Raw genomic sequence first — 262,986 nt, 5'->3', positions numbered from 1 at the left:
CGCACACACACACGCACACATATCTTGGATATTTGCTCGTGTTGAACAGGATATGTGTGGCAGTAGTTATGAACAGAATGGTTGTTCTTGTAACAGTTATCTGCGTAAATGCCCTTCGACCTCCAAAACGTGTTGAACAAGAGTTCCTCTTTGCTTGTAAGCAGCAGAATCTCTGCACTTGTTCGCCGCAGATTTAATTCAAAATTAACACATCGTTTTTAGCTTCAACAAAATCAGTAAAGGCGCTAACATGTCACTGTATTTTCTGAACCATCACTGGATTGTCTAGACGGGACTCGATTGTTTACAGGCCGCCGTCGTATGCAAGGAGTACTTCTGTGCGACGTTGGGCAACAAGAAAACACTTGTACATTTTATCCAGAGTATGTGGGTATCGAGTGCTACCGGTGGAGGACATACTTACCCTTTTCTAGAACTCATGGTGTCACGATTTTCAGTGATCCATTCATGAAGTTGTACCGACTATTTTGCCTTTTAAGGCCATTTAAATCTGTTCGAACAGTTAATTGAGACTGATTATTCTCTAGCGTTGACTTTTTATGTGTATATTGATTTGATTGAACATTCTTCTGCTTTACATTCATGGTAATGGATGGTACGATTTCCCATAAACTATTGGTCGCAAGATATAGGCACGCCGAAATAAAATAGCTCGTCCTCATTCGTCAAGAAATTGGCCATGTGCATTTAATGTACATACTGTATCATAGACAGTGAACGTCTAATTCGATGCCATCAATCTGGAACCATCTGGTAAATACAGTTTGGTAACACTGTTAACACTGTATCCCTCCCCTATTAGCTATAAAACGTTGTCCCAAACATACACATAATCAACATAATAATAAATGAGGCCATAAACAAGTCGATGATCATAAGAAATTTCTGCCCAAAGCAGGATCCATTGTGAGATTCCGACTTTTTCATGAGCATGTGTTTATGAATCACATTCGAAAAGTTATGATACCAGATGCTCAAGGTAAGCTCATCATGCCCCACCGGTGGCATCCGTCAATGTTGTTCCGGATGTATAAACACACAGTTCACTTGCACAAGTGCAAACGTTCCGTTTCCGTCTCATCTAAGTTGCATGCTCATCTCGTTTGGGTATGCCATATATGTTTTTATGTCATAGGCATATGTCAAGAATAAATGCTGACACCATGTTGGCTATAATCTCAGGTGACGTCTCTATTAGTGTTGGTTATTCAAATAAGGCCAGAAAATATCGTGAACAGCCTTCTACACTATATTTCGGATCACAACTTTAAAATCATTATGGATGCTGTCGAAGCCAATGGGACTATAGAACAGATTTACCTGTTGAATATCTGTCTGAGTGGGTTAAGTTGATGCATGATGTTGTCATTGGTAGAATGCACAAATTAAAAAGAGGAAACAGAACTGGAATAAACCCATTCTGTCCCTGGCTGTTGTAATCCCAAATCTGGCTGCCCTACATCTTCCCAGTAACAAGGCCTTAAGTAACCTCGCCATCATGTGGAAGGATCACTATAAGTCATTAATTGTTCGATCAACGAACTTGGTATAAATGGCATATCTTGTAAAGCAAAATATTAAACCAGTGTAAGTCAGGAAGAAATCTGCATCAGTACTATCTTCTTTTAGCTTGACTCTAAGATCTGAAGACGTGTCCATTCCTTTGTACAGGAAAATGCGTACAAACACAGATGTTTTGTTGGGTCCAGCAAATGTACCACCAAATCCCTGTATCAAAGATTAACGATTCTCCTTAACGCAACAAGGAAGGACTTTCTTTACATTCACAGAAAATATTGGGACAAGCGGAATCAATTATTGTACCATGTGGGTTCTCAAACTTGCTTGATCCAGGAGGCTAAATTTTAGAACTAAACGTAGTGACTATACATATAGTTATAGCTCTATATTCCAATGTCCGGTGCAAATTCACAAAAATGAAAGCAAATGTCATGTAAATGTACTGAGAAAGCAATATTTGAAATGATGGCCTCATAGATTATCATTATCAATTTGTGAATAGGACATTTAGGCAAGAAGTACTCATAGATATCCCCAGGGGTACAGTTGTCCCCTCTCCTTGCTGATTTGTTTCTTATGATCAGAAATTGCGAGAAACAAAATTTCAAACGAATAATCAAAATCGTATTGCATAACATGATCCGAAATGGAACGACGACCATTAAATGATATTTGCTTGCCAATAACCCCATGAAAATATGTCAGCTGTCACTGATAAGGTCACTTCAGGTCACTTTCTTGTAAAGGACTAAATTGTCAGAAACACAGGTAGGGATGAAAGCTGATCCACTAACATGAGTGTTGATTGTACTTTAAATGTACATCTTCAAGCTTAATATGGCGAAAGCAGCTACAACCTGTCCACAATCCACAACGAATGACTTTTGTTGTAATACCGGTCGACGATTCAAGTCAGTACTAGTGTTAGTTTTACTGATAAATAAAGGTGATTTATTTGTTTCAGATCGTCCTGAAATGTTTGGTTATTATGTAGTCAAAGACAATCCTACACATTTCTGCATTTTGGTATTATGACTACCGTATTTGAAGGACTCTTTGATCATCGGCCTCATATAAAAAAACCAACAAGATATGTTTTGCAAAAGAGATGAATCCCGTTTTCACAAGCGGGTGGAAACCTGTAATGGCGGAGGTGTGCATTGTCATGAAAGATGACCTGATTTCGTCGTAACAAAACAATGATATATAGGTAAAGGACTTTATTCTAAGCTACCACATATCTGTCATGTTTCTTTTTAGGGTATGGATTTTTTTTCCTTTCAGTTATGAATAGGTTTTTTTCTTTTAAAGGTTTCAATTGGTTTGTTAACATAATTCGTAGCTTGTCATATCATTGTACCTCAGTGTGCTAGGTGTGCATTTACCTTCACCCAGTTTTGACTGATAAAGCTAGACAAGGTCAAGGTGTCACATAGTCACTCCCACGCGACCATGAATCATATCAATTGAAATAGATGAGGAGTGTGTGTGTGTTTGTGTGTGTGTGTTGTTTTTGATTTGTTTGTTTTGTTTTGTTTTGTTTTGTTTTGTGTGTGTGTGTGTGTGTGTGTGTGTGTGTGTGTGGGTGTGGGTGTGTGGGTGTGTGTGTGTGTGTGTGGGTGTGCTATAATTACGATGTGAAAAGTGTCAAATCTTGTCCTGATCAAATGTCAATTTTAAGATTAAGGTTTTACATTGTGTGTAGGGTCAAATACTTTTTGTCAATTTGTATTATGTCAATATATGTACACTAAACTTTAAGAACAGCATTATTCCTTGTTTGTTGACAATGGTATTGCATGGATAGGTTTATCACAGTATGGGGATGAAGGTTTAACTTTGCTATTGTCTAATATTCCAAATGCAAATACCAGTTTGATGAGTATCGGAGAGATCAGTAATGACGATTCATAAACACATGTTCTGAACCGCACTGAAAACCCTCTGCAAATTAATAGGAGTTGTTTCTTTCTTTCAAAAATGCTAGTCTGTCAAGGACCTTACACTAGCCCGATAACTCAAGGGAGGTAATTTACATCCCGATTTGAGTGTGGATGGTAATGACCAACACCTTGGTGGCGAACAGACCACATTCCCCATGAAGAGGAAGAACTTGCTTTCTTGTCCAATAAAACTAAGCTGAGTAATATATTCACAAGAAATTTCGTTAATATTAAGATATATTTATTACATTAAAATACATGTTGACATAACATTGTTTTGATAAGATCTATGTAGCATGAACTATCTTCCTTGAAACTGTTTGTCATCCTCGGGCTGAGTGAGAGGGTTTCCTTCGCCAGTCAAGAGTTCTGAGGAGCAGACAAAATTGAGTATGAAGCATACATTCACGAAAATCAAATCTGATAAATCTGTTTTGGGTCTTAGTTTATACAGATTGTGTTATCCGCGTCAATACCTGGAATATACAGAAAACCATCTTTTTATGTTTTTTTATTATTAAAATGTAATAAAACAACTGAAAATAATTAACTAAAGCTGATTTGTATTAGCGAATCACATGACATAAGGGTTCCCGTATATATAACGTGAGCAATATTTATCTGTGGAAACACCCGCAATTTGTCATATGGTCCGACCTGATGTGGCAGTGGCAGTGGCAGCGTGTGGGTAATGGGCCGGAGATGTTGGTGACATGTTGTAATCGTAAGGGTGGACGTATGTCGTGGATGAGGGATGAACTTACAGATGGTTGAATGAAGGGGATCTTGGTAGTTATGTCATTTATTAAGGGACGTTGGGGATTCATATTTGTGTGGGTATTGGTGAAAGTTGGTGTTGGTGACAGAAGGTGACAAATACCTGGTGTTGGTTTTGGATGATGCTGTCGCTGACAGAAAGACTTCTTCCTCCTTATCACGCCCACACACAGAAGGCCAACAACAGCAACCGCTATGACACACGTCGCCAGTATGATGATAACGTTGCTGCCCACTGTATGAAAAAACATCGAAAATGTATGTTTGTGTACAATAGCTTCAGTCATGACAAAACAAGCAGGATCATACGTTAATTTTTGTAACATAAGTAACTGAATGCAATTTTTCACAAATGCAGTAATTATGTTATCTGAAATTAGTGTTGCCTTTAAAAAATATTCATGTTTATATTGCATTGATGAGGTTACAACCATTGTATACATTTATGTGGGGGAAAATGATTAAAGAAATACAAAATTGAACAATACACGGACATGTATAAGGCAGATTGTCTTTGGCGAGTGATTTATTCTGAGGATTTTTCATGGTGGAATCTTGTGGAGACACAGTTGTAATGCTATAACCAGGCCATTCTGTAACAAAACAACAACATTCCTTACACATTTTAACAATATCATGTATTATCTCTGTAACTATAGGGATATCCACCAAAGATTAAAGGAAATGATATTAATACACCTTTAAATGATCGAGTATCTGGAAAGGAGAAAAAACTGACCAGGGCAGAGACGTCGACATGTTTCTTGATGGCCCGGATCCTGTGGTCCAGCATGGAGGCAGATGCTCTCACAGGAGTCACATCGGGACACAACGTCGTCATAATATTGTAGATAGGGGCATTTCTGTTGATGGAGAGATCCTCTCTTACCATATTCTAGAAGGAAAATAGATTTTCATAATCACGCTCCCTGGTTGATGGAGAGATCCTCTCTTACCATATTCTAGAAGGAAAATAGATTTTCATAATCATGCTCCCTGGTTGATGGAGATATACTCTCTTACCATATTCTAGACGGAAAATAGATTTTCATTATCACGCTCCCTGGTTGATGGAGAGATCCTCTCTTACCATATTCTAGAAGGAAAATAGATTTTTAAAATCACTCTCCCTGGTCTCAATGAAGCAAATTCTAAACCCACCTGGACACACAACAAATGAAATGCATATATACGTTTGCAAATAAAATGGCACAGGCTCTGCATTCTCCTTTTCTTAATGTCAAACGTGTGATAAGTATTTATGAAAAGGGACAATAAAATCAAGTTACAGTTAGTGTACTGTACGCGTTTTACGACTGCAACCATGTAACGTACTGGCTATTACATCACAACGCGATGCGAATAAACAAGGGTCATGTGAAGCAGAGCTAGCGTTAATCTTACCTGGACACTTAGTTTCGCATTCTGTTGTTGTCTTCTGTGCCTCGGAATAGTCACATATATGACTACAAGGGTCACAATTGTCGGTAACGATGTCATAGTATGTCCCCCCTTCACATATCGGCTTCCCTGCTACTAGACATAGTAACACAGATGCCAAAAGGAATCGTACTATGTTCGTATGAGGTTTAACCAACACCCTCCAAACATCTGTTTCGACTGAGTCGGACATGAGAGTGATAAACTCTATCCAAATCAAGTCTTCTTTCCAGTGTTACGTCACCCCAGTACTGATTTAGGGGGTCTGTAGTGACCCTCCAGGATTTGGTGGTGGGGCAGACCATTCTAAATCGTTGATAGAAACATTCCCTATTTTATACCCTGGATCTCACTATGGCGGATGACCTTTGTGGCAGATGACCTATATGGATCACGCCACCACAAATATTAGGTCACATGACCGGACTGTGACGTAAATGGGAATTCCCAAAATCTCGCTTCCGAGATTTTTTGGAGAGGTCAATTAATATATCTATCAAAACTTTGTAAAATCAACTTGGGCATTTGGACTTAATACTATTAGATAACTTTATATTTACGAGCAACATGTATCTTCATTTAAATATTAAATTGTCACATTGTATACATTCTGGGATATGATGAACTGTTCACATAAATATTATTATACACCCATGTAACTTTCTGTTCGCAGCTTTAAAAATAAACAATACTCTTCACAAATATGACAGGTCTTTGTTTGTGCGCCTTTGCGCTTGTTTGCAATTTACATAGAGCAAGACTGCAGACTGAATGTACCCTGCAGTCGATATCGATTCATTCCATTTATTGCTTCTTCCGACTGGGTCTACTTTTTTCGCGTGAAACCTCAATACACACGTTGCAAAATCACATCGTCATTTTATAGATTTTATCGTAAATTTAATATCAACAAGTTAAGTGGAATAAACACTCCAAGCATTTATGAACATGGGTTTAAATTTGATTAACTCGCCATCATGTTCATTGACCCTCCTTTACAGTAAGTAATAAAACGCAACGCAAATTGACATCCAATTTATTTTATATGAAATGATCAAATCTGAAAAATCTGATAACTAATTTTCTTTAATTTAGCTATATTACACTAATCGAAAATACATTTTCAGAACTGCTTGAAAATAGTAATAATTATTTTCAATTGATTGGGAAATGAAGCCTGAAGATACAATATGATAGAATACATTCATATTTACATTTGTTATACATTTCATGTTCTAATTAACATTCGTGCTGGTGTGTCTGTTTGAACAATCGAAAAAATGTGTCTCTACTATAGTTTCAGATTTGGGTCATCTTAGGAGATAGAATACGGACTTGAAAACGAGGAAACATTCTCTGATTTTGATAAATGGGCTTAAAATAAGAATGGCAGTAATGAAGAAAAATAGGATAAAATCGAACAGACGCAAACTATTATACTTGTCTTCTCAGATTTGAACTGGGTTTACAACGTTGACAGTACTTTACTTTTAGCCTGTAAAAGATCAAATATATTTCTCTTCTGAACAAAACTGCCGAGGACACCAGAGAAATCAGGAGGATGCTCACAGCCAGTATAACGACAGCATATTCTGCCGCCCCATACCCATCTGAAAAAAACCCTTATTTGTTTATTCAGCTAAATATTTATTATAACACATAAGATCAATCTAACGTAATCCTTAGTAAGGTTCAAATCAAGCTTTCTTTTGTCAAAAAACATAAACTGGTGCAAATAACCATTGGTAAGAAGGCGCTCATTTTATTTAACAGGCAGTTCCGAGCACAAATCTGTCAAATAGATCTCCATTGATTGTTTAAGTTGCCCCAGAATTTCAAAAGCATGGCTCGGTTATTACAATTATAGTATGGTGAGTCCAAATGACTTCATCATGACAGATTTTCGTTTTGTTCAACTTTGTTGCCTTCAATTACTCAAACAAATTGCATGTGCACAAACTAAATCGAGACACTTAATTGTTTGTTGCTCAACTCTGCAGCAATCATTATTCCAGCTATATGGCGGCGGGTTATAAATAATGGAGTCTGGACCAGACAATGCAGTGATTGATGTTATGAGCAACGGGGTCAATGGCATGCGATGAACTAAGTCAATTAGCCAGCCCAGCATAGGTTTCTGGGGATCAATTCTAACCCGGAATCCCCACGGGGTTAGATATTTTATGACAACAATAAATGGTATGAGGTAATAGTTTAACATGGTTTGGATATTCATAACGTGACGTGCATCTTTTGCAGATTGTTCATAAGGTATTAAAGAAATACTACATTCTTTACATATCATACCACATGTACTGCTAGTATTCTGTGCGTTTGATCGAGACAATACACCAACTACTTTTGGTATAAAAATTTGTATATAATGCCCTATTATGCACTAGATACTTGGAACCTCACATCGTTCACTACTTGAGGTATCGTCTGATAGTAGAGTTGCAGACGTTGTTGCAGTTGGAGCATTCAATAAAGCTGTCACAGGCTCCGGCAGCGACACTGAAACACAGTAATGTTATAGACATGCAATATATCAATTTCATACAAGTCCCGAGCTTTTATAATTTTAGATCATACTTTTAAAAGCGATAGTTTACCACTTATAACATGAAACAGTATATTCACAGCAAGATCTGAAAGGATGTTAAATACAGGTGAATACATCTATTTCAGTTGTCAATGTATCAAACTGAAATGTTTGGACGAGTCTCCTAATACTTTATATTGTGTCATATTTCTTGCACATCTCGTATTAGATTTTTCATCAGTTTTAATTATATGAATTCCATGGTACCTGGACACAGTTTTCTACAGCGTGCGCCTGTCCCCCTGACATCGGCTTGGTGGCAGAGTTCATCACAAGGCTGACAGGTGCCAGAGACTGCTTCCCAGTAAAAATCTTTTGAGCAAATTCCCATCACTTCCTTCTCTTGGTACAACAATACGATCTGCATCATGCAAAAATATTCTCATTACGAATTTTGGTGAAAATTTGATTTCACAACAATTATATTTGGTAAAATAGACCCACTTGATGAATTAAGCATGTTAATATTAATTCATGAACATTATGATATAATATAGACTTAAAGAAATATATAATTTTCCAATTCTTCAGAAGAAACATGTCATATTATTGTTGCACCTATAGGTATTTTAACATAATACTAAGTCTGTTTAAATAAGTACCTGGCTGTGCATGTTTCTACAGTGTACTATCTCTTGTAGTGTATATAATTCAGTGTTTCTTGACAATAAAACATGCTTAAATGAATCAGTCAGTAGCTACGCAATAAAGTCGTTATGTCTCCTTTTACCACCAGTTTAATAATAACATGTCTCTCAACGCATATGTACATTTAGCTCCATATTAAAAATATTGAATTGTCATATCCAGTTTGGTAAAAACACATTATGGCTGTTATGTTATCATCGTCGGAGGCGAGTTCAAAGGCGCCGTCCATCACCACTGATAGTGCCGTATGTTATCACGTGAACCACCCCATCAATTACAGCAGGTACAATGGCAGTTTCCATATACATACGCGGTGTCTGCAAACGAATTATGCAATAATGCCCGCAACTCGCCACAAAATCACTCAAAGTCTTGTTAGTCTACACGGCCAGTGTTGTCGAACTGTCGGGTAGATTTAATTTCCTGTGTCACAACTACATGTAGTAGTAGTTTTTTTCTGTTGTGGGGTGGGGGTGGGGGTGAGGGTACGTATTACACTCCTTTTGGGGCCTACATGTGCAACATAATGCATCTATTTCGATTTCCATCACAACAGTGCCAACAGTGCGTGAAAATAACTGTCTCAACTTAACGCTTCAGATCTTTACATGTCGACGTGTATTGTGGTTCCTGTGTGTTGTTGTTTTTTCAAATTAAATTTAATAAATCCTCGAACGGGTTAGAGTATTTAGTATACGTTTTCCATTCACCTAGCCTCTTGTTTCATAAACAAAACGGATATTACCAACAATGAGTAACTAAAAGTAAGAGCCACTCCAACCGGGTGAACAACCCTGTTTCGGTACATGTATATGTAATGATAATAACATTTAAATTCTACTACAAAGATAAAATATGTCCAGGCATAATCTGTTATGGATAGAACCACACATAACGGCTACACATACAAACTTCAAAAAATGAAACGCACAGGTAGTATGTAGTTCACTGAACCTAACTACACAAAGAAATCCGGTATATAAATTGGATATATGTTATCGGAAAATGTTGGTGGCCTGATATTCGACAAACGGTGCGTCAAACCACAGCCATTGTCGATTTGCAATGTCTTAAACGGTATTGTTTTCACACTTGTTAAAAAATGTCATGGAGGAAAACAGTAAGGCAAAATGCCGGTGAAAGTTATGGCATTCGTAACTCGTGGTAGTGGCTATAAAAAGGCAAGCATAAGACAAAAATGTGTCATTGATATGTCAACATTTTTCAAATTAAAAATACCGAGACTCAGCGCTGCCGATCGGAACATCGCCATAGGACGTATCCAAAGAGGGGAATCGCAGTCTTCTGTTGCACGCCACTTCAACGTTCACCACAGCACCATTTGCCGCCTTTGTGACCGACACACACAGTTCAATTCCACTGCAGACAGTCCGAGAACCGGTCGACAAAGAGTTACCACCCCTGCACAGGATCGCTACATTCGACTGTTCCACCATGCCACAGCTATGGAGACTGCAGGACGCATCCCTGGTTTGAGGAGGATATCGGACCAGACTGTCAGGAACCATCTTCGCGAGGCTGGAATCCCGACCCTGTTTTGCACCAGATCCATCGACAGCGACGCTTGCGTTGGTGCCATACCTTACATCCTTGGAATTAAAGACACTGGCGGCGGTGTCATGGTGTTGGGTGCAATATCCTACACCACGAGATCTGACTTGGTTGTGATTCAGGGGAAGTTGACAGCAAATCGCTACATGAATCTAATTCTTCAACCTCACCTTCTTCCAATCATTGACCGCCAGGGGAGCTGTTTCAAAAGGACAACGCTCAACCGCACACAACTCGTGTCACGGTAGATTACCTCATAATGCCAACATCAACTCCAGATCTCAATCCAATCGAACACCTCTGTGATGAACTCCATCGACGTGTACGTCAACGTCAGAACACGCCGCAGACACTCCCACAACTGGCCAACGCGTTACAAGCAGAATGGCGCAGAAGTCATGAGTTATGATGGTTATGAGTAACAACATGTAACTATTAAATTAAATATATCGACTTTATAAGATACAATACATTTACTAAAAATCTTCCTGTGCGTGTTTTTTAAGAGTGTAATCTGTTCAGTAAACACGCAGATATGCTTCCAGGAAGCATGTTCATACCTAATTTTAAATATGTGTGAAGGAAGCCACACTTACTGTGTGATCATTGCTATTATTAACTGACGCGGAACACGAAAACAAGTCCGCACGCGCCCTGTGGATAAACAAATAGTCCCCTATATTAACATCTACCAATTGGTACCGATCTACATAGTGGCCATCGATATTTATTTTGACTATCTGAACATGTTACACGTCAGCAAAATATGTAAGTCACGACAAAAAAATCATTACTGAGGTAATAAAAGTGCTTTGTGTGTTGATTCTATGTTTAGGTATCGACTTTGGAAGATAAATCGGGAATACAGTTAAGAGAGTCTCCAACCAAATTAACGACTTATTCACGTGACCAACGATTATCTATGAATAACAGTTGTTTACCACTGTCCTCTTTTGTGAGATTCCTTCTTCGGGAGGCAGGCGGAGTAATCTGAACTTGTTCACCGTGCTACTTTACGTTGCATCACAAGTAACAATACTAGCTTTAAAAAATACAGACTGGATCGATGTCAGTTTTAATGTGGTGTATAACATAAAATATATCATGTATTAATCAGTTTACAACTCTCAAACATGTATTCATAACGTTATGACAAGGAATACCGATTGTGTAGTCCCAACAACAGGACGTGACCTTTTCCCCAAACTACAGGAAGTGACATTTTAAAGCTGTACAACCGGCGATTGAGATATTGGGAAAAATAAACTCTACAATCAGCCCCATAATTTTACAATTTGATATTGTCTGGTTACTGAGATTAGTCGTCGGGAGTACATTCTGGTGTAATAGAATGTCACGAGATCTCTACACAATATAGCGGTTATTACATACAAGGCGACTGCTGTTATCTCTCTCTCATACCCACTCTACAATTGAGACGAGAATGTCAGGGTTGCATGTTTGGAGGTGAGGTGAGGTGAAATTGGGTTTAACGTCGCGTCCAAGATTATTGCACTTATATAGCGACGTGCATGCACGTGTATGTGTGTGTGTGGCTGCTTGTACTAGTCCAGACTGATGCCGATTTATAGTGCTAGCTCACTGAGATACCATGCCGCAGTTTAACATGAATACCCCACTCAGACACAGTATACTGACTCCGAGCCGACCAGTCCTTGTTTTAGCCCCTTAATGCCGAGCGCCAGACAGGGTAACAACAAGTACAATCTTTTAACGTCTTTTTGTATGACGCGGCCCGGGATCGAACCCCTGACCTTCCGCTCTCCGGGCGGACGCATGTTTGGAAAGTTCGTGACATGAACTCTCACTGTATTTGAACTGCCATTATTTAGAACTGTATAAGAACCTGCGTGTAATCTTACGTTTTTCAATACCCCATGATATCCTTATAACAAACATAAGGTTGTAAACATGGTTTCATATGGTATATCAATAAGCTACATCCGTGTTCTTTATACCAAATGGCAGTCCGTGAGTTTAGATTTGTTCCACATTTTTGTATGACCTGTTACCGTGAAAAAAACACAAACATCAGTGATCATGAGGGCCTTTAGTTTAAATATTCTACAAGGATGTTTGGAAATCCAATTGAAGAGGGACAATGCTCGGGCTAACTAGCAGTCCTAGCAAATTTGATTCGTGTCCCCGAGACAACACATTGTTCTCCAGCTCATTCAAATGTGTTCATGATAAAGTAGGAATCGTACAGGAAAGGTTAATCCTAAGTAGGTTATAAGTTTCCAGGTATGGTTAGATTTATGACAAGCGACCAGATTCTAAAGCAAGCAATAATTAATTTATGAAAGTGTATCTTTCATATACTCACGGAGATTTCACAATATTCACAGTCACAATGTGTTTGATTTCGTTCTAGAATTAACGTAGGTCATTAACATCAGGGAAAGGGGAACCAGAAAGGAGTGGTGTGGGTTGGTGTGGGTTGGTGTGGGTTGGTGTGTGTGTGTGTGTTTGTGTGGAGGGGGGGGGGGGGGGGGGCGGTGTCTCTAGTTCACTATTAATGCTTTTCTGTTGCCATCATTGATCAATTCAACCTGTAAGTAAATGTCATGCAATGTGCACATGACCCGTGAAGATTCCGGGATAGAATAGGTCTTCAGTAACCCATACTTGCCGTAAAAGGTGACTATGCTTGTCGTAAGAGGCGACTAACGGGATCGGGTGGTCAGACTCTCTGACTTGGTTGATACATGTCATCGATCCCAACTACGTGGATCGATGCTCATGATATTAATCACTGGATTGTCTGGTCTAGACTCGATTATTTACAGACCGCCGTCATATAGCTGGAATATTGCTGAGTGCGGAGTTAAACAACAAACCAACCAACCAATGTGCACATCTGTATTTCTTTGTTGACTGGCCATCAGCCCACAAAATAAACATTCACATAACTATAAAAAATTCGATCTGTAGAAATACAAACAGAAAAAAAACGGATTTTTCTTACACAGCCTAATAAATAACAATTTTGATACCGGTTGGTGTTCCTTGTGGTCATCATTACAGTTGAATGCATATTACGTTTGGTCCTGAAAGTTTAAGACATAAAAAACGCCAACGGATAAACTGAAGACATATCTATGACAATGACATATATTGTGTTATGGTCAGGGGAGCATCTTCATAAATACGGTTATTACCAATTCCTGCGGGGGAAAAAAGGATTATGCTAACAACAAGAACACTGTGAAAAGAGTTCCAGATCCATTTTTATTTACAAATACTGCAAAAACCTTACAACATATTTTTTTGAATTTATAATTACAATTGGTATAGGGACATGTGATCATTAGAGCAACTGGAATAATTACTTCTTACTTTTACCAAAAATCCAACTTGGTGTTGATGCACACCAACGTCCATTATGACAACCAAGCATATGCATCGTTCTTAAACTATAACATGTCACATTCCAAATTAATGGATCCCCTGATACACTATCAATGGCGAAACCGCATTATCAGTGGTTCGAGTGTCAAAGGGAGCTAACTCTAAATATACATTGGAGCTATGCTGTTTAGTTACGTATCCGAGAAAAAACATGGCGCTGTGAAAGCGATAATCTGTTCCGCCTGTCACTTAGTTCATCATTAAAACTGCACAGGGTATTCTATTTAGTGAATCATTCCCATCAATACGAACAACAGTAGTATGACTCACGATTGTTACAAGTTTATGTCAACATTACTGAATTGTGGATCACTTACTAGCTGGTTATAAGAGGGTAACAGATGTGGGCCCACATTTCGGAGGGACTTTCTTACTGAAACACTCAGCATCTTGTGGTGTGGAACAAATATCTGAGACATGAAAGGTAGGCCATTTCATAATCCTAGTCATCTTATTAATTGAGGATAATTGTAGATATCACCAACGAAACTGTATGCGTCATGAATGAAAACCGAAATGTGGGCCCACTTTTTTTTATATCTATATAGAGATTTTTCTGAGTGGGCCCACATTTTAAAAAATGTGTAAATCAATACAATTCTTACCATTAATTTTTTTTATTTTGACCGTAGTAATAAAACAGAAAGACAAATGAGCTCACCTTCAAAACAAGGCGATAGAGTGAAAACAGAAATGTGGGCCCACTTTTTTTTTTATCTCTATAGAGATTCTGATGGGTGGGCCCACATTTTAAAAAATCAGTAGATCCACAAATCTCACCATATTAAAACTAATCTATTGACTGTAGTAATGGAACTGTTGTTATGAAAAAGAATGACAAATGATATCACCAACGAAACTGTATGCGTCATGAATGAAAACCGAAATGTGGGCCCACTTTTTTTATATCTATATAGAGATTTTTCTGAGTGAGCCCACATTTTAAAAAATGTGTAAATCAATACCATTCTTACCATTATTTTTTTATATTTTGACCGTAGTTATAAAACAGAAAGACAAATGAGCTCACCTTCAAAACAAAGCGATAGAGTGAAAACAGAAATGTGGGCCCACTTTTTTTTATATCTCTATAGAGATTTTTCTGAGTGGGCCCACATTTTAAAAAATGTGTAAATCAATACAATTCTTACCATTATTTTTTTTTATTTTGACCGTAGTTATAAAACAGAAAGACAAATGAGCTCACCTTCAAAACAAGGCAATAGAGTGAAAACCGAAATGTGGGCCCACTTTTTTTTTATCTCTATAGAGATTTTTCTGAGTGGGCCCACATTCTAAGATCTGAGTAAATCTACTAGTCTTACCTTTCTAAATGAAAGACCATCACAGTAAGTAAACACAAACACATTCTGAAGATTATAAACTGACATTTTATTACCCGGTAATTCATAACAAAACAAAAGGACTCAACATATCATTTCATCCAAACATGTGACATCAGTAGCAATATAACAATGACATTCAGATCATTTAGTATTTGTCATCACAATAGCAGCTTTTGATGGGAACTCTGTTTCATTTTATCTTTTCAAATATGAACTCACATGTCAGCGTCCTCAATACACATTGATATTTACCTTCCACAAATATTTTAATTAGATAGAAACAGTAACAAATTCTATAATGTCACAAACAAAATACCCAGTGTGGGTATTTTAATGGGAACAAAATTCTAATCATGGTAATGAAAATTTATTTATGAAACACTCACCCACACGTCATTTCTATCACGGTTAGTTTCACCAGAACTATTTAAACAGGAACTATCTGACATATCAGTGGCAACACCAGCATATAACATGTCAATCTCAGGAACGTTTAAGAATAACAGTTTAAAAACAAAACAACATACAATGATTCTGCACTCTGTCATGATTATCACAATGATTGAGTTTGATATTGATGGAAACAATATCATATTTCACACTGAATACTGGAAACACAATTTAGGCAACTTGAATCATCTGCACAGATGATGAATAGAAATCTTTGTAGCACTATCTGTCAAACTATTGACATACATGTGTCCTTCATGATACATGTATGTTTGAATTGTCAAGAACATCACAAACATTGTAAAGGGTAACAGTGTCACAATAACTGATGCTATGTTCATATGAACTTGATGGAAACATTTCTATATTTCCAAGCACAATGGGCAAATTGATAAATGAGATAATCAGTAGATTACATTCTCATCAAGAGATCAGAATTGATCAAATTGGTTCATTCAAATATTCATACAAATTTGTAGTATTTGTTCATAAGGCCAAGCATGAGGGTAAACATACATTCATTCTTGTTGTTCCATCGAAACATAATCTCATCAAGATGAGCAGCTAACTGTTCTCTTGGGACACCATGCATTGACTTAAACTTTGCCTTTGCATTGCCCCAAAATCCTTCAATGGAGTTGGTATGGGCCCCAGTTTTGGGGTTCACATAACCATCCTTGTGTTTTACAGTGTCATGGGCATACCCTGCCTTTTGTAGACAAATATAGGATTTGAATTCATCAGTAATTATTTGTGTACCGACTTCAACATGGGCAATGATTATTGGCAATAGGGTGTCTGTTGTTCTGTCATGAACATTAAAAAGCAGAACCTTCTTACTTTGCCTATCTATAAGGCCAAAGATCCAAAAGTTTCTAATGCCCTGACTGGAACCCATGTTGTATTTTCTCTTCCTCCCCCATTTACTTTCATCCATTTCTACCACATGACCAACACCCCCAAGGACAACAGGATCGTCCAGAAGAGAACGGGACATTAAATCACGGTATAAATTGTACCAGTTGTACACAGTGTTCTCACACACGCTCAACATTTTTACAGTGATGTGACCGGGAACGTCATGGCAAAAAAGGTACAAAATCATTAACAGTGTGCCAAGTGAAGCTTTCTGGCCTTCCCAGAAACTTCCAAATCTAACAGATTTACATTTTCTACATTTAGTACAACGCCACACATGGCCATCTGATTTGTTCTTTTTATCTTTCTGCCATGACATAGACATATTACATTTATCACAGTTCATTGTTGAAGCTATCAGATTGTTTTCTTTCATAAAATCACAGGTCTTTTCAAAGTTATTACATATCGCACCAATCTGAATTAAATCACATTCCATGATGTTTCAATAAATAGAATGTCCAGTGAAATGCTTGAATGCTTCCATGGCTATCCAACAACTGTATGGCTTGGAGAAAATGCCAGTACACAAAAGTGATTCTACCCACCAGAACAATCTTCCAACAAATGTAAGTCCATCCAATCTTCTGACAAATAGAATCTTGAATCCTTCATGGGAAATAATTGCAAATTGGTACATCATGTAGCTGTTCCCAAAGATACGTTCAACTGAGTCATCATGAAAAGTTACATGTTGTAAAGACTGTTGTGTCGATATATAGTTCCAATTTGAAGCAAGATTTTCCACAATATTGGTGTGGGTAAATATGGCAATATGAGTAATGTAAGATTGCTTTCTTTTGGACCACCAAAACAACAACTGTTTTATTCTCCCTTCCTTGGCAGGCAAACCCTGAGCAACGTGACTTAGTTCATTCAAATGACCTGACACAAACATGATTATGAATAACACACACAAAAACAAGCGCCAAGTTCATGATACTTTTCCCGAAATCCACTCAGATATTTGGTTAAAAGTGTCCGGATAGTGAATTCAATTGTGTTCTTAGGTGGGTATCTAAATGTCTGATGGATGTAGAATTTCAAATTTAGTCTGTTCATATAAAAAACAGCATTCAAAGTATTTCTTTTATATCTCCTTTTGTTGAAGGTCTTCTTTTGCCTTAGTTGGTACTTGTAATAGCACAGAACATCCAAATCATGCTCAGGAAAGAGTGGTTTAAATCCATGTGAATATAAGTGTTCATTTACCTCATCTTCCTGATAATCTTCAATTGGGGCACAGTTTTCTTGAGATGTGAATCCACAAAAATTACAGAATCTCTCCTTACTCTTGAAGATAGGGTAACTCCTCTTTAGCCAGAACTCAGAATTACAAACACGAAGACTCTTGACACACGTTAAATTAACGCAACATTCTCGAATTTCTTCCATGTCCCATAATTAGGGCGTGATGATATTCCCAGAGAACTCTCCGTAGTAAAAAATCGGCAGACGTAGTAAAGCGATTAGCATATGACCCCTATCTATGACGTCAAAGGTCAAAATCTCAACCAATGGCGTCATAGATAGCGTGGGAACTGTTCCACAAAAGGAATACCCTCATGAATATTAATGAGCCTACGTCCTAGTTTCGCGGGGCAAGTGTTCGTGTCGTTTGCTATTGTTTTACTTTATTGATACTATTTCATGCATTTTGAGTGAATAAGTGACTCTTAGATTGAGTTTTTAAGTAATCAATTTGGTAGATATATTTAATTTAAAGTCTACTGAGTTCCTTAGTTTCGAATGTGGGCCCACTTTGCCCGTCCGATGGAGTGAGATAGAGTGACCTCCCTTGAACCACTGATAATGCGGTTTCGCCCTATCAATCGTATGTATGCAGTGCATCTGTATACCGTTTGACTGGCAATCGTGTCAAAGGTAGATTAGTTATACAATAGCATGTACATGTAGAGCACGTTTACACCGTTTGACTTGTCCTCGCGTTAAAGACCTGTCAGAAATTATATATTGCTTGGGTTACTTTCGTTTGGTAATACCGCCATATAAACATCGTGGGTCACTTTTTTCAAGCCTGAGTTGCATTTCCATTTTGGGGACATTGACCATACAAAGTAACAGAGGTTATTGGATTTGGGGCGGTCTTGAACAACAACGAGGCCTTTATCCAGAGATATTCTCTCCTTCTAATCCTTTCTCGGATGTTAGGCATGATTCTGCGCCATGACGAGGAAGTGTTGAATCTTGCCCTGTGTATTTTCAGCACCGAATATTGTGCGCTCTTATCACTGCGTATAACACTGTCACCAAATCAGTCAGTCATATCAATGTCAGACTGCTACAACAGCTGATCAGCAGCTGAATGAGCGTTGACAATGCAGACAGCTATGTGTTTAGGTCAGGTGCAGGAGGCGAGGGTCTTTCGTTTTCAGGAACACCTGCAGTAAGGAATGCAGAGATGAATATCATCATAATGTAAAATTATATAATTGTGGTTAAGTAAAGAGTTGTTTCTTTTGATAAATGTGTTTGCATAAACAGATATGAACGACATATTAATACGGTCATACAAAAGTCACAATTAGATAGACTATTTCGTCTGTTAGCGTAAAAGTATATTGAACATTACTACAATATTTTATAGTTGATATTCATAAGCAAGAGGTCTATTCACTTTATAAATGCTATTTGGTGTACAAATGCTTCATTGTAGACAAAATATATTCTCATTACCATCGGACATATATATTGTCTGATAAACAGATAACCTCCTAGTTCCAGAGAAAAAAAAAGATTGCTGGATTGGTTATGTTCCTGATAAACAAATTACATAAATTTCCCTCACTTAATCTCTGCATTTCCTCCTGTGCCTGCCCGTGCTCTTGTGTCCCACTCTTGGTGCATTTTGCCTTGGTCAGTCTGTGGGTAATTCGTCTGGACAGTTCAGGTCTTATCTTGTGTATCACAATGGCCATCATTACAACAGCAACTACCACAGCTAAGCTTCCGAGGACAATCAGCGGAATATTATCTGCGATGGAAAATAATCAGATCTTCAGGGCAAGGAAAACCAAACTACCTCTTTATTTGCTGCTAATGAAAAGTAATTCCTGTAAATAACATCCACAGTAAGTATTATAACTACTGATATAGTCATATAGTCAAACAATTACAGAACGGTTAACAAATTCGAAGATAACGTTATAAAAAAGATTCTTACGACGACTGCCTACTGACGTATGTCCTTCAGGCTCTGTTGATCCGTTTGCATAATATGACGTGAAGGTAGTTGCACTAATGCCATAAACATTTGCAGTTGTCCATTCTGTAATAAAATGTACGACCACAGCGAATAAGACACGTTTGATGATATATATTCATATATATTGTTATATTACGAAGACAGCAAATTCTTCCAATGGAATAATATAATATTTACGACTGACATCACCTTGACATGAAAAAAACAAACGCCTCCACGATGACAAAATTCAGATTTGAGCTGTAGATTAAATATATACACAAACAGATTCTTTATCCCTGAATTCTCATAAGGAATACTATTATCGGCAACATAACTCTTTACTTTCATCTATTAAAAGAAGACTCGTGAATCATTTACCTGGACAATGTCGGTTGCACTGTTCCTGTTGGCCTGTCTGCTGGGCGTGTCTGCATAACGCGTCACACTCCTCGCATCGCCCAACTACTACGTCATAGTACTGCGTGGATAGGCACGGCCTTTCGTTGACAGCCTCGAGGTAACCTTAGAGAACAGGGGAACGTTGAAACCAATATATGTCACGTTACCATCACTGTGTTCATAGCATCTGTAAGCTGGTGTAAAGCCCTCACATTCAATATATACAAATGTGTGATTTCTATAATTATATTCGAACATTTAGGTTGATAAATCATAATACACCGTAATGTAGTAATCGGTTTCATATGTGTCAATATTATATCTGTAAACTAAGCGACAAATTTAATACGCCAAACATAAATGTATGTTATTCTTCGATATTGGTCTCACGAGTCCGCCAACGTGTTAGCGATATACATGAAGAGTCATTCAACATTAACACTTTATCATTTTGAAAAATGGTCTTACGGTCAACACCAGTACTTGCAGAAGATACTAGAAAGACACATAAAGGTTCTGTTCCTAAAGGTCTTTACATGTAGATACGGTGAAATGGCACACTGACCTGGACACTTGTTGTGGCACTTGTCAACTGTTTTCTGGATTACAGCGTGTTGACAGATATCACTACAATGGTCACAGTTGCCTGTAGCCTCATCGAGGTACAACTCCTTTCCACAAGTCGGCTTACAGCTCGATTCGGCAATATACCAAATAAGCAGTACTCCACATCCTAGGAAGGAAAGGTGATCAGCCATGTTGGATTTTATCCGTTTTCAAACTCGGTCCTGTAAGCCTCAAGACAACTAATAGTGATCCCGCTAGCTGTGTGAGGAACAGTGTGCAGGATGTCGGGACCGATATTGTTGCCTCCTTGGACGACAGCAAAAGAGTGACTACACTTCATTCTGACATGAAAGTTTTATCTACCTGCGCGGGTATTCCCCTACCACAGCCGGGTATTCCCCACCATCGTTCATAACTGTTTAGACGCATGCGCATGTTATGAGGTGATCCAATATCGTCCCGCCCCTTTCCGAACCCTGCACGAATACTCGTACCCCTGTCGGTCAATGTATGTGGGAAATACGACAAATCAATCGGAATGCGGGTATGATCGGAGGTACTTTGATAAAAAATAATCTAGAGTACTTAAATCCAATATGTGATCATTTAATAAATTGTGAAAAATGTATGTCATTATTTCGACACTACAAAGTCCATGGATATCAGAACTGTGTTGTATGAATTGTATGTTGTTAATTACAGATTGGACCATGCATGTGCGTCTGGTTACATTCAATTTACGGTTCAATTGATAGCGATATCTTATTCCATTGAGTTTTATCGTTTACGATCCATTTGAGTATGTCAGCTAATTTATGTTTAGACAATTTGATATTACACATATATTGTTTAGGGCTAATGTATAGCTCTTGATTTGTTAAACTATCTAAATAGATGATAATGATTACCGTAATATATGATACTATTTTACTATTTGTAAGAAATCGAAGCTACATGTGAAACACTTCATAAGGAATAGGAATTAATAAGTGTCTGCTGAATACTAGTAATTTTCATCATTATTTTGCCTTTTACGTCAACTGGAATGTGTTTCGGCAGATAATCGAGACTGCTAATAGTTATTGTTTTCTTTAGCCTTGACGTTCTACATTTGCATTTGATTTTTTCCGCTTTTCCTTATACCTGTCCGATGTTACAAAAGAAATTCTCATGTTTGACGTAATCCACAGCTAGACACATCACATCAAATGTTTATTGTTTTTGATGGCAACCAGTAAATAATCGAATCTGAACCAGACAATCTGGTGAGTAATCCATCTAACTTCGCCACTGGGTACAGTGACACGCAATCAAACAATGTCATATCGATCCTGACCACCTGATCCATTAAGTCGCTTCTTAGGACAAGGAATGGGTTGTTGGGATTTGCCGTCTTTTGGCCTAATTATTTTACCTCAGTTTTCATATGTGTATGCTAATTACGTTATTAAAATCCATTCCCTTGTCCTGCTTCAGTGTTTTGTAAAGGGCATGTTGTATATTCCTTCTGGACGCTCTTCTGACATACACAAAAGACCTAATAGCATCAAGTCAATACTCTGAATCGTCAGTTTACATATACTTGTACGGTCGATATAACGATGATTCAGTCTGCTCATTGCGTAAGACCCCTTGTATATTGCAACACGACACACAACAACAAACTACGTAGAGATGATTCGCTGATGCGTGAAAGTAGGTCAGGTGACATTCCCCTCGTTTGTAAACGTTTAAAACATGGAAATTATGACTTGGCAGAATGTACGACGGTTGTTTATGCTACTCCGTATAGTTAGGCTAAGTATTTTATCATTTATGGTCAATTCATCACACATTCAATAAACACACCTTTCTTGGTTTTTAGTTGTTTTTTTCAGTACTGCTGACGTATATACGTATACAGTGGCTTAAGGTGCCTCAACGTGATGTCTATAATCGCGTCTGGACAAGACAAACCAATAATTGATACTATGAGCAACGTCTCACACCGTCGGTTTATGATGACGTGTATTCAACCAAGTCTGACCACCCAATTCACTTAGTCGCCTCTTTCGACTAGCATAGGACGCTGGGGACATACTCTAACCCAGAATAGTTGTATGAATTGTATGTTGTTAATTACAGATTGGACCATGCATGAGCGTCTGGTTACATTCAATTTACGGTTCAATTGATAGCGATATCTTATTCCATTGAGTTTTATCGTTTACGATCCATTTGAGTATGTCAGCTAAGTTATGTTTAGACAATTTGATATTACACATATATTGTTTAGGGCAAATGTATAGCTCTTGATTTGTTAAACTATCTAAATAGATGATAATGATTGCCGTAATATATGATACTATTTTACTATTTGTAAGAAATCGAAGCTACATGTGAAACACTTCATAAGGAATAGGAATTAATAAGTGTCTGCTGAATACTAGTAATTTTCATCATTATTTTGCCTTTTACGTCAACTGGAATGTGTTTCGGCAGATAATCGAGACTGCTAATAGTTATTGTTTTCTTTAGCCTTGACGTTCTACATTTGCATTTGATTTTTTCCGCTTTTCCTTATACCTGTCCGATGTTACAAAAGAAATTCTCATGTTTGACGTAATCCACAGCTAGACACATCACATCAAATGTTTATTGTTTTTGATGGCAACCAGTAAATAATCGAATCTGAACCAGACAATCTGGTGAGTAATCCATCTAACTACGCCACTGGGTACAGTGACACGCAATCAAACAATGTCATATCGATCCTGACCACCTGATCCATTAAGTCGCTTCTTAGGACAAGGAATGGGTTGTTGGGATTTGCCGTCTTTTGGCCTAATTATTTACCTCAGTTTTCATATGTGTATGCTAATTACGTTATTAAAATCCATTCCCTTGTCCTGCTTCAGTGTTTTGTAAAGGGCATGTTGTATATTCCTTCTGGACGCTCTTCTGACACACACAAAAGACATAATAGCATCAAGTCAATACTCTGAATCGTCAATATAACCTTTACATATACTTGTACGGTCGATATAACGATGATTCAGTCTGCTCATTGCGAAAGACCCCTTGTATATTGCAACACGACACACAACAACACACTACGTAGAGATGATTCGAATTCGCTGATGCGTGAAAGTAGGTCAGGTGACAAACCAATAATTGATACTATGAGCAACGTCTCACACCGACTGTTTATGATGACGAATATTCAACCAAGTCTGACCACCCAAGTCATTTAGTCGCCTCTTTCGACTAGCATAGGACGCTGGGGACATACTCTAACCCAGAATAGTTACGGAAGATGATATTAGATGAACTCAAACAACACGTGTAGTTTCATAAAATATAGAATATATCTGTGCAAAACAATATGTGCAATACACATGTTCTGTGAATCTTATGGTCTTGTATACAAATACAGTTTCGTGTGTTACAATTTGTGTTGTATTTCACACCTACATTCAAAACAGATTCGCCGTCGGTCAGGTGTGATGCAACAGTATATACCCGATTCGTCACACAATCAACATCATGATTCACGTTCCTGACTGTCACATATACATATACTGTTAGTTCACTGTTGTTACCTGTAAGTAAGTCAAGGGAACTTATCCCGGCATGCACTATCTGTAAATTAGTCAGTTCATATTTCTGTGTGGCGCATGGCGATATATGTGCGTAAACTGCATCGCTAGTTCTGTGAATAAACTCAGTGTGTGATTCAAAATGAACTCTTCGTAGTACTGTATGGGTTATTCTCATTTGCTTTAGTATAAACTAAACATTTCAGGTCATATAGATTCATATCGATTAATCTAGGAATGGTTGGTTTCACTCATGTTCTATTCTTTCCAGGAAATGAACAGGTTTGTCTTTGTACTGTGTGTTTTCGCAATTTAGATTGCGGAAATTATACCATGACATATACGCAAATTGTCTTCTGTTTTCCCAATTACATAAAACGTACACACACAAACATAATCACAAATGTAAACACAGACATGCGTATTAAACTATACAACTCTACAAAGGTAAGGTCACAATACACTGGTTATTAGACGTTCTTCCCAATTTTGTAAAATGCATCGAAATGCATTTTATTTTATCTAAATATTTGAAAAACTGGCATCAGTATAACTTAACTGTCGACAGATGTGACTCACATGATGAATAAATGTGTGATGGAACTGACAAGGATTCTCTAGTCATCCATTGCTTGATCGCCAACTATCATAAACACAATCATAATTGGGTGTCGCGTTTGTCAACGCCGGTTTGTAAGTAGTCGAATCTAGACCAGCAGATCCGTTGTTTGATCATGAGCATCGCTCCACGCTATTGGGGTGACGATACTATTTATTCGCTTTTCAGACAAGCACCGGTTGCTAGCATTCTTAACAGGAATTCCCATGTTTAAGAGACCCAATACCTACATGTAACACACAAACTGACTTGGTTCGTAATGCAATATTCGATTTACGCTCTACTTTCACATATTAACACATTTTCAACGTCCGGTTGAACTAACGTTTGCACTGCAGAGATTTAAAAATAAAATTTATATGGCCCTCTAGAAACAATTAGCCTTCATTCATGTTTAATGTGTTGACAAGTGGATATATAGTTTATATACACTCATTGACTCATCCTACTACTACTACTACTACTACTACTACTACTACTACTACTACTACTACTACTACTAACACTACTACTAATAATAATGATAATAATAAAAATCATAATAATGATCATAAACCGGCAATGTGTGATTTTGCATCAAAATGTAAATATGAAATGTAGATTATGTAATGAATTTAATGAGACAAACACAAACACAGTATCTTAACCGTGTCTTAATTTGAGTACTTATTTCTAACTTTTGTAAAATGACTGATGCGACACACGAAAACATCAAATATAAACAATTTTCTTGGCTATAGGTAATAACCAATGCCCTTAAATTTCTGGATTGCCCACCTGTATCTACAGAAGCAGCAATTGTATATATAACACGGTGCCACTGTTGCTTCAATTGCTTCTTTACAAACGCAATAATGCCACACACTGAGATAACCAAGACGTCTACCCCAGCTATGACCACTGCTATGCTTGACTTATGTCTATCTGCACACACAAAACGACCATACAATGTTTATATAGACCTGTATGAGTGTATATCAGAAGATGGCTTTAGATGATGCATTTCAATCATTTAAAAATCTTCATTTTCATTTCAATATCACGATATGTATGGATACATTGTTGATGTTGCCAGCTCATTTATATAAAACGGTTATTTATGAAATATATCATATTATTCAATTTCTTTTACAATTTTTACATTACCAAGCATGGAAGCTAATTAATTATGTGATCTGTTCTTATTTGAATTCCAGTCTGAATCAGTATCTACTGGAGGGCAATGAATGCAAACGAATGGCTCATAATATGCAATGGAATTGGGAAGCTTTACCTTTTCTCATTCTCTGTGAGGTCAATGCTTGATTTGACGTGGTAAGGACTGGTGTACTACGTCTTGGTTCAGTCCTCTCTGACGTTCCAACTGCAAACAATATGAATGAATGATTGGTTAGTTTATTTAATTGTAAAAGCATCTTGTTACACAAAATGAAACTCCACTTTTGAATTCCATGTGAGAATATAAACCTCAACTTATTATTGTCGTAAGAGGTGATAAAACTGATGGGGGTCAGATTCGGTGAGTTGGTTGATGGCATATCATCGTATCCCAATTGCGTGATGTGATGCTCATGATGTCAATCACTGATTGTTTACAGACCACCGTCATATAACTGGAATATTCCTGAGTGCGGCGTTAAACCACAAACAAAGACAGTATTTGTTGCCCTCAGCCTGTTGGTACAGACTCGCACAACTCAATCTCCCACGCCACGTCGTAGTAGAAGTCTGTCTGGCAGGCTGCAGTACAATATGTATCACAAAACACTTTCAATTTCAGAAAAAAATAGCAAACATGTCATAATTACAACGTTTATAAAAACACAACCGCCCCTAAACATCAACAATCAGCCCATTAGCACGAAAATGTATTATGGTATTCTATATATATCAAATATGACTGGTCTGAACAGCAATAATGATTCCAATCTTGTGAGTGATGAAATTCATTGTGTGAGCTCCATGTGCCTTCGTTGATCCACACAGGGCATGACAAATCGGTTTCACTAACGCATTGACATGAACACGGCTGACAAGCATGTGTTGCAATGTCGAAGTACTCTTCGGGTTTGCAGCTTGGTCTGCTTTCCGATACCCAGGTGAGCAAGGACGGCCAAAGTTCCAATTCGACGTATTTGACGTACATTGCGTGTGAATCGAACTGAGAAGATGCTTAGTTTGTAGTAGTACCCACGTGACAGACGTAAAGTGGTATCATAAACATGGAAATGGAAACAGCCCCATTATACCTAATCAAACTACTGCCTAAATACCAGCCTTCCAGGTCTCTCCATTCTCAGAAAAAACACATGTTACAAGTCCCGGAAACCCGTCCCAAAACCTTTGGTCAGAGATCTTTCCAGTTCTGCGATTCCTCGCGATGGAACAAACTTCCATCTGATCATAAGCTGTCGCCATCGCATTCATCCTTTAAGGCTCATCTGAAACATACCTTTTCAGACAATACTATCAACTCTACTCCCCTTTCATTAGCATTATTTGCTACAACTATGTAGCGCCATGAGCATTGCGTTGGTGAATGGAATCTGGCGCAGTATAAATGGACTTATTATTATCATAACAAAGCGTCGCATTGGCTAACGGTATTGATTCTTTCAGAAGCTTGTTATATCTCAAATGAAAGTGATAACTGAAACAAATTCAGGAGAGTATTTTGTTTCAATGCACATGAAACCACTAGCTTACTAAATTAAAGTCTGCTGAATCGTGCCACGGATTGCCGTGAATAAACTACGTGTCAGGTGGATAGGGATACCCTCTCGTGTGGCAAACGTTTCCCATTGCGTCAATTCGTCATCTATCGAGGAATGAATAGGACAATCAATAATAGAATTTCGGCAACACAGTAACGTTATACTGTGAGTTCTGTAGCATGTATTTTGTAATTGTATTTCAAACATATGTTCCCTACGACCAGACAACTGTAACCTTAGGCGGCATATGCTGTAGGAACCGATTGCCGTGGTTATTTTGAGAAATCCCATTCATGATCTAGGCTTACCGTTAGAAGTCTCAAAGCAGTTTTAGTCTGGTGAAAGTGTTCTTCTTGCCTATATATGCAATCTGGATGACAACGATCGTGAAGACCCTTGTAATGGTCCATATAATTGTCAAGTGTTCAAAGTAGTTTTTTGCCGTTTCCGTCACACGTTTTCATTGCCCATGCAATGTGTTTTGACAGAGGCACACTTGTCCGAAAGTTCACCTAAATCAAGAAACTACAATATAATTTTCATAAATTTACATAAATACTATCACAAAACAGTTTGCACAGTTAATAAATGACATACACATGTTTGCAACTGATAAGCTTTTATTTGTATTTATTATTCCACACACATCTAAAAACTTTTTCTATCATGATGATCATTTGTTGATAATTGCAGTTTTTTTTCATGATGAAGTACACATGTAACATTTTGAAGATTGCCAGCAATGTGTTGAAAGATATGACATTAATATAAATGTTGAAGATGAACACAGCAAAATAAATAGATGATAAATGCTGTTGAATGTTTATTGCAGTATTGTACACAAAAGTCTAAATGACATTCATAAAGTACTTTGCATGATTACCATTTTATTATAAATGTTAAAAAAGAACATTGAAAAACATTGATTCAAACAGTTGAATAATGATGGCGATATTTACATTGCTATATGATGGACGTATATCTCAGAATAAAGATGTTTATGGACATACACTGACAGAAAATGATGAATGATAAGGTTTGGTAATTAAAACACTTGCTGAATGATATTAAATCATCATGATTGTACTATACATGCCCATGTTAAAGAGACACCACCTTGTTAGAAGATGATAAATTATCATGACAACATGCTGATATTGGAGGTTGGCTCTTCTCTAAAGGCTTCTTCTGTGTCTGAAATAAAGAAAAGTGTATTATACACCGCGTCTTGTGTGACTCTTATATATTTAATTTTATGGATCTGTAGTTGTTTTACAGGTTTTATAAACTATAAATGTATATCTTCTTAATATGTAAATTGGTCTCGTCACGACATGACGTTGTGACGTTAATTGTTAACTCACTCACTCACTTTATATGAATAATCACAGTCAAATGCTGGTTCAGGGGAGGTAACTCTGGTCAGCATCATTGTATTACGTTTGCCACACGAAGTTCACAAAAACATTGTACGTCTACTATATATGTCAGCATCATGTTTTTTTAACAAATGTGATGTCACTGAGCTGCACCATACCAAATCGAATTGCATCACTGTAGCATCACTTTACATTTGGGGTACGAACGTTCCTTCTGGACAATGTTAATTATCTCAAACCTGTCGAGTATAATTTGTACTTCCAACTAATTTGGGAGAGCTTGTATACATTAAGCAAAATATCAAAATTTGACCATCCACAAGACTGTATGACTAGAGGAATGATTCCAACTTTCCCTTTATGTCGAGCAATATTTCTGCAGCTATAGCTATAGGGTTTCTGCCTTTCACAACAAAGATTTCAAAGAGCGTCATACGACTCGATTCGATGCAGTTCCCTGTTTTGAATTGTGCCATATGTTCACACGATTTTTCAGGTAATTGACTTGCCGTTGCATGTGTTTGTGACGGGTGCCACCGGTGGTGACCTTTTCGTGAACGCTTAGTATGATCACTATATATAGTTATTCATAAACACATGTTTATGATAAAGTTGGAATCTGCTTTTATCAGAGATTTATTATGATTTTTGAGAGGGGTTTGTCTCTTTTATTTGCAGGTACATGTTCAAGTGGACACTTAGACTTTTCAATTCTTCCTTTCGGATATTTAGCAGAACCATTCATCTGATAATTGTTAGGTGTGGAAATTTAATCACGCCGAATTTGTTAATTAATTCCAAATACATGAGATTTAAGATAAGACATGGCATTACGATAGTTGTTTCAACATGAGAATTATCAAAAGTATACCATCTTCGGTTGTATCCCTGTGTCGGTAGTTAACTGTTATTCTTTGTCTCTGTTGCTTTTTCTTTCTCCTTCCCCAGGCAATGGCAACAGCTACCATCAGTACCACCAGGAAGGTCAGGACAACTGACATCAGACAGACCACGACAACAACATGAGGGGAACCTGGTAAACAAAGTTTTGACATAGGTGAGATAATTGTGGTATCACAATCCGTTTTATATGTCACATACAGTGACTACCTATCCGTTCCGTGCTTCGATGCGATGAATGAGATGAAATTGTAATTCTTGATATATGATATTTGCCATACAGACTCAGTTAATAGCCTCCACGCATCGCACGATTCGCAAACGTTTCTACTGTACAGCTCCAGTGTCATGTTCGCCTTAGCGTCTTTAATAGGTAAATATGCAGAATCGTTTGCACAATGTGTCTGAATCAGAATATTTATCCAAATTGTCCATTTCGTATGGCCAGTACGTCCTGAAGACACAAACACCACTTCCCCAAAACTTGCCGTTATCGTCATCACACCGATGTGTATGTGATTTTGTCTTTCATATTTCAACATACGATTTAATTGGTTGTCTACAGACGTTAAACATCATAGTTACCATCGTGCACAGTTACACCATCTGGAATCCTTATCGTGACAGTTGTCTTCATGTTCTCCGTAGTTCGGTGTGGGAACTGGTTTGTAACCGGAACTGGAATATGTCATCAATATCACTTTATGATTGTTTTAAAACATGTCGCCTCATCACCTAAAGAAAATTGGAAGATACAAACTATATTTATAAGCGCCACAAATCGTTGTACCATACTTCCGTCTCTTGGGGATGTCAATCCTGATCCGCTGTGATTATGTTCCTAGGTTTGTCAGCACCATACCCGTGTTAGTAGATTTAAACAATGTGGCTTCCGCCAACATAGAGCTGACACGCCGCGGCATAACTGAAATAGTGTTCACTAACTCACTAACTCACGAACGACCGAATATTAGAGTTTAGGACAATATTTTCACACTTATATTTTCATTTACCCGGACATAAGTCTCCACACTTCTGCAACGTCCCTCGTACCTCAGCCTGGTGGCACAGATGGGCACAGCTTTGACAGTCTCTGGTGTCAGCATTGTAATAATAATCTCTTTGGCAGTCTGCAGCAAAAACATTTTTTCTAAATACACATACTAGTAACACATAATACAACTGGTCACTATCACTGACGCTTAAAACGAGAGAAGGTGGGGAAGAGAACGTCACGAACATCTCGTGTCTTCAAGATCACGTGGATCGTTTGTGCTCAGTGTGTTTGCTTTTTGTAACATTGAAATGACAAGTGTATATTGCTTATCGTCGCATCAGGATTCTTGCAGCTTTTCGTGCCGACATTTCATCACGGTTATTTACCATGCTTGTGACACTGGTAACGATGCACTACTGTTAGGTTGCCACATATACACATACGGTTATGTTGGGTCATAGATTCAAATCGTATGTCGAAACACAAAATGTCATACTGAACAGTGTATATGTTTATTCATGTAAGGGAGGCAATAGGCCCATGTATATTTCAGTTATAAATAGTAACAGACAATTGAGGCAATTTACATTGAAAACAATACTTAGGGTATAATATTAGGTCTTTGTACGTCATGATAGAACTTCCTTCACATACTTAGCTACATTTCTGAGTAAACAGTCATTTTGGCTATTTAATTAAGAGATTGCTAAAGGTATTAGTACATGGATTGTTATAAAATCTTACAGGAATATACTTCTGTCGTAATGATACTTAAAACGGGCAGACAAACACAAAATATACTTTGTCCTCAATACGACCATTGCTATATAGCCGACAAAAGCGTTGTGAATAAACAATATCGTCTCCTCTGCCCAGATTACTCCGTATAGGCAATTCACTTAATCTCAACAGGCACAGCATACGTCTATGGTCACTAATTCTGAAGGCTGTTACATAATATTCCATATCCAATAATATCTTAACGTGTGAATAATACCTTAATTTACAAGACTCATAAATTTTCATCTGGATACTCTGTTTGTTACAATCCAACAAACGCTGTCTAAACAGCTGCAAGAAATAATTAACATCACCAATATTCTCCTCGTGCCACACATAACCAAATCCATAAATGTCAAGTAAATATTTAACATGAGTTGCCCAAGTAATTCTACCACATTCATCCAGCTTCTTCATTAACAAATAACATAATGTCATATACTGGACTGAATGAACAGATGGTATGGCCTGTATACACAATATGGTCGTTACCGGAAACACCACCCAGTATTATATATCACATGAGGCAACAAGTATGACACATATACATATCAAGTACATTTAAAAGACTGAATAACGTTCCAAGAAGATTTACATTGTGATACAGAGGAGAAAATGTTCAGTACCTTTCATGATTCCCCATTTGCATGACCTCTTTATTTGAAAAAGCCCGCCGTCATGCGTCGAGTACCATGTCACCGATACATTTATCGCCTTGTCTTTGTTTCTATGTCCGGGTCTGTGCACATTGATGTCATTGAGTACATCACCAGAAAGTAAACACTGTATGATGTGATCAGGCGGGATATTCAGTTAGAGTCTCTGTTTGCTTGTAAACGTTTCTTAACCCATTCACCAGTTATCATCATACAAATGTGTGAAGCCCATTTCTGGTGTCCCCCGCCGTGATATTGCTGGAATATTGCTAAAAGCGGCGTAAAACCATACTCACTCACTCACTATCATCATACATGGATAATAAAACTGCGCAAATGTAAAACGTTGACGTCAGGGAATAACCCATCTTGATTACCCGACGAAACAGATTCCATTGGGAGTACAAGGCAAAATAGTGGTGAAAATTATATGAATGGATCACTGAAAATCAGTGATGACGCCAGGTGTTCGAGGAATTGACAAGCATGTCTTACCGTGTCGGGAGCACGATGTATTCTGACAACTTGCATAAAATAGTAGTGTGTTTGTTGCCTGAAAACCGCAGTCCAATGCGTTTATTGTTGCTTTTATTGCAATGCGAATTTTGTTTTCGCTGGATATATCTAGAATTTGTAATTATTGTAGGTCAAAATAAATAATCATATTAAAACATGTAACATGTAAAAGTTACATACAACAGCTAAGGAGCGTGAAACCGTAACAGGCTCATTCCATGGGGGTGGGGGGGGGGGGGGGGCGGGGGGGGGGGGGGGGTGAAAGAGACATGACATTGAAAATATGCAAACAGTGGATTTATTCAGCAAATACAAAAATAACAGTGATAAATACTATTTTATACGTTTTATTGGTGGGTGTTTTTCTTTTTCGAAAAGTCTGATGAAATATTAAATTTCGAATGGTGATTCTCTTTGATTGGTGTGTTCTGCAGTTACATTAAAGTTACAGTTTAAGTGACCAAACCTGACTAAAACAGGCATTATTTTTCTCTTTTTCTCATAATCATTTTAAGTCTCTTCTAACAGCAGTGCCCAAGCATGTGCTTGTGAATCAGACAGGGTCGGTCGAGTAGCCTAGTATTTGAAGCGTTCGCTCTTCACGCCGTAGGCCCATGTTCCATTCCCGACATGGGTAAAATGTGAGAAGATCATTTCTGGTTTCCCCCACCGTGATATTGCTGGAATATTGCTAAAAGCAGCGTAAAACCATACTCACTAACTCACTCACTATCAGACAGTGATGACACCAACCATTCGAGAAAAGGTGAGCGTATCCTGTCCCACTGGTGGCACCCGCCACAAACACAGAAAGGATCTACATGTACTTGTGAAGTAAACATTTACTTATGATGCATTTTAATGTATGACGTGATATATGCATGGACATTCTTCTGACTGACTTCACGCGAGGCATGCATAAAATATAAATATATGTATTAAGACTGCATTCTGATTTCTAATGTTGAAATACATGTATCAATAATATTTTCATGATTTGGAGGTTGTTGTTTTTGTTAATGTACTCCTATTTATCATCGGATTTCTGTTGAATGATTTCTAGATTTGTAGATTGGTATTAAACCGGGTTCCCGGCGAGGTTTCGCGCTTCGTCTCCATATTTCGTCTGTTCAGGAAGTTTATAATTTCTCTTTTTAGGAGAACCACTAACGGTACCAGGGAAATCAGGATGATTAAAGTCGCTAGAATAATGACGGCATATTGCGCTTCAAGTGAACCATCTGCAAAGAAGAACACAGGAATAATGGAACGCCGGAGACAGTGGTGCGTCACTGACAGGTGAAAGATGAAAACGAATGAGTATAAGATGGATCAGATACAAGTATAACTAACAATGGAATGCGTAACACATAGCAGACATGATTCTGTATCAACTTTAGAATTGTCACTTTTTAACACATACTTTAATAATTAAATAAAAGCGACAAACCCCTTTTCCATATTCATAAGAAATGAATGCCCCAAACAGAGTCGGTTGTCCGATACCGACTCTATCATGAGCATGAAATAATGACGAGAACAATGCTATCCAACGCAATTTGGAAATATTCTTGATAACTTGACGGATATCATTTTCAAAAGACAGTCAATCCACATTAACAGTTTAAAATAAGCGTTAATTTTACTTTCTTCCCAAGATTTAAAAAAAATAATTATTTGTTCACTTCAGCGTAGGATCAAAAGGTATATTTTAGTGTTTGGAAAAGTATAACTTACCACTACTCAAGCTGTTGGTTGATTGCTCGTAACTGGGTGTGAAAACTGTCGTAACTGGATCAGTCGCGATCGGTGCCTCCGTGACAGGCGCATTAACAACCACTACAACACAGAAGATACCATGTTTAGAGTTAAACGCAACAAAAGCCCTTCCATGATCATAAAGAATATCTGCTAACATCAGAGTCCATTCCACGATTCCAACTATATCAGAAGTACGTGTAGTGATGATACCAGGCTCCCGAGAGTCGTATCCTGTCCCATGGGTAGCACCCGTCACAAACACACGCAAAAGCAAGTCAAATGTTCACCTAAAAAACACGACGAAATCGTTTAAGTGACACGACTGTAATCACGATGTATGCATCCGACTATTTGTCTAAAAGTCTTTAACACAAGGTTTGGAGTGTCGTTGTCACTAGATTAATTTATTTAATATATTTTATAATACCTGGACAAAATCTTCGACAGAGTCTGACTGTCCCCCTGACAGTTGCTTGGTGGCATAATTCATCACAAGGTTTGCAAGTCCCAGACAATGGTTCCAAGTAAAAGTCTTTTGGGCACTCCGACATTTCAATCCCCTTCTTGTACACACTGGTGACAAAAGTGAGACTTTAGATATAGAACGCCCTATCTAATTTTTTGGCTCCCCAATTTAGAGGAGTGAGTGAGTTGGGTTTAACGCCACTTTTAACAGTATTCCAGTTATATCACGGCGTGTCAGCTTAATGTGGGAGGAAAGCCCGAAGTGATGCAGGTCTCAGACGTTTACCACTTCGGTGAAACCCACGAGCACGGGTATGGTGCTGACAAACATAGTCGGGGCGAACCGGGATTCAAACCCACAATCATAGGTTTCTGGCGTGGCCAAGGGACGCAACTCTGCACCCGTGCCCCCCAATTTAGAGGAATAAATCATATGTCTTGTCACTTGAAACAGTAACAGAAACAATATTCTGCCTAGCACAACTCTCCCATGAATATTTAATTGTCCGTCTTTCAGTTTGAAAAAGTGTGGTACACAACACCATAGAGGTGGGGATTGACATCAGACATTATTATACTACTCAAAAGAAGCTAAAGAACACCATATTATTTCATATTACTACAGTTAATCTGTCATGACATGTCAGGCGTTCTCAAACTTTTATTGAATAGTATATATGGTATATATGTAGCACGAGTGGCCAAATAGTCTAATTAAGGCGCCGAATCACGGCTCGCCCCGAATATTCCCGTACTCGTGGGTGTCACTCATTTCCTATATAAATGAATCCTTCTTTGATATAAAGTTGAAATTATCATTTAATAAGTTATAACACGAATTATCTTATGACATCAAGGAATCGACCGTCAGATATCACTAGTTCGCTTAATGGTCAAAACAACATGTGTTTACTGTACGTGTATCTGAAGACATAGACTACTTAGTCTGTACTATAGAAAATATGTACATCGTTGTTGTACATCCATGTACATTTTAAGTAATCATCATTTGTACCTGATCCATTTCATATAATTGAATAAAATAGGTTTTAAACCAAAAAAGAACATCAATTAATGCCTTGGCCTGTACTCACCTACAAGTACGTCAGTCGTAATAACAATAAATCTTCTAACATGTATGGTTTGTCCCATTCATAAATTAGTTGACATAAGGGAAGTTGACGTCACTCGAAAATCCGACTCGTGATCACTTCCGCCTTGTACAAATGTCCATAGAGTGTGTCATAAGCATGTGTTTATGAATCACTATGAAATAGTGATGATATCAGGTTGTTCGCGAAGTTTAACGCGCCACCAACCATCAGAAGTGAAGTCGCCATCCTTGAGTGAGTGAGTGAGGGAGTATTGCGTTAAGCCGCATCACCAGTATTGTAACTATTCGCGGCGAGAAAGCAGTTTAGTTTTTTCTGTGGAAGAGAACACAGACAAAAAGTGACAACAAAGATCACTAAAACTTCAATCTTTTAGCACAGTTAACTGTAAAAAGGGACAATTTAAAAAATCTACATCTTATCACAGTTTAATTTGCTTCAAATATGCTAATATAAGTGGTTGGAAACGGTATAAAAAAAAGATCAGAAATAGTTTGAACATTATATAAAACGTTGACGAATCCACACATTTCAACAAATGATTGGTTGTTTGGTTGGTTGTTTAACGCCGCACTCAGCAATATTCCAGCCATATGACGGCGGTCTGTTAATAATCGAGTCTGGACCAGACAATCCAGTGATTGATATCATGAGTATCGATCCACGCAATTGGGATCGATGACATGCATCAACCAAGTCAGAGAGCCTGACCACCCGACCCCGTTAGTCGCCTTTTACGACAAGCATAGTCACCTTTTACGGCAAGCATGGGTTGCTGAAGACCAATTCTACCCCGGAATCTTCACGGGTCTTCAACAAATGATCCTTGACAGTCCGGGGACTATAATATTATGACAAGAAATACATTGAGGGGGACTCTCTCCCTTCAGTAAGAAGGATTGACTATAAATGACAGAGTCCAATGCGACATCTTCGTATCACAACTTCATCCTGACGTCGTAACTCAGTCTGGGCATGACACCCGATTAAGGGTTGTTGGGCATGAATAACTTTGTTATTCTAGCCTTGCTTCTCTTGAGCCAACGTCACTGGGAAGCCAACAAAAGAGGATGTCATTGTTAGCCAAGGACAAATTCAAAGGATATTCCAACATTTCGAAAACTAAAACAAATTGGTCAGTTTTACGGTTGTTGATTGTCTGTACGCATCATAAACTGAAAAAAATGATGAAATTGCTCTCGTAAGAACGTTATTGCAAGGCTGATAATACAGCTTTTGTCTCTGCCCTAAAAATCGAACTTCCATCAGTTAAATGTAATGATACAGTACCACCATTTGCGACACTTTTTCATAAATTTTTTTTTCTATCAGTGTATGTGTTTGTACATGTGTAGCTGGTATCGAGTTCGGTAAAGAAAGTCCCTGTCATCAGCGACTCAAGGGCGGGCAGCTCATCGCTGTATGGCTATTTTGAAGTGTGATACGTGTGGATTATGTGGTTTACATCACTCCCTGTTTTAAATTATGCATAATCAGTATGCATACGACCTGGGTTGGGTCAAAGGACATAGTCCAAACAAATGGGTTCTTTTGTAAAAAAAAATCGAATGTAGGTAGGGGATATTCCACTTCAAAAGCATTTCAGAAACTATCATTAAAAAGTTAACATGTACACTCACGAGTAGCCGTGACATAACGCAACGAGTCCTGTATTCGATCAAGCGATGAAATATCGTGCTTAGATTTGCATAAGTAAACAGTCGACAGGGATAACGAGATTTTCCGAAACCGCGATAATATAGCGTCATGCTATATATCAATATTATTTTCATTCATTCGAATGCTAATAAGTTATTAATCAGAAAATAACATATAGATGAATAAAACAAGGTTATTTATTGTTATTGACGTATAGAAATGAATACAATACAGTGAAAATTGCCTCTTGTACAAAGATTATATAGGTCATTATAAAATGGTTAACAAGGATATTTAAACAGTAATAAAAATAAAAATTCAATATTCAGGCTTTTGTATTTAAGAATTGTTTGTATATATTTTTTCGGTTCATTGAGGTATGAATGAAAAATCGGATGTGCAACCTGTATGAATCCGCGTAGCGGATTCTTACAAAATTTTGCACATCGTTTTTCGATTCATACCTCAATAAACAGAAAAAAATACACAAGCAATGCTTATAATATAATTCGACAACGTAAAACATGTTTTATCTACAAAAGTTTAACCAAAAACAGTTGTATATATCAAAACAGACAAAAATAACGAGATTGGTAAACATTCCAGGTGTAGGAATACATACTGTGGCGTGACATGAATCTGGTTTAATTTATGCACATAACTTGACACGTAATATTGGGATTCTCCGACATTCCGCAGTAATAAATGTAGTGCGCCTCGGTGGGGGTGGCTTAATTTTTTACATTCATTGGGAATGAATGCAATAACACGTGACCAATTCAGCTAATCAGAATGCAGGAATTTCAATGAACACAACGAAAATTTAATTATTTCAAAATTGTAGGTGTACATTAAATTGTATGGATGTAAATATTTCAATAACAGTTATTGCATTTATCGCAATGAACTAAATGTTATTGTTACAGTATCAATGATCTAGATTTATTTTCAAATATAAAGACTTTTAACTATATAACTAACAATCGTTGGTGACATATGTTTTGAAAGGTTTTGTCCGAGAGGTAGTGATCGTAAAAAAAATTAAGTTATTTCTTAAACAACATATAATCTAGTTTTACCTATGTTTCTTAGCCTATGCTAAACAATAGTCGTGAAAATTTTCACGATGACATTCAGGAGGAATATTCCTCTGAATCAAGAGGAATATTCCAGAGAATATGAACATGTTAAAACGTCAACGCCTGAGATTCTATGTTCGAGTATTTGCTGAAACTGATTCCACTGTGTGTAAAAGGCAAAATAGTGTTGACATCAGCTGTTTGCAAAAAAGGTATACCAGCCCTTCTCCACCGGTTGCACCATTCAATCACAACGTGTGTTCCATAAAAAAAAGTAAAACTTAGAGTAACGACACACAAAACGCAATGGCATAAGCTCACTTGAACCTTTGGTTCAAATGAGCGATACATTATACATCCATTTAAATGATACAAAAAAGACTATACCGATTGCAAGGGGCGGTTGCTATTGGAAAGTAAATGTTCATTATATGATAAATAACAAGTAGTAATTTCGGGTACAAATAAACATGATCCGTTACACGGTAATATAGTCTGTGGTGAGAGTTTGTTGAGACCATGTTGAGGATTGACTCGATCGTGATTTCAATGGCAGGAACGAGTTATTGATGTATTTTACTGATTTAAGGCTAGGTGACGAAATAAAAGAGATTAAGATGCGTTAAAGCTATTTCTCAGATGTAATTATACTTGTACAAGTACATAGGATTATCAGGTTATTTTATGTGTGTAAGGAACGCATGCGTCATACAAGGTTGTAGCTGTAAAATTAATATATACTCCAAAAGAACACAAAGATCATGTGAAAGTTCCCTCGTACGTCGTAACAGAATAAGGACACGACATGCATCAGTACTGCTTAGGTCATGACTTTTGAAGTCTGTAATGAGGCAAACGTAATCTCACATCTAGCATGCCAGCTACGTGTGGTTGTTGGATTCTTGCAGTTTGTACAATAACTACATTATTTCTCTCTTCTCGATATTGGAATTAAATGATGAATGGTATCTTTTACTGTCAGTTGGGTATCTGCGAATCTTCATTTTCACGGTCGTTGAGGCGGAGCGTTTCTTCTTTCCCCCGTCCATTGGAGCTTTCAACCTCCACCACTGAAATTCAACACATTAATTTCTTGTTCATATTTATTTTTTATAACTCAGTGTACACAACGCGATTATGTTTTTTTTATAATTATCAATACTAAAATTTAAATTAACATTCTACTTATAATTAACTATAACCAAAAGGAAACATTTGGCCTGTATGTGCATGCTTATATATTTCATAATTTACTCTTACATAAGTTACTCTTTTCTTCAGGTTTCAATACCCAATGAGAACATCACTCTCTCGGTGATTTACACGCATGTATACATTTCAGATTGTATATTAAAGGGTTGTTTATTAAACAAAACATGATACCTTCGGATGCCTTGAAGCCACAGCAATCTCCATAATATCTACGGGTTCCAATTTCCCACAAAACAGTAACAGCCAACACGGTGGTGCAAAGAAGTATGATGATTGCACCTAATATACATATACTTGTGGTGCCTGCACCTGCTAATCAGATGTAAATAAAACAATACTATTAGAAAACGTCTTTGACAAATGGATGTTTTATTTGTCGGAAATTTTGGTCAGAAGTATCAACGTCTATCAAAAAACTGTGATTAGTCTTCAGGAAAGGTATGAAAATGAATTTCCAGAAAATTACCAAAACCAGAAACAGGCGCAGAGACGTACTGATTTGTACGCAAAAGGCACCAGGCTATTGTTTGGATTTATTTGAAAATCATCATTGTAGAAAATAGAACAGGAATCAGGTTTTACCCACATAACGAAGGTGTACAAGGGACTGGGGATTATCTTCACCGAGGAATAAATGGTGTTAGCTCCTATTGTCAGCTCTCATTTACCAGACAGAGACACTACATAATCCCGAGCATCGAGTAGGTTATCAGTTACTTATAGACGGATGTTTGTAAAGAAAGAAACTAAAGAAAACTGTAAAATGTTATCAATTTGTGACGTCATTATAAACCATTGATAACGTCTCATCGTGCTATTGCCATCAATGAAGCGACGTGACGTTATATCGCTTCAACTGACCAGTCAACATTGAGAATTGCTGAAATACACATGTGCAAATATCGGAAAGATATTACGATCGATCTTTTTAAAGTATGGATAATATTAAACTCATATTCCTTGATAAACGCTTTATCTTTTTCTAGAAAACGATGTTGAGACTGTTTCTTTAATATTTTGTAACTTTTTAACTAATGTGGCCAATAGATGTCTTTGTATAATCGCAACGTTTTGTGGAAAAAAGAGGCGCCGCTCCAACGACAAAGTAATTTATTTTCTGTATAGTTTTGGCCAAATTACAATTCTTTTCTTATGCATGTAATATTTATCTTGGACACAATATGTGGATGTTATAACGTTTACCTGCATTTGTAACGTTGTTCTTTGGACTGACTGCTACAACATGTCGCGTTACGTTTTGAGTAGTACCGGTCGTTGTGGTTGTGACAGCATTGTCAACTGAGGACAAATGTGTACATAACAGCTAATACACTCATATTCAAGTATGTTATATTAGTTTAATATAAAACAAAAACAAAAAACGTTGAATTCTGGTTTTCTGGTACTTAACACAAATCGAATGTATTTTGTCTCTGAGCAGAATAAAGGAGTCTCAAATCAGAATCTAACGAAATTTGTTGATACATATTAAATATATATTTCATATATATGTAAATGACATGAAAATAAATATCTTGTGAAAACAACAAATTGATTACTATACGTTGGACACGAAATGGTGGACGACTCCATGATACCGTGTTATTTGTAAATAGCGCCAAAACATTTTGACAACGTTGGTGTATATGTAGCAGTGATTCGAAAACAGACTCACCTGGACAAAGGCAGCGACACTTGTTCTCTGTACCTCTGACTGTTGCTTGATGACACAATTCATCGCATCTCGCACACCGCCTCGCATCGGCGTCGTAGTATTTATCGATAGGGCAGTTAACTGAAACAACAAATATTTTGGGTGAAATATGAAACATACGTGTATATATAGATAAGACACATGCTTGTGACAAGCATTGATAAAAACCGAGTGAGTGCAGTATTCCAGTTATAGCATGGCTTTTTAGTTTGATGTTAGAGTAAAACATGTAGTTTTGTCATGGAGAAACAATAGAATCTGTTGATTGTACTTCCGGATTCGGGGGGGGGGGGGTCGGGTAGTCGCCTAGTAGTTAAAGCGTTCGCTCGTCACGCCGAATTCCCGACATGGGTACAATGTGTGAAGGCCATTTCTGGTGTCCCCTGCCGTGATATTGCTTGAATATTGATAAAAGCGGCGTAAAACCATACTCACTCACTCACTTCCGGATTCGAGTACTTTCTCCATGTTATGGCAGATTTATCTATATATTTCATAATAACCTATAATTGCTTCAGCTTTACTTGTTTAATATAAAAGTAACAAAAACCCTTTCCATTTTCACAAACACATGCAAAGGCTACCTGAAAAAAAAGGTAACATATGGTACAAGTCAAAATAGGGAATTGCACTGGACATCATGTTTGTCACTGATGCGTCAAATTTGGAAATGCCCTCCCCCATGTCTACCATACAAAGTTTAGAAAGCTTTACTTCTGAGCAGGAGTCTTATGACGCTCTTTGAAATCTTGGTAGAAAGAGCATGCTCAATTGTATCTCAAAAGTTTGTGAAATGTAAACACCTAAGTCTGGAGCTGCTGGAATATTATATAATTACTTGACATGAAGGAAATGTTGACTGTTGGAAAGTTAAAGTCATCCCTCTTGTCTCGAAGAGAGTGTTTTGTCACTCTGAATCTTGATGCATATGACACAGATGAGGCGGTTTCACTGGTCTCCTTTATTTCTAGCTTTAGGTGGGTAAATCAGTGGAAGGGAATTGACTATTCGATTGGTACTGAACGAATATCATCGATTCACCTGAAGCTTAAGTTAAACTTCTTGGCCATATTACCGTGTTTTGACTTTGCCAATCCGAGCAGAGATTCCGATTCATATGCACAAACAAACATGATCTGCAAGAAGGGGAGCACAATTGGTGCCCATGGGGATGTCTACTTCTTGCCTAAATATCTTACGCCCATAATTTACATCGATGTTAGCAAGAGGAAGTCAAGCATTACGTATATTGTTTTCTCATTAAACCTCAGATAACATTTGCTTTCATTTTTCACAAATTGTCCTGATCCTCTGAATATAGATACGTTACTGTGTTCACCATATTTTGTAAGAGCCCCATGGGTCAAGGAATGAAGTTTTGCCTTAAGTTTTTCATGTTGGATTGTTGTTAAAAAATCAAATATTTTGACAAAATGAAACTTAGTTCTTTTCTGAGATTGCAAAAAGTCAAGCAAATCCTTTGAGTGAGTGAGTGAGTGAGTATGGTTTTTCGCTCCTTTTAGCAAAAGTCCAGCACTATCATGGCGGGGGACACCAGAAATGAGCTTCACACATTGTACACATGTCGGGAATCGAACCCGGGTCTTCGGCGTGACGAGCGAACGCTTTAACCACTCGGCTACCCGACCGCCCGCAAATCCTTTGAGTTCTATATACTTTCTGTGACTATTACGGCTTTGTTTCGGCAGAATTCTTCCTCTGTTAACATACTCTGCCATTGACAACATCACGCACTGACAATCAACAGGTTCCTCTTCTCTTTTGACCCATTTTAGGCATCAATTTTAAAGCCCCACCCTGACTATAAATAGCCCGCAAGGTGGCGGTGTTTCAGTTTCGAACAATGACTGACAATGCAAACACAACCGAGTGTCGGGAGAAGTGTTTTGAAAACCATTCGGGAACCAGATCACCACTGACCGTCAAACTTCGTATCAACTTGAATGACAAAACCATGGATACAACAAATGGCTCCATATCAAGATATAAGTCAATAAATTTTCTGTAGTTTTATCATAAAAAAATCGAATCGATCGTGTTTGGCGTCTGCATCAATCACAGTGGGCGGAGCTTATTTACGGTTGCGCTATAAATAGCAAAGCACATGGTACATGTGACACATTCAATGCTTTTGTGGTCAAAGTGCATTGTGTTGTATATTTTTACGGCAAAACAGCAGGAGAATATCAGTTTTGGTTGATGTAACAGTAACGATACTTAAATACGAAATTGACGACGCGATTCTTTCAGTTCAATCCGAAAATTACAGATATTTGTTTAGTTTCGGTCATTTGCATTCAACAGTTAGATTTGTGCCACACACTAATCAGTTTATATTCATAAAACTTAAATCATTACACAGATTTTTCAACTAGTGTTTAGGAAGGGGCCTAATTTGAAGCACCAGAAGTTGCGCCAATATTTCTCAGCTTGACTACAATAGATGAATATGTCATGTGCATCAACATAACAATGCACATAAGCAACTGGTAAATAAGTAACGAAATATACTTGATGTTTTGACCTACAGAAGGCGTATCCAGATAATATTGTACTTACGATAAACGAAAACTCCAATACACATACTCCAAGACAACTTTAATTATGAATTTCCTTTTCTTTCACAGAATTTTCACACACAAAACTGAGTTTGATCATTAGATCCACACTTGTCCCATGTATTTTGTGTTCGGGGTATTTGGATATACTTCGCGCACAAGTTTTTAAATACAATCTGGGATCCCTTTCCCGTTTGGTCCACACCGATCCTTCATCTGCTGCAACGTTTAATTCCGTTTCTTCAAGTCAAAGTATCTACGATCTCTCCAAACAGTTCGTTTATTTAGCTCAGTCCAGAAGCAATGTGTTCGAATCGACGAATTTCTGCAACATGGTGGCCGCACCATTCCCTAACTGCGATTGCCTGTGCCGTGTCACGCATGATTGACAAAAAAAAGAGTGAACATACATATTCGGCTTCATCTGGTTCCACAATGAAATCTAGCTGTGACACTGACAACAAGTTTTAGAAAGTGATAAAAGAAATACACAGTGCAATCCAAAAGTACCACGTACAGGATATTTTTTAATAATAATATTCACGAAAAAAGATCTTTTCTAAAAATGCAAATTAATTTATTAATTTATCCCAAGGTCGTAACCCTGATCCCGTGGTGGGTATTTGGAAGGAATCTTTGCGATGACGCCGTGAATGAAGCCGTGTGTTTTACATTGTTGAATTCAACTGCCCAGGAAGATTGTTGAGGCATTGACATTATGACAGATGTTCGTCATGGATGGAGAAAAAATGTATCTGAGAGAAACATTGTTGCTTTGAGCTTCGAGACAAAACATGTGTTAATGCCGAGGTAGCCAGCGACCTGAATGTAAGCTTGATGAAAATATTGTTGACACCCATTTTCACGCACATGACAGAATTAATGTGAACAAATATTCATCTGAACATCGTTTCGAAGTCTGTGAAGCTGTCCGTATTTTAATATATTTATCTCCATTCCGACGTAAAATAATATAATGTCTTCGTGTGTCAATTTTGCTGCCGCTGTGGAAAATTGCGCACCGATCAAATAAAAGAAATACTACTAGATCTGCCATTGCACCGTCATAAAAGAACCAGGTCAACTTTATCTTTGTTCTGTTGTTTATTAAACATTCGTTTCCGAAGCAAAGCGAATCGATCTACAACATAAATTAATTCATAGACTAGATTCTAGTACCAAGTGTTAAACTATTTTTAAAATGTCATAAAATAACTTTAAAATATTGAAAGACATTTTTTGATAAGTAATATATTTTATTTCGTCCGCCCGCTCTCTTGTTAGTTGAGGCTTGAGGGGAGAAACACATACAAAAAATATGGATGGCCTTATGCAAATAACACTTGGCATGCCAATCAACAGGGATCTGGGTCACTGGGATCCGCCAAGTTTCACGGATCGAGTTACTTCGGCATGAGGAGCTTCATCGGACAAGTGAGACTTTGCCAAAATACATTGCTACTGGGCAATGAAAAAACGGCAAGAAACTACTTTGATCACTTGAAAATATTTTTGACCATTACCAGGGTTTTTTAAACGATCGTTGTCATCTAGATTCCAGATGAGGCAAGACGATCATAACGAAGAAAAACATTGTTGAAATCACCGATTACCGTATATATTGTGAGAAATGATATTTATAAACTGCAGATATACCGTACACCACAGGATAACGATTGGTGCCCCAACAAGTATTATGTTTCTTGTTCATTTACACTGCTCATATGCATCACGACAAACGTATTTCGTTCTCGTCCAGAGATCTAGAACTATAATTTGTGTGTTGGACTGTGTTGGATAAATCGTGGACATTCTACGGTATCATTTTATGAAGATGTGAAGACGACATGGTAGGTAGGTTTTGAAACCAAAGATATACGCGTTTGTTGAAAAGTCTTGGAATCGTTTGATAGATATTTATATTACCATTAAAACTTACGTCCTTGTTGTCAAACGGACCACGTGGGAGGGTGTTTACATGACGCCACCCGTTTACGCATGAACCAATGAAATGTATGTGTTATCATGACGTCATATTGACCTGTCAGATCACTTGTATAAGCTCCGCCCACTAGACTGCGGTAGTTACTACCGCAGATGGGGCTTTAAAGTTGTGATCCCAACTGGTAGGAGGGTGCTCATGATCAACAGTAGTGAATAAGGGTTTTACTTGGGTGTCGATTGATCTAAATATTATGATATATATTGTATCTAGAAGGGTGTCCATGTTTCAAGTGTCACAATGTTATTCACTTTCTCTCTGAAACGCGGATCGTCTACGCGTCAATATTACATTCAGGAGACATTACGGTATGTTAAGTTTTTACTAACGGGGGTTACTTAGAGGTTCCACTACTGATTGTGGATGTATCACCAATATTGCAAATAGACGTAGTCGGAATGTTTAAAAAAATGGAGTGTCCCACAAAACACTTGGTGTGACAACTGTTGTTCCTAACACACCACCAGACATTTCCCGAAATGTAAGTACAAGTACGTACCCGAGCTGTCTTTCTCCTCTGTACAATGGATCAAAACAGTTGGCTTCACTGGAATATTAAATGATAACAAGCAGCAAAACGACAACGTAATAGCAGTACATGTAGGTGACGCCATGTTGAATACAAAGACCTGATTTCCCACAACATTCTGCATTTCACTTTCGTTTTAGGAAACATGTTAGATCTCCCTACAGTTATTCAGGGAAAAAGACGTCACACACCAACTTTAAACATTCGACATCATGTTTGCTCAAACGCAAAATCTGCACGAGTTCATTTTGTCATACTTTCATTCCTGTCTAACATTTCACTCTACATGGAACAAACCTGATATCTTTGTAATTTATTGGCTCAGTTCTTGGAAATACAGTGATACGGGCTCAGTCTCGACTGTCGTGCCTGTAGATCACGGAGGTAAACCTTCATGTAGATATAGAGATTACTACACCAGTGTCTGTCAGATACCATTGATCTTACAACGAGTTGTTTCAAAACGTATCTAACGAGCGAAAGCGAGTTAGATACGCTTTGTAACAAAGAGTTGTAAGATCAATGGTATCTGACAGACACTGGTGTAGTAATCTGTTTCTTAAACACCCAAAAATCGCACCTTTTTAGCATCGAACCGATGATTGAAGGATCGTATACACATAAATGTGTCACTTAAGTAATCAGAAACATTCAGACAATCTGCGTACTGTTATTTGTTTACCATGTTTTCAAGTGTTACAAAGAGAATTAGTCGGAAATGCAGATAACATCCGTCATCGTTGTGCGTGATTTAGCGTCCGTCATGGCGTCACACAGGACGGAAACTTTCACGGTTTCTGTTGAATTTACCACATCATTGTAATGTATGTATGTATAATTCCATAATTAGTGCAACAATACTCTTCCCATGAATATTCTCAAACGCGTGATCGAGCCAATGTATGCAACAATTAGACCAAAGTACGTGTAAAATCTGAATTTTGCTTTGTTTACATTTCAGCAAGTACAGTTTTCCGAGCACAGTTTTCGTTTCCATGCCTAATTTATTTCGCATGTTTCATCTAGATAATTTGCATTGGTGACAAAGACCATTTATCCATTGTTTCGAAAATGTATGAGGAATTCAGGGATGCATGTATAGCAGCTGAGTTTGAAATATACCTGATCGAATAGGTGTCTCATAACCGGCATTTTGTAAACACAATCCAAAAATGGCGGAACGTACATTTCGGCGTTCGTGTATGCGTATTTTCCAAAACATTCTAAACGATTCAAGGCTTATCAGCGACGTTTCAGAATTATCATAAGTGATTTGATACCCGTGATCGCTAATACGCTATTTTCTACTTTAATTATTCGAGTAAATGTCCGATATTTAGATTTCTAAACACACAGTAAATGTTTATATAACGCCGTGAATTGTGATTTGGCGAGATTTACAATGTACCTAATTTTCAGAAGTCACTTTCAGTAATTTTGAATTGCCTAAAATGACAGTAAATGAAAAAACAGAAGGGGGAATTCAAAACTGCGAAGTGTTTTAGTCTGCGTGATGTATTTTGAATTTTATTCGATTTCGAAGTGAGGGTTGAAGAGGAGGGACATATGTGTCGCTGTGGCATCCAGGGGGTTTACACTCTGAAAAAACCGATAATGTTGACATGATAACAACAGATAATGTAACTGATAATAATAACAAACTCGCAGACGAGGACGAGATTGTTTATTTTTATTATTAATTACACGGTCCTGTTGTTCACTACAGACGTAGGTGAACATTCGACTGAAGCACGAGCAACTTGTGAATGACTTACACTCAGGAAAGTTGTCCGTCATCATCTGACCCCAGGTCATCACAACGGAGTAGCCAATCACGGGCCTGGAATTCGATCTCACACATATGTTTGATACCAGTTATCTCAAATGGGTTTCCCCCCTACACAGGTGTGTCCGTCATCATCTGACCCCAGGTCATCACAACGGAGTAGCCAATCACGGGCCTGGAATTCGATCTCACACATATGTTTGATACCAGTTATCTCAAATGGGTTTCCCCCCTACACAGGTGTGTCCGTCATCATCTGACCCCAGGTCATCACAACGGAGTAGCCAATCACGGGCCTGGAATTCGATCTCACACATATGTTTGATACCAGTTATCTCAAATGGGTTTCCCCCCTACACAGGTGTGTCCGTCATCATCTGACCCCAGGTCATCACCACGGAGTAGCCAATCACGGGCCTGGAATTCGATCTCACACATATGTTTGATACCAGTTATCTCAAATGGGTTTCCCCCCTACACAGGTGTGTAAGAAAACCATTTCCTTCATATGAGATCCGGGGTAGAAAAGGTCTTCAGCAACACATGCTTGCCGTAAAAGGTGACTATGCTTGTCGTAAGAGGCGACTAACGGGATCGGGTGGTCAGGCTCGCTGACTTGGTTGACGCATGTCCTCGGTCTGTCAAGCACAATCGCCTTTTACGGCAAGCATGGGTAGCTGAAGACCTTTTCTACCCTGGATCTTCACTGATGCTCGCCGCTAAAATATTTGCATATATCATAGACCTGTAAAATTCTTTTAAATATTTGAAGGTGTTAACGGTTGCTAGTTCTGTAAGTGAAAACTGAATAAGAGTGTGAATGTAAAAATACTTTGGCCGATTAAAATCACCTATAGTATAATAAAGCTTTTCAAGCTACACTATGTGTGCATACTGTATTTGCACATATTATCAAAGTAGGGCAGCATTAACAAGCAATGTAACAATTGAATTTTCTTCAGAAGTGTTCATATTTATCCATATATGTTTAAGTGAAGCCCCGGAAACGTATCAGGCACACTGTGCTTACCACTGTTAAAACTGTCAAAACTGAAAATGACCGTGGTACCACCACTTATTAGCTTCGTCTCAGAAACCATTCGAAACCACTAGATTTAAAATAGGAAAATTTTGATTTCAAAACAATCAGTTTGACCAACAACTATTTCTCAAAACACATCTCGTCGCCTCACCCGTTTCCCACCCAACTCGATATCTGGACAGAACAGTATCAAATTCCATTCATAAAGTTTAACTTTGCAGCATACACAACCTCTTCTTTTCGGGAATTAGGCCGGGATTCCTATAGTCAACTGTATAAATCTGTTTGGGCACTAACCCAGTGTTATATAATGTATGGCGTGATTTGCATTGGTAAGTTCGTTATTTAAACCATAAACATACGTGTACGTGTAGAGTCAACAGATATTGCTGAGTGCGGCGTTAAACAACAAACAAACAAACAAGAGTAAACAGGGTTATTTTATTCTTCTAGAAACACTATATATGTACACACATGTATGTAAACTTTGATAAAACTAAACAACTTAGTAACTACATCAAAGCACAGTTTTCGACACATCACATGTTCTCACCTGCACCTAAAATGATCACCTACCATGAGGTGGTTACATGGTAAAACACTACACCAAGAAATATTTGTAATGTAAACACTACCAGTAGATTCTGTATGCATTTCAGTTCTGTCAAGAAGCACTGGTATCTATTAATACAAAATGGCAAAAAAGATCGGACTAACTGAATCAATAACAAATACGTATGTGTTAGAACGTGAGTGTATATGATATCATATGAAAATGACTCAATCTCCTTCACAGCTGTGCTACTTGACCCTGTAATGCATATCCGCTTTGTGACGCATTGTGGGTCCTTACACTTCAGCTTTGTGTACCAAGGGACACAACTCGTACTGTTCTTCTTTCTCACAACACTCTTATTTCATCGTGTTATTCGCTGTCTCTCCTCGGCCAGCGCCGTTCGTCTCGTGTGATGTCGTCTCTGGCGAGACTGGTATTTGTCTTCACACCCTTTGACTTGGTTATCTTGCGACTTAGCCGCCTTCTCAACATGCTCTAAACATGTTCTTCCTCTTCGTCGTCTCCTTCAACCAATTTTACATTTTTATTTCAAATAGTAATGGAATGTTCTTCGTCATCCTCATCACACGTCTTCAATGGGTGTTGCAATTGGACCACGCCCAGTAGGTCTGTATATGGGATCTGAAACAAATATATGCTATTAAATTTCAAGTGAAGTCTTATGACGTAAAACAAAAATGATTGAAATGTTTAATTAGGCATATATAAACAAGAGTGTGTTTATTAATTTATGAAAACATACTATATGTACTGAGTCGTCTCAGTTATAACTCACTTAGGCTCTCCCTGGTCTCAACGTCCTCTTGGACCTGTGTAGGATGTCTGGTAAATAGGTGTCTTGAAGCAAGTGACTTAATGGTGCCAATGCAGCCCTTCCCACACACGGCTGTCAGGGCAACAAGACCTAGGGCACATAGTGCCAGGAACCCCACGCCTATCCAAACTCCAGTTGTTAACGATCCATAGTTACTTTCTGAAACAATGGAATACATATTACAATACTAAAGTGTTGCATCCTCACAAGGCGAAACACTCTCCGTTGGTAACTAAAGACTTTCAACATAAGGGTTACCAGGCAGTTCAAGATACCACTGATCATGATATTGTGAACCCTTTGAACAATGAACAAAGGTATTTATTCTGGTAGTTAAGGGGCGACCATTTGATATCCAAAGTAAGAAATGTGTTGTGGGTCCTAAATGACTGCATGGATCATCCTTTCAGAGGACACATTTGTATGTTTTGAAGCACTGACTGAAAAAGCATTCTGACTGTAACAAACTCCTACCAATCCGCACCTCCCATTCACTAGAAATACTGGTATGAAAAGGTGGGTCCCTTATTCCACTCTAATCCCTTCATTTCTACCTAAAAGTCAAAGTATTAGGTAAAAAAGTACTTCCAGATAACTACTAATGACAAATAAGATCTACCATGGCAAGATAAGGAAAGATAATTCGATCATTGTTGGTGTTGTTTTAGAATTAAGATTTGTGTACGTATTAATCGCCATTTCTTACAAAAACCTGTGATAAACCTTCGTGGTTTCTTAATTTCACCTAATTGTTATAAGTATTACAGAGTCTGACAAAACGGTTTTTGTCAAAAGTCGTATAAGGCCTAACAGAGTAACACCATCTGACCATATTACGATATAGGGTCTGGGTGATTATACGTAATGTGATGCTGTCTACCTGTCGCATGGCTCCTTTCAGCAGTATTGGCTGACACGTTTGTTGATGAAATCACCTTGGGCTCTGTGTGTGAACTTGTCACGGAGGAATTCTTTTCGGACCAGTCTGAAATATTGTAGAATCACAATAATTGGTATGAAAACAGATATGGGGTATTCATTACACACAAAGACATATAAGCCTCAACTTAAACCTATATAAATCACCTTTCAAAACGTAGGATACCCTATAGAAAGAACACAAACATTAAACAGATGATAGTCAAATTGTGGCTGAAATACTGTTGACATGACTTTGAAATTTGACTCACACAATTGAGTCAAAGTATTACATAAGTTAATGTAATATTACAAAGTTTCATATTGACAACAGCAATAAGATTATAATTGTATGTCTAATCTAACATATGATTTGTGAGTGTCAACGCACTTGGATAGTATCTCTGGTTGAATACATTGAAGTCTTACCGGGACAAAGCTTCTGACAATCATCTCGTGTATGTGGATGGAGGCAGAGAGATTCACAACGTTCACATCTGTCCACGATGACATCGTAGTAATGTTGTGGAGGACACTGATGAACCATGGGCTTGTACCCTGAAATAAGATGGCATGAGTTATGTATAATCATTTAGGTGTGTATTTAGATTACGGGCTTGGTGACGTGGTTGAGGATTGTTGGACTGATCGTGAAACAAAAAGTTTGCAGACGAACTATTGAACTGAATATTTAAAAAAATCTATAATCCATTAATCATTAAAAAGACATATTGATCTTAAACATTAAATGGACATTATAGCCCTTTATTTCATTTTACATTTCCAAATACCCATACTATCAACCTGTCCTAGATTGAATCCTGTGTTTAAAAGTTTGATCAATATATACGAGTAAACGCTTTGTCTGTAGGTAGATTGTTCCTTTTGGCAACAACCGTTACCCCTTCTCGAATGTTCTTCCAAGAACGATAACGCTGACATTGTGTTAACACATCCGACCAACAGGTACACGATGAAAAACAACAGTAAGAATATTATTTTGTAACGAATACGTGTCCATATAATGCGAACTAGGGGGTAAAAATGTCCACGACGTTCCCTAATGTTCACTCTGACGGTGAATTGGATGCACAACCAGTGCCTATTAGAACGTTATGAAGGATTTGATCGTACATTGTAGTTATGTATTAACGACCAGTGGATATCTCAGGGTAATAGTAGAGCAGCTAATGAACACGACAATGAGGACTCACCTGGACACATGTCCTGGCATCTTTTCTGTGTTCTCTGTGCCTGTGTAAACTCACAGATATCACTGCAGGGATCACAATGTCCAGTGACAGGATCCAGGTAGCTTACACCTGGGTTACAGGTTGTGCTTGCGCCCAACAAAGACGGTAATGCGAGTCCCACAAACACCAAAACACATCCTTTCAGGGATGATGGATATGTGATAAACATGGTGGACAAAAGCCAAGTCCGTGGACTGTTTTCTTTCTTGTGTGGATTTTGCTGTTGAATATACCAGACCAAGGAGATGTGGACCACCGCGCTGGCTGCTTATACTGAGGCATGTTGTGTAGGTAAATTTCTTAAATACTGATGAAATCCTCTCGAACGTTCCAGGGACTTCGAAGGTTCGAAAACAAGTGACGTCACCGGATGTTGTGAAATATTCAAGTTATTTTTAGAAGGGAATTCCCCTTCACCGAACGTTCAAAACTCATTGACCTACATGATAATGCGTGTCGTGTACTGCAATGTATCTCAAGCGACTGTCAATCAAGGACGCTAGGCATACGTATGTTGACATCTCGTCTTTCGGAAATAAACACGTCTAGTCTAGAGTCTGGGTATGAGTCTTATAGTCACCAACCTAAAAATAACGTGACTCTAGCTATCAAACAGGTTTACGTCACAGCTATGTAAACATGAATATGCTCACTTGTTTGTTGAAAGTCATCGAGGTATTCAGGCTGTTGTATACAAAGCTGATTCGTGCTTAGTCATAGTCTATTGCCAATCCACAATAGATACACATAATAATAGCAATAAAATATAGTCAGTACATGTGTAATAATGCGGCACAAGGTTATGGGGTATTATCAAGGATATTTGTTTCAAGACGTATTCAATATTAAACCGGTTAAATCTGTTATCAATGATGAACTATATACTAGATTGTAATATCAAGAACTGGTATCTATGTGGCAGGGGTTTGTTTTTAAAGAATAGATTATCTATACATGTAGTTCAGTATATGTTCAAATACGTGTCACCAAGAGCTTTTGTAAATAACTGTTATGAACATATATGTAGAGTAACATTCACTGAATCAACTGTTTCTAATACTGTGATATGGAAACAAAATGTTTTGGTACGTACATCAATTACACAGGATTACTGAAAATTGCTGAATGAATAATGTTGTGATTAAGATCTCTTCACATGTATTCGTTACGAGAAAACAAACTTATTTCCTTTTGGATTCACAGAAATATTGTCATGTCGTTTCTAACATGTAACATATAACGTTGGCTACGTTCTACATTCAATGAATTAGTGAGTGAATATTGATTAACACCGCAGTTAGTAACAGCCTATATGTACATATGAGATGATCCTTACAATGGGATGTCACTGACCCACAATCAATAGCGTACATGGGTACTATTCTACCCCGGGTTCCCAGCGATCTGCAATCCTGTTATGCTTTACACCCCATTCCTCTAATTGTGAAAGAGGACGTTTATGACAAAATAGATCTCAGAGAAAAGGTTATAGGTACACAACATACGAACATTATGCATTTCCAAACTTGACGCATCAGTGACAAAATTAATGTCCGATGCAATTCCCCGTTTCCACTAGTGTTTTATTGGGAAAATTGACCAGGTAAATTTGTTGCTTCGTTAACATCATTTAGAAATTTTAGCATACAATTGACTAATGGTGTTTGTAACGTAGCCGCTGGTGGGACAGGATTCGCTCACCTTTTTGGGAACACCTGATATTACCACTATACATATTTCATAGTGAGTGAGTGAGTGAGATTTTACGCCGCTTTTAGTAATATTCCAGCAATAACACGGCGGGGGACACCAGAAATGGGCTTCATACATTGTACCCATGTCGGGAATCGAACCCGGGTCTTCGGCGTGACAAGCGAACGCTTTAACCACTAGGCTACCTGGCAGCCCCATATTTGATAGTCTGGACCAGACAATCCAGGGATTGATAGGATGCATCAACTAAGTTAGCGAGCCTGACCACCCGATCCCGTTAGTCGCCTCTTTCGACAAGCATGGCCTGCTAAAGACCTATTTACGAGTCGTTGAGTCAGTGTTGTTTACAGATGGTGTGTTGTCATGTACCACTGAGCTCAGTGATAATGCAATAAACAATTATATTTTATTGTTATGATACACATTCAATAATATTCAATTGAAAACTCGGCAGAAAATATCTTTATAAATAGCATAAACTGACACATGTGACAATGTGGTAACTATAATATTTGTTGGACATATGGATTAGTAAATAAGGTTTATGACACTTTATGAATTAAGAACAGGTAATATATTTAGGATTTATTGGTTTGGCATATATATGGCATTTATATTATGAGACATCTCACCGGGACATAATCTTCTACATTCAGTTCCTGTCCCCCTGACTGATGCCTGGTGGCACAGCTCTGCACAGTTTTCACAGCTGTCGGAATCTGTGTTGTAGAAGAAGTCTCGTGTGTACATGCACACTGGAACATTAAATGTTAATTCTAAATCTTGTTATTAAATCATGTATATCTTTTAATGTGAAGTTTACACGATATACGTTTTTTTAAGGGTTCAATTAAAAAAAGGACAAGATATGGATATATGTTCGTCAATATTTGAATTGTAAACAAGACGTTTATTTATCATCTTATTGTTTGTTTTTGAAAGTTTTGAAAGCTGATGTACAGGGATGTAGTCATCTTTAGTCACAGCGTACTATGTTTCAAGTGCTTCACACGGGTATATTCAAGAATACATGGTAATAGGCTGTATACGTTTTATTAGTGTGTCACAATACCTCATGATGTTCACTCATAAAATACATAACATTTATGACAATAAACAAAGGACATTTTGTATTTTCTTGTCTAATAACATGTTAATCTAAACTCTTGAGATGGCTGCGCAACTCAGGGAAATCTCAGCTTTCCCTGGTCACTCGATAAGTAAAACAAGTTACAAATTCCCCCTGTTTATTGTCACCTTTCTAAACATTTTGTATATTTCATATTCCTCCAATAAGCAGGTCACATTCATTAGTAACTCTCAGGGGGATGCGGTCGGGTAGCCTAGTGGTTAAAGCGTTCGCTCGTCACGCCGAAGACTCGGGTTCGATTCCCGACATGGGTACAATGTGTGAAGCCCATTTCTGGTGTCCACCGCCGTGATATTGTTGGGATATTGCTAAAAGCGGCGTAAAACCATACTCACTCACTCACTAGTAACTCTCAGGACAATACAAACTGTAGTGAATGAGTGAATGTCGGTTCACGCAACACTCTACAATACTCCATCTTCATCAGTGAACCAGGAAATAGTTCACTCTGGGCCAGGCATACGAGTTGATTGCAGGAACAACGATCCCCGTTGCCGATGAGGCAGAGAGAGCCTATAACCTTCAGAATTAGTCCACTCATTAAAACTGGCTCACAGTTACTGCATGAGCACAGCCTAGAGACTCATAGCTCCAAGAACAAGACAATTACATTGATGAGCAGAACTTGGCAGGGTTTGACGAAGAGTAACCGCTGTGATTGCGTATACGTAGCTGTTAAGTAATTTACTGAACTGAACTAACTGAGCTGAATTTACTTTTAAAGTCCTTCTATATACTAAAAGGGGATATAATATTTTATTGAGATTGACTTTCACTTTGTATGAGTTCACACATTGCATGAACGTCGTCGAAAGATCCGATCAACGTTTATACAGTTTGGCCCTCATTTTAAGGTTTACACTCCAGTGAGCTTCTTGTTGAAATAAAAAATAGCTATCGATCAGTCGACGACTCGTATCAGTGCGCGAGTGAATATAGAAGAGAGACCATTTCAGGTAACAAGGAGCACGTAAGACCAGCATTTGATGTAATTTTATATGCTTATTCGACAATCGATGTGAAAGTATGGCTTTTTCCTATACCAGGAAACATTCTATTATCTATGACCCTTGCCGAAAAGATAAATCTAAGCTTAAATCGGCACCACGGCAACGACAACAACGATAAACGCGATATATTATACACAGCTTTGGACATAGTGTACAAACATCTTAGTACAATGGGCAAGACTCGAGCTTCAGGAAACCTGAGGGTAGAACATACCTTCGAAACTGGTAATCACATCGTACGTCTGGGCACTATTTCTTGGCAACGCGATCATGAATTTCAGTACGAAGGTCGGCCATGATCACGTGGTTACTTCATTATGTAATTGTATGAATACAAAGAGCTATCCAGCCGATGCAGACACTGTCTGATGCATGCATGAATCGATCGACATCATTTCTACATCATTCACATGTTTCGCACAGGAAAATATTGTTTGAACCCATTTTACCCGACAGTTAACGTCTGAGATAAGTTAAATCAAAGCTCTCCAATATCAACTGATGTATTGCAGTGACATCAGTTCTCAGAATAGACTGTTAAACCCTAAGTATGGCATACCAATCAGTCGTGTGGTTATTTGTCACTGGCTTAAAAAGCTTGTCATGACGTTATCGAGTTGACAAAGACACCTAAAAGTCCCCAGCTCTCTACTGCTCTGTTATCTACAGGTCGTCATGATATTACATAAAACAAACGAATTGAATTGGTAACGGAGAACAAGAAATGTTACAATAAATGGATAGCATATTGCTACACACACGAGGATGCAAATATATACGTTCGGGTCACTGATTACAAATGATTACACATGTGTTCATACTGATACAAATTTAAGGCAACAAATCCATTTCCATAATCATAAGAAATTTCAATTGTACGATTCCGACTATGTCATAAACATGTGTTTTTGAATCAATATCAAATAGTGATGGTACATTTGTACCAGGTCATACCACGCAAATGTTCGTGATGTTCAAGTAATGGTGTTGAGACTAACAACTAACTGGACTATTCATAGACTCAGTGATGAATACTTTTCAAAATCTAATGTTAAGATTCCTGCCTGGTGCCATAAATAATATAATATGACGAGTTCTTTGAAAGTCATGATACCTTCATACAGTATTGTTTTAATCGTGTAACGAATCAGTGTGTGTTGTGCGCTTTCCATTATGCTACATTCATTTATTAATTGGTGTAGAACTAGTCTCCAGTGGAACTGCAGGGACGAAGACAATGTGTTCGACGGACTTCTACAGGGATGGAGAATCTGGGAAGTGCCAGCCTTGTAACGAGTTGTGCCATCAAGCCGAAGTTAGAGGAACTGTCGAGCTTTGCACCAGACTGTGTCCAGGTAAAAACTGAAAACATTTATTGCATATGTCATATTTCATTTATCATTGCACGTTAGTAATAAATTCATCCGAAATATATTTATCAATATAAATAGACAAACAATAAAACCTTTATTGCTGTGTCACAATAGGCAATGTTTTCTCTGGATTTTTGTCTCTTCATGTGATCCTGATCCGGAGATACAAACTGAATTATCAACTTACTGTCCATCTGTGTGCTTCATTACCTGTGTGCTATTTGTTATTCTTACTGTACATTTGGCTGCATCCAATTATGTGTATGCTACTTGTTATCTACTACCTGTTGTCAATGTTAATCTGCTGCTTATCACAACATATCATGCATATATACCTCTCATTATTTGGTTTTTGTCACTCCAGCGTGATAGCGGTGTAAGAATCTACACCCAAAGGTCGCTATTTGCAATACCCAGAAGTTGTTATCGGTACGTTTTCTTACTTACTCACCAACTTCTTGAAATATTTTAAGCAAACACTAAGTTTGAGGTATCAACAAAAATAATTGCTAGTGATCAGAGACAACGCCTCTGTCATTGAATAATGGAAAGCATCCAGTACCTTTGCATTGATTACACATTGAAGTAAGTAGACCTTTCCATGTTCCACGCAGGAGATTTGTCTTCGTATGTATTAAACAATATTGTGGCCACTTAGCCAGGAACATATCGAACCATACATGTATACAAATATCACGACGTTCAGCAGAAGTTGATTCTGATTGGCCTCTCTAAGGTACACTTTCGACAAATGATTTTCAAGAAGTGGGTGAAGTCAAAATGGTTATGTTTGTGCATTTTCATGATTCGGGAACAATGTGTAACTTATTATCCATTGATCCACACAGCGGCATCAACATGTATACTATTAGTTATGGCGTCTTTAGTTGCCGTATACGATGTCATATTTTCCTGGTAACCTAATATGACACCGTATACGGCAACTGAAGACACCATAACCAATAAATTATGCCGACAAGTTTACACTTTTTAATATCTTTGACGCATATGTCATGTCAAAATTAAAACTTGACACTAACAACGGTATAAACGACAGGACCAGTACATATGTTTCCGATACAACGCCCACAATAGAATCTATAATGCACAAAATGTGAACATTTAAAGTACTATAGCTAAAATGGATAGAATTATCATGAAAATGACCGCATGTTAACAGAAATCTGCGGGCCACTGTAACTTGATAGCTGTCCGTTTCTCCTAACGACGGGCTGCTATCTATTCTATTGCCCTGTGACGTCATTGGCGTCACGTTTCTTGTTTGTGACGTCATCCTACAGTATGAAGGATACTATGACGTTGCTATTTGTAACTCAGTGACCTCCATTGTAAGCTTTTTTTCTCTATAATTTTTATAAATAAAGTTACGAACGTGATTCCTTTTATAAATAATGTCTTTGCTCATCACAATTTATGATATTAAAACACAAACAGTGTCGAATAACGAATTTCTGTTCCAGAACTCCCATTTGAAATATGTGAGGTGGGTGTTGGAAAATCCAAAATGGTTGTTACTGACGGTATACGGGCTCATCTGGTGTCAGTAGTTCTACTCTCTGATTGGTCAATCTCACTTTGAGACATAATAATAGTTCCTGCGTAATATTATGTTGCGATCCGTTCTGATTATTTTTAGTTGTTGACAGCCATACTGATATTCTCCTTTGGCGTTTACTTTCGGTCAAGATGTCAAGGCGCCGGAATTCGCTGTAAATAGCCGTGGGCCTTAGATGTGCCGAAAATCTAGGAACATGGATTCGAATGCGCCCTAATTTTGAGTCTATGTTTGTCAGCACGATAATCATGCTCGTGGGTTTCACTGAATTGAGTCTTCCCTCACACATTAAGCTGTCGCGCCGTGACATAAATGAAATAAATTCCAAAATCGCGTTAACAAGCCTTACTCACTTACTTTCGTTTTCGCTCTATGCCTTTCAGATAGTAGCTCAATAAATGTCACATATTGTAGTGATAGTGTAGTCCTAATAAGTTACCATCAAAGTTGACGGCTGCATCAACCCGGAAGCTAACATGTGTAGAACAGTGCTGTTCTTCTTTTGCAGTCATTGTCTGTAGGCATTTTTAAATGGCCATACGTAAAGTTATTGGTTTTAAAATGAAATGTGGTGGTTGCTTCACTATTCAAAGGGACCCGTGAAGATCCGGGGGAAAATAGGTCTTCAGCAATCCATTCTTGCCGTAAAAGGTGACTATGCTTGTCGTAAGAGGCTACTACGAGCTACGGGATCGGGTGGTCAGGCTCGCTGACTTTGTTGATGCATGTCATATTAACCCAATTGCGTGGGTCGATGCTCAGGATGTCAATCACTGGCTTGTCTGGTCTAGATTCGATTATTTACAGACCGCCGTTAAAAGGCTGTTATATTGTTGAGTGCGGCGTTAAAGAAAAAACAAACACTATTCGAAAGATGTGTGGCAGTTTTGTACATTTTGTGCAGAAAACACGATAGAAACCTATAGCTACAAGAAGAATGTGTTTCAAGTTATTTTACAAAGAATGTATTTCAAGTTGTTTTCTTAAGGTGTGCCCATTTCATGTTATCTTACGTGCTTTCAATGCCTGTCATATGTTCGGGTGAAGTATTATGGTGTAAAAATCTGCTTGAGCATGACATTGTACAGCTGTATGTTTTGTTTGTTCAGGGCCGCACTCGAGTATTCCATTATTCAGATTGACAACCCACTCAAAACATTTGCTTTGTGCGGCTTCGTTCACTCAGTATATTTGCTGACACAGTGAATTCCTGTTCTATCTAGTCATGGTAGAACGAGGATAGATATATTGTGTTTCAATGTAGAGCAGCGTTTCCTGTAGATTTAACCGCGCTTTCGGTCCCAAATTCAATTTAACGCTGTAAAATACACAGGTAACCTTGCTCTTCATTGCTAACACAGTTTGTTTATCTCTTAGTTAACAATATCAACAGGTCTTTTTTATAACGTTGTCAATTGTCTCTTCTAAATGGGTACGTACGTGATGATAGAGGTGGAGGTCATCACACTGTTAGCGGATTGCTCCCACTTGATATTGTTTATTCTATTCTTTTAATAAATTCAAATGACATTATGTATTATATCTAGTATAAAGCCTGTGTGGAAAATGTGCGTTAAAAATGTCATTTCAAACGCCACGATCACTGAAAAATAATTGACAGTTTGTGTATGATAGTGTCTTCAGATAACTCTGTTCCGGAGGATTACGTTGTCACGGCAACAACCACCAGTGCAACTGAGACAGCAGTCATTGCACCGATCGATGGTGAGTGTTGTAATGTGATAGAATCTTTCCTCAGTACAGGGTTACTAATTCCAATGAGGAATCATCATAGATGTTGCTTTGAGTACCATCACTGATATACATGCATGTACATTCAACGAACCTTTTGAATCATTCTTTTTTGTCTCGCTGTTCTAGATGGGGACCTGATACCAGAGGGGGTGGTCATCACACTGGCAGTGGTCATCATCTTAGTGTCCCTGGCGGCCTTGGTCATCCTTCTGTTCTTTAAAAGAAGAGCTGAGTTGTGTTTGGGAACTGAGCATGACTCAAAACGGTCTCGAAAAGACACGAACCGTACCTGTAGGCTTAATGTATCTTCAATCAGTGCAGCACTTTAGACTTTGTGAAGCAACCTGACTCTGTTATCTTATTGTGTCGCATTAAGTGTTGTTAAGTTTATGTCTGTAGATTTATTCATGTGAAGATAGGTAGGTATTGCGGTACGTACAAATGTATTCAGTAGCCCTTGGGGCGACCATTGCATATTCGGGAGGGTAAGAGGGCGTGGATATGATATTGATAGAAACAGAATTTTCATTTTCAAACATATGGTCACTTGACACGTCTCAGTTTTGTAGGTTGTCAATAAAAAAGAAATGATAACATTTCTGTGCCATGTAACACACTTCATGACCCAACGGAGGAGATCATGGGTATATTTATTTAACTACAGTTCTAACCCTGTGCACTATCAGGTGATACGACCCTGTTATCTAAACGTTACGTGTCTGAAACCATTCGCCGAAGAACTGCAAGCTTAAGGCCCAACACTCCACCATAATGCCCGTTCCAAATACACCACCATCGAAAAAACAATTTCATTACGGTCTCCACAGAACATGAACTAAAACGTTGGCTAATATTGGCAACACCGAAGTCATAATCAAAGATTTATAACTCTTGTACTACTTTTGTCGTTCAGGAACACACTATTGAGTTTTATTTGTTCTGAATTTACTCGATTATTGGTTAACATGGATGCACAAAGATACGTTTATTATTAAAAACATAAAACACAAATTATACATAATCATGATGGCAAGATTACAATACAAACATCATCATAAGTTTTGTTTATGTTGTTTTTAATGAACTTACCATATTATGTTTTACGAATGTCGCAATATGTGTGTAGAATTGCCTTTAGTAGTTTTCATTCTCATAGTGTAGGACCATTGAGGACCGCGTTGACATGTGTTCTGTTATCTATTATCGATGGTTCATGTTACTGAAGAAAATAGTTGCATTTCACGTTTCACGGGTCGATGTTTCACTTTTAGTTCATGTGTGTGACCTAAGGTTTCTCATTTGTTCGGATGTTTCATGTTCACGCAAGGCAATGCAATAACGGATCCCTAAACTACGTATACTAGACGGGTCATTCTAGATGTGTAGATAACTTAACATGCTGTTGTATTAATTCTTGTCGTTATGTCACTCCCCAACAGACAATATATATGGTATCCATTGTTAACTATTTTATTTTAGGATATTGTTACCAAATTCCCAGCCAGAGACGATGGTCGAAATGACAACAACTTTTTAAAAGTAATTTTCGTCGGTTGAAAAACGGGCAAATGTGTTTAAAATGACAAGTCAAGGGATTATATACTTCGCGTCCTTTATTGTCCTATTTTGCATTTATTTTCAGAATTGAAATTAGTTAACAGAAATAAATAATAATTTTGTTTCACATTTGTGAAATGTTTGTCGGTGGAATCGGGAAGTACTAACTGAAAGTAACGCCTCATTAAGTCTTCATCCTACCAAGTCACACAAACTACACCATCTTGCGTTTATTTTGTTTTTAAAAGATCAGAAGTAGGTGTTTGCAAACCCGGTGCTATTGATGCACCCACCCAATGACATAAATTAGCTTTCACATCCAAGCAGACCGCCTCCATGGTCTGGAGAAGAGAGCGTCTACCCGGAGAGTGAAAGGTACCAAAAGCCCTCTCCCACCTCACCTTACACCCTTTCAGACTTGTTGCAAGTACAGACCTGACAGGCCTCGTGACGATGAATCATGTTACTGTATTACGCAAGATACATAGCAGGAGGGTCACTTGTCGAGGCAGCCTTCAATAGCCCAGTCAGTTTGACCTTATCAGTGTTTGTCAACATGGTATGGTGTATAGGTATGGCTGATTCATTTATTTGTGACGCAAGACGTAGGGGTTATATTCGCCGATTATTAAATACTTATTTTTTCTTACACCCTATCGTAATTACGCCAGGTTACTATACTCTTATCTAATATCTCCGCTTTCTGCAAAACCCTACAGTACATTGTAACCCAAATATCAGATTAAAGCGTTAACAAATGAGGTGTACCCCAGTTTTTTGTTCTTGTACATTCATTCACCCACAGTAATCATAAAACATGGATGGGTGATACAAGTGGATGAATATATTTGATTATTAAAACGATAATCCAGCATTACATTTGGTAATATTTAAAAAAAATAATAACAACCAAATTAAAACCTTGCTTTGAGACTTACGCAATTCTGCTTAAACATCACATTACGCCGACCTTTGAGCCAATTAATTATCTGTCCGACTCCAAGAAGACTATGCACATGTGTGGGATGCAAGTTGGTGGAGTAGGTGGAATTTTATTGCGCTTCGTTTGGGGTAGCAAATGCTATGATAGTTTAAACCAAGATACATCCCTGGGATTAACGGCTCATTGTTGGAAGATAACTCGAAGTGATGCATGTCATAGAGGATTAACACTTAGGTGAAGCCCACTACAAAGGCGAATCTTGGATTTGAACCCACGACAAAGGTTTATGTCTAGGGGACGAAACTGACAGCGATTTAAGAAATCTGAAACAGGTGGATCCTTGCACAACAGGGTGGCTGAAAGATTCTGAGCCTGACTACGAAGAATGCATGTACAAACACATTTACATGTATTAAGCACACTACTTTCCATGCTTACAGGCTGAATTTGAACCTACTACACAACCAGGCAGCCTATGTTTGCAGAAGTATTCTCTGTTGGTGATAATGTTGAAATTCGCTACCGCGCTGCCATCAGGCATTTCCTGACGAACGGGCCTCCAAAGAAGGCAAAGTATGTCTCATCAGTTGTGGCATTTAGGCACGACAACATCGTTTGGAGAAGAGCATGGACCTCGGACGGGCTTATGATGAACTATAATATGGCAACCAACTCTATCTATGAAGTCCTTTATTGACTCTGCCTTAACAGAAACGAAAAGGTTGTTAAATCGTAAAATGAACGTACAGTTATTTAATATCATTGTGTTTTAACACATTGCCAAATGACAGTTACCCGTAATTTTACTGGACCGCCATGACCCGCAGAATTAATGTTCACGGATGGAGGTAATAAGCTCGGTCACAAGCAACAAGCAATGTAGAGCACGATCGCCATGTTACTTATCCCTCTGACCTACGAATGAGTGAGATTGTTGTAACCCGGCTTTGAACAATATTTTAGATATATCACGGCGTGTATTGTTCTCGCTCTCTGAAAATTAGGTTTATTGACTAATTAGACTTAAGGAAGTGGGTTTTGTGATTCCCTATTGTGTCCATTGCGCTTGTCACAGAGCTCTGCTCCAATGATCAGGGGTGTCATTAAACAAAAATAAAGTAATGATGAAAACGTGGTAATAGGTTCACAGGTCCATTATTAACAGCTAACTGTACCAACAGATTACATGAAAAAGGATCAAATAAACCCAACCTGCGATGGCAAAGATCACTGAATAATTACTTCAGAGCAAATATACAAGTAGCTCAGCTAAGCAACTGTATTACAGCAATAAAATGAGAGTAGATAAAACAACACTTTGACAAGATACCGACCAGTTACGAATACTTTTGAATACTAGTCTAAACGACTAAAGATTCAGTGACTGTGACTGAGCAAGGAAATACAAAATTCCCCCAAAACGTTAACGCTAGACAATCACGGAAACATTATTGGAAATCCTAGCTACTAAGTTTAGCTCAATACACCCAGCGTAAGGCAGTACAAGATCCAAAGTACCCTTTAATCACATACTAGCTAACCTCAGAGAGGGCGATCTCTCCAAGACACTCCGGGAATACGATAGTCTGAGGCGCTAAGCCAACCCGTGTTTCTAAACATGGGGAAACACTTACTGCTATATCCATACTGAAGATGTGAGTATCAAAATAGAGCGCTGAACATAAGCTATCCAACGTGTTATTAAAGAATTACAACAAGCTACGTACAATTATTGTGGAGGCAAATAATAACCATAAGTGCATGAGAAATATCTGAGTGAACGTATAAATTCCCCTTATGTTTGAAAATCATAGTCACCAAAACATTTTCAACACATGAAAAAGGCAGCGAACATAATAAAGATAACAAACACCATGTCACTACACAGTATGAGTGGGCCATTAAATCACACGAGAATGAAATAGTCGGATCACTTATTCTCGAACACCGAATGCAATGACACTGCACAACGACCATCGCCGGACTTTGCCGAGCGGTGTCGGAAATAAAGCGAGGGCCCGGAGAGGTCACTAGATCCTACCCAGTTTATTTTGCTTCCTTCCTGTTAGGTTGTGTAAAGGTTGTTGTAATGTCTTTGCAGAGTACTAGCCTGACACTTGGAGCACATAATACCATTCATCTTGCTGGCGGCGCCTTCTCACTGACTTCTAGATGGTACGGGGGCGGTCGGGTAGCCTACTGGTTAAAGCGTTCATTCGTCACGCCGAAGACCCGGATTCGATTCCCGACAAGGGTACAATGTGTGAAGCCCATTTCTGGGGTCCCCCCGCCGTGATATTGCTGGGATATTGCTAAAAGCGGCGTAAAACCAAACTCACTCACTCACTCACTCTAAATGATACTCGAGGCAACAGGGCGTCTATTTGTACATATCTCGTTTAGTTGACCAACTTTTAATCAAGTCTGAATCCCAGTGGACGAAATAGGAACAGTAAATGTGATGATCTATCATAACATAATCAAACGTACACACCATCTTCGTGTAATAATCCACTGCCGTGACAAATCAAGATGAACATCTCTGCTGGGCTTGAATACGTTTGTGATTAGTGCTGGAAACAGAACAAAATGGAATCAACGTCCTGTTTACAAAATTTACAAAATTCAACATGATTCAATTCCATGAGTATATACTGAAGAAGAAAATCTTTCCTTTGCTCAACTTCCTAGTTTTTAGTTTGCAAATGAATAAATGGTATGCCTACAAATATGACATATAATTTAACTCATTTTGACTTCATTTAACTAATTCATAGCGTTATCAAAGTGTGTGTATCTAATATTCCACTGAAGAGAATGTATCAAGCATCATTTATTCACAATTTACTTCTCACATGTTTGAAAACGAAGAATGCCTCACTCGCGCCATGAACATGCTTTCAGGTATGGCGTATTATTGGTGGTAGTAGTAGTAGAAGTAGTAGTAATGATAGTAGAAGTAGTAGTAGTAGTAGTAGAAGTAGTAGTAGTAGTAGAAGAAACAGTAGTAGTAGTGGTAGTAGTAGTATTAGAAGTTGTAGTAGTAGCAGTAGTTGTAGAAGTAGTAGTAGTGGAAGTAGTAGTAGTAATTGTAGTAGTAGAAGTAGTAGTAGTAGTAGTAGTAGGAGTAGTAGTAGAAGTAGTAGTAGTAGTAGTACCAGTTGAAGTAGAAGTAGTAGTAGTGATAGTAGTACTAGTAGAAGTAGTAGTAGTAGTAGTAGTAGTAGTAGAAGAAGTAGTAGTAGAAGTAGTAGTAGTAATCGAAGCAGTAGTAGTAGTAGTAGTAGTGGAAGAAGTGGTAGTAGTAGAAGTAGTAGTAATAATAGTAGAAGTAGTAGTAGTAGTAGTAGAAGTAGTAGTAGTAGTAGAAGAAACATTAGTAGTAGTGGTAGTAGTAGTATTAGAAGTTGTAGTAGTAGCAGTAGTTGTAGAAGTAGTAGTAGTAGTAGTGGAAGTGGTAGTAGTAGTTGTAGTAGTAGAAGTAGTAGTAGTAGTAGTAGTAGTAGGAGTAGTAGTAGAAGTAGTAGTAGTAGTAGTACCAGTTGAAGTAGAAGTAGTAGTAGTGATAGTAGTACTAGTAGAAGTAGTAGTAGTAGTAGTAGTAGAAGTAGTAGTAGAAGTAGTAGTAGTAATCGAAGCAGTAGTAGTAGTAGCAGTAGAGTGAGTGAGTGAGTTTATGCTTTACGTCACATCGGCAATAGTTCAGCCATATCGTGATGAAGTAGTAGAAGTGAGTGAGTGAGCGAATTTAGTTTTACGCCGCTTTTAGCAATATTTCAGCAGGGGGACACCTGAAATGGACTTCACACATTGTACCCATGTCAGGAATCGAACCCGGGTCCTTGGCGTGACGAGCAAACGCCTTACCCACCAGGCTACCCGACCGCCCCTAGTAGTAGTAGTAGTGGTAGTAGTAGTGGTAGTAGTAGTAGCAGTAGTAGTAGTAGTAGTAGTGGTGGTGGTGGTAGAGTGAGTGAATGAGTAAGTATGGTTTTACGCCGCTTTTAGCAATATTCCAGCAATATCACGGCGGGGGGACCCCAGAAATGGGCTTCACACATTGTACCCATGTCGGGAATCGAACCCGGGTCTTCGGCGTGACGAGCGAACGCTTTAACCACTAGGCTACCCGACCGCCCTGGTGGTGGTAGAAGTAGTAGTGGTGGTGGTCGTAGCAGTAGCGGCCTAATTGCGAGGGCCTAATTGCAAACCGCTTTGAACATATACAAGTTGTTATTCCTATGTATACATGCTAGCTGGTGTACCGAAAGGTTTTCATAAATGGTGTTGCTAAAATCCTCACCTTTTAACTCTGTGACCCCAATTGCGAAAGACATACCTTCTCACGAGGCATTATGTATTATGTAATAAGGATTATGACCCTTATGTGATTGGAATTCTATTTTTTGCGGGTCATGTTTGCTGTGTTGTGTTGTGTTGTGTTGTGTTGTGACTGTGAATGTCGCAATGAATCTGAATGTGGATTACACCATATATCTGCACGTTAGATCGTAGACCAAGGCATTTCTTGGCACACGGGATTCTCAACCATGGGTAAATTGAACCTTTTTGCAATAACTTTAAATAATCCCCAAGGAGTGTATTACCCGGGGCAGTTCCTTGAGGGTCATGTAACAGTGGAACTGAAAGAGAGAATGAAGATGAGAGGTAAGTACTGGATAAGACCTATCATACATCTAGACAGTTGTAAGAATATTATTAAACTATTAGACAGTATGTGACCACATGAACATTTCAGTGTCAAATATGAAATTTTGATATAGTTGAGCTGTGCTCCAATGATCAGGGGTCTAAAAAAATAAGAATAAAGTACTAATAAAAACGTGGTAATAGCTTTACAGGGTTATCAATAACAGCTCATTGTACCAATAGATGACATTAAAAAATTGATAAACACAATCTGCACTGACAGAGATCACTGATTAATATATCAGCGCAGATATACAAGCGGCTTAATTAAGCAACTGTATTACCTGAAATGTTTGACAGGCATAACTTTGAAAAAGTAGACAAAGTAGACACAATCTATGGATAACAACTCCCTTAATTACTTTAAAGGCGACGTTTCGCTATAGATCCCTATACCGTTGTCAAGCAAAAACCGTATATGCGTGTATTAGAGTATTAACTAACGTGTGGCAAATAGCAAACCAACTACTATATCTATACTGGAGTTGTAAGTATCAAAATAGGTCGCTGGACATAAGCTATTCAACGGTATCAGGATTTACAACAAGCTATGCACAATTAGTAATGAGGCAAAAATGACCATAAATACACGAGAAATGTCTGTGTGTACTTATAAATTTCCCGAAAATCATAGTGACAAAAACATTTTAAATACAAGAATACGGTAGCGAACATACAAGAGATAACATGCATCAAGTCAATCCATGGTCTGAGACTGCTAAGGGAATGACCTAGTCGGGCCACTAAGTCTCTAACACAGAAGGTACTGACGCTGTAGGATATCGACAGCCGGACCCTGCCGAGTGGTGCCGAAAATATAGCCGGTCACTAGACCGTGACATGAGGAATTTCGAGACACAGTGACTATGTGATTTAATAATCACAACGTATTTTATGTTCCACTTCATGTCAATTAAGATAGTTTTTAATGACAGGTCAACAGACCGATTGACCACTCATAGATGCGTTCAATGTGATAGAGGGTTTCTCGTTAAATTTGTTACGATTTCATTTAGTAACTACAAATAATTGTATCTCTTCAACCACTGACTATGATCAGACAAGGTTGTCTAACTGGTCTCCTTTATTTCTAGTTCAGGTGGATAAATCAGATGAAGGGAATCGGCTGTTTGATTTTAAGAGTGGCTATTGCAAAAAATATAGTAGGCCTCTATAATGCTACCAGCAGGAATTAAGCCCGTTAATACAGCGGAATGAAGTAACGGGGCCTTAGGACACACGCAGTAAAGAACCCAGCAAGGCGCATGCACACAAGCACGTGGCCTCTATCGTTCCGGCAACCAGCATTTTTTACAGTGTGCAATTCACTTCTCCGACCCCTAACCCCTGTACCACCGAAACATGTTTAATTATTTAGTTAAAAGTAATTTCAGGCTTTATTTATTTAGTGTTCAGTTTTCAACCACTGAAGGGAATTCACACTTGGGTTAACATTATTATACATGTAGGTATTATTTCTCCCAAGCAACCACAATTATAGTATTACGCATAAGTGTACAATCCATGGCCACTGCCTGTACTGGTGGTAACATTCACAGGGGGCAATGGCTGTCAATGCATCGGGCTCAGTCATCCTGAATGAGGGTACACAGTAGGAAGTAATAGATGTACCTGATTTGGTTAGTTAACCAATGCCTGGAAGCAATCACTAAATCGGGTTCTTTGTGGCATGATCGATGGTCGATCATGAACAACACTTTGCATTGAGAATACCTGTTACCACCAACTATGGTTAATTGTTCATGGTAACATAGTCACGTGAGTATATCTGTTTTAGCTCATATATTAGGTCTTGTATACCTTCCTCGATATACAATGTATTATATGATTGGTAAATATGTCATTTCCTTACTGTATGTGAAGTATCCAATACATTCTTGACTGAATCTTACCAGCAGGTACACCATCACAGGTAGTAATAAACAAGACGAACACTCTTCGTGTACTGATCATGGGGACAATTTTCTTCTCACTGCTCAATTAGGGGAGATATGGATCAGAACCTAATCCAGCCTACATCGTCTTCAAAGATCAATAAAAAGTTCGTTATGCGCATTAATAGTACTTTGACTGTGAATGTAACACAACACGATAGAAAAGATTGAGTAGAGATCTGTAAAAGAGTTCGTTATAACCAACGTTCCCAAGCACATATGTTTGCATATACAAAGAAATCCCGACAATACATGAATATTTCTCACCAAAATATTTTTCCTGGTGGGAAATTATTTGAAGGTAATATTACGTCGTAATATATTTTCCACATCAATAGTACTTTGGCTTTGATAGGCATTTTGAAGTTGGATACTTGTTCTCAAGGTTTGTTGAGTCGGTTGATGGTTGAGATTGCCACGTCTCCATGAAGACTTCTTACTTAGTAATTTGACTGTTGGTGTCACACCAACACGACAGAAAAGATTAAGCAACTAAATGTATGTTGTTCATAAATGCATCTTGGCAGGTCTTCATAAGCCTCGAGAAGCCTGACTGGATTGTTGCATTCAATGTACCTGCTGTGGTTCTAGTCGAGTGCTATACTAATTGTGTTCATTTACATATCATGGTGTTACGGATGTGGAATAAGGACATTTTAAATGGCCTTAATACTACCACCATTTTAGTCTGCTTGGTTTACGGATCCGCTGACCTTAAAAATCGAAATTTCAGCAATAAAAACTAATCATAATGACAAGGAGTTTCTAATACAGTCGACGGTGAAGGTCGCTTTGACAATAAAAATGACATTGAAATGCCGCTGTCAGATTTTAGATTTATAATATGTATGAAAGCAAAACCAGGCTGAGCTTTTATTTATTTTTATCACCTACTCATCCAAATCACTTCAAAATCTGTAAACCAAATACACAATTCTGGCCTCAAGAGTGTTTCTGGTGCACGGGCTTGTACACATTCAGCTGCCAACTAAAACAAGAGTTTTTAAATCAAATGCGCCCATAACATAAGATGATAATATTTGCTCTTCTTCACAGGCATAAGACTACATTTCTTCGGTGGCGCCACTGTGAAATGGTCGGAGACGTATACCGTTTCCGGGACGACTTATACAAAGATCTACTCAGCTAATGAAACCTACTTCACCCATGAAGTGGTTTTATTTGGGAAAGGTATAAAAACCCACTTCAGCTATTATTAATATTCAAAAGCAGTGTGTTTCTTATAATGGAATCAAAACAATACCGAGTTGCGAAACCGTATGACGAATTATGTGTCAAGCTCCAGATCAAGATAGTTTATTGTATTCAAGGCCTACAGCCCATATACGCGCAACCATGTTGTATACGTACATATATACATTTGCACACTGGTTTGTTTAGAGGCGGCCGTCGCATGGCAGGAGTGCTGTTGTGTACTGTATCATGTTGACATTTAGTGTCTGAATTAGGTTCAGTAATCGGATAATAATTAGAGAGTTCCTCAGTGTTTAATTGTACTTACCAAATGTCCAACAGTGAAAGGAGTCTAGTCCTGGGAGATCTGCATGTGTCCACATGTTTAAAGTTAACAATAGTTTGTATTTGGGGTTGTATGAAGTCATGAAACCTTTATGTATAACAACGTCTATATTGTGATGAAGGTAACATCATTGTCATGTGCATGTCGGTATATGTGGAAAATATATGTTGAGAGGAGCCATCAGTATGAATGGTACGAATTCTTTTTGACAATAAATCAGTGTTCATGTGTATTATTTTTCAAAATGTCTTCGCCTGAAAACGAAGCCATATCTCACCGCTTAAAGATTACACTTAGAAGTTCGAAACAGGCGTGGTTGTCCTCCTTGCTACCATGAACGTACAACATAAGAACACTACATATTTATTGTTGGCATATTGCAGCGTCTGGACAAGGGGGAGACAACCCTACTCTTTCCGCAGGAAGTTATACATACCCCTTCCGATACCAGCTGCCAAACGAACTCCCCTCCTCGTTTGAGGGTTCGGTGGGGAGGATAAGATACTGGCTCAATGGTACCATTGACAAACCATGGAAGTTCGACCACACAACAAAAATGGCTTTTACAGTTGTCGATCTACTCGACCTCAACACAGAACCTGGAGCTAAAGTAGGCGAAAGTTACTTCGTAAAAGTAATTCATTTAACCAAATTAATAATTATAAATTTACTTTATAAGGATCATTCAATATAAATTGTAATATCCTTGATTGTGATTGTAAAAATCAGAAATATTTATTGATATGTTTGCAGGGTATTGCTGCAAACCAAAATGTGCTGAACGAAGTAGGCATGCAAGAAAACTTAATAATTTATGATTGCAGGAAGGCTTACAGGGAGAGAAAGAAAAGAACTTGTGTTGCTTATGCTGCAAATCTTGACCAATCAGCTGCAAGTTCGAAATTGACCGGCGTGGTTATGTTCCGGGGGAATCTATTCCTATCAAAGCTGAGATCATCAACCACAGCAACAGGAGGATGAAGAGATCGTACGCTGAATTGTACATGGTTAGTAAGAATTGTGTGTGAAAATGCTGTTTCATATTTTGACAACAGAGCTAGACGTGCTTACTTTCAATGTCATTGTATGGTCGAACTAGACAGTTGTTATTGCTGGGTGCTGTCTTATGCGACACACAATCATTACTCGTGCTGCCAGTACAGTACCTGGTGTTCAGTGATACAGCCTTTGATACAACTTTCATCACGAGTTGGCCGATGTAATCCGTATCAACAGATAATTGATTATTCTCTCTTATGTTTAATATTTATATTTAGTGTGGTAGTGTCAAACTATTACACGATGAAAACATTTAACGGATGGTCATTTGATTAAATTTAGGTGTCTTTGCCATATTAATTTCAGAAATGTTTCCAGTATCCATTTGCTATGTTGTCGTTTACACTGCTGAACATGTTAACTTATCAAAGAGATTTACATGTGACCTCAGAAACTGTATATCGCACTTTAGATTTTGTCAGATTTGTAGTAAATCTAGTTTTAAGTTGACACCTTGGGGAATTTTATTGGTAACATTATGATTTGTTTGATGTAACATTCGTACATTCGGCTTTAAAAATATTAGAAAGCAGTGGTTGTGATTCTCCATGTGTATATTTTGCACATTGTAGATCTAGGTATTTCACTGACTGATAATATTCTCTTGAGGTTTTGATGTTCCATGTTTTAGGTTGTCAATTATCACGCGACGACAAAGTCAATAACCGACAACAAGAAAATAGGGAAAATATCCCACGGGGAAATTCTTCCTGGAGACTCTGATACATGGAATGGAGACCTTCTACCCATACCACCACTGCCGCCATCCAAACTACAGGGATGCAGAATAATTGCAATGGAGTACTATGTGAAGGTAACTGTTCTTAGATTGACGTAAATTAGTTTTTTTACATATATTATCCATATACATGAAAATTAACGCTTGTCTTTTTATGGGCAATAAACCATACTTTGGACACTGTCTCAGCTCTAGTAAATGTGCAATTGTGTTTTTAAATTTGTTGTTATCGCAATACATTTCACTGGCTTTTATGGCCTAAATATATTACCTTTATGCCTGGGATCCTTGGACTATTGTGTCTTATATTTCAGCTCTGTGTAAATCCTGCTGGACCCGCATTCCAGTTGGAAGTACCGCTCAGGCTGATCATCGGATCAATCCCACTGAGGACAACACTGCAACAGTACGGGTTTGCTCCTCCGCTGCAGGGTCCCAGCCAGTCCCAGCTTTACCAGGGAGGGGCACAGGCTTCTGCCCCACCTGGAACATCAATGCGTGAGTTCCGTTTGTCTTCTTTTTATCATGATACTTTCTGAAATCTCCAACCACTTCCATTGCACTCGCTCGTCACGATTCCTCACATGGGTACAATATGTGAAGCCCATTTCTGGTATCCCCCGCCATGATATTGCTGGAATATTGCTAAAAGTAGCGTAAAACAATACTCACTCACTCATTTCCCATGCAAATCTACTAAACAATACGTTGTATGTTGTAAACGATTTACTATATGTGATAGTACTGCCATGAGAATAAATTGCGTTATTTGCCGTTTCAGCACCTCCATCTTTCTCAGAAAGTGCGTTTGGCACAGTGAACATAAAGGATGATGACGACACCGAGCATACCAAAGGAGACATGAACTATGCTCCAATGTACGCTTATTACAACTGGGGACAAACAGCCCAGCCTTCAGATCCTCCACAGTAGATACATCTTCATCGGCAGCTGTAACAACATGCAACAGCTCAGCCGTCACCTTCGCACCAGAAACATCTTCATCAATAGCAGCTGTAACAACATGCAACTCAGCCTTCACCTCCACAGTGGATACATCTTCATCTCTAAGAGCTGTAACAACATGCAACAACTCAGCCTTCAGATCTTTCACAGTAGATACATCTTCATCCCTAGGAGCTGTAACAACATGCAACAACTCAGGCTTCAGATCCTCCACAGTAGATACATCTTCATCCCTAGGAGCTGTAACAACATGCAACAATTCAGCCTTCAGATCCTTCACAGTAGATACATCTTCATCTCTAGGAGCTGTAACAACATGCAACAATTCAGCCTTCAGATCCTTCACAGTAGATACATCTTCATCTCTAGGAGCTGTAACAACATGCAACAATTCAGCCTTCAGATCCTTCACAGTAGATACATCTTCATCCCTAGGAGCTGTTGTTACCCATGTCACGGTCTAGTGCCTCTTTGTTCCCCGCTACCATATTCTTGTATATAAAATGCTTTTTGTATTTGTGGTTTGCAAACATTAGGGGAATTTGTATCTACATTCAGATATTTTTTCATGTATTTATGGTCATTTTTGCCTCATCAGTAGTTGTACATAACTTGTTGTAAATCGTTAATGATGCCGTTGGATAGCTATTCGTGTTTCCCCGTGTTAAGAAACACACGTTAGCTGGGCGCCCCAGTTAGTTGTATTCCCCGGCGGTGTATCTAAAGTCTTTCTAGATCTTGAGTCCCTACCATTCAGGCTCCGTTAAATCCTTCACGATTGTCTCACTACTGGAGTGGTCACGGTCGAAACTCAGGTTTCGTCAGTAAGTGGGTTCGGGGCTATGTCGATCTTGATTCTGACTTAGTCTGGTTGTACTGAACTAATCTTAGTTACTAGGGTTTGTAATAAAATGTCTTGATAGTAATCCGTGGATAACCAAATTTCCCGTGATTTCTAAGCTTTGAGTTACAAGTGTTTCTGAGTTTTTGTAGCAATCCTCAGATGACCTACCTTCCCGCGATTGACGAGGCACTTAGTAACTGGGGTTTCCAAAAGTCTATTTTTCTAGTAATTCGTTGATGACCAACCTTCCTGTGGTTAACTAACTATTTGGAAACTCTAGTATTTCCTTGTTCAGTCAAAGTGACAGAATCTTTAGTCGATTAAAACTAGTTGATATTCAGACGTATTCGTCTATTTTGTAGTCTTAGTGACTCATTTTAGGGATAAGCTCTCAGTGTTTATTTCCCGTTATTTAGCTCAGCCGAGGTTACTCACTCTATAGAGTGTTGAGTTAATTGACTCGGGTGTTATTATCAGTTATTTTAATAAACCTGTGAACCTATTACCACGTTTTCTTTATCACTTTATTCTTATTTTATGACACCCCTGATCATTGGAGCACAGCTCCGTGACAGGGCTAAAATCAGGGCACACTTTATTATTATTAGAGCAGTTTTTTAAAACATATTTCACAAAGCAATTCTAAACCTCAAAACAAATATCAAATGATGGACCCTTTGCGAAATAAAGTGCCAACGAACAGTATCTCCCACATCTGAAAACCCCTCATGTGATTGGAATGTCTCTAGGACATTGAGATGTAAATTGCGTTCAGTTAAAATTAACCCTCCCGCCTGTTTTAGAGCTGAGTAAACGGACAATCACATATTTGGTGAAAAACTTTGTGTTAATAAGTACGATTTTAATTTGCCGTGGTGGCGACCCTAGATAACATAGAGTTTTTTTCTATAGTTATTATCTACGCAAGAGAGTAAAGTACTACACTATCTTAGTGGACAAAAATAGTTAGTGTGGGGTGATGCTTTATTGACAGAATTCTTCTTTAATGCGCCTACATAACCTCTTTATCAACCTTCAGCGGAATGTCTATGACATTTGTACATTATGTAGATATATGATCAGTTGGGTAGAAAACATCTTTTGTTTTATAATGTTCTAAATGTATATTAATATATATTTTTGGTGTTTTTTACCATCATTTACAAGAGCATGTGTAGATTCAAAACGTCCAATCCAGAAAATATTCTGAAGATTATAGTGGTAAAAAAATGATTCTGTCAATAGCATGCGTGCGTGCATACGTTCGTGCATGCGTGCGTGCATTAGCACATATACAGCACATGTGCACTGGTATGAAAAGGGCTTGATCACTGTTCATTTGAGTGATATGTAATTGTGAAATGGTGATTTGTGAAATATTTTCAATAAAATATTGTTTAGGATGTGAGTCGGCCTGTTTGTGTAACTGTTCATTGTTTTCGAATCGAGTCTGGATCAGAAATATCAGGCAGCGGTACTATTATATTGCGCCGTAAGCAAGACGCGACATTAACCTAAGTGAATTGACTTAAACTGTCGCGTTAGAACATGCCCACACACGACAGTTTGAGGTGCGTAGTGTTAACATATTTTTCAAGCGTAGTCTGAAATGGAAGTCGCAAGGTTGAAACCACTAGGCTACCCCACCGTCCCTCAGTGTGTGAAGGGAAATACCTGAAACAGAATGCCAGGAATTTGAGGGGATGATGGATGCAGTCTCGATAGTGTACGAATCCCAGGCAAATGGATTGACCATGAAACTTAATCAGGCGTATATTATCTAAATGTTGTTTGACGCCGCAGTCAGCAACTACAATTAGGATGCAGAACTTCAAACTGACCAAAATATTACACCAACATTAACGAAAATATTACAAACGTTTTTAAAAAGTTACTTGGCTGAAAACAGTCGCCGAAACACTGCAAACAACAGCTCTCAACAAAGATACCCATATCAAATACCATGGTTCACCACCATCGAAAAACCATGCCAAGCAGTTTAGATTCTCTGAATTCCTGCCAAGAAAATCCATTACTTGATCAAGGATTTGACAGGGTAAAGCATATGTCACTAGCATAGTAACGAAATAAACGCACTGCAGCATCATTACAGTCTGCACAGAACGTGAACGAAAACAGTCACTAATGTTGGCACCAATGACGTCATAACCAAAGGTCTATAACTCTTGTCCTCTTGTACTACAGGGAACGCACTATTTAGCTTTATTATGTTCTGAATTTCCTCGATTATGGGTTAACATCGATGGACAAAGTTCAGTTTATGAAACACAACAAAACTATAATTTCGTTAATAATTATGTTTAATGAATCTTGCAATGTGTGTACAATTAATGGTGTTCATTCCCGTATTGTAGAACCATTTTGGACCGCGTTGAGATGTGTTCCGTTATTTATTATGGTTCACGTCAGCTTCATGTGCAGCGTCCGAAATAAACGCCTGCCCGTAGGCCCGTGGCAGGTAGATCTTGTGTCGGGCCCGTAGTTTCAAATCTGTATGGGTCCTTATGGACTGCAGTACATTTACGTGTCGATTTATTTGTCATTATAAGCAGCGGTCTTTAACATGTTGGCCTGGAGAGTTTCATCGGGGCCTGCAGCTTTTTACATCTGTGGGTCCTGATGGTAGCTTGGCAATTTTGTATATTTCAAACTGGTGTCACCTAAATATTTTTATTTTACGTTTCAGATGTCGATGATTGTGTCTGACCTAATGTTTCTAATTTTCTCGGATATTTCTCGTATACGCAAGGCAGTACATCAGGGAATATGTGGGTCCTGATGGTAGCTTAATTTGTTCGGATGTTTCGCGTACATGTATACGCAAGCCAATACGCCAGGGAACCCCTTAACTGCCAGACGTGTTATTCTAGCTTTGCAGATCAAGTAACGTTACGCTTTATTAATAAGTTTTGTCGGATTGTCATTCCCGAATAGGCAATATATGGCAAATTATTACATTTAAGGATTGTGTTACCAAAATGTGACGGTGGTTGAAATGAAACACCGGTGAACAATAGAAAAATGTGTTTGAAATGAAAAGTCAAGGGAGAATATCATTTGCGTCCTTTATTGTCCTATTTTGAATTTATTTTCAGAATTGATACCAGTAAACAGACTGAACAGAAATAATTATGAACAATTATTTTATTCCACATATGTGAAATGGATTGTGGAACTAAAACCTGAGCAAAAACCTTTTGTCAAGTTTCTATCAGATCAAGTCAATCCCTACACTATTTTGCGTTTATGTGTATAAAAGGTCAGAAGTTTATGTCTGCAAACCTTAGTATTGTGCTGCCGATGCACTCATCTAAACAGAAGAGATTCCACATCCAACCAGATGGAAAGGGTGAAAGAGTCTGTAGAGCCTGGAGAGGCGAAGGTCGGTGGTTCGAACAACGACCGCTTCATACCAAACTACTTTACTGTACTTATTGTTACCCTGCCTAGCGCTCGTCATTAAGGGGATAAAACAAGGGCTGGTAGGCTCGGAGTCAGTATACACTGTGTCCGAGTCATGGGACATCCAAGAGTCATGTTTAACTGGGCATGGTATCTCCCCGGTAGTCAACTTGTGGCAGGTGTGACACTAGTCATAACATCAGGTTTACACGTGTGATAACAAGTTCCAGACACAACAATGAGTTAGATGTGATGGCTTCATTCACCTAAAGGTGGTCATAATCATTGATTCTCTCAAACATTAACAACGCGCTGTAATAAAGTTCCTCACCAAGGAGGGATGCAAAGCAAACGAAATCCATGATCGCATGTGTAAAGTGATGGGTAAGGATGCTCCTGACTATTCCGCAGTGTGCCGTTGGTCTCTACAGTTTAAAATGGGTAGGAAGTCCATAGACGATGACACAAGGTCAGACAGGCCTTCAGATGCCACCCAACCGGAAACCATTGCTGCTATAGAAAGAAGAATTTTGTCTGACCGACGAGTGAAAGTATCTGAACTTTCTAGGTAATTCCAAATATCCGTTGGAACTGTTGAAACCCTTATTCATGAGCATCTTGGTATGTCCAAGGTATCTGCAAGATGGGTACCTAGAAACCTCAGAGCTCAAGATCGCAATCAGAGAACTGAAAGTTGTCGAGACCTCCTTGATCTCTGTACTGCTGAAATGCCGGATTTCTTTCTCGTCTAGTGACAGGTGATAAAACATGGATCCACCACTGAGACCCAGAAACTAATTTGGAATCCATGCAATGGAAGCATCCCAATTCTCCGCCTCCGAGGAGGTTTCGCACTCAGCCATCGGCTGGCAAGGTAATGGCCACCATATTTTGGGATGCAAGAGGCATATTACTGATTGATTACATGCCACCAAACACTACAATCAATGGACAGTATTATGCTAATGTAATGAAAGAATTGCGAAAATCTTTCCGCCAGAAACGCCGTGGAATGTTAACACGTGGTATTCTACTTTTGCATGACAACGCTACGGTTCACAATTCGAGGATTGCACAGGCCGCCATATGTGAATGTGGATTCGAACAGTTAAATCACCCACCCCACGGCCTAGACTTTGCCCCCAGTGACTATTTCCTGTTCCGGCAAATGAAATCTGCCCTACGTGGAAGACGCTTCTAGGATAACGAGGACATACAGGCTGCCACAGAGGCGTGGTTAGAGGGCCAATCTGCGGATTTCTATAAAAGTGGTATTAAAAGCTTGAAGGACAAATGGAATAAGTGTATTGAGGTGAATGGAGATTACATCGAAAAATAAAAGCCCAAAAGATATTCTGCGACTTGGTCTTATATTGAAGTTGGTTGGTTGGTTGGTTTGTTGTTTAACGCCGCACTCAGCAATATTCTAGCTAGATGACGGCGGTCTGTAAATAATCGAGTCTCGACCAGACAATCCAGTGATTAATATCATGAGCATCGATCCACGCAATTGGGATTAATGACATGCATCAACCAAGTCAGCGAGCCTGACCACCCGATCCCGTTAGTCGCCTTTTACAGCAAGTATGAGTTGCTGAAGACCTATTCTACCCCGTAATCTTCACGGGTCTTAAATTGAAGTTGCAAAACTTATTGAACGCCCCTCGTAAGTGCAACAATCTTAAACGCGACGTTAAGCCCCATTTCACGTCATCCCAACAAGGGTCATTGCTCGTGATTACAAATCATGTTACTGTGAAGGTCCAGGTTAGAATTCGTCTACAGCAACCCCTGCTTGTTAGATGCTTATCGTCAGGCTCGCTGACTTGGTTGACGCATGTCATCGTATCCCAATTGCGAAGGTCGATGTTCAAGTTGTCAATCACTGGATTTTCTGGTCCAGGCTTGATTATTTACAGACCGACGTCAGTTAACTGGAATATTGCTGAGTGCGACGTTAACAACAAACACACACATAACGAGGTGGGCCACTGTTGTCAAGACAGCCTTCAATCGTTCAGTGAGTGTGCCCTCATCAGATGATTAAACCTATGGAACCGAGAACAATTGGAAGTCAGACAACTTTGTACTTGCGACGCATTATTATCACTATTGTATACAGATTGAAATTTTGGGTGGTCCTTGCACAGTCAGCCCCCCCCCCCTTCTGCCGGAAAGGTGATGTCTTCAGTCTTTTGGGATTCCATGGGTATTCTGCTAAGTGACTATCTTGAAAATGGCCAGACTATCAATGGAAGATATTATGCTGACCTACTGAGACAGTTACGTGAAGCTTTCAAAGCTAAGCGCCGGGGAATGCTCACTAAAGGAGTCCTGTTCCACCAAGACAATGCTCCTGTTCACAAATCGGTGGTTGCCATGTCAGCGATCCATGATTGTGGCTTCGAACTCATTGACCATCCCCCTTATTCACCCGATTTGGCCCCGTCAGACTTCAACCTGTTTCCCAAATTGAAAAAGCAACTAGCCGGTCGCCATTTTCCTAGTAATGATGACGTCATTTCCGCTGTGAATGACTTTTTTAGGGTGGCTGCAGAAAATGTCTTCTTGACTGGCACCCAGGCCTTGCAGCATCGCAAAAGTGTGTAAACCTGGAAGATGACTAGGTGGAGAAATAAATGAAAACCATCGACTTGGTACGGGTCTTTCAGAGTTAGGCTTAGAACTTTTCAGCCAGCCCTCGTATTTGCCATGGTTTTTTTCTGAACCTTGTCAAAGGGGACGGAAAATACAATGATATATATATGATTTCACTGGATTCATCATAAAAAGGACATGAACAAGTTTTTGGGGGCTGAGGCTGTCTACGGGCCTATTCTAAAGAATTTTGTATTTATCATTTTCCATGACGCCCTCTACATATTCTGGGTCGTACCATGGATCGACCTCTGTGTCAAAACCACAAGCATGCCGAAGACGGTAATAGAAGGATGGAGCCACTCCATCACGTCGCTTAAGATACCGTGTTTGTGCCAAAGCTGGGCATCTACTGACAATGTGTTGGACAGTCTCATTATGTTCGTCCATAATCTACATTTCATATTTACATTTTCATGCAAGATCACACATTGACGGTTTCATCCAAGCAAAGGACTCTGTGGGCTGCTGTTCTTCTCAGTACACTCGACATAAACATAATGCACTAGAACTTTTCGGAAAATGAGTATTTTTCCCAACACTGAATCCTTCTGCATTACCCAAATTGTCGGACCATTATATACAGATTAAAATAAAAAATGCAATGAGGTTTTGTGTGATTGTTGGCGCGAGTGATTGATGTGAACATCAAAATAAGAAACTGATCACGTTTTGTTTGAAGGTGTTTATTGTATCCCTTCCTTAATGTATTCAAAAGATAGGGACTAAATTGTATGTTGAATACAATAATGACCACGTCAACCATTACAATTTAAATGGCGTAATTGTTCCATTTTTAAATATGAAAAGTTTCTGTTTTAGTCGCGAGATCATGGCGCCTCTGATACTAAAGTTGCTACCTGAAACAACAAGGACCTTGCAGAGACCTAGGATAGCCTGATCCAGAAGGGCCATTTCAAAACCCAGACAAGCATTAGACCATTTTCCTTGTCGGTCAATGTGAAGCACTAAACCATCAGTGTCAACTTCACGTTCACCGAACCATTTCCTGGCACTCTTACGCACACCCAGAGAGTCGCTGGCTATGAAGACACGACTTTGGTTGCCATGCTTAGACAAAAATCTCCATAAGGAATCTACAGACGATAATGAATTTATTTGGGAACCGTCGTTGGGAATGGTAGGATTCTTCCTCATTCGTACGTGAGCACAGATTAAAGCCCTGTTCTTTGGAATTCTGTTCATAAACATGTCAACATGTTCTTCAAAATGAATAGATAGTTTCATCAGAAGGTGCCAAATTGTTTGAAAGATTTTATAATGTTTCATGTCTTTAAACTCCTTTGGAACAAAGCGACCATATCTTGGACTGTTTTTAATTCTGTTGATGATATCTTGGTTTGTTTTCAAGAAGATAACATCACTTGGGTGTTTAATATCAAAGTCACTTTCAACGTCGACAATGCCTTTGCGGTTGTCCATCCAATCCACCTTTTCCCAATTCAAACCACGAATGTCCTTTACCTTCACATACCAGTTTACTTTATTTGGCACATAGAACATCTTGATATCACATGGGTAGGACATATTGATGCCAAACTGTCGACCTGTTACTTTAGCAAGCAGATAGGCCGCTACCATACCCCGTTGTCTGTCGCCCCAGCCTCCACAAGACCGCACTTTGTCACACAGGTAGATCAGATACCGTCTGCGTGGCTTTAGGTTGGATTTGAATGCATCACGTTTGGAGTCTGTAATATGTTTTGTGTAATTTGTATCACCAGGTGAAACTTTCACACTACCTTCATTAACTGTTGAGTGGTTTTTCGCACCCTGTTGTAATGCGAGAGAAGTCGATCTTGTACCAACTTTATACTTAACTGTGTTTTCCATCATAGAGCTGATGTTTGAGACATGTATTCTCGAACGGCTGGAAGAGATACAATTGTCCGCAGTTGGTAAACATCAAACAATGGATAAGTTTTGAGAGACATATAGAATTTGGTACGACATAAAGAAATAATATAAACTTGAAATGTTAAAGCCTCAAGTTTCACACATCGTATGGAAACGATTTACATCGTACCTGCATGTGTAATCGTCATTATTTTGAAACAACAACTAAAAAAAGAAGTTTAGTTTGCAGGGATAGGTGATAAGGTCGAATATTCTATAAAGAGCTATGATATATATTCTTGAAGATATAAAACTATGGTACATGTACCTGAGGTAAGAGTGTATTACATGTGGTCGTAATGTTTCTGTGTTCAGTATGTAGACGAAGACTGCGACACAGCCAATTAGCACCAAGGGGATCAGGGCCAGTTTTATGTTTCGCTGTGTAAACCTGAAACAGTAGACTAAAATCTAGTCTCTGAAATGAACATATCGTACATAAAAAATACAGCTGTTCAGTTATCTTAATAAAAATATAATAAAAAGGAGCCCACTGACTCTCTTCATTTTCAGATACTGCAGTGATCTAGACTTGCCAAACATTATAGACTTGCATGGGCTGTATTTGATATATATTTGTATCAGGGTCTGTAAGACAGACTACTGAAACAGTTAAATTCACAAATGCATTATTCCGAAATGTTCAGAGCCTTTCATGTAAGGACCGTCCAAGGGACATTGATAATGTGAAATCATTTTGTTGGACTTGAGATGCTGCTTTGCTTCAGTGTTGAAAAAAAAATGGACAAACTTATACCATACAATGCAGCTTTCTCGGATCCAGTAGGTATATAACAGTTTTACCTCTATTGTGTTGAGACCTACATTGGCCACGCTAATGGCACAGTATTGGTTTGTAAGGAAGATAGTATAATCAAATCAAGCAAACTTTTAAAACAACAGGAGGCGTGAATATATATATATATATATATATATATATATATATATATATATATATATATATATCCTATATAATTATTACTAGGATGTCACTTGTCACCTGATCGCAAATGTTTGTTTTCAATGTGGTTGTAATAGTAGCAATTTCGAATCGTTTATGAACACACGACCAAACTGTTAAAACTGGTACGTTTGCCGTCATGTCAATGTTGCAGTTTCATTGTTGCAGAATCTTTACGAGAATCAGTACAAAATTCAAATACTTTCAACATATAGCACACATGATATACCCTGCTTACTACCTACATTATATTGTTACATTTCACTTCTTCCTCATCTAATGTCAAGATGTACGCATGCATTGAACACCTTGATCAAGACAATTACAGTATTTAATTTAATATGTATTTATTAGTTTCACTTTAAATTCAAGTTCAAATAACTTTTTTGACCTGACCATGTACATGTTTATGTTGAGGATACAAAATAGACCTTAAATTGTCTATGGCGAGATTGGGCACAAATCCAACAATTGACTTCTCTTCGTTTTGGTTGTTTGTTTGTTGTTTAACGCCGCACTCAGCAATATTCAACCTCCATGACAGCGGTCTGCAAATTTTCGAGTCTGGACCAGACAATCCAGTGATTGACATCATGAGCATCGATCCATGCTATTGGAATACGATGACATGCATCAACCAAGTCAGCGAGCCTGACCACCCAATCCCGTTAGTCGCCTCTTACGACAAATATAGTCGATTTTTACGACAAGCATGGATTGCTGAAGACTTATTCTTCCCCGGATCTTCACGGGTCTTTTGTGATGATAAACATATTATAATAATTGATATGATTTACATGGTGATTAAATTCAAACGTTATTGGGCTCAAACAAAGTGGCAAAGGTATATGACAGTAATTGTTCAATATATAACAATTTATATTGTTATTACTTGTTATATAGCAATTTATATATCGGCAACATACATTGGTATTATTTAATCTTTAAAATACTTACCCATCATTATTGGATATATAAAACAATATATTAAATGTACATTATCTTACGCTAAGGCTGATGAAACACAGCAAAGACCTCAGCAAAGCTTTAAAAATGTTTATGGTAGATATATGGAGGACAAAATGTGACAAAAATTGTAATGCCCTATTGTGACTTGTACGTTATTCATAGAACCATGCTCATGATATGGTCGGAATCGTACAATAGTCTGTTTTTAGCTGAGCTGGCGCTTTCTTGTGATTATGGAAATGGCATTGTCGCTTTCATCTAAAACGAGTAATATGCAGAACTACAATGTGCACGCATTGAACATTTCTATAAGATCTGTTTTAACATTGAAGGTGAGGTGAAATTAGGTTTAACGTCGCGTCCAAGATTATTGCACTTAAATAGCGACGTGCATAGCACTTGTACTAGTCCGGACTGATGTCGATTTATGGTGCTAGCTCACTGAGATACCATGCCGCAGTTTAGCATGAATACCCCACTCAGACACAGTATACTGACTCCGACCAGTCCTTGTTTAAGCCCCTTAATGCCGAGCGCCAGACAGAGTAACAACAAGTATCATCTTTTTAACGTCTTTTGGTATGACGCAGCCGGGGATCGAACCCCGGACCTTCTGCTCTCCGGGCGGACGCTCTAACACTAGACCAAGGAGGCGGTCGTTTTAACATTGAAACATATGATGTATCTGAATTGCTATTGCGGTTGCAGTGTATTATTACTTGCTGCTACACATTACATTCAGTATATTTGAGACAAAAATGGAAACATTTTAGATTTGTTATTGCAGTAAACCAGGAAGGCCATTACTTGGAATAGGATCTAATGTATCGTTGTTTTGTACACAGGGATCATTATGACCTCAACCTAAATGGAAAAAAAATCAAACAATAAAAAATAATGCACTGAATGCAATTTTGATCGTTGGTTTACTTCGAGATCATCGTTATGTTACCATACAAGATAAAAAAAAGAAAATTATTAGATTCGAAGTGGAACATCTTTTCATTACTCATCTGTTGGTTTGACGACATTGTCCTCTTAGCATGGTGTTTCTCTTACCTCAGCATGTCTCACGCTTGCCGGGATCTATGAGGACAAAGGCGTTCCTGGTCCTTGGGCCTTGTCCAGGCCGGAGTGATGCTTAAAGAAGATAGCAGTGGGGCGCAGTGGGGCGCAGTGGAGCACAGCGGGGCGCAGTGGAGCGCAGATCAGATGTCGGTCAAATCACAAGAGTCACTTCTTCCAAGACATTTGCGAAATGTTTACTCGTAAAACCCACCGTGTTATCGCCACACCTTCAACCCGCAAACACTCGGAGCTGGTCGAGTCTACTTCTGCATAGGGGTTTTCAAGTAATTAAACGAGACCTGTTTTGCATAGTTACATTTTTCTTGTTTACACAACAATAGACAAGATTTTAAGTAGAATTTTTTTAGCGTTAAAACTTTCGGTAAAATGTGAGACCTGATTGTAAAACCTCCGACCTCACCGTCACCTATCTTCCCTCGGTCTTTTAAATAACCCGGACCAAAACAAGTCATGTTCATAAATCAGGGTTGGATGAGCAACAAAGAGTTATCTCAAGTGTTGAATTAAATTGCGTCTCGTGACATGCAAACAATTCGACATCCTGTTACTAACCTAAAGTTGTAGACGACAATGATAGACAACATTGCAGGTATAGAGACGAATGAAACTTAAATGTACAGTCATGTATGCTTTAAAAGTAATACAAAGGTCAAGGGTATATCGACAACATGCGTGGCTTCACGTTACCTGTCTGCGTCGCTATACGATATATTTAAACGCGACGTCAAGCTCCATTTCACCTACCTTATGTCCCCTCATGGCTCATGTATATACGCAGTGCAGTGTCAGACTTGCTGTCTGTGGTCGCATTACTCCTTTTGTCACGTAGTTGGTTTAGTGAGTGAGTGAGTGAGTGACTGACTGACTGAGTTGGGTTTAACGCCGCTTTTAACAGTATTCCAGGTATGTCACGGCGTGTCATCTTAATGTGGGAGGAAAGCCCGAAGTAAGGCAGGTCTCAGACGTTTACCACTTCGGTGAAACCCACGAGCACGGGTATGGTGCTGACAAGCCTAGAAACATAATCGGGTCGAACCGGGTTTCGAACCCACAATCATAGGTTTCTGGCGTGCCCAAGGGACGCAACTCTGCACAGCGAATCGCGGCGCCCCGACAACTGGGCCACCCATGCCCCCTTGTTGGTTTAGTAAATGCCTTGCATTGTATGATGTTTACGTTATCTTCCTATAGGAAACAAACATACGTTTAAGGCTTATCCGTGCAATGCAGTGTAAAGAACAAAATAACACAGGTTTGGCAAGATAGACACAAAAGACATCATCATAAGTTATAAAAATAATGTGATGATAGAAATGATTGGCACACATCGAAAATAGAAACAATTTTTATTTTCAGTAGGTTAATGGCACACATCATATTACACAGCCTTTCCTAGACGAGAGCATGTTTGTTCCTGGAAAACGGTGGTAGACTGAAGAGCTTTTAAAAACCTAGATAGAACAGGAAGAAACAACCTGCATACGAGTCGAGTTTCCTGAACAGTTTTAGATTACATTAGTGAGAGCCACAGGAACCTGCCTGGTACCCCTGCATGACCTCTAGATTTATGTATTGGCGCGATTTCAAGTATCGAGTCTGACAACGATTGTGCTGTTATTCGAGTACTGTGGTAGTAACTTTCAGAAATAATCTCATAGATCCAGCCAAACGCTCGTCTGTCAATAATATGATCACCACATGGACCAATCAAAATGCTGAATATATTTCGGTGATAGAGGTCGGCCGACATTATCATGTCACTAAATACAGTTATAAGAGGGAAGCATTACCAAACCTTGTCAATAAGTACTAGATTATTATGTCAGACACTTTGCTAAATTCCAAACGTTTTTGGCAGCCGTTGACTACTTGATATGTCGAATATGTCACCAAGACTTTAATAACATCCACCATTGTATCATTATTCAAACCTTCCTGAATTAATGGCTGACACCTTCTCCAGCCTCACTGACTACCTTTGTGATCTAGTGGATAGAGTGTCTGCCTAGGCGCTCAGTACCAAAGAAACTTTAAAAGATTATACTTGTTATTACTCTGCCTAACGGTCGGCATAAAGGGAATAAAACAGAGACATGTCGGTCGGTGAACCTCTGATTGACCAATCACAATCAAGTATCTTCCATATAAGCGGTAGAGTAGAAAATATATCTGATTTAAGAATGACAATGCGTACACGGACAATACATGTTTGTATGATCTAATACCTACGTGTATTTCATCAACAAAATATAACTGAACCTTTTAATGTTTAAAACGTGAAAAATATATTTCAGAATACAAACATCTCACTGACCAGTAATGACCTATGCCTAACAACCAGTCGATAACAGTAGACAATACATCATATACAAGATGTTACATGGATAAACCTATCTAAACGGGTTTTACTTGGCTTTCAGTACATGTCGAAACACCAGCATTTGCATTGCTTACTTCTGCAGTGACCCATGCTTGTGACAAGGGCAGTCACGAATTTGAGAGCTAGAGTTCCTTCCCTTTGACTGTGTGGCCACCAGATATAATCTAGCAGACACCTCTGTTGCCGGAAGGAAAACTGTTTTAAGTGGACTTAATATGATGATTAGGTGAAAATATATGAACATTGCGGGATCTTTTCAAAAAAAAAATTTCAAATTTTGTTCGTTACAGGATTATAGATTTATGAATCAGATACATGTAATACAGATACAATGGTGGCAAAAGGTGTAACAAGATAAATATTATGTGCCGAATGTTATATTGTTATTTATTACACATGTAATATGATTGTGTTAAGCGTGATATGCATTGGGCTAGTTCTTTCTCACCAGACGTTGTGAAATGGTTTGAAAAGGGACAGTCCGGTAGTTATCAGTTTTTCAACTTCGTAGAAATATTTATCCACGTGATATGGTTGTAAGTGAGCTAGTGATAGGGGTGGGCGGGGCATCGTTGGAAGGTGTTTTAAATGATTTTCGCTCAAATGTAAAACCGTTCGTTGGATATGCTTGAAAAATGTGCTGTGAACAAAATTGTTCATCTTGAAGATCGTTTATGGTGGGTGCGACTGGTGGGGCAGGATACGTTCAACTTTTCTCGAACACATGGTACCATCTATATTTGATAGTGATTCATAAACACATGCTTATGATGTAGTCGGAACCGTACAATTAATTCTGCTTTTGGCAGAGAAATCTTAAGAAAATATAGAAAGGGTTTCATCGCTCTTATTCGTAATTAATATATCCAATGTTGCCTGCTCTTGGCAGTGCCTCAGCCAGCTATATACCCCTATCAGACACTGGTGTAAAGTATCCTATACTATTATTTTGATTTTGATTTTGATTTTGATTCCAAATCGCCGATAGACAAGTGTGACCCCATGTGTTTTTTAAGCACTGAAAGTGTAATTTGCATATTTATAGATCTATATATTTATATACGTGAATTACACAAATAGATACCATTTTCATCAGTTGTTTTCGAGAACCCTACCCATAATGTGATACAAAGTTAAACATGTATATATATAAATGTTTGTATGTGCACGTGTGTGTGATTTTGTGTGTGTGATTTTGTGTGTGTGTGTGATTTTTTTTTTGTGTGTGTGTGTGTGTGTGTGTGTGTGTGTGTGTGTGTGTGTGTGTGTGTGTGTGTGTGTGTGTGTGTGTGTGTGTGTGTGTGTGTGTGTGTGTGTGTGTGTGTGTGATGGGAGGCAGAGCTGTAAACGGGAATCTGTACCTTTCTGTTACAGTGAGTGAATGAGTGAGTGAATTGTGTTTAACGCCGCTTTTAACAGTATTCCAGTCATATCGCAGCGTGTCAGCTTAATGTGGGAGGAAAGCCCGAAGTGATGCAGGTCTCAGACGTTTACCACTTCGGTGAAACCCAGGAGCACGGGTATGGTGCTGACAAACCTAGAAACATAATCGGGGCGAACCGGGATTCGAACCCACAATCATAGGTTTCTGGCGTGCCCAAGGGACGCGACTCTGCACAGCGAATCGCGGCGCCTTAGACGACTGGGCCACCCGTGCTCCGTTTTAAGAGTGAAGAACGCGGACTTCATAATATATATATAAAATATACTACTTTACACAAATAAGTTCATGATCAATCACCACATTCTTATATACTATGACGTATGCACTTTTTGTTCCTGTGCACAAATATCTTAAAGATGGTATAAATTAGGCCGTTTTGTCTACCTACGCCTTCTACTACTGCATGCGATGATCCACAGTCGCCAGCCTCCTCTCAAGGTGATTATGATATCGTGGATCAGGTGGACATGCTGTTCTGGATTGCTGATCAACTGGGACTCCCCCGCAGTACCTCTAAGGAGGATCGACCCACTGGATTTGTGATCACCAGTCCCTCCTTGAACACTCTTACCTTACCACCTAAACAGATTTTCACAGATATGGGCAAGAATCTTGATCTGGCTTTGGCTACTTTTCGCTGCCATAGCGACAGGTTACAAACTCCTCGCTTTAACTACTCAGACACTTAAGCTTGAACGCATGGTTTATCTCTGCAGCCCCAGAATTAGATGGCGACATCCACAATATCACTCCGAAGCATCCTAAGTTTCTTCTATTGTGAAGGATAAAGAATTGACTCATGTTGACCAGACTATCTGTCGCACGCTTTCCCTCCTATCAACTGTACTCTCTACTACAGAATTCGAAGCTGTTGCCATGTCAGTTGCTCGCGCCCGTTCGTCGGAAGAAGCTCATATTCGTGGGGCCAATTTTCTGGACGTAATGGACCTGCTGTCGCATTGTATGGGTTCCCTTACTACATTATTTCGCCGCGGTATACTCCAATATTGCCCTTGGGAGGACCATTTTAAGACACGAGTGTATCAAATCCCTTGGTCTTCGCCCATCCTGCTCACCAATACGATTCACACTGTTATGCAGGACGTCACAAAGGACACCCAGCTGCAAGTTTCCATTGATCTTCTCAAACTCCATAAACAGCAGCTTGAAGATCAGCAGCGCAGTACGTCCCAGCCTAGAGGGATGTGCACGAGGCCTACAGCAATCGACGAGGTCCCTTTCGTGGCAAGGGTTAGTGAGTGAGTTAATATTTAAAGTCACATCGGCAGTATTTCAGCCAAATCGTGACTTGAACAAGTTGTGCATTTATATTATATATGAAAAGCGGTCATCGAAGGACAGTACAACAACCAGCAATATATCACAGATTAAGATTTTAAAACTAGTTTTAGAACAATAAAATAATCAGATAAAATACAAACGATACAATATAAAAACGGGCTGTAGATCGCCAGCAGCCAAAGTAAGGCCACCATACTAGGGACCATGGGGACTTACGGTTACTCTGCTACCTACATGGTCCCCAGCAGGATTTACACCATCCCTCTGGCCACTGGCGATTATCAGACAGATTAGCCAAAGAGTTAAAATCAACAAAAATACTACGATTAAAATCACAGAGAAATGAAATGATACGTTGAATGATACCGGACTTACGTACCTTCCCAGGGGGACAATTGTTTTACGATACTTCAACCCCCTGTAAAGATACAGCCACCAACAATCTCAGTTATGATTTCATTCCACCAAATTAAAATTCATTTACTTTGTACTACACATATTATAATCAAAATTTATCTATTAAGTCTATTTCTTTTAAAAAACCGATGATTAAATGAGCACTGATTTGATTAAAAAGATCCTTTATGGATGTAATTTTGAAAAACTTATCCCTTGTGATGGAAAAATCAATGCAGTCAAGCAGAACATGCTTGACCGTGATTCTTTCATCACAAGGGATGCAAAATGGATCGTGGCAAGGGCTTTCGTGGACGTGGCAACCATGGGACCAGATCCACCCCTTCCTTCACTACTGGATCTGCCTCGAGTGAGTCAACCAGGCTGGTTGACTCTTCACCTCAAGTGACTTTGTTCCGGATTGACACGACTCGGTCCCCAGCCGTCCAACTGTTCAAAACTCCTGTAGGCGGAAGACCTTAATTTTTTGCAGCCAACTGGACTCTGCTGGACGACCCCTCTGTAACAGAAGGGGGCACGGGTGGCCCAGTCGTCGATTCGCTGTGCAGAGTTGCGACCCGTTGACACGCCAGAAACCTATGATTGTGGGTTCGAATCCCGGTTCGCCCCGATTATGTTTCTAGGTTTGTCAGCACCATACCCGTGCTCCTGGGTTTCACCGAAGTGATAAACGTCTGAGACCTGCATCACTTCGGGCTTTCCTCCCACATTAAGCTGACACGCCGCGATATGACTGGAATACTGTTAAAAGCGGCGTTAAACACAACTCACTCACTCACTCACTGTAACAGAAAGGTACAGATTCCCGTTTACAGCTCTGCCTCCCATCACACTTCATACCAGGCAAAAGGTCTACGCTGCCCGCCAACTGTCGACCATCTCAGAGGTCATAGGTGCGTTGATCACAAAGCATGCAATAGAATGTCTTGGTCCAGGATTTTACTCCCCGATCTTCAATCTTCCGAAGAAGAACAGCGACAAGATGCTGTTGATCTTCAACATGGACTTCAACTCACAATACCTGGACCCTCCGCCACACTTCAGAATGATCTCCTTAGTGCTACTACGCACAATCATTCGTCCAGACGACTTCATGATCAGCCTCGACCTTCAGGACGCCTATCTCCACGTCCCCATTCACCGAGATCATCGTCGATACCTCCGCTTCGTCTTCAACGTGATGCACTAATAGTGGATGGTGCTCCCATTTGGAATTTTTACGGCCCCGTAGCTATTCACCCGTCTCACGAAACTGGTGACAGTTCCTGCATTGCTGAGGCATTGTTTTCGAGACCTTCATAGACGACTGTATCCATGCTCATGCCAGTTCAGCGACACTGGTGACACATCTAGATTTTACAAGGAAGCTACTTCATCACCTTGGCTGGTTGATCAATCAAAGTCGGAGACGATTCCAACATCTCAGCATCTCCAATTTATCGGAGCCCTTTTAGACACTCAGGTGGGCAAAGATACAGAGACATGTACCATTGGCTCTCAGACAGACGTTACTTCTCCGACAGTTGCAAGAACTTCTCGGAGCTCTCACCTTGCGAGATCAATTACACCTATGCCCACTGCAGTGCTTCCTCCGGCCCCTCCTCCAGAAGGACGATTGTGAGATCCAGATTCGCCTCCCGCTGAACCTCCACGATCACCTTCATCGGTGGCTTTAAGAGTCGAAAATTTGCGCCGAAGTCTCCTTGCTGCTGTTTACACGGTATACCACCTCTTCGTCGACGCCTCCACAGTCGGTTGGGGCACTCATCTTCACAACCTACAGACTGCAGAGCGATGGTCAGAAGCTTACACATCCAGAATCTCGATTTCAAAGTGGTCATTCTCGTAATCACTCATTGGGCAGATCTACGATCGTCGCCAGTCACGATCCAATCAGACCATGCGGCCGTCGTATGGTGCATCAAAAAGAAGGGGTCGACCAAGTCTGCCTCCCTCCTCAGAATGACGCTCGAGTTCTTTACCCTCATCGACTCGCTTCACATCCAAGTTCAGTCCAGGCACATTCCAGGGATCCAGAATGTCATAGCGGATGTATTATCCCGCCCCAAGCAATCATTCCCAACAGAATGGCGTCTCCACCCTCAAGTCTTCCGCTGGATCTAATGCCTCTTTCAAACACCAGGCCTTGACCTATTTGCAACCCGCTTCAACAACCAGTTGGCAAGATTCTTATCTCCCATACCAAATCCACTGGCATAGGATCATGATGCCCTAGCCGTATCGTGGGAAGGTCTCCATGCTTACGCATATCCTCCGACTGGCCTCCTTCCTCGGATGCTGCAAAAGGTAAAGAACACCAAACGTCTTCCACTGCTTTTGGTGGCGCCCTTATGGCTGGTGAGAAATTGGTTCATCGTCCTCATCGCCGTGGCCGATCGAGGTTACCATCCTCTTCCTAAGCGACCAGACCTCCCCCTACAACTGCACTCAGACATACTACACCCGTCTCCAGACACTCTCCATCTTTGCGTTTGGTGCATCTCCAGAGATCTCTCGTAGCCAAGGGTTATTCTCAGAAGGTGGCAAGAACTCTTATAGAGGCGCATCGCACATCTACTAAAGCTTTGTACGACCACAGGTGGAAAGCGTTTAAAAGTTATTACTCAGCTAGTGATGTTTCATCTCCTACCACTGCGTCCACTCAGATAATAGCTGAATACCTCCAACATCTCCTCTCTACTAGGAAGTTGAAGGGTTCTACTTTATCTACCTCCTTGGCTGCTATTAATTCAGTCGTTGCCACGACTACTGGTTCCCGGGTTTCCACTGTCACTGAGCTTCATTGCTAAGTATCAGCTCCCAGGACAACCAGATCGTCTATTCAGCCTTCCATACATCTCATCTCATTTTGCCCAGTTAGAGCTTTAAAGATCTACTTGAAGGCATCCCAGGCCTCCCGTCGCTTTGGCAAGCGTCTTTACATCCCGTTAACATCGGATGCAACTTCAGAGGTATCTCGAACCACCATCTTCTTTTGGCTGCATTCTATCATCCTCAAGGCCTACACCTTTGCGGGACTACCAACCCCGGTTGCCTCCGATCCTCATGAGACAAGGGCAGTGGCTTCCATCTTGGCGTTGCACAGTAATTGCACACTCTCGGCCATCATGGAGGGATCGATGTTTCTGGCGTTCTGATATTATCCTTGCCGCCCACTACATTGGGATGTCTTGGTCGCCGATGTCCAAGGTCTTCATCACTTGGACCGCTTGTCTTTGCACAACAGCTCACAGCAGCCTCACAGCGCAGATGAGGATGCCCAGCGTGCTACAAGTACCGCGTCTGGTATCCTGTATATCATGCAATAAAGTCTTCACATGATTACAATTTTGATTATATTTAATCAGGTTCCCAGACAGGCTCACAGAGGGAGGGTATATATACTTGTCTGTTGGGACTTTGGTCTACGTCAATAGAAGCGACCATCCGGTGCAGCCATTTGTTTAAATGGTGTCCCAATCTTCCACCTGTTCACCTCTGTCTTGCGCATGTGAAGTATCAGTAGTTGATTGAAGACCTGTGGGATAAATGGGTATCGTCGATCGTTTCCTCTTCTCGTTCTTACCTTATCCAATCTCTACGTGAGTTTGATAGGTTGACGAAGCGAAAAAAAAGATGCCAATTGCAAGCTGCTCCACCTAACATCCTTGGGAGCGTATGCGTGAGGTCTGTCTTGTAGAACCTACTGGCCGGGGACGGGGTGTTTGAAACAAAACACCTCCTCCTATCCGGGATGAGGTTTAAGTCGTGACCGAGTCGGTGTCGCCTGGTTCATGGTTATGCGGTCGATCTTGGAACGACGTCCTGTGTGAAACCATGGAACACATGATTCCCCGATGTCATGATGTAAATCTCTTGGTAGCACAAAGAGGGATGTTTGAAGCAACCCTTACACGAGTTTGTCACTAATCCTTGTAAAATCCTTTGAATTTTCCTGATTTCCTGATTAGTTCCAGCTTCATCTTGTACGTTTCACGGTTGACTTCCCTACAGGCTAGGGTATCAGCGCCCCACCATCCAACCATGGGATAAATGCATAGTCTGAGATAGCATAAGTATAAACAATTGTACATTTTCTAATAAATTGTATATTTATATACCTGTCCTATCTCACACGCTAAATGCCCACCCAACCATCCCGGCATCACAGTTACCCCAGCCCGTATGCTCTTGATTGAGAATGAGGGTGCTGGATATGTCTGGTGATCAGATCGCAGGGGTCGTGCTGCACGGGATTGCAGTGGTGCATGACCCATGATCACAGTGGTGATTTTGTGCTGTGTGGGATGTGTTGGGGTGATTGGTGTTTTTTAAGCTTGAAACTTTGTTCTAGGACGTTTCCACATCAGGATCGAAGAATAGTGAGTGAGTGAGTTAATAGTTAACGTCACATCGGCAGTATTGCAGCCATATCGTGACGAGATAAAATTTGACCCCAACAATACATATGTAAACTGTATAAAATTCTGTCGACGAAGGACAGTAAAACATCTAGATTATCACAGATATATGTTTAAAACTAGTACAGAACCATAAAATATGACAATTCATAACATTACAATAGATAAAATTGGGCTATATATCACCAGCAACTAAAGTGAGGTCACCATACTAAGGACCATGGGGACTTACAGTACCTTTGCTACCTGCATGGACCCCAGCAGGATTTACACCATCCCTTTAGTCACTGGCGACCATTGACAGGGCTTAGCAAGAGATTTAAAACGAACAAATATACTACGATTAAAACACTGGCAGATATAAAATTAATTTGATTTATGTGGGCTTACATATCCTCTCAGGGGGACAATAATTTTACGCAACTTCAACCCCCTTCGAGGATACAGCCACTAACAATCTCCATTAGTTATCACATACTACCAATTTATAAAATATATATCTTTGTACATCAAAATTTATGAATTTATTCTATATCCTTTAAAAAACCGATGTCGCACTGGCCAGTAGCAAGAACATTTAATAATTCAATAATGTCAATTAAAAGTGGATGTTTACAAGACTGATTTTTAATTGCCTGAAGACAAGAAAGAGAATCTGAAAATATAATATATTGCTTATGTTTGGAATGTGTACTTATGTACTCTAATGCTGTTAATATGGCCTTGGATTCCGCCGTAAAAATGGAACAGTTATCTGGAAGTCTTGAAGATACAGTCCTGGATCCAATGATGGTGGCGCTGGCAACTGCGTCACCATCCTTAGATCCATCAGTAAAAATAGATTTATAACTATCATATTTGTCTCTTAACTGATTATACTCTTGTTGATAAATAAGTTGATTTGTTTCAGATTTCTTCAATTTAGTTAATGATAGATCCACCTCTGGCTTAACTAACTGCCACGGTGGAGACGACAAAAGACGAGTTGGGACTATATTTTCAAGTGTTATGTTAGCAGCAGAAATATCATGTTTGATTCTTATACCAAGGGGTGGAGTAAGAGATGATTTTGTATTATAGAGATCGGAATAGAGAGGATTAAAAACACAATGGAAAGCTGGATTGGAGTTGTTAGACTGTAATTTAGAAATGTACTGTAAAGACAATTTAATGCGACGTTGCTTTAGTGACGGTTCATCTGCCTCTGCATAAAGACTTTGAATCGGAGAAGTTCTAAAGGCTCCAAGGCAGAGCCTTAGGCCTTGATGATGAATTGTATCTAGTTTTTTAAATTGCTTTTACAGGCTCCACCATAGATGATGGAGCCGTAATCAAGTTTAGAGCGAATGAGGGCTCTGTACAGTTGGAGGAGGGTTTTCTGATCCCCTTCCCATTTGGAATTTGAAACTACTTTTAATAAATCAAGAGCCTTCAGGCATTTTGTCTTTAAATAGTTAATATGCGGTAGGAAGGTCAAGTGATGGTCAAAAATAATACCAAGAAACTTGGCCTCCTTGACAACTTTGATCGGAGATCCATCTAAAACTAAATCAGGGTCATTATGTGTCCTATATTTCCTACAAAAATGAATGCAGTTGGTTTTAGCTTTGGAAAACTTAAAACCATTTTCGAGAAACCATTTATGAATCTTATTTAAACATAATTGGAGTTGCCTTTCAATAGTAGGCATGTTTTTACCACGACAAGAAATGTTAAAATCATCCACAAAAAGCGATCCATCAATTGAATCAGTTAAAACTTTTGATAAACTATTGATCTTAATGCTAAATAGTGTGACAGACAAAATACTGCCTTGTGGGACACCCTGATCCTGATTATAATGATCAGACAGGGTAGAACCCACGCGGACCTGAAACTGCCTGTCGGTTAAAAACTCAGATATGAATTGAGGCAAACGGCCTCGTAATCCAAAATCGTGTAAATCTTTTAAAATAACATGTTTCCATGTAGTGTCATATGCTTTTTCTAGATCGAAAAAGATAGACACTGCATGTTGTTTATTTATTATTGCATTTTTAACAAATGATTCTAATCGAACCAAATGATCGATGGTACTTCTATTTTTCCGGAAACCACATTGTATGTTTGTTATGAGATTGTTGGTCTCTAAGTACCAAACTTATCGATTATTAATCATGCGTTCCATGGTTTTGCAAACGCAGCTTGTTAGTGATATCGGTCGATAATTTGAAGAGTCTGTATGATCTCGCCCAAGTTTGGGTATTGGGATAACTACAGCATCACGCCATGAAGGTGGAAATTTCCCAGATGTCCAAATTTGATCAAAAATAGTCAATAATGTTACTAAAGATGATTCTGGTAAGTGTTTCAGGAGTTGATAATGAATATTATCAGCTCCGGCAGCCGTATTGTGAGCTTCTTCAAGGGCTGTATGGAGTTCATGAATAGAGAAAAGTTCATTATAATCTTCCCCGTTATCTGATTTAAAATTAATAGTTTTCTTTTCTTGCTGTTTTTGATATTTTGGGAATTTAGGATCATGGTTAGTCGAGGAAGAATGTTTAGCCAAAGTTTCACCAAGCTTCTTTGCAATATCAGATTTATCAGTTAGTAGTACATCCCCATTTTGTAGATGGTTGATACTGGATTTGGAACCCTTACCTTTAATTTTCTGAATCATGTTCCAAACTTTAGACATGGGCGTACGTGAATTGATTTTGGAGACATACGTTTGCCACGACTGGCGCTTATTTTGCTTAAAAGTACGTCGTGCTTTAGCATTTAACATTTTAAATTTATACAAATTATGCACCATAGGATGGCGACGGAAATAGTTTTCAGCCTTTTTCCGTGCCTTCCTTGCTTGCTTGCAGTCAGTGTTAAACCATGGTTTACGGATGTGTGGATTTGCAGAGGACTTCGGAATACAGTCATCAGCAATTTTGTGAAGTTGAGCAGAGAAGATTTGGATAGGATCAGGAGCGTTGATAAACAAATTAGGAGTTAATTTGTTGGATGACAGTAATTCAAACAAAGGCCAGTTTGCTTTTGTGAAGTTCCATCGTGATGATGGCTGTACATCAGAAGGGTTAACCGTTTTCAGAATGGTTGGAAAGTGGTCACTTCCACAGAGGTCATCGTGGACTGACCACTCAAATTCATTCAACAGTTCAGAGTCTGTAATGGACAAATCGAGGGAGGAGTATGTACCTGCTCCGGGATGTAAATATGTTTTGGAGTTATCATTAAAAATACATAAAGCATTGTTGGAAATAAAATCTTCTATACTCTTCCCCTTAGCGCTGGTATAATCACTACCCCATAATGGATTATGTCCATTCAAATCACCCATTATGATACAAGGTTTAGGCAGTTGGTCATATAGTGCTTGGAGATCAGTTTGCTGAAGAGACGAAGATGGAGGGATATAAAGAGAACACAAAGTAAAAACAATGTGTTAAGTTATTCGAACAGCAACGGCTTGGAGAGGAGTATCAAGAGGAACAGTACTGTGGATGATACCCTGCCTCACCAACACTGAAGAATCTCCAGTGGCCTTAGCCCCAGGAGGGGAAAAGAAATGATAGGAACTATACTGGCTGATGTCGGTTTGATCGGTGTTTTTCAAGTAGGTTTCCTGAAGACAAAGAGCTGATGGTTTAAAATCTTGTAGTAAAAGTTGTAGATCATTATAATTATGTCGGAGTCCTCTGCAATTCCATTGAACGATCGGACTTGAGCAGCTCATGGCGGCTCAACTTGGGATCTTGAGCGGGAGGTACGTCCACTCTCATGGACTGGTTGTGTGGGAGTGACGTCCATCTCCAGAGGCTCAAACGGATTATGAACCTCTACAGTGGTTGTCACAGGAGAAGGCACCTCCAAGTGTTGGAGTGTTCTGGCTTTTCTCCTCATTTGCTTTTTAGCTGATTTCGATAAATGGGCTTTGCCCTGAAATGTTTCTAATTCCTTTACAGTGTCACGGTCTAGATCAGAAGGTGGAGAGTGAAAGTTTTCAGTTTGGGTAGCAGAAGTTGATATCACTGGATAGCTTTGAGATGCCTCAATGGTGTCATCTATGGTAATTTGGTCATCCTTCAGCCAAGAGATAGAAGTCTGGCATTCTATGGAGACTGTAGTTACCTTGGTACATGGAACCGGAGAAGAAGAGATTGCAGCTGAATAGCTTTTAGAAGAAGGTATTTGTGGAGGAACTGATAACTTTTTAGCTTCTGTGTATGAAATGTTATTAGTATGCTTGAGTTTCAATATTTTGTTTTCAAGAATAAAGGCAGGACATGCTTTTGATGAGGACAAGTTGCAGTTGGCACACCGGATCGCATTTGTGCAGTCTGAACTCTCATGAGTTTGTCTGCAACGGAAGCACCTTGCCTTGTTAGTGCAAGTCTTGGCACCATGACCAAATTTTTGACACTTGTAACATCGGAGTGGATTTGGAACATAGACTTCCACTCCGATGTTAAAGTAACCTGCTTTTATTGACTTTGGAAGGGTTGTGAGAGCAAAAGTGAAAAGGTAGGTTTGAGTATTGATAATATTTCCATCTTCTGCTTTTCTAGTAAACCGCTTAAGTGCGGTGACACCTTGAGGTTTTAATTCAGTTGTTATCTCTTCTCCTGTCATATCTGACAGACAGCGAGCTCGAACGATGACCCTACTAGAGTTCAGTGTCTTGTGCACTGAGACAACAACCCGTGTATTGACAAACTGCTGGAGGCCCAACAGATTGACGGATTGCTGTCTCCGTGCACATTCCACAAGGATTGATCCACCACGGAGACGTGTGACGTTCTTAACCTCCCCACAGGCACTTTGTATACCCTTGGAGATCGCAAACGGGTTAAGTTTTAAAGGACTATCATCTATGGTTGAAATGACTAAAAATCTTGGCCAAGATTCTGACATTATTGGATATTCCTCATCAGATGACGAAGAAAGGTGCCTTCTTTTATTAGCTTTCGATGAACCAGTGAGTGTGTTGGTAGCCATGATATGAGAAGATTGTTCAGCATTTCTGCTCCCCACCCGCCATCGAGTGTCAACAAGGACGATGCTGCAGTGGAAACCAGTCTGCAACATCAGGGTTACAGGAATGTGATACTCCAGAAATAAAGACGTGAATAGCTGATGTTATTAAAAGAGAAATGTTAGGCTGGTTCGGCCCATGGCATTTTCCAATAAAAACACAGAATTCAGCGGTCCGTATCACCAGATTGGCCCATGAGCCACCGCCTTCTGGCATAAGACTCTAGGCAAACGTTTACATAATAATTTGGGAAGTCAAACATGTAATACATGACCAAGACCAAATAATACATTAATATAAATCACATTTGTGCAAACACAATATTATGCACAGGGCCTGGCATGACCAGCCAATTGATAAGACCGGGCCCATCTTACCACCCGTCTAGGCGAAGTAAGGGTCGAAGTAGTGCGTTGGGCAAAGGAACACAGTTCCAGGAACCAGTGCCCTCAACTACCAGACTCTCGTCCTCCGCCGACACAGGGACGCAACCCACGGCAAACGGGCTGCCCACTTTGGTCGCCTCTTACGACCAGCAATGGGGTGCTGTGGAAATATTCTACCCCAGTTCCACACGGGGGAAGAGCTATTAGCGCTACCCAGCACTCACCACGAGGAGGTTGCTCTTCACGAGTGCCGGATCGAAGAATAAGAAGAAATGTATAGTGTGAGATATGATAAGTATATAAATATACAATTTATTAGAAAATTTACAAATTTGCTCGAATTATAAATATGTGTAATATATCATAGATAATAGATATCATTCTCAACTCCCTGGGGAGTATACAACCCAAGCTGCCCAGAGGCCCTAGAAGGTTTTTACATACACCTCACATATCGGGTCACTTGCCCACTTGTGTTTCGGGTGTATGTACGTATTCGTGTTTCCACCATCTGGTCATCTACCATCGGACGAGTGGGTTCTTTTGAGTGCACAGGGTGAATGTACTGTACACTAGGGGTAGTGACAACAGTGTAAAGACCTGTAAACATTGTTGATCCCAAGGCTGAATAACGACCCGGTCGCTAGTGAATATGAGATAGTCATGCCACAAAAGGGTCGCGTGTGTGGTATGCATGCTGGGAACAACCACATGGGTTATAAATAAAAACACATAAACCTTTGCCACCACCAACATATATGATTGGGAGATTTCTGTTTCTTTCGCGATTTTTGAAAGAGAATATAACTGAATCATTTTCATCTAATCAGTATATCAAGTTCACTTGAAACAATGTTCCTTCCATCGATAAATAACCGAAAGGTACCCCAAGGATTATATCTGGTTAATATAGAGAACTCTCGCTCTCAAAATATTGACTGCCCTCGTCAAGAAAGGGTCACTTTCAAATGCAAAAATAAGCAAATGTTTGTATTTCGACATGTACTGAAAGACACGTAAAAGTCATTTGGATAGGTTTATCCATACAACATTTTGTTTATATAGACTGTAATGCCATGATCTATTATCAATTGTTTGTTAGCTATAAGTCATTTTAGCAAGTGTGACGTTTGTAACGTTTATTTTGAAACATGTTGTTCCCGTCTTAAACCTGAATATATCCACTTATTTTTACATGAGGAAATACACGTCGCAACATGCATTGTATCACACTAACAAGGTCTGTGTAAGCATCCATAATATATCACGCTCACAGATGGCGTACTTCGATGCTCATGATGTTAATCACTGGATTGTCTGGTCCAGATACAGGGAAGGGCTGAAGGCTGAGCTGTTGCATGTTGTTACAGCTGCTATTGCGTGAAGATGTATCCACTGTGGAGGAGCTGATAGCTGAGCTGTTGTTGCATGTTGTTACAGCTGCTATTGATGAAGACGTTTCTGCTGTGAAGGTGACGGCTGAGCTGTTGCATATTGTTACAGCTGCTATTGATGACGAATTGTCCGCTGTGGAGGAGCTGGTGGCTAAGCTGTTGCATGTTGCTACAGCTGCTATTGATGAAGAATTGTCCACTGTGGAGGAGCTGAAAGCTGAACTGTTGCATGTTGCTACAGCTGCTATTGATGACGAATTGTCCGCTGTGGAGGAGCTGGTGGCTAAGCTGTTGCATGTTGCTACAGCTGCTATTGATGAAGAATTGTCCACTGTGGAGGAGCTGAAGGCTGAACTGTTGCATATTGTTACAGCTGCTATTGATGAAAAATTGTCCACTGTGGAGGAGCTGGTGGCTAAGCTGTTGCATGTTGTTACAGCTGCTATTGATGAAGAATTGTCCACTGTGGAGGAGCTGAAGGCTGAACTGTTGCATATTGTTACAGCTGCTATTGATGAAAAATTGTCCACTGTGGAGGAGCTGGTGGCTGAGCTGTTGCATGTTGTTACAGCTGCTATTGATGAAGAATTGTCCACTGTGGAGGAGCTGAAGGCTGAACTGTTGCATATTGTTACAGCTGCTATTGATGAAAAATTGTCCACTGTGGAGGAGCTGGTGGCTAAGCTGTTGCATGTTGTTACAGCTGCTATTGATGAAGAATTGTCCACTGTGGAGGAGCTGAAGGCTGAACTGTTGCATATTGTTACAGCTGCTATTGATGAAAAATTGTCCACTGTGGAGGAGCTGGTGGCTGAGCTGTTGCATGTTGTTACAGCTGCTATTGATGAAGAATTGTCCACTGTGGAGGAGCTGAAGGCTGAACTGTTGCATATTGTTACAGCTGCTATTGATGAAAAATTGTCCGCTGTGGAGGAGCTGGTGGCTAAGCTGTTTCATGTTGTTACAGCTGCTATTGATGAAGAATTGTCCACTGTGGAGGAGCTGAAGGCTGAACTGTTGCATATTGTTACAGCTGCTATTGATGAAAAATTGTCCACTGTGGAGGAGCTGGTGGCTAAGCTGCTGCATGTTGTTACAGCTGCTATTGATGAAGAATTGTCCACTGTCGAAGAGCTGAAGGCTGAACTGTTGCATATTGTTACAGCTGCTATTGATGAAAAATTGTCCACTGTGGAGGAGCTGGTGGCTAAGCTGTTGCATGTTGTTACAGCTGCTATTGATGAAGAATTGTCCACTGTGGAGGAGCTGAAGGCTGAACTGTTGCATATTGTTACAGCTGCTATTGATGAAAAATTGTCCACTGTGGAGGAGCTGGTGGCTGAGCTGTTGCATGTTGTTACAGCTGCTATTGATGAAGAATTGTCCACTGTGGAGGAGCTGAAGGCTGAACTGTTGCATATTGTTACAGCTGCTATTGATGAAAAATTGTCCACTGTGGAGGAGCTGGTGGCTAAGCTGTTGCATGTTGTTACAGCTGCTATTGATGAAGAATTGTCCACTGTGGAAGAGCTGAAGGCTGAACTGTTGCATATTGTTACAGCTGCTATTGATGAAAAATTGTCCACTGTGGAGGAGCTGGTGGCTAAGCTGTTGCATGTTGTTACAGCTGCTATTGATGAAGAATTGTCCACTGTGGAGGAGCTGAAGGCTGAACTGTTGCATATTGTTACAGCTGCTATTGATGAAAAATTGTCCACTGTGGAGGAGCTGGTGGCTGAGCTGTTGCATGTTGTTACAGCTGCTATTGATGAAGAATTGTCCACTGTGGAGGAGCTGAAGGCTGAACTGTTGCATATTGTTACATCTGCTATTGATGAAAAATTGTCCACTGTGGAGGAGCTGGTGGCTGAGCTGTTGCGTGTTGTTACAGCTGCTATTGATGAAGAATTGTCCACTATGGAGGAGCTGGTGGCTAAGCTGTTGCATGTTGTTACAGCTGCTATTGATGAAGATGTTTCTGCTGTGATGGTGACGGCTGAGCTGTTGCATGTTGTTACAGCTGCTATTGATGAAGATGTTTCTGCTGTGAAGGTGACGGCTGAGCTGTTGCATGTTGTTACAGCTGCTATTGGTGAAGATGTTTCTGCTGTGATGGTGACGGCTGAGCTGTTGCATGTTGTTACAGCTGCTATTGGTGAAGAATTGTCCACTGTAGAGGAGCTGAATGCTGAGCTGTTGCATGTTGTTACAGCTGCCGATGAAGATATATCTACTGTTGAGGAGCTGAAGGCTGGGCTGTTTGTCCCCAGTTGTAGTAAGCGTATACTGGAGCATAGTTCATGTCTCCTTTGGTATACTCGGTGTCGTCATCATCCTTTATGTTCACTGTGCCAAACGCACTCTCTGAGAAAGATGGAGGTGCTGAAACGACAAATGACGCAATTACTTTTCAGGTGGCAAAATCACACGGACTAAGGAAGAACACGCTGTAGCAAACATTAAGGCATGAATCTCTAGTTAATTTATACAAAGTAGAGGAGGGTTCAGTTGGGTTTTTTAAATATGGCGAGGTTGCAAACTACACATAAATGTAAATGACAAAACACATGATAGAGAGACTGAATGGCTTGGTGTTCCCGTAGCCTTCGTTTCTTACAATTAGCCGATATGTTTTTATTAAGGGCATCCAAGGTACACTGGGGGTACAGTGATAAGGAACTGAAAATGTCTACGGGGAAATATATATTTCTGTTTTTAAACAATGTAGCGAGTTTATTTTATTGAGTTCTGCTCACACAGTTAAAATGTATGTATATAATAGTATGTTTGAGGGCTGTGAAATGACAAACGACAGCATTCGTCTTTGACACACTTATAAAACGTTTTGTTTAGTGTATTTGCATAGGAAGTGGTTGTAGATTTGAGGAAGTATTATGATGACATGAAGACAAACGGAACTCACGCATTGATGTTACAGGTGGGGCAGAAGCCTGTGCCCCTCCCTGGTAAAGCTGGGACTGGCTGGGACCCTGCAGCGGAGGAGCAAACCCGTACTGCTGCATTGTTGTCCTCAGTGGGATTGATCCGATGATCAGCCTGAGCGGTACTTCCAACTGGAATGCGGGCCCAGCGGGACTAACACAGAACTGAAACAGAACAAACAATAGTCCATAGATCCTAGACATAAAGGTAATATGTTTAGGCCATAAAGGACAGTGAAATGTATTGCGCAAACAACAAATTTGCAAGTCCTATTGCACGTATACTAGCTACATGGATCTAAAACAGTGTCCTAAAATGGTTTATTGCCATAACAAGCAAGTAAAACTGAAGGACAAGTTATGCGGGCATGTATATGGATAACAAACAAAAATTGACATCAATGCAAGAACAGTTACCTTCACATAGTACTCAATTACAATTATTCTGCATCCGTGAAGTTTAGATGGCGGCACTGGTGGTATGGGTAGAAGGTCTCCATTCCAGGTATCTGAGTCTCCAGGAAGAATTTCTCCGTGGGATATTTCCCCTATTTTCTGGAAGACTGTTCGTGTCTTTGTTGTTGCTCGATAAAAACCAACCTAAAACACAGAACTCAGTTTCAAAACCTTCAGAGAATAACATCAATCAATGAAATACCTAGATCTTCAACGAGCAAAATATACACATCGACGTCATGGTTGAACGTAAACACGTCTAATTCTGTTCACACAATTCTTACTAACCATGTACAATTCAGCGTATGATCTCGCCATTCTCCTGTTGCTGTGGTTGATGATCTCAGCTTTGATAGGAATAGATTCCCCCGGAACATAACCACATCGGTCAATTTGAAACGTGCAGCTGATGGGCCCAGATTTGCAGCATAAGCAACACAAGTTTTTTTCATTTTGTCCCCGTGAACCTTCCTGCAAACATAAATCATCAAGTGATGCATTAAATTTTCTCTTTCGTTGAGCACATTTCCAAACGCTATGCTGTAATATCCTGCTGACACATGAACAAATAATCGTGATTTTTATACCCACAATCAAGTATCATTATCAAATAGTAGAAGCGACGAATTAAATTTAATAATTTCACGAAGTAACTTTCGCCTACCGCAGCTCCAGGTTCTGTGTTGAGGTCGAGTAGATTGACAACTGTAAAAGCCCTTTTTGTTGTGTGGTCGAACTTCCATGGTTTGTCAATGGTACCATTGAGCCAGTATCTTATCCTCCCCACCGAACCCTCAAACGAGGAGGGTAGTTCGTTTGGCAGCTGGTATCGGAAGGGGTATGTATAACTTCCACTGGATAGAGTAGGATTGTCTCCCCCTTGTCCCGACGCTGCAATATACCAACAATAAATATGTAGTGTTCTTATGTTGTACGTTCATGGTAGCAAGGAGGACAACAATGCCTGTTTCTAACTTGTAAGAGTAATCTGATAGCGATAAATATCATATTTGTCAATATAACTGTATTTCTCAGTCGAGATATGGAGGTCATTTCCAGGCTAAGGCTTTTTTATATTGTTTTTGGCTATAGATATACACTGATTTATTGTCGAAAAAATACGCATCACCGATACGTTGACTTCTCTTCTCTCAACATCTATTTGTTACATCTTCCGACATGCATTTACATGATGACATACATGACAAGGGCGGATACAGCTTTTTTGAAAAGAGGGGGGGGGTGTGTGTGTGCACAATTAAGATCTATTTATTGTCTTTGGTGGTAATCTATACAGAAATAAAGATTTTTTCGAAATAAAAAAGGGGGGTTGCAGGGGGTGCTACCCCCCCCCCCCCCCCCCCCCCTCCCCCCCCCCTTTTTTTTTTTATTTCGAAAAAAATCTTTATCCGCCCCTGCATGTAACCTTTATACCAATAAAGGTGTTGTTGTGCATAAAGGTTTCATGTCTTCATACAACAAGCCCAAGTACAAATTATTGTTAACTTTACATGCACACCTCCCAGAACTCAGTTCTTATCACTGTTGGACCATTGTTAAGTACAAATGAACAGAGATTCTCATGTCCAATTGCTGAACTTTATTCAAACAATACCTTCATATCAACCCGACACAATTTCATATTCAACTTGTGTGTGAATCGTATGATGCTTTGAGGAAAACAATCATCCCTGTCACTTATCTGTACACTGTTTTGTGAGACTGCTATCGTACGATAATGGCCATGTACATTTTTTACTGCTGCTATTAAGAAAGACACTGTTGACTCCAAATTGACCCGTGAAGATTCCGGGGTAGGATAGGTCTTCAGAACCCATGCTTGCCGTTAAAGTCGACTATGCTTGTCGTAAAAGGCGTCTAACGGGATCGGGTGGTCAGGCTCGCTGACTTGGTTGATACATGTCAATTGCGTGGATCGATGCTCATGAAGTCAATCACTGGATTGTCTGGTCCAGACTCGATTATTTACAGACCGCCGTCATATAACTGGAATATTGCTGAGTGCGGCGTTAAACAACAAACCAACCAACCAACCAAATTGACAAATATGTGTCAACAAGTGTAGTTAATTATGCATGTATATAATTTCGGAGGCCTTGAACACACAAAAAATATCCTGACCTGAACCTTGACACGCAATTTATTCATCCGATCTCGCCACTCGGCAAATGTTTTTACCATGCACATGCATGTCCTTATGTATTTGACATACGTTTGCCAGTGTCTGATTCCATGATAGGAAACACACTGTATACAATAAGTGACGTGGCATTTATACCTTTCCCAAATAACACCAGTTCATGGTTGAAGTACGTCTCGTGAGCTGAGTAGTACCTCGTGACAGTCCGCCTGTTCTTCCCCGATCCCGTGCTATGCCTTTCCGACCATCTCACAATAGCGCCACCGTAGAATTGTAGCCTAATGCCTGAAAAGAAGGACAAATTTTCTTATCTTGTATCAATAGGTCCCCGTGAACCTTACCATATTCGACGTAATAAGAGCCCAGTTTGCTCTCAAAAATAGAAATAGGAGGCTCTTATTAGAATATTAGAGTTGAAAGATCGTAAATTTCGTGGTTTATGCTGACAGCCTGAAATGTTTATATACGACAGATATATTTTTCCAGAATTTAATTCTCCACAATTAAGGGTCCATATAACACACGAGTGCGTATTATACACGAATAAATAAGTCTTGTGTGCATTGATCAATCGGAAGGCGTGCTAATTGGGATTGTTCACTTGCCAATACATTTGCAAATATCGCCGTGGGCGCTTATTACGTCGAATACGGTATTTGATTTACTACTACATGTTTGAGTTGACCTCTACACTCAACAGTTGAACGTGTAGGAGCACGTTGAAATACACTATTCAGTAGGCCGCCTTAACACAACCATATGTAAATAATAATTCGACTGGAACCGTATTAAGTAATACAAAGTCCAACCAGACCGATCGAAGTCCTCACGAGATATATTTGAAAACTTAAACAATTGAATTCTTATCTTACGATCTTTTCTGTCGTGTTGGTGTCACATTAACAGTCAAACTACTTTTGATGTGTGAAACATTACGATTTACCTGTAAACTATTTCCCACTAGTAACAGCGTTATGGTGAGAGATATTCATGCATTGTATATGCAAACATGAGCACGTGAACGGTGGTTCGAACGCACTCTTTATAGACTCTTTGATGACTATGTAAGCACGATTAGGTTCTGACTCATATCTCCCCTTATTGAGTAGTGAGCAGAAAATTGTCCTTGCTCACGTCAGGCTGCATGCCTCATGAGCATGACGTAGTGTTGATCATATCTGAATTCAGAACGTGAACGGGTAACTTTAATTGTATTGTGATGTTTAACTACACTTTAAAATACCCCTTCGACTATTGGTAGTTGTTGGTTTTTAAAAAGCCATCGTAACCACGACAACGAAACTTTGCATACAATTTTTATACAATCTCTTTTTCCTCATACGATACACCTGATGAGGAAAATGCATATATGGTCTGATGATTTGTACATCCTGTATAAAATCAAAGTAAAAAGAATGAACGCATGCGATAGTGTTTGAATCGTTGATCCATTTATATATGACAACCTTCCCATTGAACAGATGTAAGTACGAGAATCTATACTTTACTAAGAAAGTGTTATCCCAAATATAGCATCTGTTACATTTGACCACTTTCTAAATGGCATTGTGTATTCTTCCCATTTAACTCTGATCAAGTATTTCCCTTAAGATAATCACGAAAACTGATAAATCTGGGGATTTAGTTTCCCAAAGTATATGATTACACAAAACAATTCACTTGACAGGCAAGGTATATCCGCATACGGACAATGGCATGTAATTGATGAGTGCATCTGCAGTACGATGTTGAGGCACTGGAAGAAGTATGACGTATACAGTATTAGATTGATTTGAGGCAATTGGAAGTTGTTATATCCCTTAGGCTTTCAGCTGAATTCGCCCCTTCCCTACACACGTGAAACGCACGCACACATACACACACACACGCGCGCGCGCGCGCGCAAATGCACATTCCAATTCACTTTTATACTGCCTTCTATAGGATCTAGCATTTGATATTCTGTGACATGGGGCTTCTTGATATACTTTTAAAATAACTTGTTCCAGAAAACATTGAAAAATGAACCATGTGTTTAGGTTTAACCCTCACCCCTCATGTCCCTGCAAGTTCTGACAAAAATGTGAAAACCTCCCAAAACTCCTACATCCCATTTCCCCTACAGCTTAAGACAACAAAGTTCACGGTCCATGGCACTGCCAATCCCTAGTCTGTTACCTATTTCATACAATGGAACAACCCAAGAAACACGAATAGATGGAGATAAATATTTAATTATGATTACGATATCATTCAAAATTCATAATACATTATAATAAAATGTTCATTTTTCAAAATTCATAATACATTATTACAAAATGTTCATTTTTCAAAATTCATAATACATTATAATCAATTTCATCTCAAATGTTCAATTCACTCTTTATCCCAGCCTGTCAGTCTCTCGACGTTCTTAGTGTGAAGATAACCATCAAATAGGACTTGGGGCTTTCCTCTCTGTGACATAACAAACTCACCATTGCGAAGACCAACCATGTTGATGTCATGTTATTGTTGTTGTTGTTGCATTAGGTGTTTAAGAGGTCGCCTTCTGCCTAGGCAATTTCGGCTGACCTGTCCCTCTTTGGGACTCCTGTGTGTGAGAAGGGTTCACATATCTATTGTGAGTTCGGTGTTCACATAATTTCTGTTTTTGCATTGATATGATTTCTATTTTCATATATTGATATGATTTCATTTTTATCCTTGGCTGCTCTGTTTATATACGTTCGAGCAGCTATCCATCTCTCAGAAATAGTTAGTTTGACCTTCGCTATTGCATCTCTTGGCTTTAGGAGATTTATTACAGATAGCGGATCTAACTGCAATTCTTGTTTTAACCTAGCCCGGGCTGGGGCATGGTCTTGACATTCAAGTAACACATGGTTAATGGTTTCAGCCTGATTGCAAGATGAACAAACCTTGTCATAGTGCTTTTTGTGGCCGAGTCTGAGGCGTGAGATAGCAATTTCAATTTTCCTTTCATTTGAGTATGAGTTTGGCTTTTGTTGGACCTTGGGTTGAATTTTGTATAGCCATCTGCCGATCTTACTTGCGTCCCATTGGGCTTGCCATCTTTTTGCTATGGAGGCTTTGATTTTGCTTTTTATCTCTAGTTTACTAAAAGGAATAGGCTGTATATCCGCTTTGTCTAGAGCTAGCTTCGCCAGTGAGTCTGCTTTTTCATTTCCATGAATATCTATGTGAGAGGGGATCCAACACAGCTCCACCTGTTGCCCTTGGTCTGATAGTTTTGTATATTCGTATAGAATATTGTTGACTGTGTTTGGCCTGGAGTTTGAGTTTCTCCCACTGATGGCCTGAAGTGCACTTAGCGAGTCTGATAGGACGACTGCCTTTGCTTCCTGGAGTTCCGGTATGAGTTTGAGTGCATGATGAATTGCCTCCAATTCAGCCGTGAATACTGACTGACCATCAGGCAAGCGAACTGAATGAGCTTGGGGTTTGGAGCTGTGGATATGGATCCCGTAACCAGCACTGTTGTTGATAGGATTCTTGGATCCATCAGTGTATATATGGGCCCAGCTGTCCCAGGTAGTTTGAATTTCAGTGATAGCTACTGATCGTAGTAGGGTTGGGTTTTCTTTTTTAGCGACTTCTGATGTTAAAGCAGTGTCAACTTTGGGAGTTTGTAACGTCCAGGGAGGGTGTAACCCTTTGTATTGACTTTCTGGAGGCTGAATGTCATCACAATTGTGACTTCGAATGAGTTCACGTACTAATATCCCAGATGGCTTTAGTGAGCTAGGGCTTCACCTCGAGTGTTTTTGTCTTGCCATATCTTTTAACCAAAGTCAGTCATGTTAGTCTACTTACTTACTTACTTTGGAGATTTAACGTGCGCTTTCCGACTGATGCGTATTTCGCACACGGGCCCGGCCAGGCCATTTAATGTGTTTCCGAAAGGGGCGAAAGTGGTCTGTGCAACCCAAGAGGGGGGTTTTAGGGGTTGCTTTTATAGAATTTGGGAAATTTGAGATCTGGAATAGATGCCGATGGGATTGGGGAGGAGAACTGAGGGAGCTGGGTATGGTGGATGTTTGTTTGTTTATGTGATTTTGATTTGGTAGGTTATTGTGTTTTTAGATGCGTTTTATTAGTTCCGTTTTTATTAAGAATACGCCTAAGGCCTTGAAGTTTTCTAGTTTATTTTGTGGGTTTAGTATTGCTTCTAGAGTTAGAGCCTTGTTTAGATTGAGGGTGGTTTGTAATGCGGTTCGATGTGTTAGGTAGTGTGTGCAGTGGATGAGTTCGTGTTCTGGGGTTTCTGGTTGTTTGCAGTGTGGGCAGTTACCTGTAGTGTGTTTTTTAAAAAAAATTAGGTGGTTATTTAGGTTGGTGTGTCCTGTTTGGAGTTTAGTGATTACTCTGTCGATTTTTTGGGATGGATGGAGAACTTTTGGTTTGGTTAGTGGTTTGCTGAGCACTTTTTTGATTTGGCTATTTGAGTTTAGATATAGGTTATGCCATTTTTTTGTGATTTTTTGCTTGTTTACACTTTTAATTTTGAGATGGGTAAGTTTAAGCTTATTTCTGGGATTTTGAGGGTTAGTTTAGCTGCTTTATCAGCGTTTTCATTACCGTATATTCCTACGTGGGCGGGTATCCACAAGAAGGTTATTTGTTTGCCTGCCTTAGTTAGGTCGTTGGAGCTTTTAAGTATTTGATTTATTAATTTAGGTCGGTTTTTGGTATTTTTGTTTTGGAGGGCTTGCAGTCCACTTAGGGAGTCGGTAAGTATTAGGATTTTTTTGTGTTTTTTGGATTCTTGATTATGGAGGGCTGAGCCCATGCCCATTAGTTCTGCCGTGAATATAGATTGGTTGTTTGGGAGTCGGAAGGATTGTGTGGTTTTAGTTGGTTGTGTGGTATGGACTCCGAAACCTGTGGTAGTTTTAGCTATGTTTGGGTCGGTTTGTTTATTTATTTGGCTAGCTAGTGTTGTGTCTATTTTGGGTATTTTAAGTTTAGGGGTGAAGATATTTGATTGTTTGCAGTTTTGTTTAAGATTTTTAATTTGGTGTTCATTTAGGTAGTTTGTTATTCTTTGGGATATTGGGGTAAGTAAGGGGTGTTTACGAGCTAGAGCTTGTTTTTTGGGGCTGATGTTTTGGTTTATTAAGTTTTGGATGAGAGGGTTTGATTGGGACGCGGCCCAGAAATTTAAGCTTAGCTGTTCCCTGCGTAGACTTAGTGGCATTTCTCCTGTTAAGGCCTGAAGTGAGGTGTAGGAGGTGCCATGTTGGGTGCGTGTAATTAGTTTGAGAGCCTGATATTGTATTGAGTCAAGTTTTTTAGATAGAGAGTTGTTTAGGGTGTTGTATATGGCGCAGCCGTAGTCTAGTTTTGATCTAATTAGTGATATGTAGAGAGAGAGGAGGGTATCTTTGGATGCTCCCCAGTTAGAGCCAGTTAGGCATCTTAGGGTGTTTAGGTCTTTACTGCATTTAGTTGTTAGGTTTTGGATGTGAGCATCCCAGGTGAGATGTTCATCGAAAATAAGTCCTAAGAATTTGGTTTGTTTTTGAAATTTGATTGTTTGATTGTTTAGCTGGAGGATTGGGGAGGCGGGTTTCATGTTTTTATGTTTGAATACTATTCCTGTTGTTTTTTCTGAGTTAAGGGAGAAGCCCCATTTGTCAGCCCATTGTTGTATTTTATTAAGAGATTTTTGGAGTAAATTTTGGACCATGTTCATGCTTTTAGTGCGGATCCAGATGGCTCCATCATCCGCGAATTTTGATGTGTTTACTTTAGGAGATAGGCCCTCGAATAGATCGTTTATCATTATATTGAAGAGGGTGGGGCTGAGGATACTGCCCTGTGGAGTACCATTTTCTAGGGGACATTGGTCCGATAGAGTTTGGTCTATACCCACGGTTATTTTACGATTGTTTAGGAAGTCCTGGATGTAGTTTATTATCTGACCTTTGAGTCCTATTTTTTTAAGTTTTTGTATTAGCCCATCGTGCCATACCATGTCGAAAGCTTTAGAGAAGTCTAAGAAGATGCCTGTGGTATATTGTTTATTTAGTTGTCCTGTCTTAATATCTTGTTCTAGTCATGTTAGTCAGTTTCAAGTATCTATATACTAAACCTAGCTATCTCTACTGTAAATCATCTCATCTCAGTTTCTCAGTGTAATAATTGTTTCTTCCTATTGTTTTTTTTGTTATTTCTAAAAATTGTCTTCTCATCATACAGGCATCTTTCATTACACTTACATTAATTCTTCTTTTTTTTTAAACTTTCCTTTAAGTCCCCTAATCCCCTAAAGCTCTACCCCTGTCATTTCTACTACCTCTACTCCAGACCTTAATCTCTTCTTTAGGTGAGTTCATAATGCCAGACAGGTAAATGCCGCGTGTTGTTTTAACTAATTGTAGGGGAACTGGGTTGTAGGGGAAATGGGATGTAGGGGTTTGGGGAGATAACTGATAACCGCTAATAAATAGCCAGTCTTCCCCCCCCCCCCCCCCCACCCCCCCCCCCCCCCCACCCCCCCCCCCCCCACCCCCCCACCCCACCCCCCCCCCCCCCCCACCCCCCCCCCCCCACCCCCCACCCCCACCCTTCTCCTCTAATTCCTTATGCTCAATTAAGCAATTTTGGGGATATCATGCTTGCCATGTATTGCACGATTATAAGTTCACATGAACCAAATATTCTTAAGTGCTGTATTTGCAACTGAAATATATATTCTGGCAATTGTCAAGATGTATGATAAATGTTATCCAAAACTTACCTCTCATCTTCATTCCCTCGTTCAGTTCCACTGTCACATGACCCTCAAGGAACTGCCCCGGGTAATACACTCCTTGGGTATTATTCAAAGTAATAGCAAATATTTTCAATTTACCCATGGTTGAGAATCCTGTGTGTCACGAAATGCGTCGCTTTGCAAACTATCGTTGTCGGCACATGGATAAATATACATTCACATTCATTGCGACATATCACAGAACGGCACAACATAGCATGGGTGACCCACAATATACAGTATCGAATCACATAAGCTTCGAAACTTTCCTCAATCGCCCCGCGTCAATTTCACAATCATAAACAGCGTTGTTGTTCAGGTGTGTCTTTGGCAACGGGGTCACGTAGTGGACAGCGGGGCTGGGGATATTATCACCATGCTTTTGTGTACACAGTCGAGGCAAAGCTGTTCATTTGCTTACTCAGCTGGAAATAATGCATTATACATGTTCAAAGCTGTTCGCGATATGGCCAATATTAGTCAATTCATCTTGACACATGGGGAATAGTTAACACACCAATGTACTTTTTCATAGAACCCAAATAGCCCTTTTACTACTATTAGTACGAATACTAATTTTGTTTTGTTGTTTGACGCTGTCTTTGGCAATAGTCCGGGTACTTGAAGGCGGTCTGTAAATAATCGAGTATGGATCAGACAATTCAGTGATTGACATCATGAGCATCGATCTCCGCAATTGGGAACCGCCTCCGTAGTCTAGTGGTAAAGAGCCCGCCCGGAGAGCGGTAGGTCCGGGGTTCGACCCCCGGCCGCGTCATACCAAAATACGTTTAAATGTGTTACTTGTTGTTATCCTGTCTGGCGCTCAGCATTAAGAGGGTAATACAAGGACTGGTCGGCTCGGAGTCAGTATTCTGTTTCTGAGTGGAGTATTCTATTAAAACTGCGACATGGTATCTCAGTGTGCTAGCACCATAAAATCGGCGTCAGTCCGGACTATAGCTAGTACAAGCAGCCACACACACACATACACACACGCACAAATACACACACAAACACACACACATGCATGCATGCACGCCGCTATATACGTGCAATAATCTTGACGCGACGTTAAACCCCATTCCACCTCACCGCAATTGGTATACGATAACATAAATCAATCATGCGGCTAGTAGCCTCTTACGGCAAGCATGGAAATGCTGAAGACCCGACTCTTCATGTGGCAGAAGGGTTTTGTATTCACATTTACAACTTCATACAATTGCATTATATATAAATATGACAAGAAATAAAGGCGGTGGGGGGTTGGGACATATTTCATCCAAAACGATATCATTGTTAAGTTAACGTTTTCAGTCACAACGTCATTAGATATGACGAGTAAGCTGTGGTGTGTTGCACCCGGAATAAAAGATCCCTTCTTCAATGTAAGACGGAATGAAGTGCTTATATTCTTAATAAATCAATGTCCGTTTTTCTCTCTTACTCCGATAAGATCGATTACATTTGAATTCACTTCTGTTTTTAAAGCCATTCTTGGTATCACAAATAGAAGAATGTGATGGCGAACATACTGGGCCGTATTTTTTTTAACATTCTAAGAATTTTCTGAGAAATATATAAACTCGTTTAGAAAAGTCTTAGCTTGGCATATAGTAAAAATAGTGAATCTCTGACAGGACTTCTCTGGGGAATCGTCTGTCCTTAAGCCTTGTCGTAGTGCTTTGTTGACTACTATTCTACACAAACAATTGCCGGCAATTATCTGCACGTCCCACAACAGATTGCTATATTGCCCATTTTTTTAAAAAAAAATTTTTTGGGGGGGGTCATTGGTTGGTTCGGCCATTGCGTTTATCTGCTCTGCTAAGATACATCTAAGGGGAATAACTCGCTACATGGCGTCGACCAATTTACGACATTAAGTTGCGAGCATATGTTCGAATCTCCTGAAATGACGCCATGATAGAACATTTTTTCATCGTGAAATAAACCACGCCTCGTTCTTCATTGATCTTTGCGATTTATGGCGTAGCTGTAGGATGATACCCTGGGTATGCGTGGTACAACGGAATTGATACTTGCACTTTTATTCATACATCAAAACACAAGCTTTCAGTGGCTTAGACAGGAATTAGTCAACACTACAATCGTGTAGTGATTTGAACTCACTAGTATAATCACTACAGCAGGTTCATCAGTACATTAGATCTTTAACTATCTCTCGCTTAACGACCCGTGAAGATCCGGGATAGAAGAGGATCTTCAGCAACCAATGCTTGCCGTAAAAGGCGACTATGCTTGTCGTAAGAGGCGACTAAATGGATCGGGTGGTCAGGCTCACTGACCTGGTTGATGCATGTCATCGATCCCAATTGCATGGATCGATGCTCATGATGTCAATCACTGGACTGTCTGGTCCAGATTCAATTATTCACAGACCGCCGTCAAAAAGCTGGAACATTGCTGAGTGCGGCGTTAAGCAACAAACCAACCAACTCTCGCTTAACGATATTGTCCGTGACAAGAGCCGTCAGTACACCTGTTTATCTGACACATGCATGTGGTGGATTCCATTTTCTTTTGTCCTGCTTCCAACACTGATCACAAACGTATAGAACTCCAGCGGGCTTAACATGAGAACTGTCTACCTTGATGTGTCATGGCAATGACTTATTACACGAAGTCGGTGGTGTACATTTAATTATGTTTAATAAATCGTCTCATTACTAAACTTATTACTGTTCCAATTCCGTCAACTGGGCTTTATAAGATTTGATTAAAAGTTGGCCAAGTAAATGAGGTATGTACAAGTACGTTGTACACGTGTCGGCGTTGCCTTCAGTTTTATCTACAAATCAATGAGCATTCCACCAGCCAGATAAGTCCTGCCAGTGAGATTAGATCGATAAAGGGTATCGCATATGCAGTGGGTGGAATACAAATTGTGAAGTCGTTTATGTGTCCTAGGTGTCAAGTTTTAGTTAGTACCCTGGAAATACATTACTCTATATTTACAGAAGTATCAGATTTTATAAAGCAAAACAGAAAGAAAACAAATTTGACATTAAACACTGGGCACGACCTATACAGGAAAACGGTCGTATTTGTGACATGTTTAAATTTTGTGTTGGTAAGAGGCATGCGCGCAAAAAGTAGCTGCTTTAAGTCTAATCAGTCAATCAATGTACTTTTTACAATGCGATAACAGTACTATGATTGTAGCGGCCCGTCACATCAGGACCTCCCTAATCAAGCTGACACACCGTAAAGCGTTACTTCTAATTATTTACAGCTGTCGGGAAACGGGACCAAAGCCATATACCTTGCTTTTATGAGTGAGAGGTTATTCACTTGTAACTACCTATAAGAGTGAGTGAGTTGGGTTTTACGCCGCTTTTAACAGTATTCCAGTTATATCACGGCGTGTCAGCTTAATGTGGGAGGAAAGCCCGAAGTGATGCAGGTTTCAGACGTTAACCACTTCGGTGAAACCCACGAGCACGGGTATGGTGCTGACAAACCTAGAAACATAATCGGGGCGAACCGGGAAACGAACCCACAATCATAGGTTTCTAGCGTGCCCAAGGGACGCAACTCTGCACAGCGAATCGCGGCGCCTTAGACGACTGGGCCACCCGTGCCCCCCTTTATGGAGTGAGAGGCTATTCACTCGTAACTACCTATAAGAGTGAGTGAGTGAGTGAGGTTTCACGCCGCTTTTAGCAATACTCCAGCACTATCACGGCGGTGGACACCAGTAATGGGCTTCACACATTGTACCCATGTCGGGAATCGAACCCGGATCTTCCGCGTGACGAGCGAACGCTTTAACAACTAGGCTACCCGACCGCCGACCTATAAGATAAATGAATTGAAATATGTGTTTAACTTATGTTTAGGCGCATTATTGGCCTTAGAGTGAACGAGTTGATATTATTTTGCATCGCAGTCGGCATCTATATCTACAGGAATGATATACCCGGTTCGAATGAACAACGATCGACACTTTGGGGGTACGGTGATACACATGGTCACCATTTGCGGCCTTTGAAGACAAGCAAGTGAGTGAGTTTAGTGTATCACACTGAACCACACGCAGCGACATAGAATATACCTCCTTGCTTTCGCCATACATGCGGACTTCTGTGAGGAGTGAGTGAGTGAGTATGCTTTTACGCCGCTTTTAGCAATATTCCAGCAATTTCACGGCGAGGGACACCAGAAATGGGCTTCACACGTTGTACCGATGACGGGAATGGAACCCGGAAAATCAAACAATTAAAAATGAGGTCTAATTTAATGAGTTGGATATATTAACTTATATAACAAAGTTTGTGACATGTATTTGACTTTAATAGTTTTTTTGGCGTTTATGCGTTTATATATGTTTATATATGTTGCATTTTTATAACCCATTTAAATATTACTGGGCATGTCACCTTTGAATGGTATATAAACTAAGCGGCAAAAGAAAGTATATAGGTTGGCAATTTGTAATTTTCCTAAAAACAGCGATCACTAGTGGAAAGCGGGTATTGGGAATATGACTGCCCAGGAACAGGTACCAAAAAACACCTCACCCGAATGCGCCACTTTTTACGGCGCTCGTGCGGTGACAAAAAATGGTGAAACAGCTTTCCCGCCTATGGCATAAACTGCACGTGCATGTTAGCTGTATAAATGCGTTCGTCTGCAGGGTATAACCACACGTTAGGAGCAGAGAGAGAGAGAGAGAGCAATCGGTATGGCCGAAATGGGGGCAACACAGGTCCAAATTGCCAGAAGGTTTAGTTGTACACCATTTAGAGTAGCCAGGCTGATTCGTCCTCGTCCTTTCCGAGGAATGGTACTGACTGCTCAACATCGACGCCTGAGACTGCGATGGGCGAGGCAGGTTCGACGCTGGCAAGTGAGAAATTGGCGTCGAGTGCTGTTTACTGATGAAAGTCGGGTTAACTTGTTTCGAAATGAGGGCAGAGAACGAGTTTATCGACGCAGAGGGGAACGTTTGGCTCCGGCGTGTATTCGAGAGGTCCATCCATTCGGCGGGGGAGGTGTCATGGTGTGGGGCGGTATTTGTGGAGGTCAGAAGACTGATTTGGTGATTATACAGGGAACCTGAACGCTGTGCAGTACAGAGACCAAGTGTTGCAGCCAGTTGTACTTCCGTTCTTTCAAAACCAACAGCAGGGGACATTGTTTCAACACGACAATGACAGGCCCAATACTGCAAGACTGACTCGGAACTTTCTAAACCAGCAGAACGTTGATGTTTTGCCCTGGCCTGCCCACTCACCCGATATGAATCCTATTGAACATCTGTGGGACCATCTTGACAGACAGATTAGAGCACGCCATCAGCCTCCCGTCAACAGACAAGAATTGCAGCAGGCCCTAAGAGACGAGTGGCAACGGATTCCAGTCCACGTCATCAGAAGACTGACGTCATCGGTGAGGCGGCGTAATACAGTATGCATTGAGGCAGCTGGAGGTCATACACGCTATTGAAGGCAACTGTGTCGACAATGAACTTGTAGTTTGTCTGACAATTTTTTTTACCTTGAGCTTACATTACCTGTGATTGCACAGTTGCATTCAAACTGTGGTTGATCAATCATTTGTTACCCCTCCCTAGATTATATTATAATTCACAATAAAACCTCTTTATGGATAACAATTTCTTTATTTACTGTAAAGGCGACGTTTCGGTATAGATCATTCTGCCGTTGTCAAGTAAGGCTGATTAATGATGTTGTTGTTGTTGTTGCTTTAAGTGTCATTCTGCCTAAGCAGTTTCGGCTGACCTCTCCCTCTTTGGGACTCCTGTATGTGAGTAGGGTATTCACATAATTTATGTTTTTTGTATTGATATGATTTCTATTTTCGTATATTGATATAATCTCATGTTTATCCTTGGCTGCTCTGTTTATATACGTTCGAGTAGCTGTCCATCTCTCAGAAATAGAGTTAGTTTGACCTTCGCTAAAGCATCTCTTGGCTTTAGGAGATCTATGACAGATAGAGGATTTAACTGCAATTCTTGTTTTAAGATTGATTATCTTGATTAATGATAAATGAACATGGTGTAGAATACATATAGTAGGTGGAGGATTAACAGTAACAACAACTGCATACATCAGAGAGATTAACGTGAGTAGGTTAAACAATGACAACAGAAGGATAAAACTGAAACACCATGATGGACAGAGAACACGTGATGAGGAAGCCAATAACACAGGAACCTAATGGAACAGGATCAAGTGTACATAGGTGGGGTGCTTATTGCTTTATGAGTTCATAGTAGGCGGATGGGATGAAATAGCCATGATCTCTGTTGATTGGCGGTTTGAGGTGGCGAATGTGGACTGCTTCTGTAAGTTTTCTTTTAGAGAAGTCGTGGAGGTTGTTGGAGAGGATTCGGACGATTTTTATCAGCAGTTCAGTTATAACATGGTATGTAAGCACAATGAAAGCCCTTCCATGATACATTATATCCCTTAGTTGTCAACCGACAACCGAGAGGTATAGAAGAAGATTTTATTAACGTCTCACTTGTATACCACATTTTTGTTAAAACAAATTAAAAATATAGTTATATTAAAGTTGTATACAACCAATCGCACAGCGATTTATGAGAGACGGTACATTGTAAACAGGCACATAATAAAAAAAATAGCAAAAGCTAAATATTAAAATATACATACATTAATATACAATACAATGTTTAAGACTCAATGATATAAAATATTCCTCCGGGTATATAAAATGTCATGGCAGGTTCTGGCACAGTAAAAGGTGAGGTCATCAGTTAATAGAATCCTAATATATTTATCTTGCTCTGTCAAAGAAGTAAAATCTATCCATAAACTATTGCACTTGTTGATGAGGCTAAAACGTATTTCGTCGTAAAGGGGACAGAATAAAAGGACATGCTTCTCATCTTCTATGACATGTTTGCAGTTAAGACACAGCCGCATCTCTCTGGGTATGTTCTCGTATCTGCCCGTTTCGATCCGCAGAGGGGCCACGCCCAGTCTAAACTTTGCTAGTGCACTTCTGTGTTTGCGTGGGATTGGTCGACTGACATAGCTTTCTTGGGGATTGCCTAAAAGTCGGGCCAAGAAAAGTCGGGCCGGGCCAGCGGGTAATACTAAAAATGGATTGCAGAATAATAAAACGAAACGTGCATATCTAGGCAGATCTCAAATGTCCAGAAACGGATAGTTTTGCTCATTTAATTGAGTTTGAATCAAAATGTATCTTCAGCAATGTAATAAACTGATAATTATAGCTTCATACCGAGAGTTCATACCGAAAAGTCAGTGTCTTGACTGTGTCTTTATTTTGATGAGAAGGTTTCTCACCGACCTTAGCGTGCAGGGGTGTGATGTCCTGGGCAGGAATTCGAAATGACAGTGTTTTGACTACTCTTCTTTCATTAATTAACGTGTTTGGCATACCTAATTAACCTTTACTAATTCATGTTAAACCAACACAGGATGTTTTCTGCAAGTGGATATTCGCGAATGTCAGAGGACTGACACGACCTGTTTCGTGTTAATTATCTGATACTATTTCCTGTAAATGCGGAGCTCCTTGTGAAAATTCATTCCATTTCTTCTTCCAATGTACCTTATATGATGATATTAGGGAGACATTACTTACAGCTATCGATAATCTTGGAGGACAAAAAACTCTAAATAGTATTCTTTTTTGTGATCCAAACTTACATGTAGATGTTTTCCTGAATACAAAAATATTCTTGTCTGTACACAAATTTATAGAAACGACCAACAGATTCAGTAGCTAGCATATTATTGTTTCCAAACTGTTAATCATTAATATTGTTAAATCTATATACAACATTAACATGTATAATATTAGCATATGTATGAGATGCACACTGTCTTCACTTTCCAGCACATTGTACATATCCTTCATATGAGCACTGTATATAAATTTATATTGCGCACTATGTTTCCACAATGTGATGCTTCAACTGTAAATTGTTAATTTTCATTATGCAATATTAGGTATAACAGTATATAGGGAGAAGGTGGTAATAAGTGCTGCACTTGTGCCCAATCCCTTTGTCTTTTTGGACAATACAATATGTTTGATAATAATAATAATAATAATAATAATAAGCAACCAATGTATTATGATCAGGGTCCATTGGTATCCCTTCAGCAAGTGCGAATCAGGTCCTAACACATCTGTTTGGTCATGTATCACGCGCTATACAGTCGAACCTCGCTTATCCGGACAATTGCTTTTTCTAAAATGTTGTCCGGATAAACGAGTTTCTGGATATCTGAATACCTTGTTATCTGACCAGAAGTCCTTCCCCTACCTCAATTCTACCCAGGCATATGTGAAATGAATGGCAAAAATATGATTTATGAAGGATCGACCAATTACTAATAAAATACACTGTGCTGTACAGACCTACGCAGCATGCTGTGACAGCGCACTGCATTATTGAAACGGCTGAAGAAATGCATATGTAGCCTAGTTTAGACTATGCTTTTGTTTTGTGTCCAGATACGACGGTGAGGTTTGGGCAACCTGACACACATGAGCATTAATAGCCATGTGTACCCGTACTAGTTGAGAGCCATGGTTGATGTCATTCATGTGTGGAAACAGTTGTCGAGGCATTTGTAAACGGCTAAAGAATAGCCTAGTTTAGACTATGCACTTGCTTTGTGTACAGATGTGACGGCGATGCGTTCATCACAGTTTGTGACGGATTACGGATACGAACGAACTAGCACTTGTTTGGCAGGTAGGTTTTGTTAAGATTTGTTATCTTGTTCTCTCTCTACCCTCTACTTCCTTAATCACAATTTAAATCCTAAATAGACTTTCGGACCTAACACTGTGGCAATTTTAGACCCTCTGTTTCTGTATTTACTTGAGCTCATTTCCCCTAAGGTTTACACATCTCATAAGACTAAGTCATCAATGATGTCAAAGCTGTCTGAAATGTTTCTTATGAACAGTTTATGAAGCTAAACAATGTCCAAGTGACTTAAGCACAAAAATACGCGAACACTTCTGACATAGATTTTCTTTAGAAAATACAGAAAAAATGCTTCACTTTGAGCACCTTGTTTTCTTTAAATACGATGTACCGTGACATATTAAAGTGGTATTTAGGTAGATATAACACTAATCTAAAGATGTGAATCCATTTGATGATATATCTGTGAGGTTTAAGTTGATTTTGACAGCCCGGGCCAAGTCGGACCCAACACAAGACAAACACTTCTGATAGAGACTATGTTGAGAATGTAAAGGGAAAAGGGCTTCACTTTGTGCCCCTTGTTTTCTTTATGTACAGCGATCTGAGACACTATAAAAGTGGTATTTAGGTAGATATAATACTAATCTAAAGATCTGAATCCATTTGATGATACATCTGTGAGGTTTAACTTGATTTTGACAGCCCGGGCCAAGTCGGACCGAACACTTCTGACATAGATTTTCTTAAGAAAATACAGTGAAAATGGTTCACTTTGAGTACCTTGTTTTCATTAAATACGATGTACCGTGACATAATAAAGTGGTATATATGTAGATATATCACTAATCTATAGATATAAACACATTTGAAGATACATCTGTGTGTTTAAAGTTGATTTTGACCGCCCGGGCCAAGTCGGACCCAACACAAGCAAAACACTTCTGATAGAGACTATGTTGAGAAAGTAGGGGGAAAAGGGCTTCACTTTGAGCACCTTGTTTTATTTAAGTACAGCGATCTGAGACACTATAAAGTGGTATATAGGCAGATATAATACTAATCTAAAGATGTGAATCCATTTGATGATACATCTGTGAGGTTTAAGTTGATTTTGACAGCCCGGGCCAAGTCGGACCGAACACTTCTGACATAGATTTTCTAAAGAAAATACAGTAAAAATGCTTCACTTTGAGCACCTTGTTTTCTTTAAGTACAGTGATCTGAGACACTATAAAGTGGTAGTTAGGTAGATATTATACTAGTTTATAGATGTGCATCCATTTGATGATACATATGTGAGTTTAAAGTTGATTTTGACAGCCCGGGCCAAGTCGGACCGAACCCCTGTGTGACTGTTGAGAGTATAGGGAGAAGAGGTCGGCTTTAACCAACGTGTCTGCTTTAAATACGACGATCAGTGACATTATAAAGTGGTATTTACTTATATATAGAACGTTCCTATAAATATAAACACTATGCTCACAGATGGAAATTTGTATCACGATAGCTAGAAGTATTTGATACGTTTCAAATCTTACTTCGTTTAACGATTGCTCTTTTACATGTTACCAAGATCAGCGACGCTAACACACTGCTCCACTTTCTGGTTTTCAAGCGATTTACTCCGAATTACCTATTTATGGTGCACTTTTTCTGTTTGTTGATTGTTCATTAATGTCATGTGTGTATGTTGCATCAATTATATGTAGGTATGATCGCCGATAATGAAGTAATTAGCCAGTAACACTTTGGCCCGTCTTGGCCCGGCCCGGCCCGACTTTTAGGCAATGCCGCTTTCTTGTCCATATTCACTCTTTAATTGTTTGTACGACCGTAACTTGCTGCTTCCACTATGTGCTGCTTCACTCCGGATTGTTTCCTCCCTATGACTGTTTGTATCTGTTAGAGACTGTATCATGTACGTATACAGTTTTAATAAAGAGACCCTTTTCTAGATTGCCGTCGTATAGAATGAAATGACCCAAGTTGAAGTTCTGTAAAAAGTTCCTTACATGATGATTCCAGTTTTTCAATGATGTCTCATTTGCCCATCGGAAGATTCTCTTGTTGATTCTCCTTGTACTTGTGTTGGTCATTCTCGCCCAATGTCTAGCAACACATGTCCATTGTCGGACCTCCGGTGGCACCCATCCAGAATCTCCATTCACGGCCAAGTTAGGGGCTTATTTTCCCAAACCAAAGTAAAACCGAATCGCTCTGTGGTGTAGCGCATTGACTTGCGAATGGACCTTGGTACCCCATATTCCTGCTCCATAGGACATTATCGGCCACACTAGAGAGTCATGAAGCTTTGAATACACGTTAAAAGGCAAATCTCCAAACGATTTCGCTTTTGCAATTAGAAGTCCAAGGGCGCTTCTTGCAGATTTAGTCGCCGCCTTTGCCATCAGGTTATAATCTAAATGTTCTGTTAGGAGCACTCCCAAGTATTGATAATTATCCACAATCTTCAGTACATTATCTCCACATCTGAATGTTGCCGCTGTCTGGGTCACGGATGATCCTCTGAAATGAATTATATTTTACTTGTCCTTATTAACGACCATCTTGTTGTTGCCACACCAGGTGTCCAGCACTGACAGGAGTGTGTTGAGATCCTCCTCTGTCTCTGCAAGGAGAGCTACATGTACGTCATCGGCGTATGCCAGGACGCTAACAACATCTTCACCACATTGTTCTCAGATCCCCAGTCCCTTCATGGTTAATATCAAGTCATTAATGAATATGTTAAATAACATTGGCGATAAAATACATCCCTGGTTAAGCCCTTGTCTCACATTGAACCATTCGGTGTTAGAGTGGTTGACACGAACAACACATTGTACGTTGTGATAGAGGGATTTCATAGCACTAAACATTTTTATCACCGATCAGGGTCAGCTTATGCCAGAGTCGTTCCCTTCTAATGCCGTCATACGCTTTCCTAAAATCTACAAAAGCTACAAATGTGGACTTTTTATTCAATTTTCTTGTTTCAATAATGGATGTTATCGTCCCTATATGGTCAGTTGTAGATCGGCCTCGACGAAAACCATTTTGCTCATCACAAATGACGTCATTCCTTTCGGCCCATGTGGTCAGTCGTTCATTTAGCACACTGCAGTAGAGCTTGTAAATGGCTGGAGCCAGGGTTATCCCTCTATAATTCAGTGGATCTGGGGATGATGACTTCGGAATAGGACGTATAATTCCCTGACTCCATTGGATCGGTATCGTAGACGTCTCAAAACACACCGAGAAGAGCCTATGCAAAGTGTGGATGATATCCTCTCCCTTCAGTAGTTGTACTGGGATTCCATCAACACCTGGTGCCTTTCCACTCTTTGCTTTCACTACTGCCCGCCTCACCTCATATAGGGATATGTTTGCATTAAAGGGTTCATCATCTAGCATTGGTATGTCAAAGTCAGTATCACCTATTCCGCTATCGGATGTGTTTAAAAGAGACTCAAACGCTGACTTCCATGTATCTAGCACCACCTGTTTATCTGTACTAACCGATCCATCCTCCTTCACAACCTCCACTGGGATCCCCTTCTGTCTCTCACTTCCCACTCAAATCTTCCCGATCTTCCTCCACAGCTACGCTTTGTTCTTCTCGCACATCTCCTCCAGTTCACGGTGCATCTGACTCCTGTAGGTGCGTTTACACCTCTGTACACTCCTATCAAAGTCCTTCCTCAAAGCTATGTACCTTTCCTTTTTCTCTTTCTTTCTCTGATCTTTAGTTCGTGACCATAATCTTTCTGCCTTGCACATTTCGTTCCATTTTCTGTTGAGATCATCATTCCACCAGGGTTGTTTTATTCGTCGACGTTTATTCCTTATTCCTTCTTTAGTATATCTTCCTTTCTTCATTGGCAGTTTTTTTTCTCCATTTCCAATTCTTCAGTCTCCTTTTTCTGGTCTGTGTATATAATCTACCTTCATCGTCCACTCCAGCATTGAATGATCAACTTTCAGTAGAGCACTTCCATCAATGACCCCCACACACCCAGATCGTTCCACAAGAGTAGACGGCCGCATAACATTAAAATCATTGAAACTTTCTAAACTTTCACAAGGTATGAAACAATAGTCAACAACAGATGTACCCTGCTGTGAAACAAAAGTAAAATATTTTTTTACAAACATTACGTCCATTCAACATACACATATTAGCTCTTATCAAAAAGTCAATACATAATTTTCCGTTGTTATAAACTGTATAGTACAGCACATGTCTCTCTGGGATAGCGCCCACGCCTTCAATAAAGTCCGTTTCCTCTCCACATCGACTGTTAAAATCTCCACATATAAATGAAATATTTCTGAATTCATAAATATATGATAGTAAACTATCATAAAAATGTTCAGCACACAAATTCCGAGAAGAGTGATCAGGGGGCAAGTAGCATACTGAAATATACTGGACACAATCATAGCATTTATTTTTCATAGCGAGCCATAGTATTCCCTCAATGGAATTTTCAGCAATATCAAAATCATAAAAAGTCAAAAGTTCTGTCTTTATAAGAAACCCCACTCCTCCAGACCCTCTCGGTGCATTCACATGTACGTTAGTACGGTTTTTACCAAACCAAACATAACCATCAACTTTAATAGTGTCCGATCCTCGCAAGTGTGTTTCCGTTATCCCTATTATGTCACAGCCTGGTGTGATGTATCCTGTGTACCCCGAGTCGTCAGGCGAGGGAGGGGTACATAGGGTCCCCCACATACACCATATGCCCCCAGGGTTCAATTGACAATGAATTTATCTCGGCGATATTCATTCATACAGACCCAGGATATATGTCCGAAGTTTCATTGCGTAAAACGCTTTGAATCAGCTATTTTGAAAGCTTGCAGACGACGCAAACGTACCGAGTTACTTCCCTTTACCAAATACAAACGGATAAACATCGGTTCATTTCAGCTCAACGATACTTGTGCGAGATAGGCAAGTTGCCTAAGGTGTGTTACGATTGACTACTCAGCGGGGTACATAAGCGAACTACATTGAAAATAATTGCAGGCTCCTCAACCTATCAGAAGCTAGTGTTTTACTTACTTACTTATATTGGAGATTTTACGTGCGATTTCCGACTGTAGCGTATTTCGCACACGGTAGTGTTTAATGTAAGGTGAGATAAATAATTATACCCGTCATTTTATTATATGTACATAGAAGTCAATTCTTAGAAATAAAGTCAACAGCAATAAGTTCACAAATTGCTTTTTAAACATAAACACAAAACAGTGGAGACACCAATACGAAATCAGTGATAAAGTTCAGCGCATTAATGCAACTCTTGCCACGCCCACCCCATTTCTCAGTCAAACAGGAAACACTAGTCCACTTGTGCACTTGGCCTTATTGTTTAAGTTTAAAGAAACAAACGCAAAAGAACATGCTTGGAATCACATGATGATTTTTAAAATAATGTTGTTAAACACACAGACGATATGTGAAGCGTGGATACGATCACGCCATTGGGTGATGTACACAATACGCTGATGAAGCAATGTTAACTATGGTATAAAATGTTCATATGCTTTGTTCGACCAAATTCTCGCATCAGTCAATAAAGCCGGGTAAAGTGCAGTAAATGGTTATGTGACCCTTCTCAGCAAATTATAGCTCATTATTATTATCATTGTTATCATCAAATTATTGATGTAGATTTCTTTCTCGCCTCTCCTGTATGCTATTTAACTTTGTCTTATTTACTACCCATGCCTTTATGTTTATGTTCAATAGCTCATTTCATGACTAATGTTGACGTTGCGTGATAAGTCCCTCTGTTACAACACTTCATTGTTGCTGAGTTGTCGGGGGCCAGGTGTTTCACGTTGTAGTTGTCGAGGAAAGACCGCGTCTATACCACCAACAACGTAGCGGGCAGTCCCCGTGGAGGTTTTGTCCAAACCCTGATGGAACACCTTCATAACCATCGTTATTGTGGTAAGACACGTTCCTATTATACAACTTTATGGACAAACTGTACAATGACACAAATTGATCGGTATGTCTGTGCATGTCTGTCTATGTCTGGGAGACATAAGGGCTGGTTACACAGTTCACCACTGATTGTGATTAGTTCCACTAACTGGTGTTAATTTTATCATTATAGTATAAACCACTATTAATCACACGTACTCGCACGTATCAAAGCTACTTTGATTTTCTGCTTGTGTCTTAAATGAAGTAATATGCATTGTTTTCTATGATGATTAGGGATGTGTGTGTATGTCTCGAGTGAGGGGGTGGGGGATATCTGAATGTGTTTGGGTGAGGTGAAATTGGGTTTAACGTCGCGTCCAAGATTATTGCACTTATATAGCGACGTGCATGCACGTGTGTGTGTGTGGCTGCTTGTACTAGTCACATTTGTACTGATGCGGATTTATAGTGCTAGCTCACTGAGATACCATGCCTCAGTTTAACATGAATACCCCACTCAGACACAGTATACTGACTCCGAGCCGACCAGTTTTAGCCCCTTAATGTCGAGCGCCAGACAGGGTAACAACAAGTACCATCTTTTAACGTCTTTTGGTATGACGCGGCCGGGGATCGAACCCCGGACCTTCCGCTCTCCGGGCGGACGCTCTACCACTAGACCACGGAGGCGGCGAATGTGTTTGGGTGTCTGTTTAGTATGTGTGCGAGAGAATATTAGAATGATTGATTGTGTGTCTGTGTGCGTGCGTGCGTGCGTATGTATGTGTGTATGCATGCATGCATTATGTGATTGTGTCAGTGAATATGTGTGTATGTAGATATTAAGAATGTGCATGATTACTTTTAATATCTAATTGTATTTTAATATTTGTAATATCTTAAGGTGTCATTTCGGCCCTCTGAGGCCTGGTGTTTGTATTTTAAGTATGTGCTAAATGTTGTATTACTTTGTAACACATGACACTGTAATAAACTATATTATTATTATTATTATTATTATAAAAATATTATTCCAAAGGTCTTATTTCTAAATACCCAATTAACAGTACACCCTATGACACCAGAACATGTTTAAAACCCTGGAAGCTATGGTAATTTAGTTAAATTGATTCCAAGTAAACGCCTATCCGATATTAAAAAAAGTTTCTACACTACTATATCAATAATACTCTGAATCAAACCCTTATATGCTTGTCACACATTCGATGTAAATTACAAGCAATTGCAATGGTGTGTAGCAACAGCTGCAGCATAGGCTTGTGGTCGTTACTAACCTGATAGGCGATCCTGATATTTATATGCTGTTATTGATGTGTTGAAATAAACGTCACAGGGAAACAGAAAGGAAAACTACCAGAACTCCGTGACATATTTTAAGGTAGGTGTTACTTAAGGTGGACTTAAACATATCAATTATCACTTGGAAAACTGGTATATTTGTTGCCAACTTTCTGAGCAATCCATATATTAAATACATATCAACTAGCAAACAACAATAGCAAGGCAAGTTATGTATGTTATGGATATCTATAAAATGCGTAAAATGTTAATAACAAGGAAGTAGGTCCGAATATTGTTTTAATCCCAAGCTATCTCATTCAGTATTTCACTTGTCTCATTGACCTATGCATAACTGTATTGTATGGTTTCACTGTTTGTAGAATTTAGTTCGGCAAATATAAGTAATATTGGGTTGGAAAACACCGATAGATTATTACCGCGTCTTGGTTTAAACATATTTTTATTCATTGAAATGAGTTAGGATTGGTGAACAAGCTTAACAGCTTATGTTACAGCTTATGTTACAGCTTATGTTACAGCTTATGTTACAGCTTATGTCACAGCTTATGTCACAGCTTATGTCACAGCTTATGTTACAGCTTATGTTACAGCTTATGTCACAGCTTATGTCACAGCTTATGTCACAGCTTATGTCACAGCTTATGTTACAGCTTATGTTACAGCTTATGTTACAGCTTATGTCACAGCTTATGTCACAGCTTATGTCACAGCTTATGTTACAGCTTATGGTACAGCTTATGTCACAGCTTATGTCACAGCTTATGTTACAGCTTATGTCACAGCTTATGTTACAGCTTATGTTACAGCTTATGTCACAGCTTATGTCACAGCTTATGTCACAGCTTATGTTACAGCTTATGTTACAGCTTATGTCACAGCTTATGTTACAGCTTATGTTACAGCTTATGTCACAGCTTATGTCACAGCTTATGTTACAGCTTATGTTACGTTAATACCGCGCCTTACTGTCTTGCGTACTTGTCAAACGTGTTTACTGAACAAAGACCTCTATTAGTTCTGCAGTCAGGTAGTCTGTGTGTCCTCAGAATTGGAGAGCATGTTAATTTAAAGTATCGCTGAAGGTTTCAGTTGGTCTCACTTTCATAAGATTTATAATCGGACAGTTGTTTCTGACGTCACAGATCATAAAACCACTGACAAATCAACTGCCAACTGGTCTGATTTTGAAACAATGTTGATTTAAATCAGTGTAACTGTCATGAAATGTTCAGTTGCAGTTTGTACTCCAAGCGAGCAACACCTCTCCAAGCCTCCAGAGCCTCCTCAAGCCCACGCACAGCACCGCTGATAGCAAGCCCAGGGAGAACTTCGAAGGTAATAATCAAACCACTCACCCATCCATTCACAACAACCTACACCTCCTAAACATAATCAACGCAGCCAAATCCACAATCCCCTTCAAATCATCAAACCCAGGAAAACCCACTGTCCCTTGGTGGAATGAGGAAATAGAGCTAACTAGACTAAAACGCAAATCAGCTTTCAAAAGAGCTAAACGAGACCCCTCTCATCTCAAAACAGCCCATGAACTTAACCACCAAGTCCAAAACCTAGTTAAAACTGCTAAAACCAAAAACTTGAAAAAATTCTGTGAGGAGCTAGACCACCACACCGACGCTAGGAAGGTGTGGCGCAAAATTCACGCCATCAGAGGCATCCAACAGCACAAAAAGCCCCAATATAAACAATTCAACTAACCCCACCCAAAAGGCCAACAACCTAGCCAAACACTTCTCTAAAGTTAGTAGCAACAGTAACTTCAGTAAGAAATTCCAAGATAAACTAAAAAAAGAAACCAAATTCTCCAAAGAAAACAGACAAGACGACCTAGAAATAAACCAACCTTACACCATAGAAGAACAAAAAATCACGTACTAAACAATAGAAAAAAAGGATCAGCCCCTGGCCTAGACCTCACCTCTTACCAAATAATCAAACACTTACCTAACAAACTACTCCAAACTGTACTTAAACTATACAACCTAGCTAGTCTACCTAAACGGACAGGTCCCATCCTCATGGAAGGAAGCTCTAGTAATCCCAATACCTAAACCAAATAAACCAGCAGATCAGGCTAACTCCTATAGGCCCATCTCCCTAACCTCAAATCTCTGCAAAATAACGGAACTTATGACTAAAAATAGGCTCCAGCACTACCTAGACCAAAACAACATCATAAACCCCGACCAAAGCGGCTTCACTCCTGGCCAATCAACTCTCGATAACCTCGCCCGACTAGAACAGGATATAAAAACAGGACAACTGAACAAGCAATACATCATAGGCATATTCCTCGACTTCTCTAAAGCTTTCGACATGGTATGGTACCACGGGCTAATACAAAAACTAAAAAAATAGGACTAAAAGGCCAAATAATAAACTTCATCCAAGATTTCCTAAACAATCGCAAAATGACCGTGGGTTAAACCATACGCTATCGGACCAGTGTCCCCTAGAAAATGGCACTCCCCAGGGCAGCATCCTCAGCCCAAACCTCTTCAATATAATAATAAATGATCTATTCGAGGGCTTATCCCCTAAACTAAACACTTCAAAATTTGCTGATGACGGAGCCCTATGGATCCGCACTAAAAGCATTAAAATGGCAGAAAACTTAATCCAAAAATCTCTAAAAAAAATACAACAATGGGCAGACAAATGGGGCTTCTCCCTTAACTCAGATAAAACAACAGGAGTAGTATTCAAACATAAAAACATGAAACCTGCCTTACCCAATCCTCCAGCTAAACAACCAAACAATCAAATTCCAAAAACAAACTAAATTCTTAGGACTCATTTTCGATCAACACCTCACCTGGGAGGCTCACGTCCAAAACCTAAAAACTAGATGCAGGAAAGACCTTAACACACTAAGATGTCTCACCGGCTCTAACTGGGGAGCCTCCAAAGATACCCACCTCTAACTCTATACAGCACTTATTAGATCAAAACTAGACTACGGCTGCGCCATATACAATACCCTAAACGACTCTCTAACTAAAAAACTTGACTCAATACAATACCAAGCCCTTAAACTAATTACACGCACCCAACATGGCACCTCCTACACCTCACTTCAGGCCCTTACAGGGGAAGTGCAACTTAATCTACGCAGGGAACATCTAAGCCTTATTTTCTAGGCCACGTTCCAAACAAACCCTCTCATCCAAAACTTAATTAACCAAAACATTAGCCCAAGAAACCAAGCTCTAGCTCGCAAACACCCCTTACTCACCCCAATATCCCAAAGAATAACTAACTACCTCAATGAACACCAAACTCAAAATCTTAAACAAAACTGCAAAAAATCAAATATCTTCACCCCTATACTCAAAATACCCAAAATAGACACAACGCTAGCTAACCAAATAAATAAACAAACCGACCCAAACATAGCTAAAACCACCACACTTGCATACATACACGAAAATTGGCCAAATTGGTGTCACATATACACTGACGGATCTTCAGACCCGATCTCCAACCACACAGGCTTCGGAGTCCTTACCACACAACCAGTTATATCCACACAATCTTACCGACTCCCTAACAACCAATCTATATTCACGGCCGAACTTATGGGCATGGCCTCAGCCCTGCATAACCAACAATCTAAAACAACAATAAAATCCTAATTCTCAACGACTCCCTTAGTGGACTACAAGCCCTCCAAAACAAAAATACCCCAAAACGACCTAAATTAATAAACCAAATACTTAAAAGCTCCAACGACCTAACAAAAGCAGATAAACAAATAACCTTCTTGTGGATCCCCGCCCACGTAGGAATTTACGGCAACGAAAGCGCCGATAAAGCAGCTAAATTATCTCTCAAAATACTCAAATAGCCAAATCAAAAAAGTGCTTAGAAAACCACTAGCCAAACCTAAAATCCTACACCCCTCTAAAAAAATTGACAGATTAATTACAAAACTCCAAACAGGACACACGAACCTAAATAACCACCTAAAAAAACTTAAAAGACTCACCACAGGCAACTGCCACCACTGCAAACAACCCGAAACCACAGAACACGCACTCATCCACTGCACCCGCTTACCAAACACACAGAACCACACTACAAACCACCCTCAATCTAAATAAGGTTCCTACTCTAGATGAAATACTAAACCCTCAAAATAAACTAGAAAACTTCAAGGCCCTAGGCGTATTCCTAATCAAAACAGATCTAATTAAGCGCATCTAAAAACTCATTAATCTACCAATCAAAAATCCGAATAAACATACAAACACCCACCTCACCCGGCTCCCTTAGTTCCCTCCTCCACCCACCTCGGCATTTATTCCAAATTTAAAAATTCCAAAAATTCAATATAAGCAACCCCTAAAAGCCCCCTCTTGGGTTGCACACACCACTTTCACCCTTTCGGAATACACTAAATGGTCCGGCCAGGCCCGTGTGCGAAATACGCTACAGTCGGAAAGCGCACGTTTAATCTCCTATATCAGTCAGTCAGTCAGATTAAATGTTGCCGCCTATCTAACATCTCCTAACACCACCATCCCCTGACGCCACCACCATCTAACACCACCACCCTCTGACATCAACTGCGTCTGGCCCCCGCCTCCACCCCTTACCGCCATCATCTTCTAAAGCCACCGCCTCACACCACCTCCTTCTGACACCACCACCATATAAAACGCCCTCTCTAACTCCACCACCCGACAATCTCATAACTCTGAACAACGGCAGTCACACATGTTATGACCAAGTCCACAACACATGGAGTTCAATTAATCTCACAATTGCCACCAAAAACCTCGCCTCACATTGCCAATGGCAAGTCCATGACGACACTTGGGGAAGCGATCACCTTCCTATACTCACCTACATAGGTAGCCCACCACAATTAGAGGAACAGCCCAATCCTCAGCCCACATGGGACTATGCAAAGGCTGATTGGCCTAGATTCAGGAAGGAATGTATATCATTCAAGTCCACAGAAATTGTCTCAGATAATCCTGATCTTTTTTGCCAAAATCTCACCTCAGCAATTATTGCCGCAGCTGAAAAATAAATTCCAAAAAAAGACCACAAAACTGGCAAAACTCCGGTACCATGGTGGAACAGGGAAATAGCAAAAGCTAGGAGAGTGAGAAAGAAAGCCCTAAATAGGTCAAAAAGGGATAAATCAGCCTTCGCCCAAGTCCGAGCAGCCAGGACAAAAGTAAGATAACTCATAGACGATTCTAGAAAGGAGTCATGGCAGACCTTCTGCAAATCTCTCAATGAGAAAACAAATGCTAAAACAGTCTGGAGCAAAATACACGCAATCAGGGGTAAACGTAAACCCACAAAAATTCCCAAGTTAGCCAACGCCCATACAGTCAAAGAAAAGGGAAACCTTCTAGCTGAGCACTTCTCATCTGTCAGCAGCAACACAAATTGCAGCGAAGAATTCAAACAGGAAAAAATGCTTATGGTTAAGATCTCAAAACGGCCGCAAAGAAAGCATCTGGTATACGATATACCATTTACTGTGACAGAGTTTGATGATGCGATACAACATAGAACAGGCACAGCACCTGGTCTTGACACATCCAGCTACGAGATACTGTAAAACCTACCTTATCAAACCAAAAGCTTACTCACTGAGTTGTATAACAGGATATGGTCCAAAGGAGAAGTCCCAAAAGCATGGAAACATGCTGCAGTTATCCCGCTGCTAAAGCAAGGGAAAGACGAAGCCCTACCAAACTCTTATCGACCGATCTCACTCACCTCAAACATGTGCAAAGCCATGGAAGCCATGGTTACGAAAAGGCTCATGCATCAGCTTGAAACTGGCAACCACATAAAACCTGACCAAAGTGGCTTTAGGAAGGGACACTCGTGTCTAGATCATATTCTAAGACTGGAAAATGAAATTAAAAAAGCGCAATTAAACAGACAATACCTAGCCGCAGTATTTCTGGACTTCAGCAAAGCCTTCGACATGATGTGGCATGAAGGACTCCTCTCACAACTAGCACAAAATGGAGTAGAAGGGAACATGGCAAACTTCATAGACAGCTTCCTGCAAGACAGGTCGCTATCAGTTAAAATAGGGAACAATCGATCTGATCCTATGGCACTGGATAATGGCACGCCACAAGGCAGCATTATAAGCCCAACCCTGTTCAATATCATGATCAATGATCTTTTTGACCATGTCAACTCTCCTACCCAAACTTCTAAATTCGCTGATGACGGAGCAATAAGGGTAAAGCACAGAGATATTTCACAAATCAGAAAAAAACTCCAGTCAGCCCTGGACGGAGTAGATCAATGGTGCAATAAATTGGGATTCACCCTTTCAAGTGAAAAAAACTGTTGGGGTTCTATTCAAATGCTGGGGGAAAGATGCTATGATACCCTGTGTCTCCATAAAAGGCAAACCTATCAAATTCGAAAAATCTACAATATTTCTTGGGGTGATCCTTGATCAACACCTCACTTGGCGCAAACATAGAATATGTGGAAAACAGATGTCAAAAAGACCTGAACGTATTACGGGCAATTTCAGGCACATCTTGGGGCACATCGAGGGACACTCAGCTGGACCTCTACAAAACTCTTATCAGATCAAAAATTGACTATGGTTGTGAGGCTTTTCATTCAGCACCAAATACTGTCTTGAGGCGCCTAGACAGAATACAATACAAAGCCCTAATGCTGGCCACAGGCGCAGCAACAGGCACCTCACTAGAAGCACTACAAGTAGAAACGGGAGAACTCCCATTGAAACTAAGAAGAGAGCAGGCAGTATTATCGTTCTGGGGACGAACATCAAACCCTTTGGTTAAAAAGATATGGCAAGACAAAAACACTCGAGATGAAGCCCTAGCTCACTAAAGCCATCTGGGATATTAGTACGTGAACTCATTCGAAGTCACAATTGCGATGACATTCAGCCTCCAGAAAGTCACTACAAAGGGTTACACCCTCCCTGGACCTCTAAAAACTCCCAAAGTTGACACTGCTTTAACATCAGAAGTCACTAAAAAAGAAAACCCAACCCTACTACGATCAGTAGCTATCACTAAAATTCAAACTACCTGGGACAGCTGGGCCCATATATACACTGATGGATCAAAGAATCCTATCAACAACAGTGCTGGTTACGGGATCCATTTCCACAGCTCCAAACCCCAAGCACATTCAGTTCGCTTGCCTGATGGTCAGTCAGTATTCACGGCTGAATTGGAGGCAATTTATCATGCACTCAAACTCATTCCGGAACTTCTGGAAGCAAAGGCAGTCGTCCTGTCAGACTCGCTAAGTGCACTTCAGGCCATCAGTGGCAGAAACTCAAACTCCAGGCCAAACACAGTCAACAATATTCTATACGAATATACAAAACTATCGGACCAAGGGCAACAGGTGAAGCTGTGTTGGATACCCTCTCACATAGATATTCATCGAAATGAAAAAGCAGACTCACTGGCGAGATAAAAAACGAAATCAAAGCCTCCATAACAGAAAGATGGCAAGCTAAATGGGACGCAAGTAAGATCGGCAGATGGCTATACAAAATTCAACCCAAGGTCCAACAAAAGCCAAACTCATACTCAAATGAAAGGGAAAATTGAAATTGCTATCTCACGCCTCAGACTCGGTCACAAAAAGCACTATGACAAGGTTTGTTCATATTTTGATCACGTGTTACTAGAATGTCAAGACCATGCCCCAGCCCGAGCTAGGTTAAAACAAGAATTGCAGTTAGATCCGCTATCTGTCATAGATCTCCTAAAGCCAAGAGATGCAATAGCGAAGGCCAAACTAACTCTATTTCTGAGAGATGGACAGCTACTCGAACGTATATAAACAGAGCAGCCAAGGATAGAAATGAAATCATATAAAAATAAGAAAATAGAAATCATATCAACACAAAAACAGAAATTATGTGAACACCAAACTCACAATAGATATGGGTATCCTACTCACACACAGGAGTCCCAAAGAGGGACAGGTCAGCCGAAATTGCCTAGGCAGAAGGCGACCTCTTAAACACTTAATGCAACAACAACAACATCCACCACTCTCTCACACCACCATCCTCTCACACCACCACTCTGTAGCACCACGTCACAACAAGTCCCAAACATGAACTTGTTTCATCATCATCACCCCCTAACACCACCACTTTCTACCACCAACACGCTCAAACACCACGACCCTCAAACACCAACACTCTCTAACTTCCACAGATTTTCACAAAGCGATGCAACGTCATGAGAGTTGGTGGGCACATGTGTCATTCAAGCAACTCACATACCCCGCAACCAAATACGCCTCCACTAAATTTATAAATTTATACATAAACATACCAGAACAAACAATCAAACATGGATATTTGAAATAGTAACGGGAATGATTTGAGCCCGGGGAGTCATTTGGGCCTGCAAGAGTGGCGCGCTTTGAGCCTAAGGGAACATTCTGGCGTGATCTGTGCCTAGGCCCAAGTCACTGTAAAGTGATTTGAACCTGGAATTGAGTTCGGCTTCCGACACTTTATTTGACATGGGATGGGTGCCTACTTGTGTCAGACATCACGATGCATCATACTACATGTACATTGATAAACATGTATGCTGTATATGAACCTAGCTATTTTCTGATACACGATCAATGGTTTAAACATATTTTTATTCATTGAAATGAGTTGGGGTTGGTGAACAAGCTTTACAGCTTATGTTAACACCGCTCCTATACAACATATATTACATATTGAAATGAAGGATGTGACGTCATCGATATAGACATTATTTAAATAATATGTTTGTACATATTACATCAAATACAAATACAAAGTGAACATAAATAGAAAGTTACAGCTTGTGTGTGTCTATCACGGTCAATCAGTGCACGTGGATGCCAAATTCGATAGGAATCACTTACATTGGCAGTTTATCTAATAATTCCACTACCATATATCCGTTAAATCAGGTTATTTCAATGTATGTTAAAAACTGGATGCTTTTTTCAATACGATGAACACCATCTTGTGGATCAGGTAGCAATGTATAACGTCCATATAATTCAATTGATTATTTCAGGCGGGAGTTATATATGTAACTAACATTGCCGTACATTTACTTATATAGATGTGAAGTAGAGCCATTAAGGTTTGAAGCTGGATTCTATGAAGGAGAAGACAAAAGTGAAAGTTTATATCTTATTGGTATGATACAATAATACAGAAAAATATAAACGAAGCCATAAATGCCGAATTGAGTTTTAACAACGCTGACTTGTCGATTCATTGTCTTGGTTCTGTGAAGATGCCCCCCCCGGAAGAAGACCACGCCCCCCCCCCCCCCCCCGCCCCCACCACACCCCACCCCACCCCACCCCGCCCCCTCCAGTCCTCGACATGGAGATAGAGGTATAATAAAAGATCACATATGTCAACTTTAAATTATTAATTGTGCATGAACATAGACCGAAGATAGAATGATACCGGTTCTACCAAGCCGCTGATTGTATTACAACTTCCCACAGCAATCTGATATAATCTCATTTTCAATACAATCTCCATGGCAATGGGTCGAAGAAAGATATCAGGTTACAGGTCAACCTTGGCCTTGATCTCAGGTTGATTGGAGTTGATTATAATGCGATTATTACCCAAGTCAAATAACGCCACGACGTTTGAAAGGTCCGTAACATTCAGTCAGTCTATAACCACATTGGCAAGCATTAAAACGTCAAATCATATCTATCAGCCTTCTTACTGTTAGATTGCAGTGATCCGTTGTACCTGACAGGAATACAAACGAAAATGTTTTTGTGTAAGTATTTTTTTCTTTTACATGTCACGGTGTAATTGTGGTTAGAAAGTACAAGTCAAATGTTGAGTTTAATGAGACATAGTCAGTAATATGTGGTTATATAATATTTACTATAGATAATAGTCTTCAACAAGTTATTCAGTAGCGTATAATTTCCTGTTTATGGCAACGTTTCACGCGTATCAGTATCATCCGAAGTTTGTGTGTATGAACCCTACTCTCCGCTCACATTGACTTGAAATTGAATTTTGTGTGCACCTAGCTGAATTAACCCCCGTCATCGTGAGTTTGTGTGTACATGCCGGAATCTCCGCTCATCTGAAGTTGTGTGTACGTGCCGGAACATCCGCTCACCTATATTTGGGTGTACGTGGCAGAAAACCGCTCACCTAAATTTGGGTATATCTGGCGGAATCACCGCTCACCTAAATTTGGGTACATCTGGCGGAATATCCGCTCACCTAAATTTGGGTATATCTGGCGGAAACTCCGCTCACCTAAATTTGTGTGTATGCGCCGGAACCTCTGCTCACCTAAATTTGTGTGTACGTGGCAGAACAACCGCTCACCTAAATTTGTGTGTACGTGCCGGAAAATCCACTGCCTTAGTGATGTCCTATCTCGTGAGATGTCCTACATCGCCTCATGCCCTACCTCCTGTGATGCTCCTCCTGGTGTGATGCCCTATCTCCTGTGATGGCCTACCTCCTCTGATGCCTATCTCCCGAGATGCCCTACCTCCTGTGACGCGCTACCTGGTGTGATGCCCTATCTGATGTGCTGCCCTACCTCCTGTGATGACCTGATGAAGCAAGTCTAGATTTTCCACAGGGTCTCACCTTATTAGACTACCGAATGCCAAACCAATCTTTTAACATATTTTGGTATGACACGTCAAGGGATCGAAATACCGACCTTCTGCTCTCTGCATATATAGTTCTGTATAATGTTGCAGGGCATAGTTCAACTGTTGCGTGTCTTATCTGTTGAGTGTATCCGCCTGCATGTTCTTTATGAGTTTCTGATCAAATCTGACCGAAACAGTTCCTTGTCACCTTAACTAGGATAACAATTATAATTTAAGTTACATACTGATAAAAGTTGAATGGCATAACACATCCTTGATCGAGAAATGTATCCGCCAAGTTGAGCCAACGTCGCCGGCGGCCTATGACGTTGACACAAACGTCTCCCTATCACTTCTCCTGAAATATAAACTGACGACTGCATACTTGAATGTAAAAAGTGAACGCCAGTGAATAATCAGCCTCGATTATCTGCTGAAATATTCCTTTGGGTGTAAAAGGAAAAATAGTGGTGACAATTACACTGTATATGAATGGAATCACTCAAAATCACTCAAAATCATCCCCTTTGTCATAAAACTATGTGCAGATATGTCCACTAAGATCTATGTATGAAACTGATGTTTATTCATTTGATCCCAAGTTGTGGAAATGTTTTTCTCTACTTGATGTTTTTTTCAATACATACGGTCTGTCGTGTGGCGGAATGTGGATGGAGGTTTTTGTCGCGTTCACTTTTATCTTTTAACTTGAGTATAAATCACTAATCTATTGACGTTCTATGTTACAACTGTATTTCTAGAAATCAATATACACGACTGCAGTGTCAATTTTGAAACGGAATATATTTCTACCCGAAGTATGTATAATTCATACAGAAAGACGTCCCGGTGTATCAGCTCTCAGTTCAATACTGTTCAAATCTGATCGAAACAGTTCCTTGTCACCTAAACTAGGATAACAATTGTAATTTAAGTTGCATGCTGATAAAAGTTGAATGGCATAACACATCCGTGAATGTATCCGCCAAGTTGAGCCAACGTCGCCGGCGGCCTATGACGTTGACACATACGTCTACCTATCACTTCATGAACTGCCGAGAACACTGTAGGGACGGAGAAGGATTCCCCAGGCCAGAATTCAGAGAATAATATGTCAGTGCCTAGACGGTGCCGTGCGTTTATGCAAGCACGTGATGATCATAACAGATATTGAATTTGACGTCACCACTGACCATCTGTACGATATGTGTTCATAATCCGGAACATAATATAGACAAACTTTGTTGTTCCAACTATGTGAAATTTCATGTTTTACAGAACAGTTGTTCACTTCCTATCATGCTTTGAAATAAACCCATTGGCCATTACATTTTTCAACTATACGTATATTGTTTTGGAGAGTATATTACAAGAAATAATGCAACAGGCATAAGGTGTGAAACACTTCTACAGGAATTGAACAGCTGCTGTTCATTCTAGTTATTTATTTAGTAATGTGAAGTTACATGTATATATTTAGTTTCTGGCCTTTAGCACTTTTTTATTTTGTGCTTTTTGAGTTTGGTTGCTGTCTTCAGTTTCGTTTGATATTAATCAAAAGTAGCTGTATTTGTTTGTTTGGATGGTAGGTTGTTGGTATTTTCAGTTCTGTTGTAGATGATAGAAGGCCGTTTTGTATTAGATTTTGTTTGACCTGTCTAGTCGGGTAATATGATATGTTGAGCTTCATTAATTATAGACTATCCGTGCACTATATCGATCAGAACCTACTTTTTTACATACGTATTCTCTATGTAGGCTTTTTTTATTTGGATTCGTGAAGTAGAAAATTTATTTACTAAGATGTCACGTACTGTTCAGGTACAATTGCACCGAGTTTTTTTGCAGTGGTTGGATAGCAGCTAGCCTCGTATGCCAATGCGACATCACTTATAATTAGAATAGTACAGTAGAATATCATAAAACATCAGTTACGATCACATAACACAAAATTCAAACTAGTAGATAATACATTAATATGACATAAAATGTTTCAAACATTCACACTAGACTATATATACCATACAGGTCAGGATAACCAAATCATATTTCCTACAATACATGATATATACCCAACCTACTTACCGCCCACCAGTTTGCATATAGGTTTTTCGATTCATCAACCTCAATAAAAGGAAAATATTACAGTTAATTTTTAAGTATTGATTCCCATCTTGAAACGTTATGATAACACAGAAAATTGCTAATAACCACAAAGATCAATATAGTAGAACAAAGATTAACTCAGTATAACAGAAATTCACAGGACAGGTGTTTTGAATAAGATAATTTCAGTCAATGCAATCGGACAATATATGATATAATGGGAAAACTATGTGGCAGCAGGTGCTGTACTTTACAATATTAGGTGTGGGCTGGGGACATATACTTTATAGCTCCGTTGGTTGAGGTTAAAGAGTGAGTGAGTGAGTGAGGTTTGACGCCGCTTTTAGCAATATTCCAGCAGTATCACGGCGGGGGACACCAGAAATGGGCTTCACACATTGTACCCATGTCGGGAATCGAACCCGGGTTTTCGGCGTGACGAGCTAACGCTTTAACCACTAGGCTACCCGACCGCCCCTGAGGTTAAAGAAGAGAGAACATGCCTGTGCTCATGTCGCATGTTCCCATGTCACCAATGATCGTTATTCAAAATGTTCAAGAAACCCGAAACTTAAAAGGCATATTATTAAATCTAATCACATGTGTTTATATTGCTAGTATATTGTTTCTAAATTCGGTTTCGCAGCAAACTCTGTGTATGCGTGTAGATGTTGGGAAATGTATTGACAGACGCTGGGAACAGGGGTGTTGGGAGGGAGGGGGTATATTTGGTACAATAAAACTGTTGACATAAACTAGAACAATCATCAAACAAAAAATATAAACCAATAATACATCTTCACTGTAAGCAATCAGCTAAATAAAAGCTAAATATCAAAATATATAAATAGTGAAGAACAAAGCCATGATAGTGAAACCAATAATAAAACAATCTGATAGATAAAGTCATTACGATGCTACACACGTCAGGCTACTTAAATAGTCATAAACCCATAGCGATATACTAGTAGTTATATCTCAAAAACTTAAAACCGAACAGCACCGCAAGAGGCCATCCATCACCTAAAACGGACATGTTCTGTGCAAAATGTACTAATGACAGACACTTGAACGACGAATGACACGAAGAAAATGTATCTTGTCTGTTCAACTGCTAAAATATATGACAACGTTTAAAACAGCAATAATTGGTCGAAAGCGAAAAGCGGAGTGTGGCATCTGTTACTGTACTTGGCTTGTGTTCGCCATACAATGTTTGAAGCGCCAAAACCTTTCCATATCCAATAGAAATTTCTGCACAAAGCAGAGTCGATTGTACGATTCCGACTATATCATGAGCAAGCGTTTGTAAATCACTATCAAATAGTAATGATACCAGGTGTTCGCGAAAAGGTGAGCGTATTCTGCCCCACCGGTGGCACCCGTCACAAACACATGCAAAGGCAAGTCAATTGTTCTCCTGGGAAAAAAACACGGGTACCTCTTGTACAAGTCAAAATAGGGATTTGCATTGGACATCATTTCTGTCACTGATGCGTCAAATTTGGAAATGTCCTCCACATGTCTACCATAAAACCTTTTGAAAGCTTTACTGACGCCTTTAATGATGTAACCTTGATCAAACAACTTCTGAGCAGAGACGAATGACGCTCTTTAAAATCTTTGTTGAACGAGCATGCCCAATTGTATCTCAAAAGTTGTGAAATGTAAACATCAAAGGCTGGAGCTGCTGGAATATTGCTCGACATGAAGGGAAAGTTGACTATTGTAAAGTTAAAGTGACAGAAATACCGTTAGACTTTTAACCAACTTAGTTATTTAGGGCGTTAGCTGAAGTCGGTGTATCATGAAGTTGCCATCTGGTGCCTCAGTAACTGAAATATGTTTAAACAGGAAACTGACGACTGCATACTTGAATGTAAAACGTGAACGCCAGTGAATAATCAGCCTCGATTATCTGCTGAAATATTCCTTTGGGTGTAAAAGGAAAAATAGTGGTGACAATTACACTGTATATGAATGGAATCACTCAAAATCACTCAAAATCATCCCCTTTGTCATAAAACTATGTGCAGATATGTCCACTAAGATTTATGTATGAAACTGATGTTTATTCATTTGATTTCTAGTTGTGGAAATGTTTTTTTCTACTTGATGTTTTTTTTCAATACATACGGTCTGTCGTGTTGCGGAATGTGGAGTTAAGGCTTTTGTCGCGTTCCCTTTATCTTTTAACTTGAGTATAAATCACTAATCTATTGACGTTCTATGTTACAGCTGTATTTCTAGAAATCAATATACACGACTGCAGTGTCAATTTTGAAACGGAATATATTTCTACCCGAAGTATGTATAATTCATACAGAAAGACGTCCCGGTGTATCAGCTCTCAGCTCTCAGCTCAGCGACAGCAAGGTATTGACTTTTGACATCCTGATTCTCAAGGTAATCAAATTTTATTAATATTCTTTTGCAGACCGCTGTTTGTGAGAGTGTTTAACATGATCAAATCGCCATCAATTTATATCAGGTCGGATCATCATACCATTATTAAAGAGCTCTAGGATCAGGGGTTTGTGCATGGTTGTCGCCTGTAATGGCACATCAATGATCACAACTGGCTTGAAGGAATATATCAACCATATTGTGACGCTTCTGGGGACGAATATCACTTCCTTTTACGTATGCAATAATAGTTTCCACCGAAATGTTTCTTGTGTCATTACATAAATAGCTTTTGCAATCCACAGCTACGTAACAGCATGAATGTTTATTCTCCACGCTATAATCAACTCACTCTGAAAATCACTGCCTCATGGGCAGTGGTTAACGTGTTGGCTGGTCATGCCGAATACGTTTCTTTTCCCCATAAAAATACAATGTGAAACCCATTCCTTGTTGAGATTTGTTTGCAATAATTATTTGATTGTTGACTAACGCCGCTCAGAATTCGAGTCTTGACCAGACAGTCGTGCGTTTACTGACTTTTTTAAAACTAAAAACGATGTCAATTTTTAATTACGTCTGCTGTCCACAAGTGCAGAGATTCTGCTGCTTACGAGGAAAGAAAAAACATTTAAGAAATATGTTCGTTTTACAATACAGTGGAGAGACAGCATTCAAGTCTCGTCCCAAGCACAGACAAACGAAGTCATTTAGGATACGGGCATGGGCTTACTTTGGAGGCCTACTTCATGAAATTGTATCAAGTATCCGCCGTTCTTATCCATAATGAGACCGCCTCCGGAGAGCGGAAGGTTCGGGGTTCGATCCCCGGCCGCGTCATACCAAAAGACGTTAAAAGATGGTACTTGTTGTTACCCTGTCCGGCGCTCGGCATTAAGGGGCTAAAACAAGCACTGGTCGGCTCGGAGTCAATATACTGTGTCTGAGTGGGGGTATGTTAAACTGCATGGTATCTCAGTGAGCTAGCCTTATAAATCGGCATCAGTCCGAAATAGTACAAGCAGCCACACCCACACACGTGCATGCACGTCGCTTTATAAGTGCAATAATCTTGGACGCGACGTTAAACCCAATTGCACCTCACCTCACCTATCCATAATGAAGAAAGATTAGTGAAACTAGATTGTGTAATATTATCTCTGTACGATATAATATGATTTCACCTGGAACATGAGTGCCTAGTGTACGACCATGTAAGTGTCTGCAATAGAATCAGTAGAACCAAACAGTGGCAGTGTTTGTAGTTTACGACTGTAGAAAACTTGTATAAGACTGATATATTAACACACCATGCTACCATGGTAGATGAACCAAATCTTGATGTCTCAAATGGCATGTGATATGTTAACGGACTGTGAACCATGCTAGTATATAAACCCCAACTGTTATTCCCTACTCTACAGGTGCGCCTGGATTGCGACATACAGACTGACATGGAAAACTACTGCAACAACATCTGGAGGAGGAAGCGGTTATTTTTTTTCATTCTGCTTGGTGTCGTGATTATCAGTATTATTCAAACGCACCTCCGTTTTGATTCCTTCATTCAAGGATATACCTTCAACACGTCAAACTGGTTTCCACAAAGAACAGATCGTCAACAGCACCAAACAGCCGATTGTTATACGCGGATCACTCACGGTATTTCCTGTAAGAAAATTGTAGCGGGTGATGCTAAAGAAATAAAAAAAGCAAATGAAATTATGACCAAAGAGTTTCGTTCAAGCTTTTTGCCTGAAATTTACCCATCTCTAACACATGACTGTCAACGGTATAAAAGAACACGAGGTTTCATAAACAGCACCATGACTCCCGGCGAAAGGCTGTTTCCCATTGCCTTCAGTATTCTGGTGTATAAACATGCAGAACAGGTGGAGAGGCTGCTGCGAGCAGTATGGCGGCCACATAATGTATACTGCATACATGTAGACTCGAAATCTAGTAGCATATTCAAAGGTGCGATACAATCAATAAGTAAATGTTTTGACAATATCTTTCTTCTTCCTAAACCAGTCAGTGTTCGGTGGGGAACCTACACAGTGCTTGAACCGGAACTACTATGTATGGAAGCTTTGTGGAAACATAAAACTCTTTGGAAATACTTTATCAACCTAACAGGCCAAGAATTTCCTTTGAAAACTAACTATGAATTATATAGGACACTGGATGCGTTTAATGGCACAAACGATATTGGCGGAGGATATAAAAGGTAAGTTTTACATATTTATCTCTACTGATCCAGATTATGATCGTTGTTCTGTCAACATTCTAGCCGTGCACGAGGAACCAGTGCGTTGTATTCTACACGATCATAAATTAGAAGTGTCACGTTCTAACTGACGCTGCAACAGTATATTATTATAAGGTTACACTGTCAGTCATGTTTACACTAATTCGACAGATGTAATCAAAATAAATATGCATTGTTGTTTTATGGCAATAGTCATAACTGCATACATTGAGATTCAAAATGAACTTGCTTTAGACGCTAATAAGTTGTGTTTCAGATATACATTCTCATAACGCGTAATGTTGTCAGTTGGTTTGTGCATGAAACAGGGAAATGCAAAACAAAAGAAATCAACGGGTAGTGAATTATCAACGAATATTCCGAAACCTGTCGAAAATAGTCAGTAATTTGTATGTCTTGTCCAAGAATCCTTAACGTCATAAACCTATCAACACTCAATACGAAATTCATATTTCTTTTCTTTGATATTGAAAATGTATCAAGACTTTATATTCTAAAACATTAATGACATAAATAATAGATTAAATGACTTTGTTATTTTAACGTATTAATCAACCAGATAAATATGATAAAAATTATAGAACAAACGCGAGGTAACTTCCAATTCGTTGCCATATTTGTAGCGATATATAGCTCATCTTACTTTAATTCACCGCACCATTTGAAACAAATAGAGATTTTCAAGTTAGTGAGTTTATCTCTAACATACATGAAGGATATTTACCTCCCCAAAACACGGAACCTGGTAACTTATTATCATGGGATGTCATTCTTAAATTATATGTATTCTCATTTCTTCCAAACCTTACCTTGACCTGGAAAGTTTTCCTGGACTGTGCACAATGATATATTACGTCAGTCGGACAGTGACAGCAGTCAATAAATGTAAAACTTAACTTGTTTTAGACATATTTTCGGTAACTATTATTTTTATAATGATAGCACATACATGGAAAAACGTAACAATATGTTTCAATGAATGTCACTTGAAACATAAGTGAAGGTTTTTTTATCTTCAAATGTCTGCACTTGACTTCGTCTGCTCGGAGAAAGGCATAGACATCGATAGTAGTATCAAAATAAAACACGTCGTTCTGGCTCGATGCATATGGCTGATAGATAAAGGCAACGCCTTGTTTGTTGGTAAACAATGACGAAGGACCTACCTTACAATATTTATTTGTATAATTATCCGTAAATGACCCCAACGGGTACTGTTTTCTTACCCGTTAGCTTTATCCTGAAAACCTAACTGTTAAACGATAATTTAAATTATTCAGTGTGCGTCCGTTTCCGACTATATCACGTCTTCGAGACAGAAAATGTATGTGTATCGCGCTAAACATCACCGTTGATTATATTACGTGAATTTTTGATAACTTGTTCTTTAAAAAGTAATTATGCAAGATTGATGAACGGTATGAACGTTTAAACGAGTTTAATTTGTTTGACACTTGTCCATTCAAAGAAAGACCAGGAAAGAAGTAACTGGCAACTCTAAGAAATGAAAATAAGTACATGTAGAAGGACGGTCCAGTAAGATGGGCATAAAAAAAGAGAAATAATAAGGATAATAACACAAGCTAGGCCTGTGGGGATCTCTAAGACAAGACAATTTTTATTTGATTAAGTGTTTAAAAAACGAATGACAATGCCTGGACGACAAAATAGAATCGATATATATCCCATAAATCCCATAAATGCTAGATGTATGAGTTTCATCTGCGATCAGGAGAGGTAACAGCCTACCACTGAACAAACTCAGTTTTAGTTCATCTAGTTGAGGGACAATGGAAGATGCCAGCTCTACCTGATCCCTATGTAATGCTGACAAGGACATAAAAGAGGATTTTCAGGAATTGATGTCTTTGTTAAGGGTAGCTGCCGCAAATGAATGGTACGTGTATCGTGATTAGTCTTGATTGAGCTTTACCAATATATTTACATCATCAGTGCCTGCTGTTCAAAACAGAGTCTTGGAAATGCTACCTACAAAATTTAAAAAATCTCAAACTTGGACTTAGAAGGGACATGCTGCTTAGTATTTGGCATGATGCATGTATAAAAATGAATTTCTCTGTTGTGTTAACAATATGCCTGGTTTTGACAGCGCTTACGAATGTCTGAATTTGCCATATCAGAGCACAATTACCATTACTGGTATTACATCTATGCATGATTGAAAGCTTTGGTGGCTGAGCATTGTTTTTCTGGCAAGTATGGACATAGTGCTACGAAGCGAAATTAATTGTAAAATGGGGTTGATAGGAGACTCCGCAGTTATAACGCTGAACTGGCTCGGTAGAGGAGATCGTAATGATGTGGAGCAGACTCCCTCCGAAAAGTGGACCCAGATGCATATACTCAGTGTACCAAAGGTTTAGTAATGATGTGATATATGACATTCTTTTGGCATTGGCGATTTCCAAGTTACATTGCTTTATTCTCATGTTCTACGCTTGTTGATATTGTTCTCACGTCGATATGATGCATAAATTCTGATGGTCTGAATGGTATAATTTGTCTTTAGTGGTTTACAGCGTTATTGATTTCAACATTTATTACCCGACATGAATCTTAGACTATTGATACAACATGAATTATATATGTTATTCATACATATCCATATTCAGGGCAAATCTATCGTGAAGGACGCATAGTAATGAAATATTGAACCAAAATACACAAAAAGCATGCATAAGATTAACTAGTCCATGTCTATCAGTCAACTGCAGACCTGCTGTTAAACTCTTCAAATATTCACGTTTGTAACACTATATAATCAATTTATTTGATCACTGTAAACGATCATTCTGCATTGCCCAGATTGTCAGTAGGGCTGTATTCCTGTCAGCAAACCCCGGTACTATCCCAAAGTCAGTCAACGGAATTGGAGGTACCAAACCTAAGGCACCGAGAACGATGGGGAGTTGGAGTACTGGGGATGCAAGCGTGACATTTCCAAAGCGCGGTCTGCATTTTTGCCATGTTTGTCAATGTTGTCAATCACATTAGTGTCAAAAGGGACAAATTCAATAATATAAATGACTTTATTGGATTTATCAAACAGATCAGGTTTGTTGGCCTAGATAGGTCTGTCTGTATATGAGTCTTTTCCAAAGAATTTTGTATTGATCAAGTCGCTTAGGATAGTGGATTTGTGCCAAAGCTGGGCATCCACTTCTTCCAGCGAAAGACTCTGTATAGTTGCTGATCTTCTCAACACACTGCACATAAAATCGATGCAGTGGTCGTTCAGATAGCCTCTCCCTGCAAAAACTGAGTTTGATATGGCTCTTCGCTTGGTTGACCGTCCAGCAGTACAGAACCATCAACATTGACATTGAGATTATGTCCCACATCCTTGACTCGTTTAAGGAAACTGGAATGCCTCGTTTTCATCATGAGTCTTGACATGCTTCACAAGCATCATCAGATAACGAAATGTGTGCAAAAGTGCACAAAACAATTCTATCATGAAGAGCCTCAACGTTAATCAAACCACGCACTCCCATCGTAATTGGTAAATATAAGCGATTGAGGGAAGGAATGGTGGGATCTATTGTCTGACATGATTCTTCGTGTGAGGGTGTCAATACCCTGAATTTCTTGTTTCGTCCAATCAACAACAATTTGTCCCTTACCCGCATCTCTATGTACGTATAGGCCTGACTTTCCACCGAGATGGTCAATAACTCCTCCCCCAAGTAAACTGACTGATCCTTCCTCGACTACCTTACCACGGTTCAGATGAAGAATGTTGCATTTGTCGAGTCCAAAGGACATGCCGATGACATTAGAGAATGAGAATGTGAATCTATACTCCATTGGCAATAGGTTCTAGGTCATCCATGTAAAGGGGGTGAGTAAAGGTTGTTGGGGATCTGTGCTGAGAAGGTTCAGGGTGATAACCTTCCTCTTTGCTAATCAAAAAGCTTAAAGGATTTAGTGACAAACAGAAAAGCAAAAGACTAAAACAATCGCCCTGAAATATTCCTCTTCTAATAGAAATGGGTTCCGAAATGTCATCCTCTGCCCCTGTGAAATACATCTCAGCAATCTTGACCAGCAATTCATTAAAGACTTGAGTAAATCAAGTAGTCGCTCGGGGAGGTCAATACATTCCACTGACATCAAAATCCATTCGTGAGGTACAGAATCATAAGCTTTTCTGTAGTCTATCCAACACATTGAGAGGTTACGGTGGTAAGTTTTAGCCTCTTCAAGGATCATTTTCTGAACAAGTAGTTCCACGTAGATAATGCCATTCGAAGCACAGTACGATGACACGAGATCTGTAAGACACCCTGTAAATAACCGCTAAAGAAACGTCACCCCAAGTAACATTGCATGAAAAGTTGCAATTTAAATATCTGGGTATTCTTTGTCAAAGTTTCTAAAATTTAACCTTGTCCAGAAAAATTAAATTTGATAAAAAATCAAAGCAGATGACAAGAAAACCGATCGCCCAAACGCATCACGGCAACTGCCATGGTAACCCGATGCACGTGAGTTCCGTGCAAATTGAAATGCACATGCGTTCCCTCGTTTCTTGCCCTATAAAAATCCACCGGGACCGGATAACATTCATTCGTTATTGAATTGCTACCAGATGCCAAGATTGACAAGAAATCAGGGACACCAAGTCCTTGGACGATTGCAAGCTGGACAAACCGCCCGGCATTTCAAGTCCACCTAAGGACCATATACAGGCTCCAGCAACGGTACCAGACCACCAACGGTATAGATGACCAAGCACGTAATAGAAGACCAAGGGTCACCACCCGACGTCAGAATCGTCAGATTGTGCGACAGCATCTTCAAGATCTCTTTGTTACTGCCGCGGAAACTGCTTGACAGACCACGGGGACACACCAGAGACACATTAGTGCGGACACGGTGCGTCGACGATTGACGAGCAGACACCTCCACTGTCACAGGCCACACCGAGGACCCATTCTGACACCACATCATCGCCGGGACCGTTTTCAGTGGGCAACACAGCACCAGCATTGGCGCCACCATCAGTGGAGACGAGTCCTCTTCTCAGACCAGAGCCGTTACTGTATCTCAACAGCAGATGGCAGAGATAGAGCCTGGAGACGCCGTGGGGAACGTTATTCGAATGCTTGTGTTGTTGAGAGAGACTCGTGGGGTGGTCCGAGCATCATGGTGTGAGGTGGAATTGGCCCTGTGGTCTTTCAGAACATCGGTCCTGGGAGAGGCAATGGCGTCACAGCAGCTCGGTACATTGATCAAGTCTTGAGACCACACGCCATACCTCATTTGGCACGTCGCCGCAACCAGGAGTTTCAACATGAAAACGCCCGTGTCCACACTGCGAGAGCAACAAGAGACTTCCTCCAGCAGAATGGCATCAGAACCATGCAGTGGCCTGTCCTCGGTCCCGATTTAAATCCCATTGAGCACCTGCGGGACGAGATTCAAAGACGGCTGAATGACGTCCGACCAAGGTCGACAACTGCAGCTGAACTGCGTCAGGCATTCCTCAGAGTGTGGGCTCAAGTGCCTATGGCCTTCACCAACCGCCTCATCCATTCCATGTATCGACGTTGCACGGCAGTCATCAATGTACATGGCGGACAATCCAGATACTGACTTGTGATGCCACTTTCTCAGAGACTAGTGTTGTGTTTCACTTTAAGAACATTTGACGCTTTAATTTCAACCTTGATGATCAGTTTTGCCAAGTTCCATCTTTTTAATATGTCTCAAAGTATGTTTAAAGTGTTTGGACAAATAAGGTTTCTCATATATCGATCCATGGTGACGTTTCTTTTGCGATTCAGTATAGTTTGTACTGTGTGTTCAAACAAGTAATTGGGCGGAAGTTCTTAGGGTCAGTCAGATAACCTTTCTTCGCTAGGAGTATTGTTCGCCCTTTGCAGAACCAAGGCTGAACATCCCCTGCATCCACAAATAGAATTAAAACAGTGAAGTAATGGCGTTTGGACACAAGGGGACAGTTTCCAATAACGGTTTCGAATAAACATCTCGATAATGTGCCCAAACACATTCCATTGTAAAAGGCAAAGTAGCGGTGGAAATTTAGTGAATATATAGTGAATATATCACTGAAAATCATTGATGACACCAGGTACACCCCCATGTCCTGCTCTGTCAGTGGTACCCGCGACGCACACATTTTACATAAAAAGTAAATTGTGAAACTTATCCTATTTCATACTATGCATTTGTCAGCCTTCTTTCGGTCTAAAGTGAAAACGTGGGTTTCCAGGTTCTAAAATACAATCCACCCGAACACACCTAGCTTTAAAATGGTAACCTCCCAACAAGCTGGACCAGTGAAGATCCGGGTTAGAACCCGTGCTAGTCGTAAGGGGCGACTAACGAGATCGGGTGGTCAGCCTTGCTGACTTGGTTGAAGCATTTCATCGTTTCACAGGATTGTCTGGTCCAGATTCGATTGTTTACGTCACACAGCTGGAATATTGCTATGCGGCGTTACTCAATAACCAAACCAAACAATCTGGGTTATGCACTCTTTTCGAGCCGGTCGATTTCCCCAGCCATGTCATTCTCTTTCTAATCGCCACGTTGTGGTGACGTGTTTTAAACACTGAGGAAATTCATTTGGTTTATTGCTCTTATTCCATTTTCCCCTCTTCAATTTGCCAGTCTTCGTCTTCTTCTTGATCGGTCTTTCATCGTTGACGAACAGTCCACGCATCGTCCCGCGTGTCTTTCATGTAGACGGGAATTCTCTCCATCCGATCATGTTTGTTCCTACTGTCGTGGGCGCTGTAGCACATCTGTGCTCTGTGCTCAATGCGTTGATTTGCTGGATGTATCCTTCAGTATTTACCTTCTTAAATGTCGGCGTCGAGACTAGGATATCGAAACAATGACGATGATACATGGGATATATCATTTCTCTAAAGATTTCCTTGGGTTAACTCGAGCCTTTCTGTCGCCTTTGCTTTTAATAAATCATCAGCAGTACTAAAACTATCATGACGATAACTATCATGTCAAAGGTTGGATTTGTTACAATTTTCTAATGTTTTCGGGATGCATCTGTAACCTATATCATTAGAACCCGATGGTGTCTTAGCGTCAGAGGCGACTCAAACATTTGCAGTGTTTATAGATTACGACTGTTGAAAATTTGCGTAAGGCTGTGATGGTCGTAGCATCCCAAACAGAATCTGTTCCCATGTGAACAATCGTGAGTTTACATGTACAAATACAAGACTCGGGTATAGTATTCATGTTATTAATGTACATATTGATACATATTGATTATTTGGCTCTATGGCAAATCCATGCCTGTATTTAATATTGTTATTACGAAAAAGCTATCTCAGCTCCAAAATCAGCCAGGTGTACGAACACAAGGAAGTAATGTCTGTCCCTCAGTTCTGGCAGTGGTATAGATGTATCTACCATCATCACGTTAGTCAGCTAGACCGCCATCATGGAGGGGTGGCTTGATCGTCTGCCCCGAGTACATGTAAGTGTTTGTTTGTTGCCTGAGAGATAAACCAGACCTTGATATAGTCATACATTTAGATAAAGCAGACTGTGGTGTTAGCACACCATGTTACACTGGTAAATGAACCAGAATGTGATATAATAACACACCATGCTACACTGGTAGTGTGAATCACATTGTGACATGTTAGCACACCATGTTACACTGGTAAATGAACCAGAATGTGATATAATAACACACCATGCTACACTGGTAGTGTGAATTACATTGTGACATGTTAGCACACCATGTTACACTGGTAAATGAACCAGAATGTGATATGTTAACACGCCGTGCTACACTGGTAGTGTGAATCACATTGTGACATGTTAGCACACCATGTTACACTGGTAAATGAACCAGAATGTGATATAATAACACACCATGCTACACTGGTAGTGTGAATTACATTGTGACATGTTAGCACACCATGTTACACTGGTAAATGAACCAGAATGTGATATGTTAACACGCCGTGCTACACTGGTAGTGTGAATCACATTGTGACATGTTAGCACACCATGTTACACTGGTAAATGAACCAGAATGTGATATGTTAACACGCCGTGCTACACTGGTAGTGTGAATCACATTGTGACATGTTAGCACACCATGTTACACTGGTAAATGAACCAGAATGTGATATAATAACACACCATGCTACACTGGTAGTGTGAATTACATTGTGACATGTTAGCACACCATGTTACACTGGTAAATGAACCAGAATGTGATATAATAACACACCATGCTACACTGGTAGTGTGAATCACATTGTGACATGTTAGCACACCATGTTACACTGGTAAATGAACCAGAATGTGATATAATAACACACCATGCTACAGTGGTAGTGGAATCACATTGTGACATGTTAGCACACCATGTTACACTGGTAAATGAACCAGAATGTGATATAATAACACACCATGCTACACTGGTAGTGTGAATAACATTGTGACATGTTAGCACACCATGTTACACTGGTAAATGAACCAGAATGTGATATAATAACACACCATGCTACACTGGTAGTGTGAATTACATTGTGACATGTTAACACACCATGTTACACTGGTAAATGAACCAGAATGTGATATGTTAACACGCCGTGCTACACTGGTAGTGTGAATCACATTGTGACATGTTAGCACACCATGTTACACTGGTAAATGAACCAGAATGTGATATAATAACACACCATGCTACACTGGTAGTGTGAATTACATTGTGACATGTTAGCACACCATGTTACACTGGTAAATGAACCAGAATGTGATATGTTAACACGCCGTGCTACACTGGTAGTGTGAATCACATTGTGACATGTTAGCACACCATGTTACACTGGTAAATGAACCAGAATGTGATATGTTAACACGCCGTGCTACACTGGTAGTGTGAATCACATTGTGACATGTTAGCACACCATGTTACACTGGTAAATGAACCAGAATGTGATATGTTAACACACCGTGCTACACTGGTAGTGTGAATCACATTGTGACATGTTAGCACACCATGTTACACTGGTAAATGAACCAGAATGTGATATGTTAACACACCGTGCTACACTGGTAGTGTGAATCACATTGTGGCATGTTAGCACACCATGTTACACTGGTAAATGAACCAGAATGTGATATAATAACACACCATGCTACAGTGGTAGTGGAATCACATTGTGACATGTTAGCACGCCATGTTACACTGGTAAATGAACCAGAATGTGATATAATAACACACCATGCTACACTGGTAGTGTGAATCACATTGTGACATGTTAGCACACCATGTTACACTGGTAAATGAACCAGAATGTGATATAATAACACACCATGCTACAGTGGTAGTGGAATCACATTGTGACATGTTAGCACACCATGTTACACTGGTAAATGAACCAGAATGTGATATAATAACACACCATGCTACACTGGTAGTGTGAATTACATTGTGACATGTTAGCACACCATGTTACACTGGTAAATGAACCAGAATGTGATATAATAACACACCATGCTACACTGGTAGTGTGAATCACATTGTGACATGTTAGCACACCATGTTACACTGGTAAATGAACCAGAATGTGATATAATAACACACCATGCTACAGTGGTAGTGGAATCACATTGTGACATGTTAGCACACCATGTTACACTGGTAAATGAACCAGAATGTGATATAATAACACACCATGCTACACTGGTAGTGTGAATAACATTGTGACATGTTAGCACACCATGTTACACTTGTAAATGAACCAGAATGTGATATAATAACACACCATGCTACACTGGTAGTGGAATCACATTGTGACATGTTAACACACCATGCTAAACTGGTAGTGTGAATAACTTTGTGATACGTTAACAGAATGTGAACCATGCTAGTATATAAACCCCAACTGTTATTCCCTACTCTACAGGTGCGCCTGTATTGCGACATACAGACCGACATGGGAAACTACTGCAACATCTGGATGAGGAAGCGTCTATTTTTCTTTTTTCTGCTCGCTATCCTGAGTATGAGTATTATTCAAATGCACTCCCGCATTGATTCCTTCATTCAAGGATACACCTCAAACACTTCAAACTGGCTACTACAAAGAATATTTCGTCCACAGCACCAAACAGCTGATAGGTATACACAAGGCACTCACAATATTTCCTGTAAGAAAATTGTAGCTGGTGGACCAGAAGAAATAAAAAAGGCAAATGGAATTATGACCAACGAGTTTCGTTCAAGCTTTTTCCCCCATATTTACCCATCTCTAACACATGACTGTCAACGGTATAAAAGAACACGAGGTTTCAAAAACAGCACCATGACTCCCGGAGAAAGGCTGTTTCCCATTGCCTTCAGTATTCTGGTGTATGCAGAACAGGTGGAGAGGCTGCTGCGAGCAGTATGGCGGCCACATAATGTATACTGCATACATGTAGACTCGAAATCTAGTAGCATATTCAAAGGTGCGATACAATCAAAAAGTTAATGTTTTGACAATATCTTTCTTCTTCCTAAGCCAGTCAGTGTTCAGTGGGGAACCTACACAGTGCTTAAACCGGAACTACTATGTATGGAAGCTTTCAGTCTAAGTCAAAGTTGTTGCTATGGAAACTCAAAAATATCTTTTTCGAAAACCTCAAACTATAAAAATACACCAGTATACCACTAGGCCTATCTATGTGCCAAGTTTGGTGAAGGCACATTGTACGGCTTTCAAGACCTGCTCCGGAAATGAGCACAACTGCCGTTTTCAGTCGAAGTCGAAGTCGTGGTCTTTGCCATGGAAACTCGAAAAATAACTTCTTTTTTTCTAAAATCCCGATCTATCAAAAGGCACCAGTTCATCACTAGACCTATCTATGTGCCAAGTTTGGTTAAGGTTTCTCACATGGCATTTGAGTTCTGCCCCGGAAACGAAACGTGACGGACGGACAGCACCCATTCCAATACCCCTTCCACTTCGTGCTATCACTTACAGTCGTATATATACAGCTCAGACCTTCATGTCAATCACTGGATTGTTTTGTCCAGACTCGATTATTTACAGACCGCCGTCATATAGCTTGAATACTGTGGAGTGTGGCCTTAAACAACAAACAAACAAACAAACGATCATAGAATAGTATAGTCATCTGCCAATCTTACTTGCGTAAGACCTGCCATTTGTTGGCTATGGGACCTTTGATTTTTATATTTATCTCCAGTTTGCTGAAGGGAATAGGCTGTATCTCCGCTTCGCCTGTGTGTCTGCTTTTTTCATTTCCATGATTATCTATTTAAGACGGTATTCATCACAGCTCCACCTGTTTCCCCTGGTCCGATAGTTTTGTATATTCATAATGAAAATTATTGACTGTTTGTTGGCTTTCGTTTGGAATTGATTTTTCAGCTGCGGCAATAATTGCTTCGGTGAGATTTTGGAAAAAAAAGATTATCCGAGGCACTTTCCGGATTTGAATGATGAACATTCTTCCTGAATTTGGGCCAATCAGCCTGCACATTGTCCCATATGGGCTATTCCGCTAATTCTGGTAAGCGATCTATGTAGGTGAGTATGGGTAGGTTGTCGCTTTCCCAAATGTCATCATGTACTTGCCATTGGCAATGTGAGGCGACATTCTTAGTGGTAATTGTAAGCTTAACTCTGAACTTACCTCCCATGTCTTGTGGACATGGCAATAACGTGTGGGACTGCCGTTGTTTTGAGTTTGGGGATTGTCGTCTTCAACCCATTTTTCTCAACGATTTGGCTTTTTCACTGAATTGAGCCTCCTGTCATAGAATGACGACTCAAACACCTGGTTTTTCTTTTTTTACGAGTGCATTTATTTCATTGCCGTGACGTTCTACTGTAATCAAAGCAAGTCCATCATTGTTTAGATGAGCGATCATTGAGCTTTATTGCATACTCTGTCTTGAAACTGTTTCTTTAATCCTTTGTTTTTCTATATTTGAGGATGCAGGTGTCTTTGGCTTTGATGCTCATTTTCCTGCTTGTAATTTGGATCAATGCCATGACAATGAACTCTACAACTTTGTGATCTGAAAGTTTATTCAGTCAATGACATACAAATCAAATACGACAATCAAACTATTCAACATACAGAAAATACATGTAGAAATTACAGGCAGGGTAAGTGTCAATAATGATATTACTGAAAACGTTTGGAATTATGCCTCTGCTGACAAGTTTACTGATAATGTAAAAGCAAATATTTACCGTATGGTTGCTGAAATTGACAATAAACTAGAGGTTCACATGAACAATAAAGATCTTCATAACAACTGGGTTAAAACCCATGCTATCAATATTGACAATGAATTATGTTTTCATGGTGATAAAGTAATTACAAATTCAGATAGCGATGCTTGTGTTATCCCGTTACTTATGGGATAACAAGACGTATTCTTATCCTTAAATTAGACGGGAGAATTCCGTGAGTCAGTGATCAGTCAAAAGAGATGTTCCAGTATTAATTGTGAGGTTCAATGTGTTGATATGAAATCACGGACCTCTTTTTATAGTCTAAAAAGTACTGGAAACACCACTGATCAACGTCGGTATTTTAAAACCGTTCGGCATGTTCCTTGCCATGGCTGGCCTCAACGGTTGAAAATATATATAAATATCAATTCCTTCAGAACTGGAGATCCACTGCCGAATCAAACTCCAAAGGGTCGTATTACAATTACCTGAAGAATCAACCTTCATATGAGAAATATCTATTGCTCTCAAAATCAGTTTTTCTCCCTATTATTAAAATTCAGAACTACTAATCACAGATTACCCATTGAAACTGGTCGATGGCTGAACATTCCCAAGGAAGACCGCAAGTGTCCACTCTGCGATTCAGTCGCTGTGGGAGATGAATTTCATTATTTATTTCAATGTGAAGCTTTTCAACAACAGCGATATGAACTCATAAATAAGCAATATCTAAGTGAGTGAGTGAGTGAATTGGGTTTAACGCTGCTTTTAACAGTATTCCAGTTATATAATGGTGAGGCAGGTCTCAGGCGTTCACCACTTCGGTGAAACCCACGAGCACGGGTATGGTGCTGACAAACCTAGAAACCTAATCGGGATGAACCGGGATTCGAACCCACAATCATAGGTTTCTGCCAAAGGAACGTATCTCTGGAAATCACGGCGCCTTAGACGACTAGGCCACCCTTGCCCCCAGCAATATCTTAAGTTTCCAAACTGTCACAGTTTAAGAAACTTATGACCACTAACAGTGTAAGAGTTGAATAGATTTAATGTACACAATGACCAAATATATCATATTATAATACAGTCAACAAGCAATATACCTGAAATCTGACAGGTCAGCAAATTATTTCAGAGAAATAATTGTTCTGTACTGCAGCAGCAGATGAACAATATAATATCAATTTTTTTCTGAAACCTAAACAGTTCACCCAAGATTTAACAAAATGTGCTTGGGGGAGGTCTGCAAATCCTGGGCAAGTTTGTTTCTTTCAGTTTCTTCTGTTCACGGACTGTGTTCAGGAATCTGGCTGTTATGTCTTCTGCTGGATGGTTGTGTGGATTCAGGTTTCTAACAAACTCACCAATTGTTGTACATTTACCAGTACATCCTGTTTACACATCCCCAGTGGACACATGTCAGTCGCGTATTATTTAGTCTGTATCTAAAGCCATCTTCTTCCTCGTTGGGTCGCAACGTACGCTACATGCTGAGAGTTTGCCATTCTTAGAGATCAGTTTGTGCATATTGAGAAAACAACTTGGCTTTCTAGAAGTGTAAATATATACTCTTTTTCTTGTTATTAGCAATTCACTAATCTCATGTCAGCTGTTTCGTTTGTCGGCGTTCCAGTTTTGGTCAACTCTCAGTACCTGCAAAGGAATTGTGCGAGACAGGGATCACTTGTTCACAGACATGACTTAAACTGAAATAGTGTCAGAAATGAGAGACCAAGGTGTTCTGTATGGAACAACCCATAAATATTCTCAACCTTAACCAACCAACTCATTATGGCAGGTTACTGCAATATCAGTGTTGAAATCTACATTCCCAATGCCTTACGATGTTTCAAATGCCAAAAGTACAGTCATTGTGTGAACACTTGCACGTTGTCTGTTACGTGTGCTCACTTTGGTGAGAAAACACATAAAACAGACGATTGTGACAGCGACTTTAGAAAAGTGTTCCGGGAGTCATTCATCTTTCTAAAACATCTGTTTGGAAACAACACAATTCAATCACATTTACCAGAAACATCAGTTTCGCTAATGCAAAACAACTTGTTCAAACTCCAGAACTAAAATAAATTTATGCTTCTATCACCGGACATCAATTCGAAACAACTCCCGAATTAGCCACTGCATCAATAAGCTGCCAGACAGACTTGACGTGGGTCAACACAGAAACACTCTCAAGTTTATTCACATTTGCAGTCCACTCAAACTACAGAATCCCTTTCTAATACACCGAATCTCTCTTTAGTTCACACACCGTCATCATCTTTCTTATCAAGAGCAATCATTTTCTCAGCCCTCTCAACAAGGTCAATCGGGAACAAATGTGAAGCAGGTTGTAAAAAGTAAAAACAAACTAAGAGCAGAATCTTCAAATCTATATCAAAGTGGCAGAGCCTCTAAGTGGTCAAATAACCAGATCCAACTATTTATTAAGTTTGGATCCCTTGAGGACGTGGATGTGTCCGAAAACATGCACCCTAGAGCACACAGCTTGTCGCCCTCAAGGAAAGTGCGGGATAGATCACCAATCAATCCCCCTGAAAAGATAGTTTCTTCAAATGATATTGCTCAGTGGAATCATAGAGGATTAAGGACTAACTTTAATGAATTACATATGTTAGTCCAGTATTTTAAACCATCAGCATTCTGTCCTCAGGAAATTTATCTAAAGCAGACACACTATTTAATTTACGTCAGTTTTATGCATGCCATTATTTTTCTCCCCCGGGTGAAACGGCCGCTGGAGGATCCTCAATGTTGTTCACCACAACACAACCCTGTTACACTTAACATCAATCTCAGCCGTTGCAGTGCGACTTACTTTGAACGGTGCTTTTACTCTGTGCTCTTTGTATATTCCGCCTTCGTCAGCTCTTCAAGCTCTCTGTGATCAATTTCCCAAGCCCTGTGTGATCACGAGTGATCTAAATGACTTTAACCAAATCGGGGGTGGTACATTGAGTGAGTTGGGTTCAATGCCGCTTTTAACAGTATTCCAGTTATATCGCAGCGTGTCAGCTTAATGTGGGAGGAAAGATGATGCAGACGTTTACCACATCGGTGAAGCCCACGAGCACGGGTATGGTGCTGACAAACCTAGAAACATAATCGGGGCGAACCGGGATTCGAACCCACAATCATAGGTTTCTGGCGTGCCCAAGGGACCCAACTCTGCACTGCGAATCGATAGTAAAGAGGCAGAGAAATATTTCCGCCGCCACCGAATTGTCCATAACTTAAACATATTTAAAATGCAAAACACCTATGCTTAAGGTTTGGAATATAGTGCAAAAGATTAAAGGTAAAGGTTCCAAATCTAATGTTCACCATCTTAAAGATGGTGACACTTTATTAACTGATAAATCTGATACAGCAAATACTTTAGGAGAAACGTTAGGCAAATATTCATCTGCATCAAAGTATACCCTAAACTTTCAGAAATTTAAACAACAAGAAAGAAATATAATTTTAATTCTGTTAATGTAAAGATCATAATGAAATCTTTTCCATTCTTCAGCTGCATACTGCCTTAGGGCAAGGTCATGATATTTTGTAGGTGCTGATAATATCCACTATCAGTTACTTTAACATTTACCTGATTCCTGTTTAGAGACATTGTTAACTATATTTGATAATATCTGGACAATGCATAAGTTCCCTTCATCGTGGCGAAATGCTGTCATAATGTCAATACCGAAACCTGGCCGTAATCATACTGATCCTTCTAATTATAAACCAGTATCACTTACTGGCTGTGTTTGCAAGAACATGGAATTAATTTTCCATCACAAGATATAACTATTTTAAAGTTTGATGAAGGGATCTTTTATTGATTACCGCTCTCATTTAATTCTTGGTTTTTTAAAAAAAGAAATAGAATTCTTAACTACATTTTGAAACATATGTTTTGTAATTAATAAATGATCTTTTTAGACTTGGTAGAAAGAAATTTGTTCACTAAGAATGTTATTGGCTGTCCCTTCGACAGGGGTTCAAGTAGTGTAAAATGATTGTCCCCCTGAGAGGGTTTGTAAGACCACGCCATTCAAAGTAGTTTCATTTCTGCCACAATTTTAATCGTAGAATATGTATTCTTTCAAATTTTGGCTAAATTTGTCAATAATCGCCAACATCTGAAAGAATTATGTAAATCCTGCTGGGATCCTTACAGGTAGCAAAGGTACTGTAAGTTGTCTTGTTTACTGATTATTACGTACAAAAGTTCTCAACTAGTATTAAATCGAATCTGTGATATTCTAGTTATTTTGCTGATGACAGGTTTTATTAAGTCTAAAAGATATGTATTATTAATGTATAACTTCCCGTCATGATATGGCTGAAATACTGCCGATGTGACTTTAAGTTTTAACTCACACACTCACTCTCGTGGCTTTGTTGTTAGGGAATCATAACGGGATTGTTCTCCAGGTTATGTCGTTTGGGAATCATCATGAGATTGTTCTCGTGATTATCTTGTTAGAAGATCATGTTCTTGGGATTGTTCTCGTGGCTATGTTGTTAGGGAATCATTATGAGATGATTCTCGTGGGTCTCGTGGCTATGTTCTTAGGGAACTAAGTGATAAACAAAATGTGAATATATTGCTGAGAAAAGCTTAATTATGCATGTACAGGCTACAAGTGCATTTATGCTACAACTGTTAGTGACTTGTAGAACAATTACAAGAACGAGCAGATTCAACAATGTCTACTTGAATTTTCACCTTGCAATTAGACTTGATAAAGGGATAAACGGAACTGTTAATCTTCACCTTCTGAGGCTTGATATTTAATCATTTAATAGTCTTTATGTTTGTAAAAATAAACATACATACAATGCTGTTGTCGTTCTTCAGGTTTCAGCTACTATATTTTAGAACGGCGAACCTGTATAATATTCAATACGTTCTTCCAATAGTGTTCCAATAGCCCATCATAACGAAGTAGCAGTTTAAATTTGTTGCACTTATGCAAGGCGTACTGCTATTACAACAATTTAGCAGCCCACACGAGTTGCACTAATGCAAGGCGTACTGCTATTACAACAATTTAGCAGCCCACACGAGTTGCACTAATGCAAGGCGTACTGCTACTACAACAATTTAGCAGCCAAAACGAGTTGCACTAATGCAAGGCGTACTGCTACTACAACAATTTAGCAGTTTAAAGGTGTTGCACTAATGCAAGGCGTACTGCTACTACAACAATTTAGCAGTTTAAAGGTGTTGCACTAATGCAAGGCGTACTGCTACTACAACAATTTAGCAGCCCACACGAGTAGCACTAATGCAAGGCGTACTGCTACTACAACAATTTAGCAGTTTAAAGGTGTTGCACTAATGCAAGGTGTACTGCTAATACAGCAATGTAGTAATTTAAATGTGTTGCTGCAGGGCTAATTTTAATAGATGGAAAGGCCGTGGAGACCCTCCCCACAACATCAAACCACGGAAAGGCAGCGTTCACATCGCTGCATCCCGGGGGTACGTCGACTACCTTCTTCACAATAATGTGTCACGTGACTTACTGACGTGGGTAAAGAAGACCGGTGTCCCAGATGAAACCTACTTCGCTACTCTCAACTACAACCCTCACCTCAAGGTTCCAGGGTCTTATAAAGGTGTGTGTGTATGTTTGTGAATGTCGCCAAACAGTGTCTAGATATTCGCAGCCTCCTTGTAAACATGCTGACAGATACGGTTTAATATTTACAGTTAAATTTACAACATCAGATAGGAAATCTAATATTCTACATCTCTGCGTAATTTTATAGCCAGAGGAAGATCCAGTGAGGAGTGAGCGCAATTCTCGCACAACCTTCACTTTTCCGATCTCTGGAAAATGTACGTCAGAAAACCTCGGAATCCAATGATTACCGTAGTACGGTATAACGTGCGCGTGTCCTTATGACGACGGTCTCAGACTTAGACTTAGCTAAGATTTTGCTAAGACCATTTCAAGATCCAGTCTTAGACCGAATGTTAGTTAAGCAAAATCTTAAAAACTTAAGACAAAATTCGTGCTTTGCAAAATTTGAGCTAAGACCACTTTCATGATCCCGGGGCATGGTGTCCAGTGCAACAAGCGGCGGCGCAAGTTGGGATCAGGTGGTAATAACGGGTGTCGGATGGCCCGACAGAGTTGAGTTTATTGAGTGAGTGAGCCACCTCTAGCAATATTCCAGCAATTGTATGGCGAACGATTCAACCGCTAGGCTACCCCTTTGGCAACACAAACGTTTCAAACCAATATGCATCTCAAAGAGCATCACTTCGGACTTTTATCGGAACTGGGATATAACAGAACAACGATAGGCCTAAAACACTAAAACAACCATTCGATATCTGGTAATGAGGGCAGTTGCTTCTCATTTTGACGTGGCGCTAAGTTTTATTAAACTATGGATTTAAAGGTCAAGAGAATAATAAATTAGTCTCGATCATCTCCCGAAACGTATTTCATTGGATGTAAAAGGCAAAATAGTGGTGAACATTATGTGAATTGATCACTGAAAATCAGTGATGACACTAGGTGTTCTCGAAAAAGGTGAGCATGTCCTGCCCAACTGGTGGCGCCCGCCACTCACACACTTCGCATAATTAAGAAAGTGTTTTTGCCCAACGCTGCACCGCAGTACCCCTTCCATAAAACGACTGCCTTTAAACAATTGAGTCTTGATCAGACAATCCAGTGACACGATAGCGCATTTACCGATGTTGTTGAAACTAAACACGATTGTTGGTTTTGAATTCATCTGCACGTCGGCTGCGTATAAGTGCAGAGAAAGAAGAGGGTTGTCATTAAGTGTCTACCAAAGCATACATTTCTAAAATGTTTTGCTAATCTTTGTCTTTTCTGCGAAGCTGTTTGTGTTTTCTATCATGACTTGTACATTTACACATGCAGGAGATGTGGACGACGGGCTCCACGATTTGATGATCCGCTACAAGATATGGTACCAACCTACTGTATGTTCCGGGAAGTTTGTTCGTGCGATATGTGTCTTCTCTGTCGGTGATCTAGTTCGGATGACATCCTCGCCCGGACTCTTTGCCAACAAATTCTTCTACGACTACCACCACCTCGCTTACGACTGCCTAGATGCCTGGTACCAGGACAAGGTGGCACAAGAGCTGCAAGGACGTCTGGACTTCAACACTACATTCTACAGCAACAGATGGGTGGTCAGAAACCACTTCTAGACGATTGCCGGAATGGTGGAAATCTGTTTAACAGCTTCTTATCTGCTTCATCGATAACGCATAACGGTTTGTGACGGTGTTACCGATGGGACAAGATACGCTAACCTTAAGGCGAACAACTCATATCATCACTATTTGACAATGATTCATAAACCAATGAATTCAGTTTTAGCAGAGAATTCTTATGATTATGGAAAGAGTTTTGTCCCTATTTTTTGAATGAATGTACTTATTATGTATATAAACTGATTAATGTTTTATTAAATGTTTGGAATTTGTCAGGCAATAATAAATGAGAACCTGTAGTTACTGAAATGGTTTGTGCTGCTTCTAGGTCTACTACCTAAATATGCTTCTTATTCTTGCCCTGCCTGGCGCTCGACATTAAGGGGATAAAACTAGGACTGGTCGGCTCGGAGTCTGTAAAATGTGTCTGAGAGAAATATACAGGTTAGACTGAGGTATTATCCGTGAGATAGCACTCAGCTTAAGTCCGGACATTTAAGAATCCCTGTATGCATTTGGCAAAGTTTGTTTTGATTTCAAGAGGGATCCTTTTATTTTTTCGTAATTTATTTTGTTTATTAGTTTCGTAAATAGAATGTCATTTTAATATCCAAAAATGAATACGAAGTCAGTTTATGAAATGGAGTGAAAATCAATGTCAATTGTTATTTGTGCAATCGTTTCAATTGATGAGATACAACGCACGAAAAACATAGTACATAAAATATATATTTGAAATTATTGATTTATGTTGTTGTCAGTGGACACGTCCTAGTAGATATTGTTTAAACAAATTGCAGATCATTATACCTCACTTTCGCAGACAGCCACGAGAGCCCCAAACTGAACTAAATGCAGGCAGATAGATAAGTATACTGGGCCTCCCACCTCGCCAAAGGTAGTGGCCGCGAAGTCTGGGCCCTTAAACTGACCTCATTTATACGCATCACTTCTCATGTCTGACCATCTATGAGGAAGCGGAGTCCCACCAATGACACTGTACCAAGTTGCTGACTGTGAATTAGTGAGTGAGTGAGTAAGTCACGTCGGCAATATTTCAGTCACAGTGTGACTTGAACAAGTACAGTGTAATAACTAGCAATATGTCACAGATTGACTTGTAGAACATTCAAAATATCTGATTATTTGGCAACGACACGATATAAAAATGGGGATATAGATCGCCAGTAACAAATGTAAGGTCACCCATACTAGGGACCAAGTGGACTTAAGGTACCACTGCTTCCTGCATAGTTCCCACATCAGGATTTACACCCTTCCCTTAGTTATTGTTGATTGTTGTAAGGTTAGCCAGAGATTAAAAGTGAACAAATATTCTGCAGTTAAAATAGAAGTAGATATAAATATACTTTGAATGAGGTGTCTCACATACCCTCTCAGGGGGACAAAAAATTTACTGTACCTCAACTCCCGTCGAGGGCACAGCCACGAACAATCTAAGTTAATAATCATACACTACCGATTAATGAAATACACAACTTTTTACATCGAAATTTCTGAATTAGTTCTGTATCTTTTTAAAAGATAACGAATAACGTGAATTGGCATCGCTAAAAAGGTCCTTAACTGTTTTTACACTGAAATATTGATCCCTTGTAATGAGTGAGTATGGTTTTACGCCGCTTTCAGCAATATTCCAGCAAAATCGCGGCGGGGGACACCAGAAATGGGCTTCACTCATTGTACCCATTGTTTTCGTATTGGAACAATGGCATCGTGCCAGTAAGGGAAAAAGTGTCCTGTTGTCCAAATATCATCAAAAATATTTAAAATTGTTTCAAGACATGACTTGGGTTAGAGTTTTAGGAGCTTATGGTGGATTATTATAAGCTCCTGTTGCGGTGTCATGAGCTTGCCCAAGAGCAGTATTGAGCTCATGTAGTGAAAATACTTCATTGTAATCTTCACCATTATCAGAACTAAAATTAATCTTCTCTTCTTGTTTATGTTGATATTTCTGAAACTCAGGATTATAATTGGATGGTGAAATTCTTTTTAGTTTAAGTTTCACCCAACTTATTTGCAATGTCATATTTATCAATTAATATATTATTGCCACCTTTAAGATGATGAACACCAGAATTACCTTTGCCTTTGATTTTCTATATTATGTTCCACACCTTAGTCATAGGTGAACGTGATTTTATCTTTGATACAATTTCTTTCTAAGGCTGTCGTTGATTATGTTTAAAAGTACGACGAGCCTTGGCACTATTGACTTTTACATTATTTAGATTACGAACTGTAGGATGGAGCGAACATACACTCTTCAAAGAAAGAATCGCACAGGTAGATGTTTAGTTAACTTTTTGTACCTAATAAAGTCGATATATTTAATTTAATATCATAGATACAAATATTAAATTTTGGAGCTCGATTATCACGTGCTGCGTTGTACAAAGGGATTGAAAACTGTTCATTGTCGTGTCACATAATGCCACAAGGTTGCGCTGAACTCAGTATCTCGTGTGACCGCCCCGGGTAGCGACCACGGCTCTGCATTTCCTCGGCACTGACTGGATAAGTGTACGAATTCTATCCTGCGGAATTCTGAGCCATTCTGCTTGTAACGCGTTGGCCAGTTGTGGGAGTGTCTCTGGCGTGTTCTGACGTTGACGTACACGTCGATCGAGTTCATCCCAGAGGTGATCGATTGGGTTGAGATCTGGAGATCTCGACGGCCAGAGCAAGGCGTTAATGTTGGCATTATGAAGGTAGTCTACCGTGACACGAGCTGTGTGAACTACATACAACCTGTGCGTTTCTTTTTACAGAAGAGTGTATTCTCTGCCTTCTTCCTACACGTCCTAGCCTGTTTGCAATCATCATTTAACCATGGTTTGAGAATATGTGGGCGAGCAGGGGACTTGAAAATAGAAACATCAGCTGTAATAAGTTTGTCTGAGAAGGACTGGATCAAGAACATTGATAAAAATCAGATTTCAATTCTTCAGTCCAAAGTGAATTAATGGCTAGTAAAATTCCACCTTGTTGCTTGTGGATCATCAGTCGGGTTAATAGCTGAAAGTATTGAATGGAAATGATCACTTCCACAAGGTCATCGTGGACTTACCATTCAAATTCGTTATAAATATTTGGATTTGAGAATAATAGATCAAATGCAGAATAACTGCCCGTAGCAGGATGTAAATATGTGTCTGATCCATCATTAAATATACATAAATTATTATTTAAAATGAAGTCTTCAAGGTTTTCCCCTGAGCGTTGGTACAAGCACTTCCCCTCAGAGGGTCATGTCCACTTAAATCACCCATGATCATACAGGGTCTAGGGAGCTGGTCAAACATATCCTGAAGATCAGACTGATGAAGAGGGGATGATGGGGAAATATATAAAGAGCAAATTGTGAAGGTTATGTGCAAAGAAAAACGGACTGCAACAGCTTTGAAGGTTGCATTTGGGAGGAACAGGGCTATGATGACACCCTGCCTCACCACCAATGGCTTTATCACCTTGAGGTGAAAACGAATGGTATGAATTGTACTGACGAATATCAAATTTAACCTATTTTTCAGGTATATGTACGTCTCTTGAAAACTAAAAGCTGATGGTTTTAATATCAAGAGTAGGGGTTGACAAGGGAGAAGATACCTCTAAATGCTGGATAGCTTTTGCCCTTCGCAGCTGTCTTTTCTCTCTTTTTGTTTGATTGATTGATTGATTGATTGATTGTTGTTTAACTCCACACTCAGCAATATTACAGCTATTTGACAGCGGTCTGTAAATAATCGAGTCTGGACCAGGCAATCCAGTGATTGATATCTAAGCATCGATCCACGTAATTGGGACACGATGACATGCATCAACCAAGTCAGCCAGCCTGAACACCCGATCCCATTAGTCGCCTCTTACAACAAGTATAGTATGGGCATCAGCATTGACTATTGCTGGTTTTGATGTGGTTCTGGTTTTGGATTTTCTTTCGTCTCATAGTTCTTCTGTCTGCGAGGATGATGTGATTAAGTTGTGCTCATTGTGAGAGATTTGAGGGAGATGACCATCATCTGCTCATTTTTCACCCAAGAGATGGCTGTCTGTCATGAGGTGGAAACTTTCATAATAGGAACTGAAGCAGAAGCAAAAACAGCAGCTGAATACGTTCGAGTGATAGGAACTCGAGAATGTGTGGGAATTAACTGTTTGGCTTCATTGTAGATTATTTGTGATTTTGGTTTTAAGAATTTTAGATTCCAGTTCAAAATTCAGGCTGTATTTTGGATGATTATTTTGGACCCTGTCCAAATTTTCAGCATTCAGAACATTGGAGTGGATTGGGTGCATGTATCTCCACTCCAATGCCTTGGCTTTTCAGTTCATTCAAAATTTCTTCCTCCGTCTCGGACGATACTTCTGCAAGAGTTCAGTGTCCTGTGCACTGAGACAGCAACCTGAATGTTAACAAATTGCTTTCATCCTAAAAGGTTAACAGATTGATGCCTCTTTGCACATTCCACAAGTAGTGAAAGGAACGAAGCCATGTGACGTTCTTCACCCCTCCACAGAAACCTTTGATGCCCACGGTGATAGCAAAGGGGTATATTTTCAAAGGACTTCCGTCCGCAGTTTCGATGACCAAGATCCTTGGCAAAGAATCTAGAGCTGTTGGAGAGACTTCATCAGAAGAAGACGTAGAAAGATGTCTACGTTTATTCGTCTTTGGTCTTTGAACCAGAGGGTATGTTAGTAGCCATGGACAATTGATAATCACCCCTGCTCTCCACCCGCCATCGAGTGTCAACGAGGACGACGTTGCAGTGGAAGCTACAGCCCGTTTGACTCCAAATGAGAACGATGAATTGAAAAATAACTCGAAATCCAGAAAAGTGTATGAAACATCAATACGCTACTTGACCATGAATACCCTGTACCCAACAAAATCTGAATTTTGTTTAATTTAAGACGCATGACGGATGAAGTTCTTTAAGAAACTATCATGTAATTTTGTATAGAAATGTGTACATGACACGTAGGGGGACAAACCGTGGAAGGAACAGCGCAAGCACGGTCTGCACGTGCTACACAGTGACCGTGTTCATTCAATGACAAGATGCGCTACTCAGCAGATGTTAAATTTGTATGATTTCTTTAGAAGTGAAGCAGAAAGAGCAAAGCCTTTTATGCAATTAATAAAGTCTTGAAACGAGCTTCAAAAGCTCTTGGTATGTCCCCTCACAAACTTAAAAATGTTGTTAGTCGACGAGATACAAATAGTCAGGCCAAGGAGGTAGGGAACATGTCAAAACCACGCAAGGTTGATCAATTAGACAGTTTTCAGAGGGATCAAGTCAGACGTGCAATTGTTAAACTGCACTCAGAAAATAAGTACCTGTCCCTAAGAATTTAGAAGAAACACCTTGAAACTGACCATGATTTACGTGTTACAAAGTACAAACTATGGCAGCTGTTGCATACATTTGGTTACAAATACAAAAAGATAACTGGAGAAAATAGGGCTGTGTTGTGTGAACGGTCTACATTGTTCGTCTCCGAAATCATTACCTTCGTACCATCAAGCAGAAACGTGAAGAAGGATATGAGCCCGTCTTTTTAGATGAGACATGGGTAAATGCGTCACACACAGCCAGCAGTCAGTGGGTACCCAGTGGTGACTGTAAGGAGTCTGGTAGAAAGTTACCAATGAGAAAGGGTGAAAGACTTATAGTTCTCCATGCTGGTTCTGCTAGTCAGGGTTTTCTCCCAGACTGTGACCTCGTCTTTGGAGCCAAGGCCAAAGACAACAGGGACTGCCACACAGAAATGAACGGCAATGTATTTCTGGAGTGGGTGAAAGATAAATTAGTCCCTGCTTTGCCTACCAAGTCTCTCATTGTCATGGACAATGCACCGTATCATAGTGTGCAGGATCCAGAAAGCAAGACTCCAACCTCTAATAACCGTAAAGGAGACATGGTTACTTGGCCGCAACGGAGGAACATTACCATTCCTTCTCGAGCGACGAAACCACAGCTCTATGAAATCATCAAAACTATGAAACCTGACCCTGACCGTGTATAAAGTTGACAGTTACATCAAGGGCCAGGGTCACGCTGTCTTACGACTGCCTACTTATCACTGCGACCTGAATCCAATCGAGTTGGTATGGGGCATCGTCAAGGGTGACGTTGGACGATCGAACACAACGTTCAAATTACGAGACGTTGAACAACTCGTAAAGGAATCCCTTGGTCGGGTAACAGTAGAAACATGGAGGCGTTGTGTGGCCACAGTCGTTGGCGAGATAGAGCCACGTTATTGGTCACGAGATGGACTACGGCCAGCAACAGGCCAACCTATAATAGTGGCAGTCGGTTCAGGCACCAGCAGTTCCGACGACGAGATCTGTGGCATGAGCGAGTCAGATTGCGACTGAAATTATCATGAGACAGCCCCTCTAACGCTCTGTCATTTCCCCTACCACAGAAGGTGCAGTGCATGCGTGCTTGCGCTGTGCTTTCCACGGTTTGTCCCCCCTACGTGTCATGTACACATTTCTATACAAAATAACATGATAGTTTCTTAAAGAACTTCATCCGTCATGGGTCTTACATTAAACAAAATTCAGATTTTGTTGGGTACAGGGTATTCATGGTCAAGTACTGTATTGATGTTTCATACGCTTTTCTGGATTTCGAGTTATTTTGCAATTCATCGTTCTCATTTGGAGTCAAACGGACTGTAGGATGCAACACCAGGGTTACAGGGATGGTAGACTCCAGAAATAAAGACATGAATAGGTGTCGTTTATAAAAAGACAAATGTCAGGCTAGTTCGGACCATGTCATTTTCCTCAAAAACACAGAATTCAGCCACCGCCTTCTGGCACAGGACTTAGGTAAAATTTTACTTTACATTTTCAAGGTTTTATAACCTTTTAAAAACTTGTGTTATATGATATTTCTAAATTAGCAAGTATTCAATGCACAGGGCATAGGTGACGTAAGGGTCAAAGTGGTTTGTTGGGCAAAAGGAACACTTGCCCTCAACCACCAGAATCCGGCCCTCGACCGACACAGGCCAGGGGCGCAACCCACGGCAAACGGGTTGCCCATTTCGGTCGCCTTTTACGACCAGCACTCTTTCACCTATTTTCGTTATTATTACGACCTTTTAGTAATTCCTGTGAACACTATTGGTGTTCCTCCATGTTGTATGTGATTCACGTGATGAAGGAGTCAATGTCTTAGGGGTATCCGAAGAAAGATGAAATAAAATTAAAGCGGGTATTCAAGAACCTACACTCCGAGCTGGTTTGGTTTAACGACATTTTGAACAGTATGTTTTATTTTGCAATGTGATTTTGTTTCAATACTTTTGATATGTTGCAGTGGAGATTGTTGTAATTAAAGTTTTGGTAAGTGTCAGTTGCAGGAAATGACAGAAACGCTTTTTACAATTCTCTTGTGTGACCATTTACTGATTCCACAATTTAGTTCTGTACGAACCGATTTCAGATTTTCTTTGAGTTTCAATTTGTAAATCACCTCGTTACACTTCATTGACCCAATATGATTCCGTACCAATTAGCACATGCCTATATTACTGCAGTTGTTTGCTGTGGATCGTAGGTCCGAATCCCGATTCGTCCTGTTTATGTTACTGGGTTTGTCAGCATTATATCTCTGATCGCAGGTTTCACCAAAGTGGTATACGTTTCAGACTTTCCTCTAACATCAAGCAGACACGCCGTCATAAAGCAAATTATTTATCTAATGTGGCCGTCCGGGTTCACGTTCAGATGTATTGCGATTTTACGAACGCATCAGTAGAAAAGCTCTGCTTTGCTTTTGATTTTCTCCTTTTGATGAAAGTTCTCAGTACATGTTCTAGTAAAGTATAATTTAAACTGAATGTTTCTGCAATGTTCCCGTCTGCTTCTCGAGTAATTAACTAAATGATGTATTTGGAACTCTTTGAGCACATGTCCAGAGGGGTCACACGTCGCTTGAGACGTCTCAAACTGTTGCTTAGATCTCTTGAACGTGGCAGGATCCAATCATCGTGGTATAAATCCCAAATTCGCCCAGCTGATGATCCTATGGTTTTGTCATTACCATACCCTTGCGTGTGGATTCTAGAATATTTGGTCCTGCCAAACTCGTTACACGTGGTCCTTTGGCAAGTTCGACATTTGTATCAAAGAGTCGAAGATGCAATAGGTTTATCAGCGGTGCCGTAAACGACTTCCTGTGACGGTTTGCTTGATTCGAAAATGGAGATGGTCGAAATACATGAGCCGTTTTAAAAAATGAATATTTTCTAAAAAATAGATTGCAGATGTACACTTGACCGATAACTAGTTGACCAAAGACATTTCGGAGAATGTGAAGACTCCCTAACACTGCAGCCTTCTGCATTTCCCAGATGGTCAGAAGGGCTGTATTCCTGGCATCAAACCTGGGTACTCTCCCAATGTCAGTCAACAGATTGGGAGGTACCAAACCTAAGGCACCAAGAACGAAAACCTGCTACTTGAGATACCATCGTGACATTTCGAAAGTGAGGTCCGTATATTGCCATATTTTTCCTGAAAATTGTCAATCACATTAGTGTGAAAAGGGACAGAAGATTCAATGATATAAATGATTTCATTGGATTTATCAAAAGAGGACAAGATCAGGTTTGTTGGCCTGGAAAGGTCTGAGGCTGTCCACGGGCCTATTCTAAAGAATTTTGTATTTATCATTTTCCATGACGCCCTCTCCATATTCTGGGTCGTACCATGGATGACCTCTGTGTCAAAACCACAACCATGGCGAAGACGGTAATAAATGATCGAGCCACGCCATCATGTCGCTTAAGATATACCAAAGCTGGGAAGTGGTCGTTCAGATAGCCTCTCCCTGAAAAACTGCCAAATTAACAATTTAATGTGAAATGTGTTTCATCTTGTTCATTTCCGTTACATTAAATTCAATCAATCTAGGGACCCTATTAATGCATTATGACAACGATCGAAAAGGTTGGTCACCAGACCCTGGTTTTATGGTCAATTGTCAATATAACTTTAAGAAAGTCAAAAACAGGATTTATATGCATATGCATTTTTTATTGCCTGATATTGTGTCGCATACCTTTAATGTATGTCATTCTAGTGTGTTCTGAAACACAATTAGACAAACAGAATAATATGTTTATCAACATATAAATTTAAACCTATTATTTTGTAACATGGTACAAACATTTAAGTGTTTTAACAGTATCACAGTTTAACAGCTCATATATAAGTAGATGTTTTAAGACTAGAAAATTAAATTGTTGCATTATAATGATTTTGGCTAAATCGTGATTGTAGTAAATTTGTATTGACAGTATAATGCGTGACATACAATGACTGCTGCAATACAAATTGAGCACTGTGAAAAGAAAGCGTCTTCTTTTTCAAAGGAAAATGCTGACATTTTTTATGGCTACATCATTATTTTGATTAAATATATTAGTGACAAAACCTTTCCGTAATCATAAGAAATATCCGTTATATCATAGTAATCATGTGGTTGTGGTTCAGTATGAAATAGTGACGATACCAGGTCCATTCCCTTACCCGGCTTTGCACGTTGTTGCAGTAGAATCATATATGAAAAGCACATGTCAACGTACGAGAATAAGATAACTACGCCAAATTTCTCTCTCTCTCTCTCTCTCTCTCTCTCTCTCTCTCTCTCTCTCTCTCTCTCTCTCTCTCTCTCTCTCTCTCTCCGATAGTCGCAATCGGTGCTCACATTCTCAGACCAGGACTATTTCAGATATAGCTACTATATTAAGTAGTGCTGGGGTATTATTGTACGTTGGCGGATTTAGAACAGATAAGGATAACAAGTATTTAGCTTACATTTTCGTCTTCAGTAAGATAAAAAGATTGATGTTATATACATGGTTAAATCAGACTACCTTGGGCTTGTTCTCTCGGACCTCGAGTTGGTATTTTCATTTTACCTCACATGCAGCGTTCAGGTTTGGGAAGCAACTCTTCTTTGTGTGACACGTCATCTCTTTAAATGACAGAATGACCGATGATGAAGTGCAGGATCTCACAAATTATCAAAATCTTAGCGAGCTACTGTGTCTTCCAGGTGAAGAGAAGTCTTTACTTGAACAAGCCACAAAGATATGTTTTTACACTATTACAATAGCAGTTGGACTTTGTGCCAATGGATTAATCATTGGTGTGATATCTGCGACGAAAAGCCTCCGAACAAAATTTAATTTCTACGTTGTCAACCTTGCTGTTGCGGATGTCCTTGTCGTAGTGTTTTGTTCATGGATTCACCTTGTCAGTGACCTAAAACAACAGCGGATTCTCGGATCGTTTATGTGTACAGCAAATACCTTTGTACAAGGTAAAATGTATTACTTCACATTTTCCTTTTATGTTATACTTCAGAGATTAACCAGAATGACTCAAACACTAATCTTATCGCGTTTGTGATCAGTAGACTCGAACTATGTCTTCTGCATTATTGCCTGATTCTTAAAGGGTAGAATCTGTCACTATACGAGGCACAGCTAAAGACATATCTGTTCAGACAATTATACCCCAACCTATAGTCTCGTGTGGACAAATGAACATTAGTAGTAGTAGTAGTAGTAGTAGTAGTAGTAGTAGTAGTAGTAGTGTGTGTGTGTGTGTGTGTGTGTGTGTGTGTGTGTGTGTGTGTGTGTGTGTGTGTGTGTGTGTGTGTGTGTGTGTTTTGTTGTTGATGTTTAACGGCACAGTATATATACTAAGTGCCCCCAACGCATTAGTTTGCAATCAAGCCCTTCACCTCTCTCAGTTCGAAAGATATTAAATCTATAAGATTTTCAAAATATCCCATCTCAGACAAATATCTTAGAAAAGGTTAAATACTCTGCATACAGATCAGCGAACATCCTTAACACTCTTTTTGTAGTTGATCGATATTCTAATCAGCTTTACATGATTAACATTGAAAAAATATTGACAAAAATAAATCTTGTCTTTCAGTGACGGTCGTATCAGCCAGCATTCCTACTCTTACAATAACTGTGGTTGACCGATACTTGGCTTCCAAGCATCCACGACCTCTACAATATACTCAGACATGTCAGGGCGGGATGATCCTCGCCATCTGGACTGCTGCAGTACTGGTAGCCCTCCCGTTGGCGTATATGTCAGACAAGTAGAATTCCAGTGGGCAACTGGACTGGAAATTGACTGTGAAGATTTGTTTCCATCCAAGGATACAAAGAAAATTTACATTACTTTTTTTGCAGTGGTCCTGTATGTGATACCACTGTGTACAATGTTTGCCCTACTGTTCGCAATTTTAAAAACTCCAAAACTACCAACTCGAATCAGCGAACAAAGTTTTCCACGGAACGAGTCGCGGAATGAGCACCAGGTTTCTATGACACGATTTTCGGACCAAGTGCACGAAAGAAGAATTAGTCTCAACATGGAACTACACCAAATGCAAAAAATGAGACAAAACGTAGGTCATAATTTGATACAGACTGCCTTTATTTCTCAAATGATAAAGCAGCTGATACAGTTATGTGTGTCAAACGCGTTTCTCAGATTGTCAAGTAGAACAATTTATCAATACTGCTTAAAAAATGCTTTATAATATAATTTCAAAATTCCTTAGCATGTGTTTATGAATCATTCTCCAATGGTGATTATACAAAGTGACATTCACAAACACACGCAAAGGTAAGTCAAGAGTCCACTTTACCAAATGACGCAAAGGAAAATAGAGAATTGCATAAGGACCTTCTGAAGTACTTTGAATTATCGTACTGTCGAATCATCATGGATATTGTATTTAGGGCTCGAACATGATTGTTTGTCTCTTGGATTTCAGGCAGCAGTTATGATATTGACACTATTTGTTGTGTTTTTCATCTGCTGGACACCGCAGCAAACAACGTTATTGTGGGATGTATATCGGGATCGGCACAAAAAGGTGATATATTATGCAATGAAAACAGTGCGTGCGTGTGTGCGTGCGTGCGTGCGTGCGTGCGTGCTTGCGTGCGTGCGTGCGTGTGTGCGTGTGTATGTGTCCTCTCAAAGGTGTAGATACAGAATCATTAAAACACAAAATTGCTATAATTCACTTCCGTGATAAATTGGTATTTCATTGTTCGCGTGTTCGTGTTGCACGCGTGCGTACGGGTGTGCACACGCCGAAGACCCGGGTTCGATTCCCGACATGGGAACATGGAGCCCATGTCTGGTGTCCCCCATCGTGATATTGCAGGAATATTTCTAAAAGCGACGTAAAACCTTACACACTCACTGTTACAGATATATCACCGGAACTTGTGAACATTGTAATAAATAAGACTAGCCAGACAAGCGAGTGGTCGATAGTATAAGTACCCAGGCCGCTGGGATGAGATGGCGTGCAATCACCCAGGCAGCAGCTGAGAGGTCGATGGTGATCACATATATCGCACTCAGGTACACGACATTATACTCGCATATTTCAACAAGCAGGACGCACTTGGGACACATTCTGCTGTTCTGCACATTCTGAATATCCCCATTACCCCACAGACGATTAGATTTCCTTGTAGTGTTCCTCAAGGTATTACTTCACACTGTACATATAATAAAAAAGCGTATTTTTTTTATAAAAATGTCCACATGTAAAAGAAGAAGAATACCCTTTTTGTTAAAAAGAAAATAATTAGTCTCTGCAAAACATGCTCTGCCATTCTTTGTACAGTCTGACACCTGAACATGGTGCAGTGCAAGTTTACGCGGGAATCCACAGTGCCTGTATACATACATATATGTTCACTTTCTTTTTCAGAAACCAAATGGAATTGTCGCTTTTAAATACATTGCCTTATACCTGCCTACTCCTCCAGCGCAGTGTACCCAGTGGTATATATGATGTTCAACAAATGTTTCCGAATAGCTGCTTGGAAATCGCTACGCTTCTGGAAAAGGGGAGAACACTCCGTATTTACTGTTAGCCCATGCAAGTGCCTTTCAAACCAGTTTTCTGGTAGCAACTAGACTGTGTTGACGGTGTCATATTTCAAGCACCGTAGTTGGTTGTTGGTTGGTTTGTTGTTTAACGCCGCTCTCAGCAATATTCCATATATATGACAGCGGTCTGTAAATATTCGAGTCTCGACCAGACTATCCAGTGATTGATATCATGAGCATCGATCCACGCAATTGGGATCGATGACATGCATCAACCAAGTCAGCGGGCCTGACCACCCGATCCCGTTAGTGGCCTCTTACGCCAAGCATAGTTGCCCTTTACGACAAGTATGGGTTGCTGAAGACCTATTCTACCCCGGATCTTCATGGGTCGCAAGCACTGTAGAGTGTAAAGTAGCACTTAGTGTGATGAACATGCACAACTCTCAATATCAGTTATAGTAATTGTTGAGTTATCTGATGACAGTTTCCATTGTATTTCACAAGAGACTAGGCAGTGATATTGAGTACCAATATTAACTATAGTTGTTTAATCATTTCAGCGGACCAAGCTGACACTCCATTGTGAAGAAACGAAACAATTTCAAGAACAAATGGGTTACCAGTCTCATGTTCAGCTGATTCGAAAACCATCACCGGGATCGTATTCCTGCGTGCTGAATGATTAGGTTGTCACAGAATGCGATATAAACTATTACGATATGTGAAATATGAAATATTTGTTCAAATTTCCAAAGGAATGGAATGTGCTGTCAAACCAAGTGAGCATCTGTGGGATGAGCTAGACAGACGGGGGTTTTTTCAACGTGAACCAGGTTACAAGATCTGTACCAATTACACCAGGCTCGGGGAAAATGGGCTGCCATACTACAAGGTGTCCTCCGCAAGCTTCTTGGTTCCATGGGCAGGAGGTAGGAGCAGATATTTAGGCCAATGAGGGACACACATGCTGCGAGGTTTTAAGATTGCCGTGCTTCAGGGAGTGACTAAACCGGCACATTCAAAAGCTTCTCCGTTAACATGAACTCTGTTTGACTTTGTAATCTTCCAAGCACATGCATGTCCCGCTATCGCGTATCCCATACCGCATACACAGTCAGATATCCTAATCTTAATTGTGGCAATGGTCACCGGACATCTTTGGGGATACAATTTTGAGTAAATACCCGATAGCATCTTCAAGGAAAACGGCGGTCAAGACCATACCCCTTTTATGTGCTGTTATATTGTTCAGTGGTTGAACAAGCAGAAGTCAAAGTGTACGAGTTTTAATCTGGCACTGGAGAAGAAGTTCAGATAGATTAATTGTCAAAAGATACCCTACCCTTTTAGTGCTACATACACAAGCAGAAACATAATGTGAATTAATGTGTATGTTTTGACAAAGCGACCACAGTTGTTAGCGTGAAGAGGGTTGTCTTATACATGTTTTGTTTGTTTGTTTGTTTGTTTGTTTGTTTGATGTTTAACGCCGCACTCAGCAATATTCCAGCTATATGACGGCGGTCTGTAAAATAATGTATGTATAAACCAAATCAGCGAGCCTGACCACCCGATCCCGTTAGTCGCCTTTTACGACAAGCATAGTCGCCTTTTACGGCAAGTATGGGTTGCTGAAGACCTATTCTACCCCGAAATCTTCACGGGTCTCTTATACATGTACTGCTGAGATCAATATGTGCATCAATAGTTCAACTTCCCCTTAACTTTCTGCCACGAAGTACGAAGAGTAAATTGTATGTCCAGAGGGTCGGAATTCATCAATGCACATCGTACTATTATTTAGAGCCTTATCACTCGCCCTTCTTCGGCCTGAACGTTCTCACCTCTGTGGCAGCAGAGTTTCGACTGGCAAATAACTTGGCTGATCAAAGAGTCCTAGTCTGTCTTACAGACCCTGATACAAATATATATCAAATACAGCCCATGCAAGTCTATAATGTTTGGCAAGTCTAGATCACTGCAGTATCAGGAATGAAGAGAGTCACTGGGCTCCTTTTTTTAAATTGTTATTAAGATAACTGAACAACTGTTTTTTTATGTACGATATGTTCATTTCAGAGACTAGATTTTAGTCTAAAAGAGTCCGTATGGCTGCCTTTCAGTCAATAAGGCTTCCGTCTTGTATGTTTGCGTGTTCGTGCAATATGCTGATCCTTTCTGTACCTATTGCTGTCACAAATACGAAACCGATATCTCTGTCCAGTTAATATTTATCCAGCACTGGAATTCAGTTATGATTTAAAAAGACACCATACCATTTAATATCAATTTTATTACAAATTGTACATTTTATTGTATGCAAACAAATTGGTAAGAGGAACTTAGATCAACGTGCATGTATTAAAATATACATGTATTTGAGTTTGCAGTGAATTTCACAGAATTAAAACTTGAAACTAAAACAACGCATTTGAAACGAAATATGTCACTGGCAATTTATACATGTGTACATCAACACCCGGAAATTATTTCGAGTTACATGTTACATGCGGGGTGTACGGGATGTTAGGACCTGAATGGGCTTCTGCAAAATGACACCGAAGGTCGAGGGGTGCACACGAACGTTCAGATCTTATGATCCAGTACACTCTGCTAATGACACATGGAATTTATCGTTACGAGTTCACAGGTTGAAAATACATTTCTTCGGTGGCATACATGTATTTGTGTGTGCATGACAATTAGATCTATCATCTTATATATATAAAGTCATAAAGCATACAATTGCATTGGAAACATAGTTAGTAAACTCATTACCCATATTGCTGTATATATCAGCTCTATTGTGTAGAACATCTTGTCATTACTTACTCATCGAATGTGGAAGATTGAACATTACACTCTTAGTGGATGGGAAATGCACTTTATGTAATTGTCAGGTCATTGCTGACGAATTTCATTTTATATTAAAATGTAACTATTTTAATTCCACCAGACAGTTGTATATACCATTACACGTTACTTTTAATTCCACCAGACAGTTGTATATACCATTACACGTTACTTTTAATTCCACCAGACAGTTGTATTTACCATTACACGTTACTGTCAATCCATCACGGTATCAACTTATCCAGCCTTTTCAATGTAAAAAAACATATCTCAATAAAGGAACTAGCCAAATATCATTATAAGGTTAACGCTATTTTTCAGGGCACTATCATTTGCAGAAGCCCGAGGTCTTCCGTGAACTTGTTGAAAAAACCGAGGGCTTCTGCAAATGATAATGCCCGGAAAAATAGCGTTACCGTTATTATAGCTAATATGGATAGAATTTGTTATCGGTTTTGAAACATTTAGTGCAATCAACACGAATTTCACTGACCCACTTTCATAAATATGGAAACGTCAAAGAACAAACAAGATGACGTCACTATTGAACGTGACTTCACCTATTCCTATCCCTATGACGTCAACTAACATCGGGCGTTATAATGGCCCGTCATCAAGCAATATGAGGGCATTCACAAATTACAGTGGCTCGCTCATTTCTGATAACATGCGGGCGATTTAATGATAATTCTATCCATTTTAGCTATAAAAAAATAGTAATGGATGCATTCAAGTCAATATTCTGATTATAATTCTGATCTCCTGTAAACCCCAAAGATGTTATGAACATATAGCCTTGGGAGTAATAACGTTCTGCTCTGTTCTCTGACTTCCACCGGACTTCCGACCGCCTCCGTGGTCTAGTGGTAGAGCGTCCGCCCGGAGAGCGGAAGGTCCGGGGTTCGATCCCCGGCCCCGTCATACAAAAAGACGTTACCCTGTCTGGCGCTCAAGGACTGGTCGGCTCGGAGTCAGTATACTGTGTCTGAGTGGGCTATTCATGTTAAACTGCGGCATGGTATCTCAGTGAGCTAGCACTATAAATCGGCATCAGTCCGGACTAGTACAAGCAGCTACACAAACACATACACGTGCATGCATTGCTATATAAGTGCAATAATCTTGGACGCGACGTTAAACGTTAAACCCAGTTTCACCTCACCTCCACCGGACTTCCATGATCAGTATGGTAACTAAACCATTTCTGGGACCCGTGAAGTCTACCCGATACTTTAGCAGAATGCTGTGGAAACCAACAAAAATTGTCCACATTTTCTGATATGTATTAATCGCCGCAACATATAAGGACAGCGATAGTCATGTCGCTATGCCCAATGATACATTTTTCAAATGAGACAGGCGAATATATTCATACGCGGTGAAAAATGATTTACCGGCTTCGAATCACCTTTAAACAATGTGTCTCGACCAGGCGGGACGCCCCCATTACAATTTCGTTTGACTACCGTTCATGTTCAAATATTTTAGTACATTGACTGTCAGTCACATTTCAAGTACATTTTATTGAAGTGTTTGATTACTTTGTCACTAAAATAGTCACGACACTTATATCTTCTAAATGTTCATTGGATGTGAAACACCACTAAAACAGTATACACCCATCCTGATCAAACATAAATATGGCATCGTTTCTTATATAAATAAATTATCTCGATAACAATATGTACATTTGGTAAAATATGATAATAAATTTGCTATAAATGTACAAACAACAATCAACTGGGTACAAACAGGTAAATATAAGTTTTCTCACAGACAATGCAATATATGTAGGCTATATGTACATGTATTCAATTTGCGCCCTAACATACAAGATGTGTTCATCCGTAGAAAATATATAGATGTCTCAAAGGTGTGCATTTTCAGACTCTGTCCACCAGACCGAACAAAGGAAAACAATATTATCACTATTTGCCGGAGTTCATATTCTGGTTCAAAAAGGTTTCTAGGACAATCATTGACAGACGTTTTCCTGACAATATCAGTTATGGTTTCTTTCGTCATTCGCCAAAACCTAATCTTCTACACATATAATGTTGAAATTCCCAAAGGATGTTTTCAATGTTGAAACCTAACCAGCGTAATAAATCTGACTCTCTTAGTATTCCTGTGTTAAACATAACTATTCCATAAACATAACTATTCCAAAACAAGAGATTATCAGGGGACCACAAAACCATTACTGCCATAGCAATAATCTCAATGTTACGTCATAAGTCGGTAAATAATACATTTTAGAATCTACATACAGGCAATGAATAACGAATAGTATTCTGCTTTAGGCAGCGAAATTCCCAAATGTTTACTTTGTCAGTCCTTTCGATGATATAAACTAACAATTGGACGATATTATAATATCACCCGACGCAGTGACTTAGTTAAAGTGCGCAAAGTAAGTATTTGAATTGCGTTTATGTCTGTAATTAAAAAATTGAGATAGGACGTTACCTATTGGTGATTTTCAAAGTTAATCTGTACCATTGTGATAACTGCGTTCACTGTATCAGAAAGATCATTGTGTCACTGTCCTGGAATGAGATTCTGCTTTTGGAATATTTGGCAACGGCGTAGGTGATTATTGTTATATACAAAAAAGAATGGTAATATAAAAAATATCTCAGGTAACAAACATTCTTATTCGCGTACACAGTTTTACTCATGTAAAAATACTAATATAAATCTTGATACTGTTACGTTCTCGCCATTGCTTATTTTGTTTCTATTTTATGGAAACGAGTTTGAATACTTTCTTTTAAGTATTTGTCTGTCTTTGCGAAGCACAACATTGTTAAGTGTGCGATTAATTCGTAATGAACACGTATCCTGCAATTACAGTGTGTTACTAATTATGATCACTGACGATTATAAACAATACAGGGTATTGTCCTGCTATATCATCTAGTGAGTTTTATCACGGTGTGTCATTTTATTAGATGTGGGTGGAAAGCCCGAATAGATGCAGGTCATAGACGTTTACCACTTTAATGGAACCCACGGACATGGGTAAGGTGCTGACAAACATACAAACATAATCATGCCGAATCACGAATCGAACCTGCTACCACAGATGTTTGGCACACTTAGGGACGCAGTTCTGCAAAGCGTACTGCGTCGCCCTAGGCGACTGGGTCACCCGTGCCCCCGCCTGATATCATAGGTATATAAATATGTCTTAAAGTATCTTAGAGTGAGTAGATTAAATCGCTGTACATATAATTAATAAATTTTGGAATATTGACAGATGAGTACATGAAATTGAACATAATTGATACCAGTTATCAGTGACGAATATTCTGAGAACGTTGAAAAAAACTATGTTCCAATATTCTGAACACGTTTCTTACAATTGACCTTAAACGTTTGTGACAGTTGTGGTTTATCACAACGGGTCCTCTGACTAAGACCGTGGTGTGCTAAATAACGCCTTTTGCCTTGTGACTGAAAAAGTCCAATTTTAAAGTTACGAATTTTTTTATGTGAATAGCAACTCAACTTTTTTCTCTCTCACTTGCAAATTTCTGACAGAATCAAATGTATAAATATAAATGTTGAAAATGTTGATTTGACGATATGCAATTGTGAATTGAGTGCATGTTGTTGAACGACGGAGACAGCATCATTCCAGCTATATCACAGCCTAGAACAATTAATGATTAAGTCAGGACCGGGCCAAAATCAGCAATAATCCAAGCAGCCAGAATCCGATGACACGCAATAAGCCAAGGCGCCGAGCCTGACCACTCGATCCAATTTGGTCGCATCTTTCCACCAGCATTGTCCACTGGGAGCCAGTACCACCCAAACTCCTCACGGGGATCTGAGAAGGCTTTTCACTATATGTTTGTGTACTGGCTTTACAACATCGTATCACTACTTGTGTCAAAGGCCTGCTCATATACAAATAAACTGGCTTCATCAAATCCTCTAAATCCTTTAAATCTAACCTTTAGAGCGCATTTTAGTCTTACCTAGAGGCTAAAACATGGAAGTGGTGGAAAGTCTAATTCACATTCATTTGAACACATCTATAACTAACTCGATCTGGAAACGTTCATTATTTCTTATATGCACACCAAGTGGACCGATCGGGGCCTCATCATGTACGTTGTCTTTTAGAAATCAAACACTTTTTTAATACATGCACGTATTCGATCACACTGTATGAAGTGCAACTGACGTGGGCGCAATGACAACGTCAGGTATAGTTCACATGACAGTGTCAACACCAACCGTCTATGTATGGTGTTACCTCACACACTGTTGCCCCACATACATGGCGCACACATCACCCTGTTCATTGTGAGACGATATGTTAACAACAACCTACTGTGTGCACCTAAGCAAAGACTCCGGGTGATAGTGAGCGGAGTACAACATGGAAGGGGGCACAGCTGCAGGCTGGGGATGGTGGCCTGCAGTGACTGCCGCAGGAGAACGACTGACTGGCACATATCCCAACGTAAATGATATCCCAGACATCGTGGTGCCAGAGAGGTCTTTTCTCACACTATCTCGGGCATGGACTTCTTTTTGCATATGGGTCGTATGACTCTACTGTATTCTTGGCCTCCTTGTCTCTTTGAGATGCACACTGGAATATCGTCATCGAGGACTTGGGCACAGTATCAGTCCATAAAGGAACTTGGGCTATGTTAAACCTTGTTTTCCGACATCAAAACGGCCCATATGAAAACAATAGCTGGTTGGCGAAGGTCATGAAATCTGCAACAACAAAAATGCTCGTCATGTTTTTTTCCATTTCGTTTGGACTTTTTATGTGATGCTAGAACTACATAGACATAATTAAAACCACAATGGTGTAGCCATAAAAATAAAGCGCGGCAGCAACCAGTTTTATAATCAAAAGACAAATCAGCTGAAAGCATAATCCATTGTACGATTCCGACTACTAGTTTGTCATAAGCATGTGTTTATGAATCACTATCAAATAGTGATGACACCAGGTGTTCGCGAACAGTTGAGCTTGGATTGTGTGGTCATGGCTTGGTTACTTTGTTGAATCAAAACCGATGGCTTTGGACGTTATTCATATTGCTGTAATATTGGCGTCAACAGCAAACAAACTGCCTGTTTGCATCAACAATGCCATCGGGTATTCACAAAATAGTCATCTCGTATACAGTTTAGGAATGTAAATCCTTTCCCAGTAAGACAGTTCAAGAAGGTTCATACCTGACCTGGGCGGTGGGGTAGCTCTGTGGTTAAAGCTGTCGCTCGTCACGCCGAAGGCACGGGTTCGATTACCAGAGATATTGTCGGAATAATGCTATTTAGCGATGTGCAACCAGCTCATTCACTCATGCCTGTCGCTGGCTACAAATACTTCTTCTTTGCAACACTGTACTGATGTATCGCATAATTCAACACAGAATCAACCTTCCAACACGTGTGAACTATGAGCAATATTAGTCTGCTCGGAGAGCGGAATGCCGGGGTTTGATTCCCGGCCACGTTATACCGAAAGACTGATACGTTTTGTTAAACTGCCCGGCGCTCGGCATTGAGATGACATGGACTGGTTGGCGAGCACTATAAAATCGGTGTAATCTGGATTTGTACAAACACACAGAGAGAGACAGAGAGAGAGAGAGAGATATAGATAGATAGATAGATAAAGAGAGAGAGAGAGAGAACGCGTCACTTCACCGCGCTGGTCTTTGGGAGTATTGATACAGCCAAACACATTAACCATCCCAACAGGGAACAAGTACTGATGCTGATCATTGTCCCTTGGAGTTTTGTTTGCAGTTTCATCCCGCTAACAATTCGCTTTAAAGTATCCTATTACAGTCCTGAGTAGAAACAAATAGGCTTTTTAAAATTTCAATCATACCGTTTTCCAGTCACAGTTTATTTACTTTTATTTAGAATTTCAATTCTTGAATAACGTGCTCATGTACTATGATTTTAATGTCTCGGTGTGTCGAATACACAATGTATTAATGGTTCTCATCAGCGGTTTAACTGCCGATACTCTAATGCGCTATTGTGCCTTTTCATTAACGGACATTTATCAGTCGCCTATTCCCATCTGTGAATCGACCAGCAATACAATTAAACGATAATACCATAGCCTATTCGTGTGAAGGAGAATACGTACGTGAGTTTCTGTGCTTTGCAGTTACAAACAAGATCGTATTAAAGTGTTGCCTTATCGTTTGTCGATACGAATTCTTGACCAGAACCAAATAATAAAATAATCTTGATTTTACGGACTGCTTCAGAGTTGCCGCAGAGGCATGTACTCAGAGCAGGATGGTTTACAGATTCTCTTTCCAGGGCGGTGGTAGTTTCCTGTTGATCTTAGACCAACCTTTTTCATTATAATTGCACTTGGATTTTCATGTTAAAAGTTAGCGGTGTTTATCACATTAAGTTTTTGAGAGGCAGGCCTATTTATCCTATTTATCACGATTGTATTTGGGATTCATGTACTCAAGGTCAACACGATGCACTGTCCTTGACGTACTAGAGTAGCACAAAACATAAATCACCCATCTACTGATGATATTACTTATATCTGTTTGTTTTAACCTTACTATCAAGGAAATTAATGCAGGGCATCTTGTGCAAACATACTCTCACAATGTAGCACTTTTTGATAAATTGTTTTTGTTCACCGGTACAGTGATTGGTGTAGGAGTTTTAATTAGTTATGACACCAGGTGTTCGCGAAAAGGTATTTTTTTATCCTGACACGCCCGTCACAAACACATGCAAAAGCAAGACAATTGTTCACAAGAGGTCGCACGTACCAAATAGCGATTGAAAAAAGTAAGATAAGTGTGACTTCATTGGGGTATGAATCTCCATAGATTGAGGTCCAAACAGTGTATCCCATCCTAAGTTGCGTAAAAGAAAATATCGCATTCATATTGTTGACAGATGAATGACACATCCCTTGAAACATCGCAAATAATCAATTACATAATCATATCTCATATCGAGTTCAAACACATACTTTGCATACTTGCAGGCTTAAATCAGGATTGGGTGGGCTAAATAATTTAAATGGCTGATAATGTGTCATCGTACCCCTACGGTTTTCATCGTTTCTCATGCTGTCAACCACTGTCGTGCCTTGACCAGACTCGAATATTTACAAGCCGAAGTGAATTGCTTGAATACTGCAGGAAAAGGCGGTAAATCATGTTTTGCTCATGTACTCCTGGAATAGGGCATGTACACAACTAAAAGGCCACCTACTAAAATGTATTTATAAATGTAGTGTATTAAATATTCATTATCAGTTCATTTAAGTAGCTTTGGACGATTGCAGAATCCTCTTCTTTCACTTTAAAATCCGTTTTTCAGTTGTCTTTTTTTGGTGCACGTGAATAACAACCTGATATGCAGTGTATTAAAAATCCCGATTGCAAATGCAATGCTTTTATCATGACTCCATGGAAATAGACTACATGTGCAATTCAGACAAATACAATATCATTATATAATTAACTATTTCATACGATTGGTGAATATGACACTTAAGCACTCTCTGCGGGAGTCGAAAATAACGATCACGCTATTGGTCAATAATGACATAAATTACCAAACGGCGTTCGTATGAAACTATGTATGGGACGAAGATAATAACAATGGATGCAGTTACCGTCGTAGCTGATAATTCCATCGCCGTCAACGTCAGCCTCTTTAATCATTTCATCTACCTCTTCATCGGTTAACTTCTCTCCTAGATTTGTCATAACATGCCGCAACTCAGCGGCGCTGATGTAACCATTTCCATCTCGATCGAACACACGGAATGCCTCCCGTAACTCCTCATCATTATCTGTCTCTTTCATCTTCTTTGCCATCATTTGGAGAAATTCCTCAAAGTCGATGGTGCCATTACCTGTGAAAATGCGACGGGAAGAGGATACGTTTGGTTTTCCCATCCGATTACATGGACAAGTGTGACACAATTCTAACGGAATGACAGCAGATTTGAGAAAGTGTTTATTATTCACATAATTCGGATCAACTTACGCCAATGACATTTAACTGAACATGTTTCAACTGATTGCCAGAGGAAGAGATATAATTCATGACGTCAAACAAACACAAAAATATCCAATATTAGTTTAGAGCGGCATTTGATATTCCACATGGAAAATGCTCAAGAAAGCAATTTAATGGAGTATAGATTTAATCTGAATGAAATATCACGGTGCAGACGCCCACAGATTCGGTAAAATCAGGAAGTGTGATTTTTTGCTAACGTTTTCATAATGTAGAAAATTGGAATAGAATACTGATAGATTTATTCAAGCGCATGGTCATTATAATTTTCAATAATATGGACGCCAATGCTGAAATTCCAATAATATCAAATATGACTGACAATACTGAACTTTTTGCTTCATAATGTTGTAAATAAAATAAATGATGCATGCCACCTCAGACATAATTAAGCATGCTGGTTGTTACCTATTCTCTACATTTCTCTTGAGATATGCCTCAATTAATGTCCTCATTGCTTTGTGCGGTCTTTCCTGAGTCAACTGAAATAGCTGAAGGGAAATAGTTTTAGAAATGAATTCAAAGATGCATAACTTCGATACGTCTGTAGCCCGTGTAATAATGTAATTAAATTAGTTGAATTAAACCTGTCTGAAAACCAATCAGCAAACCTTTTGAAATATACGGCATTATTCTCAATCACTTCTGTAAATGTATGGTTTGAGGACGTATGTTATTAAGAAAAATAAGAAGGCCAGGAGGACGTGGCAATATACTTTTTCTTCATTTCTGAACCAAATAGTTACGAAGACTGGTTGAACATTTCTTGGCCTAACAACGAAGGATGCATGTTACACCCGTAACAGTCTGCATGTATTAAGGACATTTGAACCAAATACACAACCAGGCTGCATATCTCTGCAGGAATTACATTGACTTGGTATTCACTGTTGATGAAAATTGACCAAATTGGCGCCCGCGCAGTCATCACGTATCTCAAATTGAAAGAGCTCCAACAGCCATCTATGCGGACATGGCGTCAACTTTAGGGGATGATGCTCCTTCCTTTGCCGCAGAATTAAGCAGCAGGGTTCAAGAGGGTAAATGTGAGCCTCGAAGTTAATCCAAGATCAGGAAGACCTTCAATTGCCAACGCTTCGGAAAATGTTGATAAAATACATAGTATGATTATGGATGCTGGATGACTTACTCATATGGGCACATAGCCAACACAGTTGGCATCTCTCATGAAAGAGTTGAGAACATTCTGAGGAATGAACCATGACGAAGGTTTCAGCACACTAAGTTCCAATGACACCAGGTTCATCATCTCTCAACTGATTTTGTGAAGCGATTTGTAATCATAGAAGAGTCTTGTGTTCACCACTGTCAGCCAGAGACAGTGGAACAACAGTCAAAGAGTGGAAACATCCAAAGTCTCTTCCATCATTTTGGTACGGTGATGGGTTTGGATTTCTGGGTTCCTCCTGGTGGACTACCTCCCAAAAGTTCAGGCCGCAAGTGGCCAATATTATGCTTATCTGCTTAGTGAACAATGTGAGTGCAGCAACGTCGAGGAAATCTCACTTAAGGTATGGGGGCGGCCTAGTGGTTAAAGCGTTCGCTCCTCACGCCGAAGACCCGGGTTCGATTCTCGACATGGGTACAATGTGTGAAGTCCATTTCTAGTGTCCCCCGCCGTGATATTGCTTGAATATTGCTAAAAGCAGGGTAAAACCATACTCAATCACTAAAGGTATAATGCTCCATGAAGACAAGGCACTTGTGCACTTGTATGTTATCGCTCCAATGCATGACTGTGGCTTTGAACTCCTAGAACAACCTATTCAAAAGAATCGGGTCCATCAGATTTCCAACTCTTCCCAAACTTGAGGAAAGAACTGTCTGACAAGCATTATGCAAATGATGATGATGATGTCATTTCCGCTGTGTATGACACATCACACCACCAGGGGGACGCGTTCCAAACCAGTAGGATCAAGGCACTCTAACATCGTTGGCAGAACCTCGGAGAGGTTATGTATAGGAGAAACCATTTCTACGAGGGATTACCAGCGATTGTAAACCCTGACATGAGCTCCTCGAGGTGACATACCTCGGGGACCTACTACGGCGCCCTCGGTATGTCAGCGAATGTCAGGGTTTGCAATCGCTGGTAATCCCGAGGAGAAATGGTTTGTTCAACTTATAAACCGATTCATTGCATAGACAACGTTTTTAATTAAATAACTGTAATAAAAACTCTCAAATGTATAACCTGTATCGGAGATGAAATATCACCTGCAGTCGTGAACTCGGTTCAGTGAAACCGGTGACTTCAGCACGTGGGTTTCGCAACGGTGCGAAATCTGCACGTGCGTCTCGCAATGGCACGAAATCTGCACGTGCGTCTCGTAGGCTGAAACTATTACACGTTTTGCTTTGACTGACGCTCATTCATTGTACAGCCAGTGACGAAAGAGGATGTCTGACAGCGAGTGAGTGAGTGAGTTTGGTTAAACGCCGCTTTTAACAGTTTTCCAGTTATATCACGGCGTGTCAGCTTAATGTGGGAGGAAAGCCCGAAGTGATGTCTGGCAGCGAGACAGACTTATTTTTGACTCAGTCAAAATTTTGATCCCAGGAGAAAGATGATTTTCAATTTCGTTTTGGGGAACCATTGACCGAGGAGATTATGAGAGAGAAGTTAAAAGGTACTGTTTCTAAGCGAACTCGAATGAAAAATGACTGGGCTGTGGGTATTTTCAAGCGATGGCAACAGGAGAGAATGCAACGCTCAGTCAATGAAAATCTTCGTTTGCTTCCTAGTTGTTTGACACAGCGTTTGCAGGATAGGGAAAGGCCGGACTTGAACACTGCCTTGACGTACTTTTTGTTTGAAGCCAGGAAGCAGGACGGGGAAGTTTATCCATCCACGACGTTATATGGAATGTATGCAGCGGCAATTCTGAAAGAAAATTCTGCATTCTGCAACCTTTTTGATGACGTATTTAAAGAAGCGAGAAAATCTCTCGATGCAGTAATGAAAGGGATTCGGCGCGTCAACACGCAGGTCGACAGAAGTTATATCCGAGGAAGAGGAACAGCAATTGTGGGAGAAGGGGATGCTTGGAGACTCTACTCCCCAGTCACTACTGGATACAGTTTTGTACCTAACTGGTGAGTGTTTATATCGTACTAAAGGGCAACGAACATCTCTGCTCAGTTGAGTCGAAAATAGTCTTTATTCTCTAATTTTTTGTCTGTCAGTTTCGAATATGTATTTATTTATTGAAATAAAATTGAGCGGTTAATTTGAAATTTGTTTTAGGTCTCAATTTTGCATTACGGGGAGAAGAAAAGCACCGCAATTTGAGGATGTTTAACCAACCTCAGATAACTGGTCCCTTCCCTGACAGCAAAGGTCGACGTTACCTACGTTACTGTGAAGACATCTCTAAAACGAACCCCGGTGGAATCCAACAACGCAAGGTCAAACTTAAGGACGCGAGAGCGTATGAGAACAAGCAGAGACCTGATCAGAGAATTTTTCAGTCATTTTAGTGAGTCGAAACTATCTTTGAATAAAAATCTTTCTGAATTCTGAAAAAACTTCAAATACTACTAATTTTAAAATTAAATGTCTTAACTTTGATCGCTTTGTCACGTAAAGTATTCAGTTAAATTCCAAGTTGCTAATTCTTAATGGTTTATTTTATTTCATTTTTATGTCTCCGTGTTATGTTAATCTATTTTAGCCCGAAAACTCTCCCAGAGAAAAGGGATGCTTTTTACTTGACACCCCTGAGGAAGCCTGCCGACTCGCAGTGGTACCATAGTATGCCGGTTGGACACAACACGTTGGGGGTACAATCAAGAAGCTGTGTGTCAAGGCTGGCATCGTTGGGAAGAAAACTAATCACTCGCTTCGCGCGACTGCTGTAACCCGTCTCTTCCAAGCTAACATAGACGAGCAAGACATTTGTAACCAAACTGGGCATCGTAGCGAAGCCGTAGGTGTGTACAAGCGTGCAAGTGAAGATCAGAAAGCGGTTGTTTCCGAAATTCTGTCGAAGGCCAGTAAAACGGAGTCAGCTCCCTCCACAGCATCTTCTACTGTTTCTCTTGGTGTTGACCTGGTTGAACCCACCACAGCAGGCGTAAAACCTGGAATCTCTCTGACATTCAACTTCCTTTGAAGTAAAAAAAAGCTTGGCATCTCTTGATGTAGTTTTTGTTCTATCAAGGGTTTACAATGATTGTAAGCCCTCCTGCGAGCTGTTACAATCGTTGTAATACCTCCTACGAGGTGTTACCACAATTTCAAAAACTCCATATCGAGGTACACAAATAGCCAGAAGGTTTATAAATGTTGCAAAATAATTAGCAACCAATTCCATCAACGCAGTCCATCATAGTTAGGCTCAGAACCATTCAGCCACCCGACCCCTGACGATTCGGGACAGAATTAGGCCTTCAGCAACCCATGCTTGCCGTAATAGGCGACTATGCTTGTCGTAAGAGGCGACGAACGGGACAGGGTGGTCAGGCTCGCTGACTTGCTTGGTCGATTATTTACAGACCACTGTCATATAGCTGGAATATTGCTGAGTGCGGTGTTAAACAACAAACTATTCAGCCACTCCTTGTAATTGTCATATGTGACTTATTGTTTCATTTAGGATGATTATATTAACTTACGTTACTGCACGTCAAAGAATGAGAAAATTCATTGCTAGGCTTGGACCAAATGGGTTTTAAGCACATCTTCTTAATAGTTTTCCTAAACACATTTTAGGATGTACATCAAATTAGCCGCTAAATATCCCACTAATTGCATACAGACAATGTTTCAGGTTCACACGTGATATTTAGTACAATGTCTAGACCTTGACTGGAGTGAGTCATAATGAGCAAGGTTGGTTAACGCAGTTTTAAACCGTGCTTCAGTCATATCACGGCATGTCAGCTTGGTGTTTGAGGAAAGCCCAGACTGATGCAGGTCTATGGTGAAACCTGCGGGAACGGGTATGGTGCTGATAAATCTAAAAACATAACCAGGGCAAATCTGGGAGTCGAACCCACGATCATAGGACTGTTTCCAGCACACTTAACTAACGCAACACTGCACAACGTATTGTGGCTCCTTAGACAACTGAGCCTGTCGTGACTGGAAATGGACACCAGATTGGAGCCTTAACAGGCTCATAGAGATACCTACCATCAGCGTCCACCTCATTGATCATCTCCTGCAACTCCTCCTCCGTAGGATTCTGGCCCAGTGACCGCATCACAACACCTAGCTCCTTGTGGGATATAGTGCCATCCCCGTCTTTGTCGAACAGAGAAAACGCCTCTTTAAATTCTGAAAAGATTCAATTATCATTACATCAAAGACAGTGTTTCCAGTATTGTCAAAACAGAAAGACGTCTCTTAGGAGCCTTGAATCAAATATGCTATAGTCCTGATAAGAGTTGATATTAGTTTAAAATGATAATTTGTGTTAATAATATAATCGATTTGGTTGACATAAATAAAGGCGACAGACCATTGAACGACTCCGACTTAACCATTAGCATGTATACATGAGCCACGATAAATTAATGATGATACCAGGTGTTAAAAACACATACTACCCAACTTAAACGTATTAACCATTAAATATAATAACTGAGAATAGCGAACGGACAGGTGTCTGTTGAACAATAATTATATAACAAAACATATTTAAAAAATATGTATGTGACCTCAAGACAATTTCATTTATAACTGGTTTTGTTCAGTTCCAAAGTTGAATACGAATTGAATTATCTTGCTGAAATACACATTGATAAGAGGACATAAAACAAACCTTACAATGTCTCGAATGTCTTGTATCATTATCTGCTTGATTTTCGGTTTGGATACACAAAAATAATACATCGTCATAATTTTTCAAATTTGAACGTCAAATACATGACACTGTGAAAAACACACAAGGCACGTCTCTGATGTTGTATCTTAGAATCCGCCTCCGTTCAGTGGATCGAGCGCCTGCCAGGAGAGAGGAAGGTCGGTGGTTCAATCCCCGGTCGCGTCGTACCAAAGACGTTAAAATGGTAATTGTTGTTGCCCTGCCTGGCTTTCGGCGTTAAGTGGATAAAACAATGATTGTTTCGAAGTCAGTATACTGTGTCATTGTGTCTCTGTAAGCTAACACTATAAACACCAACTAGTGACCTAATCCAAACAGCTACACACAATAGATGCAATAATCTGAACGCAACGTTACACCCCATTTCATCTCACCTCACCTCACCTGTATCCTAAAGGTGCGCAACATGACCACATAGGGTTATCATTTTGTTTAAACCCCACCAGTGACACCCGACAAATGCAAAGGTCAGTTCACCTTAAAAGAACGGGAACATATGGCACAAGATAAATTAGGAAATTGCATCCGGCATCATCATTTTTTGTCACTGATGCGTCTGATTTGTAAATGTTCTCCACCTTCGTCCATAAAACGTTCTGAAAGCTTTACTAAGGCCTTGATTGTTTAGCAATTTTTGTCCAAGATTCACATGATGCTCTTCGAAGAAAGACCATGCTCGGTTGTACCTCCAAAGTTGTGAAATGTAGACACCAAGGTCTGGAATATTGCTCGATATAAGGGGAAAGTTGAAGTCATCCCTATTGTCATACAGTCTTATCACATTTTGTCACTCTGAGTCTTTAAGCATATATCTAAATATGAAAAAAATTAGGCGGTTTCGCTGGCCTCCCTTATTTTTAGCTCAGGTCTGTAAAAAAAAAAACATACATAAGGGTTTTATAATATATGTGTAAATGTCTGTTTTAAATAGTGAAAATCTTTACAGTTTCCATGTCCCTTCCTCGTTAAACGGCTTTGTAACATGTACGTTTTTATTCAATCCAAACTTATTGTCAATATGTGATTAATTGAATTGCAATGGCAGTCTAACGATTGTCCTTTCCTAGCGAAGGACGTATAACTGAAGAGGAGTGATTAAATTCTCCGCTCGATCAGTCACAATGCGCCTGCGAGACTGCAATATAATGTCAACTAATCTGATTTACTGTCTGTGCTTTCATAACGAAATCGGAAAATATCAATTTCATATTACTTTTAAAAAAACTCATTCTTTCTCGTTAGCAGAAAATCCGATTGGTTGACGTTCTTGCGAAAATCATCAATAGTGATTGATTGTCAAATAATAATTTAATGGACATGAATTGAAATAACATTTCAGGAAACGACAGCAATAGATGGATGGCTCTTTATGACCCTGTTATTTGAACTTATTTTAAGAACACATCCATCACGGTTGTTTATACGGAAAGACCGTAGAATATGCTTTGTAAAGAAATCTGTGAAGGAATTCTCATTTTTCAGTGAACATTGATCCTATACATATACCATCGGAGCTGAAAGTTTTCATAATATAACATTGTTACTCACATTCACAAATTAATCAGACATGTACACATGCCAAATTATCGAGGTAAGTGTGTCATAGTTTGTCCATACTTTCATTTACGACCCGTGAAGATCCGAGGTAGAATAGGTCGTCAGCAACCCTTGCTTGTCGTAAAAAGCGACTATGCTTGTCGTAAGAGGCGACTAGCGGGATTGGGTGGTCACGCTCGCTGATTTGGTTGATGCATGTCATTGTATCCCAGTTGTGTAGATCGATGCTCATTACATCAATCACTTGATTGTCTGGTCCAGACACCATTATATACAGACAGCCGTCATATATATATATATATATATATATATGGAATATTGCAACAAACAACAAAAACTTTCATTAACATTTTAGTCTGGGGAGACATTTAATAGATTTGTAAAACATTTCTTCATAAAATCTCTCTCTTGGTGCTTTAGCATTTGGTCCACCACAATCCGATTCCATAAACAGCTGTCTGTGCAAATATATGGAAAAAAAGAGTGGGAAATGTTGCTGGAACGGCGTGGAATTCAATTTATTTACGGATTACCCCAGTAATCTATTCGTGGACTTGCATGACCATTAGTCAAATAAAATCTTGACATTATATCCTTATAAAAGGACTGAAACTGTTCACGTAGTCCGACGTTAATACGATAAATTCATCCAATGTTTCCTTGTTGAAAGGTCAGCCTCATCAGCAGTAATCTCCCTGCGCTGAAACGGAGCTGGAAAGACACAATTCCTTCACAGCAGTGCAATAAATTTAGCGTTTCATTGGTGTGTACAATAAAAGACACAACTCCTCTTGCATCTCAGGTTTATATCTGTGTCAGGTTAAACACCGGTTGTACCATATCTGGATCTATGAGAAACGTCAAGGTTCTTTAAAGGTATAATTATCATATTAGGTATCTGGAAATACACAGCTGTACGTTTTTGTAATTAATCATCGCAGTACGGTGTATTTTGGGGACGCATTTATAATGGGAATTTTCAATCGTTCGGCTGGAATTATGGCCGCTCGATCTAAAATAGGGTTTGTACATTTCATCAATCAAAACTGCTTGACGTTTAATCATGCAGTGACGAAGAAGACGTCCAACTAATGATGCTGACATACTACAGTACCGAGAAGGGCGGCTTCATTATTGTCACCGTTTCAAACAAACTCCTGTTCGAGAAGGTATATAACATATTTGGGATAACAACTTCTCTTATTTGTTTGTTTTTCTCGCGACGTTTCAGATCTACTTCTTGTCCCCTCATCAAGAAGGTATTATTCATCACCTGATGAAGGGGCACGACGTCGCCCTGAAACTTCTTGACAAACAAATAGGAAGTTGTTATCCTCTATAGTGAGTGAGTGAGTGAGTATGGTTTTACGCCGCTTTTACCAATATTCCAGCAATATCACGTCGGGGGAGGACACCAGAAATGGGCTTCACACATTGTACCCATGTCGGGAATCGAACCCGGGTCTTCGGCGTGACGAGCGAACGCTTTAACCACTAGGCTACCCGACCGCCCCTTATCCACTATACCTTTCACGTCCCCGAGCTAATCCAACTTCTAAATGGACAATGAAAGATTATTCACCCCGATTGGTACGGATGATCCAATGGTATAGTATTATTTATGGTGTCTTTAGTTGCCGTATACGGTGTCATATTAGGTTAAATATTAGGAAAATATTTTCTGCTACCCTAATATGACACCGTTTACGGCAACTAAAGACACCATAACGAATATATTATGCTGAAAAGTTTATACTATGTGGTATCCTTGTCGCACATGACATGTCAAAACGAAAACTTGACACTTACAACCGGTATAAACGACAGGACCACTACATATGTTTCCGATACAACGCTTTAATGTAAACATAAACGTTAACAATGGAATATATGTAATGCACTTAATGTGACCGTTTAAATTATTATAGCTAAAATGGATAGAACTATCATAAAAATGCCCGAATGTTAACAGAAATCTGTGGGACACTGTAACTTGATAGCAGTCCGCTTTTCCCTAACGACGGGCTGCTATCTATTCTTTTGCTATGTGACGTCATTGGCGTCACGTTTCTTGTTTGTGACGTCATCCCATAGTATGTTCTATGACGATGCTATTTGTAACTCAGTGACCTCCGCTGTAAGCTTTTTTTCTATATTTTTATGAATAAAGTCACGAACGTGGTTTCTTTAATACATAATGTCTCAGCTCATCACAATTGATGATATTAAAACACTAAACAGTGTCGAATAACGAATTTCTGTACCAGAATTTCCATGTGAAATGTGTGAGGTGAACCTTCCTCCATCAGTTCATGTCCGGTTCAGTGTTCGGTCCAACATCCAGTGCCATGTCTCCTGCCATATTTGGCACCGAGTAATGTCTCTGCAGTCAGTAAAATGACATTGTGTTTGACCTAATTGGACATTAAACTAACGTTTATAGTTCAATATTCCAATATTTCGGGTGAAGGTTTGGGTAGCTTTGGCATTCAATCTGTTGATCGAAGAGTGTTTTCCTGATATTTATACAACTCCATGGATTATTGAGCGTAAGTGACATTTGGCAACTAAACGTGTAAGCAGTGACGATAGGAATATTAGGATTCTTGAATAATATATATTTTCCATGCATCTCTTTTAAAAAGATAGCCGTAATAATTCCGGTGCGGCTCAAAGCAAGATTTATTCACTGACTCGTTACAAAAATGAATATTCCTGCAACACGACGTTTCGATAAGCATATTGCAATGTTTGACAAATGGATCAGATACCAGTTGCGAAAAGCATACGGCAATCTCCAGAAGTGGTTTGAACGATCACCAGATTGGCGATGGACATTAGTTTACTTCTCTACTAGTTACAGTTAATTTCAATCGCTATCTGTAACTGCTTCTGTTTGGTTAATTCATAATAAATAAAGCGACAAAACCCTTTCCATATCCAATAGAAATCGCTGCATAAAGCAGAGTCGATTGTACAATTCCGACTATATCATGAGCATGTGTTTCTGAATCACTATCGAAAAGATGAGCGTACCCTGCCTCGCCTGTGGCACCCGTCACAAACACATGCAGAGGCAAGGCAATTGTTCACCTGAAAAAACATGGGAACAAATGGTACAAGTCAAAAATAGGGAATTGCATCGGACATCATTTTTGTCACTGATGCGTCAAATTTGGAAATGTCCTCCACATATCTTCCATAAAACCTTTTGAAAGCTTTACTGAGGCCTTTAATGTTGCAACCTTGATCAAACAACTTCTGAGCAAGAGTCGTATGACGCTCTTTGAAATCTCGGTGGAAAGAGCATGCTCGATTGTATCTCAAAAGTTGCGAAATGTAAACACCAAAGACCGGAGCGGGAGGAATATTGCTCGACATGAAGGGAAAGTTGACAACTGGAAAGTTGAAGTCATCCCTTGTGGGGAGTGTTTTGTCACTCTGAATCTTTATGCATAGATCTAAATATGAAACAGATGAGGCGGTCCCACTGGTATCCTTTGTTTCTAGTTCAGGTGGGTAAATCAGTGGAAGGAAATTGGCCATTTGATTGTTTATGAACGATATCAGATCATCGATATACCTGAAGTATATGTACTCGTGTAACTCCATTGAAGATTATTGCACTACATAGCGAGTCTTATAGCGGACTTATGCTGGTTATATACAGTGCTAGCCCACTGAGTTTAACGTGGATACCCCAAACAGACACATTATACTAACTACGAGCCAAACCTTAATGCCGAGCGCCAGGCGGAGTGCCACCTTTTAATGCCTTTAACATGGGATAGAACCATCGACCCATCTAAAACTGAAACACTGTAATCAGTGATTCTATCAATTGCATTGCAGGTACATCATACTTCACATATTGTGTTACTACATTCGTGGAAACATTACATAAAACCCCATGTGTAATGCAATGTATGCACAAGTATGACATTAACTAAACTTATTTTATTAAATATTATGACATTGTGCAATGAAGAAATGTATTGGTGTAGAAGGGGAAAATAATAAGCTGACGGCCAATAGAACTTTAGAAATTTTAGAAATTGTAAAAATTTAAAAACACAACTTCAAACTCAATCAGTGCAAAACACATCGCCAAACACAACAATGCTCATTGCAGAAAGGGGTACACGTACACGGCACTATAATTTTGTAGAAAATGCGACAAAGTTTTTTAAAAAATCGCTTGAGCTGCCGAAACTACACGTACAATAAGGGTATACTAATTATCCGGATGGAATGTCAGACACACATGCTAATGAATATCCACCACAGAAATGACACGACTGACACCCGAACAACGCGAGTGGGCATTGGGTATGATACAGATGGAAGCCACCCATGCTACGTTTGGTTTCACCCGTGTTGCTGTAACTAACTTGATAAAACCTTACAGACAGACCGGGAAGACATCAGAGATCAGACGAACAGGCAGGCCCAGAGCAACTACGCCCAATGAAGACCTGGACTTGCGTGCTTTCCATCTCTGGAATCAATGCAAGAGAGTGACGTCATCAACGACAAATGCTTTAGAGCATATGGTTAATCGACAGACAGTGGCCGGGGGGCCCAGAGCTCAAGGATTTGGGGCTTACAGACCTTACAGAGGACAGTTATAGAATGTGCATCGTCGTCAGAGAATGGGATAGACCCGGACTGTACGTCGTTGGCAGCGACTTGACTGACAGAGGGTTATCATCACTGACGAAAGCCGGTTCTGTCTATTCAGAGCTGTTAATCGCCGAAAGGGAGAACGAACGGCGGCATATTGCGTTCATGGGGTCGTGTCGTATGGTGGAAGGGGTGTGGGGAAAGATTTGTAGGCAGGAGAGAACACCACTGGTCATTGTTAACAGAAATTTGACAGTTCAACGTTACATGGATGACATTATTCGATTGTCCCACCATTTCTACAACGGCTGCAACGTGGTCTCCTTCATCAGCATGACAACGCCAGACCCGTTACAGCCCTTGGAGCCAACCATGTCAACGTGTCGCCGTGGCCTGCACGCTCCCCAGACATGTCCCTCCTCGTAGAACACCTCTGGGATGTAATAGATCGTCGTTTCCGACAGCGACCACATCTTCCAACCAACTGACAAGAACTGATCGAGGCACTCCAAGGAGAATGGCGACGTGACGTCATCAGACGAAGGACTTGTTCTGTGCGTCGGAGAGTTTTTGCGTGTCTTGTAGCAGGGGGTGGTCATACACGCTTTTAATGTGACGTGTCATTGAACTTGAGCGATATGTGTGCCCTTTGTCCATTACGTTGAAACTTGTTTTTTCTACCCCACCTCAATTCTTATACTAGAGTTATTTAAAACTACAGTAAAGTGTCTTTTGGCCGCCAGTGTATCACACCCTAACGTATTCACATGAGGGTTGGTTGGTTGGTTGGTTTGTTGTTTAACGCCGCACTCTGCAATATGCCAGCTATATGACGGCGGTCTGTAAATAATCGAGTCTGGACCAGACAATCCAGTGATTAATATCATGAGCATCGATCCGCGCAATTGAGATCGATGACATTTATCAACCAAGTCAGCGAGCCTGACCACCCGAACACGTTAGTCGCCTCTTGTGACAAGCATAGTCGCCTTTTGCGACAAGCATGGGTTGCTGGAGACCTATTCTACCCCGGAATCATCACGGGTCTCACATGAGAGATATTGTAACACCTATTAATGGAAATTAAGGACAGTGATGGAAAGAAAATGAAGGAGTACATTTAAATATTGCCAAATGCCAATTACTGGGTTTTTTCGACAAGCACAATGCTTCGTATCAACATACGTCGTATCGAAACGAAATGTTAATAACCAGTGTGTTCCCTTCGTTTTCACACAAAATATTGCGGTATACATACACATTTGCATGTAAAACTCATGCTTTCAACAATATGTATTGCAGTTTCTTAACTTCGGTGATGATTCTTACTCATTGTAGAATGCCAGTATATGATGTATAAAACAGTATAGAGTGAGACATATAACATGGACGAATAAACATGTCAATTAGATATTTGCAAAGTTGATCACAAATTGTGACTCAAGGTGTTTTGACTTTCGCATCACAATACATATATAATTATACAATAACTATTTAAAGTGGTAAAAATACATTTCTAGAACATGATCATGTCTATATTCGTTTACGTTAAGTTCTCAATTTGTCAGAACAAGAACCAAACAATGTCATTTAGCATTTATAGAATCTGACTCTCTTCGTCCTGAATCGTTTCACGATTATGAGACATATTCTAACGCTTATAACTGCATGTATGTGTCACCCGGTGACAAAGGAAGACACAACTGGCTATAGAAATAGATTTTGGTGACATACAAGAGATATTAGATGATCTGCTTCCATCCAGTAATCGATGGTGAATAGCCTGGCCGTAGCAATGAAGCCAATAATTTGAAATTATAACCAAGATATTAAATAGTAACGAAACTCAATATGGCTACCTTGGGCTGTGTAGCCAATTTGCCATGGTTCTATTCCATGATGTTTCATAAAGGTATATGCAAATGGGGTTATATATACCAACCTAATAGTGATGTATTTTCATGACCACACAAACATGTATCTCACGTCATACAATGTAAAACGTTCTTCTTTCTTACGTCATTATTAATGCAGGGTAAACGCAAGTATGACAGATGTAAAGTGTGCGCTGGATAGAATACTGGAGGTTAACAAATACGCCATGTCAGATCACGCTATGTAAACATGCAGCTATTTACGACGTAACATTGCCCTCGAAGTCTGATGCGATGACGCTCGCAGTGGCTTTTTAAATTGCTACTTACAAACGCACAGAATAAACAAGGGGCACTATCGCGTATTTGCTCACGTGTCTCATCGACCGTAACTGAAATCAAATAAATGCATGCGAAATGATTATATATTAAACACATTATATATGGGAACGAATTGTTTTCAAACAAGAAAAACGAAATCTACGTACCACAAGAGTCGGCATACAATGTATCTATCTGTGATGTATCTTTGATTGGTTGTAGAATGAGCGATAGCATTTGCAATGATATAAGCAGCGGTGCATCCGCGTTGGTTCCCGGAGCAATGTGCGCTGCGACAACTTGTAACACATATGGATGGAGCCTAGTTAAAACGATAGCCTGTTACACCTTTATTGATAAAAGGTGTTTTATAACTGTATATCTGAAACTAGCCACGTGTTTGAAGTGATTGTTAGTTTAGAATAGTATCGTTTGTTCAGTCTGTAACTAAAACACGAACTGACACGATGGAAGGTGACGACGAAACGCTTTGAAAAACTGTATATTGCCCCACCTTTCTACGTCAGAAAATAACGAGGCACTTTATTAGTCGCATCAATGACACAACTCACTTTTTTACCAGCCTTGTATTATTTACCAAAACAAATCCTGAACTATTACAACATTCATATCTAACCCATAGTTTTATTACTACCGTGGCTTTAAATGCAATAAAGTCGGACTACATCTGTAGCACACTGACATATCATTATTATGCATCCGTGCCCTTAATTGAAGAGGAAATAACGTGCAGAACAAACTGGTTTTTTTTTACATATTGACAATAATTAGTAATAAACAAAATGCAAATCTACCATGCATCTATCAACCAACTATTCAGTCAACATAGACATACAGTCATCATAGTATGAAAACATACTGTTCTGTCCCTTTTATTAAATGTGTCTGTCATTTAGTCTAGGTGTCGTTACCGGTGTCATTGCAGGTGAAGTCATTAATTGATTCATTTTCTAAAACATTCTTATACTCATGTTTTAAAATTGAAGAAAAAGTAAGAGTTTTGTCCCAACATACAAGAAATAATGGTAACAAACTTCTCCACAAGATGTGTGTGCTGTTACATAAATTGATGTGCTACATGTATATATGCTAAGTGAAGCTTCTTCTTGTACTGGTATCATAATTTTGTTGTCTAGTTTCCTTACAACCAATTCAGTATCGTGCTATCCTGATTTTCATCACACAAGACCTCAAGACAACTGCTATGTTAAGTCTATTTATTAGTCAAGGTTTTGCAGACTTGATTGAAAGCGTTTACAATTAAATTTTATTTCGACAATTTAATATCAAATATTGTTTATCATGACATAAAGGCAAATCAAGTCTTTGAAAGGCATTTAAAAGTGATACACATAAGGAGGAGAATGTATGGATGTCAACTTCTTTATTATGAGGAACACAACGTTTCTGGGTATATGCTCACCCCTTCATCCGGTTGTACTTCCTAGCATCTTGGGTTGTATACTCCCAAGGGAGCTGAAAATCTAACGCATTATAAATGCTATTATTATTATAATTATTATTATTATTTACAGATTAAAATAAAAAATGCAGCAAAGAGGATTTGGGTGATCCTGGCACAGTCAGGCTGGTTAGGCTCATCATCAGCTCAGGGCCCTTGCCCCCTCTACACGCAGCCCAGACAGCGAATGGAAAATGTGAAGACACCCCAACACTGCAGCCGTCTGCATTACCCAGATTGTCAGAAGGGCTGTATTCCTGGTAGCAAACCCGGGTACTCTCCCAATGTCAGTCAACAGATTGGGAGGTTCCAAATCTAAGGCACCGAGAACAATGGGGATTCGGACAACTTGGTGCGGGTGATGTCAGCGTGACATTTCGAAAGCTATTATTATTATCATTATTATTATTATTATTATTATTAAATAGTATAACATAATACAGTGAAGATATATATTGGAGTAAAGAGAAAAAAGAATATTATTATTGATTTGTTTGTATGGTAGTTTGAGAGAAAGTTGACATAAAATGGTGTGGTCTCATGACATTCAAAGTCTAATGTAATCATCTGATCATTTCCTAGGCAAACTGGATGTAGATCACTTGAGGATCACTTGAGGCTCAAAAATATCATCATCCACATTATAAAGATTGAAAAATAATACACCAACCATCCATATTGCTAATTCCAAAAATATTTCGATGATTTATTTCCATCTCTTTTGTTTTGAACATTATATAGTGTGTGTGAGTTTGGTTTTACGCCGCTTTTACCAATATTCCAGTAATATCACGGCGGGGGACACCAGAAATGGGCTTCACACATTGTACCCATGTCGGGAATCGAACCCGGGTCTTCAGCGTGACGAGCGAATGCTTTAACCACTAGGCTACCCGACCGCCCACATTATATAGTGATATGTAGTTGATGACATAATGTGTTTGTAACTGTTTCTTCAATAATCTCCTGGGCATATTTGCCCACCTCTTTCAGTAGTATACCTTTCATATTCTTGTGTTGCTGTCAAAATTCACAATTTCTGAAAAACTTTACAAGCTGCAAGAGACTTTCATATTTCGCGAACCATCACCTAGCCAACGTACTGAAATGCATGCAAACAGCCTAATCGGCGATAATACGACATACATATGGACACGCACACAACTAATATATGTGTCATGTTTAAAGGCGTTGAATTCAAACATCAAGAATCAGTTGATCCCACCGCCTCGTTTCGGGCGGCCATCAAATGGTCTATTATCAGAATATAAGCAATCATCGCCATCCGTGATGTATCACTGGATCACAAAACATAGATTTCTGGACAAGTTAATAGATATAATAGATCATTTGTCACTATTTCAATACCAACCGACGGGTTTTGCCGAGTCTTTGGCAAGGCAAAAACCGATTAACAGGACATGGTTCTTACTTCCCAAAAGACAAGTGGCACAACGAATTTGTTGAAATCTTATGATACATTATACGTAGAGATACATTTATTCCTTGACATCGTGAAGCAAAACAAATAATCTCATTTGACTGACACTGGGCTTGGAGGAAAAAGGAGATTAATTGTTATGTTTTCGACAGTTACATAATCAAAAAACAAAGCGCTAACGCCAGCAGAAAAATGGTTAATTTGAGTTTGCAGACAGATGCCTCCTTGCCATTTGAACATAACATTATGCATGGGCCTCTATTTATGCGACAAATCTAGCTGTGATGTTCCTGTATTCAATGTGTTGTAACCAATTGTCTGCATGTTTTGCGTTGATGGAGCAAGTGTTGCCATTCAAATTTTAAACGTACGCGTGTTGATGTCTGGAGCCTGAATACTTTAACATAACAATGACTGGTTTAAGTTTCTCTGTACGGTTTCCAATAAACCCTTGGCCGCGACACATTGGTGGCATGTCTCATTGTTCAGCTGAGATAGCTGTTCATGATGTGCACAGTTCTTTTTAAAAATCACTTTAGTTAGCTGACATAAATACAATCAGCAATCAGTCAACGCTTTATCGGCTAATCCTTTGAACAAAGCATGTTGTTTTTACATAGGCACTTCAAGCCCAGGAATGGGTTATTCCGTCCGCTTTAGTAAACCTACATATATTAACACTTACTTTTGACAAATCCACTGTGCAAGATTACAGTAATTAATCAACGTATTATCGGTTAACCCTTTGATCGGTGTATTTTGCAAATAAGCTGACAATCCCTCTCTTGCTGCGATGCCACGTGCATATTACATATTACATACCCATTTTTAGACCAGTTGGTCAACGTCCTGCGAATGAACCGTCAAGGATATATAGCAATCAGTGGTTCGCATTTGGGATCAAACGCAGGACGGTGACCAAATGCATTTTCACTAATTGGGACGTTGTACGAACTTTTGTCGAAATCAGTCATGCAGGTGTCGGCTTTAAAGAGAAAATAATTGAGTGTTCAACAAATTAGATGTTTTATTACAGAAGAAGATGATGATTTTACACGCATTGTGACGAAATATTTTGGATGCAAATGTACAATGCCCGGACAATACGACTAATGAGACATTAACATGTGTAAGAATATGAAGAGCTAAAAAAGAAACTCTAAAAATAGAATATTGACATACACACAATCTCTCGCTTGTGTTGAAAATTAATGTTGGTGTTTGGCACAACATTCGTGTGGAAAATTAAATAACAATATGTTCTTAATGGTGTGGGGCACATCATTCGTTTGTGTTGAAGAATGGTGATAGTATAAATAAAATAATACGTCGTCTAGTTTCACCATATTTTATATTTTCTGTTTTAATAAGGGGCTTTTATTGCAGTGAGAATTTTATACTATTTGGTATTATGTCCGTTTTGGCTTTTGACCTATGGCGCTTTTGTCCACAGGGGCTTTTTGCCCTGCACTCTAAAACTCTAAAAAAATCCAAGTGAATTTACACATTTCGCCCGAACCAATTTGGAACGTTGTACGTTTGAAGAATTTAGTTCTAATCCATGTGATGCATTTATTCCCATCCAAAGAAACATTGGCAAAGGAATCATATTCGATTCTAGAGTGAGTTCTTCATCTAAAAAGTGCCAATGGTTTACACAGACGGCCAGACAATTTCACATGGGCAATAATCTAGTGTAGCATTCTTGATTTGGCGTCCTCACTCTGAGGCACAAAGGCAATTATATATCTCTGTACAAAGACATTTGGGACACGGCCCTGGTACGCTTGGCCTTCTGAAAAGCAACCAACATCAGAATCGATTAGGATTTAACAGACTGACTGGAGCCATTTCGATACATCTCCAAATATTCCTTTATCATATTAGGAGCAGCAAGTTTACCAAGATGGAGGTCATCTAAGTTACGTAATACTGCAAAACAAATGTCTTAGCACCAGACATGATATATCAGCTATCTTCAGATGTTAAAGAAATTACAGCCGGTGGTACGCAACACGAAAGGTTTAATTTAATTTAGCCATATCAAACACGAGGATAACTATATCATGTTTCATAAAGAGGAGGAAATTAGATTTAATCAGTTATAATGATCAGACCTGGTTGTCCCTGCAAGACATGTTGTGTCAAGGAAGAGCCCGTGTAAACACATGCAACATCACCATGATGATATAATCAGTACTATAACCCTAAAAGGCATTATGGACACACCTTCACGACTATTCTGATTACTGTTTTAAATGTATTAATACTTATATATACTGAGGGAAACAAATAAGGGAACACATGAAAATACAAGTGCTCCTTTATTGTTTTCCAGGTTTTGTTCCCAAGCAATGGATGGCAAGCTATGGATGACAAGGTATGGATGGCAAGCTATGCATAACAAGCTATGAATGGCAAGCTATGGATGGCAAGCAATGGATGGCAAGCTATAGATGGCAAGCAATGGATGGCAAGCTATTGATGGCAAGCTATGGATGGCAAGCTATGGATGGCAGGCTATGCATGGCAAGCTATGGATGGCAACTTATGGATGGCAAGCAATGGATGGCAAGCTATGGATGGCAAGCAATGGATGGCAAGCTATGGATGGCAAGCTATGGATGGCAGGCTATGCATGGCAAGCTATGGATGGCAAGCTATGCATGGCAAGCTATGGATGGCAGGCTATGGATGGCAAGCTATGGATGGCAAGCTATGGATGCAAGCTATGGATGGCAAGCTATAGATGGCAAGCTATGGATGGCAAGCTATGGATGGCAAGCTATGGATGCAAGCTATGGATGGCAGGCTATGGATGGCAAGCTATGGATGGCAGGCTATGGATGGCAGGCTATGCATGGCAAGCTATGGATGCAAGCTATGAATGGCAGCTATGGATGGCAGGCTATGCATGGCAAGCTATGGATGGCAAGCTATGCATGGCAAGCTATGGATGGCAGGCTATGCATGGCAAGCTATGGATGGCAAGCTATGGATGGCAGGCTATGCATGGCAAGCTATGGATGACAGGCTATGCATGGCAAGCTATGGATGGCAAGCTATGGATGGCAAGCTATGGATGGCAAGCTATGGATGCAAGCTATGGATGGCAAGCTATAGATGGCAAGCTATGGATGGCAAGCTATAGATGGCAAGCTATGAATGGCAGCTATGGATGGCAAGCTATGGATGGCAAGTCAGAAGGACGGAAGAACAATGACATCTTTATATTTATCGTAAAACATGTGTGCAGCATCGCGCAGTCTAATTCATTGATTGGTATTGATTTAATCTGCATTGAAATATCCGATAACTGCGCTGTATCAATAAAACAAAGAATAATGTGAAAGTAGTAATTATTTACTGTCCATTTATAACATCAGTTCCAGGCTTAAACTACACGCTTTGAAATTGTCCCTGGTGCCGAGAGCGATCGAAAAACAACCAGAAATGCCATTAGGTTATCTCCATAGATAAAGTGATTTTCATTATCATTAGACGAGATTGAGTTTTTGTCCCCGAACCCTTTGTGTTGTCAGCTTGCTCTTGTCACAAAATAAATATTGTACATGTTTGGTGACATTAGAATTAGTTCGACCCGTGTGGATTCCGGGTAACAACCTATGCTGGGGCGACTAAATGGATCGGTTGGTCAGATGACTTGGATGGTGACGGGTCAACGTACCCTAACGGCGTGGGTCATTGCTCATAAAGTCAATCATTTGACTGTCTCGTCCAGCCTCGATTATTTACAGACCGCCATCAAATAGCTGCATTTTTGAGTGAGGCGTTAAACAAGAAACACACACACAGTCACATGAAGTCGCACACACACTCAAACACGCAAACACTCACATACACACTCGCACAGACACTCACCCACACTTACACACACTTACTCACAACTTCTTTGATAGGCATTTAGAAGTTGGAGTACTAAGTAAGGATAAGAATCTGTGGATGAACAACATCTTTATTACAAGAGCGACGTTTCGGTGTAGGTTCTTACACCGTTATCAAGCAATTGTGCTCACAGTGACACACTCACTCACACACACATTAACACGCTCACACACACATTGACACGCACACACATTCACTCACACTCACACACTCACGGATGTGTGTACTCATCTATCTCTGACAAATTACAAATCACTAGGTCTGTGATTTTGTTAGCGAATCGACATTGTCATATGAACTAAATACACCTTTGCCTATATGGTGTGACTAGCAGTCAAAACATATAAATATACACAGATATACTGAATGGCGTGTATTGGGCTTTTACAAGGTCTCACTATGAGAACACTCGAGCAAATGCACCATGTTGTCAAAAAACATGTAAAACTGGTTCAGTTGGCGCCAAAATTAGATATTCAAAGCACCTTTGTGAAGAGATGTGAACGCGTATCGGCAAGTGAAAGGCTTCAAGTTTAATTAATTTCTCACTCAATCATTTTCTCTGAACTGAAGTCCCTGGACACCGAAAATAGAAACCTAATCCCTAAAAACAATAAAAGCAAGCTCCTTTGTGATCATTAAGTTAGTGGCGAACTGTAATTGGCAATCTGATCCAGTACGACAGCTCCTCATATCACCTGATGTCAAACTGACCCAGACGCTAACCAATGCGTCTCAGTATGTAGGCCTGAGGACCGTCTTCACCAATGATATTATCATATAACATAAACTCATAAGCATGATTTGGAGGAAATACAAGGCAATGCCATACACCACTCCCGACCTATGCATTTCGGTATGGGTTAATATTTTTCCATCCGTTGTACAATGTGTGGTTGCTTGTCAAATCGATTAGAAAAGACACAATCTAATTTGCATTGGCAGCGTTGTAACATGATCTAATGATATCTTTCCGCCCTAGTATATGGCGGATGAATAGAAACATAGGTCACATTGCCATAAGAATAGGTGTTGAGATGTTCCGTCGAAACCCAATTTCAGGACACAGTCAGTGTTTATATATTTATATGAAATATATTGCAACTATTGCCACTCCCAGTCTTTTCGATACCTCAAATGTACTTGATTTGATACTTGAAATCGAAAACTAGATTCATGCGACCGAGAACATCCCTACTTCAGCACCTAGGTTAAAACTACCTGAACGAATGTAAATGTTACATTAAACATCTTTCGAAAACCTCCAAGCCAACAAATAAATATTCTACGATTGCAACATTGCCTCTGCAGCATTAGTTCTAAAACGATCTGTGGAGAAATAAATGCCAAATACCTGAACGCAAACCAAATCCAATTTCTAATGAAGGAAACGGCGCCTTCCGGTATAACTAGGCATGATTTCAACAGACATGACACTCAGCGTTTTCCATTTAATCAGCATTTGACAGGAATAGCACACGAATATTCATGTGTGAATACCTGACTCGCTTAAACTCTTTCTGTGCATTGATATCTAAATACACGCTTGTTTTCTTTATGATTTCTACAAAAAAAATGAAGTAAGCACGCGTGCATTCTATCTGTTGATAATCCTTGGTTATACACTGTAATATTGTAAGAACCATCAGAGGGAAAGACGTTAGTAAGGACGTAAGAAAGGAAAATTCAAATACTTGACAACGACATATACCTTGGTCTGTAGAAAGGACACTAGGTGTTCACTGTGTCCTACGTGTTAAGTATTGTTTGAACACAACAAAATAATTTGCTTTTCTTTAATTATTCCTCAGCCACACACCGATAATGGAAGAATAAAGAGGCCAATACCAGAGATGGATGGTACAGTGATTAAAGAGTTGGCATGTCAGAAGGCTGAATACCTTGGTTCGATTCCCCACAAGGGCACAATTCTTAAAGCCATAAGTGGTGTCAACGTTATGGATGATATAGATGGAATGAAGTTAAAGCAGGGTTAAACACCCAAACTCACTGTCTCATTCAACGTTTAGTTTGATTCAATTATGCATTCCGATACTTTGGTTAAAGTTAGAGTGAGTGAACTGGAGTGTATTGAAAGCCGCTTTGAACAGCATGTCAGTTATATAAAAGGCTGTCAGTGTCATCTTCATGTGGGAGGAATGGTGAAACCCCTAATATTAGTATCAGAAGAAGAATGAATGAAGGCCACATGGCCCAGAGTTCATTTACATGAATAATATATGCTGTGCACATGTACATATTTTCTTACAGCAAACGTTCATATTTTTTACATTTGTATTTACATAGGTAAATGTCTTTTCAAATATATGGACAGGTTTTTAATAACAGAATCTCTGGTAGACAGAAGCCTGATCAATTTTGGAACAGATGGTTGCACATGGTAATATTTTGGAATTAAATTTCCTCTACTACTTTTATAAGAAGGACAAGTTATTAATTAACAAAAATGGTATTTTGTATTTCATAGCGGTTACATTTTGTACATAAACTAAACGATGACTATGTGGTTGTATTAAATCGAGTTTTCTGTACATTTAGATTATGGCTTAAACATACCATTTTGAACTAGGAATCTACTTGGATTTTAGAGATCCGGGTTGAATGATAATTGTTGAACCTCACATAGAAGGGCTTGACCTAAAGACATTAAAGTGAAGTATTCTTTTAACATAATCTCCTTCCAAATTGGTACACTTTTGCCAACGATGTTGGAGGGATTTTTTCTCAGTTTTCATCTCTTTGGTTTTCAAATTAACGTTTTTCACAACCTTTATGGCGTAATCTTTGGAGTCGAAATTAGATTCGGCCTGAGCTTTCGTAATGTTTGGGAACAGATGGAAGTCTGACGGAGCCAGACCAGGAGAATAAGGTGAGTGCTGAGGGAGTTCAAGGCCACACAAGTGGATTGAAGCCATGGCAATGACTGATTTGTGCACATGGGCATTGTGCAGATAGAAGAGCATACCCTTTTTCGGCTTCCCACTTCTCTTATGTCTTAATTGCATCAAAGGCCAGCAAGATATGCTCCGTTTATTGTCTGTCCACGATACCACGATGACACCTTCGACATCCCAGGGGGCGGTGGAGTAGCCTAGGTGTTAAAGCGTTGGATCGTCACGCCGAAGACCCGGGTTCTATTCCACACATGAGTATTATGTGTGTAGCCCATTTGCCGGTGTCCCCCGCCGTGATATTGCTGGAATATTGCTAAAAGCAACGTAAAACCATACTCACTCACTCACTCACTCACTCGTAATCCCAGAACACGGAAGACATAACCCTTTCTGCTGATGGAACATTCTTTGCCTTCTTTGGTCGTAGTAATGTCAAATGCTTCCACAGTCTTGATTGTTGTTTGGACACGAGACATGTTGTACCTTGGTGCGTTGTTTTATCAGATATCAGAAGCTTTGGAACCCAACGATCTGATACTCTCTTCATTGCCAAGACGGTGGTCGTCTTCAAGACGCTCACACGCTTATACCCTGCTACCCAGCTCTTTACGTTTGCATATGAATGGGCATCCTTCCATAGTTTTGAACTTATAGCTTCATGGATGGCTGCATGCACTTGATCACTGTCCGTTTCTGAAGTTTGTCCATTTTCCAAAGGTCTCAGACCACTGCTTATTTTACTGATTTGCAATGGGAATATCTTGTTTTTCGAGCTGATTGGACTTGTGCACCTCGAAACTAAAGGTCGGGACTCGCTCAACTCGTAAATATCCGTACACACCACTTGTGATCATTTACAAACAAAGTGACCACTGCCAGATTCTTTAACGAGTAATAATAGTAATAATAGTTCCCCTAAATGATATATGTATAATACGTAGTCATGCGAACCATGGGGTAGATAATGTCATATCTACATGCATGTATTAAAGAAGTAAACAAATAGTATAATATTTCTAAGAAAGAGAATTTATGGATATCAACCTCTTTATTATGAGGAACACAACGTTTCGGATTATATGCTTACTTTTTCATCAGGTGAAAAGGAGACAGCGAGCATATGTATGTACATTTAATTACATGAACAAATAGAAAATAAGATAACAAAAGGTGGAAACTTAAAAAGGGAAGCCAACAGATAATTGGCGCTGATAGGCGATTAGCAAATAAATACTATTAGACAATGGAAGCCAACACTTTTCAGTAATTAGCGCTCATAGTTATGGACAACTAGAAGCCAAGACTAAATAATCGTTGTGTTCCTTATAATAAAGAAGTTGACATCCAAAAATTGTCTTCCTTATGTGTATCACTTTTTAAATGCCTTTCAAACCTATAATATTTCTATAGCTATTTTTTTCCTACTGACTCATACTACGGTTATCAATATATGCATTTACCTGTTGTGACAGTAAATGGTATTTTTATATATATTTTCATGTTTACCCTGAGAACATTCTAAACGTAGATAACTAAACGGGATATAAGGATAGGTCTTCTTTTGCGTTACATAAATACTCTCGTGTTTCACTTATTTCAGAACCGCCTTCTTTCTTTAATGGATAGAGAGTTACTTCGAGGATTGGAAGGTCGGTGGTTCTTGCACACCAAAGACGTTCAAAAGACGGTACTTGCTGTTATCCTGCCTGGCGCTTGACATAAGGGAGGTAAAACAAGGACTGGTCGGCTCGGAGTCATTACCAATGAGTCTGAGTGAGGTATCCATGTTAAACTGCGCATGGTAGCTCAAAACCGGGTTATGTCCTTGCCAGTACAAGCAGCCACACACACACGTGCATGGACGTCGCAATGCCGGTGAAGTAATTTTGAACGCGACGTTAACTCATTTCACTTCACCACTGACTTCAGGAGTAAACGTTGACTGTATCATATTTAGAAACGCATGCACGAGTGATCAATATTTAAGAAATATGCAGATTTTTTTTTAAAAAGTGATAGGGACAAGTCATTTGTCATTGGCGTGTTATAATTTGTTAATACACTTACATAAAATCATAAAGCTCCCCTGTACAATCTATATATCAAAGTATACTACATGCTATCGATGGGGCACTCACGATCAATTAATGTAATTAACAATGCGAAGATGTGTACAGTGATCTCGAAAACCACGAGTCGTACCTTTAGATAATCCAACTGTATGTAGCTGAAATGTCAAACGTAGATTACAAATGCAACACCAATAGTTTAAAAACTAGTATTTGAAATTGCAAAGTATGACTAACCGTTGCTAATACCACATAAGATAGTGCAATGTCATTGCAAATGTGAGATTTGAGTCATTGTCAATGTTCTAACATCACTACATAAGGTGCGAAAGGTTATATAATCCAGTGAATATTTTCGATGTCATCTGAGTTTTAAGAGGTATCCAATGGAATGAACAAAGAACATAAATGTTCCTCTAAACTACAACACTTACCAGCAATCTGTTCTTCTGATAATGGTATGGGTTCTGGGTTCTGAAAAAGTAGAAGATCAATATTTTCAGGCTATTTCTGGTAACATTGCATTCAAGCGAAAGCTATCGTAAAACATGGCGTCCTGAAAATTAGACAGCTATTTGTCAAATCATTCCGAAGTTCCGAGAGCAGGTTCAGTGTATCGATAAACTAATTAAACCCGCCACTGACTTTTTGCAGCATCTGTTGACTCGTGTTAAATGTTGCTGTCTCATCACTTAAAGTGTCCACGTAATACATGGTATGAAAAAGGCATAATATGAAGTAGGTTTTTCTGCTTTATTTCCTTCTTTCTCCGATCTACTCGAACAATGTAACACTTTGTTCGGGAAGTAGAGAGTGTTTTGTTTCAAAACCAGATATTTTTAACCATACTAAAAATATGTTTAAAGCAAAGCTGGAAAACTCAAACACTAGAAGGCAATGTGAAATACGTTATTTTCGTTCCGTTTTGTCCCGTTAATGTAGTGCCAAAATTTCCCTATCTTAGTTAACCATAGCCACATATCTCATTTCGCCAGATATCTGGATAAATTATATTCTCCACATGATCAAATAACGACCGCTCATTGAACATAATCGTTTGGCTGTGTTTAGGGTATGTTAGGGTCGGTAGATATTTGCAGACGCCAGAAGTGACGGGATATTACGCTCATTAACGTATCTTGTTGCATACAAGAGAAACAATGACATCGAGTTCACAGGAAGCAAACTCCTTTCAACCCATATCAATTTGGTACAGTTATTCCGAGACAACATGTGGCCACACGATTCAATCAGACTCCCGCATCGTTTACCATCAAGCTAATGTACAACCTGGTCTTATTGTTATTGTCTTGTTAAACCCATGACAACACTCCAGTCGGAGGCCTCTTGAGATTGACAATTTCAATTGCCTCCTTTGGGGCTACCAATTCAATTTGTAAACATATGTCCATAAAATATAAATTGCGCCGAGAACGTAACATCACATTCTATCACTGAAGCTAGACAGCCAACACTAACAGAGGCAATAAATATGAACATATACATACATGTATATGTATGGAATAATTTAATGGTAAGATATTCAATGATCCTATATGAAAAGGGGATGCGTAGCCTGTAGATTTAATATGTTGTGTGTCAAATAGCCATGCTGGCATCCGGCTGGATAGTGTTCAGACATTACTCAACCCGTGCTCGTTGCTTTCAATAACATTGTAACCGTCTTCGACTTGTTCCTCTTTTCACTTTTAGTGACATTAATGAAATGATTATACCTTCAATGTCAAACAAGTGTCACATGAAACATTACTATCCCCGGGTGTTTCGAAAACTAGGGACTGACCGCGGATCCTTACAATGTGTGTGAGTTGGTTTACAACTATCATTGTGGATCGTTTCTTGTGCCTTTAACCAATGAAGTTTTAAGTCGAGACTCGATAATTTAAAGGTCGTATTTCAGTCACATGTGGATCCGTCAAATGTTAACAATGCGCAGTTCAGCAGAATCAAAATGTTATGTCAACCTGACCTATCATAGTTTAGCTTTCATTTTATGGTCTTAAATCTGCCTAATATTGGACGTGATATGTGACATATGAAGATACCCACCACACGCTATATGTTGCGACCCTTGATCTATTTCATAGAGACCAATTTATCTGGCTATCGATTTGATAGTCACTTATCATTCGCACACCCAAATGTCAACAAAATTGCGGCCAAAATCTGTCTGTGGAGAGCTCAAAAGTTCAAGTTCACGGTTAAAACATTCAAGGCCTCAGAATAACTCCAAAATGTGATATAGCAGACACGCGTCATTCCCTACACGTGGCTATAAATTTGAGGCTTCAGTAACCAAATTGTTGTCCGATGAAATTAACTTGTACCATGTTCTCCGGTTTGCTTGGATGGATACTTGACTTGCCATGGCATGTATTTGTGACGGGTGTTTGAATCGTAAAATCAGATACATGTACGTTAACATTCGTGAAGGGAGGGATTTTTTCGCTTTGAGCAGAGAATTCCCATGTTTATGGAAACGGTTTTATCGCTGTTATATAGATGATAACAGGCATTTTCTTCCCTTTGTACAAATTCAAAATCAGATACATGTACGTTAACATTCGTGAAGGGAGGGATTTTTTCGCTTTCAGCAGAGAATTCCCATGTTTATGGAAACGGTTTTATCGCTGTTATATAGATGATAACAGACATTTTCTTCCCTTTGTACAAATTTAACATCAGATACATGTACGTTAACATTCGTGAAGGGAGGGATTTTTTTAATTTTCAGCTTCGAAAGCATTGTACTGTTCATTTACATTAAACAGCGATATGAAGATGACGTAACAATGACGTTAACGTTTTCAGCGGTAACAAGCTGTTTCACGCACTAGTATACATGATCGCAAGCCAACGCCGTTTATGTTGATGGTAGCGATCCCCTGAAATAGTCGTGACTAACAAATATCATGACAAACAAATCATGATTTAGGGAAATGTTTCTGTATGTAGACGTTCACCACAGTAATCATCCAGGGGACGTCGTTTCCAGATTTAAAGGATCCGGACTAACGAGGTAAGATGAGATTAAATGGGGTTTAAAGGTTGCAAAGATTGTTATACTTATATAGCGACGTGCATGCATGCATGTAGTCTGAACATAACCGATTATATGATGCTAACCCACTGAGAAACCATGCCGCCGTTTAACATGGATACTCGGGGTCCGAATTTTAGTCCGTTAATGCCGAGCGCCAGGCAGGGTAACCACAAGTACCTTCCGACAACGTCGTTTAGTATGACGCGGCCAGGTGATCGAACCATTCCGCTCGCCTGACAAACGCTCTATCCACGACACCAAGGAGGCGGGCTAACGAGGTCTCACAGTTTATAACATAATGCATATCGGCGGAATAGAAATTTCTATATGGGCACTGCTGTCTGTGCTGAAACCCAATCTATTTAGAAAGCGATTCGGACAATCTGATCGCTTATTTGTGAAGAGTATCGACTTTTCCAAAAACAAATATTCAGTAATGCTTGTCGAAGGCAAAACGTAGATAACAAAACATTGCCTCCTAACGTCAAAGAGGAACGTTATCGTGACGGTTCCGATCTCGCCATCGATGCTAAAACCATGTTGTGTTTATTCTGCTCCTTCATTATACCCTTAGGGGTGATCTGGTAGCTGTTTTTGGAATGCGAACCATTGGAATTCATTATCATGCACAATACACGAAAAAACACTCCGGGGGTAGGGTAAACAACTGTCAAATTAAGCATGTAGCAGAGAAGTAGTCTCACCTACGAGTATAACTGCAAACTCTCACTGATCTCCTCTTACTGTTCATATGTAATGTACTATTTCTTCAGTAGCTATAACAGGCCGTTGCTAGGAGACACTAGTGCCTAAGTATAACTCACCCTTCAATCAGAAAAATGAAGTGCACTTTGGGTTCCAAATAGCTGGCTAACGAAGGATATGTAGTGTTGAAACAGGAGAATCGAAGTTCTTGATTATCACATATCAAAAGAGTACCATACATTCCGAGACCCGATGTATGTCTGTAGTTATATATGGCATGCTATCCTACTTCCGGTAACGGCAAGTGTTTGACCACATTCATTACACTGTATAGATTTCCGAAAGGTAATATCGGTGTTTTGTGTCGTGAACAAATACAGCTTGCCATCTTTGATATCGATGGCATTGAACAAGATGTATCAATTGAAAGAAACATTTTGAAGAAAACTTAGAGTTCTTTTGTACCTGTACCGAAAAGTGAGAGAAAGAAACATGTATACGTACATGTCTGCAGGCCAAAGGGACTAAAGTAAATATTTGTTGTTCACTTAGACGGCTCATGGTGAGTGAGTGAGTTTGTGAGTTTGATTGGGTATTTCAATTATATCACCACTTGTCAGCTTTAAGTGGCTGGAAAGCCCGAAGTAATGCAAGTTTTAGACGTTTACCACTTTGATGAAACCCACGAGCACGAGTATGGTGCTAACAAGTCTAGAAACAGAATCAGGCAGAAACTGGAATTCAAACCTACTATGCACAGTGCCTCAGACAAGGGTTTCAGCAAAGGGCATGATGTGACAAATAACAAACAATATATGCCATATATAGGACTTAGACTTTGTGAGGTTTCTCAGGAGATGAAGGTAAAGACAGTGCCAACTGATGGTGATAATTTCAACTTGGGACTTGAACTGTATAGTTAGCATTGCCGATATGGTGGAATTGTTTTACCTAAAAAACACTCTTCGGTGAATTTGTAGTACTCGATATTGTAGCAAATATTGACGATATAAGGGTAAATCTCAATCAAACGAACATTCTCACAAAATTCCCTTTAACTCTTGCCATTTATACAATAGCATCCTTCAAATAATTCGACCAAAGCCTCCACTGGTAATATTCAATTACCTCTATGGGCAATTGTACTCACCTACATGTACACAAGCAATATATATTCACCTATGTAAGCCAACTGTATTCACCTTTACACGATATATACATTCACCTATAAAGGCAATTGTCTTTGCCTACACAAGAGATATGTATTCACCCCCTAGTACATAAGAAATATGTATTTACCTCCACCAATACTATACATTTACTTATATAGGCAATTGTATTCACATACACCAAGACAATTCCATAATTATGAGAAATATCTACAAAAAAAGAGTTCATGTGTTTATGCATCAATACCAAATAGTGATGATAACAGGTGTTACGAAAAGGCAAGTGCATCCTGTCCCATCGGTGACAACCGTCACAAACACATGAAAAGGCAAGGCAATTATTCAAATGAATGAACACAGGACCATATGGTTCAAGTTAAAATAGGGAAGTGCGTCATTTTTGTTACTGAAATTTGGTAATGCCCTCAACAGGTCTAGCATAAAACAATTTGAAAGCTTTGCTTGGGCCTTGAATATTGTAACATTGATCAAACAACATAGTGAACAAGAGTCGTGTGACGTTCTTTGATATCTTGGAAGAATGAGAAGAATGGCAGTTATTGAACGATATCATATCATTGATATACCTGAAGCTTAATAAAATATAAATAGAAGCGACAAACCATTTCCATATTCAAATAAATAAAAGCGACCACACCCATTTCATATTCATAAGATATCCCCGCAATAAGCAGAGTCTATTTTACGATTCCGACTATATCATGAACATGTGTTTATGAATCACTATCAAATTGTGATGCCAGGTGTACCTACACCATCGGTGGCACCTCTCACAAACACATGCAAATTCCTGTGTTTATATTTCACCCATCCAAGATGAAATTCCTATTTATATGCATAAATAACCATATTAGCAAGGGGAGCACAATTGATGACCATGTGCATGCCAATTGCTTGTATGAATGTTTTTCCCCTAGATTTCACATAGATGTTATCATTTTGGAAGTCATATATTGTTTCTCAGTAAACTTCAGACGACAAATGCTTTCGTCCTTGACAAATTGTCCTATGCCTCACAAGAAAGATATGTAACTATATACTAATATATGGTTCGACGTTTAATAACGAAAGCCCCATGGATCAAGGAATTAAGTTTTTCCTTAAGTTTGGCATGTGGGATAGTTATGTACAAAGTTGAACATCAAAATTGTTTACAGAATTGAACCTGTGTACTTTTCTGAGGTTGCAAAAAAGTCAAGTTTCTGTTTACTCCGCACGGTATTAATTCCATTTGTAATCTAATACTTTCTGTGAACATAAAGAAAGTACTTGCTTCATCGTCTAAAGGATTATGGGTAATCCTTGAAACAGGGATTTTGGTTGTACATTTGCTGGACCCAACAATATATCCCTCTTCGTACGGAGTGAGTGAGTTGGGCTTAACGCCGCTTTGAACAGTATTCCAGTTATATCACGGCGTGTCAGCTTAAAAGGGGAGAAAAGCCCGCATTGATGCAGGTGTCAGACATTTACCACATTGATGACACCCACGAGCACGAGTATGGGCCTGACGAACATAGAAACATTATCGGGGCGAAGCGGAATTCGAACCCTCAATCATATGTTTCTGGCGTGCCAAAGGAACGCAACAGCGAATTGCGGCGCCTTAGACGACTGGGCTACCCGTGCCCCCTCTTTGTACGGATATTTATGGAATCTAGTTCAACAGAAAAATAACATGTCGTCAGGTCTTTTATTCAAGTCAAAAGTGGAAAGTACTGATGCATACTTTGGCAGATTTCTTCCTCACTTACTTTGTATAACACACTGGCCATATATATGGTATTTTTTAATTGAAGGTTTTTCTCATCTGGCCCAGTTTTGTGCTTGTGCTTTGAAATATGTATTCACCCCTACTTGTATTAAACATTCAGTATATAGAAATGTGTATACACCTACACAAGAAATAAGGTATTTACCTACACATATGTATTCACAACACGGGTAATATGCATTCAAGTCAACAGGCACTCTGTATTCCATTGCACGATTAATATGTTTTCACCGACACAAGCAATTTCTATTCACATACATCATATGTGTCTTCTTACACGGCCAACATATATACAGCTACACCGGCAATAATCATTCATGGATACATGTATTCCATTACATGTACAGAAAGCATTCATCTACGCATCAGGTATGTATGTACATGCGTAGCAATTTACTCTATATCACTATATAACCAGTATGTATCTAGCTACACGATGAATAAATATATGGTTGTCCATTTACAAAATACTACATGCATATCAACTATGTACCAGTCAACACAATATCTATGTATACTTTCCTAAGCATCCGCGATGAACTTGTCTACTTGCCTACATAACCATTATCAAAATACAAACTTGTGTAAATAATACGAAATTGCTTTCAGAATTTCCAGCTTCGACCAAATTAAAATCCACCAGAGCGCTTATTAACTTTAAAGAAAAGGAACGGTGTTTTGAGTTATGTAGTTCTTTTCATGTGGATAGTTGACTTGCCTTGGCATGTGGTTGTGACGGGTGCAACCGATGAGGCAGGATACGCTCACTTTTTCTCTGCCATAGAACATTTGTATCAATTGTCATGAAAGTAATTACAAAATGTGAGCATAATGAACAATAGTATTTAACGTTCAGAACATGTTTCTCTTCCGCTCATGTTTCAATTCCATTTACCATTTTTAAGATATTTATCAATAATGTTTTAATGTGTAATTAACACAATATATGGATTATTTCTATAAATGACGTTCATTATCAGGTGAAGAACACATTTTAACTTTCAAACGTTTTTTTCAAGATGCTGTATTCTTGAAATGACAGCCACACTAATAGACAACTGCCACATTCCTGGGAAATCCGCTGGGAACACTCCCGAGCACGAATAAATACAGAAGCATTGCTAATCTTGAACTCAACGTTTTTTGGGTTGTTTTTTTCAAACAGAGGAATGACTGCCCTCGAATATCCTCGCTTCGACCCATTCTAGTGAGCAAAATGTACAGACGAAATTGCACGCCCAAATTGTCGACTCAATCTGTGCCTAGACTGACAGTGACAGTCAGAATATTCTACAGCAAGCCATGAATCTACTTCAGTACCTGTCCCACACATCTTTATAATCACCTCTAAATGATTGGCCAGTTGATCAATGATGGCTAACACGTAATCGCCATAGGTTGATTAACAATTTCGGTCGTCTCATTGATCATGTCATCGGCCACTTTGACGTCCAGCAGTTGAAGTAAAATGTATTAGGACGCACTGTCACTGTGACTAACAAGAGATTGTTCTTAACACTGTCAGGCATTTCTCATCTAATGACGATTTTATGATGTTTTCGTTGTGACCAAACTTCAAAATATTTTATTGTAGAACAATTAGACATGCACTCAAGGAACTACTTTGTCTTCGTTACAGTTAGTTGTTGTAATGGCTGTCATTGTAAACATGTAGTACCAAATTAAATCGTGTGCATACACACTTGGAAGTACAAAATAGGGATATTATTAGTTATGGTGTCTTTTGTTGCCGTATACGGTGTCATATTAGGTTAGAAGAAAAATACTATTGGGCGAGGCACCATAACGAATTTGTTATGCTGAAAAGTTTATACTATTTGGTATCTTTGTCATACATGTCATGTCAAACTTACACTTACAACCGGTATAAACGACAGGACCAGTACATATGTTTCCGATACAACGCTTTAATGTAACCATAAACGTTTACAATGCACTAAATGTGCACTAAATGTGAACGTTTGAAGTATTATAGCTACAATGGATAGAATTATTATAAAAATGCCCGAATGTTAACAGAAATCTGCGGGCCACTGTAACTTGATAGCAGTCCGCTTTCCCCTCACGACGGGCTGCTATCTATTCTATTGCTATGTGACGTCATTGGCGTCACGTTTCTGGTCCGTGACGTCATCCTATATTATGTTCTATGACGATGCTATTTGTAACTTAGTGGCCTCCGTGGTAAGCTTTTTTCTCTATATTCTTTATAAATAAAGTCACGAACGTGGTTTCTTTAATAAATTATGTCTCAGTTCATCACAACTAATGATCTTAAAACACAGAACAGTGGTGAATAACGAATTTCTGTACCAGAAGTTCCATGTGAAATATTTGAGGTGGGTGTTGGAAAATCAAAAAATGGCTGTTACTGACGGTATATGGTCTCATGTGGGGTCAGCAGCTCTGCTCTCTGATTGGTCAATCTCACTTTGAGGCATAATAAAACTTAAAAGACTTGACTTTCACTTTGTGGGAGGATCAAATTTATGAGTGAGTGAGTGAGTGAGTTGGGTTTAACGCCGCTTTTAACAGTATTCCAGTTATATCGCGGCGTGTCAGCTTAATGTGGGAGGAAAGCCCAAAGTGATGCAGGTCTCAGACGTTTACCACTTCGATGAAACCCACGAGCAGGGGTATGGTGCTGACAAACCTAGAAACATAATCGGGGCGAACCGGGATTCGAGCCCACAATCATAGGTTTCTGGCGTGCCAAAGGGACGCAACTCTGCACAGCGAAACGCAACGCCTTAGACGACTGGGCCACCCGTGACCCCTAAAATTTATTAACGTCGGACCTTCACTCTACGAAGGTTCACACTAGGTGGAAGTCAATTCGTAATTGTTTGCAAACTCAAGTGTCTCTTGATAAAAAATAGATAGATTCACATTTCTCTCACGATGTGAAGTTGATCTATTCACATATATATATATATATATATATATATATATATATATATATATATATATATCATCACATATACACCTCTTCCTACAACGTTGTTTGTTCGTTTGTTATTTACACGACAATCAGCAATTCACCTTTATCATGGCGACCTGTAAGTAATCGAGTACGAATCAGGCAAACCCGTGGTTGATGGCATGATCAATGCTCCACGCGCAAACGAAGACACTTAATAAGCCAACTATCAATGTCTCATCACCCGATCCCTTTTACAGTCATTTGAGGAACTCGGGGCATATTTTTGGAGATGCAACGTTACGACTGTATATACATCATTATAGCTAAAATGGATAGAATGATCCTTAAACCGCCCGTGTGTTATCAGAAATGAACGGGCCACTGTAAGTTGATAATGCCCTCATATTGCTTGACGACGGGCCATTAACACGTCCGTTGTTAGGTCACGTCATGGGGATAGGGAAAGGTGAGGTCACGTTCAATAGTGACGTCATCTGGTTTGTTCTATGACGTTTCCATTTTTGCAAAAGTGGGTCAGTGAAATTCGTGTTGATTGCAGTAAATATTTCAAAACCGATATTGTTGTTTATTTTTATTTGATAACAAATTCTATCCATTTTAGCTATAATAACGGTAACGCTCGTCGGGCAGTTAATGGAAGACCTCGGGCTTCTGCAAATGATAATGCCCTGAAAAATAGCGTTACCCTTATATTAATGCACAGTCAATATTAACTTGCATATACATTCATCATTTTCTTGCATAAGACGTGCTTGCATATACACTGAACGACTTTCATATACAACTCATACGACGCTAGTTCAAAAGTTGTTTGATCAGGGTTAAAGCTTTCAAGGCCTCAGCTAAGCTTCAATAGGTTTTATGGTATGCAAGGTGGAGGACATTTCCAAATTTGACTCATCAGTAGTAAAAATTATGTCCGATGAAAATAAGTAGTTCCCTAATAGTATGTTTCTGTTTTTGCTCGCGTGAACACTATATTTATATTTGAATAAGTTAGTGAAGGGTGTCATAGGGAGTGGGTGGTTGTGCGGGTCTTTCTTTACCTGTACAATATGTATAGACAAAATAGTGGTCCAGACAGTGTGTATATTTTGTCAACGTTCGGCTTATTCATGTGAATATGCATTTTGTAAAACTTGAAAGTAATGCGTGTGACACGTACGCGCATTAGTAAAGTGATGCATATTTATTTGGACATGTTATGGTCAAATTCAATGCATTACACATATACTTGAAAGAAAAAACAATGACATTTATCACATAACAATGCTCCCAATAAATGACGTAATTTAGCGCTCATGAAAGTGTTTTTCCCTTGGTACCGTGTCAAGTTTGGTCATGATTTGTTCATACAAATTGCTCGAACAGATATAGCAGCTGCCAACCATGTGTAACGGCGTCATTGTACTTGGCAGCCTTGTCAGATAATGTTATAATCATAGGGAAAACACTGCTTATCCACGTCGTGAAAATGTCCAGTTGAGTAACAACAAACTTAGTGATGCTTAGTGAATGTATCAATATTGCTTATTTATGTTCAAAGATCATGTTGAGTCTTGTAACACCACTTGGGGTCATTATATCCTCTGTCGTATGTTATCAGAAATGAACGGGCCACTGTAAGTTGATAATGCCCTCATATTGCTTGACGACGGGCCATTAACACGTCCGTTGTTAGGTCACGTCATGGGGATAGGGAAAGGTGAGGTCACGTTCAATAGTGACGTCATCTGGTTTGTTCTATGACGTTTCCATTTTTGCAAAAGTGGGTCAGTGAAATTCGTGTTGATTGCAGTAAATATTTCAAAACCGATATTGTTGTTTATTTTTATTTGATAACAAATTCTATCCATTTTAGCTATAATAACGGTAACGCTCGTCGGGCAGTTAATGGAAGACCTCGGGCTTCTGCAAATGATAATGCCCTGAAAAATAGCGTTACCCTTATATTAATGCACAGTCAATATTAACTTGCATATACATTCATCATTTTCTTGCATAAGACGTGCTTGCATATACACTGAACGACTTTCATATACAACTCATACGACGCTAGTTCAAAAGTTGTTTGATCAGGGTTAAAGCTTTCAAGGCCTCAGCTAAGCTTCAATAGGTTTTATGGTATGCAAGGTGGAGGACATTTCCAAATTTGACTCATCAGTAGTAAAAATTATGTCCGATGAAAATAAGTAGTTCCCTAATAGTATGTTTCTGTTTTTGCTCGCGTGAACACTATATTTATATTTGAATAAGTTAGTGAAGGGTGTCATAGGGAGTGGGTGGTTGTGCGGGTCTTTCTTTACCTGTACAATATGTATAGACAAAATAGTGGTCCAGACAGTGTGTATATTTTGTCAACGTTCGGCTTATTCATGTGAATATGCATTTTGTAAAACTTGAAAGTAATGCGTGTGACACGTACGCGCATTAGTAAAGTGATGCATATTTATTTGGACATGTTATGGTCAAATTCAATGCATTACACATATACTTGAAAGAAAAAACAATGACATTTATCACATAACAATGCTCCCAATAAATGACGTAATTTAGCGCTCATGAAAGTGTTTTTCCCTTGGTACCGTGTCAAGTTTGGTCATGATTTGTTCATACAAATTGCTCGAACAGATATAGCAGCTGCCAACCATGTGTAACGGCGTCATTGTACTTGGCAGCCTTGTCAGATAATGTTATTATCATAGGGAAAACACTGCTTATCCACGTCGTGAAAATGTCCAGTTGAGTAACAACAAACTTAGTGATGCTTAGTGAATATATCAATATTGCTTATTTATGTTCAAAGATCATGTTGAGTCTTGTAACACCACTTGGGGTCATTATATCCTCTGTCGGCCTTTATCATGTTATAATGCCACGCTTGGCATTTCTTGTCATTGATTTCATGAAAGTTAGATCGCATTTCAAGCTCGAGAAAAGTAAACGATGCTATTCACTAGAATTGTTAATACTTAATACTTCATCATGGTATTCAACATCCCTGGTGTTTGCCGATCAATCAAACATCCAGTTTAGCTTTAAAAAATAGGTCTGCTTGCATTAATTTCGTGACGCATTTCAAACTATGGATCAGTACTCGCATTGCTTTAGTTTCCTGATTTGTCTCAAGGGTAACGTCGACGGCTAAACACCAGTCAGTATGTCACTGTCAACAGCCATCGTACTTATGACTTCACATTCACTTACTTACAGCAGTCTGTATACATATATATGAACAGTAACCTTGTCGGCCCATTCACAGTAAGTACGTCAACAGTCAGCGTATGTATGACTTTCATGTTCACTTACTTACAGCAGTCTGTATACATATATCTGAACAGTAACCTTGTCGGCCCATTCACAGTAAGTAAGTCAACAGTAAGCGTATGTATGACTTTCATGTTCACTTACTTACAGCAGTCTGTATACATATATATGAACAGTAACCTTGTCGGCCCATCCACAGTAAGTAAGTCAACAGTCAGCGTATGTATGACTTTCATGTTCACTTACTTACAGCAGTCTGTATACATATATATGAACAGTAACCTTGTCGGCCCATTCACAGTAAGTAAGTCAACAGTCAGCGTATGTATGACTTTCATGTTCACTTACTTACAGCAGTCTGTAAACATATATCTGAACAGTAACCTTGTCGGCCCATCCACAGTAAGTAAGTCAACAGTCAGCGTATGTATGACTTTCATGTTCACTTACTTGCGTGCATAGTGAGTACGCAGCTGTTCGTAACCTGACGTCGAGACAGCCCCGATTGATTAGAGTTTTACGTGGAAACATGCCTGATACCTATTTCTACACTGACCATATTCTCCATTTCCTCCAGATGACATTCTGAAGGTTATAACGACAAAGTATTCAATTACACATGGTTAACACAATACGATAAAATGGCATAACATACGTACAACTTCCATCGACTTATCGACTTATATCCATATATGGAGACAGATATAGACTAAATCATAAATGAACTGAAGTAGACATGTTGCTTCCCCAACGGAATTACTGCGTCCTACCAGACGATTAGGGCGAGTGGGTGTCGCTACTGTCACGTCTCAACACACACGAATTACTAATAAACTCACAGAAAGATCTATGTAATATATTTCATGATGTCAAAGTGATAGAAACAGTCCAATAATGCTCCACATCACCAAATGTGTTGTATAACATAACGGTATATCATGATAAATATCATTGTAGATGACACATATCCAGATCAATTGTATGGTTTATGCAAACCCATGGGCATCCAAATTGATTTATCACTGTCACATTTCTCCTTACAGACAACATTAATTATCGTGACTGCTCCTATCGTCATAATGAAGTAATGAGACCCCTAGGTAGATACCGGAATATATCAATACATTACTAAATACAGAAATTCACTTAAAATGTCAGCTTATAATTACAGCTCATTTATATTACATTAGTTACCTAACCCACCTATTTTAGTTGAATATAAACCTCTGAGACACAGATTAAGTCCAGGTAACCGTTGTGACCTGTTCATACGTGATATTGTGCCTGCATAACATATAAACGAATATTTGACAAGCAATACATTTTAATATATCCAGAAAACAAAAGGTGAATATTTACAATCCCTCTGTCTGGCTTTTTATAAGCATATAAAAACATCTATTATGGAGTTTGCTTTACGTGATATTCAAAGCAGTGGGATCTTAGCGTCTGAATTTCTGTAAGACTTTCTCTGGTGAATAGACACATAATCCATTCACACATCAACTACGAGGCCATAACTAACGATTGATAAGGACTAACGAGATACATTATTTCATGGTGGTAATGAAAGGAGCCTGACTTTGACGATAATTGGGTGTTCATTCGCCTATACAAATATTCCAATGGTTAATACCACCAGGGGACCGAAGCACAGAGCCACATTATCCAATGAATGGACAAAAGTTGTAGATTGAATCAATATATTTGATACTAGATGCGAGAACAAAAATCGATTTCTGAACAGTTTCATTCACACTGGGTGTCTAATAGAATCCTGGAGACAATCAGTTAACACAATGATAATTTAATCATGACAAAGATGAATGATACTTTTATCGTACTTACCATACTATGGTGTGCTTAGAGCCTTGGCTAATTAATGTTTTCCAATAGAATCAAAATGTCCAGAAGAGTGTGTCAACTCTTAGCATAGTTCCTACAACAAGAACTGTCGCCACTTACTCCAGGTACTGTAGGGGTAATCCGATAATCGCTTCAGCTTTGCTCTATATTTTCCAGAGAGTTCTTTGCGAATTTGATAGAAAGTGCAATAATTACCATTTGCACAATATATCACCACACGATGTTAATTTCACCACCTATGTAATACGCATCCGATAAACGCCATTATTAGATCATGTCCAACATGCAGCACAGCAATGAGCATGCACACGTCGACACCAATTGCTTCTGCATTATCATCAGGAACAAGTCACGGGTAAACATAGAACTGGGGTCATTGGGATCTCAGGTTACAACTGCAACGGGAAACTATATTTCCCAGCTCCCGCCTGCCACGTTGGTGCATACCTTCCATCCGTTGTTCCTCGTATAGATATCTGCCACTGACAAAACAAGACGCAACCATCTCACGGCAAGTGTCTGTCGCAGCATTGGTTCCAAGTCACTTGCGGCAGCAATGGAACGCTGGTTTGTTATCTTGCATCCAAACTTCCTAGTTACTCTTTCCCCACTGGCTTGTGCGTTCCTAAGAAGGGCCAAGCTTCCACTATGGCATCATTAAATCCAAAATCAATACTCACGTCGGAGAGATGTAAAAGCATAGCGCCTATTTTCCGCCAGAGCAAATGCTAAAATATGTCCACTGCCGAAAGGTGTACGATACGCCGACTTAACCTTTGGAATATCTCTTTATCTAACGAAACAAATGAGCTTTTCATGGACCCAATTTTGGTTTCGGACATTGTACGGTTTCAGATTTAACGAAACCTATACGGACCAATACATAGAATAACGCCTATCTTGAACTGTGTGGTATATTCTGGAAGGGAAATTACAGACGGTACCTTTAAGCCGTATGTGTAAATCGCAACATGGTATGTATGTGAGTGAGTATGGTTTTACGCCGCTTTTAGCAATATTCCAGCAATATCACGGCGGGGGATACCAGAAATGGGCTTCACACATTGTACCCATGTCGGGAATCGACCCCGGGTCTTCGGCGTGACTAGCGAACGCTTTAACCACTAGGCTACCCGACCGCCCCTGGTATGCATGTCGTGTCTTACATTTTTACTCTATTAGTTCTTCTGACAAAAGCCTCCCATCTTCATTATCAAAACGGGCGGTCGGGTAGCCTAGTGGTTAAAGCATTCGCTCGTCACGCCGAAGACGCGGGTTCGATTCCCGACATGGGTACAATGTGTGAAACCCATTTCTGGTGTCCTCCGCCGTGATATTGCTGGAATATTGCTAAAAGCGGCGTAAAACCATACTCACTCACTCATTATCAAAACGTTTATAGGAAGCAATTAATTTGCAAATTATTTGAATGCAGAAAAAAGTTAATGGTACCATGTGCATGTGTGTAATTGACCTGTAACAGTTTTTGGTAATATTAATGAAAACATCCATTTGCCATCTACTAAATAATCAATTTTAATTTAATAATTTTTAATACAAATAATGACATGTTTGACTATGAGCACCCATTTCTGTCATAATTTGTGTATGGCACCAACGCTTAATAAACAGTTTATATTTAGCGCTGATCAATAATCCAGAGCTCCTTGTTTGATCATCAGATCATAAAACTTAATGGAAAATATTTTAATAAATGCTCTTCGTGAAAACGCAGCGTTCTATATGATGCGAGTGATGATGTCCGCATTTGTAAATAGATAGACATGTTATGTGTGTTTATAGCTTTGATTTGTTTCCTTTCGGCATCACGGCGCGACATGGTGACGCTGACTGAAAGGAAACCACTTGTTTTGAAGAGATTTCATTACGCCAGGTGTACATTACATCATATAATGACGAATCGCATAGCAACGACAAACCTCAGATGATCTAAATTCGTATGAGTCATCTATCTTGCTGCTATATCTCCAGCTTACGCACCGTGGCAGTCATGACAGTCACTCATCTTACCCTTTCAAACAATGCGTTTCGTTATTATATATTTTCTGAAGATAATCTTTCCGCAGCGACTATGTAGAAATAGCATCCTTCTATCGTATTGCAACTCTTTGTGAACTGGGTTCCTTTATGATCATACGCAGGGAATCTGAAAAGTTCTGAGCATAACTATTATGGATTTCGTTGATGGATGCTAATTATTTTTCATCATAATCCTTGGATCTTGAGGCTTTCTCTACCTCTCTTGACCACTGCTGCCCATCTCTCAGCAGTGGGAAAGGAATCGAAGGAGCATCATACCCTAAAGTTGACACCGCATATACGGCCTATAGTGTTACACCTATCAGTTGGAGATACTTAGCGAAATTTTGTCCTTTTTCATGAACGGAGAATACCCAGTTTAACTGATTCCTGCAGGAATATGCCGCATCTTTGTGTATTTTAGTGTACTTAATACATGCAAACTGTTAAGGGTGTACTATGAATACTTCATATTTAGGCTCAGAATGTTTCAGCCACCCCCATATTAACTACAGTCAGATGAAGAGTACGTTAGTACGTTAGGGGCTAAGAACACACCCTTTCTGAACGACACCTCCATGCCAGGGGTACTTGGTCAAAATAGAGTTGTTGTTTTTAACAACGTTGATAAACATTGAATTTCTCAAAACAAATAGTATGAATGTAAACAGGTTGTAACTACGTGTGTGTGTGTGTGTGTGTGTGTGTGTGTGTGTGTGTGTGTGTGTGTGTGTGTGTGTGTGTGTGTGTGTGTGTGTGTGTGTGTGTGTGTGTGTGTGTTTCTTCTGTTATGACACGTGTATATGTGTTGTGTCTGTTATGTACATGCTTATACGTGGTGTGTATGTTATGTTCACGTGTATGTGTGTTGTGTCCGTTATGTACACTCGCGTGTATGTTGTATTTCTGTCATGTCCTATGTACATGAGTATTTTGTTGTGTATGTTATGTACCCGTGCATATGTGTTCTGTCTGTTATGTACATGTGTGTGTATTTTGTGTCTGTTATGTACTCGTATATGTGTGCTGTGTCTGTTACGTACGTGTGTTGTCTGTGTACATGTGTGTATTTGTTTCATCTCTTTTATCTCCACGTGTATATATGTTTCATCTCTATTATCTCCACGTGTATATATGTTTCATCTCTATTATCTCCACGTGTATACATGTTTCATCTCTATTATCTACACGTGTATATATGTTCCATCTTTATTTTCACAACGTGTATATATGTTTCATCTCTATTATCTACACGTGTATATAGGTTACATCTATGCCATGTACACGTGTGCATTTGTTGCATTTCTATCTACACGTGTATATATGTTTCGTGTCTATTATCTACACGTGTATACATGTTTCATTTCTATTATCTACACGTGTATATATGTTCCATCTCTATTTTCACATCGTGTATATATGTTACATCTCTCTTATGTGCACGTGTGCATTTGTTGCACCTCTATTATCTACACGTGTATATTGGTTACATCTAAGCCATGTACACGTGTGCATTTGTTGCATTTCTATCTACACGTGTATATATGTTTCGTGTCTATTATCTACACGTGTGCATCAGTGGCGCCTATGCTATTTCAACGTGAGTGTAAATGTGTTGTTATGTATACATGCGTGCATGTGTTGAATATGTGTGAATAAACGTCTCTAGCTGTGTTATCTCTCTCCATTTGTACAAATGTATGCGTGTAAAAAAAAATGTAGTATGTTTCATCTTTGTATCTACGCACGTGTATGCGTGTGCATTTGCCACGTCTTGCATGTGCATGTTAATATGTGTGCGCTTATAGGTACGTGTACGTGTATGTTCCCCATGCCTGTTTATGCACACACATTCGTGTATTTTGTTAAATGTCAGTGTCATTTATTGTTAAACAATGATTTTTACTGTAAGACATTGTTTCTGTTCCATTGTATTTGAGTTCTTTCCATTGTATTTGACAATGATTAGTTGTCAGGTATGTGGTACTATTTATATGTAATAGTGGTGAGGAACATATTCTATTTAGATGCTCGAAATATTTCTTAACTTCCAGAAAAGCATTGATCGATGTCAAGCGTTATAGAAACGTGCGGAATATTATGTGACGTTCTGATGACACTAGACTGGTCAAGCACTGTGTGGAAAGTCATGGAAGTTAGTTAACCTATATAAGTCGAGCGGGTGCGTACCTGTCATCTCACATTTCATCTCACATTCTATCTCACATTTCATCTCACATTACATCAAAGATCACTCTTCACTCTGGTGTCCAGCCTAGGCCTTTCCCGAAAGTTTGACAACTGTTGAGGCGAGATAGTTATTATTCTTGTCATTGTCATTTCCACTGCTCTCACATTTTATACTGCAATAATTATTGAATATTGTACTGCCACTCTATTGTATACTGCCATTGTAATTGTTTTGCGGTAATTTGTTTTGATTTGTAAACCTAGTTATTTGTGTAATACAATTGTTGATTTAAACCATTTGTAGGTTTCATATAAAGTTCTTTTACGTACAAATTTATGGGTAATCATATTGTTCCAATTTGGGAATCGACCCTTAACAATGTACAGGAGTATAAACATGTATGTTTTTGTGCTTTTCTCTGTGCACATAATTTCATGAAGGTACATGTAGCAGCAGATGTGTGCTTAGTATGCATCTGTGTCTGACCTAGTTATACATTTTATGATGCAACATTAATGATATCTCAACCTGTTAACCCCGTCACACTCCACACTCCTTGGCCCACATCCATGTTCTAGTGGATAGAGCGTCTGCCCGGAGAGCGGAAGGTCGGTTGTTCGATCACCTGGCCACGTCATGCACAGAAGACGTTAAAAGATGATACTTGTTGTTACCCTGCTACGGTAAGCAGGCCTCACCTCACCACACCTCACCTCACCTCACCTCACCTCACCTCGACTCACATCACCTCACCTCAACTCATTGTTGCATTGCCATTTCACATTGTCAGCGGATAATGAATATCATTACTAACTGTAATGTCATTGCGGTTTAACAATAAGTTTTGTAATGCAAGATTAAATTATATGTTCTGCATATATACGTTCTCTACGCAGAGTGTAACTACTCAAAAGCCAATAATGCAGACACATGAGCCTGAATGCAGACTCTGTCAGAGCCTGTCCTCTCCAGTCAAAAAAGGTGAGGAGAGATGATAGTATATTAATAGTCATGATATAAGATAATAAACCAGGAGCGACATAGTGCTGAAAACCTTACTGAAACGTAAAGACCTATTTACCTGAAGGAAATTCCCTCTACACTACATTTCCACAACAGCCTTATAAACAACTGGTACACGTGGTTAAGAGCAAACGGTGTAACACTGTATGCCTATCGGTTGTTGGCTTTTATCGCCTAATGGAATTATTACGTGTTCCATTACACCGTGGATATAGTGCATGTCCCTCTTCTGCTATATAGCACACAATCCGCTGCCATGGTGATAGTATCGTAAGCTGACGCTGATAGGGTTAACATGTGTAATACGACTTGCTGCTCTGTACACGTCAACACACATGGTACGTTTGACAAAAAAACACCCACTTGGAAGCTTGGAAGTTTTTTTCTGACAAACACGTTTTTACGTCAACGATATACAGTGGTGACGTTGTACCTGTCGCTGGCCTTCACAACGCATACGTAGACAGATACGTAAATGGTAACCTTTTGTGGGGTACTAATACAGTGTGAACTATAACATGAAAACTCCAAACGCAAATATTTCACACATATATTAATGCCCAAACTATATATTGAAGCGAATTAAAAAATAGCACATGTCAATTGTTGTAATGATATCTTTGAATGGCATTTAGAAGTGGTACACATACGTATTTATGGATGTCAACTTCTTTTTTATGAGGAACACAATGTTTCGGAGTAAAAGCTTACTCCTTCATCAGGTGAGTTGTGAATTCACCCGATGAAGGAGTAAGCATATACTCCGAAACGTTCCGTTCCTCATGATAAAGAAGTCGACATACATAAGTTCTCTCTCTTATGTTGTAATCATGATAATAATGAAAATTTTAGATACAAATTAGACTCACTATTCTGATAACCAGAGAATATCCCAACAACCAGGGTAACTAAATATATAGTAATTGTGTCTGCAGTTGAGACTGTAGAGTAAGTGTCAATGTTGTTCTCTGCTGGGGTGTGTGAGACCACACGCAATAAGAATTTCAAACATAATACCATGATGAGGTCTTTGAAAGGCATTTAGAAGTGATACACATAAGGAAGGGAATATATGGATGTCAACTTCTTTATCAATCTGACGAAGGAGTAAGCACACACTCCGAAACGTTGCGTTTCTCATAATAAAGAAGTTGACATCCATATATTCTCTTCCTTAATACCATGATGGACTTTGTACCATTGGTATGGTATACCTTGCTGTCGAGATACATATTGCATCGCGACTAAGTATAATATAGTGTTATATTGCAAAAACACATTGTTTGTGTCTTCAGTGTGTCAGTGTGCATCACACTCCCGAGACAAAAAGTTTATTGGGTCATTAGGTCTAATGATGATATAAATGAGGAGGAACCGAAGCTGTGGTTCTCATTATTTGCTGAGAGCTCTGTTATAGCAGCTAGAAACACTATAAGCACTTTGCATTAATCTGGGTAATCGGTTTAGCGTAGATCCTAATGACATCTGGTAATGGCATCAACGGGGAATAACTGGTGAGATGACTTTCACGCTGCAATATGTTAGCCAAAGCTGTTGAGTTAGGAGTTCTTTATGCGCCGACTCATATAAGGATGACACATATTTACATTCGGGCGCACTCAGAAACGCACACACACACACACACACATTGCGTGTTTCATGTGGTACTTATATTCACATTATCTGAGGGAAAATATGTGTCAGAGTTTAGATGAGAACATGCATCATGAAATGTGAGTGAATGAGTACCGCTGCAGTCAGCAATATACCTGGTATATCATGGCGGCCTGTAAATAATCTATGTATGTGCTAGACAAACTAGTGATTGATATTATGAGCCGCGACAGACGCCGTCAGGATATCTCCAAGGTACTCGGCATGACGATTGAACGCTTTAACGATTAGGCTACCGCACCGCCTCCGGCCGATTAAGAATATAATAATGACTATCTACTTGCACAGCCTGCCTCGAAAACAAAACTGTCTCCATGATCATTGTGGCCATGTGACACTTTAAGTACATGTGACGTCAGTGAAGATTCGTCTCTCTTACATGCAACTTCATTTATCTACTTATATATATTCAGAAAAACAATCTCATAACAACACCTAAATATACCCGTTTTTCCTATATGGAGAGTAATACAGATAGACAAAGTGCCACTTTGGTATTGATGATGAAACACATGCATGTGGAGCTTAATGGTTCCTTTGTCAGTGAGTTTGACATGCTATCCTTTGTAACCTTTAACCTTTAGATTAAAGAGCAGAGACAAAATTGAATGTTATCTTAATGGAATGATTTCTTTTATGTAATACCAGATTAATAGCATGCAAACATGAGAAGTCAGTGCAGCCAGATGAAAACCAGTGATTGTTCCAATAACAAAACATTATAAAACTGTAACAAAAATAGATGCTCAGTTTATTTGAGAGAAAATCAATCTGTAGGTTGATGGAGCCCAAACATAATGTTATTTTCTTCATCAAGGCCAAAGGATGGTCACAAAAGTTGCAATAAAGGCATTCCTTTTGACAGTTTACGTTGCATTTCTCAACTGTGGCCATCCAGCATTGACGAGGAAGTGATTACTTGTGAAGAGCCCGTGACAGCTCTTTCGGAATGCCACGTTCACGCATAAAGCAGTCATTTGCAATTTATCAAGCGTTTGATCTAACCAGTAATTACATTCCCTTCCGTTTCCTTGAACAGAGTGAACATCTTTGAATTTGCAATGGGGACAGTGATTAATCTGTGATCCAGTAATCTGATTAGGCTTATTGACTTTGGTTGGTCTAAAATAGACATGTAACATATTTTCTTAAGCTGACAGGAAACCAAACTATGACCTACAATGTTGTTCTTTATGTTTAAAATAACAATATGTTGTTAAACCTGCAAATATATATATTTTAATATGAAATGAATGTTGCAATACGTAGTCTAAATATATCAGGGAATTCGATTTTCTGGTCCATTTAATAGCTAGTGGTCTATAAATCTATACATTTTGCAAGATTCTAATATAGACAGAATCTGTTCAACAAAAGATACGCTAAACCATAACTGATATACCTGTTGTGATTCCGGGTTAGAATGCATCCCAAATAACCGATGCTGGTCGTACGAGGCCACTTAGTGGATCTGGTGGTCAGACTTTCTGACCTGGTTGATTGCACGCCATTGTACAGCGTTGTGTGTGGAACGTTGCTCACAATATTAGTTACTGGATAGCCTGGTGAACATGCCACCATCATATAGCTGAAATAATAACACGGCATTCAACAACAAACTACACATGGCAAAGCATTGGGGGTTTTAGGTTGAATTCTTTCCAACAAGGCTGTATGAGTACCCCTACGGCTTAGCTTAAGGTCTAATGTTTCAACACAATTGCAGAAACTGTCAGAAAAACGCCCGAAACAAAAACATAATTCTGCCAGATTTGTCTACATATAATAATTGTGCTAGCTCTACCAGAACGTCATGAGCTTTCCAATGATTTAAGATTTGTTAACGTTTTGTTTGTTGTATAACGCCGCACTCAACAATATTCGTGTTACATGAATATGACTGTGGTATGTAAATATTCGAGTATTGACCCGACAATCCAGTGATTGATATCATTAGCATCAATCCACGCAATTGGGATACGATGACATGCTTCAACCAAGACAGCAAGCCTGACCACCCGATCCATTTAGTCGCTTCTTACGACAAGAATAGTCGCCTCTTACAGCAAGCATGGGTTGCTGAAAACATGTTCTAACCCGGATCTTCACGGGTATGAAAATGTAACTCGATTCCTTCTGTGTTGTCAAGTTCGAGCTGCTGGTCATTCCATTCAATTCACCCCATCCTGCCTTCGCACCAACTGGAACATCAAACATGAAACGAACGAATTTCTAATGATCAGATTCATACAGATATTGTTTCATGTTGAAGCCCGCCAAGAAACATTTGTACTCAATGCCTTATACGCCAACGCTTTTCACCTGATGAAGCAAATACCTACATCTGATCATCGTTCATTACGATTACAAACAGTAATAATAGTCGTAACCTGAACTGTCTGTCGTGTCGACAAGCTGGGTACTGTTTCTCAATTGGATTAACTCTTGCTTCTTACTTCAATAAACCACCAGTTTGAAAGGTTGCCATAATGGAAAATGTAGCTTGCGGATTCAATGTTTGGAGAGCGTGTTACATTACAGATAAATGTGAATGATTGAAACAAGTAACTGCGTGGGCAGTACATCACCTCATTAGACTGTCTACAACAAATGAGACAAAGAGACTCACCTTCACGCGAGACATTTGTGACATATGTGTATCATGCCCACACTTGATCAATCGGAGCATGTTTCTCATTTTGAGGGGGTGGGGGCTAGGGGTGGGGCACGGATAGCCCAGTCAGCGCCGTAATTCGCTTGCAGAGTTGCGTTCCTTGGGCACGCCAGAAACCTTTGAGTGTGGGTAGGAATCCCGGTTCTCGTCGATTATGTTTTAACGTTTCGTGTTGCCTGGATCCTATTCCTACGTGGATTTTGAAAGGATTTCTGGAAACTTGTAGTCCTGCAATCTCATCCTTGCTGAACACCTCACAAGCGAATGGATCAGTTCTGACTACCTTCATGCAAGCTAATGCCAAGGCATCATTAAAACACAGATGTGCTCAAGAACTATCGTTCTGTGTCCATCTTATCATTTGTGTCCAAAGTACTGGAAAAGTTAGTTCAAGCGGGAGTAAACCAACATCTGTTTAGTCATAATCTGAGTGAGGTATTTCAATCATCATACACTCTTTGCCACACAACTGAAACTGCACTGGTCAAAGTACACAACGAAATGCTCAGATCCATTGATAAACAGGAAGTTTTTCTCCTTGTAATGCTTTTCAGCAGTAGTCGATACGGTTGACCACAATATCCTTTTGACTCGCTCAGAGGTGAGGGGAAATAGGGTTTAACGTCGCGTCTAATATTATTGCACTTATATAGCGACGTGCATGCACGTGTGTGTGTGTGGCTGTTTGTACTTGTCCGGACTGATGCCGATTTATAGTGCTAGCCCACTGAGATACCATGCCGCAGTTTAACATGAATACCCCACTCAGACACAATATACTGACTCCGAGCCGACCAGTCCTTGATTTAGCCCCTTAATGCCGAGCGCCAGACAGGGTAACAACAAGTACCATCTTTTGACGTCATTTGGTATGACGCGGCCGGGGATCGAACCCCGGACCTTCCGCTCTCCGGGCGGACGCTCTACCACAAGACCAGGGAGGCGGTCGACTTGCTCAGAACACTCTCAGGAATCAAGGATACGTCATTATCCTGATTCAGATCTTACTTCAGAAAGATTTATGCAAGTTCAGGTAGATGGTATAAAGTGTGATTCTCACAGTGTGACATGACATGTGGAGTGCCACAAGGCTCAGTTTTGGAATCGGTATTGTTTTCTTATGTACATTCTGCCTCTCGGCAATGTACTACAAAAGCACGGACATATTTGTCATAGGTATGCTGATGATAATCGGTTAAAATTTGGTATCAAACCCGTCAATGTGAATACATGTAAAAAGAGTCTGGAAAGTTGTGTAATCGAGTTCATCATTCTAGGAACTCATCAACAACTTCTTGAAGTTCCACAATTATCACTGGAGGTTGGTGATTCCGCTGTTCAACCTTCTAATCAACATTGGAACATTGGAAAAATCCGTCAATATCCTGATGCTGGAACCACAACGATACTTGTCCCAGCAATGTTCTGTCTAGTCTAGAATTCTGTAACGCTTCGTTACACGGTGTATCTGCAATTACCCACTTGCGGTGTGTTCAGAACACTGCAACCCGTATCATTACCAGAACTAAATCCATAGAGCACATCACATCTGTACTGCAGAGACTTCATAGGTTGCCAGTTAAACAACGGATAAAGTTCAAACTGCTTAACATTACCTACAACGCCATTCATGATCCACAGTCTCTTCAAACTCTAAATCACAAGCCAAGTCGCAACCTACGCTATGTCGGTCAACTGTATTTCACTGTACCTGATACATTTGGGTGAAAGATCTTTCTCAGTCGCTTATCCCACTCTGTGGAACTCACTACCTCTCTTCTTTAGATCTTCCACTTACTCTAACATCTTCAGTCCTTATTTTAATCTTACCTCTTCAGAGAAGCCTATTGGCAATAGACTCCTAACAGGCGCTATATAAATTAATTGGTATTATAATATCATTATTTCTAGGCTTGTCTGCACTATACCCTAATGGCAAACATCTGAGATATACATTAGTTTGGGCTTTCCTCCCACATTCACCAGGCACGCCGTGATATAACACCTTTTCAGTATTGATGAATTGTGTGTTTGAGTGTGTCACTTTGTGCTGATTCGATCACAAGGGACATGGCTGGCCTTGATGTCAAGCGTTGTGCATAGTTTCGTCCCTTATCTGTGCCAGGATTCATTGATGTGGGTTCGAATTCCTGATTAGCCTCGAGTGTGATCCTTTGTCTGCCAGGACAGTACAAAAGTTTCACCTCATTGGTTAACGTATACATTAGATTAAACATTTCCCCAAAGTAGTCTAACACATTTTGGCATTATATTTGAAGTGACAAAGCAGCGTTAGAAACCAAACTCACCACCTAAATAATTCCACAACGTAAGTAGCACAGTACATGCCGCACAAATGATACAGCTGAAAAGACACCCGCGCGTAAAATCAACACACCTTATCAGCATGAGTATACTAGAGAAAGTATATATAACACATTCTAGAGAAAGCCACTTTATAACACATCCAAAAATGAAAACTTCCAGGCATGAAAACACAATGCTAAGAAGTCCCAAGCATTTGGCATGTTGAGTATGGGAACGCTATGTTGTCGTGAGTTTAAATGTTTAGTGTTCGGCTCAGCATCAGACGCCCTAGACTTTGACTTCTACCACATTTTCTCGTAGCTTTTTCAGATAAAAAGTTGACATGTACATGCATATGTTGTGACCAGTGCCACCGGTGGGGCAGGATACGCTCACCGTTTTGCGAACACCTGGTATGGTCACTATTTGAATGGGATTCATGAACATATACCTATGATATAGTCGGAATCATACACTGGACATACACTTTAGTGAGATGATATTTCTTATGATCACTGAAATGTTTTGTCGCTTTTATTTTCATATCAAAACCTCAGTGATTACAGGCGTGAATCAGGATCCATGGTGAACACAAAAGTTTCAGGCTGAAGTTAACTGCGTCTGTGTTCAAGGCGTCTATGATGTTAGCTTCAGTCAAGTTTCATGATATTACCACGCCGCATCATATTTCATTTTTCTGAACGTTGTAGACAACCAAAAAGTGTAACTTAATAGACCCTGGTTTGAACCTGAAGTTGCGCTTCAACAGGGTCTTTTAGTCTAAAATCAGGCTGATGATTCATCAGTGTTGCTAAAATTGAAGTGTGTCTGTCACGATGAATGTCATCACTCATCTGTCAGATAACCTCTGCGGTCATGTCCCATAAACGGCAACATTGGAAAGCTTCTTGAAGCTTCTCCCCTTTCGCCATATATGTGCTAACCCAAGGGAAATCAATAACCTCACATCAATATGGTGTATCTTAGCGAAATACATAGTGCTTTCCAATGTACCAAAGGAACATTTCGTAGGGCCAGTTTGTGACAACAACGCCTTCATGTTATTAGTCAATGGATAACTTCTACGTTCATCCCTCAACAAGTGGTGATGTGTCTGGCGACAATGAAGTGAGAATGCGAGTTCCGAAAGGATTACCCAAGGCACTGGTGGTCGTTCGAACAAACACAACAAGTTTGATGGTGATGTATGTGTTTGTACGAGAGCATTCCAATCCGTCCGGAACTATTTCTACGAACTACATGGTACAGGCTCGATGTAAGATAGCATCTATTATCCAAAGCGCTGTTAGTGGAATGAATGAAGTCATCACTTTCAGGAAGTAGCTTACTTCATCCCTGTCTGACCTCAGTTGAATTCAGACGACCACTCTGAATCTTAACATGCTGGATGACTGTGTGTATGTACAATGTATGTGTATGCGTGCGTGTATGTGTGCGTGCGTGTGTGTGTTTGCGTGTGTGCGTGCGTGTATATGTGCACTCTAAGGCAAAGCAGACACTACTGTAAACCATATACAGTAAACTACGGTTAAAACGAACCCAGAGGGGCCACTAATTTTAGTTCGTAATAACCGTAGTTCGTGATAAGCATATATACAGCATTTATCAACAAATGCCCGGAACTAAAACGTAAGTTCGTTATATCGGCCAGTTCGTTATAAGCGTGTTCGTTATAAACGTAGTTTACTGTATATTTACTTCTCAAAATCAATTAGATGTATAATCAAAAGCAAAAATGTTCAAGTGAATTATTATTAACTTACAAACCTTTAAATGATTTTTAGGATTCGAAACAGGGAAAATGTAATTCCACCAAATAGTATTCCCACTCTAATGAATCTTCGAGAGAGAAGAGTTAAGAAAAACACCGCTACTGATCATTTTGATGAGATTTCTACATGCCTAGCAAAGTGAAAATGGCAGGTGGCGACAGATAACAATGTTTGAATCTGCTACCTCGCCTCGTGACCTCATACGTCTATTCAAAGTCCACAGGAACACAACTGAACAAGTCAGACACCGTCCCCGTAGTGGTAGGTAGGTAACACCCCATAGGCAAGACATATGGATTCGAACCACGCTTCTTCGACATAGATTCTGGGCAGAAACTTCCACAGCTCTACCATCCCTGGCAATAGATGTGCATCGTCTACGCATCTACGACATCCTCTACGCGAATACTACACCTGACAGCAGAACAATAGTAGGACCCAGCGCAACGTTTTCCCACAACATGATATTTGTTTGCTTGTTGTAGAACGCCGCATTCCGCAATATTCCAGCTATATGACGACGGTCTGTAAATAATCAATCGTGTCTACCAGACAATCCAATGATTGACATCATGAGCATCGATCCACGCAATTGGGAAAAGCTGACATGTATCAACCAAGTCAGTGAGTCTGACCACCCGATCCCGTTAGTCGCCTCTTACGACAAGCATAGTCGCCTTTTACGGCAAGCATGGGTTGCTGAAGACCTGTTCCCGGATCTTCACAAGTCGAGTCTCCACTACATAAGTACACGGACCGCCTCCGTCGTCTAATGGTAGAGCGTCCGCCCGGAGAGCGGAAGGTCCGGGGTTCGATCCCCGGCCGCGTCATACCAAAATACGTTAAAAGATGGTACTTGTCTGGCGCTCGGCATTAAGGGGCTAAAACAAGGACTGGTCGGCTCGGAGTCAGTATACTGTGTCTGAGTGGGGTGTTCATGTTAAACTGCGGCATGGTATCTCAGTGAGCTAGCACTTTAAATCGGCATCGGTCCGGACTAGTACAAGCAGCCACACAAACACACACACGTACATGCACGTCGCTATATAAGTGCATTAATCTTGGACGCGACGTTAAACCCCATTTCACCTCACCTCACCTCACACCTCACCTCACCTCACCTCACCTCACCTCACCTCACATGAGTACACATTACATGGTGTATGTATTACTTAAAAAAAATGAATTATATATACAGAAAAAAGTCTTCTTCGTCTCTTTAATACATAATATTATCATATATTTGTTTTGTAATTATAGCAAATGGGCTTGGTTCGGGGGAATTATATATTGATCAACAGAAAATTTTCAATGTGTAATGATCACGTTGATATCCTGCTACAGATGACACACCCATTATCCAACATGGAGCCTTACAATGTATCGATTTTTCGAAATATGTTATTTGCGTACAATGATGGTCTGAAACATAGCATGTTCTGTCTGACACATGTACATATTTCTATGAACGTTGGACAATAATTATCAAGAAAACTGGAAGCAATGTTCAGAAATGCCTTGCTTTGTGAAATGCAACAACGTTGTTTATTAATATACCCTTAAATCCTTCAATAGTAAACACAAGGATAATACACACGTCAAACAATCACACTCTTGTATTATGCTGTATCAAACGCAATGCCCCCACATCAAGCTGACTTCCCATGATACATAGGTGACTAACGGGATAGGGTGGTCAGGCTCGCTGACTTGGTCGATGCATGTCATCGTATCCCAATTGCGTGGATCGATGCTCATGATGTCAATCACTGAATTGTCTGGTCCAGAATCGATTATTTACATACCGCCGTCATTTAGCTGGAATATTGCTGAGTGCGGCGTTAAACAACAAACAAACATAGCGGTACTGCCCAACCCTAGCTAGGCTAAGGGTGAGAATTTCATCTTCGTCTCTGGACCAAGACTTGTATGGCAAGGTGCTACTGCAACCTGACACCTGAGAAGTGACAGATGCCTGCTCAATCAGGTTGGCTGACAGTAAATGGGCGACGTTTTGCATACGGTGATAAGGATTAACAGTTGAAATTCGCATGTCATACATCTGTGGACTTGACCTTGACCTACACCACAACACAGGCATCTGTCTTATCATAATCACCTGACTCTTCATTTGTGTCGAGAGCATTAGTGTTGTCTACTGACATTTCAACGTACAAGACCTTGTTGGGCAACACACGACTAACGGGTCGTATTTCGTTTCATCATGTCCGTAAGTAGACCGTTTCAAATGAAATTCATGTTATAAATTTTATGAAATGAGACTGAGGTTAAATTACCAACTGAATTACATGTCCAGCTGGTTTAGCTGAACTCTGCACAGTTTTGTACGTCACATAACACCTCCATCTTCGTCCTCTGATCTTGGTCAAGTCTCGACACCTTTTACGAGTTATCGCTTCTATTTCTTATTGCTCATGATTCTCAGGGAATACGCCTTAGTCTCCTCAATGATGAGGTGAGGGGATATTAGATTTTAACGTCCCGTGAACTTGTATAGCGACGTGCATGCATATATGTGTGTGTGAGGGGGCTGCTTGTACTAGTGCTTGCACACTGCGATACCATGAATACCCCACTGAGACACAGTATACTGACCGCGAGCCGACCATTCCTTGTGTTAGACCCTGAATGCCGAGCGCCAGACATGGTAACAACAAGTACCATATTTTAACTTTTTTTGTATAACGCGGCCGGGGATCGAACCCCGGACCGGACCGGACTTTCCCCTCTCTGGGAGGACGCTCTACCAATAGACCAGGGAGGCGGTCACTCCTCAATGGTATTGTGATAGCGGCCGATTTGGGACAATCTGAATGAACAGCCATTACATGTATATGTCTTTAATCACTTAATTGACGTTATTTATAAGATGTTAATCCCAAATTGTTAATCCCCATTGTACTGTATATTGGCAGTCTGCCACCCTGAACGCGCTGTGCAACTATGTCACTGATTAAATTCTGTTGCTTATAGTTATGACTTAATCTATGCCAGGTGACCTTGGCTCTATAAGCCAAGGTCAACACAGAGAGAGGCGGGGTAGGTGGGTCTTACTCTCAGCCTAGCTACCGTGGACGTAGCGAATATTCCATGAGCATTATATGACCCCGAAATATGATTTCTAAACTTGTATTTCAAATGAATTTAGTTTTCGTATCCTTTCAGAAACTTCAAGATTTTTGGGTTGAGGGCACTATTACAGCTCCCCTGACACCGTTTAAAAAGAACGGGTAATGTATTAAAGAGCCCGTACCTGAGATCTTCAGGGGCTACACATGTTCCTTCTTATCGCGGACGCCTGGTGTCCAGCATGTGCAGTAGTGTTGTCTTTTGTCAACTTTTTAGTCGTCTTGTGCAACGTTACAATACAGATATTAAAGTGATATTTCTGAATACAAATGGCGAAATTCATTTTAGTATATGTAAAATAAACTAATATCACTTGTTATCCATCACACCTACATTATCTGATATCAGTTGCCTCTATATGGCGTCCTCTGTAGAACTTGGGTAGATGGACGAGAAGCGCTTAGTCACGCGAAGTAGAATATAGCTACTCTCGTATTATGTTTTGGTGAATTACTTTTTTCAAGCTGGGAAGGTTTTGCATACTTTGATCTTAATCTCCTTCTACGCAATATCAGATGAGCTTTAGAGTTCTGGACCACTGGAAAACGGACGGGGGAGGGCGGAGGGTGAGGTGGGGTAGCCTAGTGGTTAAAGCTCTCGATCGTCACGCCGGATGCCTGGGTTCGATTCCTACATGTGATATGGCTGGAATATTGCCAAATGTGACGTGAAACCATAGGCACGTACCCACCGTGAAACAGACGTGGATTAAACTACACTAGGCGATTAAAACATATTGCATTCGCATTGTGTTGGTAGATGACCTTTCGAATTGAACAATAGCCAACGAAATATTGATTGATCCGAATTTAAAGCTAGGCTGCTTGTTTAACAGCGATCTCAATCCAGACATATTGGACAAATATGTGGATTTTCTGGTCAACAACAAAATCGATGGTGTTTTCGGTGAGTTAATACTTTATCACATGTTGCCTTTTAATAATTGTATTGTAAATGTGTCTTTGTCGTCATGTGCAATCTACCTACAAATACAGGTGCAGAGATGGATGTGTAAGCTGTATGTATATGTCAGTCAAGATAGTTTCATGTATAATGTACCGAGTGAAAATGAATGTATTCGCCTCCCTGAATGTATATACCATCCTGTATATCATTACATCAAAGCGTCCGTGGATGCTAGATGTGCGAGGCACTTTCCTATTTTAACTCGTAACATGTGTTCCGGGATGTTTTCAGGAGAACATTTGACTTGCCTTTGCATGTGTTTGGACAGGTGCCGCAGGTGGGACAGTTTACACTTAACTTCCCTCGAACACCCGGTATCATCACCTTTTGATAGTGATTCACAGACACATGCTGATCGCAATCGTCGTAATCGTACAATTGGTTCTGATATGTCTTTTGAGAGTGGAAAGGGATTTCCCGCTTATGTTTAGTAACAACATTAAATTGCAAGCCGTATTAAAAGTACCGCCGTGCTGAAACTTGGAATAATGGACCCTGTCTTCCAAGTTTTGATAGGGATTAAATTAACAAAATGACGCCTGGGAAAGGACAGCCCTCGCGTGATCATCACTCGGACAGTCACACATTCGACTTGACGCATGAGTCCTTGACACCGACGCGTTCGACCAGGTTCGACAGTCCCTGATTGCCGACTTCATAAAGACCGCTATTTGGGTTCTTGGGCAGGTCCCTAGTCCCCCCTTATAACGAGGACCGGGGGGCTACAATGTGTGATTACTTGGTCCAATCGGGTGGAACCTTGCATATGATGTAACCTACCGATTTGTTTGCGAAGACTCTATCACTGTAATATTATAATATAGTTTGAAAATGAATGATTGTGATGTAAACTAACATTCACTCACTGTAGAGTCTAACATGTTAATGTTCTCGTGATGATTTGTCTCCAAAATTATATTAGCAATCGTTCCAATACATAATGAGAATAAACAGTTACGTAATGCGACCTGGATGCCATAATTATTCAGTCGAATTTCTCCCATTACCCAATAACCAAAGCGCAGAAGGCAAGTAACTTTAATCTTACTCGGGGGCTCATGCCGACCTTGCACAACCGATAAGTCGCTGCTGTAGGCTGACACAATTGACGTAATCACCGTCACACATACAGACATTGAGTCAGCTTATCGCCTCATACCGCAGTTGTGCCTGTCATACACACGCCCTTGTAAGACCTTGCTTTTTTCTCCACAAATAATGATTGTATTGTTTCCCCAATGACATATGGAAACATTTGAAATCCTGCAAAGTATGTGTGGTAATGGTCAAATGTCTGATAGGTAATATTTGAGAAAATGCTGATTCCAACCTGATATTAGCTTCACAAGCGCCGCAATATACAATTATTTTTGTAAGAAGAGCGTGTCCTGTTTTACAGTGACGTTGGATGTATGGTTCACATTTTACGGCCGATTCAACGAATAAATGCTTAACGTTGTGTCGTCTGTCAATTAGCGAGAGAGAGTGAGAAGGGTTTTACGCCGCAACATTTTAGCAACATTCCAGCTACATATCGCGGCAGTGGGACACCGGGAATGGGCTTCACAAAATGTACCCATGTGAGGAATCGAACCCTATTTGTCGGCGTTACGACCCAACGCCTCAACCACAAGCCTACCCTAGAGTTCCGGTTTCGTCTGTCATCTCTGAAATAACACTTACATAAATGTATCGGTATAAATAGTGTCGATTCCCAAATTGAAACAATATGTTAATCCAGAAATATGTACGTTAAAGAACTTAGTGTGAAACCAACAAACAAAAAGCGGTATACAATCAACAAATGTATTACAAAATTCAATGTTTACATATCGATACAAATTACTGCACGGCAATTTCAATGGCGGTAAACAACAGAGTGATAGTACAGTAGTCAATGACAATAAATAATACGATGGCAGTACACAGTGGAGTAGTAGTACAATATTCAATGACAGTAAATAATACGATGGCAGTACACAGGAGAGTAGTACAATATTCAATGACAGTAAATAATACGATGGCAGTGGTCAGTATCAAAAACAAAAATGTAGTGATGACAGCAAAAGTCATTGATAATAATATATATTCACTCAGCGGTGACAATGGTCAACCTTCCGAGATGGACTCCGCAGGGAATCAGGGATGATGAGCGATCCTCACATCTTGACGTGATGAAAATGCGGGAGAGATGAAATGTGTGAGAGATGCGTGAGGCATGCTCTTGTCCCCTTATGTACCGTCCAACTAGCTCCCTTCACTTTCTAGACAGTGCTGTAAGTCTCTGTACAATGCTGGACGAGTCTCGCCGTTTCCGGAAGTTACCACACCACTCTTGCATCTAAATATAGTAACTTACTGACGACTGCTTCCAATTTATTAGTACTACATTCCTGACGACTAATCACTGCCCAAATACAAAGCAATGAGCGTCTACCGAATATCTGTACAGAAACAATGTAACGCAATTACAATCATTGTTACCCAATATTGATCAACCATTGTTCGTCCGTCAGCATTAATTCGCGTAAAATATCCCGTGTCAACATTTCTACATTTCTGGGCTACTTTGCTCACATATGTCCATTCACTTAAGAGAGGGGCGGTGGGATAGCCTAGTGGTTAAAGCGTCTTTGGTACAATGTGTGAAGCGTATATCTGGTGTCCCGCTGTCGTGGTATTGCTGGAATATTGTTAAAAAACGACGTAAAACCATACTCACTCGGACCTCGGACGTGTATAGTCACGACGCCTCCATATCTTCTTGTCATTTGCTAAGAGAGTGAGTTGAGTTTAACCCGCTTTCCGCAATATTCCAGCTTTTCATCAGAAATGGGATTCACACATTGTACCCATGTGGGGAATCGAACCCGACCTACGGCATGACAGGCGAACTGTTTTACCTCTAGGCTACCCACCAACCCTTTCCTTTCTTGTGTGCTCTTCGTTGGTCCCAGCCGCCGTGATTAAACAAGCAAACAGATAACTAGACAATTATCTGTCCGAAACGCTAGGCGGTTTAATAGCGTACGATTCGATGACGTCATATTCCTTCGACTGACCAATCAACTTTAAGAATCGCTACAATGCTTGTATTCAAATATCGTTATCATTCAAACCTGATGAGTAATACTTTCTGTTTCAATAACTAGCCCTGGGCACTATGGGGGAAGGCATGTCACTCACGGTCGCAGAACGAAAACAAGCAGCGGAATCCTGGGTTCGAGCCTGCAGGAACAAGTTAGTGTCCCCCGATCTTCTTTGTAGTTCTTCATCATCCTTCAGTTGTCTCTCAAACGCTTTGCATCCTCTGAAGCTACCGTACTAGATCTATAAGGAAACATATCCGATTCCTCGTCTATGTTTACAGATGTCACAATGATCACACTGTCTTGAAATTTAGAAACCAATTATATCCTAATCGATATTTATGGAAAAGTCTGTTTGAGCATAACCACGATACAGGAAATGGTGTATAAGAGAACCCATTGTATTCAGTAACTGACAACAATCAACACACTGATGACTACTGTAATCTTTCTTCCTCTGACACATGCCTAATTATTGATCGTTGTACTGCAGATTAAAGTACGTCATAGTACAAGTTGGCACAGAAAATCTACGATCTACCAAGGAACTGGTAAGTTTTCGTCCGCCGTGTTAGTATCTTATCTACAATAATCCGAGATTATTTCCCTTGCCCGTGGTATGTTCCGAATGCTTGAAAAGTTCCATGCCAGCAATAATTATCTCACAATGTATTTCCGTCCACGATGATGTAAATGTTGTCACAGTACAATACCCGTGTTTCATCAAACGGGTAGACGTCTCCAATCTGCGTTAGATTCAGCTTGCTTCCACGTTAATTTCTATGAACATTCTGAGTGACTGGTGCTACTAGAAGAGTAGGACATACTTATACCAATTACCCTTTTCAAGAACACCTGGTGTAATTTCCAGTGCTCCATTCATATATCAATATTATGTGTTTTATCGATAGATAATCGAGCCTTATTCTGGCGCGGTCATTTTGAATTTGCACAACCTACATACCTTTTAAAAACGAGTTATGCCCAATACACGCACAGGCGTGGGCGATTTTTGTCATGTGAAAACTATGGGTTACATTCGACTTTCAACTTTCATTTGATAGGCCCAGCATTGTCAGCAGGTTGGCGTGACGGCCATTGCGTGTCTTGCACCATCGTACGTCAAGCCAGACTCTGTTGGTAAGACCTGATTTCACATGTGCATGAGTGTCCACTCGTCAGATATTTGCTCGCACAGTTCGTAATTGCTTGTTACATAGGCGGAAGTTATAGTATATATAAAGCGAACATTAAAAGGTTTCGATATGTACGTTTATGTAATTCCCATAATCGACAAATAAGCATGCACGATCGTTGTACGCGATGTTTCACATTTTTTAGATGTTCACTTTATTTTAATCGTATTTACATGTTTACATTATTCTTAGATGCTCTGTTCACTCGTGTCAGATTCCCTACGTCGATGTACATGTATTCACATATTTCAGATGCTCTTGTTGACTACATGGAGCAAGTGGCTGCATGTGCACCCGACCTTCCATTCTATCTTTACGATATCAACTTCATGACAGGAATATACCGTAAGTAATCCAAAAAACCAAAATGATTGAAGATACTAGTAATTCTATTTGTGAAATATTTGATTATGATTGGTCAATCAGAGGTATCAAATCACAATAAACTCCCTCTGATTGAAACAGCCAATTTGACGGTTACTACAATATCCAAAGGATGTGAGGCAATACATTTCGTGAAGATCCGGGGTAGAATAGGTCTTCAGCAACCCATGCTTGCCATAAAATGCGACTATGCTTGTCGTAAGAGGCGACTTACGAGATCAGGTGGTCAGACGCGCTGACCCAAAGGCGAGGATCGATGCTCATTATGTCAATCACTGGATTGTCTGGTCCAGACTCGATTATTTACAGACCGCCGTCATATAGGTTGAATATTGCTAAGTCCGGCGTTAAACAAACAAACAAACAACACATTTCGTGCAGAAAACATGAAAGATATCTTCAAAGAGAGCTCGCTATTTGATGCATTTCTATATACGACAATGATGTCATATCTCTTGCGTCACAATGAGCAATATACCGTTATAGTGATGTGCGGTGCAGAACGAAACCTTTGGAAGGCTTGCTTAGTTTTCTTTGGCGGTGCCCGCCTCATCTTAGCTTACGAAGTTGCCGTGCAACATGCAATCAGTGTCTGTTACAAGTTCGAGTGGAGTTTTGCGGTGTGAACAAACTGCTTGTGCATATAGAACCATATTTTGTTTAAAGGCTGTTGTCAGTGATTCCGTAAATTCTGATTGCCAACCCACCCAAAACACTGGACTCAACCCATTCCGCTTCACTCAATGTATTTGCTAACATCAAAGAGATCGCCTTTTGTTTAATCATGTTAAAATTGAGATACAAGCCGGTTCAAAATTCAATTTTGCGCGGTTAATCTACAGGTAACCTAGCTATTAATTGAAAACACGGTATGTTTATCTCTTAACTAGAACGTTTCAGCTTTAATTTCAGTAACTTAATTCCAAACTGGTTAATATACTAAACGTGTGCGAACTCAGTCAGATATTGACCCACATGTTTAGTTTCAACCACCGAATTGTTTTCAGTGAACAGTGCCGAGTTCCTTGAGAAGGCAGGCAGTCGGATTCCCAACCTCAGAGGACTCAAATTTTCATGCAGGGAGCTTCCATATTTACTGGATTGTAAAAGTTGCTGTGGAGGAAAGTTCCAAGTGATGCTTGGCTCTGATGAGGTAAAGGAGTAAACAAACGTGAGTGAGTGTACCTTTGAGTGAGTGAGTGGACTTAGGCCTTTTTTGTAGTGCTCGCCAACGGAGATACCATGTGGCGATTTATCATTATACCCTATACAGAAACATTAAACTGACTCCGAGCCGGCCAGTCCTTGTTGTGTGTCCTTTGGAGGTGGTTGTGTGTGTGTGCTCGGGTCGAGGTGGAGCATTGGTTTAAGGCCCGCTGAAAACTACCCTCGTCATATGTAAAATCCGTAGGTGTACTTGGTATAAAGATGGGCCTTGACGCGGTGTATCACGTAGTAAAAATTGATCCCTGCTCACATGACACTTCAATTCTGAAACAGATGCGATTTGTATTATATCATATATTGCTAGTTGAAAGCTTAATGTGATATGGATGTTATCACATTCATGTTCTGCCACTCACTTATAGTCGAATGGATTTAAAGTTTTTGAAAGGCATTCAGAAGTGGTACACACGAGGAAGACCATTTATGGATGTCAACTTCTTTATTATGAGAAACACAATGTTTCGGAGCATATGCCTACTCCATCAGGTGAAGGAGTAAGCATATATTCGGAAACATTGTGTTCCTCATAATAAAGATGTTGACATCCATAAATTCTCTTCCGAATGGATTTAAGTAAAAATTCATGTCAATAAAAATCATGTAAACCCAGATTCAATGTCTTCCCTGATGTATTTTTTGACGCGGTATCCTGAAGGCGTGGGTGGCTACGTGCGCGATAAACCCATGGTGACATTAATGAATGCGACACAAAACACAATTTCACCACACTTTATTACGCACTCACGTAATTATATACTACTATGTTTGAAAATCAACAGAATGTGTCTGTGTTAATACTTTCCAGCAATTCCTCACAGCACTGTCTATTGGAGTAGACGTGCCAGTACTGAATGGCTACATTGGACCTACGTTTGACAAACTCCGTACCGCATTTAGAAACGGAGATATGGACACGGCTCAACAGCAACAGGTTTGGATAACCTACCATTTCTTGTTCATTTTGCTAAATTACGGATTGTTATACTCATATTAGTTTCGTTTCAGCACCCATTACATTTTTTATTAGGTATAGACTTTTTCCATACACAAATTGTAATGCACCTCATAAATAACTGTTACTGTTACTGTCAATTATATTTATATTTACTTTCGATTTTTATAGATCTCTATTCATACAGTAGAATATTTACAACAATAAGACGAAAATGTGCTTTTTGCATGCTTAATTTAACAGGTGTCTTTAGAATTACATACTGTTTTCCAATTGTGGATAAATTAATATGGAGCGGCGGTTGGGTAGCCCAGTGGTTAAAGTGTTCGCTCGTCACACCGAAGACCCGTGTTCGATTCCCCACATGGGTACAATGTGTGAAGCCCATTTCTGGCGTCCAGCGCCTTGACACCTTGGTATCGCTGGAATAGTGTTAAAAGCGGCGTAGAACAATACTCACTCAATCATTCGATATGGAAATAACAAATGTGCATTTTAAAAAAGGTTAGTTCAATGCAATGTAATTTCTAGTTTAAGGAATACTTAGCGTACTTAGATTCTGGTAATACTGGCCTCTGTTGATAACCGATGTTTATCGGTTTGTTTTGCTTTTGTATATAGAACAACAGTTTCTTTGGTTTTGAAGGCAGTACGTAAACAATATGTAATCCGTTGATGATTATTTTTCAGAAATTTGCCAGGCAGCTTGCACGGATAACTGCAAAGCACGGTGCGTACGTTTTAGTTCGGAATCACGTTTCTTTCTATCCCTTATTATACTAACACAGAATAAGCTTATCTATCATAAATACGTGTTACTTTGCAAGTACCACCGACTATTTTTCCATACACATTTTGTTTAAGGAGGCGGGATGCCTGCTGTCAAAGCTATAATGGAACTGCTGGGATTGGATCTTGGACCTGTCCGTCTTCCACTTCTACCAATCACAGCACAACAGAAGGAAGGACTTAAGAGAGATCTGCAAAAAATCGGCTTCCTGTAACTGACAATAAGCAGCATACATACTCAGTTATTTGGTAATTCATAGATCAATTATTATACTATTTTATGAAAACCAGAAACTTACTGCTGTTAAGGGCACAGGCCCATGGTGCGTGTTGCAGTATTACAAATCTACCCAGAGGTATAAAGTAGCTAAATATGAAATGATCGTGCAGTGATCATGAGCATGCTTGTTAAATGTCATTTTATTTAATACACTGATCATCATATACAGTATATTGTAAAAAACTTAGAGGTATTGATCAAGCCAGTAAAGTTATTGCATAAAATGATGTTTTTCTTGCTTGTCTTAAGAACAACTTATTTCTTTTAACTGACGGATCAGGAATACATCTACAAGTATCACAATAAGGAGGGTTATGCTCCATGATAGCAGGGCTCATTGACTTGTCACTGGACAAAATATCATCCATTCCAAAAAATCCAAAACTTGGAAATACCACCATTCCAATTGGAAATATGACCATCCCAATATTTGGCAAGGTCATATTTCCAAGCTTGGATTTGTTTGGAAATGTTTGGATACAACATGTCATAATCATATATGTTAAACGTTGTACAACTTTTGACCTTATGTGAGATTAGTAATGACATGAAAGTAAATAATTAAGAGTATTTTGGCACAATGTATTACGAAAAGACCAAATCATGAGCAAATTTAACTAAAAGAATTTCTGTCATTTAAAGTGGCTACTCTTTATATTTAATTTCTTATCTTCCTTGTCTATAATCATATGACATTGACTATGAACTTTGAACAATTAAACAAATATTTTGTTTTCCCATACCGACTTACGGTTGTCGTAGAACAAAGACCGTTTCGACATTATAGAGGGCCTCATTATTATAATTTGAACTAATATACATATGTTAATAATAGTACAAGTGTTCGTACAAGAATATGAACTTCGAATTATCTCGGAATTCTGCGCAACACATAGGGCTGGAAATTTTATAATTGTTCTGGAACTATCTGACGGTAATTCAAAATAGGGAACAAGATTTCGTCAAATGAATCATTGAGCCAGGAATGCAACGATTTAAATGCTGACAAAATGAATAAACATATCTGGAACAGAGTAGACTGTTCATGCGGACAATTATATGCTACGTCTATTGCCAATGAAGTTTATCACCCGATGTTATAGCATTTGTTTCATATAAAAGATAGAAGCCAAATAAATGGGACAATTAGTTGTTATGAATTAGCTTTACCTCTGTGACATATCGCGCAACTAAATGTGAATATGTTTATCAAATAATCAATTACAGTAATTTACCTAGTGTCCTTATTTATACACAATTTAATTACGTATTGGGGTACAATATATAATACACATATACACGGAATGATTTCTTATTTTGTCAATTTAATCATAACACAAATCATACAAATCAAAATGTGAAAGTAGTGACTAACTTTATGATCAAGGGTATAAATACTCAATTGTATCTATTAATCCTAATAGTATAACAATAAACCCTGTGTATATACTGAGCATATTTAGATACATCCGGATCTACGACCGCAGCCATATAATCAAGGAAAGTATATTAGGTTGAATTACAAATGTGCTATCACTTAAACAAAATTTCCGTTATCCACGTAAGCCTATACCTGGGAGAAATAAAGTTCTGTTCTGTTCTGTTCTGAAAACGCCGTCATGATTAGTTGGCGCCAGTCTAGACTGTCCAATCAACGTGAATATATATACAAACCGTGATGTTACTTGACCAGTTGATGACACCTGTCAAACTCAAAGTGCCCCTGGTCCTCCACCCACCATGTGTAATACTTTAGCGTACTTGATTGTTTAATTTGCAGTTATATCACTGTTAGGCTGAGTGATGAGAGAATACATTTTGTTGTTTTTGTTAACGATCGTTTCCATTTTCAACGTGGAAACCTTATAAGTGACTAACTTTTTTATCATGATGAAATGAAACATATTAAAATAATCAGAGGGACTGACGATCGCATTTTACGCATAAATGTCATGCTCGCATTAATTTCATGATTTACTGAGGATAGATTTGAACATTTCTGAGCAACGATCATGTTTGGGTAAGGGAAGTAACCTTGTCTCCGCTTGCAATTGGATTCAGTTCCGAGATCGCAGCTTGACTGTTCGGATCGGCCAATTATACGTACGGTCAATTAGCCAGTCCAAGAGACAATACCCTGGTTCTACCACCTTTAGGTGTAATTACGTCGCATGCCCCTGGTTCACGGTTCGTCTGATCTCCCGTCATAAAACCACGATGTTTATTTACCTGGAGCCTCCGACAGCGCCGACTTCCTGTGTACATGTACGTACATGGCAATAAATGGTTTGACAGTTGTTTGACGGAATCAATCAATAATTATTGACACGGTGATGTAATTAAAATTTGTCACTATTCACAACTAATATTTTTATTTTTTCTATTGTTCAGCTGTATGTTCGACCAGTTTTATATGTATAAAAAATCTTCTCTTGTATTTATAAACCAAACCTAAAAACATTATATAAGAACAATTGTGTTTTTAAACCGTAAGTTTTCTATTAAAACAACCATGCAAGTAAGATTTCAGCCGTAATATTACTTTAGTCACTCAACAGATTACACATCTTATATGCTGCAAACGCAGCGAATGTAATGCTACTACGTCACAGCTGCCTCGGTAATTAAGGGCTGGAATGTATTTGTGAAGGCAGTTAGAGCAGACGAATTTTCCCCCTCGCTGTATAATGGCGGTCGCTAACCATATATGTGTATTTTTCGTGTTTTTGGCTTGATTTGATTGTCCTTTGGTGAAAACAAATGTTCAATTGTGAAAGCAAACCCTTTTCCCCTGAACGTTAAAAGACAGCGGACTTTGTTTTTGTCTGAAATATCAACGTTGGAGTCGTTTATATATTCGGAAATCCATATTATGGTTAATATTTATAATATAATATGGACAATGGTAAAATTCATCATCACAGTTTGAGTGCTATGCACAAATGTATGTAAATCTACTTCGTGATGAATGAAGCATGGCAATAAATGTATGCATCTGATTCTTCATTTGTTCTGTATTCTTTGACGAGAAGGAGTTTCGTTGATGATAATCACTCTCACAGAGGATAGGACTTTAACTGGATAATAGTTATGAAAAATATATATATAAGTA

General features: G+C 39.5%; 13 protein-coding genes, 1 long non-coding RNA gene and 1 pseudogene across 25 annotated transcripts; 6 read left to right on the top strand and 9 right to left on the bottom strand.

Moving 5' to 3' along the window:
- Nucleotides 1-3,709: 3,709 nt before the first annotated feature.
- Nucleotides 3,710-33,155, bottom strand: LOC124152020. 6 transcript variants are annotated; one of them, XR_007219943.1, is made up of 13 exons: nucleotides 32,438-33,155; nucleotides 31,048-31,164; nucleotides 30,620-30,712; nucleotides 30,006-30,167; nucleotides 28,064-28,949; nucleotides 26,315-26,404; nucleotides 8,512-8,665; nucleotides 8,121-8,216; nucleotides 5,286-7,312; nucleotides 5,002-5,224; nucleotides 4,757-4,855; nucleotides 4,366-4,497; nucleotides 3,710-3,854 (listed from the first exon to the last, which is right to left on the bottom strand). XR_007219943.1 is itself a non-coding variant. In XM_046524736.2 (8 exons), exons 4-8 carry the CDS (start codon nucleotides 5,893-5,895, stop codon nucleotides 3,787-3,789), a joined length of 684 nt encoding a protein of 227 aa, XP_046380692.1. In that variant the 5' UTR covers nucleotides 5,896-7,312; nucleotides 8,121-8,216; nucleotides 8,512-8,665; nucleotides 11,466-11,556; the 3' UTR covers nucleotides 3,710-3,786. The 6 variants fall into 6 exon arrangements, 2 of the variants coding, with proteins under 2 accessions (XP_046380692.1, XP_048248319.1); XR_007219944.1 differs by having other exon boundaries at nucleotides 5,002-5,157; XR_007219942.1 differs by having other exon boundaries at nucleotides 5,002-5,358; nucleotides 5,667-7,312.
- Nucleotides 18,497-21,304, bottom strand: LOC124152021. The gene is made up of 5 exons (XM_046524739.2): nucleotides 20,843-21,304; nucleotides 20,257-20,400; nucleotides 19,855-19,959; nucleotides 19,480-19,665; nucleotides 18,497-19,072 (listed from the first exon to the last, which is right to left on the bottom strand). The coding sequence occupies exons 1-5, from the start codon at nucleotides 21,033-21,035 to the stop codon at nucleotides 19,020-19,022; spliced, it is 681 nt and encodes a 226-aa protein (XP_046380695.2). The 5' UTR covers nucleotides 21,036-21,304; the 3' UTR covers nucleotides 18,497-19,019.
- A 514-nt stretch (nucleotides 33,156-33,669) lies between the features above and the next one.
- LOC125377981 lies at nucleotides 33,670-36,963 on the bottom strand. Of its 2 annotated transcripts, XR_007219940.1 has the most exons (4): nucleotides 36,304-36,963; nucleotides 35,172-35,317; nucleotides 34,721-34,822; nucleotides 33,670-34,224 (listed from the first exon to the last, which is right to left on the bottom strand). XR_007219940.1 is itself a non-coding variant. In XM_048392361.1 (3 exons), exons 1-3 carry the CDS (start codon nucleotides 35,293-35,295, stop codon nucleotides 34,043-34,045), a joined length of 408 nt encoding a protein of 135 aa, XP_048248318.1. In that variant the 5' UTR covers nucleotides 35,296-35,505; the 3' UTR covers nucleotides 33,670-34,042. The 2 variants fall into 2 exon arrangements, 1 of the variants encoding a protein (XP_048248318.1); XM_048392361.1 differs by lacking the exon at nucleotides 36,304-36,963 and having other exon boundaries at nucleotides 35,172-35,505.
- Nucleotides 36,964-39,441: 2,478 nt separating this feature from the next.
- Nucleotides 39,442-57,698, bottom strand: LOC124152024. Of its 4 annotated transcripts, none has more exons than XM_048392359.1 (6): nucleotides 57,573-57,698; nucleotides 55,831-55,917; nucleotides 41,947-42,066; nucleotides 41,475-41,570; nucleotides 40,443-40,583; nucleotides 39,442-40,129 (listed from the first exon to the last, which is right to left on the bottom strand). In XM_048392359.1, exons 1-6 carry the CDS (start codon nucleotides 57,628-57,630, stop codon nucleotides 40,038-40,040), a joined length of 594 nt encoding a protein of 197 aa, XP_048248316.1. In that variant the 5' UTR covers nucleotides 57,631-57,698; the 3' UTR covers nucleotides 39,442-40,037. The 4 variants fall into 4 exon arrangements, with proteins under 4 accessions (XP_048248316.1, XP_048248315.1, XP_048248314.1 ...); XM_048392358.1 differs by having other exon boundaries at nucleotides 40,443-40,580; nucleotides 55,831-55,953; nucleotides 57,573-57,666; XM_048392357.1 differs by having other exon boundaries at nucleotides 55,831-55,953; nucleotides 57,573-57,659.
- LOC124152023 lies at nucleotides 50,346-54,048 on the bottom strand. Its single transcript, XM_046524741.2, has 5 exons — nucleotides 53,447-54,048; nucleotides 52,662-52,790; nucleotides 52,195-52,299; nucleotides 51,276-51,473; nucleotides 50,346-51,121 (listed from the first exon to the last, which is right to left on the bottom strand). Exons 1-5 carry the CDS (start codon nucleotides 53,652-53,654, stop codon nucleotides 51,063-51,065), a joined length of 699 nt encoding a protein of 232 aa, XP_046380697.2. The 5' UTR covers nucleotides 53,655-54,048; the 3' UTR covers nucleotides 50,346-51,062.
- Nucleotides 57,254-64,380, top strand: LOC124152025. The gene is made up of 4 exons (XM_048392360.1): nucleotides 57,254-57,304; nucleotides 58,561-58,713; nucleotides 61,943-62,032; nucleotides 62,189-64,380. Exons 2-4 carry the CDS (start codon nucleotides 58,596-58,598, stop codon nucleotides 62,389-62,391), a joined length of 411 nt encoding a protein of 136 aa, XP_048248317.1. The 5' UTR covers nucleotides 57,254-57,304; nucleotides 58,561-58,595; the 3' UTR covers nucleotides 62,392-64,380.
- Nucleotides 64,381-69,087: 4,707 nt separating this feature from the next.
- On the top strand, nucleotides 69,088-77,693 carry LOC124151990 (annotated as a pseudogene).
- Nucleotides 77,694-83,126: 5,433 nt separating this feature from the next.
- Nucleotides 83,127-87,733, bottom strand: LOC124152026. The gene is made up of 3 exons (XM_046524746.2): nucleotides 87,363-87,733; nucleotides 84,642-84,764; nucleotides 83,127-84,347 (listed from the first exon to the last, which is right to left on the bottom strand). The coding sequence occupies exons 1-3, from the start codon at nucleotides 87,368-87,370 to the stop codon at nucleotides 83,222-83,224; spliced, it is 1,257 nt and encodes a 418-aa protein (XP_046380702.1). The 5' UTR covers nucleotides 87,371-87,733; the 3' UTR covers nucleotides 83,127-83,221.
- A 13,349-nt stretch (nucleotides 87,734-101,082) lies between these two features.
- Nucleotides 101,083-102,264, bottom strand: LOC125378067. The gene has a single exon (XM_048392882.1). It carries the CDS (start codon nucleotides 102,262-102,264, stop codon nucleotides 101,083-101,085), a length of 1,182 nt encoding a protein of 393 aa, XP_048248839.1.
- Nucleotides 102,265-104,048: 1,784 nt separating this feature from the next.
- On the bottom strand, nucleotides 104,049-116,816 carry LOC124152027 (arrestin domain-containing protein 3-like). Of its 3 annotated transcripts, XM_046524747.2 has the most exons (7): nucleotides 116,491-116,816; nucleotides 109,863-110,009; nucleotides 108,228-108,454; nucleotides 107,852-108,034; nucleotides 107,525-107,707; nucleotides 107,089-107,272; nucleotides 106,278-106,547 (listed from the first exon to the last, which is right to left on the bottom strand). In XM_046524747.2, the coding sequence occupies exons 1-7, from the start codon at nucleotides 116,606-116,608 to the stop codon at nucleotides 106,396-106,398; spliced, it is 1,194 nt and encodes a 397-aa protein (XP_046380703.2). In that variant the 5' UTR covers nucleotides 116,609-116,816; the 3' UTR covers nucleotides 106,278-106,395. The 3 variants fall into 3 exon arrangements, with proteins under 3 accessions (XP_048248313.1, XP_048248312.1, XP_046380703.2); XM_048392356.1 differs by lacking the exons at nucleotides 107,525-107,707; nucleotides 107,852-108,034; nucleotides 108,228-108,454; nucleotides 109,863-110,009; nucleotides 116,491-116,816 and adding an exon at nucleotides 104,049-106,139 and having other exon boundaries at nucleotides 106,266-106,547; nucleotides 107,089-107,222; XM_048392355.1 differs by lacking the exons at nucleotides 107,525-107,707; nucleotides 107,852-108,034; nucleotides 108,228-108,454; nucleotides 109,863-110,009; nucleotides 116,491-116,816 and having other exon boundaries at nucleotides 104,049-106,547; nucleotides 107,089-107,222.
- LOC125377980 lies at nucleotides 111,135-125,260 on the top strand. Its single transcript, XR_007219939.1, has 2 exons — nucleotides 111,135-111,207; nucleotides 125,189-125,260. It is a non-coding gene; the product is annotated as an uncharacterized LOC125377980 (long non-coding RNA).
- A 7,259-nt stretch (nucleotides 125,261-132,519) lies between these two features.
- LOC124152028 (beta-1,3-galactosyl-O-glycosyl-glycoprotein beta-1,6-N-acetylglucosaminyltransferase-like) lies at nucleotides 132,520-169,704 on the top strand. The gene is made up of 6 exons (XM_048392354.1): nucleotides 132,520-132,567; nucleotides 133,724-133,826; nucleotides 147,586-147,665; nucleotides 149,090-149,895; nucleotides 167,587-167,813; nucleotides 169,100-169,704. Exons 4-6 carry the CDS (start codon nucleotides 149,120-149,122, stop codon nucleotides 169,393-169,395), a joined length of 1,299 nt encoding a protein of 432 aa, XP_048248311.1. The 5' UTR covers nucleotides 132,520-132,567; nucleotides 133,724-133,826; nucleotides 147,586-147,665; nucleotides 149,090-149,119; the 3' UTR covers nucleotides 169,396-169,704.
- A 9,444-nt stretch (nucleotides 169,705-179,148) lies between these two features.
- Nucleotides 179,149-182,489, top strand: LOC124152049 (orexin receptor type 2-like). The gene is made up of 5 exons (XM_048392881.1): nucleotides 179,149-179,861; nucleotides 180,457-181,019; nucleotides 181,050-181,114; nucleotides 181,184-181,391; nucleotides 182,261-182,489. Exons 1-5 carry the CDS (start codon nucleotides 179,447-179,449, stop codon nucleotides 182,429-182,431), a joined length of 1,422 nt encoding a protein of 473 aa, XP_048248838.1. The 5' UTR covers nucleotides 179,149-179,446; the 3' UTR covers nucleotides 182,432-182,489.
- Nucleotides 182,490-186,257: 3,768 nt separating this feature from the next.
- On the bottom strand, nucleotides 186,258-234,750 carry LOC124152029 (calmodulin-A-like). The gene is made up of 5 exons (XM_046524750.2): nucleotides 234,122-234,750; nucleotides 219,743-219,782; nucleotides 198,426-198,569; nucleotides 192,855-193,097; nucleotides 186,258-189,943 (listed from the first exon to the last, which is right to left on the bottom strand). Exons 1-5 carry the CDS (start codon nucleotides 234,122-234,124, stop codon nucleotides 189,894-189,896), a joined length of 480 nt encoding a protein of 159 aa, XP_046380706.2. The 5' UTR covers nucleotides 234,125-234,750; the 3' UTR covers nucleotides 186,258-189,893.
- A 15,165-nt stretch (nucleotides 234,751-249,915) lies between these two features.
- Nucleotides 249,916-260,098, top strand: LOC124152030 (N-acetylneuraminate lyase-like). Its single transcript, XM_046524751.2, has 11 exons — nucleotides 249,916-250,071; nucleotides 251,028-251,092; nucleotides 251,827-251,897; nucleotides 255,110-255,197; nucleotides 255,540-255,597; nucleotides 256,111-256,186; nucleotides 256,495-256,587; nucleotides 257,634-257,779; nucleotides 258,659-258,784; nucleotides 259,496-259,535; nucleotides 259,670-260,098. Exons 1-11 carry the CDS (start codon nucleotides 250,066-250,068, stop codon nucleotides 259,807-259,809), a joined length of 909 nt encoding a protein of 302 aa, XP_046380707.1. The 5' UTR covers nucleotides 249,916-250,065; the 3' UTR covers nucleotides 259,810-260,098.
- Nucleotides 260,099-262,986: the final 2,888 nt, after the last annotated feature.

This window comes from Haliotis rufescens, unplaced genomic scaffold, assembly GCF_023055435.1.
Source record: "Haliotis rufescens isolate VD_foot unplaced genomic scaffold, xgHalRufe1.0.p SCAF_11, whole genome shotgun sequence".
Taxonomy (NCBI): Eukaryota; Metazoa; Mollusca; class Gastropoda; order Lepetellida; family Haliotidae; genus Haliotis; species Haliotis rufescens.
The sequence above is the reverse complement of the archived record's forward strand: the minus strand, read 5'-3'. Positions and strand labels throughout refer to the sequence as shown.

Bases quoted from the DNA above. Each gene is read 5' to 3' on its own strand.
- LOC124152020 (XM_046524736.2), bottom strand. From the start codon at position 5,895: ATGTCCGACTCAGTCGAAACAGATGTTTGGAGGGTGTTGGTTAAACCT. The intron at 5,158-5,666 runs GTAAGATTAACG...TTTTCCTTCTAG, and splicing joins ATGCGAAACTAAGTGTCCAG to AATATGGTAAGAGAGGATCT. The intron at 4,498-4,756 runs GTCCGTGTATTG...TTTTTCATACAG, and splicing joins AGACAATCTGCCTTATACAT to TGGGCAGCAACGTTATCATC.
- LOC124152021 (XM_046524739.2), bottom strand. From the start codon at position 21,035: ATGGCTGATCACCTTTCCTTCCTAGGATGTGGAGTACTGCTTATTTGG. The intron at 20,401-20,842 runs GTCAGTGTGCCA...CTGTTCTCTAAG, and splicing joins GTGCCACAACAAGTGTCCAG to GTTACCTCGAGGCTGTCAAC. The intron at 19,666-19,854 runs GTAAGAATCTTT...TTTCCATCGCAG, and splicing joins TACGTCAGTAGGCAGTCGTC to ATAATATTCCGCTGATTGTC.
- LOC125377981 (XM_048392361.1), bottom strand. From the start codon at position 35,295: ATGTCGGAGTGCCCAAAAGACTTTTACTTGGAACCATTGTCTGGGACT. The intron at 34,823-35,171 runs GTATTATAAAAT...TCTGTGTTGTAG, and splicing joins CTGTCGAAGATTTTGTCCAG to TGGTTGTTAATGCGCCTGTC. The intron at 34,225-34,720 runs GTAAGTTATACT...TCTTCTTTGCAG, and splicing joins AACCAACAGCTTGAGTAGTG to ATGGTTCACTTGAAGCGCAA.
- LOC124152023 (XM_046524741.2), bottom strand. From the start codon at position 53,654: ATGTTTATCACATATCCATCATCCCTGAAAGGATGTGTTTTGGTGTTT. The intron at 52,300-52,661 runs GTAAGACTTCAA...ACAATATTTCAG, and splicing joins TTGTCAGAAGCTTTGTCCCG to ACTGGTCCGAAAAGAATTCC. The intron at 51,474-52,194 runs GTAGACAGCATC...CCATTGTTTCAG, and splicing joins TGAAAGGAGCCATGCGACAG to AAAGTAACTATGGATCGTTA.
- LOC124152024 (XM_048392357.1), bottom strand. From the start codon at position 57,630: ATGATCGCGTTGCCAAGAAATAGTGCCCAGACGTACGATGTGATTACC. The intron at 55,954-57,572 runs GTATGTTCTACC...TTAATGTTCCAG, and splicing joins TGTGATTACCAGTTTCGAAG to TGTGCATGTACACACGAGAC. The intron at 41,571-41,946 runs GTGAGTCTGTTT...ATTTGTCCTCAG, and splicing joins GTGTCGCTGCCTTTGTCCAG to TTGACAATGCTGTCACAACC.
- LOC124152025 (XM_048392360.1), top strand. From the start codon at position 58,596: ATGTGTTCGACGGACTTCTACAGGGATGGAGAATCTGGGAAGTGCCAG. The intron at 58,714-61,942 runs GTAAAAACTGAA...TGTGTATGATAG, and splicing joins TTGCACCAGACTGTGTCCAG to TGTCTTCAGATAACTCTGTT. The intron at 62,033-62,188 runs GTGAGTGTTGTA...TCGCTGTTCTAG, and splicing joins AGTCATTGCACCGATCGATG to ATGGGGACCTGATACCAGAG.
- LOC124152026 (XM_046524746.2), bottom strand. The intron at 84,348-84,641 runs GTACATGTACCA...TATCTCTTCCAG, and splicing joins GTAATACACTCTTACCTCAG to CCGTTCGAGAATACATGTCT.
- LOC125378067 (XM_048392882.1), bottom strand. From the start codon at position 102,264: ATGTCAGAATCTTGGCCAAGATTTTTAGTCATTTCAACCATAGATGAT.
- LOC124152027 (XM_048392355.1), bottom strand. From the start codon at position 106,460: ATGCTCCAGTATACGCTTACTACAACTGGGGACAAACAGCCCAGCCTT.
- LOC124152028 (XM_048392354.1), top strand. From the start codon at position 149,120: ATGGAAAACTACTGCAACAACATCTGGAGGAGGAAGCGGTTATTTTTT. The intron at 149,896-167,586 runs GTAAGTTTTACA...GTGTTGCTGCAG, and splicing joins ATTGGCGGAGGATATAAAAG to GGCTAATTTTAATAGATGGA. The intron at 167,814-169,099 runs GTGTGTGTGTAT...TTACACATGCAG, and splicing joins GGTTCCAGGGTCTTATAAAG to GAGATGTGGACGACGGGCTC.
- LOC124152049 (XM_048392881.1), top strand. From the start codon at position 179,447: ATGACCGATGATGAAGTGCAGGATCTCACAAATTATCAAAATCTTAGC. The intron at 179,862-180,456 runs GTTTGTGATCAG...ACTGTGGTTGAC, and splicing joins TCAAACACTAATCTTATCGC to CGATACTTGGCTTCCAAGCA. The intron at 181,020-181,049 runs GCTTTATAATAT...AAAATTCCTTAG, and splicing joins ATCAATACTGCTTAAAAAAT to CATGTGTTTATGAATCATTC.
- LOC124152029 (XM_046524750.2), bottom strand. The intron at 198,570-219,742 runs GTAAGTGTTGTA...GAATCTTTTCAG, and splicing joins ATCAGAAGAACAGATTGCTG to AATTTAAAGAGGCGTTTTCT. The intron at 189,944-192,854 runs GTAACTGCATCC...TTGTTGTTGCAG, and splicing joins TGGAATTATCAGCTACGACG to ATTTCATGACCTTCGCCAAC.
- LOC124152030 (XM_046524751.2), top strand. The intron at 256,187-256,494 runs GTAAGACCTGAT...CACATATTTCAG, and splicing joins CGTCAAGCCAGACTCTGTTG to ATGCTCTTGTTGACTACATG. The intron at 257,780-258,658 runs GTAAAGGAGTAA...AATACTTTCCAG, and splicing joins TGATGCTTGGCTCTGATGAG to CAATTCCTCACAGCACTGTC.